Consider the following 288358-nt stretch of genomic DNA (forward strand, 5'->3'; position numbering starts at 1 on the left):
AATCTGGAAAATAGCAAAAAAGAAAGCAGTTAGTCTTGGTGGCCGAAAAATGTAGTCTTCTACCCCACGGTGGGCGCCAGATATGTGTGTGTGAAAAAGTGGTCTTTAAGCTACAAGCACAACACTTCAATTAAGTCATTATATGCATTGTTAGTAATCAATAATCAATAAGTAAAAAACCATAGCAAAGCGACTAATTGCCTTCTAAAAGATGTGGGTATAAGATTGCTCTCAGATTGTTATAAGCAATACCAGTGACTAGACTACACCAAGATGAAGGATTTAATCTATATGATATTTAACTATATGGATGCAAGATGAATGAATAATTCAAGCAAATAATCAATTCAAGCAATAATGGATGTAAGCAATAATGGATGAAAAATGGATGCAAATAATCTAAAAAGTACAATAATCTTCAATGACTCCAGAGCAAAATTAGTGCGATAATAATCTCCAAGCGTGTTCTCAAAAATCTCTGGGGTAAATTGGAATGAGAGCTAAAGACTAAATTTATAGAGAATTACCAAGAGAAAAGCTCAATTTAAAATTAATTGAAAATAATTGAGAAATCAGGTTTAGTTAACCTTGAGATAGATTCCAATTATAGTTTAATTGAAATGCATTCAAATTAGAAGTCCAAGTTGCATTGGAAATAATAATAAATTAATTCCATGCATTTGTGATAAAAATAGATAATTATTTTATTTATTTAAGAAAAGAGTCTTTTCAATGCAACTAAACTTCTTTTTCTGAAAAGCGTTGAGTTCCAGTTTTAGAGAATAATTCAATAATTCAATAAAATTGCTTTTCTGATTTCAAGCTCTAAATTTAGAAAAAGAAATAATATCTCAAGTTTGATTTCTCTTTCAAATCAATTATTTTATTTAATTTTTAATTCAACTCTTGTTTGTAATTAATTCCTCTTTTGTAATAAATTAATTCCTTTTGCATGATTAAATGACAATTTTATTAATTAATTAAATATGTGAGGATATTTAATAAATTAAAATAGGATAATTGATAAAAAATGATATTCTTGGAAATGATTCAATTAATTAAATGAATATTTAATTAATATTAAGTAATTGATTTGCCATGTGATATTTGATGATTAAATAATTAATAATGTGCTGAAGATTGATTTAATTGACTTTGCTTAGGACCTTGGTGATGTTGTCAAGATTAGGGGCCCATGGTTTAGATGATCATTTTTAGGGTATTACATTAACCAGTTTTGTAAATGCCAAGAAGAATAACAATAAGTATAAACAATAATCAGAGAATAAATACTATCCACGTGACACCAAGATTAATATCTGGAAAACTCGATAAAGGGAAAAACCATGGTGGGAAGGCTACCCATAGTCATATAATAGTGTTGTAGTAAGTATGTGAATTACAATTGAGGGGCATGTACTTGCAGGAAGGCCAATAGCCTAGAGTGCATTGGTCATCACAAAAGGAGTCTCACTGACTACATATAAATCCAGACTATCGGAGGACTAAATCCTCTTAAATAAACTTAACTCTATCTCCAATGATTGACCAAATCTTCTGCCTGAATGATATTACATTATTCGCACATTACATATCCATATCACATACCCTGATTATGATGTAAAATGAGATCTTACTAAATATATATACAAACCCTCGATCATAAACAATCAGGTCAACCACTAGACAATAAACCAATTACATAATTATAAAACATGTCATCCTTAGACCAAACAAATAATGTCCAACCCATAAGACATCCCGAAAACACATTGAGAGGTCCAATCCATAGATTACATTAAGTCAGTCCATAACCTAGATCAATTGGGACCCAATATAGGTCCACACGCTAAAGAAATGATCTCCATCCACCAAGTCTCAAACATGATTACCATCACCATCCTGAAACCATACCAAAAGCTACACCAACACCACTTATGCAATTCATCAAATATCTTCATCAAAGCTCTTCCAGTGAAACCCTTCCTGGAACAACAAACCATGCTTCCAAGCAAACAAGATAACATCTGATCACTAGACCAAAACCAACTGACTGAACATGAATGTGAGTAAGCCAATTCCATAACCAAATCATACCAGATCATGCCAGATCCAAACCAAATAGAAACCACACATCCTACCAGGATCGAAAGGGTGTTGGTAAAGCATCCAAAACATCTACTGCTGACATCAATGACAAAACATCAATGCAACACATAATCAATTCCTCCAAATGGCCAACAACTATATGATGAGTCACAAAGTTCAACTCATAGCACAATTTGATCCACTCAAGTATCTGTTGAGCAGAGCAACATTAACTGGAAGATTGGAAAAGTGGGTCATGATTTTAAATAAGTTTGTCATAGAGTATGTGGACAAAAAAAAAATCAAAGGGCATATTATAGTAGATCAATTAGCAACTCCCTTGCAAGATAGTCACCTATTTCTAGTGGATTTTCCTGATGAATCTGTGTTTACATTGACAACATCCACCGCTTGGAAATTATACTTTGATGGATCTTACACAAATCATAGAGTAGGAGCTAAGATTATTTTCACCACCCCTCAAGGTGCTTCTATCCTGAAGTCATTCAGAATCAATTTGTTGGCAATTGACACTCATTTGATTGGTTTCATATGTTGTCATTGATGGCAACATGTTCTGGCTTTATTCTTTTAGTTTGGATATTTGCTGACAGACACTTCACTGGCACCAACATGTATCTTCACCAGTAGGAAGGATTCCATGAATACCGAAATAGGAGGCTGACATCATTGGGAGATCCGACAATAGATAATTCATTTTGTTATTTATGTATATATGTAATGAGATGACATGTATAATCATTTTGTAATATCTATGTAAGCTGACATGAGTCATGAAGGATTGTAAGGGTATATAGGTCATTTGTTAGATCATTTTTGATGTATGATGTAGAGTATGATGTTTGTAATATGAAGATCATGTATATGAGGTCTGTAGATGATTTTGGATGCGAAGGTTATTCCAGTAAGGATTTAAGGTTTTAGAACTCAAACAATTAGAGCTTGAATTGGAACTCAATCAGGCATAATAGATGCATTAAATGAGTTTAGTCTTAAGTTTTCTTATTCAAACTGATTGTAGTCAGTGAGACTCCTTTGTGTTGAGAATTGTGCTCTAGGCAGTAATTCATCCTGCATGTGTAGGCCCCCATATTATGTAATATCTTTTCATATGGCCAGTGGATTGATATTGTGGGTCACAAATCCCACTGCGGTTTTTCCTCTTTGAGCTTTTCCACGTATAAATTCTCTCTATTATGGTGTTCTTTTGTGTGATTGGTTCATTTATATCTTTACTTCTTTCAATTATATATGTACCAGTTGGTGAATGCATGTTATAATAAGGTTAAGAACATTCTAGTAGAAAGTTGATTCAACCCCCCCTCTCTGTGTTCTTGGATTCCAATAATTGGTATTGGAGCCTTGTGCCTCAAAGGAAGTTTAACAGCTTGAGGGAGATCCTAAATCTAAAATCCATGGATATTAGTATGGAGAAGCAACTTTATGTAGCACTTGAAGATTATGATGTTGAAAGGATGAAGAACTTGAAGTTACAAGAGGAATTGAATTCTACCAAGGAATTCATTCTTATCATATAGGGGAGCTTATCATCTAAATAATCTAGGAGGAAGGAACTTCTGCAAAATAAGGATAATGAAGAGAAAGATGCCCTTAATGAAAAATGTGAGAAGCTGAGTCAAGATAATATGGTCACGAGGAATGAAATGCAAGCCCTCACTATGATGATGTCAAAGGAGATTGAAGACCGGAAGATGAATGAAGAAAACCTTGGGAGATCTCTAAAACACAGATCTAAAGAATGCATCCAATTGGCTCATGAAAATGATATGTTGAGAACAAATTAGAGCAATCCCAAAGAAATGAACAAGAACTTCAAAGACAAATGATAATCCTAAGAGATGATCTGACTATTGCAAGTGACTACAAGGACAAATACAAGGTTAGTTCAACACAACTTGATGAATTATTGAAAAGCCAAAGAAATAATAGCGATTCCAGTGGACTTGGATTTGAAAAAGGTCAAAGCTTCGGTACTGCAAATGAAGATTAGAATCAAAAGACAACAATTAAAGCAACTTAATGCTTACAAATTCAATGGTAGATATTTTGTTTGTAATAAATTTGGTCATATGGCTAGGCAAAGTAGAAATAGAGCAAATCAAAACTATAAAACTACTCTCGGTCAATGTTCTAAATACAATAAGTATGTTCATAAGATAGAAGATTGCAGAATGAATGTAAAATGTCATGCATGTGGAAAATTTGGACATACAGCTAATCAATGCAAGTCAATCAATTATACTGGTTATAGCAAAGCAATTCAAAAGAACAATATTACATGCTATGCATGTAATAAGACTAGACACATAGCTAAGTTTTGTAGAGGCAAAAATCCACCAGTTAGCAATGATGGATCAAATGATAAAGGGAAAGAAAAGATCAACGAAATCAAGAAAGATCATACCAAGAAATGGTTCAAGAAGTCAGATGATCAATGAGAAGATGGAATTGCTCTGGTTACTCAACTTACGTAGGAGATTTCTCCTACACTGGTAGGAAGCTCATTTGGTAACTGAGGTAGATGCCATAGGGGTAGGAAAATTTCATGAAAATATTGCATAATCCCCAGGAAGGAGATCTAGAAGAAGTTCCAGACATTAGAAAAGGTTTATCAAGCATAGAGATATTCGATCGAGATCCAGTATGTTCCACTGAAAGTCATTCAAATCAATGACAGATTAGGGTTTTTGAAGGTTAAAAGGTTGAATCCACTTTATTTTTTTTCACCTTGCATTCAGAGTGATTAAGAGTGATACAGAGTGACTCTAAGGCGATTCAGTGCAATATGAAATATTTTTCAATGATTCCACTAGCTCTCGAAAGAATTCACTAGGGTTATTCACCAGAAACTATCTCTTAGGTATTTATCATAATCATATTTTATCATGGAAGCTAGATCATACTATGCACCTACTTTCATTGCGAATCCAACTTTTTTCAAGGTTAAGGATTGTCTTGGGCCAATTTTCAAGCAATGCCTGCATATTGCCACCTTGGATGATTTGCTTGGTGCATTCTCGTGTGTTCCGGAAGGAGTTGTTTATGTTGAAGACATCAGAGAATATATTCACTACCACATTGAGGATCTGGGTACCAGTGACATCAAGAATATGCACATGAATGAGTTGATGGGTGACTCCGGAAAGATCAAGCCTGCATATAAGCACATTGAGGATCTAGGGTTTACTGGCATTCTTGATATCCCTAAATTTGAAGATGAGATTATCTGATATGTACTAAGTAGAGTTCATGGAGAGTTCATTTGGTTGGATAGGCCATATAAAATCATGAAGGAGTCCATTAGGGCCATCATTGGTTTTCCGCAGATTGGTTAGTGTCTGAATAAAAAGATTTCAAATGATCAAGTTAACAAACTCATCGATGCAAATTCGGACCAAAAATCAATTAGGGTCAGCACCATCACTGATCGAGACATTAGATTTGGCAGCACGATCATTGGGTATAAGGGAACTCAATCCAATTGTCTCAATTTTGTTTCTGGCTCTTGCATATATGTTGGACATAAGATTATGAGGGAAAATGAGAAAATAGATCTATGTGGATGGATGAATGATGAGTTGTTAATTAACCTTAGAGGAATTAAAGAAGAGAAGAAGGGGACATTTTTCTATGGGAATCTCATTATCTACTTGATGCTATTTTTTCTTAATGAAACTCCTAGATTTGGGAAGAGACAGTGGGCATTTGATATCTCGGTTGGAAGACAATTGAAGCAATCTATTGCTAGCTTGGATAGTCAGCAAGATGATAAGGTTTGGGTTACTTCAAGGAATTTCAGAAAGCAATGAAATCTAGAGAGAGGGTTCCTAAACACATTGTTGAGAAATACTCAATCGAGATCTGCTTTATGGTCAATAAGGATGAAACCTTAATGGAAGCAGTTAAACTCCAAAATATATGGATAGAGGAGATGGGATATGAGGTTGATGCTGAGATTATAGATTCTTATGCTAAAATGTTGATTGATGCTCCTATTGAAGAGGTTGAAAAGTCTTTTGGTACTACAAAACAAAAGAAACAAGAGGGGGGAACAACAAGGCAAGGCCAACAAATTTGTTGAACAAGTATCCCAAGACATCAAGGCCTTAATGGATATTGTTCCAGAAAAATGAAGGAAGAGGAAAGAGCCTGAAATGTTCATTGAGCCTATTCCATCAAACTCTGGAACTGAAGATGACACTCCTTTAGCATTCAAGAGGGTATTGAGGAAGAAAGGTGAGGAGTCTAAGGAGGAAACAAGGAAGCAATCGATAAGAAAGGTCACAATCAAGGCTTCGACCAACAAAACTGAAAAGAAAAGAGCTCCAAAGGAAACACCTCTTACACCTTCTGCACCATCTGCTATTGGTAAAAGAAAGAAGATGGATGACATAGACCTTTCTATTGTATCTGGTAATGTTTCTATAGTCCCACCCAAGACTTGTGCAGAACTGATAGATGAAATCACTAAGGATGGTATGCTGAAAAATGTACAATATTATTATGAGCACTTAGATGATGATGAACATAAAGAAATAGAGCAAGCAGTTTTCTTATACCTAGATATATTTAGGAAGGATTTATTAGAAATTGAGAAGCGAATACCAACTCAACTATACGACAATTTAGATGCTAGGAGATTATCTGCTATGGAGGAGGATAAGCACATAAAAATTCAAGGGTTATTAACTACTTGTGGTTATATTACTCCAAATGAGTTGGATATGACTCTTGAAGTTATAGAAAAAACAAGATAATTAGTCTTATGGTAGGCACAATTATTGAAATAATCATGGAAACCCACAAGGCATGGGTTCAATTCTTTGTTGATAACCCTAGTTTCTTCTCTTCACCAAAAGGTAAGACTAAGACTATTGACATCCCGTTTCAAGGGAAAGGCAAAGGTATAGTAGGTACCCCACCTAAAATTTTGAAAGATTCTAAGGCATTGGATGTAGAGCCCCTGAAAAAATCAAATGTATAGGACAAAGAGGAGATACCAAAAAAAGAAGATAATGTACATATATTGACAGATACTCAGACTGTATAGGTTAAGGATACAATTCATGTGATACTGACAGTAACTGATATTGCACCAAGTGGTGAAGCCATCGGTGAAATAGAGGATGTTATTAAAGGTAATAAACCATCAGAGGAAAAGGGAGACGAATCGAGCAGGGAACCTATAGTGAGCACATCATTATATTCAATTGACACCTCCCAGGTAGAGTAGAAGAGTATAGTTGCGATGAGTTCCATTGAGCTCATGATGATGGATGCTCTGAAGATGATGAAGGAAGGATCAGTGGACAAAAGAATAATTGATCAGTCAATTCCAATTTTGCATAGACTTGTCCTGGAGTGCCAGTTTGACAAAGGAGCAAGCCCATCTAACAAGCTCAAAATAATTACTGAGCATATTTCTAAGGATTTTCAATCACTACAACAAATATCTAACTGACAAGCATTGGAAAGATTCACTCAAGCCAAGAGAGTCACTTTTGATCAATTGATTGAATTAGAGAAGAATGAGATTACTGACAAATTCAAGTTAATTGATAATTCTTTAAGGCAATGTACAAATATATATAAATAAAGGGATTAAAGATTCTCAGGATAAAATTACTTACTATAGATATAGATAAAGGGATTAAAGATTCTCAGGATAAAATTGTAGGTATAGTCAATTCTTTTGATGGTTCCAATTCTTTGACTACATCTATTGATGGCCAGATTTTGGTATTATAAGCTCAAATTTCAACTCTTGAAAGGGAAAGAGACAAAATCATAAGGAGAGATAAAGGGATCAGAGGATTGGTGAGTCCCTAGTTGGACTCCTTGAGTGTACATTAGAAGGAATGCATTGATATGGTTGGTAAGCCCACATCGATAGAGCTTAAGGAGAAAGAGTCTCATGCTCATATGTTTAATGGACTTGTATCAATATTTGACACATTCAAATCTGGTTGGGACACTTATCTAGAGCTTTTGGAGAAAGCCTATTGGGAAATTTTCAAGTATATTCAACTTCGGTAAGGTATTTTGGGAGACATTCTTTTTACAAAATTTCATTTTTTGTCTTGTTTTTTGGTCCTTTTTTTTGCATTGATGTCAAAGGGGGAGGTATAGGTGAAAATAATATCCTTGACATGAGGAGATATGGATTATTTATATAGATCATGATCACAGATGGATATTTAGCTTAGGGGGAGCAGTCTCAGGGTGAAATCGATAGATGGAAACCATTATCATTTTTCACATGAGTGTTGCCATTAATGGCAGAGGGGGAGATTGTTGGAAATTGACACTCATTTGATTGGTTTCATATGTTTTCATTGATGGCAACATGTTTCAACTTCATTCTTTTGGTTTGGTTCTTCACCGACTGACACTTCACCGACACCGATAGGTATCTTCACTGGTAGGAAGGATTATATGAATACCAGCGTAGGAGGTTGACATCATTTGGAGATCCGACAATCGACAATTCATTTTGTTATTTATGTATATATGTAATGATCTAACATATATAATCATTTTGTAATATCCATGTAAGATGACAAGAGTCATGAAGGAATATAAGGGTATATAGGTCAGTTGTTAGATCATTTTTGATATATGATGTAGAATATGATGTTTGTAATGCAAAGATCATGTATATGAGGTTTGTAGATGATTTTGGATGCAAAGGTTATTCTTGTAAGTGTTTAAGGTTTCAGAATCAAAACAGTCAAAGCTTGTACTGGAACTCAATCAGGCATAGCAGATGCATTAAATAAGTTCAGTCTTATGTTTTCTTATTCAAAGTGACTATAGTCAGTGAGACTCCTTTGTGTTGAGCAGTGTGCTCTAGGCGGTAATCCTTCTTGCATGTGCATGCCCCCATACTATGTAATATCTTTTCATGTGGCCAGTGGATTGATATTATGGGTCACAAATCCCATCGTGGTTTTTCCTCTTTGAGGTTTTCCAGATATAAATTTTTTGTGTTATGGTGCTCTTTTGTGTGATGGGTTTATTGATTGCTTTACTTCTTCTAATTATATATGTACTGATTTACCAGTTGGTGAATGCATGTTATAATAAGGTTAAAATTAAACATTTTGGCAAAACACTGATTCCTTATGCTCTTCTTTGACCCCTAGGACACCTTATGACCCCTTAGGACACCATATGGTGTCCTAAGGGGTCATATGGTCTCCAACAACCCCTTAGGACACCATTTGACCCCTTAGGACTCCATATTGTGTTGTTATGGGTTGTATTGTGTCTTAAAAGGTCATATTGTGTTCTGTGACCCCTTAGGACATAATTTGGTGTCATTATGGGTCGTATGGTGTACTAAGGGGTCATCTATGGTGTCCTATGACCCCTTAGGACTCCATATGACCTCTTATGTGTTGTCATGGGTCATATGGTGTCCTAAGGAGTCATATGGTGTCCTATGACCCCTTAGGACACATGCATAGATCCCTAGGATACTATATGACCCCTAAGAATACCATATGACCCTAGAGAGGGAGAAAGGAGGAGGAAAGGGATGGAATGGGAGAGAGATACACCTAAGAGAGGAGGAGAGTGAGATAGATAGATATAGACTAAGAGGGAGAGACAAGAGATAAATGAGAGAAAGAGAGATGGAGAGAGAGAGGGGGGGAGACAAAGATATAGAAATGGAAATGGAGGGGGGGAGAGAGATGGAGAAATAGTGGGAAATAGAGGGAGAGATAGAGATAGAGAGTGACACAGAGAAGGGGACTCAAAAAGAGAGAGAGAGAGGGAGAGAGAGAGAGAGGGAGAGAGAGGGAGAGAGAGAGAGAGAGAGAAGAAGGGGTATGGAGGAAGAGAGAAGGGGAGAGAATAAAGTCTCTATTTTTCACTTAAGTCTCTCTCTCTCTCATTATTTATCCTCTCATCCTCTATCTCTTTATCTCTGAAGTCTCTTCATCTCATCTTCTATCTCTCTATCTCACTCTCCCCTTCTCTCAAGTGTATCTCTCTCTCATTCTCTCCCTCTCTCCTCCCCCTCCCTCTCTCCCTTTCTCATTACCTCTCTTTCTCACTCTCTCCCTCTCTCCCTCTTTTCACACCTCTCTCTCTAGTCTCTTGTACTCTCATTCCATCCCTTCCTAGATATAGAGATAGAGAGATAGAGGATGAGAGGAAGAGACTTTAGAGATAAAGAATAAGAGAGAGAGAGAGACTTAAGTTAAACATAGAGACTTGATTCTCTCCCCTTCTTTGTTTTTCCATACCCCTTCTTCTATCCGTCCTTCCCTCCCTCCCCCCTCCTTATCTCTCCTTCCCCCCTTCTCTCCCCCTCTCCCCCCTCTCTCTCTCTATCTCCTCTCTCTTCTCTCCTTCTCTCCCTCCATCCCTCCCTCCCTTACCCCTCCTCTCTCCCTCCCCCTCTCTCTCTCCCTCCCCCCTACTCTTCTCTCTCTCTCTCTCTCTCTCTCTCTCTCTCTCTCTCTCTCCACACCCCTTCTTCCCTCCCTCCCTTCACCCTCTCTCTCCCTCCCTCTCTCTCTCTTTCCATACCCCTTCTTCCCTCCCTCCCTCCCCCTCTCTCTCTCTCTTCCCCCTACTCTCTCTCTCTCTCTCTCTCTCTTTCTCTCTCTCTCTCTCCCTCCCCTCTCTCTTCCTCTCCCTCTCTCCCCTACTCCCTTCCTCCATACCCCTTCTCTCCCTCCCTCTCCCCTCCTCTCTCCCCCCCTACTCTCCCCCCTCTCCCTCTCTCTCTTTCTCTCTCTCCCTCTCTCTCTCCTTCTCTCCCTCCCTCCCTTTTCCTTCACATTTTCTCTACTACAAATAGCGCGTACGGGATACTGAACCTATTAGTTCACTACCCTGCCATAACATTTTTAAGGTGTAGGGTCACGTACACGGTACTTATTACTTGTAAGAATGTATGGGGTAATGATCCTATCAGTTCATTTCCCTACCATAACATTTTTAAGGCATAGGAGCATGTACGTGCTACTTATTAGTAGAGAGTGGGAAAAAAAATACTGTTGGGCTTGCCAACATTTTATGGACTAACAACGCGCATATGGTTATTAATATAGCGCATACAAGGTATTTAGACATAGTTTTATTTTCCCAAGAGCCTCAATGACCTCAAAAGAAGTTTTTGAGGTCGTTGAAGGCCCCATTGCAGTTGTGTCTGCACTTCTATCACTGTTTTATACATTGAAGTAAGTGAATTTTTTTTTTTGCAAGATTTCAAATGATTGAATTGTTGTTCTTCGTAGTTTTGTCAATATTATTGTGTTTTTTTAATAGTTTTGATTCAAAAAAATAATTATAAGATGCATATTTATGGTTATTTGTTTGTTTATGAACTTTTGTTTACATATATATGTAATATGATTCTATTTAGGACAACTGATATCGACCATGGGAAAGAACAAGTGAGGAATGATGGAACAACGAGAGGTTGAAATGGAAAGACAAAGGAAGTGTATGAATAAATTACATGACATATGAACAATGGGAGAAGAAGGTATGTCATCCTGAACATCTCAATTTGATTTACCAAACGAACATAATGCACCTAATGCAATTGAGGAATAGACATTTCATTTACCGTATGAACCTAATTCAATTGAAGAAGATAGCACATTGAATAATCAATTAAATGATGAACATAAACCTTCTCTATTTCATGAATTGAATGTACATAATGCACCAATGTTAACACCTCCTGGAATCATTCATAGGAAACCAAAGTATCTAATTGACATTGATGAGAATATATTGAAGCCAGTGCCTGATAAAATGAATGAAAAAACTTGTAGGAGAATGGTTAAAATAATATGGCAAAACTATTTTTCAAACGTAAATCAAACTGTAAGATGTCAATTAATTGTTCAAATGATTAAAAATTTGAATTTTAGAGAGACAATGAAAATTCTAGGCCTAAGATAATTGTTCAAACTCATGTACTAAAGATTCTAATGCTACTCAACTTGTCATTACATCAATCATAATGAGAAAGAAAATAAAAAGAGATCATTTGATAAGCAAAATAAGTAAGTCATTAAACATTGGTAGAACAACATTAAGTAAAGCATTAAAGAGGTGAGAAAAAATAGAGGAACCTAACAATAATTATGTTTAGGCATTCTTGGGTAGACTACCACGCAAAGACAAGGTTGTTGTTGATGCACTAAGAACATTAATTGAAATTTTTTGGCGTGACAACACAAGAGTTTTGCCCAACCAAAGAGATGTTGTTAGAAGGTGAATTGGGTGTACAAATTGTGAGCCACATGGCAAACACTATTTGGATATGACTCAAACTAAATTTTATGAAAGTTTCCTCAAATAAGAATTTATCAAAGATTTTTTGAAATGGTAAAACCTTTTTATATTAAGATTAATCATGTATGCACCATGTGTTGTAGGATGCATATTGAATTTTCCATGCACTATGATATTTTTCGTCATATTTGTTCTACTTTTCACACTAACGATGTTTTGTAGGAATGCAATATACAAGCATCTCCTAAGTCGGTAAGAGAACTTATTTCAAGTGTGCTATGTAATAGAGATGATGGTTGCATTTATTATAAAATGCCCTATTTGAAAGGTTTTTGTGCTATATGTGGTGGTTTGCAATATTTACCAAGATGCGTACATTTGGAAAGCACACATGAAATTGGTAGGAAACTAGTTTCTTTTGGAAAATACAAGAAAGTCACATATGGAGTTAAAGATGGAAAAGATTTGAAGAGATGTGAGCTAGTGGAAAATGATATATGTGTATCTAAATTTATGAAAATGTTTCAAGAGAAACTAGTTTATGAGTACATAATACATACACATAGAGATTGATGGTTAGATGAGCAATTCAAGTTATGTAAGGACATATTTCCTTTTGGCACCATTGTCTCTATCATTGATTTTGCTGAAAATTATACACTACAACCTCAAAATGAAGTGCAATCTATGTATTATCATTCTACACAAGTTTCTATTTTTTGTACACATAGCATTAATGCATGCAGATGATAGCATAGAGGATGATAGAAAGGTTGTAAGAGAGTATCACTTCTACATAGGTGATGATCATACTCATTCATTGGAGTTTGTACATGAATGCTTTAAAGTTTTCTATCATAATTTTTGGGAAAGGGACATATGATACAACCGACACTTAATATGGTCAGATAATTGCACTGCACAATTCAAGAATGCAAGGATGTTTTATTGGTTGACAAGGATGCATATGACAAGCAGTGTACAACATTTTTGGAATTTCATTGAGGCTGGACATGGTAAGGGAGAGCACGATGGTGCAAGAGCAAGTGTAAAAACATCCCTAGCTAGAGAAGAATTGAAGTACGAAGGTGGTGCTAAGTTGATAGATGCAAAAACAATTGTGCGATGGTGTAAGTCTGTGATGGGTCCAGGTAATTCAGGTACGTCAATAGTTCATAGATATTTTTGGTTGATCACTGAATCTAACATTGAAAACTATCTAGATTGTTGTACAGTTGCAGGGTCAAGTGACATGCACTCATTTGAGTTCAAATGCAAGTTCACTAGTAATTTATATGAGATAGATGGTATGTTTTTTCTCTTCATGCATGTATTGTTTGTGGGAAGAATGTGAATCACAAGAGTGGGTTAACAAATGGTCTTGTAGATTGTTGGTTCCCATTGATACATATCAAATTCCCAAAGCACTACAATTGAGCCAGATGGAGACATTAGTGGATTTTGACCATGTATCCGACCTAGTGGTTTCAGGTGATTTTTTGAGTTAATATTTTTGCAAGTATTCTTTTTGGTTCATTTTTTTGTACATCATACTATATTTTGGTGTTAATTAACACTCTATAAAATGCAGGTCATGTGTATGCAATTGTTGCAAAAGAGAACAATGAAGAAGGAACAAATTATTATTTGTGTCCTTGTGTTGAGCCAAAAAAAAAATTGACAACCACAATCATTGATAGAGAGGGTATTGAGTACCCAATAGGGTCTGTTGTCATGATAGGAACATGGCTTAGGAGATACCCTATCAATAATTTTGATGTTTGGTTGTTTGAGGACTTTGAAACACACAAACATATTCTTCATTTCTCTAACCTTGTTGTTGCAACAAATATTCATTTGATGAAGTATCATGGTAGACCTCATAACAAGATTTTATAGAAAGTTTATGAATCTGACCATGAGGCAATACTTGACACAATACGGGTTAAAGTTGATCATGAAGGCTCACTTGATTGATTCTACGGTTCAAAGTAGAATGATTTTGAGAATTTTGTATAAATCATCGACAAATTGTTCTATATTCATTTTTTGTATATATAAATGCCCATGAGCTTTTTTTTACATGTTTAGGGGCATAATTTTGTATATTTAAATGGCAATGAGCTGATTTGTACATATGTAGATGCCAAATTTTGTATATTAAAATGGCGAGGAGCTAAATCGAACATATTGTAATGCCAAATTTTGTATAAAAGCCCATGAGATGATTTGTAAGACATTTTTTTGTATATTCAAATAGCCAAGAGCTGATTTGAGCATATTTAGAGGCAAATTTTTGAATAATATGTGAGAATGTTTTGTGACTATGTTTTGAGTATATGTGATGTGATAAGGTCAATCATGAGCATTCTTGATTCTTGTATAATCATGGAGAATTATTTGAGTCATTATCAGGTCATAGGGGTCATAGATTGAGTCTAGATACAATATGAGAAAAAATTGTCATTATTGTCAAAAAAATTGTCAAAAAAGTTGTCAAGCAACTTGTACATCGTGTCGGTAGGGTATGACTCTCGATGTTCTAGTGCTTTGGGATGAATGAGAGTGGCATGCCTAGTGTAAAACTTCCCACCTAGACATGCTTGTGATGTCGATTTGTGCACACGATGAACCAAATCAATTCTAGCCAATCCTGCAACTTTGCATTGCATGTAACTATTGGTTTTTACAGTAGTCAAAAAAATGCTACAAATTGAAAATGGCTCCAAGTTGTCAAAAAAAAAGATAGGGAATTGTAGAGGAGCCTCACATGACCCCACATGTTCAAACAAATTGATCATATGTGTCTTGGATTGGAAGAAACGGTGTGTCAAAGTTTGACAATTTTTGGACTTAGGACACTTAAGAGATTGCACTAGTAGGGTATGACTCTTGACATTCTGACGCTTTGGGATGCACAAGAGGGGCATGCCTAGTGTAAACCTACCCACTCAGATGCACTCATGATGTTGGTTTGTGCACATGACAAACCAAATCAATTCTAGCCAATCCTGCAACTTTGCATTCCATGTAATTGATGGTTTTTGTAGTAGACAAAAAATGCTACCAATTGAAAATAGATTTGAGTCATCAAAAACTAAGATAGGACATTGTAGAGGAGCCTCATGTAACCCCACAGGTTCAAATAGATCAATCATATGTGTCCTGGATTAGAGGAAATAGTTTGTGAAAGTTTGTCAATTTTTGGACTCAGGGAACTTAAGAGCTCGCCCCGGTAGGGTATGACTTTCGATGTTTTGACGCTTTGATATACATGAGAGGAGCATGTGTAGCATAAAAAAGCCCACCTGGACTCACTTGTGATGTCGGTTTGTGCACACGATGAATCGAATCAATTCTAGCCAATCCTGCAACTTTTCATTGCATGCAATTGATGGTTTTTGCAGCAGGTGAAAAAATGCTACCAATTGAAAATGGCTTTGAGTCATCAAAAAAAAAGATAGGCCATTATAGAGGATCCTCACACAACCCCACAAATTCAAACAGATCGATCATATGTGTCCTGGATTGGAAGAAATAGTCTGTCAAATTTTGACAATTTTTTGGACTCGGGGCACTTGAGAGATCGCATCAGTAGGGTATGACTCGACATTCTGACGCTTTGGGATTCATGAGAGGAGCAGGCCTAGCATAAAAAATCCCACATGGACACACTCATAATGTCAGTTTGTGCACATGGCAAACAAAATTTGACCATTGCGAGCGTGAGGGTTCTCTCGCACCAAACACATATTGTTGTTTATATTCATATTGTCGATTTTTATTGTTTATATTCATATTGTTGATTACATATGCTTATATTCATTTAAATTTATAAAAAGAAAGCCACCAAAGATAGTGAATAACAATAATGAACTGAATAGAAGGAGTTTTGTAGGGTTAATTCAACATGTTAGAAATTTAATCAAATCATATTCCATGATTGCAATGTTTTATATCATATATTTTTGCTGTTTATATTCATATTGTTGATTACATAGGCAAATGATCAATTAAATTTATAAAAGGACAACCATGAAATACAACAAATACAAAATAATGAACTTAGTACACATTTATTGGATCGAATATAAATGTTGATATATATATATATATAAAAAGGCATGTCTGCCAAGTCAATACAAGTATTACAAAAATGTGGCATATGCCATGTCCAAATCAATATATAATAAAAATATAGAATATATCTACATGTATTGGTCATTCTATGACCAAAAATAACAGTGTATTATCCTAAAGTTGTGGTGGATCATCAAAATCAAGCCTCTTTGATGCAGTACATGGCTCTGTAGGTGGCTGCAAAACCATAATTCAAAAGCCAAGTTAGAATTCTTTTGTAGAAAATAGTTCACAATTAACAACATAACTATGCATTTAACTATAATTCCTTTGCATTTGAAATGTAGATTACCTCATCAGCTGATCTAGGAGCTAATATCTTCTCGCTCCTCTCCTTGTCACTCTTAGGATTTTTCTTAAAGACATACTTAAAAGGATCCATGTTATGGCTCATCATCCAGTACAATAGGGTGTGCTAATGATGTTCCATGCTGGATGATGGCACCAGTCAATGTTGTGGCTGCCTAAAGAGTTTGTAGCTCCATCAAATCTTTCATCTCTACTGGGACAACCTAATGCACCTTGGGTTTGGGTGCTAGGGGGCGACGACTCTCCAGGGCTAATCGCCTATGGGCTCCAAGTCTATCTTGGGCAGAGCCGCCACCTCTACCATGGAACTCTCTCATGTCAAAATAGTTTGGTCGCACATTGAGCACAAACTCACAGTATACTTTTCTCAAAAAATATAATGGGACCTCATAATTATTACAAGGTGGATCATCAAAGACCATCCACCACCTCTGCCAAAAAAGATTCTTCATCTGCACATTGGTACACCAATGTATGGGAAACCTCTTTTCATTAAGAGGTAACAACTGACTAGTTTTAGGATCAACAAAAAGGGCACATATTTGTTGTTTACTAATATTTCTATTTTTCACTCCCTCATATAATAACCCATCAACATAGTATTGACGACACCTATCCGTAAAGTTTCACCATTTTTAAAATTTGTGTGGAAACGGCTATGGAACCACTAGCTAATGTTTCTAGGCCAGTGGCGAGGGATTTATGATGCTCAAGTTCATTTTTTTCAATTTATCAATTAGTCTATTGATTTTAGATGTATTTTGCCCTAACTGATTAATTAATTACTCCTGTGCTTCAGGTGTGCGGTCAAAAGGAGGAATTGGGGGTGTATCTTGTGGGTTTTCAGGAGGTGCATTTTGTTGTCCTTGTTGTGGATTATCAGAATCTGGTTTTTGAAACAAAAAATGAAAAAACCTAATCAAAATTAATAAAATTAAATTCAAAACGTAAAACAAATTGAACAAACAGGAAAGAAAGACAAAAATTAACAAAAACTAACCTTGATCCATAGTGTCTGGAGGAGAAATGTGGCACCTCGTTCATAGTTTGGATGAGAAATATGGCACCCCATTTGCGGTTTGGCAGAGAAAATGAGGAAAAAACGTGACTATCACGAGAAAATAAGACCTAGTTTTTTTTTTTAAAAACTTTTTTGGACAGGTACTGCGTACATGCTCATTTTCTAAAAGAAGTGCATACGCGCTTATTTTCCTAAAGGAAGCACGTACGCGCTCACTTTCCTTAAATAAGCATGTACGTGCTACCTTTTCTAGGCTCTGGAACAACGGACCTAAGGGCGTACGCTGTGATTTCAAATTTTATAACTGCGTACGTGCTGCTTGTTTTTCCATATTTTTTTTGGGTGGTGTCCACTTTTCTGACCACCATCTTTGTGCACATACCCCCAATTCAAAGTCATATCGACTAAACGTAATTGCTGGCTAACAATATAAATTTCATTTGCACAACTAATATGCATTTACATCAAGTCAATATTTAACATTTTATTCATATAGTAAATTCAAAATATATAGTATAAATATATACACATATATTTATAAATTAATTACTAAACTGATATTTCTTTAAAAAAAAATGAATTTCATCCAATACCATATTCCAAATAAAAATTACAAATTAAAAATTATCATTAACAAATTAAAAATGACAAATTATACACACACACACACACATACCGAATTTAAAATCAATATAAATTTTACGCATTGGATAGGAAATAACATTAATTGTGATTTTGTTTTGACTGCGGTTTTTTTTTTGAAGGCCACGAGATTCATATCATGGTGTGAGGGGACGCATATAGTGGTGTGTGGGGAGGATATTTTCTCCCCCCAGCACCACGTATGTGGTGAGGGAGCACCACTATGTGGTGTCTCTCCCCTCCACGGTGGGTTGAGAGGTCTCTCCCCACAACCGTGGGGTTTGGGGATGGATTACGCCTCCCCTCCGCACATAAAATTATATTTTATTTTATTTATCTCTATTCATAGAGATATATATGTGCATACACAGCAGCAGATTTATAATTTTTTTAATTTTAAATTCACACAAATAACTCATGGCAATAATACATTTCCAACAAATGTATTCAATTACTCAATTGGCCCTAACACTAGGAGAGCAGATCCAATTCAATCCACAACTGAAATTTTCATATATAATTGTAAAGCGGAAAAATCGAACCCTAGTCGTTCTCCCCTCCCCAACTCCAAGGAGAGAGAAGGGAGAGTCAGTAGGGTTGATGGTTTTCACTTAGGAGAGACTTTACATTCAAAAGAGGGGTTGAAACCCACAAGATCCAATCCCACGCAATGCAAGATTGGATTCTAGATGAGTTTCAAGGGTTAAGATATCAAGGATACCCTCTTTTGTAAAGAATGTAGATAGAAAGATTGAACTAGGAATGCATGTAAAGTAGGAAAGATTCGCTTAAAAATAGAGATAGGGATATGGGATGAAGCTGCGGACCTGGAATTAGCAGTAAAATGTCGAGACGGTGCTGTCTGCAAATTTGAGCGAAAGTTGACGGGACGATGGCGCCCGGCGTGCACACGGTCCTCCAAAAAATCCGCGAAACGAAGGGGGATCTATTCGTCTCTGCACAAGGATTCCAGATCTTCAATTACAGCCGCGTATCTGCAACCTACACACATAAAAGAGAGGACGATTGGGGGGTTAGGGATGAGGGGTTTGCCTTTAGGTCAAACCCCAGTTTTGGAATTAACCAAGAAATGAGAATGTTGTAAATGTAAATGTTTGTAATGTAAATAAGTACTGATACCTTGTTGTAAGAATGTTTGTATTCTTACATGCAAAGGTGTAATGTATGTAGTATGTAATGTGTTGTAAGTGATCTCCTCTTCAATGGTTGAATCCTTGTCTTGAATGCAACACTTAGCCTTGAATGGAGACTTAGAATGCTCAATTGCTTGAAGGAATGCTTGAATGCTTGGATGTTTGAATATCGCTTTCGTGCCTTGCTCACATACGTCCTCCCCTTTCTCTCCCTTTCTAGGAGAGGAAAAGTAGTTTATATACTTGTCAATTAGGGTTGATAGACTAATTTTCCCAACCTTAGGCCGACCAGGAAACATTATTTTCCAATTTGCAAACTTAAAGACCCGAAGCCCCATAAGAGACTGGGCCCAAAATAGGGCCAGGGACCAGGGCGCTGGGCACCATGGTCCTGGGGGACCAAGGCGCTGGGTGCCATGGTCCTGGGGGACTAGGGCACTGGGTGCCCTAGTCCTAAATGACCAGGACGCTGGGCGCCATGGTCCCACCTCCAGGGACAACAGGGTGCAAGGAGGATCAGGCCAGGGTGCTAAAAAATTCAGTTTTTGGTGTCATGAACAAGTTTCAGGGTCTCCATTCAGGTTCTGTGTTGCATCGCCATCGTGAAGACCCAAATGCAGTCGAAATTGCAAGTGTCGCAATTTTAGAATGCTACATTTAGCCCCCACTTTAGTGGGAGTATAAGCATACGCTCATACTTCCGGTAAAGTACAAGGAAACAACATTGAAAAACTTTCACCACGTCAAGGAGGCAAGATACACCAAGCCCCCAGTGGACTAAGGATCTTATGACTTCGATTGACAAAGTAAAAGGGAAGATCACGAGGGAGAACCCTAACTGTCAGTAGTAAGGTTCCCTCACTATGAGTCATGCAAGAAAGATATCAAAAATTTTCAAGGCAAAGCTAAATTTGTCAAGAAATTTTCAAGTATCTTGAAAAGATATGAACGGGATGTATGCCCCCCTACGTTAAAACGATCGCACACGCCTCACCGGGGGTGATTGCTTTAAGGTAGTGATACATATAAGAATGAGAAGGGAAAGGAGCACGTTATCACAAGGATTTAGCCCCTAAGTGTGAGATAAGCCCAAGGATAATAAACACAAAACACAAAGCACAAGGTGACTTCGCTTTCCTCAGGGTCAGTATGCTATATGATAATTCATGTATATCATATGTATGTATGCATAATTGTTCTTCATTCCCCAATCAAGGAAGGTCACCTAGAAGAAGGGAACACATGTGTCTTTTGAGTCAACATGAGAGAGACCAAAAGAGATCTCAATGCTTTGCATCGTCCTCAAGTAGACAACACTAAGGACAACAAATAGAAGAATGAGAATAACACATAGAAGAAGTAACAAAAGAGAGGAGGAGAGAATCTGCTATGCTAATGAAACTAGTCTAGCATGTCATCTACCCCCTGATCTTGCTGATCAATATTTCGGGAAGGTAGTAAACACGCTAGAGGAGGAACATCCAACACAACAGATGGAGCTATCACAAGATCCAAACAAGGGCTATGTTCATATCCCAAGCCACGGTGTTCTTGTCTAGGAGCTAGGATAAGTGCTTTAGAAAATGCGTTAGATAAATGGTTATCAACATCAACATATTCATATTCACTATCAGAATGAATAGGAGTAACATTTTCATCATGAGTAACATTTTCATCTATATCATCATCAAGATTTATAAAAATAGGATCTTTAACTCGCACAGGATCAAGACCATCATGCATCTTATGTTTAGGAGATTTCGGCTCGATTTTCGGCTGAGGAGAAAATGGAATAATACTAGCTGAAGGTGTTTTTGGGGATTGCAAAGTTTGAGAAGCAGCTGCCTGAGCTCTAAGACGACGCTTTCATCAGCGTTCACGTGCAGAACGATTTCGTCTAGTCTTAGTAGGAAGTTGCGAAGATTGAGGAGGAGGAATGTTCTCATCCTTATCACTTGGGTGTTTAGGTTGTGGTCTCTTAGGTTGGATAATAGGAGAAGAGGAAGGTCTCTTCTCTCCATAAGAGGAAGGAGGAGGAACTGCTCCATATAAAGGAGGAATATTTGGTTTAGGAAGGAGACCAAGCCCATCATGACGACGAGGTATAGGTCTACCTTTAGAAAGTTTATTAGACATAGGCATAGTCACATCCATAGGGATGGGTTGGGAATCTTCTTAAGGAAAGACATTAGTTTTATCTTTCAAAGGAAGAACTTCCTTCTCAAGAATGATAGGAATATCAAGTTTGGGTGTTCTAGGTTCACTTAGAGATAGGATCATATCTTTTTTCCACTTTTGATAATATTTGAAAAGATGATCACTTCGCGGTGGAAGAGATTGGAATTGTTTAGGCCAAAAGTAATCAATAGGAACGCTAGAAGTTCTTTCAGCTGGTTTAAAGAGACTATGATTGACTGTAACAACTTCACCATTATGGGGAAATTTCAAGCACTTTTGAATAGGAGAAGCAATAGCTTTCATGGAAGATAGCCAAGGATAGCCTAGCTTCACACGAAATTGTTCGGATGATGGAATAATAGCAAAGTCCACATCAAGGGATTTGTTATGGACCTCGATAGGTAATGTAATAGAACCAACTGCAGGAGAAGAAAATGCATCAAATAGTTTCACGACCACATTTGTTTCGTCATAGATTACTTGATTCAATTGCAAAGTAAAAAGAAATTCTTCAGTAATGACATTAACCATGCAAGAAGGATCAATAAGCACTCCACGGCAAGGTGTATTTTTGACTTTTGCAACTATACATAAAGGACCATCAGGTGCCCTGATAGTTTCACTGGAATCAAATGTGATGGAAGGTTCTTTAGGGATTTTCTGTTTCTCCACAAAGTTAATCACATTCGGAGTCATAGACACGAGATCATTAGGTGAGACAGAGGAACCAGTAGTATCAATCGCATTAGAGGTATGAGAAGGCAATGGATCAGTGAAAATCTTAAGATTTTGGTTAGGAGGAGCTACAGATGTGTTGCCTTTATTATTCACACCAGAAACAGAGATAGTATTATTATCAATCAAATCTTGATTTTTACCCTTCAAAGCAAAACATTTTTCAGTATCATGCCCAGGATGACGATGAAATTGATAAAAAGATTTGTTATCAAAATAGGGTGAATTAATCTTTGCAGGATCTATTTGCCTTATAGGAGGAAGAGTAAGCACATTTTGTTCCAATAACTTATTCATAATACTATGCAATGATTCATTCAAAGGAGTAAACTTTCTTTCTTTCTTGAAAAACTTAGAAATGGGAGGCACACCTGATGCTGCATTCACATTGTTGTTGATGATGTTTTCATTGAATTTAATGGACTCTCTGTTCGGTTTAAACTTCCCAAATGGTTGTTGACTACTATCACCCTTATCACTCGGAGCCATAGGATTTGCTTGTTCCATTTGACTCACAGTCAGTTGATAATTGTGAAGAGTTGCGCACAACTGTTGGAAAGAAGTAAACTCAGAAAATAGGAGTTTTTGTCTAATATCTTTTTGTAAATTAGAAATAAAGATTCTTTGAATATCATTGTCAGGCACCGGAAAGGAAATTTGAGCATACAAATGCTTATATCTACCAATGAAATCAGTCACTTTTTCTTTAACACCTTGTTTACAATGCATTAAATCAATCAAAGTAACTTTAGGACTTATATTGTTTTGAAATTATTGAATAAAAGCATTTGCAAGTTGTTCGAAAGAAGTGATAGAATAAGAAGGCAACGAGCAATATCATAAGCAAAATCAGTACATATTGTTTGAAAGGTCTTAACATGTGTTAGAGGATCACCCTTACCATTATAAAGCTCCAAATGCAGAATTTCAACATGTTTAGGGGGGATAGCTCAAACAATGTCAAGAGAAAGTGGGCTCGCAACATCAAATGTGGGCACACTAAACTTAGATTGATTCATAGAGGCAATTTGTTGCTGTAAAGAAGAGACAGTTTGTGCAAGATTGTTAATGGTCGCTTCAGTCGAAGAATTCATATTAGACGTGTTATATTGTGATGGAGGTGTTATGTTATTGAAAGAAGGTAGAGAGTAAGGTGGTGGGACACTATGATAGTTAGTCATAGGAGATGATTGGACAGGAGGAACACTACAAGGAGGAATGGAAGGGTTAAATGAATTGCCCCCTTGCGTCATGTTTATTTGTGGAGATATAATAGGGACACTCATTGAAGGAATGAATGAAGGAAGAGGGTTGATTGAAGAAGAGGGATTGCCCCCATGACTGGTGATCATAGGGGGAATATCTTGTGTTGAAGTAGTCATTATGTTTGATGTAAAAGTAGGTATACTAGCAATAGGAGTCGTCAAAGGAATAGAATGATTGACTTGAGTAGGAGGTTGTGTATAACCTAAAGTTTCGGCACAACTTTTCATAGGCATCACATTCGAATCCACAATGTGTGCAATACCACGCAAAATATCAATTCCATTCTTATCACTTTGAACCATACATTTTAGACCCTCAATTAATGAAAGAGCTTCGCTATCGGGGTATTCTTGAGACATCCATTGTCAAAAATCATCAAATTGGTTATCCAATTTCGAAAGTTGTTCTACAGAAACCTCATGGAGAGCTTCTTCATCATTAAGAGGATTAGAGGAATTACCCATGTCCTCGTTAAAAAGGCCATTCAAATTAGGTTCCATCTCCTTGGTAAGGACTTAATTCTAAGGCTTCGTCTAATGGGAATAGTGTAAGTAGGGCTTATTGTTGTAAAACTCATGCACTAAAGAAAGAGAGAAGATTTTGAATTTTATAGGTAGCAAATTTCAATAAAATCAGCCAATCTCCTAGATTTAAGCTGTAAAATGCAATCAAGACAATCTCCCAAAATTTCAGAAAAAATGTCCGGGACCGTGGCACTCGGAGTGCACATGGTCCTTGCAACATTTTTTGAAATTTTCAAGGATGAAGGTTATGATGATTTTAAAGCTAATCTGAAAAAATCGAGTGATTTTACGATCTGTAGATAGGCCAAATTAAAGTTGCAATCTCAAAATTGAACCCTACCAAGATTGTTGAAAAATGTAAATTTTGAATTTTGAAAAAGAGAGGGAAACTGAAATTTTGAATTTTATGATTTTGGATGGAATACTGAAAGCAATGCAAGTTTTGAAATTTAAAAATTGACTTAATTTCATGCAAAATTCAAATTTTGAAAGTGGAAATCAAAGTTGTTGCAATTAAACACTTAATTTCAAAAGTCACAAATTGCAAAAATTTGAATAAAACACTGAAATTTTGAATGAATTCTAACACACTTTTCAGATTTAGGACTGTAAGAAACACAATTTTGATAAAAATTTCAATTTCAACAATTTTTGAATGATTAGAAGCCTCAATCCAAGCAATCGCTAGACCAACTTTGACTTTAATTTTGAAAGTGTTAAAATTGATAAAATCAGCCAAAATTCTGGATTTTAGCAAAAAAATATAGTAAGATCTAGCTCCCGAAATTTCAGAAAAAAATGTCAGGGATGATGGCGCTCGGGGTGCACACGGTCCTCGCAACTTTTTTCCAAATTTTCAAGGATGAAAGATATTGTGATTTTATTGCGGAATCCAAAGTTACAGCCGATTTGGAGGTGTTTTGATTAGTGAAATTATCAATCAAAGGTTGAATCAAGAAGGTCTTATAAATTAGGGTTTTGACATTTAACCACTTAATTTTCAGAATTAAAGCACAAATATGAATTGATAATTTGCAATAGAAGGGTAGATCTGAAACAAGCATTAACAATTAAACATTCCACAAGTTTAATTACTAAAAAGAAAATTTTAGGGTTTTTATGCAATTAGCCTCTAAAATTTGCAAAAGATCAAACATGGAAATGTAATTAAGGAAGCAAAATTTTCAGATCTAACCATGAATAATCAGAATGAGGATGTTCACGTCGGGTTCACCAAAATGTAAAGCGGAAAAATCGAACCCTAGTCGTTCTCCCCTCCCCAACTCCGAGGAGAGAGAAGGGAGAGTCACTAGGGTTGATGGTTTTCACTTAGGAGAGACTTTACATTCAAAAGAGTGGTTGAAACCCACAAGATTCAATCCCACGCAATGCAGGATTGGATTCTAGATGAGTTTCAAGGGTTAAGATATCAAGGATACCCTCTTTTGTAAAGAATGTAGATAGAAAGATTGAACTAGGAATGCATGTAAAGTAGGAAAGATTCACTTAAAAAAAGAGTTAGGGATATGGGATGAAGCTGCGGACCTGGAATTAGTAGTAAAATGTCGAGACGGTGCTGTTCTACAAATTTGAGCGAAAGTTGACAGGACAATGGCGCTCGGCGTGCACACGGTCCTCCAAAAAATCCGCGAAACGAAGGGGGATCTGTTCGTCTCTGCACAAGGATTTCAGATCTTCAATTACAGCCGCGCATCTGCAACCTACACATAGAAAAGAGAGGATGATTGGGGGGTTAGGGATGAGGGGTTTGCCTTTAGGTCAAACCCCAGTTTTGGAATTAACCAAGAAATGAGAGTGCTGTAAATGTAAATGTTTGTAATGTAAACAAGTACTGATACCTTGTTGTAAGAATGTTTGTATTCTTACATGCGAAGGTGTAATGTATGTAGTATGTAATGTGTTGTAAGTGATCTCCTCTTCAATGGTTGAATCCTTGTCTTGAATGCAACACTTAGCCTTGAATGGAGACTTAGAATGCTCAATTGCTTGAAGGAATGCTTGAATGCTTGGATGTTTGAAATGAGTGATGGAAAATCATCTCCTCGCACCCCATACAATTCCACACAACATGACGTAAAGTAAATGTGTTATTTTATCATTAGTAACAAATATATAAACTTAACATTTCCTCATTAATAAAATATGATGTAGAAGCAGAGTTAATGACTACTCATCAATAAGCAATAATGTATATTAAATATCTATTTCTCTATAAACTATAATGCATAATCATATTCACCAAACACACTCCAAAGCGTAATACCAAAATACACATAACAATCACAATAAATCAACCATCCATATAAGCCATTGAAAAGTCAAACTTGGTCAACGAGGTCAAAAAGGGTTTGAACAGGGTAGGGGTACTACATCTACCCTGCATATCCAAAAGAGTGAGGTCCAATTCTAATGTGGGTGGCACAAGAGGGATTCCAATCTACATATATGCATCTGTCAGTACAATAATATCCTCCTTTTGTTGTTCTTCCATGTGTTGTTCTACTGCTTGCTCTCCAACCTGCCTTGGAGGTGAAAAGGGTGCATGTGGTGGTGAGGGACTCTCGTTTGATTCTTCAAGGTCAATGATTTTGATCCCCTTAAAATCTTTTGCTTCTACTTTTGGGGGTGGTTTTGTTTTCATTATTTTCTTTCCTTTTCTCCTCACCAACTCTTCATTGTCGCTGCTACTTTCCTCTTTACTATTTGTCTCTTTTCTTACCCTTTTTATAACAAGACCACCTTTTTGAGGGGGCACATAGCTAGGTTTGCCTTCTTCTAGCCATCTGTTCTTTGAGGACAAGGAGGAGGTTAACCTGGTTATTTCATTCTCATTTGATGAATCAAGGCTACATCTTCCAGTGTTATGGGTGTAGGCCATTGTAAATTTCATCTCTTAGCTTGCCAGCCATGGACTTCCTCAAGTTTGGTCCTCTTTTCCTTAAATGCAAGAATTAATTTATTAATTTATTCATTACAAAAAAAACTTTGGTAGAAAATGGAGTGAAATTTCTCAATGGATCATAGCTCGGATCCATTTTTTGTACTATAGCAAATAGCTTTTGAAAAGCTATCCATTTTTCCTTCCTCCAATCCTAAGTCATGAAATCAAACTCATTCCTTATTATATCCTCAAGGAAATTATGCTCATGGGGAATTTGACCTCCTTTTATTCTTTCCCTAAAATATTGTAAAACCCTTTAGTGTCACTATGTTTGGCTGTGCTAACCCTTAAATGATATGGGGAAAAAAGCATGTCAAAATGCACATATCCCCCTTTTATAATCACAAAATATGAAATAACAGTATAATTGTAATGCCCCACTAGAAACCCCAAAGGGATAAAGCTAAAAACACTCAAATGGAGTGCAAATTTTTTTTTTTAATAATAAGACACTACAAAGTGATACAATGAGTTCTCTAAAGCTTCGATAACACAATGGAAGACTAAACAAACCTAAGGAGTTTCCCAATTCGATTATGTAACCTAACACCTATCTCAACTCGTGACATTTGATCCAATTAAGCATGTTATCTTAAATACATGTTATTACTTAAAACATGGATATAATTTGTTCAGTAAATTAAAAATTATAGATAATAGGATGCGTTCATCCATTAAGGTTGAAGATGAGTCTAACATGAGGATATCTACCCATAGAGGTTAAAACATAGGTAACATATGAATTCATCCCTTAGGTTAAAATATAGTTAACTTGATGAGTACATCCATTTTAGACACCAAAATAGCTAATATGATGAAGTTCATTTAATAAGGTTAAAATGCAAATAACCCATTGAGTTCATCCATTATAGTTAAAATATAGCTAATAAGATGGAGTTCATTTATTAAGGTTAAAATGTAGGTAACCAATTGAGTTCATCCATTATAGTTAAAATATAGCTAATAAGATGAAGTTCATTTATTAAGGTTAAAATGTAGATAACTAATTGAGTTTATCCATTATAGTTAAAATGTAGCTATTAAGATGAAGTTCACATATTAAGGTTAAGATGTAAATGACATAATGAAGTTCATCCATTAGGGTTAAAATATAGATAACTTGATGAGTACATCCATTATAGTTAGAATGAAGCTAATATGATGAAGTTCATTTATTAAGATTAAAATGTAAATAACTAAATGAGTTCATCCAATTTAGTTAAAATATAGCTATTATGATGAAGTTAAATTATTAAGATTAAAATGTAAATAACTAAATGAAGTTCATCCATTAGAATTACAATTTAGGTAATATGACGAGATCATCCAATAATTGTTATCCATTCATTACGTACAAATTTACATTTAACACATGCCAAGCACCTTGTTCCAAAGCATACTATAATTACTTCATAACTAATGAGTTCTTTTCATGCTTACTTATTTTCATTAACATTAACAGAATACAATTCCTCGATGATCCAATTTATTGCATTTAAGAGATGACTACATACATGCATTATGATAAATCTCATCTAATCCACTTATACATTCTATCAAAATGCCACCCATACATGCTAACACTAAACATGAAATATAAGAACAAAAGCATCACATAACACCAAAATGGTATTGGAGTTTACCCCTAGTGGGCTACATCTTCGGGTTTGCTCAATTGCAAGACCCCTCTGATAATTAAATAAGTTAAAGGTACATAAGGTTCGTGTCATTTACAATTATGCCATCTAGGGAAACATAACCAATATACAAATGACCACTTCGGTCAATAAATACATAAATGATCCCTACATAGAAACGGATCCAACTGAACATATTAAAAGCAAATACAAAGGTCTCTTGTCTGATGGTAGTCTAACTAGGGTACCTGACCAACTATGGCCAACCACAAATCAACCAGATGACAGGGTCCAAACAAATATATCAAGGCCTTGCCATTACTTTAAACAAAAGTGAATATAAAAATTAAACTTGCATAGGCAATAACCGGAAAAGGACAATCTTCTTTCCTATTGGTTTAAACAGTAAAAGTTGATCAAGTTCTCTAAATGATATAATTTTTCCAAATTTTATTAACAGAAAAATCACCATGACAAGGTGAATACAATACCACAATTGCAATAATGCTATTTGTCTATTCCTCATTACAACGGAAAAAATATAACCAAACCATTTATTTCATTAAATGAAAATATCATTAACTTATCGATTCTCCAATCAAAACTTTATTAAATTTGCAATAATTCTATTACCATATCATTTAAATTTTCACAATATCCAATAATAAATATTTCTTTTTCCAATTACTCCTATACTTTAGTTTTCCATTTCTAAATTTCCCAGATGACCTATAACATTCAAATCCAAATATAATATATTCTTGCATAATATATATTTTTTTAACATTACCAAATAATAAATATACTTTATTTCAAAAATCTCCAATAAAAAATATTATTCTATCTATTCCCAAAGAGCATTCCCTCATTTAAACAGATACCCAAATTAAATATTAATCATTATAAATTTATTAGCCCCTAGATAATAAAATATAAACAATTAATCATTTAATAATACATAATTTTCAATTAAATATTACTATTAATATATACATATTAATCTCTTTAATAGAGTATATATTAATAATAATTTAATAAATCATAAATTTTGAATTAAATATTAATTAATATATATTTTTTAATCATCATTAATAATATATATTAATAATATTTAATAATAAATAATAAAAAACTATTAAAGGAAATATACTTTGCATAAAAAAATAAGTTTTATTTTTTTTAAGAAATTTTTTTTTAAAAAAATGGGGAGACCACTGTGGGGCCCACCTCCCATCACGGGAGAGGTGGGAAGCTCCTGTCATGCCCAAACTTTTGGGCACAAATGGAATAATTTTTTTTTAAAAAATAACAACCTAATAACATTAAATTTGCTAATACGACACGCACTAACAAGTTTTGCCTTAACTATGTTTTAAGTTAACTCTAACCACTAACTCAAGTAAGCGAAAATAATTTAAATTAAATGCAGAATACTAAAAGAATTATTTATTATCTCATCAATTTTAATCAATAAATTAATTTAACCAAAAATCTCTAAATTAATTGACAAAGGTAATATTAATCTCCAATAACCATTAATTGCTTTTAGGAACTAAATAACTTAGTCCTAGTACTTAGATTATTAATGCCTATATTTTATTTTAACAATAATTAAAATGTGGTTAAACGAATTTGACTAAAGGGTCAATTAAATCCATAATCTAAATTGCCCTATAAAATTTAGTCTGGAATAGCCTAAATTTAGGTGGACTAAATAATCCCCCTATAGTCAAATAACTTACAAACAGAGTAAATTCATTATAAATTTTCTAAGGGATTAACCTTCACAATAATTAAAATCTATAACACCAAATTTAATTGTTTATATAATTGTTTATAAACTATGAATGTTTAAATAAACTAATTAAATTAAAGTTGAATTTAATACATTCATATATATGACTATATATATATATATATGTATGTTTAAAACATTTATACATATACATGTATATAAAGATATAAAAATCCTTCCCTTTTTTTTTTAATGAATTTATCATATATAATTTAATGGGGAATACCCTATATGAAAATTCGAATGGGTTTCCCCCATTTAAAATCTCTAACCCTAACAATATACTATTACCATAAATTAACCCCCTTTTTCTTTTAAACTCAATACTTGCCCTAACCCAACATTTCGGGTAGGGCTTTCATTAATTTTGTTGCAGGGCCGATTGATGAAGGTTGGTGGAGGCGGCGACCGCGGGGTTTCATGAGGCCGCAGTGGCAAAAGCCTTGCTCCCCATAGTGGCGGCCTCGTTCGTTCCTACGGGTTGCGGCCCATAGTGGCGCCGCGGCGCCCCTGCAGGACACGACCCGCAGTGGTGGCCTCGAGCGCCCCTACGGGTTGCAGCCCGCAGTGGCGCCCAGTGCCTTTATGGGTTGCGGCCCACAGAGAGCCGCGCTTAGGGGTAGGTTTAATTCAGATTTTCCTAAAAAAAATAGATTTATTTTCTGAACCTTCTAAATCATGCACAAATAATAAAATATTGGCAGCATGGGAATGGAGGCAGAATTACATTTATTTATTTTATACAATCTATTTATATTTCTTTTTCCTAAAAATCCCATTGAACAGGTTTTCAAAACTAACATATTTAAATAAAGCAATTCTTTTTATTTTATATATATCTAGCTGCATACTTTAGAGATAGACTATTAATTTTTGATTTACTTTCTCCAATAGATAAAGGGAAAAATAACAGAATTTAATAAATTTTAACAACAACTACATTAGCCTAGAAATTATTTAAATTGACTGTAGAGATAGGCATGTTAAATCTGTTTAACCATAATTTGTATTTGGGAATTAAATAGATAGGGCTAAAATGCTTATTTTTCTCCTACTAACATGCAAGCTTACTACTTCATTCTTTTCCATTATTTCAAAATGCCTAAGGGGATAAAATGAACTTTTAATTTCAAAAGAATAACATGAATACAACAAATATTGTTCCAATTACTATAGGAACTTAATCCAAAATAAACATTTCATCTTTGCAATAATAACTTAATAAAATAATGCATTTCTTTAGAACATATTAAGAATACAATATAGTCAACATTACAAGTGGGTGAGATGCCCAACTAGTCTCTCATTTCTATTAAATGAGGACTTTAAATACAATAGATACATTTTTTTTTTTTTTTTAAAGTAAATACAACATGCAACTTTTTTTATTTACATTTCTGCAACTGAACATATAGCATCCCCTTTCTTATTCTCCTTCCGCAAATGAAGTACAAAAACTAGCATCTCCTAGCTTGTCTTTTGCTTTTCTTTCCAAACAATCCTGCAAATAAATCATAATGTTGTGACCATGGAGGGCTCACCTCCCAGCCTAGGCTTACTAGAAGCCACCCCCGAGCTTGGAGAACCAAGCCCTAGATAGGTTACACATGCAAACACAACAAGCAAGGGAAAAACATACAACAAACACTTTCCCAACCAAGGTTACACTTCATCACCAAATGTGATGTTTTTACATGGGTGGTAGTGGACCAAATACCCTCAGGAGACTACAAGAATGGTAGATCACAAAGCCACCTCATGGAAAACAAAGATATATCATAAGCTCATTAACCCCACATCCTTATGGCCCCCCAAGGCATTCATGTCATACATTCCCTCCTTATGACCCCCAAATGCATAAACCAGGCCATGCAGCAAGGGTCACATATACACCCCTTGAGATCACTCTCATAATGAGAGCCTCTCACTCGAGGGCTGTCAAACTCCTACCACCCGCAAGACCATCCTACTCTCCTAAGAGTAGAAGGCCTTGGTTACTCCCAAATCATAGGAAATGCATAAAAGAATAAAAGATAGGTTGCATAATAATTTTCAGAAAAGAAAATACAAGAAAACAACTTTTACATACAAACAATCTTTCCAACATAAACATAAAATGTAAAAAGAAACAAAAGGAGAAGATGAACCAACCTTGAATCTGCCCAAAGGTTTGCTAGAACTAGTTTGAGGATGAGCAGCCCAATTCCACAGTTCTTCCTTCTACACTTAGCCAAAATTCTATCCCAAAACTATTCTTTTCAAAATTACATGATCTCCAAAAATTGAGAGTGGGTGATTACCCACAAAGTCTCTCATTCTTTCCTAAAAAGACTTTAGTGAGAGTTCTCACAGGTTTCTAAAATTGAAAAAGGAAAAAGTAAGAGAAAGTGAAAAAACTATCTCACATTAAAAAGGAAGGTTATCTAACCTAAATGGCACCTTCTAATTTTGAATTTTCGCTCACCTTAGGAAACCCACTTTTTGAGGTGACTAAACAATCACATGGGAGTAGACACATGCCTAAAAATACTCCCAACCCATAGGTATACCTTATGGACTTTAGGAAACACCTTTAAACTACCTATAGGAGTCCATTTGACCCCTTATAAACCCATCTAAAGTTAACTTTCGGGTCAAACCTGAGTTGACCACTCCAAAGGCTCTCTACCCAAGGAAACTTTAGAACCACATTCAAATGCTTGAAAAAGATATGGTTGAAACAACTCCCTCCAAGAGACAAGTCAAGAATCAAAACAAATCAACACATGTGTCAAGTGACACAATAAAATACTTTACAAAATTACACATGATATTTTTCTCTTGTTGGATTTACACAAATTAATAATTCAATTTAACACACATGCAACATTTACTTTCAGAAATAAAATATGATACATACGGGGTGTTGTCTCTCCAAATAGACAATCATTGGTTTTACGAACGTACATAGGTCTAGGTTTGGTTCTCCATAATATTTCCATGGTCACATGGATAATTTTCCTGTGCATCTCAATTACACATTAGTACTTCCAAATAGCCTCATCTAATATTTAAACACATGAATAAGAATACACGTCAAACACTCTGCATACAATTAATATTAAACAAAATCAATATATGTTATATCCAAATAAATGCACATTAGTAATTATCATAATCCTCATAATTTTTCTCCATACATAATACATGCATCTTATTTTTATCATCATAGTAAAGTCATACAATTCCAATAATGACATACATCATCCCAAATTTATCCTATTCTAGAATCATATAGAGTTATATATCTATAATGCATAGAAATGAAGCATCAATATATATCAATGTTATTCAAATCATGGAATCATATAAGTTCTAAATCCATAATGCATAAAAATAAAGCTTCCATAATAGTCTCAACATGAAAATCACTGAAATGATAGGATGAGTCGGGGTAGGGCCTCACACCCTCCCCCTCTAGGCATGAACTTCCTCTTGGAGTTCATCAAAAAGATGGGGGTACTGTGATCTCATACATGCTACGTCCTCCCATGAAGTCATAACCTCATCATAGCAATCCCACTGGACCCTAACCTGGTCAAGGTCTTGACCTCGAATGGCCAGCGTCCGGTGTGCCAAAATGTGAATGGGCTACAAAGCTATGTGTTCATCTGACTCCACTTGCAAGGCATCCCGATCTAAAATATGAGACTCATCATAGATATACTTCCTCAAAACTGATACATGAAAGACATCGTGGATGCATGACAGGCTAGGTGGCAATCCTAAATGATAGGCAACTGGTCCTATCCTCTCAAGGATCTCAAATGGTCCTACAAAGTGAGGTACAAGCTTAGAACCCTTTTTGTAATGGATTGGACTCTTATGCGGTCGCACTCTCAAGAAGACTCTGTCTCCAACCAAGTAGCTATGATCTATTTTCTTTGCATTTGCATACTTCTTCTATCTATCATGTGCCTCTCTAAGATGCTGCCTAATCAAATCCACTTGCTACTCCATATCCTGAACTATCTCAGGACCAATAGAAACTCTATCCTCTATGCAGTCCCAACTCAATGGTGTCCTACAAGGCCTACCGTATAATGCCTGATAGGGTGGCATCACCAACGAAGTGTGATGCCCATTGTTATAGGCAAATTACACTAAGGGAAGGTACTCTTCCCATTTGGTCTAATGATCCATGATGTACCTACGAAGCATATCCTCTAACACCTTGTTAACCCTCTCTGTCTGACCATCCATTTCTGGATGATAGGTTGTATTGAAATTGAGCTTGGTGCCCATAGCTGCCTATAATGCCTTCCAAAAGGAAGAAGTGAAGAGGGAATCCTTGTTAGAAATAATCTTGCATGGAATGCCATGAAGTCTGACAATGTCTTGTAAGAACACCTATGCTACTGTTGGTGTTGTGAAGGTAGTCCGAACTAGTGAAAAGTGGGCCACTTTGGTCAACTTGTCAACTATCACCAAGATGGCATCATGGTGACGAGATGACATAGGGAGACCAATCATGAAATCCATGGATATAGTATCCCACTTCTACTTTGGTATAGCATGAGACTAGAGCAACCCACCTAGATGGTGGTGCTCCGCCTTGACTCTCTAACACTCGAGGCATCGGGCTACTAACTTAGCAATGAGCTGCCGCATTCCTGGGCAATGATATAGCTGTCTCAAGTCAGCATGCATCTTCTTAACTCTGGGATGTGTTGTATAAGGAGCTCTATGAGCCTCTGTGACAATGAACTCTCACAATCCCCTGGAAGAAGCTACATAGATGCACCCTCTATGGCGTAATAGTCCATCAAACTCTAAGGAATAATCCACATATTTCCCTTCTAAAGTTTCCTGAGATCGTATCACCTAACAAACCTCTAAATACCATCCATCTTCTTGCAACTTCTATAATATACGATCTTTCAAATCCATTCCCATAGATATGGTGTATACCTCGTGATGTCTCCTACTCAAAGCATCTGCAACTACGTTTTCTTTCCCTTTGATGTAGTGAATGTCAAAATCATACTCGCACAAGAACTCCATCCATCTCCTCTGGTGTGCATTAAGTTTCGACTGAGTGAATATGTATTGAAGGCTCCGATGGTCTGAATGAAGCTCAAAATGGTGACCCAAAAGGAAGTGTCTCCACCTCACAAGTGCATGCACTACTACTGCAAGCTCAAGGTCATGAGTAGGATAGTTAAGCTCAGGAGTCTTAAGTTTCCTAGACTCAAAAGCTATAGCCCTACCATCCTACATAAGGACTACTCCTAAACCCTCTAGGGAAGCATCTGTGCAAACCATGAAGTTAGTCGAGGGATCTGGTACTACAAGGATAGGTGTGCTAGTAAGTGCCTTTTTGAGTTCTTGAAAGGCCCTCTTGCACTTCTTTGTCCACTCAAATTTCTTCCCTTTACACTGAAGAGAAGTAATAGGATGTGTGACTCTAGAGAATCCCTCAACAAAGCGTCGGTAATAACCTGCTAAGCCCATGAAGCTCCTGACCTCTATCACACTAGTTGGCGCTGGCCAATCCATAATAAATCTGATCTTTGATGGGTCAACTAAGATTCCATCATCAGAAATAACATGCCCAAGGTACTTAACCTTTGAACAAAAGAAGGCACACTTTGACAAACTACCAAACAATTGATTGTCCCTCAAACACTACAAAACCTGTCTCAGGTGCTCCTCATGCTCCTCTTCATTTCGAGAATATATCAATATGTCATAGAGGAACACAATCACAAAATGGTCAAGAAATGTGCGCAATACCCCATTCATGAGGCTCATGAAAATAGTTGGAGCATTCGTAAGACCGAAGGGAACCACGGTAAACTCATAGTGGCCATATCTAGTGCAAAATGTGGTCTTGTGGATATCGCTTTCCACTATTCTGAACTGATGGTATCCTGACTTCAGATCAATTTTGGAAAATACCTTGGCTCCCTGAAGTTGGTCGAATAAATCATTGATCCTGGGAAAGGGATATCGGTTCTTGATGGTTACTTTGTTCAACTGACGATAATCCATGCATAATCGAAGAGATCCATCCTTCTTCTTCACGAAGATGACTGGTGCACCCCAAGGAGATACGCTAGGACAAATGTGACCCTTCTCTAGGAGTTCCTCAAGCTGCAACTTGAGCTCATTAAGCTCATTTGTGGTCATCCTATACGGTGCTCTTGGAACTGGCTCAGCTCCTGGTACAAGGTCTATATGAAAGTTAATCTGTCTACATGGCGGCATTCCAAGTAGCTCTAAAGGAAACATGTCTGAATATCCCTTAAGGATAGGATGGTCATCAATCGATGTTTCCTTTTTGTCCTCTTCCCCTCTATCACTGATGGTGATGGAAAATAGCTGACATCCCTTTCGCATGCTCCGCTTAAGTTGCATTGTGGAAATCATACGAAGAGACACGGGTCTTTGAATCCCGGTGATTACTATGGGTGAACCATGATCATCCTCACACTTGATCACTTTTAGGCGGCAATCCATCTTGGCTCTGTGGGCATAAAGCCAATCTATGACAAGTACGATATCATAAGATCCAAGTGGTGTAACTCTAAGGTCTACTAAGGTGGTGGTATTGCCAATCTGAAGCTGATATGCCCTAACCTTTGATTCCACTAACACTCTAGCCCTTGAAGCTAACTCCACTTCCCAACTAACACCTTGTCTAGTTGCCACTAGCTTGCAACGCCCCACAACCAATGGAGATATAAAGGAGTCAGTAGCTCCTGAATCAAATAATATAGATACACTGCTACCTCTGATCATACCAGTAGCCTCAATGACTGTGGCCTAGTGCTCTGCCTGGCAGTTGTCAATTGCTGCGAAGACCCTATGGGACCTACCCATATCTCCAACTGTAGGCTCTGATGCTGCCATCCACTGATTCCCTGCCATCTAACCCTAAGGACACTCTCTTGCCATGTGCCCCATTGCTCCACATGTGAAGCAAGCACCACGTGCCTGAAACTGGATGCCCTGAGGCCTAGAGAAAGGTTCCCCCTATCCTGCTAGAACCACTGTACCCACCCTTGGAGGACTACTGAGTCCTCGCCTGAGGTGTGTAAGGACCGTAAGATTGTTGATCTCGCCTCTGACCCTGAGACTGCCACTACTTAGGCTTTGCGCCCTACTAACTCTACGAAGGTGTTTGCCTCTGGTTCTGCTGTGACTGTTGCAGAGGAGGGGGTTTGGAGAACCCTGATGTGTGTCTGTTATTACCCTTCCAATGGGGTTTCTGAAACCCGTATGTTTGGGGTATAGGATTTTGGTTTTGGAACCGATCCCTTATATCCTGTGGCCTAACCTGAATCTCCTTTGCTATCAAGGCCTTCTCCATGACAACCTGAAGGCTGCCTGGAGCGGAAATCCTCACTGGTCCTACTATGCCGGATTCAACCCTCTGATAAAACAGTTGACGAGAAGTTTCTCATCTTTCAGTTAGTCCATGTATGGCAAGAGCTCAAAGAACTTGCTCTCATACTGGGTCACTAAGAGACCCTTCTACTGGAGGTCATGGAACTCATCTATCCTATGCTGTCTATAATGCTCTGACAAGTACCTCTCCCTGAACCTCTATGTAAAAATCTCCCATGTGAGAGTATCAACAACTAAACCACACTTGTATTCCTCTTGTCTCCACCATGTGGAGGTCCTTCCTCTCAATAGGTGGACTGCTACACGTGCCTTTAGATTGCTCTCATAAGGAGCGCAATGCAAAGCACCTATCTAGGCTCAAAAGCCAAGCCTCAGCTTCTACCCCGTCGATAGATCCCCCAAAAGATGGTGGTTGGAGGTGCATAACCTCTCTGATTAGATCCCCTAGATCCCAATGTAATCTCTCATAATACACTGGCTCTACTACTGGAGGTGGCCCTGGTAGGTGAACGGCCTCGGGCTCATGCCCAGCCTAACTCTCTATGGGATTAGGAGGTGGACTCCTACTCTATTCCCTATCTGCCAATCTATGGCTCCCTGAGTTGTGATTTTCAACATGATGATCCTCTACTAGAAGCCTATCCTAGACTATCCCTACTAGGTTCTGGAGTGCTAATAAGATGTCTCAGTTTGGGTCAACCAGCCGTTCGGGAGGAGCCTCTGGGTTCCCTTCCGGAACCGATTCCTCCCTATCGACCTCTTCGTGTGCCATGCTTTCTCGCCTAGGACCTCTACCATGTATGCGAGCTTGTCATGTAGTTGGAGGCATCCTTATGAAAAATAAAATAAAATGAATAAAATAAATATATATATATATATATTTTTCTAGAGAAAAATTTAATTAATTAATTAAAAATAAATATAATAAAATAAAAATTAATTAATTAACTAATCAAAGCGAAATGTAATGGAGAAAGGTTCCTAGTGTTGGAAACCTTGCTCTGATACTAGAATGTCATGCCCAAACTTTTGGGCACAAACGAAATAATTTTTTTTTTTTTAAATAACAACCTAATAACATTAAATTTGCTAATACGACACGCATTAACAAGTTTTGCCTTAACTATGTTTTGAGTTAACTCTAACCATTAACTCAAGTAAGCGAAAATAATTTAAATTAAATGTGGAATACTAAAAGAATTATTTATTATCTCATCAGTTTTAATCAAGAAATTAATCTAACCAAAAATCTCTAAATTAATTGACAAAGGTAATATTAATCTCCAATAACCATTAATTGTTTTTAGGAACTAAATAACTTAGTCCTAGCACTTTGATTATTAATGCCTATATTTTATTTTAACAATAATTAAAATGTGGTTAAACTAATTCGACTAAAGGGTCAATTAAATCCATAATGTAAATTGCCCTATAAAATTTAGTCTGGAATAGCCTAAATTTAGGTGGACTAAATAATCCCCCTATAGTCAAATAACTTACAAACAGAATAAATTCGTTATAAATTTTTTAAGGGATTAAACCCCACAATAATTAAAATCTATAACACCAAATTTAATTGTTTATATAATCATTTATAAACTATGAATGTTTAAATAAACTAATTAAATTAAAGTTGAATTTAATACATTCATATATATAACTATGTATATATATAAATAATTATATATATATTTTTAAAACATGTATACATATACATGTATATAAAGATATAAAATCCATTTCCTTTTTTTTTTCTAATGAATTTATCATATATAATTTAATGGGGAATACCCTATTCGAAAATTTGAATGGGTTTCCCCCCTTTAAAATCTCTATCCCTAACAATATACTATTACCATAAATTAACCCCCCCTTTTTTTAAACTCATTATTTGCCCTAACCCCACATTTTGGGTAGGGCTTTCATTAATTTTGTTGTAGGGCTGATTGATGAAGGTGGATGGAGGTGGCGGCCACGGGGTTTCATGTGGGCCATGGTGGCGGAAGCCTTGCTCCCCACAATGGCGTTGATGCCGCTACGAGTTGCCGCCCGCAGTGGTGGCCTCGACCATCCTTGTGGGTTGCGATCCGCAGAGCTGCTGCAACGCCACTATGGGACACAGCTCGCACTGGTGGTCTTGGGCGCCCCTACGGGTCGTGGTGTGTAGTGACACCCAGTGCCTCTGTGGGTTGCGGCCCACAAAGAGCCACTCCACCATAGGGTTATGGCGAAAAATTTTTTTGTTAATTTTTTTTTTTTTTAAAATATATTTTTAAAATATATATATATATATAATTATGATGTTTTAGGGGTAGGTTTAATTTAGATTTTACCAAAAAAAAATGGATTTATTTTTTGGACCTTCTAAATCATGCACAAATAATAAAATATTGGTAGCATGGGAATGGAGGCATAATTACATTTATTTATTTTATATAATCTGTTTATATTTCTTTTCCCTAAAAATCCCATTGAACACATAGTTTAGAGATAGACTATGAATTTTTGATTTACTTTCTGCAATAGATAAAGGGAAAAATAACAGAATTTAATAAATTTTAACAGCAACTACATTAGCCTAGAAATCATTTAAATTGACTATAGAGATAGGCATGTTCAATATGTTTAATCATAATTTGTATTTGGGAATTAAATAGATAGAGCTAAAATGCTTATTCTTCTCCTACTAACATGCAAGCTTACTACTTCATTCTTTTCCATTATTTCAAAATGCCTAAGGGGATAAAATGAACTTTTATTTTCAAAAGAATAACATGAATACAACAAATATTGTTCCAATTACAATAGGAACTTAATCCAAAATAAACATTTCATCTTTGCAATAATAACTTAATAAAATAATGCATTTCATTAGAACATATTAAGAATACAATATAGTCAACATTAGAAGTGGGTGAGATACCCAACTAGTCTCGAATTTCTATTAAATGAGTACTTTAAATAAAATAGATACATTTTCTTTTTTTTAAAAAGTAAATACAACATGCAACTTTTTTAATTTACATTTCTGCAACTCAACATATAGCATCCCCTTTCTTATTCTTTTTCTGCAAATCAAGTACAAAAACCAGCAACTCCTAGCTTGTCTTTTTCTTTTCTTTCCAAGCAATCCTACAAATAAATCATAATGCTTTGACCATGGAGTGCTCACCTCCCAACCTAGGCTTACTAGAAGCCACCCCGAGCTTGGAGAACCAAGCTGTAGACAGGTTACACATGCAAACACAATAAGCAAGGGAAAAACATACAACAAACACTTTCGCAACCAAGGCTACACTTCATCACAAAATGTGATATTTTTACATGGGTGGTAGTGGACCAAATACCCTCAGGAGACTGCAAGAATGGTAGATCACAAAGCCACCTCATGGGAAATAAAGATATATCATGAGCTCATTAAACCCACATCCTTATGCCCCCCCAAGGCATTCATGTTATACTTTCCCTCCTTATGACCCCCAAATGCATAAACCAGGCCATGCAGCAAGGGTCACATATACACCCCTTGAGATCACTCTTATAATGAGAGCCTCTCACTCGAGGGCTGTCAAACTCCTACCACCCACAAGACCATCCTACTCTCCCAAGAGTAGAAGGCCTTGGTTACTCCCAAATCATAGGAAATGCATAAAAGAATAAAAGATAGGTCGCATAATAATTTTCACAAAAGAAAATACAAGAAAACAACTTTTACATACAAACAATCTTTCCAACATAAACATGCAAGGTAAAAGGAAACAAAAGGAGAAAATGAACCAACCTTCAATCTGCCCAAAGGTTTGCTAGAACTAGTTTGTGGATGAGCAGCCAAATTCCACAATTCTTCCTTCTACACTTAGCCAAAATTCTATAGCAAAACTATTCTTTTCAAAATTGCATGATCTTCAAAAATGGACAGTGGGTGATTACCCACAAAGTCTCTCATTCTTGCCTAAAAAGACTTCAGTGAGAGTTCTCACAGGATTCTAAAACTAAAAAAGGAAAAAGTAAGAGAAAGTGGAAAAAGGATCTCACATCAAAAAGGAAGGTTATCTAACCTAAATGGCACCTTCTAATTTTGAATTTTCGCTCACCTTAGGAAACCCACTTTTTGAGGTGACTAAATAGTCACATGGGAGTAGACACATGCCTAAAAATACTCCTAACCCATAGGTATACCTTATGGACTTTAGGAAACACCTTTAAACTACCCCTAGGAGTCTATTTGACCCCTTATAAACCCATCTGAAGTTAACTTTCGGGTCAAACCTGAGTTGACCACTCCAAAGGCTCTATACCCAAGGGAAATTTAGAACCACATTCAAATTCTTGAAAAAGATATCGTTGAAACAACTCCCTCCAAGAGACAAGTCAAAAATCAAGACATAAATCAGCACACATGTCAAGTGACACAATAAAATACTTTACAAAATTACACATGAAATTTGTCTATTGTTGGATTTACACAAATTAATAATTCAATTTAACACACATGCAACATTTACTTTCATAAATAAAATACGATACATATGGGGTGTTGTCTCTCCAAATAGACAAACCCTGGTTTTACGAACATACATAGGTCTAGGTTTGGTTCTCCATAATATTTCCATGGTCACATGGATAATTTTCCTACGCATCTCAATTACACATTAGTACTTCCAAATAACCTCATATAATATTTAAACACATGAATAAGAATACATGTCAAACACTCTGCATACAATTGATATTAAACAAAATCAATATATCTTATATCCAAATAAATCCACATAAGTAATTAGATAATCCTCATAATTTTGCTCCATATATAAAACATGCATCCTATTTCTATCATCATAGTAAAGTCCTGCAATTCCAATAATGACATACATCATCCCAAATTTATCCTATTCTAGAATCATATAGAGTTCTATATCTATAATGCATAGAAATGAAGCATCAATATATATCAATGTTATCCAAATCATGGAATCATATAAGTTCTAAATCCATAATGCATAAAAATAAAGTATCCATAATAGTCTCAACATGAAAATCACTGAAATGCTAGGACAAGTCGGGGTGGGGCCTCACACCCTCCCCCTCTAGGCATGAACTTCCTCCTAGAGTTCATGAAAAAGATGGGTATATTGTGATCTCATACATGCTGCGTCCTCCCATGAAGCTGTAACCGCATCATAGCAATCCCACTAGACCCTAACCTGGTCCAGCTCTCGAATGCAAAGGGCTAGCGTCCTGCATGCCAAAATGCGAATAGGCTCCAAAGCTAGTTGTTTGTCTGACTCCAACTGCAAGGCATCCCAATCTAAAATATGAGACTCATCATAGATATACTTCCTCAAAACTAATACATGAAACACTTCATGGATGCATGACAGGCTAGGTGGCAATGCTAAACGATAGGCAACTGGTCCTATCCTCTCAAGGATCTCAAATGGTCCTACAAAGCGAGGTGCGAGGTTAGAACCCTTTCCATAGTATATTGGCATCTTATATGATCGCACTCTCAAGAAGACTCTATCTCTAACCAAGTAGCTACGATCTATCCTTTTCGCATCTGCATACTTCTTCTGTCTATCATGTGCCTCTCTAAGACGCTAACTAATCAATTCCACCTGCTGCTCCATATCACGAACTATCTCAGGACCAATAGCAACTCTATCCTCTATGCGGTTGCAACTCAATGGTGTCCTACAAGGCCTGCCATACAATACCTGATAGGGTGGCATCCCCAACGAAGTGTGACGCCCATTGTTATAGGCAAATTCCACTAATAAACATTTCATCTTTGCAATAATAACAATAAAATAATGCATTTCTTTAGAACATATTAAGAATACAATATAGTCAACATTACGAGTGGACTAGTCTATCATTTATATTAAATGAGGACTTTAAATAAAATAGATACATTTTTATTTTATTTTTAAAGTAAATACAACATGCAACTTTTTTTATTTACATTTCTGCAACTGAACATATAGCATCCCCTTACTTATTCTTTTTCTGCAAATCAAGTACAAAAACCAACAACTCCTACCTTGTCTTTTTCTTTTCTTTCCAAGCAATCCTGCAAATAAATCATAATGCTTTGACCATGGAGTGCTCACCTCCCAACCTAGGCTTACTAGAAGCCACCCCCGAGCTTGGAGAACCAAGCCCTAGATAGGTTATACACATGTAAACACAACAAGCAAGGGAAAAACATACGACAAACACTTTCCCAACCAAGGCTACACTTCATCACAAAATATGATGTTCTTACATGGGTGGTAGTGGACCAAATACCCTCGGGAGACTGCAAGAATGGTAGATCACAAAGCCACCTCATGGAAAACAAAGATATATCATAAGCTCATTAACCCCACATCCTTATGCCCCCCCAAGGCATTCATGTTATACTTTCCCTCCTTATGACCCCAAAATGCATAAACCAGGCCATGTAGCAAGGGTCACATATACACCCCTTGAGATCACTCTCATAATGAGAGCCTCTCACTCAAGGGCTGTCAAACTCCTACCACCCACAAGACCATCCTACTCTCCCAAGAGTAGAAGGCCTTGGTTACTCCCAAATCACAGGAAATGCGTAAAAGAATAAAAGATAGGTCGCATAATAATTTTCACAAAAGAAAATACAAGAAAACAACTTTTACATACAAACAATCTTTCCAACATAAACATGCAACATAAAAAGAAACAAAAGGAGAAAATGAACCAATCTTCAATCCGCCCAAAGGTTTGCTAGAACTAGTTTGAAGATGAGCAGCCTAATTCCACAATTCTTCCTTCTACATAGCAAAAATTCTATCCCAAAACTATTCTTTTCAAAATTACATGATCTCCAAAAATGGAGAGTGAGTGATTACCCACAAAGTCTCTCATTCTTGCCTAAAAATATCTCACTGAGAGTTCTCACAGTTTCTAAAACTGAAAAAGGAAAAAGTAAGAGAAAGTGGAAAAAGGATCTCACATCAAAAAGGAAGGTTATCGAACCTAGATGGCACCTTCTAATTTTGAGTTTTTTCTCGCCTTAGGAAACCCACTTTTTGAGGTGACTAAACAGTCACATGGGAGTAGACACATGCCTAAAAATACTCCTAACCCATAGGTATACCTTATGGACTTTAGGAAACACCTTTAAACTACCCCTAAGAGTCCATTTGACCTCTTATAAACCAATCTGAAGTTAACTTTCGGGTCAAACCTGAGTTGACCACTCCAAAGGCTCTCTACCTAAGGAAAATTTAGAACCACATTCAAATGCTTGAAAAACATATGGTTGAAACAACTCCCTCCAAGAGACAAGTCGAAAATCAAGACATAAATCAGCACGTGTCAAGTGACACAATAAAATACTTTACAAAATTACATATGAAATTTGTCTCTTGTTGGATTTACACAAATTAATAATTCAATTTAACACACATGCAACATTTACTTTCAAAAATAAAATACGATACACATGGGGTTTTGTCTCTCCAAATAGACAAACCCTGGTTTTATGAACGTACATAGGTCTAGGTTTGGTTCTCCATAATATTTCCATGGTCACATGGATAATTTTCCTGTGCATCTCAATTACACATTAGTACTTCCAAATAACCTCTTATAATATTTAAACACATGAATAATAATACACATCAAACACTCTGCATACAATTGACATTAAACAAAATCAATATATCTTATATCCAAATAAATTCACATAAGTAATTATCATAATGCTCATAATTTTGCTCCATACATAAAACATGCATCCTATTTCTATCATCATAGTAAAGTCCTGCAATTCCAATAATGACATACATCATCCCAAATTTATCCTATTCTAGAATCATATAGAGTTCTATATCTATAATGCATAGAAATGAAGCATCAATATATATCAATGTTATCCAAATCATGGAATCATATAAGTTCTAAATCTATAATGCATAAAAATAAAGCATCCATAATAGTCTCAACATGAAAATCACTGAACTGCTAGGATGAGTCGAGGTAGGGCCTCACAACTCCCCGTAGCTCCCACCCACGGCCACCCTATAACCATCGTGGGCAATGCTCCTTGCGGCCACTACGGGTGCAGGTCCCTGCGGCCCCTTGCGGGCATATGTCCCTATGGCCCCTTGCAGGCGTAGGTTCCTGCGGCTTCTATGGGTGCAAGACCCTATGACCGCCGTTGATGCAGGTCACTGTGGAACCTATGGAGAGGAGGAGAGGGGAGGGGAGGCGGCACAAGCAGAGCCTCGGCTCCTCTGCCTGCCAAACCCTAACCCCCCCTAAAAAAAATAATTTCGGTTTTCCATTAATACCAGTTTGATTTTAAAATAAAAATCAACAACCCCCTTAAAATAAAAACATAAATAAACTAAAATCCCCAATTTCCATTTATTCATAGTCTCTTAAAACTTTCCAAAATGTCTAAATACCAAAAAAAAAAAATAATAATAATAATAATAACTCAAACCCCCAAATAAAAAATAGACTCAGAAATTTTCTGAGAGAAACAGAGAATGGATTTGGCCATTCTTAAACAAGCATTTTCATTTCCAGGCAACTAAAATTTACATCTTTCCACAATACAAAACTAATTTAACAATCTTTCCACAATACAAAATAATGCAAACCCATTTTTTTCTTTTCAAAGCTGAAACTCAATCTGAGAACATTCATGGTTTTTGTTTTTTTTTAAAAACCAGCATTTCATGAAGAACAAACAAACACCATTTTTTTTTATTTAACAACGAAATAAAAAAGGTAAACAAGAATCCTACCTCCTTTAGCATTCCTGGCAAGATTTTGAAGAAGAGCCCCAACCTGCAGCTGTAGAAATCCTTCCTTCCCTAAAATCCCCAATTTTCTTCATAAAAAAATATATATATATTTTTTTCCAAAAAAAAATCAACAACCCTAAAAATATTTTCCAACTTAGCTTAAATGGAATAATATTTGACCTAATCTCCTAATTTCGAATTTAAACACTTTTTAATTAAAAGAATGAAAAATCATTCTTTTCAACTATTCAAATAATCTAACTTGCTTTTCTAATTAAAATTCAAATGCTTCTATTTCATTTAATTTTAATTTTCTCAATATTAACAAGCTAACATTTATATTTCGTAATATTGATGAGGGTAAAATATTTTAATTAAATTAAACTCCCAATATCAATCTTTCACACTATATCAAATATATATATAAATTAAACTTGCTTTCTAATAAAAATTGATTTTCTTAAATAATTAAAATTAACTTTTTTATTCCAAAAAGCAAAAAGGGATTAAATTATTTTTATTTCGAATAACTTTAAATCTTCCCTTTTCAAAATGCATAAACTAAATAAATTCACGATTTTAAATTAACCATTAAATTAAACTTGCTACAACATATATAGAGTGATCTTTTTAATTAATGATTAATCACATAAAAGAACCTATTTATTTTAATTCCTCAATTACTAATGCGTAAATGAACACATTAAATCAAATTAAATACTTAGGAAAAAATACTCAATTTTTACCATACGCAAGGCACACAAACCAAGAAAGCCAACCAAATACACAACCCGCAAACCCAAACGAAAAGGGAAACTGACGGACTATAGGAGACACTCACTTGAGCATGACTAGGGTAAATGAGGGTTTTACGACCACCTAACCCAAATTCTAAGGGTGAAAGAGGTACACTCAACCCTGCGAATTTAGGTGAAGATGAACCTCTCACCACGGCGGTGCTATACCTGCAATCTCTTGCAACCAAGAGTCACATAAGCATATATATATATAATGAAGGTGTTAGCTAGAGATGAATAACAAGAATCAGGGAAACAATTAAACTTACATAAGAATTGATGCGAAAGCACATTAACAGGTACGCACAATAATCACAATATCTAACTACAACATTACATAACGGTAAATCAACCATCCAAGAATGCCACATAGAAAAAGGCAACCAAGGTCAAACCGATTTTACAAAGCTGACTAGGGTAGGGGCACTAAATTCTCCACCCTAGGCTCCGACTTACTCCCAGAAGTCGTAAGGCTAAGTGGAACTCATGCAACACGTATTAGCCCTGAAACTCAATTAACAATTATCAATTTGCACATATGAATCCCTCCATAAATAAATGAAACATTATTTCTAAAACCTCTATGAATATTATTATCCATTAGCAAGCTACATCTAAAACCATACACCTCTTAAAATATTCTAAGGATTATCCACAATCACAACAGAAAAACCATAATTTTCTTCCTTTCATTACACCAAATTAAAGCATTAAAAGAGGTAAACAACAATTACCATACTCATTCTATCAAGTAGGACAAGAAAACATGACATCATGATCAATTTCTTTTACCAATTCATCTTTTTACAAAACTTTATTACATAGAACTAGCTTCAAATATCAATTTCTACAACCAAGTTAACTTTCAATGAATAAGAGCAACGTAAATAATTCAATTGTTTACACTTTCCAGGCATAGAAGAACCTTTCCAATGACTATGTCTCATAACATAGTGACAAGTTAACACCATTTAATCCATGATTACACATAATAACCATCCACATAACTCAAATGCACAACACAAAAGGCCATGTGTGAGCATGTCTAATGCTCGGTCAAGGATGGCATGCATGATCAACATCTCTATGCTTGACCTCAGAAAAAAATAACATGATCATAAATATCCAACATCTCACTCGAGGGCTTGATGGTGCTAGGGCACACCATAGCGGTGCTACCTTCCATGCAAGACCCTTGTGAACATCCCTTGTTGCAGAAGGTGTTTAACCTCCAAGAGATAGTCACCACTCATAGGTAGGTAGTGGATCCTAGCTATCTCATAGCCTCACATACCCCCATCCTCAAGGTTCCCTACATCTACTTCCTCGTATACACTCAACCAAGACCATCTCCTACGTTCTTGGAGAGGAATTCACATTTCAACACAAGACCAACATATGAAAACAACAAGGATAAACCAATTTAGCCACCAAAGTACAAAAGAATAAAGATAATAACCGTCAATTCCAACAGTAAAGCAAGAAAATAATTCCAGAATTGCAACATCAAATCAAGTAAGCAAAAGATCGCAAGATCGTGGCTAAACCTTCAAGGTCAAAATAAAATAAACTGCTAGCCCACAAGGAAATAAATTAAAAAAAAATAAAAAAAAATATCATAAGTGCACATAATATCACTATGTGACTAGCATCTAGCCACCAACGAGGAAGGAAGGAACAATCATCTAGCTATCGCAGTAGCTCATCATGTGGTGTGGCCTAGTCACACATCCGCATGGCATGGCAGTGTGCACCTCGACATCACCCCGCATCACATCGTCACGCGGCATGGCTCTACCCTAAACCCATCAGTAGGCCGCATGGAAATGTCTACTACATCCCGCATCATGTCTTAGCACGACATGACAATAATCCAAGCAGAAAGGGCACGCAATGGATGTATCCCGCATGGCAGTGTACCTCGCGAAAAAGGGCACGTGCAGGTCATACCCCACATAGCGATGTACCTCTCAAGATACTTGTCGTAAGCCAAAGGTATACATGGCTAAGGTCTACCCACAAGTCTACCAATGCTAGTCAATTGGCAGCTCATGTGAAAAATAGCATACCTTTCATGAAGACAAGGCAAAAGATCCTCCAATAAAACCCATCATTTTTCTCAAGAACTGACATCACTATGCTCAATTAAAGTATAGGAATAGGCTAGCACATATGAACCTTATGAATCGGTTCATCATAAGGGAAAGTATTGAGTACACCTATAATACAGTTTCATTATATAACTATATTTTTCCTTGAAATAGAGAAGCTAAAGTTGCTTCGTGTCGACATTACTCGTACGTCGTTCCATACTATTCAAGGAGTGGTGACTTCTAATACTACCCCTTCACCTACTGACTTATCAACAACTTGTGGGTTGGCACTCAGTAAGGAAACAAATAAGCAACATCACATAAATAGTATGGTTTCCCATACTCATAATTAAACATATCCTTCATGGTTGATTACTTCACCATCCCATGGGTACACATAGCAAGCACGTGTTTCTTACAATACACAAGGAATAACACCATTACTATTTAGTCACGTTTACGGGGGGTACTTTTGAATATGCTATCATCTACTAAAGAAAGGGTTTACTTATGCTTTCCACATGAATCACTGAATAAAGTTTATTCTAGGTACAAGTACTGAAATTCTTAACAATTCACCATTATATAAGGCAATAACATCATTCCTATTTCTTTTTCTAATTCCACTAAGTATCCACAACCACATTACTAACTATGAAAATTTTGTTATGAAACTCAAGACTTTCATCTTGCCATAAAAAGCCCAAAAGCAAACATACAATTTCATATGCGTTAAAAAAAATTCTTTTTTTTAATCAATGCATTCTTAGTAGCATTTCTATAAATCTTATGATTTAGGCAGAGAGAAGGGAAGGATATTTTGATAATCAAACTATTTCTGACAAGACACAAGATCAACAAGATCACACTACAAGGTAAAATTTCTCACTATAAGTCTATCATTTTAATAGCACGGTTTTCATTTCGCTATTGTTTAGGAGGATGCCAAGCAACCTAACATGACGTTTCCAATTATAACGGCTGCAAAGAATGTTCTAGTTTTCCAAACAACAGATATAAAAACAATTAATCTTTTGATACTACAAGACCTCTTGAGAACACTCACTATTCTTAATTCAATACAAAACCATATCATAATCTACAACCTATCATTGAAAATAAAAATATGATAAGAAGGTAAATGAGGAGCTATCAACCAAATAATACACATTTATGCATACACAACAAACAAGCTTTTCATTCCTACTTTCTAAACATAGTAAAGAAACTACATATATCCAAAAGCAAGTTCATTGGAGCATTTCTAATATAGATCCTCAATCAAACCAATTTAAGAAAGCACATAAAACAATCTTTCATGGAACAAATTAATGCACTCTTGAAGCTACTATAACATGTTCTCTTTTAGGTACTTCATTTACAAACAAAGCAGTTTTCACATAATTCAATAATTCTCATATTAATGCACATTACTTAAGATAGAAATTAATTATGTTACTCCTATGAGACACATGGAGAATTCTTTAATGTAAACATACAATTTTTTTTTTTCAACAACCAATATTAACTTTCAAACTCAAGCCCTTTTATAATCTAAAAAGAAACACATAAGCGTTATAAGGCTCACACAAGGGCTCAAGAAATCGCAACCTTTCTCTTGCAATAAGAAAACTCAAATAAGAGTTAGTTACACATATCAAAAACATTTTAATTTTCTAGAGAGAGAGAGAGGAGGAAGGGTCATAATCATTCAATTTACTACATAATAAGCATTCAATATCTACCACACTAGTTCTTCAAGCGAATGACACTAAGCTAGATCACAACCTTAAACAAGCACATTTCGTACTTTTAGATTCAAGATAACACTAACCAATCCAAATGGTCTAGTCAATGAAGTGCAATATATATATATATATTTTAATGATAAGATACTACAAAGTGATACAATGAGTTATCTAGAGCTTCGATAACATAGTGGAATACTAAACAAACCTAAGGAGTTTCCCAACGTGATTACATAAGCTAACACCTATCTCAACTCGCGACATTTGATCCAATTAAGCAGGTTATCTTAAATACATGTTATTACTTAAAACATGGATATAATTTGTTCAGTAAATTAAAAATTATAGATAATAGGATGCGTTCATCCATTAAGGTTGAAGATGAGTCTAACATGAGGATATCTACCCATAGAGGTTAAAACATAGGTAACATATGAATTCATCCCTTAAGGTTAAAATATAGTTAACTTGTTGAGTCCATCCATTTTAGATACCAAAATAGCTATTATGATGAAGTTCATTTATTAAGGTTAAAATGTAAATAACCCATTGAGTTCATCCATTATAGTTAAAATATAGCTAATAAGATGGAGTTCATTTATTATGGTTAAAATGTAGGTAACCAATTGAGTTCATCCATTATAGTTAAAATACAGCTAATAAGATGAAGTTCATTTATTAAGGTTAAAATGTAGATAACTAATTGAGTTCATCCATTATAGTTAAAATGTAGCTATTAAGATGAAGTTAACATATTAAGGTTGAGATGTAAATAACATAATGAAGTTCATCCATTAGGGTTAAAATATAGATAACTTGATGAGTACATCCATTATAGTTAGAATGAAGCTCATATGATGAAGTTCATTTATTAAGATTAAAATGTAAATAACTAAATGAGTTCATCCAATTTAGTTAAAATATAACTATTATGATGAAGTTCAATTATTAAGATTAAAATGTAAATAACTAAATGAAGTTCATCCATTAGAATTACAATTTAGGTAATATGACGAGATCATCCAATAATTGTTATCCATTCATTACATACAAATTTACATCTAACACATGCCAAGCACCTTGTTCCAAAGTGTACTATAATTACTTCATAACTAATGAGTTCTTTTCATGCTTACTTATTTTCATTAACATTAACAGAACACAATTCCTCCATGATCCAATTTATTGCATTGAAGAGATGAATGCATACATGCATTATGATAAATCTCATCTAATCCACTTATACATTCCATCAAAATGCCACCCATACATGCTAACACTAAACATGAAACATAAGAACAAAAGCATCACATAACACCAAAATGGTATCGAAGTTCACCCCTAGTGGGCTACATCTCTAGGTTTGCTCAACTGCAAGACCCCTCTGATAATTAAATAAGTTAAAGGTACATAAGGTTCACGTCATTTACAATTCTGCCATCTAGGCGAACATAACCAATATACAAATGACCACTTCGGTCAATAAATACATAAATGATCCCTACATAGAAATGGATCCAACTGAACATATTAAAAGCAAATACAAAGGTCTCTTGTCTGACAGTAGTCTAACTAGGGGACCTAACCAACTATGGCCAACCACAAACCAACTAGACGACAGGGTCCAAACAAACAGATCAAGGCCTTGCCATTACTTTAAACAAAAGCGAATACAAAAATTAAACTTGCATAGGCAATAACCGGAAAAGGACAATATTCTTTCCTATTGGTTTAAATAGTAAAAGTTGATCAAGTTCTCTAAACGATCTAAGTTTTCCAAATTTTATTAACAGAAAAATCACCATGACAAGGTGAATACAATACAACAATTGCAATAATGCTATTTGTCTATTTCTCATTACAGTGGAAAAAATATAACTAAACCATTTATTTCACTAAATGAAAATATCATTAACTTACCAATTCTCCAATCAAAACTTTATTAAATTTGCAATAATTCTATTAGCATATCTTTTAAATTTTCACAATATCCGATAATAAGTATTTCATTTTCCAATTACTCCTATACTTTAGTATTCCATTTCTAAATTTCCCAGATGACCTATAACATTCAAATCCAAATATAATATATTCTTGGATAGTATATTATTTTTTCTAACATTACCAAATAATAAATATACTTTATTTCAAAAATCTCCAATAAAAAATATTATTCTATCTATTCCCAAAGAGTATTCCCTCATTTAAACAGATACCCAAATTAAATATTAATCATTATATATTTATTAGCCCCTGGATAATAAAATATAAACAATTAATCATTTAATAATACATGATTTTCAATTAAATATTATTATTAATATATACATATTACTCTCATTAATAGAGTATATATTAATAATAATTTAATAAATCATAGATTTCGAATTAAATATTAATTAATATATATTTATTAATCCCCATTAATAAAATATATATTAATAATATTTAATAATAAATAATAAAAAGAACTATTAAAGCAAATATACTTTGCAAAAAAAAAAGTTTTATTTATTTTTAAGAAATTTAAAAAAAAAAAAATGGGTAGAGCATTGTGGGGCCCACCTCCCATCACGGGATAGGTGGGAAGCTCCTCGCAGCTCCCCCCCATGGCCACCCTGTGGCCCCTTGCGGGCGTTGGACCCTGCGGCCGCCGTGGAACCCGTAAGGAGGAGGAGAGGGAAGGGGAGGCGGCGTGACCTAAGCCTCGACTCCTCCGCCCACCAAACCCTAACACACCCCCCCCCCCCCCCCAAAAAAAATTAAAACCAGCTTGATTTTAAAATAAAAATCAACAACCCCCATAAAATAAAAACGTAAATAAACTAAAATCCCCAATTTCCATTTATTCACAGTCTCTTAAAAGCTTTCCAAAATGTCTAAATACCAAATAAAATAAAATAAAATAATAATAATAACTCAAACCACCAAATAAAAAAATAAAAATCAGAAATTTTCTGAGACAAATAGAGAATGGATTCAGCCATTCTTAAACAAGCATTTTCATTTCCAGGCAACTAAAATTTACATCTTTCCACAATACAAAACAATGCAAACTCATTTTTTTTTTTTCAAAGCTGAAACTCAATTTGAGAACATTCATGGTTTTTGTTTTTTTTTAAAACCAACATTTCATGAAGAACAAACAAACACCATTTTTTTTAATTTAACAACGAAATAAAAAAGGTAAACAAGAATCCTACCTCCTTTAGCATTCCTGGAAAGATTTTGAAGAAGAGCCCCAACCTGCAGCTGTAGAAATCCTTCCTTCCCCAAAATCCCCAATTTTCTTCATAAAAAAAAATATATATTTTTTTTTCCAAAAAAAAATCAACAACCCTAAAAAATATTTTCCAACTTAGGTTAAATGGAATAATATTTGACCTAATCTCCTAATTTTGAATTTAAACACTTTTTAAATAAAAGAATGAAAAATCATTCTTTTCAACTATTCAAATAATCTAACTTGCTTTTCTAATTAAAATTAAAATGCTTCTATTTCATTTAATTTTAATTTTCTCAATATTAACAAGCTAACATTTATATTTCGTAATATTGATGGGGGTAAAATATTTTAATTAAATTAAACTCCTAAGATCAATCTTTCACACAATATCAAATATATATATAAATTAAACTTGCTTTCTAATAAAAATTGATTTTCTTAAATAATTAAAATTAACTTTTTTATTCCAAAAAACAAAAAGGGATTAAATTATTTTTATTTTGAATAACTTTAAATCTTCCCTTTTCAAAATGCATAAACTAAATAAATTCACGATTTTAAATTAACCATTAAATTAAACTTGCTACAACATATATAGAGTGATCCTTTTAATTAATGATTAATCACATAAAAGAACCTATTTATTTTAATTCCTCAATTAGAAATGCATAAATGAACACATTAAATCAAATTAAATACTTAGGACAAAATACTTATTTTTTACCACACTCAAGGCATGCAAACCAAGAAAGCCAACCAAATACACGACCCACAAACCTAAATGAAAAGGGAAACTGACGGACCATAGGTGATGCTCACTTGAGCATGACTAGGGTAAATGAGGGTTTTACAACCACCTAACCCAAATTCTAAGGGCGAAAGAGGTACACTCAACCCTGCGAATCCAGGTGAAGATGAACCTCTCACCATGACGGTACTATACCTGCAATCCTCTGCAACCAAGAGTCACACAAGCATACATGCATGCATGCATACATACATACATACATACATACATACATACATACATACATACATATATATATTTAATAAAGGTGTTAGTTGGAGATCAATAACAAGAATCAGGGAAACAATTAAACTTACATAAGAATCGATGCGAAAGAACATTAACAGGTACGCACAATAATCACAATATCTGACTACATTACATAATGGTAAATCAACCATCCAAGAATGCCACATAGAAAAAGTCAACCAAGGTCAAACCAGTTTTACAAAGCTGACTAGGGTAGAGGCACTACAATAATCACAAAAAATAGTTCCTTTGCCTCTCCCCTTCAACTCCTTATCATATATACAACCTATTTGCCACCTCACTTCAGCAAAGTCCAATCTTAAAGGAACATTGAAAGGTAATATATGTGGTTGACCAGGGAAGCCATAAACTCTGATTACTAGACTAATAGGATAAGGGATAATGTCCCACCAATTGTACTCAATCTTAAAAAGTGTCAGCCTCTGTTTAGGTCTTATAAAATCATGCAACTGTGTGGGGATCTTTGGTGGATTCATTATTAATCTCTGCCTCAATCTAGAATAAAAACTATTAATAAACCTCACAAAATTGGCCTCATGCCTTTCCCAAGACATATCCATGGTCCAAAGCTACATCGACACCTCATTGTTGTCAATTATTCTTCTAAGATTCATGGTGCCCTCAGAGTAATCTACATTTTTATATAGGAACAAGTGCGTCATCAAAAAATACCAGTAGAAATGAGTGCTTAATATAGCATTCTTGACATCTTTCAAGCGCTCATGAATCTTCTCTTCAAGGTATGGAGAAAAGTCAAAAATTACTCTAAAATCTGGATACAAAATTTATCTAGCCATAACATAAAATCAGGTCGCATGACTTTAATAGGGTTGAATCCTAAGATCTAACATAGAGAGAAGAAGGTGGCCTAAAAATATTTGGCAAAAGCACCAATGGGAAAAGGCTCCACTGAACTAGGGCCAATATGGTAAGTTGTCTCTCCTTCTTTTGCCAAATGAGCCAGATGGAGGCTAGCTCTGATGAAACATTTCATCCTATAATATTCTTCCTTCAATTAATTCAAATATATCTATAACAGGGTAGCAGAAGGTCCATATAAATAAAAAATCTCTTGGAAGTCCTCCCTCTTGATTGTCAACAAAATCTCTCTGTCATTTCCCCTTATAATCCTCGAAATAGGGTCATACCTATTTGCAACAGCTTTGAATAGGTCGACATCCATAAATACATTCGGCACTAACAACTTGCCCAAATCGCATTTCCAAGAACTTGAAAATGGGGATTGCAAATTTCTCTGTCTATATCATAACTTGAATATTTCTACCCCTGTCATCGGTACCCTAGCATCTGTGATATTGTATGCTTTATTAGTTAACCCTTATCCTAGGGTTTTGCCCTTAACATGTCTTTGCCCTTGATATCTATCATTTGTTGAGGGCTTTAATTGAATAATAAAATCATCAAAAAGGTTTCTCTTTAGATACTCTGTTTGTCCTGAGTGGTTTCGCAAGGGAGCCATCTTACTAGACTAGGGTTTCTTAGCAATTACCCACAGAAGGAAAAAGAAAACTAGGACTTAACAAAATAATATCAGCTACAACATAGAATTGTGCGAATTCTTACTTATTTATATTGAATTATAAACCCTAGAGAAATTTATAATCTTTTCCCAACAATTTTACACAATCCGCACTTTCAACGACTCTGAAATTATAGAAGAAAGATTGAGCAACTTATGAATTCGTATGCACTAGATGAACCTTATTTTTGCAGTACAAGAGCTCGTTCCAATCTTCTCTAGATCGGGAATCACCTTATGATCACCTCTGAATTGGTTTGTGAATCAAAAATTTCTTTGAAAATGCTTTTATTATCATTCTGGAATGAAACGTCATCATCTCATCTACTATTACTACCCATGCAAGTGAAGAAATGACTTGAATTCATATTTGAATTAAGGTTAAAAATGGACCATTGATCTTCTCCATGTTGGCGCATCACACAATCTACATTAGTTAATTTGACATTGACCATCTCATGTGGCAAGTGGACCTGTCAAAGGAATGACGCGACATGTCCAACTCACCACCACCTCACTGCTGTCTGACTACCGTCTCACCATGTTTCATGGAACCACCATCAGCTTTCCTTGGCCCACCTTGGACACATGGCATCATCTCACGATGTTGCGGTCCCTATCCTTCGTTCATATTTGACCATGGGGTTGCAAGAGCCGTTGGATATGCTCAATCTTTACCCTGCTGCCATGATGACCACCAGTCTTAGTCACCTAATGATCGAGAACCTTTTTGCTTGTGATTAAAAGATCCCCGTCCACTTAACCATGTGCAGATAGTAGAATCTTTTAGTAGCCTGACTGTTATCATAAAGTCACTGGCAATAATAATAAAAGCTTAGACTTAGGAAAATAATAGGGCAATGGCTAAAATATTAAAAGGGACCCACCTAGGATAATAGAGGTAGACATAAATTTAGGAGATAAAATGGCCCCGCCAATGAGGACATGACCCTCATTTTTAAGTGGAAAAAGGTAACACTAAATTAGAACAGGTTTAGAGGTTTTTAACAAAGACAATTAAAAATACATAAAACCCTAAACCCCAAGCACATTAAAAAAAATTGCATAGTCATTTTTAGGACTATCAGTGGCTCTGGTTGGGGATGATCATTACTCGGAAATGATGCAAGAATCCAGAATATCAGGTGGAAGCAGACCATTGTAGAGCACACTAAAAAGGCAAGTTACTTGGATAGGGCAACTGAAATAAAATATGAAACTACTCTTCTTATTTACAAGACCTAATCTAATGTTCATGGAAAATAGCTACTTTAAGAAAAGTATATCTTCAAGAATTGTCCATGAATAGGCAATTCAAGAGTATCACCATTTATCCCTTGGAGAAAATATGAATCTTCTCCCCACTTGCTCTGGATTAGATATGGGCCAATACAAATGGCGTCAAACTTTCCATATTTTCCTTTATCTTCTAACCTAGCATTCCACATCAGAACCAAATCACCAACTTGATAATTTCTTGTAGTTTTTCTTTTGTCATAAATTTTTTTCACTTCCATCTGTAGTTTTGCATTTTTGGTATTAGCTTCTCTTCTAGTTTCATCTAACTCTATCAAAGCTTCAACCCTCAACTGCATATCATCATCTATATCATTATGAAAAATTTGGACAAACTTATACATTTGCATCAGATTATTTTGGGGAAACCTTGCATGTATTCCATAAACCAAGTCAAAAGGAGCACATCCTATTGCTTTTTTAACTATTACCCTGTTTGCCCAAACTGTTGGCTTTAACTTTGAATCACAAGCTTTCTTGTTTTTTTCTAGGATTATTTTAATGATTTTCATCAAGCTCTTATTGCTTGATTCAACTTGTCCATTCCCCTGTGGGTGGTAAGGTGATGAGTATGAGATTTGGATACCATACTTACTACAAAAATCTTTATATTCCTCTGACCTAAAAATCATGGCATTATCAGAGACTATTCTTTCTGGACATCCAAATCTAGTCAATACATTATCTATGAGAAAATAAATCACCACCTTACTTGTTGCTTTTCTAGTTGGTATAGCTTCAACCCACTTAGTAAAATAATCCATAGCCACTAAGATCGAAGACTGAGAACCACTATATTTACACGCCATTTCTCTAATAAAGTCTATACTCCACTGCTAAAATGGATCCTACACATTTATAGGTTTGAATGGCTAATTGATGTGCATCCTTGAAGATTGTTGGCCACCAAAACCTAGCTCTCAATATCTTATGTATAGTTGTTTTGGCCATATAGTGCCCTCCACGAACCCCACTATGCATTTCTGTCAAAAAAATTTGAGCTTGATCTTGGTCCACACATTTTAACATGACACCATCATTATTCCTCTACCAATGTTTGCCATTTACAATAACACATTTAATGGCATGTAACTTCAATGTCCTCTTTTTGTTATCATTCATATCTTTAGGACATTTCATCTTTTGTATGTAGCATATTATGTCAACATACCAATCACAATTATGCATATCATAGAGATAAGCTAGTTGTGTTCTTCTTCTATAACATTTATCTGATTGGCATCCAAGTTGCTTTGAGCCAATAATTTGGCCAATCCTTGTCCTCTCACTAACTTAGTGATTTGGGTCTTAATATTAAATTCTTGGATCCTATTGATCCATCTACATCTCCTCTTGGATAGTTCTTGCTATGTGAAGATGTCCTTGACTACAACACTAAGAACATATACAATCACTGTTTCTCCCATTAGATAACTCCTAAAAGCATCTAGTACCTTCATTAGTGCATAAGCTTATTTTTTATTTAAATCATACTTCAACTCTGTATCCTGCAAAGATTTACTAAAAAATGCTATGAGTTGTTCAAAACCCTCTGAGTTATTTTGTAGCAAGACTGCAACAACAATACGAAAAGATGAAAATGAGAATATTTGCATAGGTTTTCCATAATCAGGTGTCTTCAGAATAGGTGCATTCTTAATATCTTGCTTGATATCTTAGAATGCCTTGGTTGGCTCTCCTTCCCATTCTAACTTTGCACCCTTTTTCAACATCTTAGAAATAGGTCTATTGATTTCAGCAAAGTTAGTGACAGCCCTTCTGATAAAATTTATCTTCCCAAAGAAAGATTGAATACCTTTCACTATCTTGGGTTGAGGGACTTTATCAATTGCTGCTACCCTCTTTGGGTCAATTCTTACACCATCTTTTTAAACAATGTGACCCAGTAGTTTACCCTCAGTCACCCCAAAAGAACATTTCTTTGGCTTTAAAGATATTCCATATTCAACAACCTTGTTAAATATTTTTTCAATATGATCACAGTGATCACCTTCCTTCTTAGAATAAGATGTTAGATCATCCTGATATACAATGAAGAATACATTTATAATGTTAGAAAATGTAACATCCATTACTCTTTGGAATGTTGCTCCTATGTTTGTTAACCCAAATGGCATTATTACATAAACATAAGTCCCCCAAGGCATAGTAAATGTTATCTTGTACTAATTTGATTCTTTAACCATTACTTGGTTATACCCTAAAAATCCATCCATAATGGATAAAAGCTCACACCTTGTGACCCTCTACAACATTGCTTCCATATTAGGCAATGAATAGTTATCTTTTAATGAAGATGTTAAAATCAACACATAGTCTCATATCTCCATTCTTCTTTCTCATGGGTACTAAGTTAGACACCCATGATGAATGTCTGATAGGCTTAATGATTCTAGCATCCCTTAGCTTGACAAGTTCTTCTTGGATTTTGGGTGCTAAGGTTGGATTAATTGGCCTTTTCTTTTGTCTGAAAGGCTTAGCACCTTCCTTTAAAGTAATTTTATGTTGAAATAGATGTTCCCTATAAGATTTAAGGTCATCATATGACCAAGCAAAGACATGTCTATATTTCCTTAACAAATCAACCAACATCTTCCTTACCTTGGGTGACATCTTCTTTCCAATATACACCTTTTTTGGGTCTCCTTCTGTTCCAAGGTTAATCTCTTCTAAATCCTCAGGATGTGGGGTACTAGTACTAATCTTTGACTTGTCTTGATTATCAAACACCCTTTCTAATACAACCAAGCCTTTGGGAATCTTATTTGTCTTTAATTTAATTACCTCATTCCCAAAAACTGCCTCCTTCCCATCTGTTTTTTGTACAAAGGCACCAAAATCAATCTCCTGACCCTCATACTATTCCACACAATTTAGGAATCTTAAAATGTCATCATCATCATTGAAAACATGCCATCTTTCAATATTGTCAAGGATTGAAGGTCTAGTTTGAACCTCAACTTTTGAGATTCCAACAAAAGTTATATCTTCTGGCTTTAAAGCTATATTAGCCAACAAGTCCTCCATCCTATTATGGATTCTTTCCTTCCAATCAATGCCAAATGTATGAAAGTTCTCAATCTCATCCCATACAATATTCGTGTATTGCTTCAACCTTTAATCTTTTGATGCATACTTAAACCTGATTTGGGATATGACTAATTCAGAATATCCAATGACTTTGAGATTCTTTATCCTATATGTTTTTCAGCTAATCTCAACCCCAGTAGCAATGCCTCAAGCTCTGCCACATTATTCGTACATGCAAAAGACAAAGTAAAAGAAAATTAGAAATATTTTCCATGGGGTGAGAAAAACAATACACCTGCACCTGAGCCTTTCTTAGAGATAGCTCCATCAAAATACATTGTCCATAAATTATCATCACCTGATGATTTCTCTACTTCCTAGTCCAATGGTGCAGCTTGTTCCTTTTCTTCTCTTGGGGAGTCCTCAATCCTGAATGCATTAATGTCAGTGTGTTCATGCACCATCATATATGGCACCCTTGACTCTCTCTCAATTTTTACATTCTTACCATCAATGTAAAATGTTGGATAAGATAAATCACACTGCATACCTCCACCCATAGAAGCACTTCACTTTCTTGACAATAGCATCCCATAATGAGGTGGGATGTCTACAAATAGGACACTCATGGTTAAATCCTTATCAAGGAAGGATACAAGCTTATAAGGCAATTCCCTTATAGTACCTATCACAGGTACCTCTTAAATCCATAGCACCACATTTTCCCTGAGTGGTATCTACATTTAAACCCATGGATTCTATAATTTTCACTAGCACGACTTTGTGTGAGGCTCTTGAATCAATCGTCCAATTTTTTAGCACCCCTCCATTTATGATAACACTTAGAAAGAAGGGATCCACATTTCCAAGACATTCATTTATTGTATCCTCAATATAAATTTGGGGAATCTATGAAACCATTCCCTCAAGTTCCTTATCCTTTGTCTCATTCTTATTCACTAGTTCCTTTACGATAAGTATATTACTCTTATGTTCAATATTAGCAGAAGAAGAAACACCCCTAACCCAGGCCATAGCTTTCTCCTTATGTTCATCTATTCCTAACATTTCTTATACAAGAACCTTAACTGTAATTTGGGAAAGCAATTGAAGCATATCAACAAATGTGTAATCTGGCAATTCAAGAGACATCTGGTTTTTCTTCATTTTTCTTCAGCTTGTTGAATTCAATATTTTGTTTTTTCTTTAGGTCCTCTCCAACAGGTGTAGCAAAATTTTCAACTATCTTTGTCTTCACCTTAGGTGAAGCAAATTTCTCATTGGGCTTTATAATTTCAACTTTCATAGCCCACTCTTTTTTCTTGACCTCTGTGATCTTGACTGCATCCTTCCTTAGCTTATCTTCTTTGACCTCCTTGCCTTTATTTTTCAATTCTTTGATAAATAGACCAGAAGGCTTTCCCTGATCTTCACTAATTGTTTTGTTTCTCAACTGGTAATTACTTTTAACTTGAGCCACCATAGCAGTTGTTTTTCTAATAATCTCTTGATCTGAAGGTCTTCTCAAGGACACAAAATCTTCTCCTTGTTCAACATTACATTCTTGATCATCAACACATAACTCATCATCAGAAAAAAATTACTGATGGTATGATTCATTTCTTTGCCTTTGATGATCTACATCCAAGTCTTGAGTTTCAATATCAGAAAAATATTCTGCTCCTCTGAGGTAAGAAGTGGTCATCAGACAATCAACATTGTCATCCTTAGAAGTTTCTTCTTCTTCTTCTTCTTCTTGTAATTCTTCTTTGGAAGAAATAAATTTTGCAATTGCACAATACTCAAGGGAATGGGGTGACTAGCAGGCAATACACCAAGGTGTATCTTCAACTACATTTACTATGTGTTTCTGCAATGGATCAAGAGTTTTATGCTTCTGCTTATTCTTTTGTTGTTGCTAAAATGGATTACCGGCCTTCTAATTTGTGTTGTAAGGATAGTCTTGCAACCTTGGAGGTATGTTAAATTTATCTGATGCAATACCTTTGTCATTCTTTACAACAATTAACTTGAGATCCTTCAAGGTATTAAGCACCTTGTCCCATTTATCTTCTTCTTTAGGATTTGATCCCAAAGGTTTCTACACTTTTCTTTTGCATTTTTTGAGAATCCGGGATCCTCTCTTCTTCCATGCTTACTTAAAGCTCTCCTATTTCCTTCAACATTTATGTCTATCTGAAATGCATCTCTGAGATTTGAGGATATTTATCCCTAAGGATATATATCATTTTTACATCAAATGCATTTACATATGTAGTTAGACAAACATTTTCATCTAATCTTAGAACCTAAAATAATTTATGCACATCCTTTTGAAATATGATATTAAAATCAGTGACAACCTCATTTGGTGACTTCTTCATGTTGTTGAACTCATTCAACATAAAGCTTGCATTAGTTTTATCACTATAGTGCTCTTTGAAACTCCTTTCAAATTCTACCCAAGAACTTGTTGGGACTCATAAAATCTAAGTAATTTGAGAGTCCCATTTCAAAATTTTGCTCTTGCACTTTCAAAATAGCACTTAAAATCTCAAATGGAATGGCCTAGTTTGAAGAAGGGTAAAATAGAGCCAGTTGATTATCAAGAGGTAAGGCTCCAGAAACTTGTTGTACACCTTTAATTTGGCCTATGTAGTGTGTTACAACTTTTAGATTTCAGTTTATATCAGTTTGGCAAGTATCCATTTTAAGGGGTGGACTGAAAGTTGTTTTATGCACAAATTCAGATTTTACTAAGTGGCCTACTTTGAGGCTTTATACTTTATGACCAGTAGATCGTCATGTTGAAATTCAAAGTGCATTGAATTGTATGCATATAGATGTGGCCACATTCCAAATTTTAAGTCCCCATGAATCCATTTGCTCAGTTTGGCAAGCTCAATCCATTTGCAATTTGTATTGTTTGCATAAGCCCCTATTTTAACAGCTAGTCAGAGCACTACTTTGCACATGTGTAAAAGATGCCCCGATGAGTGTCATATTAGAATGTTTATTCCGAGCTGCTGCTAGTGTGAAAGACAAGTTGTGTTTCTAGTTTGAAGCTCCTACCAATCCGTTTGATTAGTTTTCTAAAGCCATTTCTTTTGCAAATTCTGAGAATTTGCAAGTTATGTTCTTTTCAGAAAAGCTAAATAGTCAAATTCGAGCATTAAAATATTTGAACTAGTTGTGTGTCATGAAGAAGTTCTTATTGCCCTATGTTGTGGACATATAAGACAACTTACATCTACATTTTGGAGCCCCGGTCAATCCATTTGACTTATTTGCAAAGCCGAGTTTGAAAGCGATTTCTTCAGTTTCTCTGTGTGCAAGTTCAGAAAATGACAAATGGTCATCTTTGACCATTAATATTTCTTCACCCGAGATTCGTCATGAGAAATGGTTTTGCAGAGTGAATGCTAGTATATCAAACATATGTCTTCCAATGGGCGAGGTACAAAAAGGTGTTCTGACCAGTTTTTTAAAATGCATCTTTGGGTTTAAATGCGAAAATGTGGCACAGTTGCCAGTGAGCTGCAAAACTCAGTTTAATGATCGGATAATGGTGCAAATCAACTCCAGAGGTATGTTCAGGGTCAGTTGAATTAAAATGATTTTTTTTTTAGTCGGGCCCACTTTGGGGCCCTATCTGGCTCATGCCCTTACAGTGTTGATTTCATGGCGAAATGGTCTTAATTCATAGTAATGCATATTAACACCAACTCGAATTCAATTGACAACTTGGATTAGTGGGAGATGATTTCATTTCATTTTTTTTGTCATATATGGATGTTAGTACTTCATGTATATGTCCATCAAGTTTGATACATATACAACAACTATAGAAAGGGGGCAATGTGAAATGAAATTAGGAGGCATTAAACCATTAAGCAAATGCGCTTGGCAAGTGCAAATCTTAATTCCACAACCTGTACCAAATCCTCCCTACTGTCCATATGGCGTGACAGATGGAGGGCGATGGGAGTCTTTCAAGCAAGTGTATTGGCCAGGTGTTAACCCCATGACCCCTGCCTGCATCCTCCCTCACCGTGGAATAGGCTAGGTTCGAAGATTTTTCAAAAAAATGCAATTGGCATGAAACCAAATCCTCCCTGGTAGATGGCGTGAGGGTTAAAAAAATCCAACAAATGCATTGGTACGTGTAAACCAAAATCCATAAACTCTTGCCAGTATCCTCTCTGTGTGGTTAACCGTGAAAAGGTTTTAATAACTTTCTACCAAATGCATTGGCAGGAAAAGCACCCATCCCTCCCACAATGCAGACAAAGGCCATAAATTTTTTCAAGTAAATGCAAGTGGTAGGCATTAGAAGTTGTTGAAGACAAATTTGGCTGGTAGGTGTAAAATCAAATCTCAACATTCCAGGTAGCATCCTCCCTCCATTGAAATGGAACTGGAGATGTGAAATCCCTTAGAAATTTTCAAAAAAATGTATATTGGCAGGTTTAATTCCAAATCCTCCCTGTTGTGCGATGAGAAATGATGAAAATGCCATAGAAACTTTTAAGCAAATGCAAATGCCAGACATAAATTTTGCCCCACATTGATAGTGCAGAGGGAGTAGTTTGTGACAAGAGGTTTCTTGATGACCTAGTGGACCCCACACCATGTGCACGCATCTTGAGACACCTGAATTTTGTGACAGAGAGGCGAATTAAAGGTTGAGCACGTTGGAGTCGATCCAATGATTGTCGCTATACCACAAGATGAAGTTGATCGATGTTTATTCATCGCAACCCATCGACTGAATGGTGGGTGCGACAGAAGGGAGAAGCTCAAGTGAGTTAACCGGTGAGCAAGTCTAAGGAAAGATCGATGGTGGTCACTATACCACAATGGAAAGATTCCCGACGGTTACTCATTCCGGATCAATGACAAAGAAGAGCTAAGGTCTGGTGGTGGGTCTGGTGGCAGGTGAAGTGGCGGTCCAGTGGCAGGTCTGGTGGTGCCTAGGTGTACTCACAAGCAAACCAGGGGGTCCCGCGTGGCGAGGAACAGGAGGAAAGATTAAAATTAAATGTATAGTTATAGTTATAGTGGAAAATTCAAAAATTTAAATGATTGGTCTGCATCTGGGATTAATTCATTGGAGGGGTATTTGTTACCCAAATATAATAGTATTATATGTCGTTGGAAAGCTCTCGAAGTGAGGAGTTTGGTTTTGCAATCAATTTCAACAAATATCAGATATTTTGAGAGAAGTTTCCACAGGGAGGATACAAAGAATTTTTCAATTGGGGAAAGAGGACACTTGGCAATTTGTGATGCAGAACTGATCCTTTCCCCCTTCTTTATAGTCTCAATTCTTGTCATTTGTAAGGGTTCTAGAGTTTTTGTGAGAGGGCTCTAGAATTCTGAGTTCCTAGGTTTTGGAAAGGGGTTCCAGTCTTATGCATTTTAATTTTCTTAGTTGTAATTGTTGATGTTCCTATTCTTCTGTCATTGAATAGATATATTTTGCAGATTGTTTCTTAGTTGCAGGTCACATATATGTGTTGGTATTTTGGTATGGTTTTGTCATTGATGTCAACACCTACTAAACACTTATCAACTCTGGCACTTTGGAGAATCAGCAACATTCACTGGCAAGCAAATGACTTATGAACTGTCACCGGTATCTGGTACATCGGTAGGATATAATGATCATCGGCACTTGGAATGATATGAAAAACACTTGGTTATGTCCAAGATATCGTGTGTACACCTTGTCTTGAGGTTTTGATAATTGACATATTCATATTTACATATTTGTTGTTATTGGCAAATAGATCCAGGTTACACTGGCAGGTTTATCTTTTCCAACTCAGCATGACACATTATGGATATGAGTTATTATTGTTGTAAATGCATTAAGCCGACATGGTGAATCGGTTATTGCATCGAGTATTAATTGATTTGTAAATTAATTTTATTGTATTATCCTTAAGAGATGACCTACTAAAATTGGTCTTAGGGTATGGTATAAATGTAAGATCTTATTTGTAAGATCGAATGTGGAATGCGAAAAAGGATTGTGTGAAGGTATATGCAAGAATAAGCAGAGCTATACATGTAGACATCATTTGAAGTTGAAGGAGGGTTTTTGTGAAGACAATTGGAACTACATCGGTATTGAATCTAGCATATGAAGATGCTATTTTGAGCAATACATTCTTATTGGATTTAACCATCCAATTGTAGTCAATGTGACTCCCATTTTGTGTTTGAGCAGTGAGCTCTAGGCGCTTGGCCTTTCTGCATGTGCAGACACCATTAAACTTACTATCTGCAGTAGTATCATCTAATTATGGGTAAGGTTTCGCACCATTTTTTTTCCCCTTACAGGGTTTCCACATACAAATATTGGTGTTATGTGTTGTGGATGACTTTGTCTTTTTGTTTCATGCATTAATCTTTACCAGTATTGCAATTATCTGATAAAATTGTCGACCAATATAACAGACTGTTTCACCGGTATTAAGCAAAAAGTTGATTAAGTTGTTTTTGGTTATATTCATTAGACAACTGATTCACCCCCCCCTCTCAATTGTCACCGGGACCTAACAATTGGTATCAGAGCCTAGTCCTCTTTTTGCAGAAGTTTAACAGCTTGAGGAGATCCAATGTCTACTAACTATTTCAGGAAGGACAGTCCTAAACTTGATGGAACCAACTATGGCATATGGAAGATCAGAATGGAGACAGATCTAAATTGCATTGGAAAGGACATCTGGGATATTACAAAGAATGGCTATACTACTCCTACTCAGAGTCAGCCCAATCCACCTAACTTGACTAAAGATGAGGAAAATGATTGCAAAGCAAGAGAAGCACTTTTGAGCGCATTAACAGATCAACAAATCATGGGATTATTAGATAGATCAACTGCTAAAGCTATTTGGGATCATTTGGAAACACTTGATGAAGGAGATTCCATAGTCAAAATTGCAAAACTTGAAAGCTTTTGGGCCAGGTATGAACATCTGAAAATGAAAGAAGATGAAAGGATTTCTGCTTTTATGGAAAGAGTTAATGAAATTGTTTTAGGTATTAAATGTTGTGGAGGAACCTTAAGTGAGGATGAAATTGTTTCAAAAATTTTAAGAGGATTGCCATTGGCATATAAAATGAAGGTTACTGCTATAAATGAGTTAAGAACAATGCCTAATACATCAGTAACTAGGGATACACTGATTGGAAAACTTTCAGCTTTCGAAATTGAGGAATTTGGTCCTGTTGCCATTATAAAGACAAATTTAGCCTTTAAAGCATCAAAATCATCTGCATCATCATTTGACAAATCTGATTGGAAAGCCTTTTATGCAAGAGAACTTGAGGAAAGCAAGAAAAAAAATGAAGAACTTGAAGAACTTGAAGCAATATTTGCAAGAAAAATACCTAAAGGTCCAGTTGGAAGTAAGTATGAAGGTAAAGCACCCTTTAAATGTTTTAACTATAATAAGATTGGTCATATGGCTTCAAGATGCCCTGATAGACATGCTATACTAAGAGAAAAAGCTAGAAGGACATACAAGCCTAACCTTGAATATCAAAGATACAAATTTAAGAAGAATGAAGACAAATATTGTTATCTTGTTGAAGAAGGAGTGACTGATGATTTTGATGAGGATCCGACAAAAAATGGATGGGTTTTTGTTGCTATAATAGAAGATCAACCAGCACCTACAGTCCAACTGGTAGAACAAGCCTTGGCAGCTAAAATTGAAGATAAGGATGAATGGATCATTGATTCAGGATGCTCACATCATATGACAGGAGATAAAGGCAAATTCTTGAACTTTCAAGAATACAATGGAGGCTTAGTAAGATTTGGAGATGATAAAGCTTATTTGATCAAAGGTAAGGGTAAAATATCTCTTGATGGTAAGCATAACACTGACAATGTTTACTATGTTGAATGTTTAAAGCATAATCTTTTGAGTGTTGGTCAATTATTTGAGAAATGATTTTAGTTACAATTCAAAAATGGAAAATACAAAATCATGAATAGAACTGGTTTGGAAATTGCAACGGGTAATCAGACTAGAGGTAATATCTTTCATTTGAATAATAGTGAAAAGACATGCTTGATTGCACATATTGATGAAAGTTGGCTATGGCATAAGAGACTCTGTCATGTAAATTTTGATTGCATGGTGAAAATCAGTACTACTAAGGTAGTTAGATATTTACCTAAAATTGTCAAACCTCACAATACAGTATGTAATGAATGTCAATTTGGAAAACAAGTTAGAGCTACATTCAAAAGTGTTTTAGATAAATCCAATAATGCTCTTGATTTAATTCACACTGATTTATGTGGTCCAGCTAGAACTAAAAGTCTACAAGGTGATAGATATTTCATGTTAATCATTGATGACTACTCTAGAATGTGTTGGGTTACTTTTCTCAGAGAAAAATTAGAAGCACTTGGAAAGTTTAAACTGGTCAAAGCAATGGTTGAAAATGAAATAGGTAAGAAAATCAAATGTTTAAGATCAGATCAAGGAGGAGAATCTACATCTAAGGAATTTAATGCACTCTGTGAAGTGAATGGAATCAGAAGACAACTATTAGCACCTTGGACACCACAACAGAATGGAGTTGTAGAAAGGAAAAACATAACCATCTTGGATGTAGCCAGAAGTATGTTATCAGAAGAAAACCTACCACATGTGTATTGGCGAGAGGCAGTAAGTATAGTGGTCTATACATTCTACAAAGTTCACATCAAAGGTGAAACCGGTAAGACCCCTCATGTACTATGGTTTGGTATTACTCCTACTCTTAAATATTTCAGAATATTTGGAAGAAAATGTTATATTAGAAGAGATGAGTATATTTGGAAATTTGATCCTAGAAGTGATGAAGGAATATTTCTTGGTTATTCATCTAAGAGTAAGGCATATAGATGTTTTAACAAAAGATTGCGAAAAATTGTTGAGATTAAAAATGTGAAGATTGATGAACAATTCAGAGGAACTTCAAGATATATAGATTTTGAACCGGCAACAAAAATTATAACAAATGAACCTACACTGAACCCACCAGTACAGAATGAAGATCCAGTAACACCGGTACCATCTAAAAATTCCACGGTGACTGAGGATCAACAACAAACAAAGACACCCCGGTATGTAAGATCGAATCATTCTGAAGATCATATAATTGGAAACAAGTACAAAGGAGTTATGAAAAGAGAAATATTGGCAAATGAAGAGGTATGTCTTATTTCTCAAACTGAACCATCATCATTAAATGAGGTATTTGAAGATAAATATTGGACTAAAGCTATGGAAGAAGAATTAGAACAAATTGAGAAGAATAACACTTGGACATTAGTTCCCCGGCCTAAAGATAAAAATGTAATTGGAACCAAATGGGTATATAGAAACAAACTCAATGAAGATGGCAAGGTAATCATAAATAAAGCAAGACTAGTGTGTAAGGGATATTCTCAGAAAGAAGGAATTGATTATAATGAAACATTTGCACCGGTAGCTAGAATTGAGGCAGTTAGATTATTTTTGGCTTTTGCAGCACACAAGAACTACAAAGTATATCAAATGGATATTAAATGTGCATTTCTAAATGGATATCTTGAAGAAGAAGTTTACATTGAACAACCTGAAGTATTTTCTTTGATAGACAACAAAGATATGGTTTGCAGGTTAAGGAAAGCTTTGTATGGGTTAAAACAAGCTCCAAGAGCTTGGTATGCAAGGTTAGATAAGTATCTTTTGAAAATTGGTTTTTCTAAAGGTAATGCAGATAGTAATTTATATTATAAAGTGACTAATGATGACATCTTGGTTATAGAAGTTTTTGTTGATGATATAATCTTTGGAGGAGAAGATGGATTATGTAAAGAGTTTTCTATTGAAATGTAGCAAGAATTTGAAATACCTATGATTGGAGAAATAAAATTCATTTTAGGATTGTAAATTTTTCAGACTGATAAAGGTATATCCTTGAGTCAATCCAAGTACTTAAAACAGTCACTAAAGAAATTTGGGATGGAGAACTCTAAACCGGTAAGCACACCTATGACTACAAATGACAAATTATCACTAAGGGATGAATCTACACCTATTAATCCGACTAGGTACAAATCTATGATAGGAGGTCTACTGTATTTGACACAAACTAGACTTGATATTATGAATGAAGTATGTATTGTTTCAAGATTTTAGAGGAATCCTAGAGAAAATCATGAATCATCTGTAAAAAGGATTTTCTGGTACTTACAAGGCACTACAGATCTTGGATTATGGTATCCTAGAGATGAAAACTTTGAAATATGTGCATACACAGATGCAAATTGGGCAGGAGATGTGGATGATAGAAAAAGCACCATTGGCAGATCATTTTTTCTTGGAAGCAAACTAGATTCTTGGTTGAGTAAGAAACAAAGTTGTACATCTTTATCAACAGCAGAATCAGAATATGTTGCAGCAACAACTAACTATACAGAGGTATTATGGCTTAAGCAAATGTTGAAGGACATAAAGGTAAAATGAAAGGAACCTATAACTATCTATTGTGATAACACTGCAGCAATTGATATATCTAAGAATCTGACACTACACTCTAAAACAAAACATGTTTCCATCAAACTGAATTTTCTAAAGGAAAATGTTGAAGCAAAAGAAATAAAACTAGTTTATGTGAACACTAAAGAGAAGATTGTAGATAGTTTCACTAAACCTCTGCCTAAGGAAACTTTTGAATATCTTAGAGATCAGTTTGGGGTCATAGCCCCACTGATAGATACTTAGAGAGTTGATATTTGTCATCAACCGACAGAATTAATAGAGAAATCTTTTCTTCTGGCTTTGATGAGGAAGCTACTTCTCAGGGGGAGTAGTTGGTATACTAAATTGGTTGGTATTTTGTATATGAACTTGGTTTTGTAATAAATTTGGCATTTGATGTCAAAGGGGGAGAGATTGGTATGGAAAAACATGGAACATAAGGAAACACACGTTACTCTCAGGGGGAGAGATTGTTACTTTCAGATTGAGTTTACCTATACCTTAGTAATTGTTGGTTTTTGGTATTTGGCATTTCTGTTTTGACACTTTGATGGTTTTTCCATCTTGTGTTGCCATCAATGCCAAAGGGGGAGATTGTTGGTATTTTGGTATGGTTTTGTCATTGATGTCAACACCTACTAAACACTTATCAACTCTGGCACTTTGGAGAATCAACAACATTCACCGGCAAGCAAATTACTTATGAACAGTCACCGGTATCTAGTACACCGACATGATATAATGATCACCGGTACTTGGAATGATATAGTAAACACTTGGTTATTTTGAAGACATTGTGTGGACACCTTGTCTTGAGGTTTTGTTAATTGGAATATTCATATTCATATTTGTTGTTACCGACAAATAGGTCCAAGTTACACCGGTAGGTTTATCTTTTCCAGATCAGCATGGCACACTATGGAGATGACTTATTATTGTTGTAAATGCATTAAGCTAACATGGTGAATCAGTTATTGCATCGGGTATTAATTGATTTGTAAATTTATTTTATTGTATTATCCTTTAGAGCTGACCTACTAAAATTGGTCTTAGGGTATGGTATAAATGTAAGATCTTATTTGTAAGATCGAATGTGGAATGTGAAAAAGGATTGTGTGAAGGTATATGCGAGAATAAGCAGAGTTATACATGCAAAAATTATTTGAAGTTGAAGGAGGGTTTTTGTGAAGACAATCAAAACTACACCGGTACTGAATCCAACATATGAAGATGCTATTTTGAGCAGTACATTCTTATTGGATTTAACCATCCAATTGTAGTTAGTGTGACTCCCATTTTGTGTTTGAGCAGTGAGCTCTAGGTGCTTGGCCTTTCTGCATGTGCAAACCCCATTTGTATACACTTACTATTTACAGTAGTATCATCTAATTGTGGGTAAGGTTTCCCACCGTGGTTTTTCCCCTTACAGGGTTTCCACATACAAATATTGGTGTTATGTGTTGTGGATGACTTTGTCTTTTTGTTTCATACATTAATCTTTACCAGTATTGCAATTATCTGATAAAACTATCCACTAGTATAATAGACTATTTCACGAGTATTAAGCTGAAAGTTGATAAAGTTCTTTTTGGTTTAAATTCATTAGACAACTGATTCACCCCCCCCTCTCAGTTGTCGCCGAGACCTAACAATATGTGAGGCATATACACAGTTGCATTAGATTGTCTTCAGGCATTCTTTGATTTCAATAAATTTAGTCTCCAAGGGAGTTTGAGTTTATCCTCTCAAAGTGAGAATGTAATGGGTGTTCTTAGGTACTCTTGAAGGAAGAGTTTAAATTCTATGAACAATCATTTTGGATTTGGTTCAATTATTGGATATGCATGATCCTTTGATTGAATTTAGAATGTGTTAATGTCATGCATTAATACAGGGATATCTTTTCAATGAATTTGATGTGCAGCTTGGATTTGATTTGTGGTTTTTTGTACTGACTCTATGCCTGGGATGAGGCATTGATCTATTACAGCTAGAAGTTACTTGCAACAATTTTAAAATCAAATAAGAATATCTTTCTTCTTTCTTTTCTGTAGTATTATGCCACCCATCTCATGGTCCAATTTAGTTGAGATGTCAATTTAGATCTAGCCCATCTGCAGTAACCTCCTTATTGTTGAGCCTTTTGAGATTTATTTGCTTATTGTTGATGTTGCCATATGTTTGTAATTGGTTGTATTTTATGTATCAAAGGGTGTCCCTACTAGGTCTAGCATAACCTAAAGTGTAGGAGGATCATTAGGATCCTATGTTATGTTGTCCAAGTCTCGAGGCACTTCATAGATTGAAATTGGCTATTTCATAGATCAATTGTAGGTGAACTTGGGTTGCTCATTTTTTGAGACCAACATAACTAATGCTTACAATTGGTAACCCCCTGTACCAATGCCTAGCATCTTCATTTAGAGATTTTAGAAAAAGTTTCATGACAACATCCTCATGATCTACTTCATAGTCATTTAACTTATCTATGAAATCTCTCAGATGTTCTTTACTAGTGATAGCATTATTTCCTGCAAACTTGCTAATCTTGCCCCTTAATTCATTTGGGATTGTGTTAAGACTTCCTGGTCTCCTATCAAAACATAATTGCCTATACCTTTCTAAATGGATATGTCTTCTTTGAAACTGCCCAACAAAAACGTGTCCTCCAACATTGGTTGTAGCACTAGTCCTAGTGGTATTTGTTCTAGTGTTAGCCCCAACAGTAACTCTAGCGAGTACTTTAGAAGCTTGGGACTGACTAGTGTTTTGAATGTCTAGTTGACCTCCCTGCATAGTGACTACAACTCTCGTACTCTAGGTACTTTGGACATTTTGGGCATGAGTACTTTTACTAACAATTTGTGTTGTTGCAGGGACTAAACTAGAAACAACCTGAGTATTAGATGAGCCAACAATGAATGAATCATTATTTAATTTTGACATCTTAAGGAAATCAATTTTCCTCTTCATTTTTGCTATTGAAGCTTCCATCTCAACTTTCTTTAACTCTTTTGCAAGAGTTTCACTCTTTATTCTAGCTTTCTCTAATTCAATGTCAGCTTGAGATAATTCATGACTTACATTTGGGATATTTAAAGGTTTTTGATCATTTATTTTAACACCGAATACCTTTTTCTTTCCTTTGTCTTGATCTGATTTAGGAATTTGAACACTTGGCTAACTAGGATCTGCTAACTTTTGGATATCAACATGTCTCTTAGACTTTTATTTTATAACATGTTGAGAATTCCTATCTAAGATCTCTTATAACAGGACCCTCAACACTTGGCTTAATTTTTTCTTGATTCAAAGCTTTGAGTCTAGGCAATTGCCTCATTAAAATATCCCTCTCAATCACAACATTTATAACCTCAAATTATTTCTCTTTTTCTCTCTTCTTTCTAAAATCCATTTGTTCTTGGACTTCCTTTATTAATGTATTTATATCTCCAAAAACCTCTTCAAGATCTAGCAAAGTTATTTCAGATGTAGAAGTATCACCTAAATCTATTAGGTTAGCATCTCCTTGTTCATAAGTTGAATCATAATTAAAAGGAAATTCCGTTGTGAGGCCAGGATGAGGAGGTACACCAATATCACTAATTTGATGACTTCTACTTCTACTTTGACCTCTTCTCTTTTTTGAATATTGAACCTGGGTAACTTCCTTATTCTGTTGTTGCACTTCTTCTTGAATAGGCGTATTAAACAAAAAATCAAAGAATCCTAAGCTATCTTAATCAGAACTCTTAGAATATGTTTCAAGAACTTCAAGAACAAGATTCAAAGATGGCTTACTTGCATTCTTATGCTTTGGTTTCTATTATGAGGGAGTAGTGCTTTTTTCTCTATTTCTTCTTATTCCACTCCTCTGTGGAGCTCCAAGAAGCTCTTTCAGTTTTTCTTCAGGATGCACCCTCATGTAACCTCTGGTATTCTTATCTTTACTCATAGTGACAGAATATGTCAAAGGCTTGTCAAAAATCCTCAACAATACATGCATTGGTGCAGAGACTTCAGAGTCACCACCAAAATTACATTGGGATACCAAATAAGATAATATTTGGTAATCTTTGAAAGAGAATTGTGAACCTTGTTCACAAATAGGAATGTATTTCTCACACAAATGTAGAACACCTTTTACAATAGAGAAAATGAACCAGAAACACAAAATTGCGGGCTCAACCATCAAGTCACATAAACACAATAAAAACTTAATGCAATTTTCCCAAATGGATGACACAACTGACTATAATGATGCATTACTCCTCACCAGAGTCACCATTTTGTTAGTGGCTCGAGTGGGGTAATCTTAACCAATATGATGATTAATCTTTTCTAACCATAGATTCTAGGCAAGTATCCCCAATACAACCTCCATTTTGTTGGTTCCACAAATGGTTTACATTGCAACGACATAAAGCAAGTTGATTGTTAAAATATCTATGGAGAAGCCAACTCCAACTATCAACATTCTCTATAGCTTGGACCAACTATGAAAAGGTTTTTGCAAGAACCAGGAGGGTGATTCATTGGTGAATCTGTTAGGAACCAAAAGGATAACTGAGAGGGGGGGGGGGGTGAATCAGTTGTCAATGAATTTCAACCCAATTATAACTTAATCAAACTTGATACTTAATACCGATAAACCAAACTTAATGTCGGTTAGCAGATTAACAGTTAATATCAATACCAGTGAAACTTAATGCATGAAATAGAAAGAGAAACAACATCCACAACACATAACACAAAGATTTTGATGTGGAAACCCTGCAAGGGGAAAAACCATGGTGGAAAACCTTACCCACAATTAGATGATACTACTACAGATAGTATGTGTATACGAATGGGGTTTGCACATGCAGAAAGGCCAACTGCCTATAGCACACTACTCAAATGGGAGTCGGAATGACTACAGTAGGATGGTTAAATCCTAGAATAATGCATTGCTCAAAATAGCATCTCCAATGCTATATTCAATACCGACTAAGCTCTGATAAACACCTTCAAACCTTCCTTAAACCTTCTCTATGGTCTGCTCATATGATCTTCAACATTTGCACATACCATGTTACAATACCATATCCCATATCTCATCAATTGAGATCTTACATATATACAAAACCTAAGACCAAATGTGTAGGTCGTCTCACTAAGAATATTACAATAAAATCAATCACAAATAAGTCTTGATGTGATGCATCATGTCGGCTCAATACATTTACAATAATATCCAATCAATAAATCATCTCCATAGCATGTCGTGCTGATCTAGAATAGATAACGTATACTGGTCCATAACCTAGACCAATCTGTCAATAATAGAAAATATGCCAACCTGATTAGACCAATAACCAATAACCAAAACCACATATCCAAACCATGTCTTCAACATAATCAAATGATCTCTAGATGATAACAAGTCATCAACTATGCCAGTGAACCATATAACCTGTCAGTGAACAATATATCGGTGACTGTGCATAAGTCACTGAACTTGTCAGTGAACACAATGTGTTGGTTCAATAGTAAACCAATATAACCAAAGTGCCAAATCAACAATGTAGATCTCCAAAAGGATAAGTGTTGACATCAATGACAAAACTAATGCAACACATCCATAATACCAACAATCTCCCCCTTTGGTATTGATGGCAACACAAGATGGAAAAACATCTAAGTGCCAAAACAGAATGCCAAAAACCAAAAACCAACAATCTCTAGAAGAGATCAATACCATAAATCAAAACCAAAATACAAAGAGTAAATAACCCTCCCCCAATGAGTAATGTCTCCCAAATACATAGTTTTTCCATAGATATCTCTCCCCTTTTGACAACAAATGCCAAATCAATTAAAAATACTAGAACATAATACAACCAACTACTCCCCTTGAGAAGTAGCTCTCCTTCATCAAAGCTGGAAAAAAAAAAAATTCTCTATTAGTTCTTGTCGGTTTGATGCCAATCTCCAATCATCTAAGTCTCTACTGGTGAGGGTATTACCCCAAGCTTCTCTTTGAGATATTCAAAAGTTTCCTTAGGCAAAGGATTAGTAAAGATATTTGCAATCTACTCTTTAGTATTCACATAGACCAATCTTACTTCTTTTGCTTCAACATTCTCTTTCAAAAAATTGCATTTGATAGAAACATGTTTAGTCTTAGAGTGAAATACTAGATTCTTTGATATATCAATTGATGCTGAATTATCACAATAAATGATTATAGGTTCTTTTCATTTTACCTTTATGTCCTCAACATTTTCTTAATCCATAATACCTGTGTACAATTAGTTGTTGCTACAACATATTCTGATTTTACTGTTGATAATGATGTACAACTCTGTTTCTTGCTTAACCATGAAATCAATCTACTACCATGGAAGAAGGCTCCACCAGTCATACTCTTTCTGTCATTTACATCTCCTGCCCAATTTGCATCGCTGTATGCACATATATCAAAAAATTTATCTTTAGGATACCATAAACCAAGATTTGTTGTGCCTTGTAGATACCAAAAAATCCTTTTTACTGCTGATTCATGATTTTCTTTAGGATTACTCTGAAAAATTGAAACAATACATACTGCATTAATTATATCAGGTCTTTTTTGTGTCAAATACAGTAAACCTCCAATCATAGATTTGTATCTTGTCAGATTGACAGGAGCTGAATCATCCTTCAATGTCAATTTGTCAGTTGTAGTCATAGGAGTACTTACTGGTTTAGAGTTTTCCATACCAAATTTCTTCAATAGTTCCTTCAAGTATTTTGTTTGACATATGAATATACCTTTATCAGTTTGTGAGATCTACAATCCTAAATTTTTTTTTATCTCCCCAATCATAGACATTTCAAATTCTTAACGCATCTTGTTAGAAAAGTCTTTACACAATCCATCTTCACCTCCAAAAATGATATCATCAACAAAAACTTCAATAACCAAGATGTCATCATTAGTAACTTTTTATAATATAAGTTGTTGTTAGAATTACCTTTAGTGTAACCAAGCTTCAAAAGATATATGTCCAATCTAGCATACCAAACTCTAGGAGCTTGCTTCAATCCATACAAAGCTTTCCTTAATATGCAAACCATATCTTTATCATTTGCCAATGAAAATCCATCAAGTTGTTCAATGTAAACTTCCTCTTCAAGATCACCATTCAAAAATGCACATTTCACATCCATTTGATAAACTTTATAGTTCTTATGAGCTGCAAATTCAAGAAATAATCTGACTGCCTCAATTCTAGCCACCGGTGCAAAGGTTTCATTATAATCAATTCCCTCTTTCTGTGAATATCCTTTACACACTAATCTTGCTTTGTTCCTGATTACCTTATCATCTTCATTAAGTTTATTTTTGAATACCCATTTAGTTCCAATTACATTTTTGTCTCTAGGCCAGGGAACTAATGTCCATGTAGTGTTCTTATCAATTTGTTCTAATTCATCTTCCATTGCTTTAATCCAATGTTCATCTTGACAAGCTTCAATAACAGATGTTGCTTCAATTTGAGAAATTAAGCATACCTCTTCATTTGCCAGTCTTCCTCTTGTCATAACACCTTGACACTTATTCCCAATTATCTGATTTTCTGAGTGATTTAGTCTTACATACCTAGGTTTATTCACATATTGTTCTTCAGTCACTGTGGAATTTTCTGATGATGCCGATGTGACTGGATTCACATTCTATACCGATGCACTCTGTATAGGTTCATTTATGATCATCTCAATTTCTATTTTAGAATCTATAGATCTTGAATTTCCACTAAAGTGTTCATCTATCTTCACATTAGCACTATCAATGATCTTCTGCAATATTTTATTAAAATATCTATATGCCTTTCTCTTAGATGAATAACCAAGAAATATTCCTTCATCACTTCTAGGATCAAATTTACCAACATGCTCATCTCTCCTAATATAACATTTGCTTCCAAATATTCTGAAGTATTTAAGAGTAGGAGTATTACCAAACCGTAGTTCATAAGGGGTCTTACTAGTTTCACCTTTGATGTGAACTCTGTTGAAAGTGTAAACCGTTGTATTCATTGCTTCTCTCCAATACACATGAGGTAGATTTACTTCCAATATCATGCTTCTAGCTACTTCTAGAATAGTTATGTTCTTCCTTTCCACAATTCCATTCTACTGAGGTGTCTGGAGTGTTGATAGTTATCTTTTGATTCCATTCACTTCACAGAATGTATTAAATTTGTTAGATGTAAAATCTCCTTCTTGATCAGATCTTAAACATTTGATTTTCTTACTAGTTTCATTCTCTACCATTTCCTTGTATAACTTGAATTTTCTAAAAGCTTCTAATTTCTCCCTGAGAAAAGTAACCCAACCCATTCTAGAATAATCATCAATAATTAGCATAAAGTATATATCTCCTTGTAGAATTCTTGTTCTTGCCGGATCACACAAGCCAGTATGGATTAAATCAAGAACATTATTGGATTTCTCATAAATAATCTTGAAAGTTGTTCTAACTTGCTTTTCCATTTGACATTCCTTACATACCGGATTATGAGGTTTCACAATCTTAGGTAAATCCCTTACTACCTTAGTTGAACTGATCTTTACAATGCAATCAAAATTCACATGAAAAAGTCTCTTATGCCATAACCAAATTTCATCAATATGTGCAATCAAGAATGTCTTATCATAGTTATTCAAATGATAGATGTTACCTTTAGTCTAATTACCAGTTGCAATCTCCAATCCAGTTTTGTTCATGTTTTTGCATTTACCATTCTTGAAATGTAACTGAAACCCTTTTTCAACTATTTGACCAACACTCAAAAGATTATGCTTCAAACCTTCAACATAATAAACATTGTCAGTATTGTGCTTACCATCCAAAGATATAGTGCCTTTTCCTTTGATTAAACAAGCTTTATCATCGACAAATCTTACTAGACCTCCATTATATTCCTGAAAAGATAAGAATTTACTTTTATCACCAGTCATATGATGTGAACATCCACTATCAATGATTCATTCATCTTATTCCTTAATTTTAACTGCCAGGGCTTGCTCTATCGGTGGAATAGTAGGTGCCAGTGCAAAAGCCCATCCATTGTCTGCCAGTTCTTCATTAGAATCATCAATAACTCCTTCATTAGCATAGTAACATGATTTATCTATGTTCTTCTTAAATCTGTATCTCTGATATTCAGGGTAAGGCTTATATGTTCTTTCAGCTTCCTCTTTCAATCTTGCATGTCTGTTAGGACATCTAGATGCTATATGACTGACTTTATTGCAGTTAAAACAAATGGTGCTTTACCTTCATACTTACTTCCAATTGGACCTTTAGGCACTTTCCTTGCAAATAGTGCTTTGAGTTCTTCATTTTCCCTTCTGATATCTTCAAGTTCTTTTGCATAAAGTGCTTTCCAATCAGATTTGTCAGATGATGATGTTGTAGATGATGATGCTCTGAAGGCTAAATTTGTCTTAACAGTAGCAATAGGACCAAATTCCTCAAGTTCAAATGCTGAAAGTTTTCCAACCAAGGTATCTCTAGATACTGATGTATTAGGCATTGTTCTCAACTCATTAATAGAAGTTACTTTCATTTTGTATTCTGGTGGAAATGCTCTTAAAAATTTAGAAATAATTTCATCTTCACTTAACGATCCTCCACAATATTGTATTCCTAAAACAATCTCATTAACTCTTTCCATAAAAGCAGAAATTCTTTCATCTTCTTCCATTTTTAAGTTTTCATACTTGAGCTATAGATCGGTCTGATAATCCAATGATTTGCTGCTCTAATAATATGCTCAAAAGTGCTTCTCTTGCTTTGCAATCATTCTATTGATCCTTACCCAATGTTGGTGGATTAGGTTGATTCAGAGTAGCACCAACATAGCCATTATTTTTATCTTCCCATATGTCTCTTCCAATGCAATTAAGATGTGTCTCCATTCTGATCTTCCATATACCATAGTTAGTTCCAAAAAGTTTCAAACAGTCCTTCTTGAAAATGTTTGCTGCCATAGGACCTCCTCAAGCTGTTAGCCTTCTGCAAAAAGAGGACTTAGCTCTAATACAAATTGTTAGGAACCGGAAGGACAACTAAGAGTGGGGGGGGGGGGGTGAATCAATTGTAAATGAATTTCAACCAAATTATAACTTAATCAAACTTGATAGTTAATACCGGTTAGCAGATTAATAGTTAATATCAATACCGGTGCAGCATAATGGATGAAACAAAAAGAGAAACAACATCCATGTAAGGCCTTCCCCAAACCAAGCTTTGATTAACTTAGTTGACCATAGTTGACCCTATTAATAAATTCTTTATAATTCAATACAATGGACTATGTTAGACAGATAGATTGGTGAGAAAAGTAATTGAACCAAGTTATGGAGTTATTGTACCTTGTGGTGTACATTTTTATGTGTTATGAATTTGAAATCCTAAAAGATCCATTGATTGGATAATCTTGATTTAATGTATGTTAGCTATGTCTGGATTTAGAACTTATATGATTCCATGATTTGGATAACATTGATGAATGTTGATGCTTCATTTATATGCTTTATGATATAGAACTCTATATGATTCTAGAATAGGACAAATTGGAAATGATGTATGTCATTATTGGATTTGCAGGACCTTACTATGACGATAGAATTAGGATGTATGTTTTATGTGTGGATCAAAATTATGAGAATTATGATAATTGCTTATGTGGATTTATTCGGATATGAGATATATTGAATTGTTCAAATGTAAATTATATGCGAAGTGTTTGATGTGTATTCTAATTCATGTGTTTAATATTATACGAGGTTATTGGAAATTACTAATGTGCATTTGAGTGGCGCAGGAAAAGATATCCATGTGACCATGGAAATATTATGGAGAACCAAATCTAGACCTATGTATGTTTGTAAAACCAGGGTTTGTCTATTTGGAGAGACAACACCCCGTTTGTGTCATATTTTATTCGTAATAGTAAATGATGCATGTGTGTTAAATGTTATTTATTTGATTTATTTAAATCCAACAAGAGACAAGATTTCATATGCAATTTTGTAAAAGTATTTTCTTCGTGTCACTTGACACGTGTTGATTTATGTTTGAGTTTTTTAATTTGTCTCTTGGAGGGAATTGTTTAATTATAGCTTTTTCAATTAAATTTAATGTGATTCCATAATTGCCTTAGGTAGAGAATCTTTGGGGTAGTCAACTTAGGTTTGACCCGAAAATTAACTTTAGAGGGGTTTAAAAAGGGTTAAATGGACTCCTAGGGGTAGTTTATTAGGATTTCCTAAAGCCGATAAGGTATACCTAAGGGATAGGAGTAATTTTAGGCATGTTTCAACTCTCATGTGACCATTACAACACCCTAAAAAGTGGTTTTTCTAAGTCGTGCCAAAATTGAAATTAGAAGAATGGAACTAAGTTGTGAACCTTCCTTTTTGAATGAAAGTTCCCTTTCCCATTTTACATTACCTTCCTTTTCAATTTTTCGAAACTTGTGAGAACTCTCACAAAGGGATTCTTAAGCAAGAATTAGAAAATTAGTGGGTAATCACCCACTCTCCATTTTTGGAGACAAAAGAATTTTGAAAAGAAAAAGATAGATTTGGGATTTAGAAGTTTGGCTAAGGGTAGAAAGAGAAGACTTGTGGAATTGAGCTACTCATCCTCAACAAAACTAGCATACCTTTGGGCAGTTTAAGGTTGGTTCTACTTTCTTGTAATGTTTTCTTATTGTATGTTGTTTTTAAAGAAAAATGCTTGTGAAAAAAGACTGGTTTTCGTGCATGTATTTCTTGTAAATTTATTTGGTGTTTTGTGCTTATGCAATGTATGTGCTTTGGGAGTAATCAAGACCTCCTAATCTTGGGAGAGAGGATGGTCTTGTGGGTGGTAGAAGTGACAGCCCTCGAGTGAGAGGCTCTCGTTATGAGAGTGATCACAAGGGATTTTATGTGACCCTTGCTGCATGGCTTGTTTATGCATTGGGGGTCATAAGGAGGGAAATAAGGTATGAATGCCTTGGGGGGCATAAGGAATCTGGGGTTGTTACACTTGACGTAATTGGTTTGCCATGAGGTAGCTATATGTTTTGGTTTGTCATGAGGTGGCTATATGTTTTACCATACTTGCAATCTCCTCAGGGTATTTGGTCCACTACCACCCTTGAAAAGACATCACAAATGTGTAGTGCAGTGTAGCTTGGGTTGGGATTGTGTTTGAGCTTGTGTTTTCCTTTGTCTTTTATGTTTGCATGTGTGTAATCTTGTCTAGGGCTTGGTTCTCCAAGCTTGGAGGTGGCTACCAGTTAGCCTAGGCTGGGAGGTGAGCACTCCATGGTCATAGCTTTTGATTTAATGCAGGTTGTTGGAAGAAAGAAATAGGACATGTAGATATGGCTAGAGTTATTTGTTGCAGAAAAATGTTGTAAATGAAATTTATATTCTTTGAAGGTCCTCACTTATCTGAAAAGAGAGATATAGTTGTAAAATGACATTAAAGACTTGGGAATATGTTTTAAATATATGTAATATTTATTTATGCAATACTGCAGAAAAGAAAGGAGTAACTTTGGTTTTTTTTTAGTTTTCTAAATTTCTGAAGAATAACATTGTTGTGTTTTAGGATATTTTGATAAGAAAGTGATTTAATTATTCCTTTTGTGCACTTAAAACAAAATATTAGAAAAGAAGTGAATGAGATTCACATGCATGCAAGAGGCTAAAAATAAAATCATTTAGATAAATCCATGGAAATGTAAAAGTTATTTTATTTAATTATGTGATTTTATTTCCTTGCAAAAAATAAAGCCTAAAGTTAAAATAACTTGGATAAAGCTGTTGTTAGAAGTTCATTTAAATTCTGTTATTTGTTTGCATGAAGAAAATAAAATCTAAAGTTAAACGGTCTTATTGAAATTAAATAATATCTAGATCTAAATAGCGGTGTTTAAAACTTTACATACTTCTGTCAATTTTAGCAGCCTGGTATTTATATTCAAAAGATGTATATTCATTTAATTAAAATCTAAAGACTTTGATTTATCTGTTAGAAAGATTTTCAATTATACAAATCAACAACACAAATTTTCAAGAATGCTCTAAAGCCATTACACACATAAAATATAAGTATATATATATATAAAATTTTATTCATTTATTTAAATTTAAATAAATTCATTTTCTTCCTTCCTAAAAATATACTTATATACCGGATATAAATAAATATATATATATATATATATATATATACATAAATATTTACATATTTATATAATATATATTTTTATTAATCAAAGCATTTTTATTTTTTATTTTTTAAATATTTAAAAGAAAATAAAAATTGGGCTCGGGCCAAACCATTATGCAATGCACAGTGGACGACGGGGGCCAAACCCTGTGCATGGCACAGTGGGCGGCCTTGGTCGGCACCACTATGGGCGTCCATAGTGGACGACCCAAGGGCCGCCACTGTGGGCAACCACAGTGGGTGCCGCCGCTGCGGCCATCCACAGTAAACGGCCCAAGGGCCGCCACTATGGGCGATCGCAGTGGTCACTGCCATTGTGGTAACCCATAGTGAGCGGCGCCGCTCCCCCTAGAACCCCCGCCACCATGACCTTCACCCCTGTGTGATACAACCCTTGCATGATACAAAAAGAAATGAGATAAAACCCTGGCCCCGGGTAGGGTTAGGGTAAAGTGAAAGAAGTAAGAGATTTTTTTTAAATGTAGAACAATTTAAATGATATATATAATATTATGTTAGGGTTTTACATGGATGATTTTAAATATGGAAACATATATATATATATATATATATATATATATATATATATATATATATATATAGAGAGAGAGAGAGAGAGAGAGAGAGAACAAATGGATAGGGTAGATCTTAGATTTAAGATTTCATTTAGTGGTTATAGAATAAAAAGAAGGGTTTTAGTATCTACTTAATATATTTTTAGATAAGATGTTGAAACATTTACATTTAGAAAATAAATAATGTTCTATATATATGTGTGTGTGTGTGTGTGTGTGTGTTTGAATAAAAATGAGATATATAGATTAAATACATGAATGTATAAAATCATCTATAATGTAATTGTAAATTTCATAGTTTAAAACATGATTGCATAGTTTGTCTATAATGTTAGGATAAATATTTTATTAAGTGTTTATATTTAACATACGTTTCAAAATAAACATATGGGTATATTTAACAAAAAAAAAATTGTTTAAAAATTATATTATTAATGGAGTTAATCATTTAGGAAATTTATTCTGTTGGTAGTTATTTGACTATAGGGAATAATTTCAGACCAACTAAATATATGTTTTAGAGATTAAACCTTATAGAATGATTTTCGTTATGGGTTTAAATGACCCTTTAGTTGATATAGTATAAACTACATTTTAATTATGTTAAAATAAAATATAGACTTTCATAAACTAAGTGCTAGGACTAATTTAATTAGATCCTAAAAGCGATTAATGGTTTTCTGTTGGAGATTTATTATATTTTCATCAATTATTTTAGAGAGGTTGATTAGATCAATGTATTGACTCAATTTGATGAGACAATAAAATTAATTCTTTTAGTGTTCCAATCTAAATTAAATAATTAAGAAAAGGTGTATTAACAGGATGATGGGAACTTAATAATTATTAAATATTGATGTCGAACCAAGTAAATTTATTAATGACTATTTAGTGGAGATGGATCTAATTAAGTGCTAATAGACACAACTATAATGATAGGGACTTTTGAGTGAATTTAATATTACCCCTATAAATTTTAATCATTCCACTTGATAATAGGAATTATCGTAAGTATTATGTTAGTATTTAATATCAATTTATAATTCGTTTGGAACATCTTGTTAAGACATCTTGACTAATTAAACAATGGATTGTATGTAATTTTAGTGTTTAAAAAAAAAAAAAAAAAAATTGTGGTTGTGTTTTGCCCTAAAGTTTGGGCATGACATTTTGGTATCAGAGCCCTAGGTTCATACACTGGTGAACATGGGCTACATTCATAACTTAGTTGAAAACAAACTATGGCTTGAAGTATAACACCTAGGTGGAAACTTGCGAAATAATAAAGTGAAAACATAAGTGAAAATTCTTTTAAATCAACAGATCAACAAATATCAATTCAAGGGGTTCCAAAGGTCACTAAAAGCCCTAAATTTGAAACTTATTAGTCAGAATATTTATGACTTAAATAAAACCTTAAAGGACACAAAATTTTTAATTATTAATTTATAAGAATTATTTTTCGGTGTTTAATCACGGAATTTATCTCTTTAATACTTATGGGGTTACCATTCACTTGGAACCTAAACGCAATAATTGCCCTAATCAAATCAAGTATGAGGAGTTAATTCTATAATAAAATACCTCTAATGGAAACTAAATGAATGCCATCCATCAAGATATGATCTTGACATGGCAAGTGAAACAAGACATTTAGACATAAGATAAAGGCAATAAACAAGATAAATAAGATCGAGATAGTTCAAGTTAAGTTTTTTTTTTTTTTAAAGCTAGTGAAAATTATGATGGTTAAAAGATGAAGGCCGCCATTGGAGACATAAATGAAAGGGACTCTTGCAAATCTCAGATAGAAGCATTAACCTATCCTAATGACTAGGTACCTTAGGAATGTGGTTAAGCTAGATTTCTTATAAAGAGCATTTGTTAGACAATTTTTGTAGTAATGCAGTGAAGCTAGAGTTGGGATAACCCTGAAGATTAAAACTAAAGTGATGGCTGACAAACTCCCTGATCAGAAAACCCTAGTAATACTATAGCTGAGTTATATAAGGAGAAAGGAGGCATGAACTTCTAGGGTTAAAACACGTAATTACAATAAACCCTAAGTTCATCCGTGGTTATATAATTGGGGAAACAAGCAAGTAAAGCCTCAAACTAGTTCCTTTATGGAAAGATAACCTTGGGGAAAGTAAATAATGGAAGAGAGAGTAGAGTTGATTTGGGAATCGAACAAAAATCTCCATTGAAGTACAAGGGGTATAAAGGTATTAGGATCTTATAATCTAGATATGGGTAACTAGTTTTCATTCAGAAACTAAGAAGAAAAGTGCAACCCAATCATGGTTAGTCGCTAGGTACAAAATAGTATGTAACACAATCTAACTACTAGGCACAATCAAAGAAGCTTTCCAAATTATGGCACTCAAGTGTGAAAGTTTATGAAAATATCAAGTATGGATGAAGCAACATGCGGATGGAAATGGCTTATGGAAAGATAGTATAACAGTAATATAATACCGAAGATTTAATGAGAATTAGTTGGCAGTATAAAATATTTTAAAAGAACATTGATAAGGGACCGAATTATGTGGTTAGCTGAGAGAGAACTTGGAAATTATGGGAGTCTTGAGATATTGGTAATTAAATGACACCCTTATGTTATACCGCAATTGGGTAACTAGATATTAGGATGGTAAGATGGTTTATTTAGATTGGAGAGATCGAAGGTTGTGATATGCCGGAATTTGGCTAGTAAGTAAATATAAATAAGTAATATGGAACGAGATAACTACTCTTTTAACTAAATTTTAATTAAAAAGGATGGGTGTTGGTCACTTTTCGAGTGCACACCCCCTTGATTTCATAATTGCATAAGTGAAGTAGGAGAGAATAAGTCCACCCTCCCAGTTGTTGAAATATGTCATGAAATGTGTGGGTAGAAATTGTTGTCAACCGTTATTGACCTTACTTGACAATAATTCCACCCCAAATGGCTCTTAACCTTAAGTGTTAGTAATTTGGCCAAAGCTCCTACCTAATGAAGGCAAGTGAATGTTAAGGGTGAAAATACAAGGAGCTAACATAAGGCGCTAAGAAAACAAATGATGTCCCTAGTAAAACTATATGATAAAAATCCTAAGTGGCTCTAAGAAAACAAGTATCAAATTTTGTACCGAACTACCAACCGTGTGTGTAAGACATGAAAGTGTCGATGCTTGAAGATACCATGTAACATTGTTAGGGTTTGGCATATTAAGATAATTAATGGAAGTCCAAGAGGAATGGACGAAGAATGATAGAGTTAGTGCAAGCACCTGTTAGAATATAACTAAGGATGTTAATAACCCTAAATAGATAACAAATCATATCAGAAAGTGTGTCTTATGATAGCAATCACGTGAAGGTTAAAATGAAACATGATCTATTAGGCAATTGCAATCTCATGGATATAAGATATCTCATAAATAATAAAGGAATATAGATAATCTAAGGATCTCAAGAGTCTAATAATCACTTCCTAACACACTCAGGACGTGTGATCTTGGGTGATGTGCTATGGTTACTCCCTATAGCATGGCTAGAATGGTCATCTTGTTTCGAGTTTAATTCAACATTATTTTTTGATTTTCTTTGAATAGCATTTCGTGACCTAGGGGCTAGTACTTTCTGTTTATTTTCATTACTTTTTTATGATGAAGGACCACTAAATTTATGTTTCTTTTTATTGAGCTATGGCACTTGCCACGTTTCTAGTTTTAATATCTTTCAATTGCCGGCATTTTTTTTTTTTATTGGGCTTGGTAGAAGTAACTTGCATTTTGATCTAGTACAGTGTCAAGTGGTCATTTTGATGTTCAATATAACTAGCCCTAGTGATGTGATTTGTGTAATATCTATCATGTTCATTGAACCACTGATAGTGTGTCAAGGGAGAATACCGCAAGGAGTGAAATTAGGCATAAGAATTAACAAAGGATGTATTTTATCAAATTAAGATAAAGGAAGGAATATCCTCCTAAGTAAAATTTATTGTGAGTAATCTGAAAGAGAAATTTTTTATAACAATAGTGTGATCTACACCTAATGAATTGCGAAAGTAACAATTGTCGACTGGTAAATTTAGCATGTGAATTGGGAAGATTGCGTGGATAATGTCTAAAATAAGTAATAATAAATTCCATCACTCCCTTAGAATGGGATTGTCATGTACCTTAATGTTTGGGAATTGCGAATAGTGTACCCTATGGAACTTAAACCTTGGTGCCTATATATATATATATATATATATATATATATATATATATATATATTTTAATCCCTAGTGATAGAAAACCACCCTATATAGGGGCGGATTTGAAGAACCTAAATTTAATTATGCCTTGTTATCTAAAAAGAAAAGTTGGAAGAAATTATGCACCTAGGATGGGTTAGCAAATATTTTATTAACACCCTAATGAGGTGCCTTGATGTAGACTAAGTAGATTCATTTGGGCTGAGTGTGATGACAATTTTCTTAAGTAACATGCTTGGATGAGAATATAGTAGGATAAACATGCTTTTAAACAAATCCGAAACAAGAAGGACCCCTAGAAATTCAATATGTGTATCCTCGATTATGGAAGTTGATGTGTGTTATTGATATAGTTTGGATGAGACATTAATGTAAGTTGTTGGAAGATAGAACTTTGTAAACACCTACTTGAGCTTTAAGGGAAATATAATAAAAATACTAAGAATCTAACCTTGTGTAGATAGTAAGTTAATTACAAAAATAGGTTGATTTTGGTAATTCTTGTAGGCAAGATAAGATTTTGAGTAACTTATTAAAATTGTGGGAAATGTTATGTCCCTACTTTGTAATTCTACTCATGTGACTTCCAGGAGTAAGTCAAACTCTAAGGGAGGAGGATGTAAGGCCTTCCCCAAACCAAGCTTTGATTAACTTAGTTGACCATGTTTGACACTATTAATAAATGCTTTATAATTCAATAGAATGGACTGTGTTAGACAGATAGATTGGTGAGAAAAGTAATTGAACCAAGTTATAGAGTTATTGCACCTTGTGGTGTACATTTTTATGTGTTATGAATTTGAAATCCTAAAAGATCCATTGATTGGATAATCTTGATTTAATGTATGTCAGCTATGTTTGGATCTAGAACTTATATGATTCCATAATTTGGATAACATTGATGAATGTTGATGCTTCATTTATATGCTTTATGATATAGAACTCTATATGATTCTAGAATAGGACAAATTGGAAATGATGTATGTCATTATTGGATTTGCAGGACTTTACTATGATGATAGAATCAGGATGTATGTTTTATGTGTGGATCAAAATTATGAGTATTATGATAATTGCTTATGTGGATTTATTTGGATATGAGATATATTGAATTGTTCAAATGTAAATTATATGTGAAGTGTTTGATGTGTATTCTAATTCATGTGTTTAATATTATACGAGGTTATTGGAAATTACTAATGTGCATTTGAGTGGCGCAAGAAAAGATATCCATGTGACCATGGAAATATTATGGAGAACCAAACCTAGACCTATGTATGTTCGTAAAACCAGGGTTTGTCTATTTGGAGAGACAACACCCCGTTTGTGTCGTATTTTATTCATAATAGTAAATGATGCATGTGTGTTAAATGTTATTTATTTGATTTATTTAAATCCAACAAGAGACAAGATTTCATGTGCAATTTTGTAAAAGTATTTTCTTCGTGTCACTTGACACAAGTGTTGATTTATGTTTGAGTTTTTAAATTTGTCTCTTGGAGGGAATTGTTTAACTATAGCTTTTTCAATTAAATTTAATGTGATTCCGTAATTACTTTAGGTAGAGAATCTTTGGGGTAGTCAACTTAAGTTTGACCCGAAAATTAACTTCAGAGGGGTTTTAAAAGGGTTAAATGGACTCCTAGGGGTAGTTTATTAGGGTTTCCTAAAGCCCATAAGGTATACCTAAGGGTTACGAGTAATTTTGGGCATGTTTCAACTCTCATGTGACCATTAAGACAACCTAAAAAGTGGCTTTTCTAAGTTGTGCGAAAATTGAAATTAGAAGACTGGAACTAAGTTGTGAACCTTCCTTTTTGAATGAAAGTTCCCTTTCCCATTTTACCTTACCGTCCTTTTCAATTTTTAGAAACTTGTGAGAACTCTCACAAAGGGATTCTTAAGCAAGAATTAGAAAATTAGTGGGTAATCACCCACTCTCCATTTTTGGAGACAAAAGAATTTTGAAAAGAAAAAGATAGATTTGGGATTTAAAATTTTGGCTAAGGGTAGAAAGAGAAGACTTGTGGAATTGAGCTGCTCATCCTCAACAAAACTAGCATACCTTTGGGCAGTTTAAGGTTGGTTCTACTTTCTTGTAATGTTTTCTTATTGTATGTTGTTTTTAAAGAAAAATGCTTGTGAAAAAAGACTGGTTTTCGTGCATGTATTTCTTGGAAATTTATTTGGTGTTTTGTGCTTATGCAATGTATGTGCTTTGGGAGTAATCAAGACCTCCTACTCTTGGGAGAGAGGATGGTCTTGTGGGAGGTAGAAGTGACAGCCCTCGAGTGAGAGGCTCTCGTTATGAGAGTGAACACAAGGGATTTTATGTGACCCTTGCTACATGGCTTGTGTATGCATTGGGGGTCATAAGGAGGGAAATAAGGTATGAATGCCTTGGGAGGCATAAGGAATGTGGGGTTGTTACATTTGACGTAATTGGTTTGCCATGAGGTGGCTATATGTTTTACCATACTTGCAGTCTCCTCAGGGTACTTGGTCCACTACCACCCTTGAAAAGACATCACAAATGTGTGGTGCAATGTAGCCTGGGTTGGGATTGTGTTTGAGCTTGTGTTTTCCCTTGTTTTATGTGTTTGCATGTGTGTAATCCCGTCTAGGGCTTGGTTCTCTGAGCTCGGTGGTGGCTACCAGCTAGCCTAGGCTGGGAGGTGAGCACTCCATGGTCATAGATTTTGATTTAATGCAGGTTGTTGGAAGAAAGAAATAGGACATGTAGATATGGCTGGAGTTATTTGTTGCAGAAAAATGTTGTAAATGAAATTAATATTCTTTGAAGGTCCTCACTTATTTGAATAGAGAGACATAGTTGTAAAATGACATTAAAGACTTGGGAATATGTTTTAAAGATATGTAATATTTATTTATGCAATACTGGAGAAAAGAAAGGAGTAACTTTGGTTTTTTTTTTAGTTTTCTAAATTTCTGAAGAATAACATTGTTGTGTTTTAGGATATTTTATAAGAAAGTGATTTAATTATTCCTTTTGTGCACTTAAAACAAAATATTAGAAAAGAAGTGAATTAGATTTGCATGCATGCAGGAGGCTGAAAATACAAGCATTTAGATAAATCCATGGAAATGTAAAAGTTATTTTATTTAATTTTGTGATTTTATTTTATCTGTGATTTTATTTCCTTGCAGAAAATAAAGCCTAAAGTTAAAATAACTTGGATAAAGCTACTGTTAGAAGTTCATTTAAATTTTGTTATTTGTTTGCATGATGAAAATAAAATCTAAAGTTAAACGGACTTATTGAAATTAAATAATATCTTGATCTAAATAGCAGTATTTAAAATTTTACATACTTCTGTCAATTTTAGCAGCCTGGCATTTATATTCAAAAGATGTATATTCATTTAATTAAAATATGAAGCCTTTGATTTATCTGTTAGAAAGATTTTCAATTATACAGATCAACAACACAGATTTTCAAGAATGCTCTAAAGCCATTACGCACATAATATATATATATATATATATATATATATATATATATATAATTTTATTCATTTATTTAAATTTAAATAAATTCATTTTCTTCCTTCCTAAAAATATACGTATATACCAGATATAAATAAATAAATATATACATATTTATATAATATATATTTTTATTAATGAAAGCATTTTTTTTTTAATATTTAAAATAAAATAAAATAATCGGGCTCGGGCCGAACCACTATGCAATGCACAGTGGACGGCGGGGGTCGAACCCTGTGCACGACACAGTGGGCGGCCTTGGTTGGTGCTGCTATGGGCGTCCACAATGGACGACCCAAGGGTGACCACAGTGGGCACCGCCGCTGCGGCCGTCCATAGTGAATGGCCCGACGACCGCCACTGTGGGCGATCGCAATGGTCACCACCACTGTGGTAACCCATAGTGAGTGGCGCCGCTCCCCCTAGAACCCTCGCCACCATGACCTTCGCCCCTGCGTGATACAAAAAGAAATGAGATAAAACCCTAGCCCCAAGTAGGGTTAGGGTAAAGTGAAAGAAGTAATAGATTTTTTTTAAATGTAGAACAATTTAAATGATATATATAATATTCTGTTAGTGTTTTACATGGATGATTTTAAATATGGAAATATATATATATATAGTTTGAAAGTATGAATGGATAGGGTAGATCTTAGATTTAAGATTTCATTTAGTGGTTATAGAATAAAGAGAAGGGTTTTAGTATCTACTTAATATATTTTTAGATAAGATGTTGAAACATTTACATTTAAAAAATAAATAATGTTCTATATATATGTGTTTGAATAAAAAGGAGATATATAGATTAAATACATGAATGTATAAAATTGTCTATAATGTAATTGTAAATTTCATAGTTTAAAACATGATTGTATAATTTGTCTATAATGTTAGGATAAATATTTTATTAATCGTTTATATTTAACATATGTTTCAAAATAAACATATGGGTATATTTAAGAAAAAAAAAATTGTTTAAAAATTATATTATTAATGGAGTTAATCATTTAGGAAATTTATTCTGTTGGTAGTTATTTGACTATAGGGAATAATTTCAGACCAACTAAATATAGGTTTTAGAGATTAAACCTTATAGAACAATTTTTGTTATGGATTTAAACAACCCTTTAGTTGATATAGTATAAACTACATTTTAATTATGTTAAAATAAAATATAGACTTTCATAAACTAAGTGCTAGGACTAATTTAGTTAGTTCCTAAAAGCGATTAATGGTTTTCTGTTGGAGATTAATTATATCTTCGTCAATTATTTTAGAGAGGTTGATTAAATCAATCTATTGACTCAATTTGATGAGACAATAAAATTAATTCTTTTAGTGTTCCAATCTAAATTAAATTATTAAGAAAAGGTGTATTAACAGGATGATGGGAACTTGATAATTATTAAATATTGATGTCGAAGCAAGTAAATTTATTAATGACTATTTAGTGGAGATGGATCTAATTAAGTGCTAATAGACGCAACTGTAATGATAGCTACTTTTGAGTGAATTTAATATTACCCCTATAAATTTTAATCGTTCCACTTGATAATAGGAATTATCGTAAGTATTATGTTAGTATTTAATATCAATTTATAATTCATTTGGAACATCTTGTTAAGACATCTCACCTAATTAAACAATGGATTGTATGTAATTTTAGTGTTTTAAAAAAAAAAAAAAAAAACTTTGTGGTTGTGTTTTGCCCTAAAGTTTGGGCATGACAATCCACAACACATAACACAGATATTTTAACATGGAAACCCTGTAAGGGGAAAAGACACATTGGGAAACCTTACCCACAATTAGATGATACTAATGTAGATAGTGTGTGTATACAAATGGGGTCTGCACATGCAGAAAGGCCAACTGCCCAGAGCACACTGCTCAAACGGGGGTCACAATGACTACAGTAGGATGGTTAAATCCTAGAATAATGTACTGCTCAAAATAGCATCTGCAATGCTGGATTCAGTACCAGTTAAGCTATGATAAACACCTTCAAACTTTCCTTGAACCTTCTCTATGATCTGCTCATACGATCTTCAACATTCACACATACCATGCTACTATTGGCATTTTTGATGATTATATTATGATTGTCATTGATGGACACACACTTGCAATGAGATCACTTTTGCATGTATGAGTTAAAGCTCAACCGATATTTGTTCCAACTGATATGATGTATTATAGTCTTTAGACTATCGATATTTTGCAAAAAGTGTTTATCGATCTGAAGTGGTATGTTGACCCCAAGCGGTTCGAGGATCTCAAGTGGTATGAAGGATCAAAGCGGTAGAATACATATTTCCCAGTCTTCATTTTTGTCAAACCGGTAATACTCTATGATGAGTTACCAACTGGCATTTTTGTGATGAGTTACCATCCATCGATTGTTTGACGGTGTCGACACTTTAACGGTGCTTTTTGTGTCGTGTTACAGAATATGTCTAGATACATTGAACCTATGAAATTGTATTGTAATCCTATTGGACCGACATGAAATTAGATTCCTTTATAAGGACATCATGTCTGGGGTTTTAGAGTTGTTGCTAGGGTTTAAGGTGGTTGATGAGTTAGAGAGAGTGTGAATGTGTTGAAGACTGAAGTAATGCTGGAATGCATTAGGAATGAGCTATCAAGGATCTAACCAAGCAATCTGTGCTATTTACTAGATCACTCACTTGTTGATTACTCACATCTTTGACAAGTCTGAAGCCCTTAACTCGGTAGGCCCAAAAGCCTTTGTTAAAACCTCTAACAAGGTGGTTCACATTTATAGATCTAAAATCCTCTAGCAAGGTAGTCTTTAATCAGACTTATCTACTAACAGATATTGAGATTCCTAACAGGATCTGTTTTGGTAAAGAACATTGTATGACCTTAACCAGTCTGGTTCCTATTCTGCAGATAGTTACTTGTGAGTTCCATCTCACTGTGGTTTTTCCCATTTGGGTTTCCACATCAAAATCTCTTGTGTTATGGTGTTTGTGCTTCTGTGTGTGAATGCATTACTTGCTATTTGGTTTGCATGTGTGCTAACCAGTTTGTCTGCTAAACTGTTTTACCGATTTACTGTTAGTCTAGTAAAGTGTTTAAGTACAGTGATTTTTGGCATACTAATTCACCCCCCCTCTTAGTATTCATCAGTTACAATACCATAACCATACATGCCACATCAGATATCTCATCAATTGAGATCTTACATATATACAAAACCTAAGACCAAATGTGTAGGTCGACTCACTAAGAATATTACAATAAAATCAATTACAAATAAGTCTTGATTTGATGCATCATGTCAGCTCAATACATTTATAATAATATCCAATCAATAAATCATCTCCAGAGCATGTCGTGCTGATCTGGAATAGATAACATATACCAGTCCATAACCTAGACCAATCTTCAGTAATAGCAAATATGTCAACTTGATTAGACTAATAACCAAAACACCAAAACAAAAAAACCACATATCCAAACCATGTCTTCAACAAAATCAAGTGATCTCCAGATGATAACAAGTCATCAATTATGTCGGTGAACCATATAATGTGTCGATGAACAATATACCGGTGACTGTGCATAAGTCACTGAACTTGTCGGTGAACACAATGTGTCAGTTCAATAGTAAACCAATATAACCATAGTGCCAAATCAACAATGTAGATCTCCAGAAGGATAAGTGTTGACATCAATAACAAAACTAATGCAACACATCCATAATACCAACAGAATCTATATTCTCTGTGCCATACTCACAATTACACCAAAACAAAGCAGATAATCTCATATACAGGCTCAAGAAAGAGGGAGAATTCTCAAGAATGACTAATTTTGATGTACTCCTCAACCTATTGGAGCATGAGATAGAAAAAAAATACAATGACATACATTAAATGAAATATATTATGATAATCCACAATTTCTAGCAAGTACAGGTGAATGGAGCATCAAACTCCTTGTAAAGATGAAGACAAGATAATGACCAGTGCCTTATTCCATTAGGTGCTTGAATTCAGAAGACATAAAATGAATTATAATAGAGTTCTATCTAATAGCTTTCAGATCTAAGATAATATTGTTGGACACAATGGATTACTGAGAGTGGGGTGAATCAGTGATTTAAACACTTTCCTGCCTTAGGGATTTACCGGTAGCATATAAAACAAATACTAGGCATGCCAATTACCCAAACAATACAAACTGAGTGTGAAGGAAGAATAGTTACTAGATCAATAATAGACACACATAAAAAATGCATCACATAACACCAGATATACAAGGAAAATCCAATGTGGGAAAAAACTCGGTGAGAATAGCTGTTGGAGATCTTCTGCTCCAATCCAACCTCACAATGAAAATGATTTGATTATAATTTTAGGGTGCCAACCCCTGATTTATGAGCACCAACTCAAAGGAGCTACAACCCCTACACTAAGCACCAACTTAGTGATCAAACTGATAGATTTCCAATATAGTGATAAATCCTTGTTACAAATAAAGTTTTGTAACTCTTATGTACTCTGTTCTACCAATTTGAACTTTATCGGTCACTTTCACAATCTCTTCTCCTTCTCTCCCTCTCTGTCGGATCTCACACTCTGCTTAATATTTTTTGCCTTTGTTTAATCACACTAAACTTCTACAACATATCCATTGGTTCTAACTCTGCAAGTATTCCTTCCCTCTATATTCTTCACACATTCTACCATTATGAGCACCTTTACTAGTTTCCATTTTATGCTCCAGTGTCAGCTACACACACAATCACTCATAATTTTTTTCCAATTTTTTTGACTACACACTGATCACCCTTCTTCACACTCTCTCATCACAAATCAAAGTCTCAAGTTAGCATAATTAAACTTTAGCCTTCTTGCCAAAAACCCATTCAAACTTAAGGTGGTTAGGGTTTCTTCTCAATGACCAAATCTTTCTTCAATCTGATCCAATCTTCCTTGGATCGATCACCTTCATTGAGGAAATATATATGTGTGCATTTTTCATTTGTCCAATGCATGTATGCTAAAAATAGAAAACCTAACCCTGCTAATCTACTTTGATTTGTGTCAACCACATTTAAGATCTAGTTGTTTATTGTTTGAGGTCATCTTGTAATTTGGTTCAATGCTTCGATCATGATGCCAAAAAATCTCTGATCTTCCTTTGGCGATCATTCTTCATTTAGCCACAAAATTCTGATTTTCAATTTGCAAATCAAGGGGGGATTCATTAAATGCTTACCTGTCCATGCAAATACCTTGCCTTGACGATGCAAACACACCGACATCTCCCTTCTTGCCGCATGGAATCTATATGATAGACACGTCGGCATACGACCCACTCACCGACATAGGGTTGGTTCATACTTAGTCATCCAACAAATCCTTCTACTGGTACATACCCTTACCGATATGTCCAACACACTGAACATTTTCTCTCATCGAAAACACAACACATCAGCAACTCACCTTATCCTTCGGTATACTGCTTCATTATGTTCTTGTTAACATTTTTCCTCTTCATCACAAACTAGCAACCAACCTTCATACATACTAGTTTCATGCATTTTCAACATTTAATTAACATGCCAACACACTTCTTCATATCACCTCTTATCGGTGATAACTCATGCTTCCACCATACCGGTTGACATCAATCTCTAATGCCAACAAACTCCTACTCACTAATTGAAATCAATGGCAACTCAATGCCAACAATCTCACCCTTTGGAATTGATGTCAAGACACACTACATCTCTCTCTCCCCATTTGAGCCTTGGTCTAACACAACTCATGTTTGCAACCGGTAGGACACATTCTCCCCCTGTGTCCATGCTTCATGATTCAAGGGTCCTGAGATTATAGCAATTGTTGACTGCCCCTTAACCATATATCTCTCTTACACATTAAGTGCTTGAAGATAGTGGGAAAACTCCCAACTTTGGTCTCAAGTACTCAAATATGCTTAAAGGAAGTGGCTTTGTAAATATGTCAACAATGTGCTCATCGGTTGGAACATACACTACTTTTACCTCTTTGTCTGCTACTTTCTCCCTCAAGAAGTGATACTTAATGCTATATGTTTTTTTCTTGAGTGCATTACCGAATTCTTTGAGATGTTCATTAAACTTGAGTTGTCACACTGTATTGGAATAGGATCCAGTATGTCCACATGTATGTCCTTCAAAGTCTGCTTCATCCACAACATATTTGAACAACATGTAGCAACAACTATTTACTTGACCTCAACAATGGATAATGAAACTGAATCTTGCTTCTTGTTGTGCCATGACACTAGCCGATCTCCTAAGTAGAATGCACCTCCACTTGTTCTCTTCTGGTCATCAACATAGCCAGCCCAATCTGCATCAGTATATGCTTGCAAAGTGAAGTCTCCTTTCTTTGGATACCACAGACCATAACTGATTGTTCCTTTTAGATACCTGAAGATTCCCCTAACTGCATTAAAGTGAGACTATTTGGGGGTAGCTTGGAATCTTGCAACCATTCACGCTGCTTGTGCTATATTTTGTCTAGATGTTGTTAGATATACCAATCATATACCTATATATTGTCTTCTCTACATTCACTAACTCATCATTCTTGCTCAATTTACAACCAGTCACCATAGGACTACTTTTCAGTTTGTTGTCCTCCATTTGAAACTTTTTTAACATTTCCTTGGCATACTTGGTTTAGTAGATGAATATGCCTTTATTCTATTGTGAAATTTGCAAACCAAGAAAGTAAGGCAACTCAGCTAGCATGGACATCTCAAATTTTGTATTCATCTGATTTGCAAAATCCTTGCACATGATGTCCTTGTCTCCACAAAATATGACATCATCCACATACACAACAATGATAATCATATGATCTTCATTTACCTTCATGTATAATTTTTTGTTAGCATTCCCTTTCCAGAATCCTTGTACCTTCAAGTATTTGTCTAACCGGGAATACCATGCTCTGGGGGCCTACTTCAAACCATACAGGCATCATTGTGTAACTGAAACCCTTCTGGTTGCTCCATGTACACTTTTTCTTCCAAGTTTCCATTTAAGAATGTAGATTTTACATCCATTTGATAGACCTTATATCCCTTGTAAGCTGAGAAAGCAAGAAACATTCAAATAGCCTCAAGCCTAGAAATGGATGCAAATGTTTCTTCAAAATCTATTCCTTCTACTTGATAATAATGTTGGTGTAAATAATTATTCATCTTGGATATTATTACACTTTACTTAAGTTTACTTAGGAAATGCATTTCATAGTAGTTTGGGTATGAGACACTTGGGTGTTTGTGCCACATTGGGATAGTGTGTTTAGGAGAATTTCCACCTTTTGTGGACTTAGCTTGTTGTTACATTCCACATTCAGTGGGTGATCCACCTCATGTGGAATATTTTATTGTTTCTCCTACCTACCCTTATTTTTTATTGAGCCACATGTCATGTTTGTGTGCTCACATATCCATAAGCCTTACCTATATAAGCATGCTCGTCTACATTATATAGAATAAAACTATTGATCATTTTCTATTGATGAGAGTATAGTTTATTTTTGTCCCGTATTGTGTGTCTATTTTGTACATTTCATTGAGCTCTTGATCTTGGTAAAATCTCACAAATACCCTTTCCATACTAGTCTGACCTTATTCCTATCAATCTCACCTTCTTCATTCACCTTGTTCTAGTAGACCCACTTGGTACCTATGGCATTCTTGTCTGCTAGTCTAGGAACAAGTTCCCAAGTCTGATTTTTCTCAATTTTTTTCAACTCTTCATTCATAGCATCTACCCACTTCTCACTTTTGCTAGCCTCATCAAAAGTTTTGGGTTCCATCTCAATCATGAGGCAGAAATTGACCTACTCATTATTCTGAGCTAGTCTCCTCCTTGTCTGCATGCCATCATCTTTATTTCTTGTGATATGGTCCTTCAGATGATTCTTCTACACATACCGATTTGGTGTCTTGGTTGGTGCTTCTTCTTCCGATTCATTCTCAGGTTGTCTTTCATCTTCATCATCTAAGAATTCATTGTAAGGTGTCAGTAATTGAATTCCCTTGAATGAATCCTCATCCACCTTGACATTCAAACTTACAACTACTTTTCTTAGCCTCTTGTTATAGTATTTATAGGCCTTTCTATGAGTTGAGTAGCTTAAAAATATACCTTCATCACTCTAGGACTCAAATCCACCTAAATCTTGTTCATCCCCTTTTGTGAAGCATTGGCTGTCAAACACCTTGAAGTGATTTAATGATGGTTTCATGTCATATCATAGCTAATAAGGTGTCATGTTACTATTTACTCTCAACTACACCCGATTCAATGCGTATACTACAGTATGATCTGCTTCCTTCCAATACCTATCTGGTAGGTTGGCTTCATTCAACATAGTACTAGCCATCTCCTTTACTGTCTGGTGCTTCCTCTCTGCAACACCATTTTGTTGTGGTGTCCTTGATGTTGAGTATTTCCTCTGGATTCCATGCCTTTCACAAAAATCCATAAATTCATTTGAAGTGTATTCTCCACCCCGGGTAGATCTCAAATACTTTAACCAATAACCACGGTCATTTTCTACCATCTTCCTAAAAATCTTGAATCTCTCAAATGCTTATGATTTTTCATGAAGGTTACCCAAGTCATTCTTGAGTAATCATTTATGAATAACATGAAATATCTCTCACTGACCAATCCTCTTGTTTGTGTTGGCCAACACAAATCTGTATGTACTAACTCCAAAGGTCTTGAAGTGTTATATTCCTTTATTTTGAAGTTGACCTTTTCTTGCTTGCCTCTGACACATTCATCATAGATGTGCTTGCCAGTTTTATGATCAGAGGTATGTGTCTCACATAAAGGTTCTAGCTTATCTTCACCAAATTATCAAAGTTCACATGACCAACCTTCTGTGTCATAACCAACTTTCATCTACCTGTCCCATCATGCATTGAGACTCAAACCATTCCTTCAGATTGTATACATTACCATATGCCCTTTTTCCTTTTGCTACAACATGACTGAGACTCTTCTTCTTTATCTAAAAACTGGTAGAGTCAAAAGTAAATTTGTATCCTTTGTAAAATATTTGACTCACACTCAACAAGTTATGTTTTAGTCCTTCTACTTTATAAGCATCACATGTCTTCAATTTTCCATCTATATTCAAAGTACCTTTTCCTTTTATCTTGATGGAGGAGTTGTCTCCAAATCTTACTGAGCCTCCATTCCAATCTTCAAGATTGATAAATTTCTTTTTGTCTCGAGTAATGTGATTGGAACATCAACTGTCCACTACCCATAAATTCTTTCTTTTTGCATGTAGGGCATTCTGCACAATCATACTTGATTCGTATTTGTTCTTGTCTTTCTCAATCCAAACCGGTTTCTCTTCTTTCTTCTTCTCAGTTGCAACATTTTGTTTTGGTTTTGTTTCTGCCTTCTGATTCGGTACTTCCTTCTTCTACTTGTTAGTCCTTAGTTTACAATGCTTTGCTATGTGACCAAAGTTTTGACACTTATAGCATTTCACATCAACATTAAAATATGCATTCAAAACATTCTTGTAGGATATCTACAAGTTTCTCCTACACTCATAACTCTTATGACCAAACTCATTGCAATTATAACATGTGACATTTGTACTTTGTAATGCAACAAATGAGTTTCTACTCTCACAAATAGGGGTTACATTCATCATCCTACATTCTGCCACTCTATGACGAAACTTATTACATTGGTGACAATAACCATAGAATTTAGGTACATACCGATTTTGTCTACTAGTAGAAGCATGATTCTGTCTTATTGGATATTTGTTCCTCAACTGATGAAGTCTTGCAAACCCTTGATCATCAACATTCTTCATGCCTTTATATCTAGCATACCAGTTTGTATGTTGACCCTTCTGGCCCACAACAGTATTCAGGTTTAAGAATTGATTCCTTGTAGCAGTAGCATATGTCCTCTTCCTCTCACGCTTGTTGATAGTAAACACATGTTTTTCCTTGCTCTCTTCTAATGTTGCGAATTGTATTTCCTTACCGGTTGAGTCCTTGCTCCCAAAACTTTGTCCTTCTTCAAACCTAGGTCCACTGGTATCCTTTGATTGCTTCTGATTGCTCAACATTTTGTCTAGGGCCTTTGTGCTGCTTTCATACTTGCTTCTCATCACCAATTCATTTCTACTCTTCTCTAATTCCTTTTGGAGCTTAACAATTTATTCTTCCAAAATTTGATGCTCCTCCTTTTCACTCAAGCCGATACTAGTAGCTTCACACATCCTCTTGGCTTCTTCCAATTAAAGTTTTAGATCTGCAATTGGTTTCTTGGATTGATCAAGAGATTGCTCCAACATCTCTTATTCTTCAGCTACAACCTTTTTTAAATTCTCTTCTGATTTTATTCAGCTCTTCCAAGGCACTTATGAGCTCTACTTCAAGATCCACTTCACCTTCTCCTTCTTCTTCTTCTTCTTCTTCTTCCTATGCTAGGACACCTTGGGTCATAAAGAGGTTTGCTTTGACTTCTTCTTCACTGCAATATTCATCTGAGACACTCTCCTCATCTGTGGCATCGTCTTCATGAGTGTAGAAGCTACTTTACTTCCGGTTGCCTCTTCTTTCTTGCCAGTAGACATTCTTCTTTTTATCTTTACTGGATGATCTACTAACAATTTGTTGATCATGTAATCCTTATCATCATAGGGACATTTGACAGAAAAATATCCTATCTTTCCACAATTAAAACATTTCAAGGGAATCTTGTATTTGTATTTGTTGGAACCCCTCTTGAGTATTCTAACAAAGTTAGCCATGATATCATCAGAATCTTCACCGATTCCATGTTGAGAAGAATCTTCTTTTCCTTTCCTTGATGTGTTTAATGCAACTTCTTTTTACTAACCATTTGGAGGAATTGATTATGTGTTGCACTAATGTTTTGTCATTGATGTCAACACTAGTTGTTTTGGCTGCTTTACTGGTATCCTTCCAGTCCTGGTAAGTTATTTGGTTTCTAGTTGGATTAGATCATGATGATCCAGTATGCTTGGGTATGTTTTCGATTGGATCTTCTATTCATGAACTTAGATTCATGTTCAGTCAGTTGGTTTTGATTTGGTGATTGGATGCTATCTTATATGTTGGTAAACTTGGTTTTTCGATCCAATGAGGGTTTGACTGGAAAAGCTTTGATGAATATATTTGATGTTATGCATAAGTGGTGTTGGTGTGGCTTCTAGTAGAGATTCAGGATGCAGATGGTGATTGTGTTTGAGACTTGGCTGATTCGGATCATTGGTTTAGCGTGTGTGGACCTAAATTGGGTCCCAGTTTATCTAGGTTATGGACTGACTTTATGTAATGTGTTGATTGGAACTCCCGATGTGTTTCCAAGATGTCTTCTGGGTTGGATATTATTTATTTGGTCTCGGGCTGATATATTTTTTAATTACATAATTGCTTTATTGTCTAGTGGCTGACCTTATTGTTTGTGGTTGAGGTTTTGTATATATATGATGTGATCTCATTGTAGGTCATGGTATGGGATATGGGAATGGTATAGTAGCAAATAATGTAATAATCATTCATGCAGAACATTTGGTCGATCATTGGTGATCTAGTTGGGTTTATGTAAGAGGATTAGTCCTCCGATAGTGACCTTAACCAAAACTGTATTCAGGCATAGGATATACTATCATTGTAGTTCATTCCTTCTTTTGGATTGTAGTTTGGATTTTTATGTAGTCTGTGAGACTCCTTTTGTAATGAGCAGTGTGCTCTAGGCTTTTGACCTTTGTGTAAGTGCAATCCCCTCATTTCTAATCACATACTACAAAAGTATTATCTAACTGTGGGTAGCCTTCCCACTATGATTTTTCCCTTTACTAGGTTTTCCACGTACAAATCTTGGTGTCATATGGATGCTATATTTATTCTCAAATTATTGCTTGTACTTAATTGGTATATCTTCTATTTTGGTAATTGGTTTATGCATTTTGGTATTGATCTTTTGGGTTCTGGTAATCTGGTGACAAATGATTCACCCCCCTCTCAGTTGTCTTCCAGTTATTTGAACTGTCTAACAATTGGTATCAGAGCTCCGGTCCTCTTTGTAGAAGCTTAACTACTTGAGGAAGATCCTATGGTGACTAATAGTTCAAGTTCATCTACTTCATTTGCTCCTATCTTTCGGAGAGATATTCCTAGGCTTGATGGAACAAATTACAGAGTATGGAAGATTCAAATGAAGACTCAGTTGAGATGTCTTGGTAAGGAAATTTGGGAAATAACAAAGAATGGGATTAATCCTTATAGTCCAGCATCTAGAAATCCTCCTCTGACAAAATTAGATAAGGAGCTTGAGAATGATTCTAGAGCTAGAGAAGCCCTCTTGTGTGCACTTTCTGATCAACAAATAATGGAATTAATTGAAAAATCAACAAAAAAGGTTATATGGGACAAGTTGGAGACTCTTAATGGTGACCCTACTATTAAGATTTCTAAACTTGAAGATGGAAAAGATGAAAGGATTACTTCATTCATGAAAAAGATAAATGAAATTGTCATGCGAATTCAATGTTTTGGTGGATCTCTTAGTGAAGATGAAATAGTTTCTAAAGTATCGAGAGCTTTACTACTAGCTTATAAGATAAAGGCTACTGCAAATAATGAATTGAGAACAATGGCTAATACTTCTGTCAATATAGATACCTTGGTTGGGAAATTATTTACTTTTGATCTTGAAGAATTTGAAACTTTTGGAGCTGTGAAGTCTGAACCTTCTTTTCATGCATTTACATCATCAACCAGAAAGCAAGATAGGAAAGCTTTATATGAAAAGGAATTGGATTATATGAAGAGAGAAGATGAATAATTTGAGCAACTTGAAGCCCTATTTACTAGAAGAGTACCTAAAGGACCGGTAGGAAGTAAGTATGAAGGAAAAGAACCTTTTAAATATTTTGCATGTAATAAGATATGTCATTTTGCATCTAGATGTCTTGAAAGCAATTCAAGATTTGAAGAAAGAGCTAGAAGATATTTTAAGCCTAACCTCGGCTATCAGAACAAGTATAAGTATATGAAAAACAAAGATAAATCATGCTACATTGTGGATGAGGAAGGTGTGACTGATTCTAATGATGAACCAGCACAAGACTCTTCTAGTGGTTCTGGCAATGGAAAGGAATAGGTGTTCCTAGCTATCAAGGAAGATGTTCGAGGACTGGAAGAGAATGTACCTAAAGAGAAGGAACTTGCTGCTAAAATTGAAGATAAGGATGAATGGGTAATAGAAAGTGGATGTTCACATCATATGACTGGAGACAAAAGGAAGTTTCTCTGTTTGCAATAATTTGATGGTGGTCTTGTTAGATTTGGAGATGACAAAGTATGTATGATCAAAGGAAAAGGAACTATATCATTAAATGGTAAGCACAATATTGATAATGTTTATTATGTTGAAGGTTTAAGGCATAATATTTTGAGTGTAGGACAATCGGTGGATAAGGGATTTCAATTACTGTTCAAGGATGGAAAATGCAAAATCATTAATAGATTTGGATTGGAGATTGAAACCGGTACTCGGACAAAAGGTAATATATTTAATTTGAATTTTAGTGAGAAGACATGTTTGATTGCACAAATTGATGAGAGTTGTCTATGGCATAAAAGGCTATGTCATGTGAATTTTGATTCCATGGTTAAGATCAATTCAACTAAGGCAGTTAGAGATATACCTAACATTGTGAAGCCCTATAATCTGGTATGTAAGGAATGTCAAATGGGAAAATAGGTCAGAACTCTTTTAAGAGTATACAAGACAAATCTAATGATGTTCTTGATATTATTCATAATGATTTGTGTGGCTCTACTAGAATTTAAAGTTTTCAAGGTGATAGATATTTTATGCTAATCATTGATGATTATTCTAGAATAATGTGGGTTACTTTTCTAAGGAAGAAATTTGAGGCTTTTCAAAAGTTTAAAATCTTTAAAGATAAAGTTGAAACTGAGACAGGATTGAAGATTAAGTGTTTAAGGTTAGATCATGGTGGATAATTCACATCCGGTGAGTTGAATAACTTTAGTGAGAAACATGGTATAAGGAGACAATTGTTTGCTCCCTGGACACCTCAATAGAATGGAGTTGTGGAAAGAAAGAACAAAACTATCTTGGATGCTGCTAGAACCATGATGATGGAAGCTAATCTACCTCATATCTATTGGAGAGAAGCAGTAAGCACAACAATTTATACATTCAATAGAGTACATATGAAAGGAGAAACTGGTAAGACACCTTATGAATTATGGTTTGGAAATACACCTACAGTTAAACATTCCATAATCTTTGGTAGTAAATGTTATATCAGGAGAGATGATTTCATTGGAAAATATGATCCTAGATGTGATTAAGAAATATTTCTTGGTTATTCTAATGAAATCAAAGCATATAGATGTTATAACACGAGATTGCAGAGAATTGTGGAAAGCACTAATGTCAAGGTGGATCAGATGGATAGAAGTCAAATCAGAATTTATGAGCAAGAACCGACAATGGAAATGATCATAACTGAACTGGTAACACCTTTACCTGAACAAAATGTTGAACTAGTTACTCCGACAGTATCTGAAAATTCAACAGTAACTGATGAACAAGGAAGAGGAATAGAGAATCAAAAGACTCCTAGGTATGTAAATTTAAATCATTCGAAAGATCATATCATTGGGGATAAGAACAATAGATTGATGATAAGAAGGAGAGTGGTAGCTAATGAGGTATGTTTAATTTCTCAAATTGAACATGTTGGTATTTTTAGATTGTTGGCATTTTGCATATAGATTGCATTAATGATATGTTGTCATTGATGTCAATTGAACTAGTGAATGGTATTCATGATATTGCTGATGTTATTGATTGTTATTGCTTTTTTATTGTAAACCAATGTGATAAAATTTGAAGATGTTGTAAACTGGTATATGGTAGTTTGTATGTTGAATCGGTGTATAAGGTTGAACCTTTCTATGTTATGTAACTGGTAAACCCTACCAGTTGTTTTTGTTAAATCCTAACAGATCAAGTTTGTTGGTTTGTGATCTAATGATTGAGCAATAATGATGGTGACATGTGTGGTCATTGTTTAAAGATGGGTTCATGTTATTTTGGTTCATGTTACAAGTCTGAAGAAGTGGTGATTATGGAGCGGTTGGAATTTTCCTGTTAAATGTGAAGAGATTATTATGATTTCTAACGGTCAAGATTGTACCAACTTTTTTGTATTCTTGATTATGAGAATTAGGTTTTTGTTGTGTTACCGACCTATTTGATTTGTTTTTAAGGTCGATGATGTTGTTTCATTTTGGTGTTGGCAAAGTTGGCAGAAAGTTGTTGAGTGTAAGGCTGCCTAACCAGAGGATGGATCTATAATTTGAGTGAAGGTAGATTTGAAGCTTAAGAAGGATCTGATCAAGCAGATGTAGTGCTATTTAGACATATTAGAAAAACCTGTTATTTTCTAACAATCACAGTAAAAATTGAAATCTCCTAATAGGGTAAGCTCTAACAAGCTTGGTTACTTTCTAAATCCTGTTACAAGGTGATCCATTAGTTTGGGTTCTCAAATCCTTCAGCAAGGCTACTCTTAACAAGGTATTGTGCTTTTCAACAAGGCATATTTGTAAAATATTCTAACCAGGTGATTCCTATCAGAATCAGTTCTTATCAAAACCTATTGTAAAGCTTTAACAAACTTGGCTCCTAATAGGGCGAACTTAAGAAGATTTTAGATAGCTATCTTTGTGAGTCTCATCTCACCATGGTTTTTACCTATTTGGGTTTTCCACGTATAAAATTTGTGTCAAGTGGTGAATGCCTTTTGTGGTTATGATGTTATTTGATTAAGTATTGTTGATGCTTACAAGTTTGAAGTTGTTTTACTGTTAAGTTGGTATAATAGTCAAACCAGTTGATATTGATATTGATATTGATATTGGTTGATGTTGATAAGTTTATTTTGAGTTTGGGAGTTTGTATCAGTTTTTCAGTATACTGATTCACCCCCCCCCCCCTCAGTATTCTACTAGATACTTATTTCTTTCATCATATCATCAATTGGTATCAGATCTTCTCAGGTCCTCTTTGATCTCTAAGTCTAACAGCTTGAGGAAAAGACCCTGTAGATCATGATGAAGAAAGAAGGTCCTAAGTTCAATAGAGAGAACTATAGAATCTGGAGTGAAAAAATGAAGATTTATATCAAAAGTCTTGGTAGTCAATATTGGGAGCATGTAGAAAATATATATGTTGCACCTATTGGTACTCTGACTGATGATCAGAAGAAAGAGCAATAAGAGAATCATCAAGCATTAGAGGCTATCATAAGTTCCCTGTCTGATACTGAATATGTATATTTTCATGGTCTTAAAACTACATATGAAGTGTGGAAAAACCTTGAAGAGATTTATAGCGGTGATGAACATGTTAAGATTGCTAAAGAGGAGAGCCTAAGAGGAAATTTTGATGACATGAGAATGTCTGAAAGCGAGAATATCCAGCAGTGCGATCAAAGGATTAAAGAAGTAGTTGGTGAAATAAAGAGTGCAGGAGGGAAAGTGGAAGATGCCATAGTGAACAGTAAGGTACTGAGAACCCTACTACTGGTCTATGCTATTCATGTTGCAGCTGTTCAGGAGCTAAAATCCATTGACAATACAAAGGTAACTCTTGACTCTATCATTGGCAAACTTACTCTTTTTGAGTTAAATGGCTATGATGGTATTGTACAAAAGTCAGAATCTTCATTCAGAGCTTATGTCTCTAACCCATCTATGAGAAGTAGAGATACTAGCCATAGCTATGAATCTAGATCTAGCAGAGATGTTGATGATGAAGACAATTTAGTGGAGCTTGAAGCATTGTTGGCAAAACGACTGCCTAGAGGCACTGGTAAATACAGAGGTAAGCTACCATTGAAATATTTTGCTTGCAATAAGATTGGTCATATAGCAGTTAATTGATTTTGTTGGTATTTTGGTATGGTTTTGTCATTGATGTCAACACCTACTAAAACACTAGCACTTTGGAGATCCAGTAGAATTCACCAACAAGCAAGTAACTATTGCACAGTTACTAGTATATTGTTCACTGACAAGATATAATGATCATCGGTACTCAGAATTATGTGGAAGACACTTGGTAATGTCGAAGACATCATTTGGACATCTTGTCATGGAGTTTTTGTTCATTGGTACATTCATATTTGCATATTTTCTTTTACCGGCAAATAGGTCCAGGGTTACCTAGGGTTACACCGGCAGGTTTATCTTTTCTAGATTAGCATGGCATGCTAAGGAAATGATTAAGTATTGTTGTAAATGCATTAAGCCGACATGTTCAATCGGTTATTGCATCAGATATTATATTGTTTGTAAAATGTTTTTATTGTAATATTTTGTAGAGCCGACCTACTAAAATTGGTTTTAGGTTATGGTATAAATATAAGATCTTATTTGTAAGATCGAATGTGGAATGCGGAAAAGAATTGTGTGAAGGTATATGAGAGATTAAGCAGAGCTATACATAAAGATATCATTTGAAGGTGAAGCTAGGTTTTTGTGAAAGAATATCAACATTACAACGGTACTGAATCCAGCATATGAAGATGCTATTTTGTGCAGTACATTCTTATTGGATTTAACCATCCAACTGTAGTTAGTGTGACTCCCATTTTATGATTGAGTAGTGAGCTCTAGGTTGTTGGCCTTTCTGCATGTGCAGACCCCATTTATGTACACCTACTATCTATAGTAGTATCATCTGATTGTGGGTAAGGTTTCCCGTCATGGTTTTTCCCCTTACAGGTTTTCCACATAAAAATATTGGTGTCATGTGTTGTGGATGACTTTGTGTTTATGTGTCATGCAATAATCTTTATTGGTATAGCTATTAACTGTTAAAAATGTTTACTGGCATACTTAACTGGTTTACTGGTATTAAGCATTTAGTTGGTTAAGTTGTTTTTGGTTTGAAAGTTGTTGACAACTGATTCACCCCCCCCCCCCTCTTAGTTGTCTCCAGGACCTAACAATTGGTATCAGAGCTTAGTCCTGTTTTGCAGAAGTTTAACAACTTGAGGAGGTCCAATGTCTACTAATTATTTCAGGAAGGACAATCCTAAACTTGATGGAACCAAATATGGCATATGGAAAATCAGAATGGAGACACATCTAAATTGGATTGGCAAAGATTTCTGGGAAGTTACAAAGAAAGGTGACACTGCTGCTGTATCTGGTCAGCCCAATCCAACTACCTTGGCTAAAGATGAGGAAAATGATTGCAAAGCAAGAGAAGCACTTTTGAGCGCATTATCAGATCAACAAATCATGGGATTATCAGATAGGTCTACTGCTAAAGCTATTTGGGATCATTTGGAAACACTGAATGAAGGAGATTCCATAGTCAAAATTACAAAACTTGAAAGCTTCTAGGTTAGGTATGAACATCTGAAAATGGAAGAAGATGAAAGGATTTCTACTTTTATGGAAAGAGTAAATTAAATTGTTTTGGGTATTAAATGTTATGGAGGAACCTTAAGTGAGGATGAAATTGTTTCAAAAATCTTAAGAGGATTGCCACTAGCATATAAAATGAAGGTTACTACTATAAATGAGTTAAGAACAATGCCTAATACATCAGTGACTAGGGATACATTGATTGGGAAACTTTCAACTTTTGAAATTGAAGAATTTGGTCCTGTTGCTACTATAAAGACATATTTAGCCTTTAAAGCATCAACATCATCTGCTCCATCATTTGACAAATCTGATTGGAAAGCCTTTTATGCAAGAGAACCTGAAGAAAGAAGGAAAGAAAATGAAGAACTTGAAGAACTTGAAGCACTATTTGCAAGGAAAATGCCTAAAGGTCCAATTGGAAGTAAGTATGAAGGTAAAGCACACTTTAAATGTTTTAACTGCAATAAGATTGGTCATATGGCTTCGAGATGCCCTGATAGACATGCTAGACTAAGAGAAGAAGCTAGAAGGACATACAAACCTAATCCTAAATATTAGAGATACAGATTCAAGAAGAACAAAGACAAATCTTGTTACATTGCTGATGAAGGTGTTATTGATGATTCTGATGAGGATCCGGTAGACAATGGATGGGTTTTTGTTGCTATAACAGAAGATCAACCGGCACCTACTGCTCAACTAGTAGAACAAGCCCTAGTAGCTAAAGTTGAAGTAAAGGATGAATGGATCATTGACTCAGGATGCTCACATCATATGATAGGAGACAAAGGTAAATTCTTGAACTTTCAAGAATACAATGGAGGTTTAGTAAGATTTGGTGATGACAAAGCCTATTCAATCAAAGGCAAGGGTACAATATCTCTTGATGGTAAGCATAACATTGACAATGTCTACTCTGTTGAAGGATTGAAGCATAATCTTTTAAGTGTTGGTCAATTAGTTGAGAAAGGATTTTAGTTACAATTTAAAAATAGAAAATGCAAAATCATGAATAGAACTAGTTTGGAAATTGCAATCGATAATCAAACTAGAGGTAATATCTTTCATTTGAATAACAGTGAAAAGACATGCTTGACTACACATAAAGATGAAAGTTGGTTATGCCATATGAGACTCTGTCATGTAAACTTTGATTGCATGGTAAATATCAGTACTTCTAAGGCAGTTAGAGATCTACCTAAAATTGTCAAACCTCAAAACACAATATGCAAGGAATGTCAATTTGGAAAACAAGTTAGAGCTAGTTTCAAAAGTATTCTAGAAAAATCCAATAATGCTCTTGATTTGATTCACACTGATTTATGTGGTCCAGCTAGAACTAAAAGCTTACAAGGTGATAGATATTTCATGCTAATCATTGATGACTATTCTAGAATGTGGTGGGTTACTTTTCTTAGATAAAAATCAGAAGCACTTGGAAAGTTCAAACTATTCAAAGCAATAGTTGAAAATGAAACCAGTAAGAAAATAAAATGTTTAAGATCAGATCAAGGAGGAGAATTCACATCAAAGGACTTTAATACATTCTATGAAGTGAATGGAATCAGAAGATAGCTATCAACACCTCAGACACCACAGCAGAATTGAGTTGTTGAAAGGAAAAACATAACTATCTTGGATGCAACAAGATGTATGTTATCAGAAGAAAATTTACCACATGTGTATTGGAGAGAAGCAGTCATCATAGTGGTCTATACATTCAACAAATTTCACATCAGAGGTGAAACCGGTAAGACCCCTCATGAACTATGGTTTGGTAATACTCCTACTCTTAAATATTTCAATATTTTTGGAAGTAAATGTTATATTAGAAGAGATGAGTATATTGGCAAATTTGATCCTAGAAGTGATGAAGGAATATTTCTTGGTTATTCATCTAAGAGCAAGGCATATAGATGTTTTAACAAAAGATTGCAGAAAATTGTTGAGAGTACAAATGTAAAAATTCATGAACAATTCAGAGGAAGTTCAAGGTATATAGACTCTGAACCGTCAATAGAAATTGTGACAAATGAACCTACACCAAATCCACCGATACAAAATGAAGATCCAGTTACCCCAGTACCATCTAAGGATTCCACAATAACTAAAGAACAACATCAAACAAAGACACCCCGGTATGTAAGATTGAATCATTCTGAAGATGAGATAATTGGAAACAAATTTAAATTAGTTATGGCAAGAGGAAGATTGGCAAATGAAGAGGTATGTTTTATTTCTCAAATAGAACCATCATCTATTAATGAGGCATGTGAAGATAAATTTTGGATTAAAGCTATGGAAGAAGAATTAGTACAAATTGAGAAAAATAACACTTGGACATTAGTTCCTCGGCCTAGAGATAAAAATGTAATTGGAACAAAATGGGTATTCAGAAACAAAATTAATGAAGATGGTAAGGATGTCAGAAATAAAGCAAGACTAGTATGTAAGGGATATTCTCAGAAAGAAGGAGTTGATTACAATGAAACCTTTGCACCGGTAGCTAGAATTGAGGCAGACAAATTATTCTTGGCTTTTGCAGCACACAAGAACTACAAAGTTTATCAAATGGATATTAAATGTGCATTTTTGAATGGAGATCTTGAAGAGGAAGTATACATTGAGCAACCTGATGAATTTTCTTTGACAAATGACAATGATATTACAAAATAATTAATGATGACATCTTGATTATAGAAGTATTTGTTGATGATATAATCTTTGGAGGAGAAGATGGTATATGTAAGGAATTTTCTACTAAAATGTAGCAAGAATTTAAAATGTCTATGATTGGAGAAATAAAATTCTTTTTAGGATTGCAGATTTCACAAACTGACAAAGGTATATTCTTGAGCCAATCCAAATACTTAAAAGAGTTACTAAAGAAATTTGGGATGGAGAACTCTCCACACCTATGACTACAAATGACAAATTATCTCAAAGGGATGAATCTGCACCTGTTAATCCAACTAGATACAAATCTATGATAGGAGGTTTACTTTATTTAAGACAAACTAGACTTGATATTATGAATGCAGTATGTATTGTTTCAAGATTTCAAAGTAATCCTAGAGAAAATCATGAATCGACAGTAAAAAGGATTTTCCGGTACTTACAAGGCACTATAAACCTTGGATTATGGTATCTTAGAGATGAAAACTTTGAATTATGTGCATACACAGATGCAAATTGGGCAAGAGATGTGGATGATAGAAAAAGCATCATTGATAGAGCATTCCTTCTTGGAAAGAGATTAGTTTCTTGGTTGAGTAAGAAACAGAGTTGTACATCTTTATCAACAACAGAATCAAAATATGTTGCAAGAGCAACTAACTGTACTCAGGTACTATGGCTTAAGCAAATGTTGAAAGACATAAAGGTAAAATGCAAGGAACCTATCACCATATATTGTGATAACACTGCAGCAATTGATATATCTAAGAATCTAGTACTACATTCTAAAACAAAACATCTTTCTATCAAACTGAATTTTCTAAGGGAAAAAGTTGAAGAAAAGGAGATAAAACTGGTTTATGTGAACACTAAAGAACAACTTGCACATATTTCACAAAACCTTTGCCTAAGGAGACTTTTGAATATCTCAGAGATCAGCTTGGAGTCATACCACCACCGATAGAGACTTAGATAGTTGATGATTGTCATCAACCGACAGAATTAAAAGACAAAACTTTTACTCCAGTCTTTGATGAGGAAGCTATTTCCCAGGGGGAGTAGTTGGTATTTTGTATATGAACTTGGTATTATTGTAACTTTGGCATTTGATGTCAAAGGGGCAGAGATATATATGGAAAAACACATTATCTTTTGAAGAGATTGAAACTTTGGATAACACATATTGCTCCTAGGGGGAGAGATTGTTGTTTGGGAGAGATTATTACTCTCTAATTTCTGGTTATAATCTTTTTGGAGATTGATGGTTTTTGATACTTGGCATTTCTGTTTTGGCACTTTGATGGTTTTTCCATCTTGTGTTGACATCAATGCCAAAGGGGGAGATTGTTGGTATTTTGGTATGGTTTTTCCATTGATGTCAACACCTACTAAAACACTAGCACTGTGGAGATACAACAACATTCACCGACAAGCAAGAAACTATTGCACAGTTACTGGTATATGGTTCACCGGCTGGATATAATGATCATCGGTACTCAGAATTATGTGGAAGACACTTGGTAATGTCGAAGACATCTTTTGAACATCTTTTTCCTAGAGGTTTTGTTCATTGGTACATTTGTATTTGCATATTTGCTTTTACTGGCAAATAGGTCCAGGGTTACCTAGGGTTACATCGGTAGGTTTATCTTTTCCAGATCAGCATGGCACGCTAAGGAAATGATTAATTATTGTTGTAAATGCATTACACTGACATGTTCAATCTGTTATTGCATCAGATATTATATTGTTTGTAAAATATTTTTATTGTAATATCTTGTAGAGCTGACCTACTAAAATTGGTCTTAGGTTATGGTATAAATGTAAGATCTTATTTGTAAGATCAAATGTGGAATGCGGAAAAGAATTGTGTGAAGGTATATGCGAGATTAAGCAGAGCGATACACAAAGCCATCATTTGAATGTGAAGCTAGGTTTTTATGAAAGCATATCAGCATTACACCGGTACTGAATCCAACATGTGAAGATGCTATTTTGTGTAGTACAATCTTATTGGATTTAACCATCCAACTGTAGTCAGTGTGGCTCCCATTTTATGATTGAGCAGTGAGCTCTAGGCTGTTGGCCTTTCTGCATGTGTAGACCCCATTTATATACACTTACTATCTGCAGTAGTATTATCTGATTGTGGGTAAGGTTTCCCACCATGTTTTTTCCCCTTATAGGGTTTCCACGTACAAATATTGGTGTCATGTGTTGTGGATGACTTTGTGTTTATGTTTCGTGCAATAATCTTTACCGGTATAGCTATTAACTATTAAAACTATTTACCAGCATACTTAACTGGTTTATCGGTATTAAGCATTTAGTTGGTTAAGTTGTTTTTGGTTTGAAAGTTGTTGACAACTGATTCACCCCCCCCCCCCCCCTCTCAGTTGTCTCCGAGACCTAACAGATTTAATAGTGAAAATGAACACAAGAGAGACAAATTTAAGAAGTATAAGGGTAAAGGAAAGAGAGATTCTCTTGTGTCTATTGATAGTGGTATTACTGATGATGATGCTAGTGAAGATATTGTGTTTGTGGCTATTGAGGAAGAGAAATCAGACAAGAAGGCTTTAGTGTCCACGATGGATAACTCTAATGATTGGATCATTGACAATGGTTGTTCACATCACATGAATGGTGATCAGAGAAAATTTATTTCCTTGAAAGAGTTTGATGGTGGTGCTGTCATATCTGGCAATGACTCACCCTGTATGGTCAAAGGTAAGGGAGTTATTTCTCTTAATGGGAAGAGCAGTGTTGACAATGTCTATTGGGTTGAAGGTCTTAAGCATAATCTTCTGAGTGTGGCACAACTGAATGACAAAGAATACCCACTACAATTGAGAAATGGTATGTGAAAAATGTTTGACAACAAAGGTGAATTGATCACAACCAGTACACAGACCAGAGGTAATCTATTCCATCTTAATCCTAAATTTAGCAACTATTTGATTGCAAAGATAGATGATAATTGGCTTTGGCATAAAATATTTTGTCATATAAATTTTGAAAATATTGTTAAAGTGAGTAAGTCTAAGATAGTAAGAGGTCTACCTCAGATAGACAAACCGGTTAATGCTCTTTGTAAAGAATGTTAGTTAGGGAAGATGACTTATTCTACCTTCAAGAGCAAGTCCTTCTCTATGGAGCATTTGTTAGATTTGGTTCATATAGACCTATGTGAACCAATAAGAACCAGAACCATTTTAGGTGATAGATATTTCATGATCTTCATTGATGACTATTCAAGGATGATGTGGGTCACATTCTTGAAAGATAAGAATGAAGCTTTTGGGAAATTCAAGGCATTCAGGGCCTTAGAAGTGAAAGAGAGTGGTAAAAAGATTAAATGTATGAGGATAGATCAAGGTGGTGAATTCACTTCTCAGGAGTTCACTAAGTATTGTGATGAAAATGGTATCAAGCGGCAACTTTTTACACCAAGGACACCACAACAAAATGGTATAGCAAAGAGAAACAACTGGTTAGTGATTGAAGCTGCTAGGACTATGTTGATACAAGGAGATGTGGCGAAAATATTTTGGAGAGAAGCTGTAAGAACAACGGTCTACACAATGAACCGGGTTCTGGTGAAAAAATGTAAGGACAAGACACCTTATGAGTATTGGTATGGGAGATCACCTAATGTTAGTTATTTTAAGATCTTTGGTAGTAAATAATTTATTAAAAGAGGTAACTGCATTAGCAAGGTTGAAGTGAAGAGTGATGAAGGCATATTCCTTGGCTATTCCACCAAGAGTAAGGCCTACAAATGTTTCAACAACCAAACTCAGAAAATTGTTGAGAGTGCCAATGTTCGTGTAGATGAATGTCCTGAAATTTTAGAAGGAACCAGTTTTGAGAAAAAGGATGTAGATCCTTACATTTTACTTTTGAAACCTGAAATAGTTAAATATGAAACCGGTAAGGAAAATACTAATGTAATTGTTCAACCAGAACAAATGATTTTAGAAGAAGATGATGAAGAAGAATCTAAACCTGAGGAGAATGATCATTTTATTCCTAGTTATGTGAGACTAAATCACTGTCCTGAGCAGATTATTGGGGATAAGGATGCTGGAGTACTTACTAGAAGAAGAGTTAGAGAGAACTCTTGCATGATCTCCACCATTGAACCAAGAAGTGCTAAGGAAGCTTTTGGTGATGGTCATTGGGTTAAGGAAATGGAAGAAGAATTTGTTCAAATTGAGAAAAACAATACTGAGACCTTGGTACCCCGACCGGTAAACAAGAATGTCATAGGTACTAAATGGGTGTTCAGAAACAAGTTAAATGAGGATGGTGCTATAGTTCACAATAAGGCAAGATTAGTTTGCAAAGGTTATGTGCAAGAAGAAAGAGAAGATTATGGAGAAACTTTTGCACCAGTAGCAAGACTGGAAGGAATCAGAACATTACTTGCATTTGCAGCTCAGAAACAGTTCAAGGTATACTAGATGGATGTTAAGTCTACATTTTTGAATGGGATATTGGAAGAAGAGGTCTATCTGATGATATGATGAAAGAAATAAGCATCTAGTAGAATACTAAGAGGGGGGGGGGGGTGAATCAATATTCTCAAAAACTGATACAACCTCCCAAACTCAAAATAGACTTATCAACATCAACCAATATAAATATTAACACCAACCAGTTTGACTATTATACCAACTTAACAGTAAACAACTTCAAACTTGTAAACATCAACAATGCTTAATCAAATAAGATCATAACCACAAAAATCATTCACCACTTGACACAAATATTTATACGTGGAAAACCCAAATAGGTAAAAACCACGGTGAGATGAGAATCACAAAGATAGCTATCTGGAATCTTGTGAAGTTCACCCTCTTAAGGGCCAAGCCTCTTAAAGCTTTGCAATAATTTTTGTTAAGAACTGATTCTATTAGGAATCACCCGGTTAGAGGATTTTACAAATATGCCTTGATGAAAAGCACAATACCCTATTAAGAGTAACCTTGCTGAAGGATTTGAGAATCCAAACTAATGGATCACCTTGTGAGAGGATTTAGAAAGTAACCAATCTTTTTAACTCTTACCCGGTTAGGGGATTTCAATTTCTGTTGTGATTGTTAGAAAACAACATGTTTTTCTAATCTATCTGAATAGCACTACATCTGCTTGATCAGATCCTTCTTAACCTTCAAATCTACCTTCACTCAAATTACAGATCCATCCTCTCATTAGGCAACCTTACACAACTAATTTGTGCTAACTTTGCCAAAACCAAAATGAATTAATATCATTGACCTTAAATATAATTCAAATAGGTCGGTAACACAACAAAAACCTAATTCTCATCATAGAGATTACAAATAAGTCAGTACAATCTTGATCATTAGAAATCATAACAATCTCTTCATATTTAACAAGAAAATTCCAACCACTCCATAATCACCGCTCCAACGAACTTGTAACTCATCACGCGCTATGCATTTGATGCAATCCACTTTTTGTCTTTTCCAAGACAATCAAACACACCAAAATAACATGAAATCATCTTCAAACAATGACCACACATGTCACCATCATCACCGCTCGATCATCAGATCACAAACCAACAAACATGATCTGTTAGGGTTTAACAAAAACAATTGGTAGGGTTTACTGGTTACATAACATAGAAAATTTCAACCTTATACACTAGTTCAACATACAAACTACCATATACCGGTATACAACATCTTCAAAGTTTATCACACTAGTTTATAATACAAAAGCAATAATAAACAATAACATCAACAATATCATGAATACCATTAACTGGTTCAATTGACATTAATGACAACATATCATTAATGCAATCTATATGCAAAATGCCAACAATCTCCCCGTTTGGCATTGATGGAAATACATATATCAATGCCTCTGATTTGTTGTTGTTGTGATTAGTGAATAGTAATCCTGGTTTAAATATTGAGTATTCACCATGCTTTTTCTATCATCATCATGTCACTGGTTCACCTAATCAAACACAAAATTCTTCACACCAGTTACATAATTCTTCTCCCCCTTTGACAGCAATGCCAAATTGAAAGTAAAAATATGTAATATCAAAATTCTCACTGTGCATCAACAAACTAAAACTTGATGCTCTCCTTGTGGAATACATCCACTGCAAAAACATCAATCCATGTAAAATTTTGCAAGTAGTTCAGGGACTGATGCAATCATCATCATATTCAACTGACCTAATGAAGGGGTACAACCCCTAGTTGTCTTCTAAGACGCTCAAATGTAGTCTTAGTTAGAGGTTTGGTAAAGATATCTGCCAACTGCTCCTTGGTTGAAATATGCTCTAAGATAACATCTTTTCTTTGAACTTTCTCCCTCAAGAAATGATACTTCAGTTCAATGTGCTTAGTTCTTGTGTGCAAAACAAGATTTTTTGAAATATTAATTGCACTTGTGTTATCACACAAAATCTTGACAGGTTCTAAGATCTTCATCTTAAAGCCTTCCAAAATGTGCCTCATCCAAATAGCTTATGTGCAATTCATATAAGTTGCTACATACATAGCTTCAACAGTAGATTGTGAAGTACAACTCTGGTTTTTACTACTCCATGAAACTAGCCTTCCTCCTAGAAAGAATTCTCCAATGGTAGTACTTTTCTGGTCATCAACATTTCCTTCCCAATCAGCATCTGTGTACACCTTCATATCAAAATTTTCTCTATATGGATATCGTAACCCATAATCAACTGTACCTTTTAGATATCTAAAAAATTCTCTTGGTTTCTATCAGATGTGCTTCCTTTGGATTTTTCTAAAATCTAGCAACTATACCAACTGCATTGGCAATATCCAGTCGACTGTGAACAAGATAGTGTAACTTGCCAATGATTGACCTGTATTCTTTCTCATCTATAGACTTAGATGCATAATCCTTGGACAATTTACAACCTGTAACCATTGTTGTTCCAACTGGTTTACAGTCACCCATGCCGAAAAAATTTAAAACTTCTTTCACATATTTAGACTGAGTAATGAAAATACCATTCTTCATCTGTTGTATCTGCAAGCCTATGAAATTTTTTATTTCCTCTACTAATGACATCTCAAACTTATTCTTCATTTCATCTACAAAACTGTTACTGAAGACATAATTACCTTCAAATATAATGTCATCAAAAAATACTTCACTAACTGGTATTTTATCTCCTTCAGACTTGAGATAAATGTTTTTGTCATCATTGGTTCTTGCAAAACCTATCTTCATCAAATGTGTATGAAGCCTTTCATACCATGCTCTAAGTGTCTTCTTTAATCCATACAAGGCTTTATGCAATCTACATACCATGTCTTCTTTATTTGTCAATGCATAACCATCAGGCTTCCCTATATAGACCTCTTCTTCCAATATGCCATTAAAAAATGTAGACTTAACATCCATCTGGTATACCTTGAACTTCTTGTGAGCTACAAATGCAAGTAATGTTTTGACCTCTTCCAGTCTTGCTACTAGTGCAAACGTTTCTCCATAATCTTCTCCTTCTTCTTGTACATAACCTTTGCAAACTAATCTTGCCTTATTGCGAACTACAACACCATCTTCATTTAACTTGTTTCTGAACACCCATTTAGTACCAATGACATCCTTGTTTACCGATCGGGGTACCAAGGTCCAAGTGTTGTTTTTCTCAATCTGATCCAATTCCTCTTCCATTGCCTTGTTATCACTGTTTAAAAATGGGTGTGCTTTTTCCATTATTGGATAAGTCTATAATGTCTTTGAGTTTGGTATGTTCTTATTACTTCAAGGCTGTTTCAAATCCTAATGGGTTTAGGATTTAGGTTCTAATTCGCTTTAATGACTATTAAAAAACCCTTTGGCTTATGTTTCAGCATTACTTTATTCACTTAAGTAATGGGTCCCTTTGTCATGAAGTGTTCCCCCCCTTGTAATTTACCTAGGCAGTCCCTTCAATTGTTTTAATTCCCACTTTTAAATATGCCTTTTCTAAATGTTTGTCAGGCCTTGTAAGTATCACGCAGGTTTCTATTGATCTAACGGTCCGTGTTGATTCACGACCTAAAGTTGCTCACAATTTATCCATCACGAAATAGCAAAAGGCAGAAAGGTGGACCCAACATGTAGGTTCGAGCCAAAGTTAAATACCGGTCAAGTCCCATCTGATCGGACAGACAGTGTGAGTTCATGAGATCAAGATAAATGTGGTTTACTCTTCGCAAAGTCGCGAAAAGGTTCAGCGGGACCCAGCAATGAGAAATTTCCCTTCGGTTAAAGGGTAGTCTAGTCAGGCCAAGATCAACGGCTCAAGTTGTTTCGTGGCCGAGAGATGCTTGCGGTTTACTCATCACGAAGTCACGAAAAGGGTTGGTGGGCCCAAAGGGTAGGATAAAACACGAACATAAAAGGCATTCATCTCTATTTTGATCTGATGCTTCTCATGATTTTGTGGTCGTAAATTGAATGATGTTTAGTGTTCGCGAAGTCATGAAAGATAGGTGGAAGTCATGAGTATGTGTGACATGGAAAAATAGCTGTTACTTTTGTGGGGCTCGATAGGGATGTGTTAAGTGACACGCAGTTCTAAAAGGATTATTAAGGGCCCGCTAGGGTGTAACTGGCAGTTATGTGGGAATAATAAAAGATGGCACGTGGCAGATCCAGAATAGGACCCAAGTGAGTTGCCATGGCTAATGGCCGACTGCCATGTGGCATGTATATACTGATGAAAAGGTGGGGTAAGTGGTTCCCGGATGCAAGGCCCACTTAAAAGGTAGTCATCTCTATTTCAATCCGATGATTCTCATCGATTCGTGGCCCGAAGGTGCCCACAGATTAATCTCTGCAAAATGGCAAAAACCGTTAACCATCAGGGTGAGGTGCGGTTAGTAGGAAAGGTTGATGGTCCTGGTTGGAATTAAAGGCCGGGTGACTTAAGTTAGATCTAACACTTGGTGTGGCTTCGTAGAGGGGAAGTGCTCGATTGTTAAGTATCGTGAAGTGACAAAAAGATGGTAGGGCCTAGAACTTAAGTAGAGGTAAAGACAATGCAAGTTCCCATGATCCAACGGCCAGTGTTGCTTCGTGAAAGAAAAGAGCATGGGTTTTATGCACTATGAAATGATGAAAGTGTGAAATAGAGGAAAGACTCAGAGGAAATCATGACCTGTTGGAGCCATTTTTGAATTTGATTTGGTGAATTCAATTATGAAAAGAAAGCCAAAGCATGCGGAGTTAATTCCTAAAAAACTTAAATGCCAACTTGTCTTCTGTAGTTCGCATCAACTTAATTGCTAATATTGTTTCATCAAAGTTTGTTGCACAGCGAATTGTTGCAGAGTAATTCTCTTCAGGCGAATAATTAGGTTTTTATGCTTTTCTTGATCACTCTGGTTTGTTCTCAAATATTTTCCATGTGAATTACTTTGTTAGAGGTCTGTGCTAGTTATTGGTGGTGTGGTTTCTCGTCCATAATGGCTCTTGAAGAGAATTCACTGGGAAGGTCGGATACGAAGAACGAAATATATGTGATGATTTTTTAGAACAATTAAATATTTCCACCAATGTTGGGGTTAAGATCAAAGAATTAGTGCCCAAACACCCTCATCTGAAAATTGGAGATGGCTTGTATGATAAGGGTAATTGGTTAAGAGACCTTGAAATAGGAATGTCGGGTTTAGGACTTTTCAAAGTCAGTTTTGGGCAAAGAAATTCCTCTGCTCCTATGAATGGCATATGGGAATATGATGTAGGGAAGCTAGTGGTCCCAAGTGTTTTTATGGATATAGACTTATTGACTTTGATTGCATAGAATTATGACTATGTGGCAAGGTGTATCCAGAATATAAAGGGGTCAGTCCTGATTGAAATCAATGAAGATGAATTTAGAAAGGTTTTCAAACTCAGTGAATCCTCCAATTTATTGGAACCTATTGATTTTGAATCATTAGCCCAAATTTACAACGTACAGAGGGATCATCTTAGGAATGGCCCATTAAGAGAGTTCTTTATGAAGATAGGGGGGTTGACAGTTGTAGGCCCCAGCACAATGGAACCATTCTCCCTTAATTTATTCACCTTGAGAGCTAAGGGTATGTATTGGGCCTTGTGCCAGATCTTTGGGGAAGATGCTAAAAAGAATATGCCTACCCATTATATGCTAATGATTGCCCAAATTCTGAATCCTTCTTTGGCCATTACATTTGATTATGCTCCATACCTTACTAATGCCATTCATAAAGGGTTAATAGGAATCAAGAATGGTAAGGTTGACAAGCCATTTGGATGGTATTCTATGTTAATGCACATGTTCCTGTTCAAGGGTGCTGACTACTTTGCAAAGGAGATGGACCTGATTAAGGTCAATGATAATGAGGAAATACCAGTACAATTGTGGAGTACTGTCTTATCATGGGATAGAGAGGATGCAAGTTATCTGAAGTTTGATAGATGCTTTGCATCTAAAATCAGAATCCTCTTATGCAAAGAAAACCCTAGAATCCCTAAAGCTCTATTGGAATTTATTAGACCTAAGGAGTTTGAAGAGGATATCAAGATCACTCACAATTGGGGAGACATCTATTTGTACCTTGTGTCTACTATTTTTAGAGTGTTTGGATTTAGAGGCACCCCTTATTTATTACCCTATCAGGTCCCATTGAAAATAGGGATTGTAGAAGTGCTAAGACAGATTGGAGGGGTGCAAGAAGCTGAGCTGACTAACAGAGGTAAAGGGACTATTTTCCCAACTGTTATCATGGTCCACCATTTTGTAATCACTAAGGGTGGATGGAGATTCTTTGAAGATTTCTTTAAACCATATAAGTTGTCAACTGCAGTGTCAAGATGTGTAGACCCTGAGGACTTCTTCAATGGTATGTTCAGGAAAAGAGCAGTGTGCAGAGGTAGGCCTCATCAATTTCAGTTTCCTAAGGATTTGTTTAGAAATGAGTTCAGCTTAGATGAGTAGGAACTGAGGAAGGAGAAGTGGGTAGCATATAAGAAAGCCCTTGATTTTACTCATTAGTTTGACACTAGCTATGACCCTCTATCTAGTTTCACCCCATTTGAGGAGAAAATAAAATTTTTGATTCTTTATTTTGAAGATGTAATGCAGACCCTAAAGGAAAAAAGGGAAGCCATAATGCAAAATGATACTGATAAGGTTAAGATGGTCTTGGCCAAGCCTGCTTTTGCCAAAGTAATCCCACCAGGTGACTATGCAATGTTCAAGAGACTAAAATACACTGTAATGATGCCAGTGATAGGCGAGCCTTCCTCTTCAAAAGGGAAAAGGAAAGTTGAAGATATTGTAGACATTCAGGATTCCCCTAAAAGGCAAAAGGTGGGAGAAGAAATTGGAATTGATGAGCCTCAATATTCCCCATCTCAATCTCCTATCCACATTGGAGATGAACAAGTTGTGGCTGAACAATTATTGCAGTTAGGGAGTCTTGGTGAGATTGCCTATACTTATGAGGAGACCCAAGAAGGGATGCTCGAAGAGCCACCAAATGCTGAAATCGATTTAACTGATGGTGAGTTAAAGGGCCAAGAATTGGACCTTACTGTTAAGCAATCTAGTGAAGAATTCCTAGTTGATAGCAACTTTGTTACATCAGGAGCTTTTCTACAATTTCTCTGGAAACAGAACATTGATCAATTCAAAATCAGATGTGAGAAAAGGGTAAGTGAACAACCTCTCAAAGCTGCAACCCAAATAGAAGAAGAAGTTAAGCAAGAAATGATGGAGGAGTTCAAAGCAATCACCCCTGAAAAGGGGAGGGATATGTTGGATAAAGCTAGTGTGTTAATTCTCTCGGAATGGGATATAGCTGATGCATTGATCCTTGATGTAGTAAGAAAGGAAACAAAGCCAATGGAAGGTGTGACCTTCAACAAGGATAATGCTTCCCTTGTCCTATGGTCATTAAAGAAATATGAGAATAGGAGGAAGAAAAATGCCTCAGATTCTAGCCTCTTTGGAGGAATGATTGTTAAGAGGGTTCAGGACACAGGAGTGGTGGAGGCAACTAATACTATTCTAGAAACTGCAAAGTTTAATGCAACAGTAGCAGAGAAAGAAGCTCAAGAAAAGGCTACTCTCCGATTGAAGTTGGAAACTATTTTAAAAGGTTATAATGAAGCTAAGGAAGGAATAGCCAGTAGGGATGACATCATCACTAAACTCCAGAGCCAATTGGCAAGTCAACATCATCAAGGTGAGCCTTCAACATTGATGATCGCTTCCTCTCTAGCAAGACCCCAACCTACTAGTCCAATTGTAGAATTCCCCCCTTCTCCTATGCCTTCTAGTTTCAAACCAGCTTCGACTTATCAGCATGAAATGGAAAGTTGAAATAAGCCTAGGCCTTATTTGCAAGCAAGTATGAGGAAAAGATAAAGGAAACAATTTCAAGCTTTGTTGACAATGTTGATGCTCCTACAGTGTATCTCAATATGAAAAGAATTTTAGATACTCTTAATGAGTTGAATGAAGGAAAGGCTATTTTAGAGCCTATTATGAATAAATGGTTTCCCGGGGAAGTGGACTTAGAATTGATGTCTGTATCATATGATGAGGCATAGGCTGATGTCACTATCAAATCTACTTGTAAGTTGGCAAAAGGATTGACAAAGTTGGCTGAAGGAAAAGCTAATGTGGAAAGAAAAGCTAATTTATATCAGAAAGAATATATCGAGCATAAATTTGCATTGTTCCCTAGAGGTTTTGTCAACCAAAATCAGTTAAAGGATAAACAGGCATGGCTAGATGAGTTAGGGGCTAATTTATCCTTAAGGGTGAATGAGATAATCAATACAGATGACACCTCTTTGTTTGTTAAAACAATTGAGGAAATAGAGAAGATCAAATCTCATTATGGTTTTTTGGATTCAGAGGTAAGGAAAGTGAGGAACACATGGAAAAAGTTGTTGAAGTTGAATAAAGAAATTATTGGCCACTCATGGCCTAATGATGATGTTTTCCAGGGATTGTCCCAAAAGTATGCGGTGGCCGATGTGGACGTTCAAGAAGAACATGTTCCAGAGCAGTTAGAAAGCGCTCCTGAACAGTTAGAGGATATTGCAGAGGAGCCACCAATTGAAGAAGCCGCTGAAGTAGAAAAAGACATGTAACTGCTTCTTGAGTGAAGTAGTATTTTGTAACAAACTCTCCTAGGAAACTCCAAAGCTTTGTATGCATCCATATTGTTATAAATGGAGACCAGGACTAGTAGAAAGATGATCACAAAGAATTGTAAGAAAATGCTGCAGAAATTTATCTGGGCTTTTCCAAGTTTTAATGGAGAATATTTGAAGGTTCCTTGTAATACTTTTTTGAAGAAAATATCAATATACAGACCATTGGTTTTGAGTTAAAACTTTGTGTTGTCTTCAAATGTGTTTGCAAGTGTTTACTGTTTCATTATGAATAAGCTAGGGTTATTTCATTTGAATAGGGGTTGTAAGGCAACTTCCAGTAGATATGTTTCTTAGCTTTTCTCTTCAGGAGGGGAATTAAATATGCAGGAATCACTTCTGCTAGTAAATTCCTTGTGAGATACTTTGAATCTTGATGAGCGTAGTTTAATTTGGTATGAATAAAATTCTTATGTGTGTCAGGCATATATAGGGATTTGCAGAAACCAAACTAATGGGATATGTGGAGATATTTGATTGCGGGAGTATTGTTTGAACCTAGATGACTCTGTGACCTTAGATAAAGCACTGGTATAGATCAAGGTTGTCTATTACATATTTGGTAGGTCAATACTAAACATGAGTACAATTTTCATTCCTTTGTTTTAGTTAGTTTTAAGGTGATTAGATCCACTAGTTTTTGGATTGGTTTGTTGTGGATTTATCTTTTAAAAGTGTGAATCTAATTCACAAAGGTATACCTGCTTGGACTTTGAATAAGTCCGAAGTGTAGAAGGTTAATCAAACCTTGTAATATGTTGTCCTGGAAGCTTCCTTCTCTTTAATATCTCTTCTGCATACAGAGTTATCATGTCACTCTAAGGATGGTAAAGTGAATCATATTTTGAGAACAAAATGCCTTAACCCAATGATCATCACCAAAATATTCCTTAGCATTTCTTGGTTCAATGGTGGAGATCATGCAAGATTTCTCTCTAACCCTTCTTCTAGTAAGTACTCTAGCATCCTTATCCCCAATAATCTGCTCAGGACTGTGATTCAGTCTCACATATCTAGGAATAACATGATCACTCTCCTTAGGTTCAACTTCTTCTTCATCTTCTTCTTCTAAAATCATTTGTTCCAGTTGAATAAGTACACCAAGATTTGCCTTACTGATTTCAGATATAACTATTTCAGGTTTCGAAAGAAAAATACAAGGATCTTCATCCTTTTTCTCAGAGCTAGTTCTTTTTGAAATTTCAGGACATTCATCTACATGAACATCAACACTCTCAACAATTAATTGAGTCTGGTTGATGAAACATTTGTAGGCCTTACTCTTGGTGGAATAGCCAAGAAATATGCCTTCATCACTCTTCGCTTCAAACTTGCTTAAGTAATCACCTCTTTCAATAAAGCATTTATGACCAAAGATCTTAAAATAACTAACATCAGGTGATCCTCCATACCAATACTCATAAGGTGTCTTGTCATTACCTTTTTTCACCAGAACCTAGTTCATTCTATAGACTGCTGTGCTTACAACTTCTCTACAAATTTTTTTTGCCACATCTCCTTGTATCAACATAGTCTTAGTAGCTTCAATCACTGACCGGTTGTTTCTCTCTGCAACACCATTCTGTTGTGGCTTCCTTGGTGCAGAAAGATGTTGCTTGATACCGTTTTCATCACAATACTTAGTGAACTTCTGAGAAGTGAACTCACCACCTTGATCTATTCTGAGACATTTAATCCTTTTGCCACTCTTTCTCTACTAAGGCCTTGAATGCCTTGAATTTCTAAAAATCTTCATTCTTATCTTCAAAAATGTGACCCACATCATGCTTGAATAGTCATCAGCGAAAATCATGAAATATCTATCACTTAAAATCCTTCTGGTTCTGATTGGTCCACATAAGTCTGTATGAACCAAATCTAACAAATGGTTCACTAAGAAAGACTTTCTCTTGAAGGTAGAAGAAGTCATCTCCCCTAACTAACATTCTTTATGTTAGAATCAATGACAGTCCCAAAGACACTGAGAGGGGGGGGGTGAATCATTGTCTAACTGGTTAGCAAAAGATTTAACCTTATTAAGAAAAGTGCATCCCAAAATAGTGTACAGTAAATGAGAATTAATGCAGTAAACAGGAATGATAGAGACAACATAGGGAACACATTATAACACAAGATATTTGACGAGGAAACCCGGTGGGGGAAAAACCTCGGTGGGATTTGTGACCCACAATATTCACTCACTGGCCAATGAATAAATATTACATGCAATAAGGGGCCTGCACATGCAAGAAGGCCAACTACCTAGAGCTCATTGCTCAATAAGAGTCTCACTGACTACAAAAGTGGATTTTGAAATCCAATACAATCTATTGCTTCAAATCAACATCAACTATGCCAGGTTCAGTACCAGTTTAAGCTCAGACTATAACCAGAACCTTATACAAAATTTTCTATCTACTCTTTACCTTATATTCATTTCACATACATTTGATTTACAAGATCTCATACATATATGAGTCTTTTACAATGTACCATGTCAGCTTTACAAAAGATAATTATATTAAAATACAATAAACAAAATTTTATTCCCTGTTGGCTGGGGTGTTGGTATGCATTGTTACCACTGCCGGTGAAGTGCCTGTCAGTGTATGTAGAAGGTTGTTGTCGGTGTCGGTGCCGGTAACTACTGGTGGCTTACTAGATGAATGGCAGCTGGTTGCCAGATGGTTGCCATCAATGACAACATCAACTATTCTCATAAGAGTGTGAATGCCAACAATCTCCCCCTTTGGCATTGATGGCAACACTCATGAGAAAAATCCAAAACTGTTCAAAAAATAGAAGTCCAAAAAGTTTCCAAAAGATGTGTTCCCCTTGAGCAAATGATCTCCCCTAAATAATCATTTTTCTCTCCACTACTCCCCCTTTGACATCAATGACAATGATTGTCAAAAATTGTCAAATGAGTGCAAAAATTTCACCTCAAAGTCTGTAACCGGTTGGATACAATCTGAAAGATATCTGCTAAAACCAAATTTAGACTCTGCATGAATCTTTTGTTGTCAGTCAGGGTTGCCTCAATCTATTTGATCATGCCGGTGAGATGATGCATGTGCTCTTTTGGTGATCGTTTTCCTTGAAGTAATGCCTTGGATATTTCAATTCTCTGAGAGATAAGATTGTCCAACTTAGGACCAAGTTTGTTTTTCAGTTCTCTGGCATTAGACTTAATCCTTGCCTTTTCTTTCTCAAGTTTCTCCAATTTTTCCTCAAAGCCTACCATTTCTTGCTATAAAACTGATATGTGGCCGGATGAGCCAATTATGTTATCAGCCATGTCTTCAATTTCTTTTTGAATTTTACTGTTTTCCTTGTCTATATCCTCTATCAGAATGTGTGGTTTGCATGTTTCTCTGTACAACTCTTTGTATTCCAAAATTGTAGAGTCCAGTGCTGATAATAATGTATTTATGTGTTCTATGCACTTCTTTATGGTGTCATCAAAGAATTTGTTCTTGTCCTTTTCAACTCTGTCCTTTATTGTATCCTCATTCACTTTATCAACTGTTATTACATTGTCAACAATAAATTTGGACAATGTGTCCAATTTACCTAAAGAATCCTTAACATGATCTATGTTACATTTCAGTGTAATTAATTTAAGAATTGGTATGGTGTCATCAATTTCTTTGTAAGGCAAAGCATGGCAATCCGTTATCTTTTTTATTGAATCAAGGGGTACCTTTGTTACATTAGTAGGTTTGAATTCACTTGATGATGTGTTGGATGTCTGGCCAATTTCCTTTATTACCTCTATGCTTCCATCATTAATAACCATTTTTCTTGTGTTTACCTCTGGTGGATCAGTCTGAGTTTGCATTTCAACCAGTAAAGGTTTGTCTCATTGTTTAGGTTTCTCAGTGATTGTCGGTTTCTCTACCTCAGTATGTACCTCTGCCTCAATAGGTTTCTCTGTATGCTCAACTGTCAGTATCTCAATCTCCGGTGGCCCTCTGGTAGCATCTATACCTTCAATATTCTTCCTAGTATCCAATGGTTGCTTTGTTGGTAATGATTGCTCTGTTTGGGTTGGGATGTCAACCTCAACAGTCTCTATCGGTTTCTTTGTCATGTTGCCACAATCAACATTCTCATCCTTGACCTCTGTACTGTCCTTGTCCACATTCATGGTGAATAGTATCTCAGATTCAGGATTAGTGTCATCATGTGTGACACCTCCAGTGTTAATAACCGGTGGATCATTAGTATGTACCGGTGCAGTATCCAAAGGTGGTGGCAGTATATTATCAGTAATCTTGATATTTAGAATTCCACCAACTTTACCTTTTCCCTTATCCTTATCCTTCTGATATACTTTGAATGTCTTCTTTGGCCTGTTCATTTCCTCTTGTTTTTCTTTTTCCACAAAGAATATATCCCATTTATTAGCAATCTCCTTTGCAATCTCATTTACTCTTCCTGCCAAATTTACTTGTCGGTGCCCACTGGAAAAAATAGATCGGTTAGCCTCTGAGATTAGTTCATCAATTTCCTCTTTCGAGTTTGCAGGATGTACAGCTACAAGTTTTTCAACTTTTAGTTTCTTATCCAATTCCATCACTACTATCCTTTTTGCATCCAATCTTCTATACAGTTCATTTGGTAAATCATCCATTACTTCAATTAAAACTTTCTTATATATGTCCAAGTATAAGATAATACTATTCTCAATGCTTTCCTTGTTTGAATCATTGAATGTGTTATACAATTTACTCACATTAGCCAAATTGCCATCATCAGCTATTTCATTCAACAAATCATCCAATGAAGGAGTGATCGGTTTCTGTTTCTTCTTAGGAGTTAGTTTCTTTGGTGGTCCCCTTACTGCCGGTTGTTTCTTTCTTAAAGTCCTTGTTCTTTTGGGTAAAGGAGAGGGTACCGATGAAGGTTTTCTCTTCCTCTCAACTCTCTTGAACTCTGCTGGTTTCTCACTATTAGAAGATGTGCCAATCGGTGAAATGTGTGCCTCCAGTTGCAGTCCTTCTAGCTCACTAGCCAATATCCCACTTATTTTCATTACATTTTCTTTGATTTCCTATACCTTCTTCAAAGCATCTCTTATATATTTTTCTCTTCTCTTCCTTTTCTTCATTGTTTTTACATCACTTTCAATAGTTTTTGCACTGCTAAAAACTTTTATGTTGGTTCTCTAGGTGCATCTAACAACAATTTTGCATAAGTCTCAATAATGTTGAGATCTACCTCATATCCCATTTCAGTTACCCATATAGTCCTAAGGAGTACAACTTCCATCCATGTCTCATCCTTCTTGATGACAAAATAGATTTCTTTGTCATATTTGTCCACTACACTCTGCAGTAGTCTTTCTCTAGTTTTCATTTTAGTTTGAAAAGTTTTAAACTATTTAGTTATGTTGTTGTCCTTTTCAGTTCCTATGTCAGTAAAAGCTTCCTGTAATTTTTTTCCTAACGGTATGTCATATCCAAAGTCTTTCGGTCCTATATTGAGGATTTCCTTAGTGAAATACAGTATTAAGCATACTAAAAGATTACCAAAGTGAAATGTCCCTTTTTTATCTCCTTTAATATTTTTCAAATTATCTATGAGTTCATCTTTCAGCCATTCACACACATCTATCATTGCATTGTTTTTAACCATCTCATAAGAACTGTTAGTGCAAAGACTAGAAACTGAATTAAGCCTATTTGCATGTTTAGTCTTGTAACCTAGTACCATACTTATGAATCTCACATTGATGTCTTTGATATCATTCGATCTTAGTGATATACTGTTAGATGTTGCTCCAGTTAGTGTTGGTATTTTGGTTATGTTGATATGGTTTTGTCAGTGATGTCAACACCTTTAAACACTTATGAACTCTTTCACTTTCGAGGATTGGCAATGTTCATTGGCAAGCAAGTGACTTATGCACAGTCACCGGTATTTGGTATACTGGCTGGATATATTGTTCACCGACACTTGGAATGACATGAAAATCACTTGGTTATGTTGAAAACATCATTTGGACACTTTGTCTTGTAGATTTGTTCATTAAAATATTTATATTTTCATATTTGTTGTTACCGGCAAATAGGTCCAGAATAAGCATCGACATGCTTATCTATTTCAGATCAGCATGACAAGCTTTGGAGATGATTTTGTTGTTATTGTAAATGTATTAAGCCAACATTTTGAATCAGATATTGCATCGGTTATTGATTTACTTATAAATATTTTATTGTAATATCTTATAGAGCCGAACTACTAAAATTGGTCTTAGGTTATGGTATATATAAGAACTTATTTGTAAGATTGATAGGCAATTGGGAAAAAGAATTATAAGAAGGTATATGTGAGAATAAGGAGAGCTATACACACAGACATCATTTAAAGGTGAAGAAAGGTTTTTGTAAAGGCAATCAGAACTACATCAGTACTGAATCTAGCATATGAAGATGCTATTTTGAGTAGTACATCATTATTGGATTTAACCATCCAATTGTAGTCAGTGTGACTCCTATTTGTGTTTGAGTAGTGAGCTCTAGGTGGGTGAACTCACAAAGTTGGTTCCCACTTTTTGGTACATCCTGATTTTTGCTGAAATCATACATTTTTTGGAAAATATAATTATTTAAGCTTTAAGAGGTCCCATTTGAAGTAATTAATTGAAGAGAGTTAGATCAAAGGCTCTTAGATCAAAATTTCTTGGATAGAACCTCTCTACTTCTAAATCATACTTGCAATGGAGTCTCCTTTGCATCTATCAAATGTTGATAAAAAACCAATTTTACATTAGCTTTTGAGGGGTCAAATGAATTCATTTAGAAGTTTCATTTTCTTGAGGATTTAGTCCTTATTATAAGCTTTCCAAATAGTATAATTTTTAATATATTTAAGTTTATTAATATATTTTTATTTTATTTTTTATGAATGTAGGTTTTTCACCGAACATGAACTTCTTTGTTCAATGCATTGGAAAAAATAGCAAACTAATTCAAAAAAATTCTGAAAAATATCTATGCCCTAGGTATTGATGTCTTCTTTCTAACAAAAAAATTAAAACTTAATTTTGATATATATAGAGCAAGTTATGTGTTCAAACGTACACCTATATCTAATTTATAATTAGTCGGACTTCAAAACTTAATAAAATAAAAAATATTCAACATATCACTATCAAACCAACTGCATGCCCTGGGTATTGATGTTACAAACCCAAATTTAAAAGAGATAAGTTTTTATCATTTATAGAAAAAAATTTATACGTTTCGGGATGCACATCACTCTTAAAAAATGTTGTTTCCTGTAAAAAACTACTTTTGAGGGAGATGGAAAAATCAATTAAATTTTATTCAAAAAAATTTGAAAAAAATATATTTAGAATCTACAAAAAGGATGTTACAAATCACTAGTTTACATCATCTTCAAATTCTTAACGATTTAAAAGTTATAGGTGTTGGAAAGTGAAGGTTTTTTTCAAAATGTTCATCTAAGTGTCAAAGTTGGTCAAAAAGTGGGAACCAGTATTGTGAGTTCACCCAGGTGCTTGGCCTTTCTGCATGTGCAAAACCCATTTGTATACACATACTATCTATAGTAGTATCATCTAATTATGGGTAAGGTTTTCCACTATGGATTTTCCCCTTATAGGGTTTCCACGTACAAATATTTGTGTCATCTATTGTGGATGTTATTGTCTTTCTGTTTCATGCATTAATCTTTACTGGTACTTTAATTAACTGATAAACTGTCTACTGGCATAAAGTCTGATTTACCGATATTAAGCATTAAGGTTGGTTAAGCTATTTTTTTTTTGAATTTATTAGACAACTAATTCACCCCCCCCTCTCAGTTGTCTCCAGGACCTAACAATTGGTATTAGAGCCGAGTCCTCTTTTTGCAGAAGTTTAACAGCTTGAGGAGATCCAATGTCTACTAACTATTTCAGAAAGGATAGTCCTAAACTTGATGGAACCAACTATGGTATATGGAAGATCAGAATGGAGACACATCTAAATTGCATTGGAAAGGACATCTGGGATGTTACAAAGAATGGCTACATTGCTCCTACTCAAAGTCAGCCTAATCCACCTACCTTAGGAAAAGATGAAGAAAATGATTGCAAGGCAAGAGAAGAACTTTTGAGTGCATTATCAGATTAGCAAATCATGGGATTATCAGATAAGTCTACTGCTAAAGCTATATGGGATCATTTGGAAAGATTGAATGAAGGTGATTCCACAGTCAAAATTGCACAACTTGAAAGCTTCTGGGTTAGGTATGAAAATCTAAAAATGGAAGAAGATGAAAGGATTTATGCTTTTATGGAAAGAGTAAATGAAATTGTTTTGGGTATTAAATGTTGTGGAGGAACCTTAAGTGAAGATGAAATTATTTCAAAAGTTTTAAGAGGATTGCCACCTGCATATAAAATGAAAGTTACTACTATAAATGAGTTGAGAACAATGCCTAATACATCAGTAACTAGGGATACATTGATTGGAAAGCTTTCAGCTTTTGAAATTGAAGAATTTGGTCCTGTTGCTACTATAAAGACAGATTTAGCCTTTAAAGCATCAACATCACCTACACCATCTTTTGAGAAATCTGATTGGAAAGCCTTTTATGCAAGACAACTTGAGGAAAGCAGGAGAGAAAATGAAGAACTTGAAGAACTTGAAGCACTACTTGCAAGGAAAACGCCTAAAGGTCCAGTTGGAAGTAAGTATAAAGGTAAAACACCCTTTAAATGTTTTAACTATAAAAAGATTGGTCATATGGCTTCAAGATGCCCTGATAGACATGCTAGACTAAGAGAAGAAGCTAGAAGAACATACAAGTCTAACCCTGAATATCAGAGATACAAATTTAAGTAGAATAAAGATAAATCTTTTTATCTTGCTGATGAAGGAGTCACTGATGATTTTGATGAAGATCCGACAAACAATGGATGGGTTTTTGTTACTATAACAAAAGATCAACTAACACCTACTGTTCAACCGATAGAGCAGGCCCTAGCAGCTAAAGTTGAAGTTAAGGATGAATGGATCATTGATTCAGGATGTTCACATCATATGACTGGTGATAAAGGTAAATTCTTGAACTTTAAGGAATATAATGGAGGTTTGGTAAGATTTGGAGATGATAAAACATGTTTGATCAAAGGAAAAGGTACTATATCTCTTGATGGTAAGCATAATACTGACAATGTTTACTATGTAGAAGGTTTAAAGCATAATCTTTTGAGTGTTGGTCAATTGGTTGAGAAAGGATTTTAGTTATAATTCAAGAATGGAAAATGCAAAATTATGAACAGAACTGGTAATCAAACTAGAGGTAATATATTTCATTTAAATAACAGTGAAAAGACATGCTTGATTGCACACATTGATGAAAGTTGGCAATGGCATAAGAGACTCTGACATGTAAATTTTGATTGCATGGTAAAAAATAGTACTACTAAGGCAGTTAGAGATTTACCTAAGATTGTTAAGCCTCACAATCCAGTATGTAAGGAATGTCAATTTGGAAAACAAGTTAGAGAATCTTTTAAAAGTATTCCAGAAAAATCTAATAATGCTCTTGACTTAATTCACACTGATTTATGTGGTCCTGCTAGAACTAAAGCTTACAAGGTGATAGATATTTCATGCTAATTATTGATAACTATTATAGAATGTGTTGGATTACTTTTCTCAGAGAAAAATCAGAAGCTCTTGGGAAGTTCAAACTATTCAAAGCAATGGTAGAAAATTAAACCGGTAATAAAATCAAGTGTCTGAGATCAGATCAAGGAGGTGAATTTACATCTAAGGAATTTAATACATTCTATGAAGTGAATGGAATCAGAAGACAGTTATCAGCACCCCAGACACCACAACAAAATGGAGTTGTAGAAAGGAAAAACAAAACTATCTTGGATGTAGCCAGAAGTATGTTATTTGAAGCAAATCTACCACATGTATATTGGAGAGAGGTAGTAAGCACAATAGTCTATACATTCAACAAAGTTCACATCAAAGGAGAAACTGGTAAGACCCCTCATTAACTATGGACATTAGTTCCTCGACCTAAAGACAAAAATGTGATTGGAACAAAATGGGTATTTGGAAAGAAACTTAATGAAGATGGGAAGGTAATCAGAAATAAAGCAAGACTATTGTGTAAGGGATATTCTCAGAAAGAAGGAATTGATTATAATAAAACCTTTGCACCGGTAGCTAGAATTGAGGCAGTCAGATTATTCTTGGCTTTTGCAGCACACAAGTACTACAAAGTATATCAAATGGATATTAAATGTGCATTTTTGAATGGAGATCTTGAAGAAGAAGTTTACATTGAGCAACCTGATGGATTTTATTTAACAAATAACAAAGATATGGTTTGCAGGTTAAGGAAAGCTTTTTATGGGTTGAAGCAAGCTCCAAGAGCTTGGTATGCTAGATTGGATAAATATCTTTTGAAGATTGGTTTTTCTAAAGGTAATGCTGACAATAACTTATACTATAAATTGACTAATGATGACATCTTGCCTATAGATGTTTTTGTTGATGATATAATCTTTGGAGGAGAAGATGGATTATGTAAAGACTTTTCTATTGAAATGCAACATGAATTTGAAATGTCTATGATTGGAGAGATAAAATTCTTTTTTAGGATTGCAGATTTCACAGATTGATAAAGGTATATTCTTAAGTCAATCCAAGTACTTGAAGAGTTACTACAGAAATTTGGGATGGAGAACTCTAAACCGGTAAGTACACCTATGACTACAAATGACAAATTATCACTAAGGGATGAATCTACACGTGTTAATCCAACTAGGTACAAGTCTATGATAGGAGGCCTACTATATTTCACACAAACAAGACCTGATATTATGAATGCAGTATGTATTGTTTCAAGATTTCAGAGTAATCCTAAAGAAAATCATGAATCAACAGTAAAAAGGATTTTCCAGTACTTACAAGGCACTATAAATCTTAGTTTATGGTATCCTAGAGATGAAAATTTTGAATTATGTGCATATATAGATGCAAATTGGGTAGGAGATGTGGATGATAGAAAAAGCACCACTGGTGGAGTATTTTTTCTTGGAAGCAGATTAATTTCTTGGTTGAGTAAGAAACAAAGTTGTATATCTTTATCAACAATAGAATCAGAATATGTTGCATCCGCAACTAACTGTACACAGGTATTATGGCTTAAGCAAATGTTGAAGGACATAAAGGTAAAATGGAAGGAACCTATAACTATCTATTGTGATAACACTGCTACAATTGATATATCTAAGAATCTGGTACTACATTCTCAAACTAAACATGTTTATATCAAATTGAACTTTCTAAAAGAGAATGTTGAAGCAAAAGAAGTAAAACTTGTTTATGTGAATGCTAAAGAGCTGATTGCGGATATTTTCGCTAAGCCTTTGCCTAAGGAGACTTTTGAATATCTCAGAGACTAGCTTGGGGTCATACCACCACCGATAGAGACTTAGACAGTTCACGTTTGTCAGCAACTAGCAGAACTAATAGAGAAACCTTCTATTCCGGCTTTGATGAGGAAAGCTACTTCTCAGGGGGAGTAGTTGGCATACTGAATTGATTGGTATTTTGTATTTGAACCTGGCTTTTGTATTGGCTTTGATATTTGATGTCAAAGGGGGAGAGATTGATATGGAAAAACGCAAGGAGAACACATGTTACTCTCAGGGGGAAAGACTATTACTTTGGGAGAGATTGATTTCTCTTTGTATCTGAATTTTGATTTCTGGTTATGATCTCTTTTGGGAGATTGTTGGTTTTTGGTAATTGGCATTTTTGTTTTGGCACTTTGATGGTTTTTCCATCTTGTGTTGCCATCAATTCCAAAGGGGGAGATTGTTAGTATTGTCATTGATGTCAACACCTTTAAACACTTATCAACTCCGACACTTTGGAGGATTGGCAATGTTCACCGACAAGCAATTGACTTATGCACAGTCATTAGTATCTGGTACACCAGCAGGATATATTGTTCACTGGTACTTGGAATGACATGTAAATCACTTGGTTATGTCGAAGACATCATTTGGATACTTTGTCTTAGAGATTTGTTCATTAGCATATTCATATTTGCATATTTGCTATTATCGACAAATAGGTCCATAATAAGCACCGACAGGCTTATCTATTCCAGATCAGCATGACACGCTTTGGAGATGATTTTGCTGTTATTGTAGATGCATTAAGCCAACATGTTGAATCAGATATTGCATTGGTTATTGATTTACTTATAATTATTTTATTGTAATATCTTTTAGAGCCGGCCTACTAAAATTGGTCTAAGGTTATGGTATATATATAAGATCTTATTTGTAAGATTGATAGGCAATTGGGAAAAAGAATTATAAGAAGGTATATGCAAGAATAAGCAGAGATATACACGTAGACATCATTTGAAGGTGAAGCAAGGTTTTTGTAAAGTCAATCAGAACTACACCAGTACTGAATCTAGCATATGAAGATTCTATTTTGAGCAGTACATCATTATTGGATTTAACCATCTAATTGTAGTCAGTGTGACTCCTATTTGTGTTTGAGTAGTGAGCTCTAGGCACTTGGCCTTTCTGCATGTGTAGACCCCATTTGTATACACATACTATTTGCAGTAGTATTATCTGATTGTGGGTAAGGTTTCCCACCGTGGTTTTTCCCCTTATAGGGTTTCCATGTACAAATATTGGTGTTATGTGTTGTGGATGTTATTGTCTTTCTATTTCATGCATTAATCTTTACAGGTACTATAATTAACTAATAAACTATCTACCAACATAAAGTCTGATTTACCGGTGGTTGTTCACCAAAAGTGATAACCCAAGACACCTGTAAATCTATCTATGAGATAGCCAATCTCAATCAATGAAACACCTCAGGGCTTTGACAACATAACATAGGATCCTAATGATCCTCCTACACTTCAGGTTCTGCTAGACCTAGGGGGGGACACCCTTTTGATGCATTGAATACAACAATCACAAACATAAGACTGCATCAACAATGAGCAGACAAACCATTCCACAAGCTCACTAAATTAGGAACACACTACAGATTGGCTAGATCTGTATAAATCATAAATGAAAATAGAGCTTGGAATGAGAAGAACACACCCCTAAACATAAAGGGAAATAGATTTATCTTTTAAATTGTTTGATTTGAAAGACATCCCCAAACTTGTAAGATCAGTGCCTTATCCAAGGACAATAGAGTCACACATCAAACTATAAATGAAACCTTATACTGCAAATCAATCTTCATTATTAAATATTCATGCATTTAATGCCTTGCATAAATGCATTACTCAGCTCACTCACAGAAAATATCAAATCCAGACACTATATTCCATTATTCATGATTTATTACAGAATTTAAATTCTTCCTTGAAGAATCCCTACAAACAGACACAATTACCTCCTTGAGATAACAAATCTCATCCTCCTTGAGGATCTGATCTGAATATAATGAAAATACAAATCCAGAGACAACTTCTATGTGAATTTGTGCATGCCTTACATACACAAGAACCTATAGCTAAGAACACCTATAGCAAAGAATCGAACTCCATTACTGAAAGGATAACCCTTCTCTGTATAATCTGGAAGAATATTTAGAATTGGAAGCCGTGAAAAAATGGAGCCATTCTCCAAATTTCTGGAACCCTTACAACTAAGAAGAATTGGGAATAAAAAGGAAAGGGAACCAAATCAAATCTGCGATTGAATTGCCAAGTGTCTCCTCTCTAACTAAATTTTGTTCCCATGGAAACTGCTTCCAAAATATCCCACATTTGTCAAAATTAACCCCATAATTGGATTCATCACTTCGAGAGCTTTCCGAAAATATATAACACTTTATATTTTGGCCAAAAATTGAGTCCTGGGCGAATTAACTTCCCAATGTGCACCATCATTTAATTTTTTCATTTATTAATATAGTCTAAACTATATAATAAACAATTTTAATTTTAATTTTAATTTTTTGCCTCTGATGTGCTCTAACTCCTTGCCACATGGTGGCCTCCGATTGGTTTAAGGGGTTGACCGGATGCCACCTGGGATGACACCTCATCACTACCACGTCATCTGCTTTGTCACTGCCACTTGGCCGCCACGTGTACACCACCTCAGCGCCACATCATCGCCACTGGACTACCACCTATGCACCAACTGTGTGCCACGTCACTGCCACCTCACTAGGACCCACCTGCTGGACATCTGACTATACCCGCCACCTGGCTTTCGCAACTTCGTGGGGTGTAACTCACGTGCATCTTCCTTCCGCGAAATAGCGCGAGCCATTGATCTCTCTCGAACTTGCTCACTTGTTAACCTGGCCTTCCTCTGCAAAATTTTTCTTGTCTGCCTTGGGAAGTGTGCCTACGTGGGGTCCACCTGGTCACCATCTAGTCAACTCCTCTATCACCTCGAGAAGCGTGCTCACGCATGGGCCCGCCTTGGGCGCCCATAGGCACCTTGTGTAAAAAGCCTTTATGGCTTAGACATATTACTACTGTAAGGTTTTACATATAAATACTAAAAGCTCCCAGTGCACAACCAATGTGGGATAATTATCTTATACCTGGGACTGCACTTCTGAGCTTTTCTTTGGGTTTTAATGGCGATTTTCTAGATTTAATCGGAAGTGTTTATCTTCAAACAGCACGCGAGGGAGGGAATATGCTGGCAAGGTCATGGACATTGGATTTACACCTGCCAAATGCATTTGTTATGGTTAATATGGCCTCCAAACAGCCACACAGAGGAAGGAGACTGCAACAATTGCCATTTGATTTCAAATTTCCCCCTTTCACCAGCCACGTGGGAGAGGAAATTGATTTGCCTCCATTTGATTTGGTTTCAGCTCTCCCCATTCTCACGTGAGGGAGGAAAATTGTTGTGTTTTGGTTGCTTGCTGTTTCTTTCCACGCACCACAGCAAGGGAAATTGGTGTTTTGAAATTGAAAACTCCTTCCTCCACACTCTACTCACCACGCAGAACCTGGCAAATTCATTTGCTGTGTTTTATTAAGTTTTGCATACCACATGGAGGAGGAAAATGACTTCAAGCTGACATGCATGCATTTGTTTTACCAAGTTTTTGCTGCTCTCTCCACAAACACCACGTCCAACCAACAGTAATTTACTTGCTATAGTTTTTGCCTTCCAAACAATACACACAACTTGAAGGAGAGAAAGGAGGGAATGTGAGAGAGGAGTTCAACTGTAATTGCCATTGCATCTTATTGACTTCCAAACAGCCACGTGATGGAGGAGAGATTGCAATTTTACATTGGCATTGTCATTTTCTCTATGTCTTAAATACTTTGAAAGTTTCCATACTCCTTCTCCTCCACCATCCACACAGGGGAGAAACTGGTGCTTGCATCTGCTGTTTAAACTTCTTCAAAATTTCATTTTATTTCTGCAACTCACCCACCACATGGACTTTGGGAAGATGGCTTTACAATAGCCAATTTGCATTTATTTAAGACTTTAAAACAGTCTTCCACCATGCCACGTAGGTTGCAAACCTCCATTTGCTGCTAATATTTCATATTGTCTGTTGGTAATAATATATTGCCTGCTAGTATTATATTAGTTTGAATGGAAAATGCCATTGGCATTTGATTTTGCTGAAACTTGTTTTAAACTTTAAAACTTTTACTCCCCAAACACCATGTGCCTAGGAGGATGTTGGCTAGAGATCATTTAAATCAAAGCCTCCTTTACTTTCCACATGCCACCATATTTGTTTGGAGTTTGAATGCCTTCTCACCATAGATGGCACTTGGAATTGTATTGTTAAAGAAGCTCAAACTTCCCACTCCATTTTCACATTTGTTGAAAGCTTCATTGCTTTGGTAATTTCTAATGCCTTTCCAAAAACTACAGCAAGGAGGAGATTTGGGTAAAGTTGATTAGCATTATGGCTGCCAATTGCATTTTGAAAGTTCTAAAACCTTCTTCCAAACCTCTACTTGCCAGGCGCATTTTTTTGATGTCTCTTCTTTGTCGCTGAAGGAGAATTTGGCTCTAAACTCACCAATTTTAAATTGCTTGAAGTTCATAATAACATCTTGAACTCTTATGACATGCCTCATGATTATAATCCATATTTAGATATTCTGAAAATCTCTTAGTGAACAAAGTCGCCAATAAACTAATACGGCACAGGCATGAGCCAAGTCGGGCCCCAAAGTGGGTCCGACTAAAAAAAATTTTGTTTTCATGCAACTGACCCCTGGAATGCTTCACGGACCTCAAACATACCTCTGGAAATGATTGGCATCGCTTTCGGATCATTAATCCGCATTTTACAACCTTCAGGCAATTACGCCACAATTTTCGCATTTAATCGCGAAGACGTAATTTTCAAACCTGTCAAAACACCTTTCTAGAGCTCGCCATCTGATAGGCGTGTTCTCTGATATACAAGGATGACTTCTACCTAATGGTTTCTCAAGACGAGTCTTGAGCGAAGAGATATTAATTTCCGAAAATGACAAACTAGCTTTGTTGACACTGCGGACCTAATGAAGTCAATGTCCTGGCAACACATGATGCCTTTCTCAAAAATATCAAACAACCTCCATAGGTCTTCAAATTCGGAACATAGGTACCTTAAAATACATATTAAATCTTTGAATTCTCAGTTCAATCACTAGACTGACAGGATGCAAACAGCGCACTCACCAAAACGGCTACATTAACTGATATAACACTGGAGTGCGGATAACTGAATTTGATAGCTGAATGAATCCTTTTGAAAACCGATCAAACGGATTGATAGAGGCTTGAAATTTTAAATGTAGCTCATCATTTATATTGAAATTATCTTGGAACAAACATTCTGACATGATGCTTACTGAGGCAACTTCTACACTTATGCAAAACAGGGACTTGCCAAAACATAGAAACTGCAAATGGATTTGGCTTCAAAAACTGAGCAAATGGATTCATTAAGACTTGAAATTTTGCGATCTCACTCACATTTATGCATAGAATTGAATCCACTTTGAATTTCTCCATGACGATCAACAGGGAAAAAGATGTAATCACTCAAAGTAAGCTACTCAATAAAAACTGCATTTGTGCCTAAAATGCACTTTCAGCTCACCCCTCGAAATGGGTACCTGGTAAACTTCTCCAAACTAAATTTTGAAAGTTGCACATCATTGAATAGGCCAAATGAAAGGTGTGGGACATGAATCCCGAGCCTTACCCTCTAAAAATCAACCGGCTCCATTTACCCTCTCTCTAACTAGGCCATTCAAACTGACTTATTTAGGTACCTTTTTGACATACAGAGCAAAATTTTGAAATGGACCTATAAACTTTGGCTCAAATTTAATTAGTCCCAACACCGGTATTAAGCATTAGGGTTGGTTAAGTTGTTTTTGGTTTGAATTTATTAGACAACTGATTCACCCCCTCCCCTCTCAGTTGTCTCCGAGACCTAACAATTAGGGTCATTACTTTGTTATTAGGAACTTTCTTTGATTTGTCAGGTTTGCTGCTAGTTGAGGGTAAACCAGTTATTGCCCTAATTGCTTGCTGGGTAAATCTGTAGACAAAATCCAACCATAGAAATTATCCATGTGCTCTACTTAGGACAATTCTCACTACTTCTTCCGGATATTGGGGAATGTTCAGTATTTCCACAAAACCTAGAGTTTCTACAATCTTGTGCTCCAGTTTAACCACACCATGTTCAGCAAAAATTACATAGGTAAACATTCTCATGAAATCTTCGGAACCTAGTTCTTCTATATTGCAATGTATATACATCCTAGGGTCTTCAGCTTAAGCTACACCTTTAGGGATTTTTGAAAATGCTCCTATGGAATCATCTTGGTTAGCTACTTTGGGAATTATTTTAAACACGGGCCTAGGGCATTTTAGGTTTTCCACAATAGTAGGGTTCGCAATAAACTCAAAAGAAGAAGAAGAAGCTATTGAAAAATACCTTTAGCTACCTTAAAGTATTTTGAATGCTTGAAAAGATCACTTCACACCTTCGCCTTGAATGTCTTTGCTCTTTTTCATGCTCTCTGCTAATTTGAATGCTTAGTGAATCAAAAATGAGGGAAATTCAATGATTTATAATGAAATTTCTCTCAAAAACCACATTAAATGCTCATCGGTTAAGTGAAAACTTAACACATCTGTCGGTAAAGAAGAAATATATCTTCTCACCATCGACCGAGGGTAATCTGCATGATATTCAATTTGCTGCAATACCCCCAAAGGGTTACTTCTCAGTTGGATGAAGAATCTCCTGCCGGTGGAGGCTTACTCTATTCTACCGGTTTAGAGATAGTCTCATAAAATTTTTGATCTGTCTTCCTAATCCATTGTTTTGAAAATTCTTGCTTTACTTCATCTACCTTTTCTTTGCCTTTCAAACTGGATCCTTTATTATTTGTCGATGAAGTCTTGCTTTTACAAAATTTTGCAATATGTCCAATTTTGTTACAAGCATAACAAATCACATTATTCCTCTGAATAGCTTTTCCATATCCTATGCTGGTTTGTGTTTGCATTGATTAGATAAGTGTCCATATCTTCCACAAACATAATGTTTCGCATTCATTCTGTAGTTTTCTGAATTATGACCAATTTTGTTGCATTTGGAACATTGACTGGTGGGTGCATTAATATTCTGATTGTTTCTAAATCTACATTGATTTTCTTTATGACCATATTTATTGCAATTGAAACATTTGCCATTAAACTTGTAAGCATTAGGTTGTCTTACCGGTTTGTTCTGATCTAGATTGTTTGCAGTACCGAAACTTTCTCCAACTTCAAATCCAAGTCCATTTGTATCTCCATTAGGTTTCCAATTTTTCAGCATGTTATCAAATTCCTCTGAACTTTTCTTGAATTTCTCTTTGTGTTGATTTGTAGTAGCCAACTCATTTTCTTGAATTCCCTTTTGTCTCATAAGCTCAGTTATATCATGTTGCATGTGAATCAGATCTATCTTCAACATATCATTTTCATCACTAAGTCTTAGATTTTCATTTCCAACATCATTGAGTCTCCTAGTCAAGTCATCTTCATTTTTCTTTCTGTCTTCAATGTCTTTACAAAACCTCAGTCATATCTTGCATTTTATTCTTCATAGTATTGTTTTCTTAAGTTCTCCATCTGTACTGGTGTCAGAATCTTCCTCACGTTGTTAGGATTTTGAAAATAGAGGACCAGGCTCTGATACCAATTGTTAGAATCAATGATAGTCCCAAAGATAGTGAGAGGGGGTGGTGAATCAGTGTCTAACAGGTTAGTAGAAGATTTAACATTATTAAGAACTTTTCATCCCAAAATAATGTACTCGTAAATAAGAATTAATGCAGTAAACATGAATAATAGAGACAACATAGAGAACACGCCATAACACAATATATTTAATGAGGAAACCCAGTGTGGGTAAAATCTCAGTGGGATTTGTGACCCACAATATTCACTCACTAGCTAATGAATACATATTACTTACAATGAGGGTCCTACACATGCAGGAAGGCCAACTACCTAGAGCTCACTGCTCAATAAGAGTCTCATTGACTACAAAAGTGGTTTATGAAATACAATACAATGTACTACTTCAAATCAGCATCAACTATGTTAGGTTCAGTACTAGTTTAAGCTCAGTCTATAACCAAAACCTTATACAAAATTTTCGCTCTACTCTTTACCTTACATTCATTTCACATACATTTGATTTACAGGATCTCATACATATATGAGTCTTTTACAATGTACCATGTCGTATTTACAAAAGATAATTATATTAAAATACAATAAACAAAATTTTATTCCTTGTCGATTGGGGTGCCGGTATGCATTAATGCTACTGCCAGTGAAGTGCCTGCTGGTGTATGTAGAAGTTTGTTGCCGATGCTGGTAGCTGTTGGTGGCTTAGTAGATGAATTCCAATTGGTTGCCAAATGGTTTCCATCAATGACAACATCAACTATTCTCATAAGAGTGTGAATGCCAACACTTTACAAAGAGCATTAACTGGTTTGTCTATCTGAGGTAGACCTCTTACTGTCTTAGACTTACTCACTTTAACAATATTTTCAAAATTTATATGACAAAATCTTCTATGCCAAAGCCAACTATCATCTATCTTTGCAATCAAACAGTTGCTAACTTTAGGATTAAGATGGAATAGATTACCTCTAGTCTGTTTACCGATTGTGATCAATTCACCTTTGTTGTCAAAGATTTTGCACATGCCATTTTTTAATTCCAGTGGGTATCCTTTGTCATTCAACTATATCACACTCAAAAGATTATGCTTAAGACCTTCAACCCAATAGACATTGTTAGCACTGCTCTTCCCATTAAGAGAAATAACTCCCTTACCTTTGACCATATAGGGTGAGTCATTGCCAAATCTGACAACACCGCAATCAAACTCTTTCAAGGAAATAAATTTGCTCCGATCACCAGTCATGTGATGTGAACAACCACTATCAATGATCCAATCATCAGAGTTATCCATCCTAGACACTAAAGCCTTCTGGTCTGATTTCTCTTCCTTAATAGCCACAAACACAATATCTTCACTATCATCATCATCGGATTCATCATCAGTAATACCACTATCAATAGCTGCAAGACAATCTCTCTTTCCTTTACCCTTATACTTCTTAAATTTGTCTCTCTTGTGTTCATTTTCACTATTAGGGTAATTAGCTACTATATGACCAATCTTATTGCAAGCAAAACATTTCAATGTTAGCTTACCTATGTATTTACTTGTGCCTCTAGGCAATCATTTTCCCAACAATTCTTCAAGCTCCACTAAACTGTCTTCATCATCAGCATCACTGCTAGATCTAGATTCATAGCTATGGCTGGTATCTCTACTTCTTCTCACAGATGGGTTAGAGACTGAAGCTCTGAATGCAAATTTAGATTTTTGTACACTACCATCATAGATTCAAGAGTTACCTTTTATCTTTTCAATGGATTTAAACTCCTGAATAGCTGCAACATGAATAGCATAGGCTAGTAGCAGGGTTCTCAGTACCTTAGTGATCACTGTGGCATCTTCCACTTTCCCTCCTGCACTCTTTATTTCACCAACTATTTCTTTAATCCTTTGACCATACTACTGGATATTCTCACCTTCAGACATTCTCATATCATCAAACTTTCCTCTTAAACTCTCTTCTTTAGCAATCTTAACATGTTCATCACCGTTATAAATCTCTTCAAGTTTTTTCCACACTTCATATGTAGTTTGAAGACCATGAACATCTACATATTCAACATCAGATAGGGAACTTATGATAGCCTCTAATGCTTGATGATTCTCTTTCTGTTCTTTCTTTTGATCATCAGTCAATGTACCAGTAGGTGCAACATATAGAGTTTCTACATGCCTTCAATATTGACTACCAAGAATTTTGATATAAATCTTGATTCTGTCACTCCAGATTCTATAGTTCTCTCTATTGAACTTAGGACCTTCTTTCTTCATGATGATCTACAGGGTCTTTTCCTCAAGTTGTTAGACTTACAGATCAAAGAGAACCTAAGATGCTCTGATACCAATTGATGATATGATGAAATAAATAAGCATCTGGTAGAATACTGAGAGGTGGGGGGGGGGGGGGGGGGGGGCGAATAACTATACTCAAAAATTGATAAAAACTCCCAAACTCAAAATAAACTTATCAACATCAACCAATATCAATATTAACACCAACTAATTTGACTATTATACCAACTTAATAGTAAACAACATCAAACTTGTAAACATCAACAATGCTTAGTCAAATAAGATCATAACCACATTAAGCATTCACCACTTGACACAAATATTTATATGTGGAAAACCCAAATTAGTAAATACCATGGTGAGATGAGACTCACAAAGATAGCTATTTGAACTCTTCTGAAGTTTGCCCTGTTAGAAACCAAGCCTGTTAAAGCTTTACAATAAGTTTTGTTAAGAACTAATTCTATTAGGAATCACCCTATTAGAGGATTTTACAAATATGCCTTGATGAAAAGCACAATACCCTGTTAAGAGTAACCTTGCTGAAGGATTTGAGAATCCAAACTAATGGATCACCTTGTGAGAGGATTTAGAAAGTAACCAAGCCTTTTAGAGCTTACCCAATTAGGGAATTTCAATTTTAATTGTGATTGTTAGAAAACAACATGTTTTTCTAATTTGTCTAAATAGCACTACATCTTCTTGATCAGATCCTTCTTAAGCTTCAAATTTGCCTTCACTCAAATTGCAGATCCATCCTCTGGTTAGGCAACCTTACACTTAACTAATTTGTGCTAACTTTGCCAACACTAAAATGAAACAATATCATCGACCTTAAATACAAATCAAATAGGTCGGTAACACAACAAAAACCTAATTCTTATCATCAAGATTAAAAATAAGTCGGTACAATCTTGACCATTAGAAATCATAACAATCTCTTCACATTTAACAAGAAAATTCCAACCGCTCCACAACCACCACTTCATCGAACTTGTAACTCATGATGCGCTATGCATTTGATGCAATCCACTTTTCTCTTTTCCAAGATAATCAAATGTGCCAAAATAACATGAACCCATCTTTAAACAATGACCACACGTGTCACCATCATTACTGCTCAATCATCAGATCACAAACCAACAAACTTGATCTGTTAGGATTTAACAAAAACAACTGGTAGGGTTTACCAGTTACATAACATAGAAAGGTTCAACATACAAACTACCATATACTGGTTTACAACATCTTCAAAGTTTATCACACTAGTTTACACTACAAAAGAAATAATTAACAATAACATCAGAAATATCATGAATACCATTCACTGGTTCAATTGACATCAATGACAACATATAATTAATGCAATCTATATGCAAAATGCCAACAATCTAAATATACCAACACTATATAGAGCAGCCTGGTGGTTATGCATTGACTAATAAAGAAGACATGTTATGCAGATTGCATAACACTTTATATGGATTAAAGCCATCACCCAAAGCATGGTATGAAAGGCTTCATACACATCTGATGAAGTTAGGTTTTGCAAGAACTAGTGACGACAACAACATTTATCTCGAGTCTGAAGGAGATAAAATACTGGTTAGTGAAGTATTTGTTGATGACATTATATTTGGAGGTAATGATGTCTTGAGTAGCAGTTTTGTAGATGAAATGAAGAATGAATTTGAGATGTCATTAGTAAAGGAAATAAAAAAAATCATAGGCTTGCAGATATAGTAGATGAAGAATGGTATTTTCATTACTCAGTCTAGGTATGTGAAAGAAGTTTTGAAAACTTTTGGCATGAGTGATTGTAAACAAGTTGGAACACCAATGGTTATAGGTTGTAAATTGTCCAAGGATGATGCATCTAAGTCTGTAGATGAGAAAGAATATAGGTCAATGATTGGAAAGTTACATTATGTTGCTCACAGTCAGCCTGATATTGCCCATGTAGTTGGTATAGTTGCTAGATTTGAGTAAAATCCAAAGGAAGCACATCTGATAGCAACCAAGAGAATTTTTAGATATCTAAAAGGTACAGTTGATTATGGGTTATGGTATCCATATGGAGGAAATTTTGATTTGAAAGTGTACACAGATGGTGATTGGGCAAGAAATATTGATGACCAGAAGAGTACTATTAGTGGAGCATTCTTTCTAGGAGGAAGACTAGTTTCATGGAGTAGTAAAAAGCAGAGTTGCACTTCACAATCTACTACTGAAGCTGAGTATGTAGCAACTTATATGAATTGCACACAAGCTATTTGGATGAAGCACATTTTGGAATGTTTTAAGATGAAGATCTCAGAACCTATCAAGATTTTATGTGATAACACTAGTACAATTAATATTTCTAAGAATCCTATTTTGCATGCAAGGACTAAGCACATTGAACTGAACTATCATTTTTTGAGGGAGAAAGTTCAATTTAAAGATGTTATCTTAGAGCATGTTTCAACCAAGGAGTAACTTGTAGATATCTTTACCAAACCTCTGCCTAAGACTACATTTGACTGTCTTAGAAGACAACTAGGTGTTGTACCCCTTCATGAGGTCAGTTGATTATGATGTTGATTGCATCAGTCCCTGAAGTACTTGCAGAATTTTACATGGATTGATGTTTTTGGAGTGGATGTATTCCACAGGGGGACCATCAAGTTTTAGTTTGTTGATGCATAGTAAGACTTTGATATTACATATTTTTACTTTCATTTTGACATTGTTGTCAAAGGGGGAGAAGAATTATGTAACTGGTGAGAAGAATTTTGTGTTTGATTAGGTGAACCAGTGATAGGATGATGATAGATAGAGCATGGTGAATACTTGGTATGTAAACCAAGATTCCTATTCACTAATCACAACAACAACAAATCAGAGGCATTGATATAGGTATTGCCATCAATGCCAAAGGGGGATATTGTTGGCATTTTGCATATAGATTGCATTAATGATATGTTGTCATCGATGTCAATTGAATCGGTGAATGGTATTAATGATATTGCTGATGTTATTGATTGTTATTGCTTTTGTATTGTAAACCGGTGTGATAAACTTCTAAGATGTTGTAAACCGGTATATGGTAGTTTGTATGTTGAACCGGTGTATAAGGTTAAACCTTTCTATGTTATGTAACCGGTAAACCCTACTAGTTATTTTTGTTAAACCCTAACCGATCAAATTTATTGATTTGTGATCTGATGATCAAGTGGTAATGATGGTGACATGTGTAGTCATTGTTTGAAGATGATTTGATGTTATTTTGGTGCATTTGATTGTCTTGGAAAAGAGAAAAGTGGATTGCATAAAATGCACAACACGTGATGAGTTACAAGTCCGATGAAGCGGTGATTATGGAATGGTTGGAATTTTCTTGTTAAATGTGAAGAGATTGTTATGAGTTTTAACGATCAAGTTTGTACTGACTTGTTTGTAATCTTGAAGATGAGAATTAGGTTTTTGTTGTGTTACCGACCTATTTGATTTGTATTTAAGGTTGATGATGTTGTTTCATTTCAGTGTTGGCAAAGTTGGTAGAAATTTGTTGAGTGTAAGGTTGCCTAACTAGAGGATGGATCTGCAATTTGAGTGAAGGCAAATTTGAAGCTTAAGAAGGATCTGATCAAGAAAATGTAGTGCTATTCAGAAAGATAAAAAAAACCCGTTGCTTTCTAACAATCACAATAGAAATTGAAAGCCCCTAACAGGGTAAGCTCTAACAAGCTTGGTTACTTTCTAAATCCTGTCACAAGGTGATCTATTAGTTTGGATTCTCAAATTCTTCAGCAAGGTTACTCTTAACAGGGTATTGTGCTTTTCATCAAGGCATATTTTTAAAATCCTCTAACTGGGTGATTCCTAACAGAGTCAAGTTCTTAATAGAACTTACTGTAAAGCTTCAACAGGCTTGGCTCCTAACAGGGTGAACTTCAGAAGAGTTCAGATAGCTATCTTTGTGAGTCTCATATCACCGTGGTTTTTACCTATTTGGGTTTTCCACGTATAAATATTTTTGTCAAGTGGTGAATTCTTTTTGTGGTTATGATGTTATTTGATTAAGAATTGTTGATGTTTACAAGTTTGAAGTTGTTTTACTGTTAAGTTGGTATAACAGTCAAATGGGTTTATATTGATATTGATATTGATATTGGTTGATGTTGATAGGTTTATTTTGAGTTTGGGAGTTTGTATCTACTTTTCAATATACTGATTCACACCCCCCCCCCCTCTCAGTATTCTAACAAATACTTATTTATTTCATCATATCATCAGAACCGGTATCAGTAATTGAAGCCTGTAAAGATGAATTTTGGGTGAAAGCTATGGAAGAAGAATTAGATCAGATAGAGAAGAATAACACATGGACTTTAGTTCCCTGGCCTAGAAATAAGAATGTTATTGGAACTAAATGGGTTCTTTGGAATAAAATAAATAAAGGTGGAAAAGTTGTGAGGAACAAAGCTATATTGGTTTGTAAAGGATATTATCAGAAGGAAGGAATTGATTATGGTGAAACTTTTGCACCTATATCTAGGATTGAAGCTGTAACATTATTTCTTGCCTATACTGCACATAAAAATTACAAGGTTTATCAGATGGATGTTAAGTGTGCCTTTCTGGATGGGGATCTTGATGAGGAAGTTTATATTGAGAAACCTAATGGTTTTTCACTTTAAGATGATAAAAACATGGTTTGCAGGTTAAAGAAAGCCTTATATGGATTGAAATAAGCACCTAGAGCTTGGTATGCAAGGTTGGACAAATATGCTGACAATAATATATTGTAAAGTCATTGATGATGATATACTAATTATTGAGGTCTTTGTTGATAACATTATTTTTGGAGGTGAAGATAAGTTGTGCATGGAATTTTCTAACAATATGGAGAAAGAATTTGAAACGTCTATGATTGGGGAAATGAAATTTTTCTTAGGCTTGTAGATTACTCAGACTGATAAAGGTATTTTCATCTATCAAACTAAGTATGCTAAGGAATTGTTGATGAAATTTGGTATGGTAGACTCAAAACTGATTAGTACTCCTATGGTTACAAGTGAGAAATTGACGAGGAAAGATGAATCTGCACTGGTAAATCCTACAAGATACAAATCTATGATTGGAGGCCTGCTATATTTGACTCAAACTAGGCCTGATATAATGAATGATGTTTGCATTTCATCAAGATATCAAAGTGATCCTAAGAAAATCATGAGAGTGTGGTGAAAAGGATTTTTTGATACTTGCAAAGTACATCTGAATATGGTTTGTGGTATCCTAAGGATGATGACTTTACTTTATGTGCGTATAAAAATGTAGATTAGGCAGGAGATGTTGATGACTAGAAAAGTACTTCTAGTGGAGCTTTCTTTCTTGGAAAGAAACTTATTTCATGGATTAGCAAGAAATAATCATGTACTTCTTTATCTACTACTAAAGTTGAGTATGTTGTTGCTGCTACTAACTGTACACAAGCTCTATGGATGAAGCAAATGTTGAAGGATATAAAAGTGCATTGCAATGGACTGGTAGTTATTCACTGTGATAACTCTGCTGCTATTGACATATCAAATAATATGATATTTCACTCTAAGACAGAGCACATATCTATCAAGTATAACTTTTTGAAGGAGAAGGTGGAAGAAAATGAGGTTAGACTAGTTTATGTGAATAGTAAAGAGCAGATTGTAGACATTTTCACTAAACCTTTGCCTAAAGAATCATTTGACCACCTCAAAGATAGATTAGGGGTTTTCACCCCTCTGACAGAGAACTAATTGATGCTATTTGGCATCAGTCTAGTACACATTATCAGAGATAATATTCATTGCGGATTGATGTGGGGATTCTACTGCTCAAGGGGAGTAGTTAGTTTTGTGATTCAGTGGTTTTTGTTTTTGCTTTGATATTTTTGTCAGATTTCTTTCATTTATGTCAAAGGGGGAGAGATATTCATGTGAAAAAATTAAGGGATATATACATTAGGGGGATAAATTTGGAGAACTTAATTGTGATATCATTTACAGGGAGAGTATGGATCAGAACTTCATTGCTATATTCTTATGTGGGAGATTTATTTGGTATTTCTTGGCACTTGGATGTTTTTCAGATATAGTGTTGTCATCAATGCCAAAGGGGGAGATTGCTAGCCATTTGAAGGAACTAATTATGTGTTGCATTGATGTTTTGTCATTGATGTCAGCACTAGCTATTTTGGCTGCTTTACTGGTATCCTTCTAGTCTCGGTAGGTTCTTTGGTTTTTGGTTGGATTAGATCATGATGATCTGATATGCTCTAGTATTTTTTGGCTTATGGAATTGGCTTGGATCTGCTATTCATGATCATCATATTCATGTTCAGCCAATTGGTTTTGATTTGGTGATCGGATGCTATCTTATATGCTAGTAGTCTTGGTTTGTTGATCTGGTGAGGGTTTCATCAACAGAGATTTGATGAAGATATTTGATGTTATGCATAAGTGGTGTTAGTGAGACTTCTATTAGAGATTCAAGATGCTAATGGCGATCGTGTTTGATACTTGGCTGATTGGGATCATTTATGGGATGTAACATGTTGATTGGACCTCTCGATGTGTTTTTGGGATGTCTTATGAGTTGGATATTATTTGTTTGGTCTTAGGCCAACATGTTTTGTAATTATGTAATTGATTTATTGTCTAGTGGCCGGCCTTATTGTTTGTGGTCGAGGTTTTGTATATATATGATGTAAGACCTCATTGTAGATCATGGTATGGGATATGGGAATAGTATGAGAGTGAATAATGTAATAATCATTCATACAAAGGATTTGGTCGATCATTAGTGATCAAGTTTGGTTTATGTAGGAGGATTTAGTCCTTCGATATTGAGCTTAACTAGAACTATATTCAGGCATAGGAGATGCTATCATTGTAGTTCATTCCTTCTTCTGGACTGTAGTCTATATTTTTATGTAGTTAGTGAGACGCCTTTTGTAATTAGCAGTGTGCTCTAGGTTATTTGCCTTCGTGCAAGTACAAGCCCCTCATTTGTAATCACATACTTACTGCAAAGTATTATCTGACTATGGGTAGGCTTCCCACCATGGTTTTTCCCTTTATCGGGTTTTCCATGTACAAATCTTGGTATCATATGGATGGTATCTATGTTGGCATATGTGCAGAGTATGTTGACATGATGATATTGTATGTTGTCATTAATGTCAACTTGATGAAGAGTGAACCGGTATATGTGAAAAAGTGAAGTGGTATGTTTGTCCAAGAGAACCGGTATGTTTAAATGTGAACTAGTATATGTGAAAATGTGAACTGGTATACATGAACAAGTGAAGCGGTATGTTTGTCCAAGTGAACCGGTATGTTGGAATGTGAACCGATATATGGAATGTTTTGTATCAAGGTTTCATATGGTATGACTACCAGTTGGTAGTCTTAGCTTCAAGGTTTCCGATTGAAGTGTTCTATGACTATGTGATTCAATCGATGACATTGTGTGTTGTGCTAGCATTGTAATCAAGAATAGATTGTGTTGCCACATTAGTTTTGTGCGCATGAAGGATATTGTATAAATGAGATTGATCCTATCTACCTTAGGAATGTGCGAAGTCTCTGCAAATAGTGGAGAATGCATGATGGGTTATTGCCTCCAAGATGCGGTGAAGAATGAATGATGGAGAACGTCTTGAGATCTGTTCAAGACCATTGTATTTAAGGAAAAGTGTTCAATGGTCAGGATTGAATCGATTGAATTGCTTAACCTAAATGTTTAGGGTTTAGGGTTTATGCTACTGACCTATCTGTTTCCTATAAGGTCAATGGTGTTTTTCATGTTGAGGTTGTTGGCAAATGTTGTGTGTGTATCTAAGTGCAAAGATATGTGATTCTTGCCAGACCAGATATGAGAATAGATACTTGCAGAGTGTGAGTGCAGAAGGAAGGAACTGAAGCGGATCTACATTGGCATTGAGTGTTGCTACCAGATCATTGTAATACCTATTGACCTCTAACCACTTCAACAGTTGGAAAATCCCTTAACAAGGTAGCTTTAACCGGCTTACTGTAAATCCTTCAACAGGGTGACTCAAAATCATTGAGTTCTAAAAATCCTCTAACAAGGTAATGGGTTTAACCCTTAACCAAGTATGTTAGCTATCCCTTAACTGGGTGATCCCTAGCAGGATTGGTTCCTAACAGAAACTATTGTAAAGTCTTTAACCAAACTCAGTTCCTAACAGAGCAGACTTCAAAAGCGTTCAAAGAATAGCTTGTGGGTATTCATCCCCACTGTGGTTTTTCCCAGTTGGGTTTCCACGTAAAAAGAATGTGTGTTATGTGTGATGCTTTTCATATGATGCTTTGTTATTCTCTGATTAGGCGGTAAAGCATGTTGAACCTGTAAGTCTTTACATTTCTGTTAAAGTATTACTAGTGTATGCATATGGGTGAAGTGGAAATAAGATGTTAGATTATGTGGAAAGCTGAGTTACCAGTTTATGTCTTTCACTATGTTTAACCGATATTAATCTAGTTCAGATCGATGTTATTACTTGCTAGTCGAAGTGCAGGGTTCTCAGTCAAACCGGTTTAAGAAAAAGTGTTTTTATCAGTACTGATTCACCCCCCCTCTCAGTACCGGTTTGGTACTAACTGTTCATCATTAATTCATCAATTTATTCTCTCATTGTTGCTTGTAGTTAATTGGTATATCTGCTATTTTAGTAATTAATTTATGCATTCTGGTATGGATCTTTTGGGTTCTGGTATTAAAGTTTAAATTTCTTAAGGTTCTGGTAATCTGGTGACAACTGATTCACCTGCCCCCCCCTCTTAGTCATCTCCGATTATTTGAACTGTCTAACACTTTCTTCATAGCCTTAGTACTAGCAATCCTCATCTCATAAGCAGTTATCGAACCATATAGCTTGCCTATTGTAAAGGTTTTTCAGATCTTTTGATTCTTCTATTGTTGAAACCTTTGTATCATACTTAGATGTGAGAGATCTAAGTACTTTCTTCACTACCACCCCATCTTTCACTTTTTCTCTAGGCCCTCTAATGGTGTTTATTGTTTCATAAATCCTTTGGAGATAGTCAACAATATTCTCTTCATCTCTTAGCTTCAAACCCTCAAACTATTTTCTCAGTGTCTATAACTTGGCTTCCTTGTCTTTAGCATCACCTTTAAATATTTTCTGCAACTTATCCCAAGTTTCTTTGGCAGATGAGTAGTGCATAACTTGAAAAAACTCATCATCAAACAACCCACTAAGAATGACATTTTAGCTTTAGCATTGTTCTCATATTCTTTCTTAGAACCTCAATTAGTAGGGGGAACATTTGGGATTGTATACCCATTCTTAACCAACATCCAAACATCAAAAACTAGAGAGGACAAATAGGGTTCCATTCTTCTACTCCAAAAGGCATAGTTGACACCATCAAACATATGATCTTTTGAGGAGGAAAATTTCATTTCTTGCCATTGTGTACACTTGACATGATCTACCCAAGCTAGAGAACACTTTGACAAAATAGGGCACCTATGCTTTGATACGGATTGTTGGACACAATGGATCACTGAGAGGGGGTGAATCAGTGATTTAAATACTTTCTTGCCTCAAGGATATACCAGTAGCTATTGGAATCCAAGAACACTAAGAGGGGGGTGAATCAGTGTTCTACCAAAATGATCAAATTTAACCTTATTAAAACATGCATTCACCAACTGGTATACCAGTACATATGAGATTGAAACAAGTAAAGGAACCAATAAGCCAATCACATAAATTAATACCATTACACACATAATTATACGTGGAAAATCTCAAAGAGGAAAAACCACGATGGGATTTGTGACCCACAATATCAATCCACTAGCCATATAAAGAGATATTACAAAATATAAGGGCATGCGCTTGTAGGAAGGCTTATAGCCTAGAGCACACTGCTCAGTCACATAAGGAGCCTCACTAACTACATACAAATCTAGACTACAATCCAAAGAAATGATTGAACTACAAAGATAGCATCTTTTATGCCTAAATACAGTTCTAGTTAAGTTTTGTCTGTTCCGTTTGAAACCCTAAACCCTTACTGGAATAACCCTTTACATAAACTTCGCATTGTAAAAAATTATCACACTATCCTATCCTTCCATATTACAAAATGATCTAATCAACTGACCTATATACCCCTTTACAATCCATCATCCCTTGTGTTGACTTACAAAGATAGTTACAATATGAATATACATGTCGGCTAGATAACATAAATACATGAATATCAAAACAATTGCCGATATTGGATCTCTAAATGATGTCGGCCTTGAATACCGATAACCTGATTCTAAACCATGTTGGCTTGCATTGCTGGTAACCAAAGAAATCCTTCCAACCTGTCGGTGTTAGTGCCAGTGAAGTGTCTATGAAGTGTCTGCCGATACATGACTAAACCAACATATGAAGTCAGAACATGTTGCCATGTTGCCATCAATGACAACATATTGAAACCAACCAATTGAGTGTCAATTGCCAACAGTAGCATATAAAACAAACAATAGATAGACCGATTACCCAAACAATACAAATTGAGTGTGAAGGAAGAATAGGTACTGGATCAGTAATACAAACACATAAAAAATGCATCACATAACACCAGATATATTAGAAAAACCAAATGTGGGAAAAACCTCGATGAGAATAGTTGTTGGAGATTTTTTGCTCCAATCCAACCTCACATTGAAAATGATCTAATTATAATTTTAGGGCACCAACCAAAAGAGCACCAACCCCTGATTTATGAGCACCAACACAAAGGAGCTACAACCCCTGCACTAACCACCAACTTAGTGATCAAACTGATAGATTTCAAATATAGTGATAAATCCTTGTTACAAATAAAGTTTTGTAGCTCTTAAGTACTTTGTTCTACCAGTTTCAACTTTACCGGTCATTTTCACAATCTCTTCTGCTACTCTCCCTCTCTATCAGATCTCACACTTTACTTAATCATTTCTGCCTCTTGTGAATCACACAACTTCTACAACATATCCACTGGTACTAACTCAGCAGGTATTCCTTCCCTCTGTATTATTCACACACTCTATATTTATGAGCACCTTTACCAGTTTCCTTTCTATGCTCCAATATCACCTACACACATAGTCACTAAGAATTTTCTTTCCAATTGTTTTGATTGCACATTGATCACCCTTCTTCATAGTCTTTCATCACAAATCAAAGTCTCAAGTTGAAATATTTAAACTTGGTCCTTCCCACCAAATACTAATTCAAACTTAGGGTGGATAGGGTTTCTTCTCAATGACCAAATCTATCTGCAATCTGATCCAATCTTCCCTGGATCGATCACCTGCATTGAGGAAATAAATTTGTGCACATTTTTCATTTGTCCAATGCATGTATACCAAAAATAGAAAACCTAACCTTGCCCTTCTTCTTTGATTTGTGTCGACCATATTTAAGATCTAGTTGTTTCTTGTTCAAGGTCATCCTTTAATTTGGTTCCATGATTTGATCATGACGCCAACAACTCTTTGATCTTCCTCTATCGTTCATTCTTCATCAAGTTGCAAAACTTCTAATTTTCAATCCACAAATAAAGGGGAGCTTCATTAAATGGTTACCTGTCCCTGCAACTACCTTGTCTCGATGATGCAAACACACCGACATCTCCCTTCTTGCCACCTGGCATCCACATGATAGACACGTTGGCATATGACCCACTCATCGACATAGGGTCAATTCATACTTGTTCATCTGAAAAATCCTTCTACTGGTATATACTCTTATCGGTATGTCCAACACACTGAACATTTTCTCTTACTGGAAACACAACACATTGTCAACTCACCTTATCCTCTAGTATACTGCTTCATTGTGTTCTTGTTAACATTTTGCCTCTTCATCACAAACAGGCAGTCAATCTTCATACATACTGGTTTCATGCCTTGTCAGTATTTACTTAGCATGCCAAGACACTTCTTCATATCTCCTCTTACTGGTGATTACTCATGCTTCCACCATACTGGTTGATATCAATCTCTAATGCCAACAAACTTCTACTCACCAGTTGATATTAATGGAAACTCAATGCCAACAAATATTGCCTTACAATATTTCTTATCTGCAATCCCAACCTAGACTATTTATCAAATCCTTGAACAATCCCTACCATTCTGCAATCTTGTTTTAGCATTCAACTGATCCCTTAGGTCAAATCATAAACACAAATTACATACATCACAAAAATGTAGTAAATGAAAGAAATCCTTGATTATATTTCATTCAAAAGATGGTAGAATTGTACAATGGAGAGAAATCGATCAGAATTGTATATCTATTTGATATATTTGCTATTTTTGTCATGAAAGAATTTACATATAACTCCTTCAAGAACCTGCAAAAAACTTGACACAAGACTCTTATCTAGTTCTCTACAAAATCTTTATAATTTTCTCATTCCACCTAAAACCTGCAAATTGGTTCCTATGACTCTAATTTAGGAAAACTAAGTACATAGGTCAAAATAAGAACCTTGTCTCTTGGCCTTGAATTCCCTTTTATAGAAACAAGGGAGAAAACAAGCTATGGGCTAGAGAAGACACTTGTCATAAAAATGGCTAGACACCTATGATTCTATTACAAAATATTCTTTTTGAGGAATGTTGCAACCAAGACCAAAATAACTGCTTCACCATAACATTTCCTGCATTTTGTTTTCCTTGTTCCTGAAAATATTCTGATGTGTGCCCACTTTGTAGTTGTTCATGTTAAAAAACATAACCGTTGCTAGAAGACAAAACCACCTACCAGAATATCACATCAAACGGTTTACTAACTAACTATTTGCAGTCTGAAGCTGTCACTAACTAGGAGGGACCTCAAAGCGATTAGTCCAAACCAGCCTGCAAGAGTAAACACAATGGAAACATAGGGACATGATGGAGGCAATGTAGAATATATTGAATTATATCATGAAAATTGATTACAACCAACTGGTAACAACTAGGTTACAGAAACCGGCTCACAGGCCTGCCTAAAACATGCTTAAAATATAGAACAGGTCACAACCGAGACCTCAAATCTTAAGATCTATCTTCTATGCTTAGTATAACTTCTTGATTACATTCTAATGCTCTATTACAATGATTTATACAATCCAAGGGGATCGATTGACCCAAAAAAGGGATCAAAACTCGAAGAATAAAACCTAACGTGTAAAACTAACAAGGTAGACCTTCGCCAAATAAATTCCTCCAAAAAAACCAATGGATGAAGTGTAGATCATGGGAAAAGGTTGGCCACATGCTAAAGAACATCAGAATCAACTCTCAGGGCTCCACAAGCTATGGAAGGGATCCTATAGATCACCAATGCAAATAGGTCCAGGCAACCGGTAACAAAAACTTGTCTCAAAAACCGGTAGGGATAACTTGCTAGAAAATGATCCAAATGCTCCACCGTTTGGGAATAAGGAAGATGATCAAGTTTTCAAGCATAATCCAACTCCATAGGTTCCAGTGAGCTAAATTCAAGACACATAGAAAGAAATACTAAAACTACAAACATAAAGAGAAACATTAAGAAAATATTTTTGGTTGATGCAAGATTGCTATGAACCAGGGATGCTCCAGCATCACACATCTGGGGTTGTTTTTAAATATGAGTTTCTTACTTTTCTTGGGTCAGAGGAAAACCAAGGTGATCTACCTCTTCCTAAGAAATCCAAGATGAATCTTCAACGGGTTTTTCCTTCCACTTCACAAGATACTCCTTATACTGACTGGTCCGAGTACTATGCCCAATCCTACTGTCCAAAATGTCTTCAATCTGATCTGGTTCCTTCTGGGGCAATTGTTTCTCCAAGTCTACAATACTATCCTCACTGAATTTTGGTTCATGATATTGATGAAGATCTACAATGTTAAACATAGGTGAAATACTCAGACTATTCGATAACTCTAATTCATATGCATTCCTATGATTGAACTTTCTCAAAATTCTACAAGGTCCAAACTTTCTCATCTGCAACTTGTTATAAGTTCCAACTGTGAATATTTATTTTCTCAGATACACTATCACTTCATCGCCAACTTCAAATTACCTATATCTCCTCTTCTCATCTGATTTCTCCTTATACTTGTTTTTCATGTCCTCCCGATGTTGCTTAACTTGAATTTGTAAGTCCTTGAAATGATCTATGAATTCTTCTATTTCTGAACTTCTTTGGTCTTCACTGCTAATATCTTTTAATTCTTATATACCCCTAGGGTGTGCTCCAGTAAAAATCTCAAAAGGTGTTCTTCTGGTACTCCTGTTTACTAAATTATTGTAGGCAAACTATGCTTGTGCAAGAATCAAATCCCAACTTCCAGTTTTATCTCCAACTAAACATCTCAACAAATTTACCAAGCTCTATTTAACTATTTCTATCTGTCCATTAGTTTGTTAGATTTCCCACTTCTATTCTTCAACACAAAGGTGTAAATCTGCAAAAAGTCTACCCATCTCATATGCCTCTGATTCAACTTACTCTGTCTATTCAAATACTGCAAAGCTTGATGATCCATATACAACACAAACTCTTTAGGCAATAGATAATATCTCCATTTCTTCAAGGCTTGAACTATGACATAAAATTCTTGATCATACATTGAATATCTCCTCTGGGCATCATTCAATTTCTCACTAAAGTAAGCTACTGCTCTCCCTTCTTGACTCAAGACTGCTCCTATTGTTGTTCCCATTGCATCACAATCCACTTCAAATATTTATTGAAATCTGGTAGAGATAACACAGGTTGCTCAGTCACTTTCCATTTCAAGAGCTCAAAAATTTTGTTTTCTTTGGTGGTCCACCTAAATTCCTTCCGATCTCCCCTCATGGTCTCAGTCATAGGGTTACAAACGGAACTGAAATTTTTGATGAACTTCCAATAGAAACTAGCCAATATATGAAATGATCTTACCTCTCTAATGCTTTTTGTTGTAAACCACTCAACAATTGCTTTTAGTTTCTTAGTGTCCATTTTCAAACCATCCTCAAATATCACAAATCCCAAATAGACTAAGTATTCCTTCATGAAAGAAAACTTCTTAAGATTTATCAGCAACTTTTCTTCCCTCAACCTTTGCAAAACTAGTCTCAAATGGAACAAATGCTCCTCTTTTGTCTTACTGAAAATCAAAATGTCATTCAAATATACAATAACAAACTTACCCAAGAATTTCCTCAATACCTCATTCATCAGCCTCATGAAAGTACTTGGTGCATTAGTTAACCCAAAAGTTGTCACCAACCATTCATATAGTCCTTCATTTGTCTTGAATATTGTCTTCCACTAATCTCCTTCTATAATCCTAATTTGATGATATCCACTCTTCAAATATATCTTTATAAAGTATTTGGCTATGCTCAAACAATCCATTATGTCATCCATCCTACAAAAAGGAAATTGATATTTCACTATGATCTTGTTTATTTCTCTAGAATCAGTACACATTCTCCACACTCCATTCTTCTTAGAAGCTAATACTGTTGGTACTGCACAACATCTCAGACTTCCTCTTATCAAACCTTTCTTCAACAACTCCTACACTTGTGTATTCATCTCTTCATTCGCTACCAGTGTCATCCAGTGTGAAACTTTGTTAGGTAAACTAGCTCTGAGAACCACGTCCATGCAATGACTGATACTTCTCACAGGTGGCAATCCATTGGACACATTATCTAAAATGATGTCTTCATATTTTGTGAGAAAATCTTTTATCTGTTCTATTTGCTCTTCTTCATGCTCTAGATTCTCTATCTTCTTAGGAAATAAGGCAAAACACACATTCACATGTCTCAATCCATCCAAGAATTTCCTTCCATCCACTAAATAGATTCTAGCATTCATATAGACTTCACTCTTCAAAGGTTCCTCCAAGGGAAACAAGGTTGTCTTCATCCCATTGGCCACAATAGTGTATGTATTCTTCCTCCCATCATGTATTGTCTGTCTATCAAACTTCCAAGGTCTACCTAGAAAAAGATGACAAATATCCATAGGCATAATATCACACAAGACTTCAGCATGATAATTCATAATTTTCAATTTCACCAAACATTTCTTACTTACTAACAACTTATGTTCTCTTGAATCCATGCTATCTGATAAGGCTTAGGGTGTTTCAATCTTTCCAAATTCAACTTATTCACCATCTCTTCTAAAACAATATTATCTAAACTACCACTATCAATAAAAAGTTTACAACACTTACCAGATACCTTACATCTGATCTGGAAAAAACTCTTCCTCTGCAAGGGATTTTCATCCCTCTGGGTATGACACAAAGCTCTCCTCATCATAAATAGTTTTTCATCTTCTGGTTTATTATCTGATCCGATGGAGTTATCTTCCACCACTATTGTTCTTTTGGTTTTCTCCATCTTCTTACATTCAAAAGCACTATGTCCTTCTCCTCCACACTTATAGAAAGTTCCTCTAAACACTCTCCTATCTTGTCTTCCAAAATTCTCATTTTAGTAGCCATCCAATTCTCTCCTCTAGTAGAAATTTCTATCATATTTTTAGTATGAAATACCTTCTTTGCTCACTTCTTTGTCCTTGTTCTAATCCATATAGGTTCCTCTACCTTTGGTATATCCTCTTCCTCCTTGAAATCTTCCTCTGGAAAACCTTCCACATCTGCCTCTCTGCCTCTGCTCATGTCTTTTGTTTAGCATCTCTTCTTCCTTCAGGGTATACTGGTAAGCCTCCTCAACACTCAGCAATTTGATCAAACTTAGTTCCTCTTGTATAGGCACACGCAATCCATTCAAATATCTTCTAACTTGTTCAACTTCATCATCAAAATGTCTCGATCTAATATTCAACTTGTAAAATGCTTTGGTGTATTTCTTCACACTAGATTCTTTCTGTCTCAAATTCTGCAACTTCTAGAACAAATTTACTTGATAATCAGCTGGCATAAATTTTGATTTCAACTTAGCAACCATCTGATCCCATGTCTTGATCTTCTCTTTACCTCTTCTCTATCTATCAACCTACAAATTATCCCACCAAAGAGATGCATGACCTTTCAAATGGGTACAAACATATTTCAACTTCCTTTCTTTTGCAGTTTTTTCAAAATCAAAATATTTCTCCATCTCCGAGATCCAATCCATCAATTCATCCAAATCCAACTTTTCATCATATTCTAGTGGGGTAAAATGAGGTTTATTATTCACCCTACTCAAAACCCTCAAAAACCTTTCCTCATCAGAGTCAATCATCGATGAGTTTACTTCTTTTGTCGGGGCTTCTTCTCCTTCATCTTCACTTACATCCTCAATGTGTCGGCCTCTTCTCTAGGCTATCTCCAAAACTTCCAACCGGGTTGTTATTCCTTGCAACATTTCCCTCTCCACAGGGATCTTGTCGGCCAAAAAAGGGATAAAAAACTGAAGAACAAGACCTAACATGTACAACCAACAATGCCAGCCTCCACCAAATAAATTCCTTCAAAACATCCAAAAGATGAAGTGTAGATCATGAGAAAAGGTGAGCCACATGCTAAGGAACATCAAAATCAACGCTCAGGGCTCCGTAAGCTACAGAATGGATCCGGTAGATCACTAATGCAAATAGGTCTAGGCAACCGAAAACATAAAACTGTCTCAAAAATTGGTAGCAATAACTTGTTAGAAAATGATCCAAATGCTCCATGGTTTTAGAATAAGGAAGATGATCAAGTCTTCAAGCAAAATCCAAGTCCACAGGTTCTGGTGAGCCCAAGCCAAGACACACAGAAAGAAATGCTGAAAATACAAATAGAAAGCAAAAAAAAAGGAAATATTTTTGGTTGATGCAAGATTGCTATGAACTGGGGATGCTTCTGCATCACAGTCCTTACTCCTCCTTCAAGTAAGTATTACGCCATTCACCATATTATTCATCAATTGGCCATTTGAAATTCATGAACTCTTCTTATTTTTATTGATCATATCTATTTGTCCTTTGGGCCTTTCTCTCAGCAGTTCTCCTTTCGTATTCCTCTATCTTCATTTTCCATACAAATTGCAGGAAGGCTAAGCTTCTCACAAAAGCCTCATCCTCAATAAATTTATCACATGCCTCCTTTTTTGCATCTCTGAAGGCTCTACCCTGGATATCCAAAGGAGTGAGGTCCAATTCTAATATGGGTGGCATAGGGGGGATTCCAACCTGCATCTGTCACTACAATAGTATCCTCGTCTTGTTGTTCTTCTATATGTTGTTCTATTGCTTTCTCTCTTACTTGCATTGGAGGTGAAAAGAGTGCATGTGGTGGTGAGGGACTCTTGTTTGATTCTTCAAGGTCAATGATTTTGGCCCCCTTAAAAGGTTTTGCTTGTACTTTTGGGGGTGGTTTTGTCTTCATTATTTTCTTTCCTTTTCTCCTCACCAACTCTTCTCTGTCACTGCTACTTTCCTCTTCACTATTTGTCTCTTCTCTTACCCTTTTTATAACAACACTACCTTTTGGATAGGGCACATAGATAGGTTTACCTTCTTCTATCCCATCTATTCTTTGAGGTGGAGGAGAAGTTGAACTTGGTTGTTTCATTCGCATTTGATGAATCAAGGCTACAACTTCTGGTGTTATGGGTGTAGGTCATTGTAAATGTCTGTAATGTCCCCACTTTGAAATGGAATTTAATAATAAATAATAATAATAAAATTAAAATATTAAAAATTAAATTATAATATAAAGGATATAATTAAATATAAGTAATTAAAATTTAATTAAGTTCATGAATGGTTAAAAGACATGGAAGGAAAAGTTGTGACTCCCTCAACAATAAGATATAAAAAGGAGAAGAGAACCTCATTTGGGAGGGGGGAAAACTTGGAAATCAGAAGTATAGATCTGATTTAAATAAGAAGTGCACGTCTGACTGTGAAAGGTTGTGTCCCTTTCAAAGGGCAGAAATAATGAAGAGTTGCAAACTTTCAAAGGGTGTTAATCGTGAAAGGGTGTGTCTCTTCCCAAAGGGCATACATGATGAAGAGGTATGGCCTCTCCCTCACATTGAGAGATATAAAGAAAAAGGAATCAAAGCATCTAGTAAGAACACCATGGATCAGATCAGATCAAAACTGTTATTAAGTTACAGGTAGTAACATCCTTGCTCTTGGCGGTATGCATGGGATGTGTTTAATAAATATGCTTAATATATGAAGCCTAATAATGTTCTTATGTAGAATTGATAGTAATATTAATATGGATTGCAATATATATGACATTCATACGTAATTTTGTATATATATTCATAATACATAAGAAATATTTATACTCATAGTCTAAATAATGTCATTACTGTCAGTGTTTAAGAAGATGTGAATGAGATGTTCCAAAGAGGGGCAGTCTAAATCCAAGCAATAGGTTAAGTCCCAAGATAGGGTGGGGATCAGCCACCCATAATCCTTGAGGGTATAGACCCAAGATAAGTAAGGGCTTGGATCTGTAAACTTTGAGGGAACCTATTGTAGTTGGTCCCTAAGTGCTTTATTAACATACGTAAACCCTTCTCCCTTAAAACTGAAGTAGTAGCAAGGTTTGATATCTATATTAAGAACTATGAATAATGAAATTAATCATCTAATGAGGAAAATAGATAAACACTTGATGATAACTAATTGAAGAATATCAATCAATTTTAATATATTGAAATAGATTAGGTAGGGGACATTACAAATGGTATCAGAGCTATGATCCTGCCATCCTTCGGGTAGTTAGTTAATGCTTAGAAAAGGAAACAAAATGAGTAAATAGTTGGGCAATGAATTTCCATGCAAGGCTATCTGAGGGATGCTTCAGCAGCAAGTCCAACGGCAATAAATAAATAACGAGATAAATAAATAATTGATAAACAAAATATCTTTAAACTATCCTAAAACTATAATCAGTTCTGTATTTCTCCACATCCCCAAGGGAGATGGGGGGTGCTAGGGAGAGGCGGAGTAATTGCATCCTATAGGATTCCCCAAGGGTGAAAGACTCCTCCTAAAATCTAGGTTGTATGCCCCAAGGGTGAATGGACTGAGTTTAGTAATCTGGGCTAACTTGAGAGTTGGTTTCAAGTGCCCTAGACAGCCAAACAATCTTCTGGAAAAAGGGACGGATTGGTTTAAGTTTAGGCATGGTCTTAATGAAATCACAAGATATATTATGATATTTGCATATGAAAACATTGATTTATGATTATACTATATATGTCCTGAACCTGATTGCTCCATTGCATATGTATGTTTTTTATGAATGCTTATGAGATTGTTTAATGCTATCATGTTTTCAGCATGATTACATCATGCACCTTTCTAATGTATGTTTCTTGTATTCTTGGTATATATATACCACATGTATTCATAGATTGCTTCATGTCTAATGTGTTTTTCAACATGTATACCTTGTGTCTTGCTTCATGACCGATATGTTTTCAACATGTATGCTTCAAGTACACTTTGCTTTTATACTATGTATATTTGTGTGTTTGCTTCATGTCTGATATGCTTTCAGCATGTATGCCTTGCATCTTTATGTATGCCTTATGACTGATGTGTCTTTAGAGTGTTCACTCCATGAGTGCCTTTCTTATACATACTTGGTACTTGTGGGCATTGCTTCAAGCCTTTCATGTCTCATGTACATACTTCATGCCTCAATGTATTTGCGTATTACTCTGTGCTTACGTGAATTATCCATGCCTTACATCTATGCTCCGTGCCTTATGTATATTACCTTATGTTTACATGCGTCCTATTTCATACTTTATGTATGTACTTAGGGATTTGCACTACATGTTTGATATGTATTTAAGTGAATTGCTTCATGCTTTAAGTGTATTTGTGTGCCTTATGTATGTTTCTCTTAAATATATATACTCTTCATAATTTGTGGATAATTATGTGCCTATTGTGTTTTCAATATGTTTTCTCCATTGTATGTGTACATGTATACTTGTATTGTATAATTATGTGATCGTGTCATACACACCTTCCTAGCATATGCTTTATGTCTTGAATATGCTTCGCATCATGATTGATATGTTTTCAATGTGTTATGTGCATTTATGTGCCTTCTTCAAATGTTTGGTATCTTAAACATAGCTACTTCAAGATTGATTTGTTTTCAGAATGCTTACCCCATGTGTGTTCTCTAGTATCTATCATGTATGGTTTACATGTGATTGCATCTGATGCTCTGCAAAAAGGATTAGAAAATCTGTTTGATGGCAACACACACAAGAGCACAAAAAAAACAAACGTTAGTGTTAGCAACAAAAGATTATCCTAAACAGGCATATCAAGAGAGATATTAAGCATGAAATAGAAAGCATATAAACATAGAATGAAATAGCTAATCAAGATGCTCATAGTTGCTCCTCCCTTGTTCCTCTCCTCTCCAAGTCCCAAATGAGTGTAGCTCTCAGCTTTTAGCACTAGCCATGGATGCCATATGGAGATTCAAGATGGTTGAATATGATAAGCAAATACTATGCAAGAGTAGATAGTGATGCTATGAAAAAACTCTATGCTAATGCCAGTATAACAACAATACTCTAAAATGCTTCTCCTTTTGCTTGAGGAGAAGGGTTCTATTTATAGAAGAAATAGGGAAATGAAGGGTTAAGATTGAGCAATCTTAACAAGGGTTAGGATTGAAAGTTGGGGATCCATGTGCACAATTGGCACCAATAAAATGGTGACAAGTTTCAACATAGGATTGGGTTGAGAGAAGAGGTTGGAGGCATTAAAGGCCTGAGAAGACCTCATGGTTATCTAGAAGGCAAGGGTCAAGTCTAAATTAAGATTACCCACTGGATTAAGAGTTAATCCAAGGATAAACCTTTGTGCAAATGTTTAAGAGATAATCATGGTCAAAGCATTAATGGCCTGATGAGACCTTTGGGTTGGGTAGAGGTTGAGTCAAAACAAATGTTTTAACCATGTGGGAGGGTTGAATTAACCATTAATGGTTATTGGAGACTTTGGGGATTAAGTGGTTGAAGGTTGAAAGCCTTCAATGGTTATCAAAGACTTTGAGCCATTTAGTGGTTGAAGGTTGGAAGCTTTCAAAGGTTATCCAAGACTTTGAGGGTTAATTTGTTGAACACACAAAGCATTAATTGCTTTTCAAAGACTTTGGAGTCTTTGAGAAGTGACTCCAATTTGCTTAGGAATGTGACAATATTTAAGGGATGAATTTAGGCTAATTAGGAAGGGTTTAGAAGAATCTAGAAGGGGTTTAGGCATACAAGTGGATTTTGTAGGAAAATGCAAGTGGGAGAAATTTTGGTATTTTCAATTAAAATAAAATCATTTATTTCAATTAAATGGTGTAATTTGCATTTGGATAAATATTCAAATAAATATTAATTTATTTAAATGAGAAAATGAAGATAAAGCATTTAAATGCTTGAAGACTTTGAGGGAAACCATTAAAGGCTTGAAGACTTTAAGGAAAACCATTAAAGTCTTAAGAAGACTATAGAAGGAAGCCATCAAGTTTGAAGACTTTAAAGCCATCAAGTTTGACTACTTTAAGGGAAACCATTAAAGGTTTCAAGTGGGTGAGGATAAATAGGATTTTAAATAAATAATTTATTTAAAATAGTTGTGCAACTTGCTTTTGTAGGAAAATACAAGTGGGTGGAGGATAAAGGTGATTTAAATAAATTATTTATTTAAAATAATTGTGCAACTTGCATTTGTAGGAAAATGCAAGTGGGTGGAGGATAAAGGTGATTTAAATAAATGATTTATTTATTTAAATGTGAGAGGTGGGATTTTGGGGGTTTTAAATAAATATTAATTTATTTAAATGTGAGAGAAGATTTAATTAAATAAATATGATTTATTTATTTAATTAATGGTCTGAATTTGGTTAAGTGAATTAAATCAAATAAATTGAATAATTTATTTAATTAATAGGAGAATAGGGTTAAGATGAATTAATTAAATATTAATTTAATTAATTATTAATTGATGGTTAAATAATCAAATAAATACTAAGTATTCATTTAATTAAGTGGACAGATTTATGTGACTACATTTGCCCCTCTTTGAGACGGTGCGGTTTATCGCGTCGTTTCAAAGAAAGAAAAATAGGTGTGAAGAAATGCCCCATAAAATGTAAATTTAATGGGTGGTATGCCCCCTCGAGAGATGGGCCGAATGTTTTTTTTTTTTTTTTTAAATCGGGCGATCTCTCGAAAAAGAATGAAAAGTGGAGGGGAGGTAGAATAGAATAAATTAGAACTAATGATGAAAGAATGGGAGAAAATGGAGTGAATATGAAGAAACAACAAGCCAACAAGTACCCTGAGGTCATGCAAGAGATACATAGCAGATGTAGTGTGGGGTTTGGATTGATGCTATACAATTGATCAAAATTGTTTGGACAATCTGGTGCAATCGGTTTAATTGCCCCGGTCAAGTCAAAGCATGACAGTTGATGTCAGTTGGTCGCTTGAACATGATAAAGTCTGAGTAAGTGAATCAAAGTGACCTGATGGTGACTTAGACAATTGATGTAATTGCCCGATGAAGTCAAGGTATATGAAGCAAAATACTCGTTGAGACGTAGACAATTGATGTAATTGTCCGTTGGATTGTGTTTGATGGGTTGATCAATTGATAGTGTGTGCGTGTGATGGATGGTTGTGGGGAATCATGGCAGCCCCGTTGAGACTAGGTCATTATGATAAATGCCTGATGTAGTCTAGGATTACCATAATCGATTACCTGTTGAGACCCGAAGATACGTGATCAGAGTATCTGTTGATAGTCTAGGTGTGTGGGAGTCGATGTATCTGTGTAGACAGAGTAACTGGCTTGACTTATTGGATGACTTAGCATAGGAAACACAATCCCTCCTATTTAGAGATGGATGGTGATGAACGTGGCTTGATTGGGTTGATTGAGAAACGATGTAGGGTATGAAGCTGATTATCGAGATGGGGAGGGTGAGGGGGGGTGGGTTTGATGTTAGATAGAAGATATGGAGGACTAGGATCGAGTCCTATGGAAGAAGATGAGTAAAATAGAGTATGCATTATTATGACTACGTATGCATGATATGCAGCTATTATGAATGTATGGATGGGTGGAATGCAACGAAATGCAATATATACAAATGAGATGGAATGACGATCCATGGTGCTTTATTTTTCATCATTGAGCTTTAAAATGTTGTAAGAAAATACAAGCAACTTGACATAAAGATTCAAGATGACCAGAGTATTTCTTACATGGATTTTGATATAGCAAGTTAATACAAGCAACTTGATATAATGGATCAAGTTGACCTGAGTATTGCTTGCGGAACAGACAAGGATTATCTCCTTTCATGCATGACTTGGATCGTCCTCCTTGATCTTAGGTTGATCAGATCCTGAGACAAGTGCATACCGTACTAAGAAATAAAACCTTTATCCAGTTTGGATGAGGTAGGAGGAACCAAAGAAAGAGCATTGTACCTGCAAACAAACAATATATACATAAAGAATAAAGAATATGGATCCTTGGTAATGGTTCATGCTCATATAGTCGAGGTATACGTTGTAGTCAGCAAGCCGTAATGATCTATGACTGCATTTTGCATAAGATCATGTAGCTTGGTGAACTTCCCACGTAGACACCATTAGTACATGCCCCAGAACTTCATCGGAAATAATGCGCAAACGATACAAAACAATGCTGAAAGATCCCGATACAGATAAACAAATGATTGTACTCATGAATCAACCAAGCATTTGATAGCTTAACATAATTTTCTTGTCAAAGAAAATGTCACTTTTGTCTTTGTTTTGGTAAGGAAGGATGCATCCTTGTTTTTAAAGACAGTTTCTGATTTGTTGGATGTGGATTGTGTGGTCGATTGATAAATGGTCATTGTGTGAGTACTGTGTTAATGTTGGTTTTGCATCTGCATGGATGAGTATGTACAAGGTGTTGCCATGTTTTTGTGTGATTTTTCAATGGTTTTGTCGATGTTTTTGGATTTTGAATTGTTTTGAATGTTTTTGGTATTTTTGCGAGATATTTTTGAATGTTTTTGGATTTTTGATGATTGTTTGAATGAAGAACTTAATGAATCATAAGACAATGTAGAATCCACTTCCATCAATAGGTTAAAGGCATTGCCCCCAGTTTTAGACATGACTATGAAAAAGCGGGATGCAAGATGTATGGAGTACTATCATAATTGCAGAGGAATAACAAGCCATGGTTGATGGATGGATGGATGTATGTATGAAGTAGATGTGATCGCCACAAGTCTGAAAGATAATGGAGCCATAGGCTTTACGAGTGGCGCCTGTTTGCCAGGTTTTCGCCATCGTACTTACCCAAGGTGCCACCGGAGTGGTTGTTCACCGTTTGGATGCATGATTTTTCTTTACTTTTTTTTTGTTTTGAATGGTTTTGTATTTTCTTTAGGACATTTTCTGAATGTTTTTGATATTTTCTGATATGTATACCTTAGGTATAAAACCGTTTGAGGTGCATGCTATTGATTGGATCTGCGAGCGGTTCTCCGTCTGATGTAGCCAACTGATATGCCCCGGACCCGAATACAGCAGTGACAACATATGGGCCCAACCAGTTTGATTCAAACTTGCCTTGATGTTCTCTGTTTGGTTGGTTGCGAGGATTCTCTCGAAGAACAAGATCACCTACCTCAAATGTACGAGGTCTAACTCAGTGATTGTAGCTTCTACTCATGCGCTGCTGATAGGCTTTGAGATGGTTGTATGCAGCTTGTCGCTTCTCATCAAGTAGCTCCAAGTCCTGAAGGCGTGAGACTCTGTATGCGTCATCATCAATGAGATTGTGCAAGGAAACCCTTAATGATGGTATCTCGACCTCAATAGGCAAGATAGCTTCTGCACCATAGACCAATGAATAAGGAGTTGCACCTGTAGGGGTTCGAATGCTAGTTCGATATGCCCATAGCGCTGGATTCAATTGAACATGCCAATCACGACCGGCATCATTGACTGTCTTCTTTAGGATTCTTAATATGTTTTTATTGGATGCTTCGGCCTGACCATTGCCTTGTGGGTAATAGGGAGTGGAAAAGCGGTGTTGGATATGAAATTTCTCACAAAGCTCACGGACATCCTGATTTTTGAAAGGAAGACCATTATCTGTGACAATGGACATGGGCACACCATACCGGCAGATGATGTAATTGAGGATGAATGAGGCGATCTGCTTGTCGGTGACTTGGGTAAGTGGAACAGCTTCGATCCACTTGGTGAAATATTCGGTGGCGGTAATAATGAATTTATGGCCATTGGATGAAGATGGATGGATTTTACCCACAAGATCAAGACCCCATTGACAAAAAGGCCATGGTGTTGTGATTGGTTGCAGTTCTTGAGCTGGTGCATGTATTAGGTCGCCATGAACTTGACATTTTTTGCACTTCCTAACAAAGTAGTAGGAATCCTTTTCCATAGATGGCCAATAGTATCCAGCTCGCATGATCTTCTTGGCTAGTGATGGACCACTTGAGTGAGTCCCGCAAATTCCTTCATGTACCTCTTCCAAAGCCTTTGTTATCTCATCCTGTTCCAGACATCGAAGGAGAGTACCATCAAGACCGCGTCGGTATAGGGTTTCGGCAATAATGGTATATCGAGCAGTTTGGCGAATGAAGGTTTTACGTTGGTTATTTGATTGGTTAGGAGGAAGGGTGTGATCACGGAGATAAGTGTAGAACTCACCATACCATGGGGATTCAGAACCGACAAGGTGACATATCATTTCAGATTCCGGGATATCATAAGCGGGAATCCAAAGCTGTTCTACCAAGAACTCGTAGCTTGTTGAATTTTGTGGAAGATCTAGGAGAGATGCGATGGTAGCCATAGCGTCAGCAGCTCGATTCTGATCTCTTGGTATCTGCTCAAAAGTGATAGTAGTAAATGATGTCTTTAGATTGTCCACCATTTGCTTGTATGGCATGAGTTTATCATCTTTGGTCTGATACTCATCTGTTGCTTGTCGAATGACTAGTTGGGAATCGCCATATACTTGCAGTTCTTTTAATTTCCATTGTATGGCTAATCTGAGTCCTGTGATCAAGGCCTCATACTCTGCTACGTTGTTTGTGCATGGAAATGTGAGCCTGTAAGACTTCGGGATGCTATCACCTTGAGGTGTGATAAACAGAATGCCTGCCCCCGAGCCATGCCTAGTGTATGAACCATCAAAATATAGTTTCCATGGCTGTGCTTCTGTGATCATGAATATCTCTTCATCTGGAAAATTGGAAATGAGAGGATGATCACCTATGAGAGGTGCATCAGCCAACTGATTTGCAATAACTTGACCTTTGATAGCTTTACGGTCCACATACTCAATGTCAAATTCACTTAGAATCATTACCCATTTGGCCAAGCGACCTGTCAATGCTGCTTTGCTGAGTAAATACTTGAGTGGATCAATCTTTGCAATGAGTTGTACCTTGTGTGTTAATAGATAGTGCCGCAATTTAGTGGCTACCAGGATTACTGCTAGGCAAGCTCGCTCAATAGGTGTGTAATTGAGTTCATAGCCAACCAGTGTGCGAGAGATGTAGTATATAGCACATTCTTTGCCTTCTGCATTATGTTGTGCCAGTAATACACCCAATGATGTACTTGTTGCCGAGATATAGAGTAACAATGGTCTACTTGGATCTGGTGGCATCAGCAATGGTGGATTCATGAGATAGTCTTTAAGTGCCTGAAATGCTTGCTGGCATCGGGCATCCCACTGAAAGCGGATGTTCTTGTGTAACAGGTGTGTGAATGGGTGACACTTATCAGCCAATTGTGCAATGAATCTGCGGATGGATTGAAGCCGTCCTTGTAGTGTCCTTAGCTGACTGATATTCCTTGGTGGTGGCATGTCCATGATAGCTTTTACCTTTGCTGGATCGACCTCAATACCTTTGCTTGAGACAATGTATCCTAGAAGCTTCCCGGAGGTCACTCCGAAGACACATTTCTTTGGGTTGAGTCGAACATGGTATTGTTCCAGTCTATCAAAGATTTTATCTAAGATGTGAAGATGTCCTTCTCTAGTAAGTGATTTTGCTAGTAAATCATCCACATAATCTTCCATTATAGTATGCATCATGTCATGGAAGATGGTGGTCATTGCTCTTTGATAGGTCGCTCCTGCATTCTTTAGACCAAAAGGCATTACATTCCAGCAGTATGTGCCCCATGGACATGTGAAGGCTGTCTTATGTTGGTCCTCTGGTGCGATCTTTATTTGATTGTATCCTGAAAAGCCATCCATGAGTGAAAGCATGGCATGTTCTGCGGTCAAATCTACTATGATGTCGATATTTGGTAGAGGGAAGTCATCCTTAGGACATGCCTTATTCAGATCTCTGAAGTCTGTACAAATGCGGATGCCCCCTTTTGGTTTGCCAACTGGCACAATGTTGGAGATCCATTCTGCATAATCAATTGGTCTAATGAAACCAACATCCAGGAGTTTCTTGAGTTCTGTTTTGACTAGCACGGCAATCTGAGGATGCATCTTACGAAGCTTCTGCTTGACAGGTTTGGCTCCTTTTGCTACTGTGAGATGATGCATGACTAAATCAGGATCAAGCCCAGGCATGTCTGCATATGACCATGCAAAGTTGATCTGACGCTGTTGGAAGAACTCTATAAATTGAGGCTGTTCCTCTGGAGTGAGAAGAGATGCCAGATGTATGATATGAGGGTTTTCAGGAGTCCCCACATTGTATTCTTTAGTCTCCTCAATGAGAATCGTCGATCGTTCCTGTTGTGTACTAGCAGGGAGAATGTCAAACCCTTCATCCTCAAGTGCCTCAGAGAGGTTTTCACCGTTGGATACGCTCTTTCTTTTTACTTTTGCTGGATCAAACAGTGCCACAGTGTGGTTTTCACTGGAAGATCCATGTTTTAATGTTATATTTTTGCAGCTGAAGGGTTTGGCATCCGCCCCGAAGTATGCTGCGCTATTAAGTTCAATGGCGAATCCAGCTTTGTGATCCCCGCTTGGTAGATTATCCCTTAATTCCAAAAAGTCAATGATAGCCTCATCGTTTTGGAAGAGGTCAAGACATGGGGGATTTGGTTGGTTCCATTCGATGAGTTCAGGGTGGATAATGGGCATTACTTCATCGATTAGGTTAAGTTCGTTAGAAGTATCAGTGAGGGTTAAGACAGTGTGGTGAAGGTCATTGATGGTACTCTCCCTGTCAGAATCAGGCGTAGGATGAGACGTAGGGTCTGTGGAAGATGTTTCCAGCTCAGGTACCCAAGTGGTCTTTACCTGTGCTTCTCCGTAAACAGGGATGTCTTTGCGTGGTGGAGGTGGTGACGTGTCTTCCTCATCTGAAGTGTTAAGTTGCACAGAATCAAATTCCCACTCATGTGAGTCGGTCTCTGAATCACTTTCCAGCATTCGATTGCTATACCATACTGGGATATCTTTTGAGTTAAATACGGCAGGTGTGATTGGTTTATGTATCTTTGTGGTGATTGGTGCTGCAGGAACCGTGATGGGGTTTAAAGGATTTGTTACTGGAAGTATTGGTAATGGTGACTCAGTGGTTTCTGCTGGAACTACTGGTGCCATAGATGTTGTTGCGGGTTCTGATACAGTTGCTGCTGCTATTGGTGTTATTGATGGGATTACTGGTTCATTTGGTGGGATGATTGGTATTGTAGATGGTTGTGGTGGGTTTGTGAGCCTCGATGGGGCAGTGGGGATAGTGTTTGATGGTGCTTTGATTATGAAAGGTGTCCTCTTTGCAGTAGGTGGGCAAAATGGTGTGCTGGGTTTTCCTTTGAATCTGAGTTTAGGAAGGACTTCTTTTTCAAAGCCTAGGCCTGTATTACCTTTGGGCTTGAATTCTGGTAGCAGAGGTTCATGTCGTCCTTGTTTGCAGTACCCCAAAGCACTCTGACCATCATATCCCATTCTTTGCATAATGAGGAGGCCTTTGCCATATTGTTCTGTAGGAAGTGTAACTTGCGGTTTGTCAGTGGTGATGGGATCTTTATAGATCCAGTCCGCTAGGTCCTCATCTTGTGTTTCTTCCTTTTGACTCTTTCCAAGGATGAAAGGTGTTAAGGCACATGCTGGGGTGATTAGTGGTTGCTGGAGCAACTGCTGTGGTTTACCATGTGTTCTAGGAGAAGTGGGCATTTGTCCCACACAAAAGAGCTGACTCAAGTTATATTCTCCAGGACCTTCCTCTGCTACTTTCATCTTTAGCTTTTCTTGCTTGGGCATAGGGGTGTTTGAACTGGCAAGAGAGGCGGGATTTATATATGATGTGGAGGAAATGGCTTCTCTATTATTAGGAACGGTAATCTCTGGTTGATGGCTGATATTATGGCAAAATGCAAAGGGATTTGCATCGCCCAGGATTGTGATCTCGACCCCGTTATGTGGGAACTTGATACATTGATGGTAGGTAGATGGAACAGCTTGCATGGCATGTATCCAAGGTCTCCCTAATAATAGATTATATGGCAGAGGAAGGTCCAGAACCTGACAGATGATGTGCTTTACTACAGGGCCTACTCGGATTGGTAGTACCACAGCTCCTTGGGATGAACGCTCTGCATCATCATAGGCCTTGATGGTGATCTTCTTGCGAGGATCCACTGATTCTATTGCATATCCCAATGCTGTGACCAACTGTAGTGTACAGATGTTTAGGCCTGCTCCATTATCTATCAAGACTCGCTTGATCCTGTGTTGGTTGACAAAGCCTTCAATGTGTAGCGAAGCATTATGAGGTTGTTGGAAAGAAGAGTTGTCACTTTCAGAAAAAGTGAGACAAGGTGATGACTTTAGATTTCCAACCATGGCTTGAAACTAGTCTGTATTCAGGTTTGCAGGGACTGACGCCTCTTGGAGTGCTTGATCCAAGATTGTTTTATGAGATGGTGATAAGCGTAATAGTTCTAAAATGGATATGAGCGCAGGGGTTTTGTCTAATTGTTCCACAAGGTTGTACTGCTTTGGGATGGAGGTGGTGCCTTGTGGAGCTGCCTTGATGGTAACTTTGCCGCGACGCGTAACAACATTGCAATTTGAGGTGGGATTTTTGAAGGTGATAGTTGCAATTTGTTCACTGGCATCATACAGGTGATTGACAGTGTAATTATACGCAGCCTGCGTATAATCAGTGGTATCAGGACCTCGTCTGGAAGTGGAAGGACCCCTTTGATCTTGTGATGGAAGTGGATTCTTGAACATCTGATGATCATTATTGGTTGTTTTTGGGTCATGTCCTTCAATTTCAATTTCTCCTCGGTCAATAAGATCCTGAATGAGATCTTTCAATCGATGACAATTACTTGTCTTATGTCCTCTTCCTTGATGGAACTCACAATGTTCAGTATCTCTCCACCATGCCGGTTTGACTTGAGGCTCATAATTTGATAACTTAGGTAGAGTGATCAAATTCTGAGAAATGAGTTGTCGCATCACTGTTTCAATGGGTTCCCCTAAGGGAGTGTATGTGCGTTTTTGTTTTTGTGGACGAGGTCTTGGTTCATCCTGAGATGTGATGCGACCTTGATTAGGAAGAACATTTGTGTTATTTTGAGGTGGAGGATTTTGTCCTGCAAACCGAACCACAGGTTGTGCATTTTGGACAGTCCGAGCATCCACAACTCCATCGTTAACGACATTCTTATTCTTGTTCCAGAAGTTCGGTTTATCGCTATTGAAGCGCGGGCGAGGACCATCTTTGGGTTCATTAAAGATTTTGATGAGTCCTTTTTTGATGAGTGCCCTTTCACATTTTATACCTTTGGTGATCATATCGTTAAAAGAATCTGTATCTTTGACATCCAGGTGAAATTCCATTTCTTCGTTTAAGTTGGAAATGAAAATTTCCACTAGTTCTCGTTCAGGTAACTGAAGAGAACGTCTGCTAGACATTTGGCGCCATCGTTGCAGGAATACTGAGAATAATTCACCTGGTTTTTGTTTGGTGTTGCATAGATCAGCCATGGTGATGTCGCGTTCAATATTATAAGAGTAATGAGATAGGAACTTCTGGATGAGTTCCTCAAATGTTCTTATGCCACCTGGTAGTCGGGAAAACCATGATGTGGTTGTTCCTCCCAAGCTTTGGGGAAAAAGGCGCATTAGGTATGTGTCCTCATAAGCGACTTCGAGACAAGCGGAATGAAATTCTCGGACATGATCACGGGGATCCCCCTTTCCTCTATATTTTTCAAATTTGGGTGTTTCGAACCCGCGTGGAAAGGGTGGCATATAAAGATTCCTATCAAAAGGATAGGGACAGATGTCGTTAAGTGAGAATTGATTGGTCTTAACACCACTATGAAGTTGTTGGGCGAGATTCTCGACTTGTTGCCGCAACATCTCTATTTCATTTGGAGGAGGAGGTGGTGGGTTACCTCGAGGAATGTTATATCTGATGTGATTTCTACCTCTTTCCTCCTCATGGCGACTTTGTCTTTCTGATGCTTGTCTTATTTGGGCAAGATCAAAGTCTGAGGGGAGTTTGGCTCCTTCTTGAGCGAGTCTTAAAAAGTGAGCATCTGCATTGCTCCTTAATATTTCATCAAATAATCTGTTAAAATGAGGGTTATGCTGAACCCTTTCGATTGTTGAAGGAGTGGGACTACTTGGGTTTTCATCATTTACATTTCCTCCAAGTGCTTCTTGAAATTCATTGAGGTTGTCCTCTTCTTCCTCAATTTCTATTTCTCGTTGCCTTGATCGCGATCGGGTTTGAGCCATTTTGTTTGCAAGTTTGTGTTGAAGTTGATTGAAGATGATGATGAGTTGTTCGATGAAAGATGGATGATTAGTGGATTGTAGATCTCTAGCACTCTAAAGGTAAATGTAACCAGATTTCTTTCTTTGAATTGCTTGTTTGTTTTGATGAGTTTGGATGTGATAAGGTGTAGAGAAATCTGAGATGTGTTACAGATTTTGACTACCTAGCAATGAGAGGATTCACTCATGAACTAGTTTTAACCTGCGTAGATGTGTCTCTTAGGATGAGCTTATCCTAGATGTAGAAACAATCTAAAAGTGATGTGATGTGTTTGATTTCAAGCAATATCTAAAAAAGGAATCTTGGGACAAGAACCTCTTAATGTTTTGAGAGTTTTGGGATGAATTGATGATGGAAAAATGATGTATGAATGAGATGATGGATGTTTTGTTTTCAACTTTAATAAAAACTTTGTGTTACAAATGGAACAAACTCTACTTCTTCCCTTTCAGGCGTTGGTGGCATTTCTCGAGCTGTGTTGTAGGTGATACAGATGTTTGGGAAGAAGTTGGGATTAATCTTTCCTCCTTGATTTTTGTGATAACTCAGAGCTCTATATTGCATAAAAGCTCTGCGGTTCAATGATTCGGAATCAAACTCGTTTGTTTTACCTTGAAGATAGAGACGCATGCGATGTAGAAAGACTCTATGTGAGACAAATATTTGTCTATTGAGATAGAAGAATTTCCTCCTTTTGATCAAAGCCTTTGAGCTTAATGGTCTTCTTTTCAAGGTAATATTCTGATGACACTTCTTCTTTCGCAAGATGTGAAGAATGGTCATAAATTTTTGACTCTTTGTTTGTTTGCACTTTGTTTTTGGTATTTTTGGTTGTGTTGACAGATGTTGGATGAATACTTTGTTTTTGGGATTGATTTTCTGATTTTTCTTTGACAAGAAAACAAAGCAAGCACACAAACACAAGATTGTAGCCTCAAAGGCACAAATGAGTATGGGTCTAGATCAACCCAATCCTTGGACTTGTTTTTGACCCTTCCTTTAGATTTATTTTAAGGTGTATTTCCAAAGCCTGAAGTCGGCTCAATTCGCACTAGGTCTGTAAAACGAACACACTTCAAACACTTTTTATCCCTAAGGTCAAATGGCCAGTTGTGATAAATTTAGCCCACATCTTGATATTTCTTCGACTTTGGTACTACATACCTTATGAATCCCGCCATGGCAGGTAAGGATGTGATATACTAAGTCTTGCACGAGCATAACAAATAGATGATCCCTATGATGGGGGAGTCACCACTTTTATCAAGCCACAAGTGACTTTTCAAAAAGCTATGTTTCTACTCAAGGAAATATGTATGGTGAGTATCTTGGGAGCAAAACCTTCTATGCTCTTGCACTAAATTATATCTCAAATATCCTCAATCAATAGAACAGGTGGGCTACTACTTAAAGGTGTTTAGTCATGTTCGATGTTTTTGGACATAAGTTCATTCTGCAGTGACTCACTTAAGAGCCTTGTAACTGGTGGTGGGGCCCATTTGTCCTTTCGGCCAGTTACACTGTAGGAACAACTATACCCAAGGCTACAGCTTTCGCTCTCACCTGATTTCTATAGCGGCTCGAAGGATTTACCGCTCGAGGTCGTTCCCAAGAGTATCGATCCCTTGGCAGGCCTCTCTTAAAAAGATAAAATTTGAGCGTTACTAACACTTTTCTCTTGCACCTAGGACCACGAAAGCCAAGGGAGAGGATAGTGTGTGTTAGAAGTAGGACCACTCGACCAACTCTTTGCACAAGTGTGCCAAGCATGAAAAACACTTGTTCTTTTTAATCTGTCATTGCAATGTGATCTAACTATTTGGAGATGTTGCTCCAACAATCATGGTGTTCTTTTTAATTTTCAAAGGCAATTGTTTGAGTAAACTAGAATTTGAAATCCTGGTCAACTTAATGAAAAACACGTTTGCATGAAGTAAAATTGCTTTGAAAATGAGACAAGTTGATTGTGAATTTTATTTGCACCAAAAATGGAAGTGTGGATTGTGAGTTTTATCTTGATGCAAGAAATAAAATTTGCCTTGTTGATTTTAAGCACCAAAACGAAGTTTGTTTCCTAACTTGCAAAAAAAATAAAGTTGTTTTTGTATAAGTTTGTGGTTCTTTTTACCTTTGAACAATGAAATTCTTTTTAAGAGCCCCAAACAAATGTGTGATTCTTTTTTAAAAGCCCAAATTTGAAATGTGAAGTTAATTTTAAACCAAAATAAAAAGTGAATTCATTTTTAAAACCAACTTCAAAAAACAAGTTAGTAAAAAATATAAATCTACTTTTTAATCTAATTTAAATCTGCACAAAAGAGAAAAATAGTTAGTAAAATCCGCCTATTTGGTGGGCTTCTACAAGCCTAATTTTTTTTTTTTTTTTTGGTTTTTTATTTTTTTTGGTTACAAAGTGATTTGTACAACGTTTTGTTACAATAGCGCTAGTCTGCGTTTGAACAGAGGCACTATTTAACACAAACGTATTAAAAGAAAGGGAAAGACAGAGAAGGGAAAAGCACTGAAACAGGGGGAATAGCGCCAAAATAATGCCAAACGCACCAAAACAGTGTCAAAATCGCAACCTGTGTGACATTTTCAACATTCAAACATGTTATTGGTTAAAAAAAAAAATAAAAAAAAAAATTGATCTTTTTGGTGTTTGGATTCACGTCGGGTTCACCAAATGATGCTCTGCAAAAAGGATTAGAAAATCTGTTTGATGGCAACACACACAAGAGCACAAAAAAAACAAACGTTAGTGTTAGCAACAAAAGATTATCCTAAACAGGCATATCAAGAGAGATATTAAGCATGAAATAGAAAGCATATAAACATAGAATGAAATAGCTAATCAAGATGCTCATAGTTGCTCCTCCCTTGTTCCTCTCCTCTCCAAGTCCCAAATGAGTGTAGCTCTCAGCTTTTAGCACTAGCCATGGATGCCATATGGAGATTCAAGATGGTTGAATATGATAAGCAAATACTATGCAAGAGTAGATAGTGATGCTATGAAAAAACTCTATGCTAATGCCAGTATAACAACAATACTCTAAAATGCTTCTCCTTTTGCTTGAGGAGAAGGGTTCTATTTATAGAAGAAATAGGGAAATGAAGGGTTAAGATTGAGCAATCTTAACAAGGGTTAGGATTGAAAGTTGGGGATCCATGTGCACAATTGGCACCAATAAAATGGTGACAAGTTTCAACATAGGATTGGGTTGAGAGAAGAGGTTGGAGGCATTAAAGGCCTGAGAAGACCTCATGGTTATCTAGAAGGCAAGGGTCAAGTCTAAATTAAGATTACCCACTGGATTAAGAGTTAATCCAAGGATAAACCTTTGTGCAAATGTTTAAGAGATAATCATGGTCAAAGCATTAATGGCCTGATGAGACCTTTGGGTTGGGTAGAGGTTGAGTCAAAACAAATGTTTTAACCATGTGGGAGGGTTGAATTAACCATTAATGGTTATTGGAGACTTTGGGGATTAAGTGGTTGAAGGTTGAAAGCCTTCAATGGTTATCAAAGACTTTGAGCCATTTAGTGGTTGAAGGTTGGAAGCTTTCAAAGGTTATCCAAGACTTTGAGGGTTAATTTGTTGAACACACAAAGCATTAATTGCTTTTCAAAGACTTTGGAGTCTTTGAGAAGTGACTCCAATTTGCTTAGGAATGTGACAATATTTAAGGGATGAATTTAGGCTAATTAGGAAGGGTTTAGAAGAATCTAGAAGGGGTTTAGGCATACAAGTGGATTTTGTAGGAAAATGCAAGTGGGAGAAATTTTGGTATTTTCAATTAAAATAAAATCATTTATTTCAATTAAATGGTGTAATTTGCATTTGGATAAATATTCAAATAAATATTAATTTATTTAAATGAGAAAATGAAGATAAAGCATTTAAATGCTTGAAGACTTTGAGGGAAACCATTAAAGGCTTGAAGACTTTAAGGAAAACCATTAAAGTCTTAAGAAGACTATAGAAGGAAGCCATCAAGTTTGAAGACTTTAAAGCCATCAAGTTTGACTACTTTAAGGGAAACCATTAAAGGTTTCAAGTGGGTGAGGATAAATAGGATTTTAAATAAATAATTTATTTAAAATAGTTGTGCAACTTGCTTTTGTAGGAAAATACAAGTGGGTGGAGGATAAAGGTGATTTAAATAAATTATTTATTTAAAATAATTGTGCAACTTGCATTTGTAGGAAAATGCAAGTGGGTGGAGGATAAAGGTGATTTAAATAAATGATTTATTTATTTAAATGTGAGAGGTGGGATTTTGGGGGTTTTAAATAAATATTAATTTATTTAAATGTGAGAGAAGATTTAATTAAATAAATATGATTTATTTATTTAATTAATGGTCTGAATTTGGTTAAGTGAATTAAATCAAATAAATTGAATAATTTATTTAATTAATAGGAGAATAGGGTTAAGATGAATTAATTAAATATTAATTTAATTAATTATTAATTGATGGTTAAATATTCAAATAAATACTAAGTATTCATTTAATTAAGTGGACAGATTTATGTGACTACAGCATCCTATCTAGCATATGTTGTTCTACATAAGTACTTCTCTCATAACCACATACACTCCATATATATACTTCGTGACTTAAAAAAAATTATGTGATTCATGCGTTACATGTATTTCACTTGTATGTTACACACCCTAATTGCATTCACTTTGCTTCAAACCTTGTGTATATTCATGTGTATACTCCATCTTTATAATAGATACTTTTGCCTTATATGCTTTGGATTTACACCTTATGTGTATTTGTATGTATGACTCATGTCTTATGTATTCAAGTGTATGCTTGATGTATGGGTTTTGTGCATAGAGTGTTTACTTTGGATATGTTTCATATACATGCTTTATGCTTCAGATCTTACGTGTATTTGTGAATATTGCTACAAGCATTACTTATGTTTATGCTTCAAGACTTGCATGTATATTTCAAGCCTTGCATGTATTTAGATGACTTCGTGTGTATTACTTCATACCTTGTGTAGATGCTTCATGTCTTACATACTCTTATGCCTCATACATCATTCCTTGCATGTATTCATGTGTATTACTTGTATTCAGACTTCGTGCCTCACTACCTTACATGTATTGTGTATACATTTCATGTATGCTTCATGTCTTCACATATACATATGTATACTTTGTTTTTATTTTTATTTTTTTGGAAAAATGATTCGGTTTGAGAAATTTGTCAATTGCTTGAGGACAAGCAATTTCGGGAAGGACTATCATGTCGCCTCCTTGATTGATATATATAAAACAATTATTATTTATTAATTAATATAATATAATATAATATTTATCAACAAATGATTATTTGAAATTATTAAATATTTACTTTTTTAAATTATATTTATTTATCAATAATAATATTCTTTAAGTATTTAAATTAATATTATATTACATAAATTATAAACAAATTATTAAATTATATACAACATATTGAAAACCCAAAATGCAACATATACATATTGAAGACTTAGAATACATACACAACAAACTATACAGAAAATATACGTTTATGTTAATACATATACAACAAACCATTTATACATAAAATGCAAACATATATCTATGAAAGAACAACGAATGCTAGAAATGAGTGTCTAAGACATTAATTAATTCTTAAATAGCCAATATCACAAAGAAATATGATTTACACTTGAAAAGGTACAATCTATTATGTACACTTAATAAAAACAATGACTAATGAAACAAAAGGGGTGCGATGGTCTTTGTTTTATTACAAAGATTTGTATTTGTGATGTTTGATAATTGTTTTCTATAAAGTAATACAATTCACCAAAGTGTGGTGAACAGTTGCTGTGTGAATAGTGATGACTATTGCATGAAAGGAGATGACTCTTAAAAATATAGATAAATATAGAGTCTAAATGAATGGTAGAGGGGGTGGAATATGGGTACATCTCTGAGGTTATAATTCAGAATAAGGAAGATAAAAAAATAATAAGCAGATATAAAAAGAAGAAATAAGGAATGCATCCGCAGTCAATGGGAAAATCCCTATGGGTAATAATATGAGGCTAGTAATATTATTAATGCAATTCGATATTACTAATGCCATTTAATATTATTAATACAATTTAATATTATTAAATATAATAGGTGGCTATTAATATAATATAGTATTATTAATACAAGAAGTTGTTGTTAATATAATATCATATTGTCACTACAATATGATGTTGATAATGTAAAATAATATTGTTAATTCAATACAAGTAATACGACATAAGAAGAGGAATATAAAAGGAAGCCATGGTAGATTAGAAAGGGAAAAACAAATAATATAATGATTGTAAATCTAGATATCAATATAATAATAGATATAGATATAATAATTATAATTCATATAACTAGAAATTAATAAATATGTGAATGATTTATAAATGAATCAGAATAAGATTAAATATTTAGTATGGTAAGATAGCAAGTACTTGATAGACTAAAGAAAGAATAAAACATCTTAGATTTGATTCATGTTAAGATAGTCTTGACTATTAATGAAGTTAGTCTAAGCCATAAGTACTATGAAAATAGATTAATTATGGTTAAAATTGACTAAACCCTAGTAGGGGACATCAAGCCTTGATCCCACCATCCTGTAGGGTAAAGAAGAATCGATGAATCATTTTAGTCAATAAGAAGGAATCTAACAATACAAGTATTTGCATGTATGCATATATCCATGTGTATGCTTCATGTTTTTATGTGTATTCTCCATGTTTGGTGCATTCCTGATATGTTTCCAGCATGTTTATTCCATGTGTGTTTCCAAAGCCATTTCATATTGGAAGTCATTTTGAACACTCCATGATCATTGCTTGAGGACAAGCAATCTTAGGTGGGGCAGACTGTAATGTCCCCACTTTGAAATGGAATTTAATAATAAATAATAGTAATAAAATTAAAATATTAAAAATTAAATTATAATATAAAGGATATAATTAAATATAAGTAATTAAAATTTAATTAAGTTCATGAATGGTTAAAAGACATGGAAGGAAAAGTTGTGACTCCCTCAACAATAAGATATAAAAAGGAGAAGATAACCTCATTTGGGAGGGGGGAAAACTTGGAAATCAAAAGTGTAGATCTAATTTAAATAAGAAGTGCACGTCTGATTGTGAAAGGTTGTGTCCCTTTCAAAGGGCAGAAATAATGAAGAGTTGTAAACTTTCAAAGGGTGTGTCTCTTGCCAAAGGGCATACATGATGAAGAGGTATGACCTCTCCCTCACATTAAGAGATATAAAGAAAAAGGAATCAAAGCATCTAGTAAGAACACCATGGATCAGATCAGATCAAAACTGTTATTAAGTTATAGGTAGTAACATCCTTGCTCTTGGTGGTATGCATGGGATGTGTTTAATAAATATGCTTAATATATGAAGCCCAATAATGTTCTTATGCAGAATTGATAGTAATATTAATATGGATTGCAATATATATGACAGTCATACATAATTTTGTATATATATTCATAATACATGAGAAATATTTATACTTATAGTCTAAATAATGTTATTACCGTCAGTGTTTAAGAAGATGGGAATGAGATGTTCCAAAGAGGGGTAGTCTAAATCCAAGCAATAGGTTAAGTCCCAAGATAGGATGGGGATCAGCCACCCATAATCCTTGAGGGTATAGACCCAAGATAAGTAAGGGCTTGGATCTATAAACTTTGAGGGAACCTATTGTAGTTGGTCCCTAAGTGCTTTATTAACATACGTAAACCCTTCTCTCTTAAAACTGAAGTAGTAGAAAGGTTTGATATCTATATTAAGAACTATGAATAATGAAATTAATCATCTAATGAGGAAAATAGATAAACACTTGATAATAACTAATTGAAGAATATCAATCAATTTTAATATATTGAAATAGATCGGGTAGGGGACATTACAAATGTCCTCTCTCATCTTACCAGCCATGGACTTCCTCAAGTCTGGTCCTCTCTTCCTTCAATTTAAGAATTAATTCATCAAATTTATTTATTACAAAATCTACTTTGGCACAAAATGGAGTGAAATTTCTCAATGGATCAAAGCTTGGATCTATTTTCTACACTATAGCCCATATCTTCCTAAATGCTATCCATTTCTCCTTCCTCCAATCCTGAGTCATGAAATTAAACTCATTCCTTATTACATCCTCAGCAAAATCATGTTCATGGGGCATTTGATCTCCTTTTATTCTTGCCCTAAAGATATTGTAAAACCCCTCAAGGTCACTATGTCTGGATGTGCTGACCCCTAAATGATATGGTGCAAAATGTTGGAATCCAAGAACACTAAGAGGGGGGGGGGGTGAATCAATGTTCTACCAAAATGTTCAATTTTAACCTTATTATAACATGCATTCACCAACTGGTAAACCGTTACATATATAATTGAAATAAGTAAAGCAATCAATGAACCAATCACACAAATGAATACCATAACACAGAGAATTTATATGTGGAAAACCTCAAAGAGGAAAAATCATGGTGGGATTTGTGACCCACAATATCAATCCACTGGCCATATGAAAATATATTACATAATATGGGGGCCTACACATGCAGGAAGTCTTGCTGCCTAGAGCACACTACTCAACACAAAAGAGTCTCAGTGACTACAGTCACTTTGAATGAAAAACCATAAAACTAAACTCATTTAACGCATCTGCCATGCTTGATAGAGTTCCAATTCAAGATCTGACTATTCCGGTTCTTAAACCCTTAAACCCTTCCTTACCAGAATAACCTTTGCATTACTGATCTAATCACACAACATCCACATTACATTCATATCTAGCTTTTGCTTGCACAAAATGATCTAATCAACTGACCTATATACCCTTAAAATCCTTCATGACCTCCCCCTTTGACATCAATGCCAAAAATAAATACCAAAAATCAGGAAGAAAAATGAAATCCTGTACAAAGAGTGTGTCCCAAAACACCTTACCGGAGCTGAATATACTTAAAAATTTCTGGATAGGCATTCTCCAAAAGCTCTAGTAAGTGTCCAAACTGGATTTGAATGTGCCAGATATTGACAAAAGTCCATTAAGCATATGAACATGGGACTCTTTCTCTTTAAGTTATGTCGGTGTGGGCTTACCAACCATGTCTATGCATTCCTTCTTATGTACACTCAAGGAGTCCAATCGGGGACTCACCAATCCTCTAAGCCCTTTAGCTCTTCTTCTAATTTTAACTTTATCCCTTTCAAGAGTTGAAATTTGAGCTTCTAATACCAAAATCTGCCAATCAATAGATGTAGTCAAAGAATTGGAACCATCAAAAGAATTGACTATACCTACAATTTTATCCTAAGAGTCTTTAATCTCTTTATCTATATCTGCAGTAAGTAATTATGTGCTACAAAACTCTGTATATATTCATACATTTCCTTAAATAATTATCAATTAACTTCAGTTTGTCAGAAATTTCTTTCTTCTCTGATTCAATCAATTGATCAAAAGTGGCTCTCTTGGCTTGAGTGAATCTTTCTAGTGCCTTCCAGTTAGATATTTGCTGTAGTGATTGAAAATCTTAAAAAATGTGCTGAGTAATTATTTTGAGCTTGCTAGATGGGCTTGCTCCTTTGCCAAACTAGCATTCCGGGACAAGTCTGTGCAAAATTCGGATTGACTAGTCAATTATTCCTTTGTCCACTGATCCTTCCTTCATCATCTTTTGAGTAGACATCATCATGAGCTCAGTAGAACTCATCTCAGTTATGCTTTTATGCTCTACTTGAGAGGTGTCAATTGACAACAAAGATGTTCTTTCTACCAGTTCCCTACCAGATTCCTCTCCCTTTTCCTCTAATGGTTTATTACCTTTAATAACATTCTCTATTGCATCGATGTCTTCACCACTTGGTGCAGTATCAATTAATGTCGGTTCCACATGAACTATATCCTTAACCTATACATTATGTGTATCTATTGGTATCTCCTCTCTGTCTTGTACATTTTATTTTACCGGGGGCTCTACATCCAATGCCTTAGAATATTTCAAAATTATAGGTGGGGTGCCTACTATAACTTTTCCTTTTCCTTCAACTGGGATGTCAGTGGTCTAAATCTTGGCTTTCAGTGAATAGAAGAAACTAGGGTTGTCAACAAAGAATTGAACCCATGCCTTGTGAGTTTCACTGATTATTTCATTAACCCTACCTTCCATAAGACTAATTATCATGTTCTTGCTGTGGAAAATTGTTCTATCTGCAACTTCAAGTGTCATATCCAACTCATTTGGAGTAATTGAACCACAAGTAGTTAATAACTCTTGAATTTTTATGCACTTATCCTCCTCCATAGCAGATAATCTCCTAGCATCTAGATTGTCATATAGTTGTGTCAGTATTTGCTTCTCAATTTCTAACAAAGCCTTTTTAAATATATCTAGGTATAACAAAATTGCTTCCTCAATTTTTTTGTGTTCATCATCATATAAGTGCTCATAATAATATTGTACATTTTTCAACATACTATCCTTAGTGATTTCATATATTAGTTCTGCACAAGTCTTGGGAGGGACTATAGATACATTACCGGTAACAATAGCAAGGTCTATGTCATCCATCTTTGTTCTTCTACCAATACCAGATGGTGTAGAAGGTGTGTGAGATGTTTCCTTTGGAGCTCTTTTCTTTGTAGGATGGCTGGTCGATACCTTGATTGTGACCTTCCTTACTGGTTGGTTCCTTTCTTCCTCCTTAGACTGTTAGGTCCTGGAGACAACTGAGAGAGAGGGGGGGGGGGGTGAATTGGTTGTCAACAACTTTCAAACCAAAAACAACTTAACCAACTAAATGCTTAATACCGGTAAACTAGTTAAGTATGTCGGTAAATAGTTTTATTAGTTAATAGCTATACCGATAAAAATTATTGCATGAAACATAAACACAAAGTCATCCACAACACATGACACCAATATTTGTACGTGGAAACCTTGTAAGGGCAAAAATCATGGTGGGAAACCTTACCCACAATCAGATGATACTACTACAGATAATAAGTGTACATAAATGGGGTCTGCACATGTAGAAAGGCCAACAGCCTAGAGCTCACTGCTCAATCACAAAATGGGAGTCACAGTGACTACAGTTGGATGGTTAAATCCAATAAGAATGTACTGCACAAAATAGCATCTTCATATGTTGGATTCACTATCAGTGTAATGCTGATATGCATTCACAAAAACCTAGCTTCACCTTCAAATGATGTCTTCATGTATAGCTTTGCTTAATCTCGCATATACCTTCACACGATTCTTTTCTGCATTCCACACTCGATCTTACAAATAAGATCTTACATTTATACCATAACCTAAGACCAATTTTAGTAGGTCGGCTCTACAAGAAAAAACATTTTACAAACAATATAATATCCAATGCAATAACCGATTGAACATGTCGGCTTAATGCATTTACAACAATAATTAATCATTTCCTTAGCGTGCCATGCTGATCTGGAAAAGATAAACCTGCCGGTGTAACCCTAGGTAACCCTGGACCTATTTGCCAGTAAAAGCAAATATGCAAATATGAATGTACCAATGAACAAAACTCTAGGACAAGATGTCCAAAAGATGTCTTTGACATTACCAAGCATCTTCCACATACTTCTGAGTACCGGTGATCATTATATCCTGTTGGTGAACCATATACCAGTAACTGTGCAATAGTTACTTGCTTGCCGGTCAATGCTATTGGATCTCCAAAGTGCTAGTGTTTTAGTAGGTGTTGACATCAATGACAAAACCATACCAAAATACCAACAATCTCCCCTTTTGGCATTGATGTCAACACAAGATGGAAAAACCATCAATGTACCAAAACAAAAATGCCAAGTATCAAAAACCAACAATCTCTAAAAAGATTATAACTAGAAATCAGAGAGTAATAATCTCTCTGAAACAACAATCTCCCCCCCTGGGAGCAACATGTGTTATCCAAAGTTTCAATCTCTTCAAAAGATAATGTTTTTTTCCATATATATCTCTCCCCCTTTGACATCAAATGCCAAAGTTACAATAATACCAAGTTCATATACAAAATACCAACTACTCCCCCTGAGAAGTAGCTTCCTCATCAAAGACTGAAGTAAAAGTTTTGTCTTTTAATTCTACCGGTTGATGACAATCATCAACTGTCTAAGTCTCTACCAGTGGTGATATGACTCCAAGCTGATCTCTGAGATATTCAAAAGTCTCCTTAGGCAAAGGTTTTGTGAAAATACTTGCAAGTTGTTCTTTAGTGTTCACATAAACCAGTTTTATCTCCTTTTCTTCAACTTTTTCCCCTAGAAAATTCAGTTTGATAGAAACATGTTTTGTTTTAGAATGTAGTACTGGATTCTTAGATATATCAATTGCTGCAGTGTTATCACAATATATGGTAATAGGTTCCTTGCATTTTACCTTTATGTCTTTCAACATTTGTTTAGGCCATAGTACCTGTGTACGCTGCAACATATTCTGATTTTACTGTTGATAAAGATGTACAACTCTGTTTGTTACTCAACCAAGAAACTAATCTCTTTCCAAGAAAGAATGCTTCGCCAGTGGTGCTTTTTCTATCATCTACATCTCCTGCCCAATTTGCATATGTGTATGCACATAATTCAAAGTTTTCATCTCTAGGATACCATAATCCAAGATTTATAGTGCCTTGTAAGTACCAGAAAATCCTTTTTACTCCTGATTCATGATTTTCTCTAGGATTACTTTGAAATCTTGAAACAATACATACTGCATTCAAAATATTAGGTCTGGTTTGTCTCAAATACAGTAAACCTCCTATCATAGATTTGTATCTAGTTGGATTAACAGGTGTAGATTCATCCCTTTGAGATAATTTGTCATTTGTAGTCATAGGTGTGCTTACCAGTTTAGAGTTCCCCATCCCAAATTTCTTTAGTAACTCTTTTAAGTATTTGGATTGGCTCAAGAATATACCTTTGTCAGTTTGTGAAATGTGCAATCCTAAAAAGAATTTTATTTCTCCAATCATAGGCATTTCGAATTCTTGCTACATTTTAGTAGAAAATCCTTACATAAACCATCTTCTCCTCCAAAGATTATATCATCAACAAATACTTCTATAATCAAGATGTCATCATTAGTTATTTTGTAATATAAATTGTTGTCTGCATTCCCTTTAGTAAAACCAATCTTTAAAAGATACTTATCCAATCTTGCATACCAAGCTCTTGGGGCTTGTTTCAGTCCATACAGAGCTTTCCTTAACCTGCAAACCATATCATTGTCATATGTCAAAGAAAATCCATCAGGTTGTTCAATGTATACTTCCTCTTCAAGATCTCCATTCAAAATTGCACATTTAATGTCCATTTGATAAACTTTGTAGTTCTTGTGTGCTGCAAAAGCCAAGAATAATCTGACTGCCTCAATTCTAGCTACCGGTGCAAAGGTTTCATTGTAATCAACTCCTTCTTTTAAGAATATCCCTTACACACTAGTCTTGCTTTATTTCTGACAACCTTACCATCTTCATTAAGTTTGTTTTTGAATACCCATTTGGTTCCAATTACATTTTTATCTTTAGGCTGAGGAACTAATGTCCAAGTGTTATTTTTCTTCATTTGTTCTAATTCTTCTTCCATAGCTATAATCCAAAATTTATCTTCACATGCCTCATTAACAGATGATGGTTCTATTTGAGAAATAAGACATACCTCTTCATTTTCCAATCTTCCTCTTGTCATAACTCCTTTAAATTTGTTTCCAATTATCTGATCTTCAGAATGATTCAATCTTACATACCGGGGTGTCTTTGTTTGCTGTTGTTCTTCAGTTATTGTGGAATCTTCAGATTGTACTGCGGTAACTGGACCTTCATTTTGTATTGGTGGATTTGGTGTTGGTTCATTTGTCACAATTTCTGTTGCCGGTTCAGAGTCTATATACCTTGAAGTTCCTCTAAATTGTTCATCAATTTTTAGATTTGTACTCTCAACAATTTTCTGCAATCTTTTGTTAAAACATCTATATGCCTTGCTCTTAGATGAATAAAAAAGAAATATTCCTTCATCACTTCTAGGATCAAATTTGCCAATATACTCATCTCTTCTAATATAACATTTACTTCCAGAAATTCTAAAATATTTAAGAGTAGGAGTATTACCAAACCATAGTTCATGAGTGGTCTTACTGGTTTCACCTTGGATGTGAACTTTTTTGAATGTATAGACCATTGTGCTGAGTGCTTCTCTCCAATACACATGTGGTAAATTTTCTTCTAATAACATACTTCTTGCTGCATCCCAGATAGTTTTGTTTTTCCTTTCAATAGCTCCATTCTGCTGTGGTGTCTGAGGTGCTGATAGCTATCTTCTGATTCTATTCACTTTATAGAATGTATTAAAGTCCTTAGATGTGAATTCTCCTCCTTGATCTGATCTTAAACATTTGATTTTCTTACCGGTTTCATTTTCAACCATTGCTTTGAATAGTTTGAACTTTCCAAGTGCTTCTAATTTTTCTTTGAGAAAAGTAACCCAACACATTCTAGAATAGTCATCAATAATTAGCATGAAATATCTATCACCTTGTAAGCTTTTAGTTCTAGCTGGACCACATAACTCAGTGTGAATCAAATCAAGAGCATTATTGGATTTTTCTAGAATACTTTTGAAACTAGCTCTAACTTGTTTTCAAAATTGACATTCCTTGCATATTGTGTTCTGAGGTTTGACAATTTTAGGTAGATCTCTAATTGCCTTATAAGTACTGATCTTTACCATACAATCAAAGTTTACATGATAGAGTCTCTTATGCCATAACCAACTTTCATCTATATGTGTAATCAAGCATGTCTTTTCACTGTTATTCAAATGAAAGATATTACCTCTAGTTTGATTACCGATTGCAATTTCCAAACTAGTTCTATTCATGATTTTGCATTTCCCATTTTTAAATTGTAACTAAAATCCTTTCTCAACTAATTGACCAACACTTAAAAGAATATGTTTCAATCCTTCAATATAGTAGACATTGTCAGTGTTATGCTTACCATCAAGAGATATTGTACCCTTAGCTTTTATTGAACAGGTTTTGTCATCACCAAATCTTACTAAACCTCCATTGTATTCTTGAAAGTTCAATAATTTACCTTTGTCTCCTATCATATGATGTGAGCATCCTGAGTCAATGATCCATTCATCCTTTACTTCAACTTTAGCTGCTAGGGCTTGTTCTACCAGTTGAGTAGTAGGTGTCAGTTGATCTTCTATTATAGCAACAAAAACCGATACATTGTCTACCGGATCCTCATCAGAATCATCAGTCACACCTTCATCAACAATGTAACAAGATTTGTCTTTGTTCTTCTTGAATTTGTATCTCTGATATTTAGGATTAGGTTTGTATGTTCTTCTAGCTTCTTCTCTTAGTCTAGCATGTCTACCAGGGCATCTCGAAGCCATATGACCAATCTTACTATAGTTAAAACATTTAAAGGGTGCTTTACCTTCATAGTTACTTCCAATTGGACCTTTAGGCATTTTCCTTGCAAATAGTGCTTCAAGTTCTTCATTTTCTTTCCTATTTTCTTCAAGTTCTTTTGCATGAAAGGCTTTCCAATCAGATTTGTCAAATGATGGAGCAGATAATGTTGATGCTTTAAAGGCTAAATCTATCTTTATAGTAGCAACATGACCAAATTCTTCAATTTCAAAAGCTGAAAGTTTCCCAATCAATGTATCCCTAGTCACTGATGTATTAGGCATTGTTCTTAACTCATTTATAGCAATAACCTTCATTTTATATGCCGGTGGCAATCCTCTTAAGATTTTTGAAACAATTTCATCCTCACTTAAGGTTCCTCCACAACATTTAATACCCAAAACAATTTCATTTACTCTTTCCATAAAAGCAGAAATCCTTTCATCTTCTTCCATTTTGAGATGTTCATACCTGACCCGGAAGCTTTCAAGTTTTGCAATTTTGACTGTGGAATCTCCTTCATTCAGTATTTCCAAATGATCCCAAATAGCTTTAGTAGTAGACCTATCTAATAATCCCACGATTTGTTGATTTGATAATGTGCTCAAAAGTACTTCTCTTGCTTTGCAATCATTTTCCTCATCTTTAGCCAAGGTAGTTGGACTGGGTTGATAGATACAACAGCAGTGTAACCTTTCTTTGTAACTTCCCAAATATCTTTGCCAATGTAATTTAGATGTGTCTCCATTCTGATTTTCCATATGCCATTGTTGGTTCCATCAAGTTTAGGACTGTCCTTCCTAAAATAATTAGTAGACATTGGATCTCCTCAAGTTGTTAAACTTCTGCAAAAGAGGACTAGGTTCTGAAACCAATTGTTAGGTCCTAGATACAACTGAGAGGTGGGGGGGGGGGTGAATCATTTGTCAACAAATTTCAAACCAAAAACAACTTAACCAACTAAATGCTTAATACCAGTAAACTAGTTAAGTATGCCGGTAAATAGTTTTAACAGTTAATAGCTATACCAGTAAAGATTATTGCATGAAACATAAACACAAAGTCATCCACAACACATTTCACCAATATTTGTACGTGGAAACCCTGTAAGGGGAAAAACCACAGTGGGAAACCTTACCCACAATTAGATGATACTACTGTAGATAGTAAGTGTACATAAATGGGGTCTACACATGCAGAAAGGCCAACAGCCTAGAGCTCACTACTCAATCATAAAATGGGAGTCACACTAACTATAGTTGGATGCTTAAATCCAATAAGAATGTACTGCACAAAATAGCATCTTCATATGCTGGATTCAATACTGGTGTAATGTTGATATGCTTGCACAAAAACCTAGCTTCACTTTCAAATGATATCTTTGTGTATAGCTCTGCTTAATCTCTCATATACCTTCACACACTTCTTTTTCGCATTCCACACTCGATCTTACAAATAAGATCTTACATTTATACCATAACCTAAGACCAATTTTAGTATGTCGGCTGTATAAGAAAAAACATTTTACAAACAATATAATATCCGATGCAATAACCAATTGAACATGTCGGCTTAATGCATTTACAACAATAATTAATCATTTCCTTAGCATGCCATGCTGATCTGGAAAAGATAAACCTGCCGATGTAACCCTAGGTAACCCTGGACCTATTTGCCAGTAAAAGCAAATATGCAAATATGAATGTACCAATGAACAAAACTCTAGGACAAGATGTGCAAAAGATGTCTTCGACATTACCAAGTGTCTTCCACATAATTCCGAGTACCGGTGATCATTATATCCTAATGGTGAACCATATACCAGTAAATGTGTAATAGTTATTTGCTTGCCACTAAATGCTACTGGATCTCCAAAGTGCTAGTGTTTTAGTAGGTGTTGACATCAATGACAAAACCATACCAAAATACCAACATAGACTCCTCACCTTTCTTCCTCAATACCCTCTTGAATGCTAAAGGGGTTTCATCTTCAATTCCAGAGTATGATGGAATAGGCTCAATGAAGATTTCAGGCTCTTTCCTCTTCCTTCCTTTCGCCGGAACAACATCCATTAAGGCCTTGATGTCCTGGGATACTTGTTCAAAAAAATTGCTGGCCTTACCTTTCTGTTTCTCCCTCTTCTTCCAATTGAATTTATTTTGAACCTCTTTCTTCTTTTGCTTTGTAGTACCGAAGGACTTTTCAGCCTCATCAATAGGAAAATCAATCAACATTTTAGCATAAGCATCCACAATCTCAGCATCAACCTCATATCCTATCTCTTCTATCCATATCTTCCAGGCTTTAACTGCTTCCATTGAGGTTTCATCCTTTTTGACCATAAAGCAGATCTTGGTTGAGTATTTCTCAACAATGTGTTTAGGAACCCTCTCTTTGGATTTCATTGCTTTCTGAGATGCCTTGAAGTAACCCCAAACCTTATCATCTCATTGGCTACCCAAGCTAGCAATATATTGCTTCAGTTGTCTGCCAACCGAGATATCAAATGGCCACTATCTCTTCCAAAAATAGGGAGTTTCATTAAGGAGAAATAGCATTAAGTAGACAATAAGATTTGCATACCGGAATATCCCCTTTTTCTCTCCTTTGATCTTCCCAAGGTTAATTAGCAACTCATCATTCATCCATCCACAAAGATCTATTTTCTCATTTTCCCTCATAATCTTATGTGTGGCATATATACAAAAGCTAGAAATAGAATTGAGATGATTGGATTGAGTTACCTTATACCCAATGATCATGCTACCAAATCTAATTTCTTGATTAGTGATGGTGCTGACCCTCATCGATCGTTGGTCCGAAGTTGCGCTAGTGAGTTTGTTAACTTGATCATTTAAAATCTTTTTCTTCGGATGCTGACTAATTTGTGGCAAATTGGTGATGGTTGTAATGGCCTCCTTCATGATCTTATATGACCTATCCAACCAAATGAACTCTCCATGAACTCTTCTTAGTACATATCGAATGATCTCATCTTCAAATTTAGGGATATCAAGAATTCTAGTAAACCCTAGATCCTCAATGTGCTTATACTTGGGCTTGATCTTTCTGGAGTCACCCATCAACTCATTCATGTACATTCTCTTCATGTCACTGGTACCACGATCCTCAATGTGGTAGTGATATATGCTCTGACCTCTTCCACATAAACAACTCCTTCCAGAACACATGAAAATGTGCCAACCTAATCATCCAAGGTGGCAATATGCAGGCATTGCTTAAAAATTGGCCTGGGATGATCCTTAACCTTGATAATAGTAGGATTTGCAATGAAAGTATTTATCGAGGATGATACTTCTTCCATGATGAAATATGATTGCAATAAATACCTAAAAAATGGTTGCCGATGAATAACCCTAAAGAATTGTTCCGAGTGCTGGTGAAATCTTAGAAGAAGATATCTGATCACACTGAATCACCTTAGACTCGCTATTTGTCACTCTTAATCATTCTGAATGCAAGGTGATAAAAAATGAAGTGGATTCAACCTTTTAACCTTTGAAAAACCCTAACATGCCATTGATATGAATGTCTTCTGGTGGAACATACTGGATCTTGGTCAAACATCTCCATACTGGACAAACCTTTTCCAATATCTGGAACATCTTCTAGATCTCCTTCCCAGGGTGTTATGATTGTTTCAAAAATGTTGAAAATCTTGCCTTTTAGCTATTGGAGTCTGTCGAAATTCAAAATTTGACCTTTGCCTATGAGTTTGTGGTTCTGAGGGTTTAGGGTTTTTACTTTTTGCATGAAATATTTAAAAATTAAACCTTTGGAGCACATTATTGTAATTCATTTTGAACTTGAACCCTTGAACCAAATCGGTTCAAGGTTCAAGGTTCAACCGTTTCTCTTGCATGAGTCATGGCTTTGTAATGATATTTAATAAGGAAGTGTGAATGTGTTATGTCAGTTTTGAACCATTTACAAATCAGTTCAAGGTTCAAGATTCAAAATTTCCCTTTCTTTTGTTAAAGGTCTTTGCTCGTTACCTTTTCCACTAAAGTGGAAGGGTCTGTGTGTCATCAAGAGAGGGCCCCTTTTAAGTCTAGGCCTGGGCAGGTTCTGATAAATTTTAATTTTTCTTAAGTCCTATGTCTTTTCTCATGTATATGTCAGGTTTCCTAAAGATCGAGCAAGATTCTTTAGATCTCGCAGTTGTCGCTATACCACAACATAAAAGTGCTCGATGGTTATTCACCGCGACATGGAGACAAACCACCAGCAGTGAACCATGGCCGATAGTTAATACAAGAAGTTCAGGCAAATAAAGATTCATAGGCATTTGGGGAGGCATCTATGTTTTATAAACAATGCAATGGTAGTTGTATAGTCTAGGCCTAGACCAGAACCATCCTCTCTGCATAGTCCAAGGAAGCAATTTCAGTCGCTAGGCGTGTCAATTATTTATCCCACATTGACCATGGGGAGGAGCATTTTTGTATTCAAATGAAAAGTCACACACATCTTTAGTGTCAAAGCTTACATGCTTTTCACAAGGCACCGCTCAGCGATCCGGTGGCCCCCCCGTGCGCATCTAAAAGCGCCCAAATTTTGTAGCAGAAAGGCAAAATAACTAGCGAGCAAATTAGGTAGATCAACGGTGATCGCAAAACATCCAACAGTTGTCGCTATATCATGACATAAAGATGATTACCAGATATCATTGCAACTTGGTGACAAAGCACGTGCCAAAAAGGGTGAGCGGTTAAGGTTAATGATCGAGTAGGTTTGAGCTGATCAAATGACCATCGCTATATCGCCATGTGAAAGTGCTCGATTGTTAATCACCACAACTTGGCGAATGATGAGGTGGCAGAAAAGTAGTGGACAAGTGGTGACGTGTAGGAAAATAGGTGGCATGTCATCAGAATGAATGTCGAGTAGATCTTGGCTGTGATGAATCTCTAATTGGTTTCACCAAAGGCTCAGTTCCATCGAGAAAGGAACGTCAAAGAAACCCGAACCGGTCCTGCCAATAAAGTGAAGGCATCGATGAAACTATAGGTTCAATGAGACATATGAACGACTTGCTGAAGAGGAAGTTTGATTGAAAGAATGATATCCGACAAAACCAAAGGTGACCCGATAGGCAGGTGGTGCCGAGGTAGATCTCAGAATGAATAAGTGGCTGACACGTGGTGACACGCAACAGAGGGGAGTAGATCAACCGTGATAAAGGCTGAGGAGGTTAAGAAGATCTGATGGCTAGGCCAAATGATCCAATGGTTGTCACCATGTTGCGATGGAAAGATGATCACCAAATATCCCTTGTGACTTGGCAACAAAGCACATGTGGAAAAGGTGAAGCGGCCCAGGTGTTAAGGATTGAGGTGGTTGAAGGAAGATCTACGACTGTCGCTATACTGTGAGATGAAGATGCCCGATGGTTATTCCTGCAACATGGTGATTGACAAGGTGGCAGTTGAGGTGGCCATCCATATGGGCTTGGAATGTATCAGGATGTACCATGTGGCAGGGAGTAGAAGAAGAACCAAGGTAGGTCCAAGTCCAGTGGTGGTCCAAGTGGCAAACAGGTGGAGTCCAAACAGACTCACGAGTGAACTAGGAGGTGACATATGGGCAAGATTTGCATGGGAAAGTCAGGTTAAAATATAGTTTCAGACTATAGTGAGAAAGGAGAAATTAATGACTGACCTGCAGAGGGATTTATTCGCCTAAGGTTCATTTTTGCCTAAATATGGATTTGTCATGTATCGTTAGAAAGCTCTCGATCCGAGGAGTTCTATTCTGCAGTCAAGTGTAACCCATGACAAATATTTTTTGGGTAGTGACCTCGGGATGTCAGAAGTTATTTCTTAGTCAGAAGGTGATGATTTTTTGTAGGCCAAGTGCGATAGCGATTAATGATAGTAGTTAAGGTAAGTGGTTACGATGGAGAACTAGTGGTAGTGGTTAAGTTTTTCACAGCTAGAGACCAAGAGGTGGGGCCCATTTCTAAGTGGATTACTCAGGAAAGTTAAAGGTCCTACTAGTTTTCCATGATCAGATGGTTGTCGCTATACTGCAATGGAAGTAGGTTTGAACGTTAAATGTCGTGACATGGTGACTAAAGCAAAGGTGCTCAGAAAGAAGGCTTCCCTAGTCCATTGGTACTAAATTTTTAAATATTCAAAAGAATCAATGGTAGAGATGCACAAATCTCATCAGATATTGTTTCGAAGTGAAATTTGATGAGAGGTATTCAAGGAGATGTGCAGAGAACATAATGATGCGCAACTGTGTGTTTTCTTAGATAAGAACTCATTAATGCTCTAGCATGAGATGATCCATCGGTATTATGAAACTGATGGTGGTTGTAACTGATGTTGGGTAATAGGAACTTACTCTTTCAGCCATTCTCCAAATGAATGCGCAGTGAATTATTGAAGCACGCATCCCAGAAAGAATGTTAGGGTTCTCCCTCAATTGCAATGGCACATAAATGTAACTTTTGGAGTAAATGACAGTTAGGGTAAGATTTTTCTTCTAGGTAGTCTGAAGCTTGTTGCATCCTGATTTGTTATAAAAGGATACCAAGGCTACCTAGAAAAGGGAGACACAAATTTTTTGTAGCTAAACTCTAGCAAGATTAATACAGGCATTTGTCTTAGCAATTTTTGAGTAAAAAATGAAGTACTTCTAACCTTCTGACAAAGGAATGAAATATATAGTCCAACAAATTTAAACTCAGATTTGTATTGTCTCTATGTCATCGTACTGGTGTTTGTTCCATTTAAGTAATCAAGGATTGCTTATTTGAATGATTTGCTAGGAATCTCATGAAGTTGTTTTGAGTCTTTTTCTTAAGGAGGAAAATATAAATATACTTTGAACAAAGTCATTCATATGAGTATCTTTGGTGTGGATTGGATGATGAAGTATAATGCAGATTAGGACTCTATATATGTTAGGTATATTCAGAGTTGATAGACCAAGAACTTGTGATTTGTGTACTAGTTTTTTTTTGTCAGGTTGTAGTCTATTGTAGATGACTCTATTGCCCAAGATAAGACATTGGTTTACTTGTTGGTCTTTTAGGTGCAGTTTTGTGATCCTTTTCAAAAGTCAAATCAACTTTCCATTTAGGTTTAGTTATACTGGTCAATTAGGAAAATTTGCAGGAATTTACACTGGTTTTCTGCAAACCATTTAATATTTTTGTGAGAAAATAGTTTTTCAAAAGGGTTCACCTACCCAAGCTTTTATAAGCTTATAGTGTAGGAGGTTTCCTAAATCTGGAACCTCATATTGTTGTCTTTATTTCAAAAAAATTGTTGTTCTCTTCCATTGCAGCACAGAGGCAGTAGTTTTCACTTTTAAAGAGAATAAACAAAAGTTTTCAAAATGGAGAACAACAAAACTGGTGACTTTGTTGGGGATAGTCAAATAAGATAAGTCTTATACTATAGATCTGTGTCTTTATTGCATGAAAGTGTTGAGATCAGGTTCCCTTAGTTTCAGACTAAAAATTATTGAGCTTATCTTTCTAAAGAAAATCCTTGGTCTATCTCATAGTATCTTAGAATTCTATTTTGTTCTTTTCTAAAGATCAACATTTTCATTCTTAAGTGTTTTGTAAGTGATTCATTGTGTTAAACTATATATTTTATTCCCAAGATATTGGGTGGTGACTCTGAAGTAAAAAAAAAACCAGTGTTCTTTTAGAAAAAATCATAGTCACTTCACAAGGTTAGCAAGATGAACAGGAGAAGGAATACTAGGTCTTATATGAAGAAAAACCCTCAAGACAAGTTGCATGAAATGTTACCTTAACTAGTCAAGAAGGGTTGGAGAGGAACTATTATTCCTGAGTAGTCAAATTAGTCATGGAAACAAAAGAGTAATCAAATAGGTAAGTCTTCAAAGCGTCATGTATATGCAAGGTCCAATGGCTCTTCTCATGACTCTGACCATGATATTATGGGTTTTCATGCTGGCCTATTTGGCACTAATGATGATTTCCAAACCTTTCACCAAATATTGTCTAATACCAACATTTCTGGGAGAGATAGGCATAGCACAAGTAGTAGAGCTAGTTCCATTCCCAAAACTATGGAAGGAAATATCAGCCTAATTGATATGGACCAGTTAAATGTGTCTGATTCAGAGGAAACTTTACCAGACCAAGATGAAGTGTCTCAAGAGATTGAGGTTCTAAATCAGAGAGTACATCAGTTGATTGCCATAAGAAAAAAGAAAGAAAAGGAAAAGGAGAATGAAACCAAAGCCAAACTCATTGAAAGAGATAGGTTATTAAGACAAATTGCAGAGCTTGAGTTATTTGCTCAAGTAGAACTTGGGACTAAAGAGTAGGGTCCTGTTATTAGAGAAATCCTTGATCCAAATTTTGCTTCTGCACCTAAAGTTGTATCACAACCTAGTAGGGAGGTCCACAATGATCCCGAACTTGCCATACCTATTATTGACAAAGGGAAGTAGAAAGTAGTGGAGAATAGATCTGCGGGTCTAGTGTCAGGATGTGCAGAAGGACCCCAGGGAATGATTTCACATGAGATTGAGGTAGAAAGGATAAGGAAAGAAAATGAAGACCTGCAAAGGGAGTTAGAAAAGGCTGAAATAGAAGCACTTAATGTTGAGTTCAGGAGAAAGATACGATGATTGAAAGCTTCTCCTATAACTTTCCCACTTGTAGATCATCGTAATCCTACATCGCAACATACTCATGCCTCTCTGTTAAACACTCAACCAATGATACAAACAAGTGCTATCCCACCCGTTAACCAATCTAAAAATGTTACCCCAAATAATTCTACTATTCCTCCAAGTACAATTCTAGCAAACCAAACCAGTCATCGACTATCCCATAATCAAAGTCATCAAACTCTTATAGCTTGTAGTTCAGGCCCAAGGGTAAATACTAGAAACAACTTTGTTGGAAATTGGTTTCAAAGGATACTGATAAATGTTGAGTTGTATAGGCCATTGTATTTTGATGGAATTCCAGGATATGCAAACCATGTCGCTATTGAAATGAGGGATGAACTCCAGAAGTTTGCTAGGAATAATGATTTCAGTGCTGAAGAGAATTTGAAATCTTTTGGTGACATGATTAATGACTATGAAATTGCACATGAAGATGTCATCATGAATCTGTTTGTGCAATCCTTGATTAAGGATGCTAGAGATTGGTACAGAGGGTTACCGGCGGATAGTGTAGGTTCTTGGGAAGAGTTCAAAAATTGATTTCAAGAGCAATATGGAGACAAGACAAATGTGAGATTCATGCTCAATTAATTTAACAACATCAGGAAATCTGATAATGAAGCCGTCATAGATTTTAATGCAAGGTTTCAAAAGGCAATGCATATACTTTTTCAAGTAATGAGGTTAGATGAAAATGTGTGTCTAACTAACTACTATAATGCATTTGACCCCAAAATAGCTTACATTATCAGAGATAAGAACCCACATAGTTTAAGAGATTCTTTTAGAATCACAATCAATGTAGAGAGTAATAGAAAAGCATCGGGTAAAGTGGGAAGAAGGATTGATGGAAGATTGTGGCAGGAACAAAAACCACAACAAAATAAATCCTCCAAAGAAGAGGATAAGATAGAGAAGTTAATGACTTTTGTTAAGAATCTTACTGCTAAAGTAAGTAAACCTGAGAGGCCTCACTACAGCTGGCAAGACAGACCTGCTAGTTTTTATGATATGCCATATAACACTGCATAGAAAGATGGCAAACCTATGAAAGATAAATCAAAAGTCACACAGAATCATAATACCCTTGATCCTTTAAAGGGAGGAAATGTACAGAATATGGAAAATACCCCTTGGTGTATGGCATGTGATGGGCCACATTCCCCCTATCAGTGTGTTGTGGCTCAAGCTCTAAATGAATCCATGAGAAATAAGGATGAACCTGCAGTTAATATGTTTGAGTATACTATGGAAACTGACTGTGAGTCTTTAGAGGATGAAGCAAGTGAATATGATGTCTCAAAAAGCAATGCAAATTTCCAAGAGCAATTGACAATTGATTAGCATGCCACTTTGAATCTAGTCACAATAGAAGATCAAGAGATTCATCTTAGAAGGCCTAGTGAGGAGGAAGTCAAGAATCTCACTAACGCTGCAATAGATAAAGCTAAGCATAATTATAATCTGAGAAGCAAAAAAGATGATGGAAGTCAAGGTATTCTTGGTTCTCTATTTTTTAAAGAAACTTCTTCTAAGAGCTCCAATGAGAACAAAACTTATGTCAAAGATAGTCAGGCTAAAGGTGATCAGTCAAGTAGTTCAGTGAAATCTGATATTGTTGATACAACTGGAAATAAGGCAAAGACCACTAGTGACAAGAGAACAAGTCACCAGAAGGCAGAAAAGGTTAAAACTCATGTTGAGTCTAATGTTAACACTACTTTTGATATGACTCAAGCTTTAACACATATGATGGTTTCAGTACCTTTGATAGAGCTGCTGAAAATAAAAGAACATAGAGAGGCTATTTTTTCTTTGATTTCAAGTATAGAAGATGTAGATGCTTCTTCTAAAAGGGGAAATGCAAAGGATGAGGAGGATCAAGAACAAGGAATCCCAAAAGTTTATGTGGGCACAACTATTAATCAGGAACCATCTCAGATATATCCCTTTTATGTCACAATGTTATTAAATAGCAGATTGATAAAAAATTGCATGATAGATTCTGGTGCAGCTGCTAATGTAATGCCTTACGGGGTTATGAAAGAACTAGGTTTGTCAATACACACTTCATATGGGAGGTGTTATGCTATGGGCAATAGAGAAGTGCCAGTTGTGGGTACTGTGAGAGGTGTAGAAGTAAAAATAGCAGCTTTCCCTGAAGCTACTTACAAAATGGATTTAATTATTACAGACACCAAGCCACATTATGGCATGCTTCTGTCTAGACAGTGGGCTGCTGCTGTTGGTTGACATCTTCAGCTAGATTTATTATATGCAACTATTCCAGTGAATGAGAATTTTGTAAAATTGTATAGAGAACCACGTGCCCCAGTGGTTATTGAAAAAATAGACCCAAAGATGCTTAATTGCATGATTGATGTGGATCTTGATAACTTTAGGATTGAACCCATTCAACCTTAGTTGAAGATTATTGATCATATTGTTGATGAGTTGGAATCCCAACAAGAAGGCCTATGGAAGATTTAATTTGATGGAGTTTTCTCTAAGGAAGGGTCTGGAGTGGGAGTGCTATTTGTTTCCCCATCAGGTATTACCTTCAAGTATTATTTTTTGTTAGCATTCCAATGTACAAACAACACCCTTGAGTATGTGTTGGCATATGGACACTCCAATGAGACATTGTATGTGATTGAAGGTTTTGTCATTGATGGCAACCTTGCAATCCTATGGCACTGGTAAGACATCATACCGGCAAGTATTACACAGGCAAGATAGTGCACCAGCATCAACAAGGACACCGACACCGACACAGAAGAAAAGATGTATACTGGCACAGAGTCCGAGAGGATTTTTGTTATGTAATATTTTGTTTATTATTGTAAGCCAACTCAGAAAATTGTAAAATGACTCTTGTATATAAAGGAGATCATTGTAGATATTTAAAAAAAAATGTAAGAAGCAAAAAGGAAATTATTAGGCAGACCTAATGTGCAAATTATAGGTCAAGGGTATATGTAAATAACAGAGCAACAACCGGTACTGAATCTGGCATTGAAGATGCTATTATAAAGCAATACAAGTCATTGGATTAATATAATCCTTATTGTAAGTCAGTGTGACTTCCCATTGAGTAGTGAGCTCTAGGCAGTTGGCCTTCCTGCATGTGCAGGCCCCTATTGTAAGTAATATTCTTTTATTGGCCAGTGAGTGAATATTGTGGGTCACAAATCCCACCAAGGTTTTTCTCACACCAGGTTTCCTCATTAAACATCTTGTGTTATGGTGTACTTTTCATGTGGATATTCTTGATTCTATTTATTACATCATTTCTTGCATACCGGTACACTGTCATATTATGTTTTGCATGTTTCAACTTAAGAAATTCTTATTACCAGTTAGATACTGATTCACCCCCCCCTCTCAGTATTTGTGGGAACCCTAACAATTGGTATCAGAGCTTGGTCCTCTACTTTCAAAAGACTAATAGCTTGAGGAAGATCTTGAGACCAGTAAGGATGGAAAATCTGATGAAGCAACTTGAAGGAGCTCTTACAGACTATGATGCAGAGAAATTGAAAAATATCAAATTAGAAGATGATTTGAAAGCTGCTCAAGATATCATTCAGGCACTTCAAGAAATTTTTACTGTTGCAAGAAATAAGAGAAGAGAACTTTGTGAAAAATTGCAAAATGAGAATAATGAAAAGGAATCACTCAATGACATGATAAGCAAGTTGAAACAAGAGATCATGACAACAAAAAATGAAATGCAGGATATGACTATGAGATTTTGCAAAGAGATTGAGGATGAGAAGAAGAATGAAGAAGAATTGACCAGAAAACTAAGTGATGTAGCAAATGAGAACACAAGACTTAGCTATGAAAATGACATGTTGAAGACAGATCTGATGCATACTCAAAATGACTCAAATGAACTAATGAGACAAAAAGAAATCTTGGAAAGGGAATTGGAAACTACAAATCAACACAAAGAAAAATTCAAGAAAAGCTCAGAGGAACTTGGTACCTTGCTGAAGAATGAAAAACCTAAAGGTGACACTTTTGGAATTGGCTTTGAAGTTGGTGAAAGCTCTGGTACTACAAATACTCAGGATCACAAAAAACTGGTAAGACAACCTAATGCTTATAAATTCAATGGAAGATGCTTTAACTGTAATAAGTATGGTCATAGAGCAAATGAATGTAGATCTAGGAATTATCAGAATATCAATACACCCACTGGTCAATGTTCAAAATGCAACAAAGTTGGTCATAACTCTGAAAACTATAGAATGAATGTGAGATGTTATGTTTGTGGAAGATTTGGATGCTTATCAAATCAATGTAGAACACAAACCGGCATAGGTTATGGGAAAGCTATTCAAAAGAATAATGTAACTTGTTATGCATGTAACAAAATTGGGCATATTGCTAAATTTTGTAGAAATAAAGGAACACCAGTAGACAACAAAAGTGCTAGCTTGAAAGGTAAAGAAAAGGTTGAAGAGGTTAAGCAAGAATTCTCAAAGCAATGGATTAGAAAAGCTAATCTAAATATTGGGAATACTTCTCCACTGGTAGAACCAACAAATGCTTCATTGGTAGGACAGAGTGATGCTTCACCGATAGGATAGAGCAGTACTCCATTGGCAGGAAGTTCTTCATCTAATTGAAGAAAATTTCCTTGAGGGTTTGGCAATCAAATGACACATATGCTAATTATTCCCTCAGTTAGAGATAAGAAGTTGAAAATTACTTATTACCGGCAAACAATGTTAAGTGAATACTTAACTGGCATGCAATTAATGTGGTAGATGGTGAAAAGACATTGTAAAAATAAGGTTTTGGCTCTATTTCATTTCACCGTGTTTTCAAATTTTCAGAAAGCATAAAGATTCTGAGCTAAGGCATTTCGAGCAAGAAGAAAGAACACTCCAAGCAATCATCCATCCAAGGCAGTAAAAGTTATTTAATCATGGAATCCACCTCTGCAATTGAATACATAGAAAACCCTACTATTGTAGAGGTAATCAAAAGACCTAGGCCCGTATTTCAGTTAGTCCTTGAGATAGCAAAGAAGGATGATACCTTAGGTGCATTTTCTCAAATCCCTAAAGGAGTTGTATATGCTGAAGACCCTAGAATGTACATCCACTACAATATTGAAGTGTTAGGAGATGAGGAAATCAAAACCATGTAGAAAACCATAATATGTGATGATACAGGAAATGTTAAAGATGAACACAAGGTTATTGAAACCCTAGGATTCACAGATATCCTTAGCATTCCTGAATTCCCTAAGGATGTGATTAGGATAGTGTTAAGTAGAGTTCATGGAGAATTTTTCTGGCTAGATGCAATCCATAAGATCACCAAGGAAGCTGTGAAAGCTATCATAGGGTTACTAACCACCAGTAAGAGACCAGATAAAACCAAGAAGGTTCCAAATGACCTAGTTACAAAACTAACTGGTGCAACATTTGATAAGAGATCTCTAAGGGTTAATGATGTAAAAGATATCAATATGAGATTCATAAGTATGATATTAGGTTACAAAGCCACTCATGCCAATAGACTTAACTCAGTTTCAAGTTTATGCATTAAGAGTGCTTATGATATGGTAACAAACAATGCAAAAATTGACATCTGTGAATGGTTAAGGGATGAATTAATAGACAACCTTGGAAAGATAAAGAAGGACAAGAAAGGAACTTTCAGATTTGGAAATCTATTAGTATGTCTAATGCTACACATAACAAAATAGGTTCCCGGTATAGGTTATAAAGAACTTGGATATGACATACCAGTAGGAAAATAATTAACTGAACTGTTCAATACCATGGGTGAGAACAAGGAGAATAATATTCATGACTTTTTCCAAGCATTGAAGACCAAAATGAAGCAAACAATAAGGTTATCTCAGAAAATAGTAGACAAATACAAAGATGATATATGCTTTGTTATTAAGAAAGATGAAATCTGTATGGAAGCAGTCATCCCAAGGACAATTTGGGTAACCGAGATGGGCTATGAGACAGATGATCACATAGTTGAAACTTATGCTAAAGCACTTCTGGAAGCCCCCAATGAACCCAAGGAAGAAGTATCTGGTAGTGATGGACTATAGAAAGCCAAATACAATCAAAGAAAAGAGTAAAGAAGGTTGAGGCATTTGTAAGGAAAGGATCCAGGCAAGCAAAGGCCATTAAGGAAAATGTACTAAAGAAAACTGGCATAACAAAAGATGAGTTGGCAACTCCACAACCTGAAGCTCATCTATCACTGGTAGGTACCTCTTCAAAAGGTGACATGCCAGCAACTTTTAAAAGAGTTGTTAGAAAAAGAGATCCCTCACCGGCAACCACTCCTTCACCTAGAAGGACAAGGAAAAAGCAACAAGCAGTGAGATCTTTGGTTAGAAAGGTCACACCCAAGAAGAAGCTAACATCAAAGAAAAAGAAAAGGACAAATAGTGACTTGGCACCTCTAGATATGTTGTTAAATGAAATCATAGAGGAAGGAAAATTGAAAAACATATGAAAAATTTATGACACTCTATCTGCTGATGAGAAAGAGCAAGTTGAGGAAAGTGTGATACTGCATATGGACATGTACAAGAAATTTTTGATGGAAGTAGCAAATGAAATTCCTAATGATTTGTTCAAAAGACTTGAGGCCAGAAGACAAGCTATGATAGAATTAGATAAGAAAATAAAAATAGAGAAACTACTTGCTGTATATCCAGTAAACTCTCCTAAGGAAATTGATGACTTGATTGCTTAGGAAAACCAGTCAGTATTCTCTACTGCACACCGACATATTTCACTGATGGTAGGAAGAGTTACTGAAGTAACAGAGGAAATAGAAGATGGTTGGGATATATTCTTGGTTGACAAGGAAAAACAAGAAGAATACAGGAAACCTAAGCCTATAAAGGTATATCAGAAGGATAGGGACAAGGGGAAAGGCAAAGTTGGTGGACCACCAAGCATAAAAGTTAAAGACAACCTACCCCCACCTGTGAAAATTACAACTACTGAAGATCTACCGGTAGCAGAAAGTATGGATGTAGAGGATAGCAATCCTAATTTTGAAGTCCTATATACTATAAATGTTGATACCCAAAAGATCAACATAATAGTTGATAAAGATACAACTGACAAGTCAGATATGGCTAAAGAGCCTTTGGTAGCAGGGGAAATAGAGAAACCGGCAGAGGACACAAAGAAAAAGGCAGAGACTGAGGCATAGATAGAGACAACACAACATACAAAGAAACCAACAGAGCTAAAGGCTCCAGAATAAGTTCATAAGGAAACAGTGCCACCAGTAAGTAGTGAAGTGGGAAAACCAGTGCTAAAAGAAATGCAGACACAAACTGACCTACCAGAGGTCAATAGAAGCATGGTTACTTCCACCAGTACTCAGATTATTGGATCATCATCAACATTTAAGTCAACAAATGTGACTGAGGTACTACTTGACTCCATTAAGAAAATAACTGACTGCAGTTCACAGGCTTATAAAGCAATAGATGATTCTATACCAATTTTGAAGGTAATAGCTCCAAACTGTAGCATAGATAATAAAGATTCTTTAGGACAATTGGATACATTGTGTAAATATATTTCTGAAAACATTGAGAAAATAAAGGAAGAATCAGTAAAGGATAAGGTAGAGAAAGAGAAACAAAAATTCTTTGATGAGGAAATAAAGAAGTGTAGCAGAGATTTTGACACACTTCTACCAGAACTATGTAGTTTGTTGAAAGAATAAAAAAATCTGTATAAAGATACATGTAAAACAAACTTTTTAACTATAGATATTGACAAGAAAATAAGCAAGGCATAGGATGAGATAAATAAACTTGCAGACAATTTTGTCAACTCACCGGATTCATTATCAGTTTTTGAAGAGAAGATAGAAAATTTTGAGGAAGAATTACTCAAACTGGAAAGAGAGAAAGAGAGAATAATAAACAAGGCAAAGCATTTGAGATCTAAACTAAGTCCAAGATTGGACTATTTAGCATCTCTATAGAAGGAAATCACAGAGGCATTAACACAAGGCAACAAAACACCAGCAGAGCATTTGCAGCATCTCACCGGTATAGTAAAAAGATCTGAGATAACAATAAAAGATAGTAAGAAATTTATGGATAGTTTAAACTTAATTTTGGGAGATCTTTTTCAGATAATAACTACCCAGCTACAGGGTTGAGGATATGGATAGATGAAACTACAAACTCTACTGACATCTTGACAACCTTTGTCATTGATGCCAGAGGGGGAGTAGTGGGATGAGAAAGTTCAAAACACAGGAATCATATGCTCAAGGGGAGTTCTCACATTTTTGGTAAACATTTTTGGACTACACATTTTCGGATACTTTTTTGAAATTTCTCATGAGTTTTGCCATCAATGCCAAAGGGGGAGATTGTTGGCATATGGACACTCCAATGAGACATTGTATGTGATTGAAGGTTTTGTCATTGATGGCAACCTTGCAATCCTATGGCACCGACAAGACATCATACCGACAAGTATTACACAGGAAAGATAATGCACTGACATCAACAAGGACACTAGCACCAGCATAGAAGAAAAGATGTATACTGACACAGAGGCCGACAGGATTTTTGTTATGTAATATTTTGTTTGTTATTGTAAGTCAACTTGGTAAATTGTAAAATGACTCTTGTATATAAAGGAGATCATTGTAGACATTTAAAAAAAATGTAAGAAGCAAAAAGGAAATTATTAGGCAGACCTAATGTTCAAATTATAGGTCAAAGGTATATGTAAAGAATAGAGCAAGAACCGATACTGAATCTGGCATTGAAGATGCTATTATAAAGCAGTACAAGTCATTGGATTAATATAATCCTTATTGTAAGTCAGTGTGACTTCCCATTGAGCAGTGAGCTCTAGGCAGTTGGCCTTCCTGCATGTGCAGGCCCCTATTGTAAGTAATATTCTCTTATTGGCCAGTGAGTGAATATTGTGGGTCACAAATCCCACCGAGGTTTTTCCCACACCGGTTTTCCTCATTAAACATCTTGTGTTATGGTGTACTTTTCATGTGGATATTCTTGATTCTATTTATTACATTATTTCTTGCATACTGGTACACTGCCATATTATGTTCTGCATGTTTCAACTTAAGAAATTCTTATTACTGGTTAGATACTAATTCACCCCCCCCTCAGTATTTGTGGGAACCCTAACAATATGAAGCTCTATTATTAGGCTTAGAAATTTCTAAAAGACATGGGATCAAGTTGTTAAGGGTTTATGGAGACTCTAAACTTGTAGTGTCTCAGATAAGGTCAAGATATGCATCTAAAAATGACAAGTTAAAAAGGTACACGCATGTTGTTTGGGATGTCATTGGACACTTTGATACATTTTCTATTGATTGGGTTGAAAGGTCTAAGAACATTATGGTAGAATTTTTAGCTAATGTTGCATTAAAGAATGATGATGTAACATTGACTGGGGTTTCAATAATTGAGACAAAAGCCAGACCGGCCATCTGAGATAATGTGTACAATTGGCAAGTTTTTGAGGATGATGAAGACATCCTTATATATTTACAATGCGTAGATGACTATGAAGGTCAAAAGATTGATGGTAATGCATTGGTGGAAGTAGTAGATGGACAGAAAACATTTTTTGGAAGTGACATAGTGCATCTAAAGACAATTGAAATACCCAATGGACTAGTTGAACTAGAGGGTATGTTCGGTTACAATGATGGTCACTTACATCAAACATCATCTACAAAGTTGGAGGACTTGGATGAGATGAACTTAGGAACAGAAGCACCCCCTAAGTTGGTATATATTGGAAAGAAACTATCTTCCCATATTAGGACCAACCTCATTAACTTATTAAAAAGGTATAAACATGTTTTTGCTTGGTCCTATGAGGAACTAAAGGCATATAGACAAGACTTATTTCAACATGAAATTCCTCTATATGCAAATGCTAAGCATTTTCAACAAAAGCAAAGACCTATTAACCCCCTTTTGGAGACCAAAATGCAACAAGAATTAACCATGTTAAGGGAAGGGGGGGTTATAAAACCTATAAGATATTCTTCATGGGTATCCAACTTGGTCCCTGTCAGAAAGAAGAATGGGGATATTAGGCTTTGTGTAGATTTTAGAAATTTGAATGTTGCCTCTTTAAAAGACAATTATTCTTCCCCAAATATGGAAGCCCTATTACAAATGGTAACAGGTTGTGATCTATTGTCAATGATGCATGAGTTCTAAGGTTAAAATCAGGTACTAGTGAAAGAGTCTGAGCAATTTAAGACTGCTTTTACTACCCCTTGGGGGACTTATGTGTATGTGAGAATGCCATTTGGTTTGAAGAATGTTGGAGATACTTTTCAAAGAGCAATGGATGTAGCTTTTAAGGATTTTATTAACATCATAATGGTGGTTTACCAGGATAATTTGACATGTTTCTCAAAGAAGGTAGATGATCATTGCAGTCATTTGGAAAAGGTTTTTTGCAAGGCTCTAGAGTTTGGTGTATCCTTGAACCCAAAAAAATGTCATTTTGCAGTGACTGAAGGAAAATTATTAGGGCATATTGTCTCTAAGGAAGTGGTTAGAATAGACCTTGAAAGGATTGAAGCTATAAATAATGTACCTTAGCCAAAGAATGTTAAAGGGATTCCATCTTTCTTGGGAAAAGTGAATTTTGTTAGGAGATTTATAGCTAACTTTGCTGATATCATTAAGCCTGTTGTTAAATTAATTAAAAAAGATGTGATGTTTTCTTGGGATGAAGAAGCGGCACAGGATTTTGAAAAAATTAAGAAGGCTATTCAGGAAGCACCAGTGTTGAAGTCTTATGATTACTGTAAGCCTTTCTCATTATTTTCTTTTGCTTCTTATGACACAGTAGCAATAGTTCAACTTCAAAAGGGTGATGAAGATTATGAACATCCAATTGCTTTCTATAGCAAATCTTTACAAGCTGCTAAGTTAAAGTATGAAATCATGGAGAAGCGGGCATATGCTCTAGTCAAAGTCGTAAAAGCATTTAAGCATTATCTAGTAAATTCTCGAATTGTAGCCTATGTACCACATGCAGCTGTGAAAGATATTTTGTCCTAGTCTGAAGTAACTAGAAAGAGATGCAGATGGATAACTAGAATACAAGAGTTTGACTTAGAGATCAAGATCACCAAACTGGTAGGAAGATTAGGCCTTGCAAAATTGATGGTTGAATCAAATCTGGTTACTATTGATGTTAATAATGTTGAAACTGAGGAAGTCCCAATCAAAAGTATCGAGAGGCAACTGTGGTATTTAGATGTGGTGTAATTCTTGAAAAATACCTCATGTACAGAAGGTATGACACACAACTAGATGTGAACATTAAGATTAAAATCATAGAAATATGTTCTTATTCAGGGAGACTTGTATTGGAGGAACAGTGATGGGATGCTACTGCTTTGCTTGGATGAATCCCAAGCGGAAAAGGTTCTAAAAGAGATGCATAATGGGGTGTGTGGAGGCTACTATTTAGCTAAGACTACTACTTGTAGGATAATCAGAGCAAGGTATTATTGGCTGACTTTGTTCAAGGATGCTCATAAATATGTTAAAAAATGTGATCCTTGTCAAAGGTTTTCCTCTAAACTAAAGTATGCCAATTCTTTTCCTTTGAATTATGTTACAGTTGAAGCCCCTTTTGTTCAATGGGGCATTGATTTTATTGGAGAGATAATAGAAAAATCAGGCAGGGGTCATAGATGGATCCTGGTGGCTACAGATTATTTCACCAAGTGGATTGAAGCCATACCTACCAAACAAGCCACTAGTAAGGTAGTCATTAATTTTTTGATGGATAATATAGTGACAAAGTTTGGTGTGCTAGCTAAAATAGTCATGGACAATGCTATGTGCTTCAGGTCTTAGGAGTTTGCAGAGTTCTATGCTAATTATGGGATTATTATGTCATACTCTTCACCATACCACCCATAGGGAAATGGTCAGGCAGAATCGAGTAATAAAAGTCTCCTCAACATCATCAAGAAGATCCTAGAGGAAAATAAAAGGTCTTGGGATCAAAAGCTCAGGTTAGCTTTATGGGGTGATAGGGTGACTATAAAAAGGGCCATTGGTACATCCCCTTTTGAGCTAGTTTTTGGCGTGAAAGCCAGATTACCAATTTTTGCAGATTGAAGAACTAGAAATGTCTGAACCCATGGAAGAAAGAATGACTCAGTTGGTAGAGTTGGAGGAAATGAGGACTGCATCCCATAAAAGGAATATGAAACTTCAATTATAGTCAAAGTACCTTTTTGATAAAAGGACTAGTGCAAGAAAGTTCCAGATTGATGACATGGTGTTGTAGTGGAATGTAAAAGACCAAGACAAAGGCAAGCATAAGAAATTTGAATCACTGTGGATAGGCCCTTTAATTGTTTTTGATATCAATGGAAAGGATTCATACTTCTTGCAAAGAATGAATGGCGAAGTACAGGAATTTCCAGTGCATGGACAATTCTTGAAATATTACTTCTCTTGATCTGTTTTAGTCTGTGCACAGTAGTGGTAGGTTGTATATATTTTAGGTTTTCTTCCTTTAGGGTTTTGTTAGTCTGTATTCCAGAGTCTTTTGCCAGATTCTTGTGTTGGTCTTGCATCCAACCATCCCTAGTCAGAGCCGCTGTTATCACTATTTCAAATATGTTGAAAATCTTGCCTTTTAGCTATTGGAGTCTGTTGAAATTCAAAATTTGACCTTTGCCTGCGAGTTTGTGGTTCTGAGGGTTTAGGGTTTTTACTTTTTTCATGAAAACATTTAAAAAATTAAACCTTTGTAGTGCATTATTGTAATTTGTTTTGAACTTGAACCCTTGAAGCAAATCGGTTCAAGGTTCAACCATTTCTCTTGTGTGAGTTGCGGTTTTGTAATGATATTTAATAAGCAAGTGTGAATGCATTATGTTAGTTTTGAACCATTTACAAATTAGTTCAAGGTTCAAGATTCAAAATTTCCCTTTCTTTTGTTAAAGGTCTTTGCTTGTTACCTTTTCCACTTAAGTGGAAGGGTCTTTGCATCGTCAAGAGAGGGCCCCTTTTAAGTCTAGGCCTAGGTGGGTTCTGATAAATTTTAATTTTTCTTAAGTCCTATGTCTTTTCCTATGTATCTATCAAGTTTCCTAAAGATCGAGCAAGTTTCTTTAGATCCCATGGTTGTCACTATACCACAACATAAAAGTGCTCGATGGTTATTCGCCATGACATGGTGACAAACCACCAGCGATGAACCATGGTCGACAGTTAATGCAAGTAGTTCAGGAAAATAAAGATTCATAGGAATTTGGGGAGGCATCAAAGTTTTATAAACAATGCAATGGCAGGTGTATAGTCTAGGCCTAGACCAAAACCATCCTCTCTGCATAGTCCGAGGAAGCAATTTCAGTCGCTAGGTGTGTCAATTATTTATCCCACATTAACTGTGGGGAGGAGCACTTTTGTATTCAAATGAAAAGTCACACACATCCTTAGTGTAAAAGCTTACGGGCTTTTGACAAGGTGTCTCTCAGTGATCCAGTGGCCCCCAGTGCGCATCTCAAAGCACCAAAATTTTGCAGCAAAAAGGTAAAATATCTAGCGAGCAAGTTAGGCAGATCAACAGTGATCACAAAAGATCCTATGACTATCATTATGGCATGACATAAAGATGATCACCAGATATCATTGCGACTTGGAGACAAAGAACGTGTAGAAAAGGGTGAGTGGTTCAGGTTAATGATTGAGCAGGTTTGAGCCAATCGAACAACCATCACTATACCGCCATGTGAAAGTGCTCGACTATTAATTGTCGTGACTTGGTGACTAATGAGGTGGCAGACAAGTGGCACACAAGTGGTGACATGTAGCAGAATAGGTGGCATGCCATTAGAATGAATGTTGAGAAGACCTTGGCCACGATGAACCTCTAAATGGTTTCACAGAAGGCTCAGTTCCATCAACAAAGTCACATTGAAGAAACCTGAACTGGTCCCGCTGATAAAGTGAAGGCATCAGTGAAACTGCAGGTTTGATGAGACATATGAATGACTCACCGAAGAGGAAGTTTGGCTGAAAGAATGATATCTGATAGAACCAAAAGTGACCCGACAAATAGGTGGTGCCTAGGTAGATCTCAAAATGAATTAGTGGCTAACACGTGGTGACACACGACAGAGGAGAGCAAATCAATCGAGGTAAAGGCCGAGGAGGTTAAGAAGATCTGACGGCTGGGCAAAATGATCCGACAGTTGTCACCATGTCATGATGGGAAGATGATCACCAGATATCCCTTGTGAATTGGTGACAAAGCACATGCGGAAAATTTAAAGTGGCCCAGGTGTTAAGGATCGAGTAGGTTGAAGGAAGATCTATGGCTATCACTATATCATGAGATGAAGATGCCCAATGGTTATCCCCTATGACATGGTGATTGACGAGGTGGCAGTTGAGGTGGTCATCTAGATGGGCTTGGAACATATCAGGATGTACCATGTGGCAGGGAGTAGAAGAAGAACCAAGGTAGGTCCAAGTCCAGTGGAGTTTAGAGGGACTCACAAGCAAACCAAGAGGTGACATATGGCCGATATCTGCATGGGAAAGTCAGGTTAAAATATAGTTGCAGACTATAGTGAGAAAGGAGAAATTAATGACTAGCCTGCTAAGGGATTTATTCGCCTGAGGGTTTATTTTTGCCCAAATATGGATTTGTCATGTATTGTTGGAAAGCTCTCAATCTGAGGAATCTAATTCTATAGTCAAGTGTAACCCATGACAAATATTTTGGGGGCAGTGACCTCAGGATCTGAGAAGTTATTTCTCAGTCAAAAGGTGATGATTTTCTACAGGCCAAGTGCGATAGCGGTTAATTACAGTAGTTAAGGTAAGTGGTTATGACAAACAACTAGTGGTAGCGGTTAAGTTTTTAACAGCTAGAGACCAAGCGATGGGGCTCATTTCTAAGTGGATTACTCAGGAAAGTTAAAGGGCATGCTAGTTTTCCATGATCGTATGGTTGTCACTATATCGCAATGGAAATATGTTTGAACGTTAAATGCCGCCACATGGTGCATAAATGAAAGGTTCTTAGAAAGAAGGCTTCCCTGGTCTGTTGGTGGCAAATTTTAAAACATTCAAAAGAATCAATGGTAGAGATGTGCAAATATCATCAGATATTGTTTCAAAGTGAAAGTCGATGAGAGGTATTCAAGGAGATGTGCAGAGAACATAAAGATGTATCGCTATGTGTTTTCTTAGATAAGAACTCATTAATGCTCTGGCATGAGATGATCCACCGATATTATGAAGCTGACAGTGGTTGTAACCAATTTTAGGTAATAGGAACTTACCCTTTAGGCCATTCTCCATATGAATGCTTAGTGAATTAATGAAGCACACATCCCAGAAAGAATGTTAGGTTTCTCCCTCAACTACAATGGCACAAAAATGTAACTTTTGAAGTAAATGACTATTAGTGTAAGATTTTTCTTCTAGGTAGTTTGAAGCTTGTTGCATCCTAATTTTGTATAAAAGGATACCAAGGCTACCCAGAATAGGGAGACACAAATGTTTTTAGCTAACCTCTAACAAAATTAATACAAGCCTTTGTCTTAGCAATTTTTGAGTAAAAAATGAAGTACATGTAACCTTCTGATAGAGGAATGAAATATACAGTCTAGAGAATTTAAACTCAGATTTGTATTGTCTCTATGTCATCGTACAGGTGTTTGTTCCATTTAAGTAATCAAGGATTGCTTATTTGAATGATTTGCTCAGCATCTAATGAAGATGTTTTGAGTCTTTTTCTTAAGGAGGAAAATATAAATATACTTTGAAAAAAGTCATTGATATCAGTATCTTTGGTGTGGACTGGATGATGAAGTCTGATGTAGATTAGGACTCTGTATTCAGGCATATTCAGAGTTGATAGACCAAGAACTTGTGATTTGTGTACTAGTTTTTTTTGTCAGGTTGCAGTCTGTTGTAGATGACTCTATTTCCCAAGATAAAGCACTGGTTTACCTATTGTTCTTTTGGGTGCAATTTTGTGATCCTTTTTAAAATTCAAATCAACTTTCCATTTAGGTTTAGTTATACTAGTTAGTTAGGAAAATTTGTAGGAATTTACACTAGTTTTTTGCGAAACATTTAATATTTTTGTGAGAAAATAGTCTTTCAAAAGGGTTCACTTGCCCAAGCTTTTATAAGCTTAAAGTGTAGGAGGTTTCCTAAATCTGGAACCTCATATTATTGTCTTTATGTGAAACTTTTTGTTGTTCTCTTCCATTGTAGCATAGAGGCAGTAGTTTTCAATTTTAAAGAGAAGAAACAAAAGTTTTCAAAATGGAGAACAACACAGGGCTTAGGCAATATTTTTATGAAATTTTACTACCCTTAAGGCATGTGCCTTAGTTACTGGATGAGATTACTGTCGGTGGAGGATAAAACTCCTCTGTTGGTTGAGTAACTAGAGAAATTCCATCTCCTAATTGATCATTTGACTTCTTGACCCATTTCTTGGTATAATCTTTCCGAATTTCATTGATCTTTTCTTTCCCTTTGTCATTTGATCCATCATTGCTAACCGATGGATTTTTGCTTCCACAAAACTTAGCTATGTGTCCAATCTTGTTATATGCATATCATGTAATATTGTTGTTTTGAATTGCTTTTCTATAACTGGTATAATTGTTTGACCTGCATTGATTAGCTATATGTCCAAATTTTCCACATGCATGATATTTAACATTCATTTTGCAATCTTTTATCTTATGACCATACTTATTGCATTTAGAACATTGACTGGGAGTAGAATTATAGTTTTGATTTTCTTTATTTCTACATTGCCTATCCATGTGACCAAATTTATTACAAACAAAGTATCTACCATTGAATTTGTAAGAATTGAGTTGCCTTATTAGAGTCTTTTGGATCTGATCTTCATTTGTAGTACCAAATCTTTGACCTTGTTCAAATCCAAGTCCCCTAGAATCTCCATTATGTCTTTGTCTTTTCAATAATTCATCAAGCTATGTTGAACTAACATTGAATTTGTCCTTGTACTCACTTGCAATAGTTAGATCATCTCTTAGGATTATCATCTATCTTTCAAGTTCTTGTTCATTGCTTTGGGATTGCACTAATTATGTTCTTAACATATCATTTTCATGAGCCAACTGGATGAAATCTTCAGATTTGTCTTTCAGAGAACTCCCAAGAGTTTATTCATTCATCTTTTGGTCTTCAATCTCCTTTGACATCCTCATAGTTAGGGATTTCATTTCACTCCTCATGACCATATTCTATTGACTCGGCTTCTGGTATTTTTCATTAAGGGCATCTTTCTCTTCATTATCTTGATTTTGCAGAAGTTCCTTCCTCTTGGCTTGAACAAATGACAACCTCTCCTATAGGATAAGAATGAATTCCTTTGCAGAATTTAACTCATCTTGTAACTTCAAGTTGCTTCTCCATACTCATATCCATGGATTCCGGATTCAGGATCTTCCTTAAGCTATTAGACTTCCTCTGAGGCACAAGGCTCTGATACCAATTGTTGGAATCCAAGAACACTGAAAGGGGGTGTTGAATTAGTGCTCTACCAAAATGTTCAATTTTATCCTTATTATAATATGCATCCACCAACTGGTAAACTGGTACATATATAATTTAAAGAAGTAAAAAATTCAATGAACTAATCACACCAATGAATACCATAACACAAATAATTTATAGGTGGAAATCCTCAAAAAAGAAAAACCACAGTGGGATTTGTGACCCACAATATCAATCCACTAGTCATATGAAATTATATTACATAATATGGGGGCCTGGACATGTAGGAAGGCTTACCGCCTAAAGCATACTGCTCAACACAAAGGAGTCTCACTGACTACAATAACTTTGAATAAGAAAACATGAAACTGAACTCATTTAATGCATCTAATATGCCTCATAGAGTTCCCATTCAAGCTTCTAATGTTCTTGTTGTGAAACCCTTAAACCCTTACCGGAATAACTTTTGCATTACTAATCTAGTCACACAACATCTACATTACAATCATATCTATCTTTTTCTTACACAAAATGATCTAATCAACTGAGCTATATACCCTTACAATCCTTCATGACTCATTTTTGCTTACATTAAAAAAATAATTATACATGTCAGCTCATTACATATTTACATAAACAAAAAAAAATGAATTGCCAATTGCCAGATCTCCCAATAATGTCGTCCTCCTATGCTGGTACCCTATTTGTAAGTCATGTTGGCCTTCAATGTTGGTAAACATAGAATCCCTCCTACCGGTGAAGATACATGACAGTATCGGTGCTAGTGAAGTGTCTTCCGGTGAAGTACCAAACCAAAGAATGAAGCCGGAACATGTTTCCATCAATGACAACATATGAAACCAATCAAATGAGTGTCAATTGCCAACACAAAAATATTTTCAAGATGCACACATCCCCCTTTTATAATCACAAAATATGGAATAATTGTATAATTAGGGAAAATAGTTCCTTTGCCTCTCCCCTTCAACTCCTTATCATGTATACAAACTATTTTCCATATCACTTCAAGAAAGCCCAATCTTAAAGTAACATTGAAAGGTAATACATGTGGCTGACCAAGGAAGCCATAAACTATGATTACTATACTAATAGGATAAGGGATAAAGTCTCCCCAATTATGCTCAATTTTAAAAAGTGGCAGTCTCTCTTTAGGTCTTTTAAAATCATGCACCTGTGTGGGGATCCTTGGTGGATTCACTGTTAATCTCTGCCTCAATATAGAAGGAAAGCTATTATCAAACCTCACAAAACTGGCCTCCTATTTGTCCCAAGAAATATCCATGCTCTAAAGTTGCACCGACACCTCAATGTTGTCAATTGTTCTTCTAAGATTCATGGTGCCCTCAAAGTAATCTACATTTCTATATAGGAAAATGTGTATCAACAAAGAATACTAGTAGAAATGAGTGCTAATGACAACATTCTTGACATCTTGCAACCCCTCATGAATCTTCTTTTCAAGGTATGGAGCAAAGTAAAAAATTAGTGTAAAATCTGGATGCTGAATTTGTATAGCCATATACATAAAATTAGGTCGCATGACTGTAATAGGGTTGAATCCTAAGATCTGGCATGGAGAGAAGAAGGTGGCCTTGAAATATTTGGCAAAAAAACCAATGGGAAAAGGCTCCATTGAATTAGGGCCAATATGGTAAGTTGTCTCTCCTTCTTTTTCCAAATGAGCCGGAAGGAGGCTAGCTCTGATGAAATCTTTTATCCTATAATATTATGTCTTTAATTCATTCAAATCTATCTATACCGGGGTAGCAGAAGGTTCATATAAATGAAAAATCTCTTGGAATTCCTCCCTCCTGATTGTCAACAAAATATCTCCCTCATTTCCCCTTATAACCGTCAAAATAGGGTCATACTTGTCTGCAAAAACTTTGAGAAGGTTGACATCCATAAATACATTTGGCACTACCAACTTACCCAAATCATATTACAAAGCACTTGAAAATGGGGATTGCAAATTTCTCTGTCCATACCACAACCTGAACATCGATACCCTCGCATCTATGATGTTGTATGCTTTATCATTTAACCCTTATCCTAGGGTTTTTACCTAAACAAGTCTCTGCCCTTGATATCAATCATTGGTTGAGGGATTTAATTGATCAAGAAAATTATCAAAAATATTTCTCTTTAGATACTCTGTTTGTCCAGAGTAGTTTTGTAGGGGAGCCGTCTTACTAGACTAGGGTTTCTTAGCAATTACCCATACAAGGAAAATCAAAACTAAGGCTTAACAAAAGAATATCAACTACAACATAGAAATATGTGAATTCTTACTTCTTTATGCTGAATTCAAAACCCTAGAGAAATTTATAATCTTTTCCCTACAATTTCACACAATCGGCACTTTCAATGGCTCTATAAATACAGAAGAAATAGTGAGCAACTTACAACTTTGTATGCACTAGATGAACCTTAATTTTGCATTGCAAGAACTCATTCCAATCTTCTCCAACTCAGGAATCACCTTCTGATCACCTCTAAATCACTTTGTGAGTTAAAAATAGCTCTAAAAATTCTTTTATTATCGTTCTAGAATGAAGCATCACTGTCTCATCTACCATTACTACTTTTGTGAGTGAAGAAACAACTTGAATTTGTATTTGAATTAAATTTAAAACTAGACCATTGATCTTCTCCATGTTCACGCATCACACGATCTACATTAGTCAATCTGACATTGACGATCTCATGTGGCAAGTGGATAAATCAAAGGCATGACATGACATCTCCAACTCACCACCACCTCACTATTATCTCACTATCGTCTCACCATGTTTCATGGTCCCACCTTCAGCTTTCCTTGGCCTGCCTTGGACACATGGAATCATCTCACAATTCCACGGTCCCTATCCTTCATGCATCTTCGACTACGGGGTTGCGAGAGTCATTGGATCTGCTCGATATTTACCCTACTACCACGGTGACCGCTAGACTTAGCCGCCTAACGACAAAACACCTTTTTTCTTGTGATTAAAATATCCCCATCCACTTAAGCATGTATAGATAGCAGAATGTTTTAGTAGCTCGACTATTATCATAAAGTCACTGGCAATAATAATAAAATCTTAGACCTAGGAAAATAATAAGGCACTGGCTAAAATATTAAAAGGGACCCACCTAGGATAATAAAGGGAGACATAACTAGGAGATAAAATGACCCTGCCAATGAGGACATGACCCTCAGTTTTAAATAGAAAAAGATAACACCGAATTAGAACAGGTTTAGGGGTTTTTAACAAAGACTTCATAAAAAATGCATAAAACCCTAAACCCGAAGCATGAAACATAGGACAAAGAGCCAAATAAATTCCAAGTGACCAATATTTTGACTAAGGCATAAATTTTTTTTGCACAGTCATTTTTAGGACTATCAGTATTAATTATTTGTTATGTTTAATTCTTCTTGCATAATTGGTCTATGAGTGTATGTGATATGCTTCATGTTCATAAAGATTATCTGTTAATGGATGAATAATCTATATAGCATAGTTGTTGATATGTGTTGCATTAGATGTTACTTAAATTTTTTTATCTCTATTATTATGTTAGTTTTCTTTATTTCTAGTAGGGTATTCTGGCGGGTATTACATCTCATATTAGAGTGAGTGTTGCAAACACTGGGTTCTCCGGTTAAGGTTGTTACTCTTATTCTTATGTGGTGTGCTTCAATGTTCTCTTGGCTTGAGTTGTAATTGGAGATTTGAGATGTTTGTGCATTGTGTTCTTTCTCTCTACTCCTCTCTAGAAATCATATTTATGTGTAACAATGATTATGATATAGGGATAGTGAATGATTATGATATAGGGATAGTGAATGTCCTTTTAACTAATGTTATTCTTACAAGGATAACTTGCTATGTTGGAATAATATATTAATTTCTTCAAAAGTATAGAAGTTGAATTGTTTGTATGAAATGCTTTACCCCTCCCTAGAAAATTCTCTCTTTCATTTGCTTAAACTTTCATAAGATTGCATTACATTAAGATTAATTATGTGTGTGGATAAATATAATAATAAGTGTATGGACTTAAATGTCAGTATGCACTCTCTAGTATATCCAAGGTAGTATACCCTTGGCTGTTGTGTAGCTGTTACTCCCATTGGTGTGACCGATAATGGTCACCTCGTGATGTAGATTTGGATGTATTGGCCATGTTGTGTTGATTCATTGGATTTTTGGATTTATGTAATTTATTCTTTTATCTATTATGATCTTTATAGTGGCACTTGCCACACTTGTTTCTTGCTAATTTTGTTGACAATCTTTCACGATTTAAAGTTGGATTTGATGATCTTCCTTTTTGGATTATTTCCTTCTTCTCTTTCTCTTTTGTTGTTAATTGTTGTTTCCAATGGTTATTTTGGATGTTGAGTATTGTGGGCCCTCATTTTGTGATATGTGGTCTCTATCATGTTCTCTTCGAACCTCTAATAGTGTGTACATGGGAAAACACCACAGAGATGTGCACTAGACCTCACAAGAAAATAGATAATGATGAAATTAATTGGGTAGATAAATATGTTAATGGGATGGAATGTAATGTTAACCTCTATGATATTTTCCCAAGATCAAGAGCTCAATGAAATGTACAAATAAAGAGACAAAACATAGGACAAGAATAAACTATATTCTCATCAATAGATAAAATATTGTTGTTCATGTTGGTATTTTGGTATGGTTTTGTCATTGATGTAAACACCTACTAAACTTTATCAACTCTAGCACTTTGGAGAATCGACAATATTCACCGGCAAGCAAATGACTTATGGACAGTCACCGATATTAGGTACACTGGCAGGATATATTGATCACCGACACTTGGAAGGGCATTGAAAACACTTGGTTATGTCGAAGACATCATGTGGACACCTTGTCTTGGAGATTTGTTTATTGGTATATTTGTATTTGCATATTTGTTGTTATCGGCAAATAGGTCCAGGTTATACACCGACAGGTTTATCTTTTCCAAATCAACATGGAATGCTATGGAGATGATTTATTATTGTTGTAAATGCATCAAGCCGACATGTTGAATCAGTTATTGCATCAGATATTGTTTTGTTTGTAAAATGATTTTATTGTAATATATTATAGAGCTGACCTACTAAAATTGGTCTTAGGTTATGATATAAATATAAGATCTTATTTGTAAGATCGGTAAGGGAGTGTTAAGAAGAATTGTGTGAAGGTATATGCGAGATTAAGTAGAGCTATACACATAGACATCATTTGAAGGTGAAGCAACATTTTTGTGAAAGCATATCAAAACTACACCAGTACTGAATCCAACATATGAAGATGCTATTTTGAGCAGTACATCCTTATTGGATTTAACCATCCAATTGTAGTCAGTGTGATTCCTATTTTGTGTTTGAGCAGTGAGCTCTAAGCACTTGGCCTTTTTGCATGTGCAAACCCCATTTGTATACACTTACTATCTACAGTAGTATCATTTGATTGTGGGTAAGGTTTCCCACCATGTTTTTTCCCCTTACAAGGTTTCCACATACAAATATTGGTGTTATGTGTTGTGGATGACTTTGTCTTTTTATTTCATGCATTAATCTTTACCGGTATTGCAATTATCTGATAAAACTGTCCACCGGTACTAAAGACTGGTTCATCTGTATTAAGCAGATTGTTAGTTAAGTTGTTTTGTTTTGAATTTATTTGACAACTGATTCATCCCCACCCCTCTCAGTTGTCTCTGGGACCTAACAATTGGTATCAGAGCCTAGTCCTCTTTTGTAGAAGTTTAACAACTTGAGGAGATCCAATGTCTACTAACTATTTCAGGAAGGATAGTCCTAAACTTGATGGAACAAACTATGGCATATGGAAGATCAAAATGGAGACACATTCAAATTTCATTGGAAAGGACATCTAGGATGTTACAAAGAATGGCTATAGGGCTCCTACTCAAAGCCAACCTAATCCACCTAACTTGACTAAAGATGAAGAAAATGACTACAAAGCAAGAGAAGCACTTTTGAGTAAATTAAGAGATCAGCAAATCATGGGATTATCAGACAAATCAACCACTAAAGCTATTTGGGATCATTTGGAAACACTAAGTGAAGGAGATTCCATAGTCAAAATTACAAATCTTGAAAGCTTCTGCGTCAGGTATGAAAATCTGAAAATGGAAGAAGATGAAAGGATTTCTGCTTTTATGAAAAGAGTTAATGAAATTATTTTTGGTATTAAATGTTGTGGAGGAACCTTAAGTGAAGATGAAATTGTTTCAAAAGTTTTAAGAGGATTGCCACCGGCATACAAAATGAAGGTCACTACTATAAATGAGTTAAGAACAATGCCTAATACATCAGTAACTAGAGATACATTGGTTGGAAAACTTTCAGCCTTTGAAATTGAGGAATTTGGTCCTATTGCTACTATAAAGACAGATTTAGCCTTTAAAGCATCAAAACCATCTCCATCATCATTTGACAAATCTGATTGGAAAGCCTTTTATGCAAGAGAACTTGAAGAAAGAAGGAAAGAAAATGAAGAACTTGAAGACCTATTTGCAAGGAAAATGCCTAAAGGTCTAGCTGGAAGTAAGTATGAAGGTAAAGCACCCTTTAAATGATTTAACTGTAATAAGATTGGTCATATGGCTTCAAGATCCCCTGATAGACATTCTAGACTAAGAGAAGAAGCTAGAAGGACATACAAGCCTAACACTAAATATCAGAGATACAGATTTAAGAAGAATAAATACAAATCTTGTTATCTTGTTGATGAAGGAGTGACTGATGATTCTGATGAGGATCTGACAGACAATGGATGGGTTTTTGTTGCTATAACAGAAGATCAATCGACACCTACAGTCCAACCGATAGAGCAGGCCATGGCAGCTAAAATTGAAGTAAAGGATGAATGGATTATTGATTCAAGATGCTCACATCATATGACATGAGATAAAGGTAAATTCTTGAATTTTCAAGAATATAATGGAGGTCTAGTGAGATTTGGAGATGGGAAAGCTTGTCTGATCAAAGGTAAAGGTACAACATCTCTTGATGGTAAGCATAACACTGATAATATTTACTATGTTGAAGGTTTAAAGCATAATCTTTTGAGTGTTGGTCAATTATTTGAGAAAGGATTTTAGTTACAATTCAAAAATAGAAAATGCAAAATCATGAATAGAACTGGTTTAGAAATTGCAACCGGTAATCAAACTAGAGGAAATATCTTTCATTTGAATAATAGTGAAAGACATGCTTGATTGCACATATTGATGAAAGTTGGCTATGGCATAAGAGACTCTGTCATGTAAACTTTGATTGCATGGTGAAAATTAGTACTACTAAGGTAGTTAGAGATTTACCTAAAATTATCAAACCTCACAATACAATATGTAAGGAATGTCAATTTGGAAAACAAGTTTGAACTACCTTTAAAAGTATTCCAGAAAAATCCAATAACGCTCTTGACTTAATTCATACTGACTTATGTGGTCTAGCTAGAACCAAATGCTTGCAAGGTGATAGATATTTCATGCTAATCATTGATGACTATTCTAGAATGTGTTGGGTTACCTTTCTTAGAGAAAAATCAGAAGCACTTGGGAAGTTCAAACTATTCAAAGCAATGGTAGAAAATGAAACCAGTAAGAAAATCAAATGTCTAAGATCAGATCAAGGAGGAGAATTTACATCTAAGGAGTTTTAATGCATTTTGTGAAGTGAATGGAATCATAAGACAACTATCAGCACTTCAAACACCACAACAAAATGAAGTTGTTGAAAAGAAAAACAAAACCATTTTGGATGCAGCTAGAATTATGTTATCAGAAGCAAATCTACCACATGTATATTGGAGAGAAGTAGTAAGTACATCGGTCTATACATTCAACAAAGTTCACATCAAAGGTGAAATCAGTAAGACCCCTCATGAACTATGGTTTGGTATTACTCCTACTCTTAAATATTTCAAAATATTTGGAAGTAAATGCTATATTAGAAGAGATGAGTATATTGGGAAATTCAATCCTAGAAGTGATGAAGGAAAATTTCTTGGTTATTCATCTAAGAGTAAAGCATATAGATATTTTAACAAAAGATTGAAGAAAATTGTTGAGAGTACAAATGTGAAGATCGATGAACAATTTAGAGGAACTTCAAGGTATATAGATTCTGAACCAGCAATAGAAATTCTAACAAATGAACCTACACTGAACCCACTAGTATAGAATGAAGATCTAGTTACACCGGTACCATCTGAAAATTCCATTGTGACTAAGGAGCAACAGCAAACAAAGACACCCCGATATGTAAGATTTAATCATTCTGAAGATCAAATAATTGGAAACAAGTATAAAGGAGTTATGACAAGAGGAAGATTGGAAAATGAAGACGTATGTCTTATTTCTCAAATTGAACCATCATCAGTTAATGATGCATGTGAAGACAAATATTGGATTAAAGCTATGGAAGAAGAATTAGAACAAATTGAGAAGAATAACACTTGGACATTAGTTCCCCAGCCTAAAGATAAAAATGTAATTGGAACCAAATGGGTATTCAGAAACAAACTTAATGAAGATGGTAAGGTTATCAGAAATAAAGAAAGATTAGTGTGTAGGGGATATTCTTAGAAAGAACGAATTGATTACAATCAAACCTTTGCATCAGTAGCCAGAATTGAGGCAGTCAGATTATTTTTGGCTTTTGCAGCACACAAGAACTACAAAGTATATCAAATGGATATTAAATGTGCATTTCTCAATGGAGATCTTGAAGAAGAAGTTTACATTGAACAACTTGATGGATTTTCTTTGACAGATAACAAAGATATGGTTTGCAGGTTAAGGAAAGCTTTGTATGGATTGAAACAAGCTCCAAGAGCTTGGTATGCAAGATTGGATAAGTATCTTTTGAAGATTGGTTTTTCTAAAGGTAATGCTGATATCAACTTATATTATAAAGTGACTAATGATGACATCTTGGTTATCAAAGTTTTTGTTGATGATATAATCTTTGGAGGAGAAGATAGACTATGTAAAAAAATTTCTATTGAAATGCAGCAACAATTTGAAATATCTATGATTGGAGAAATAAAATTATTTTTAGGATTGCAAATTACACAAACTGACAAAGCTATATTCTTGAGTCAATCCAAGTACTTAAAGGAGTTACTAAAGAAATTTGGGATGGAGAACTCTAAACCGGTAAGCACACCTATGACTACAAGTGACAAACTATCACTAAGGGATGAATCTACACCTATTAATCCAACTAGGTACAAATCTATGATAGGAGTTTTACTGTATTTGACACAAACCAGACTTGATATCATGAATGCAGTATGTATTGTTTCAAGATTTCAGAGCAATCCTAGAGAAAATCATGAATCAACAGTTAAAAGAATTTTTTGGTACTTACAAGGCACTACAAATCTTGGATTATGGTATCCTAGAGATGAAAACTTTGAACTATGTGCATACACAGATGCAAATTGGGTAGGAGATGTGGATGATAGAAAAAGCAACACCGGGGGAGCTTTTTTTCTTGGAAGCAGACTAGTTTCTTGGTTGAGTAAGAAACAAAGTAGTACATCCTTATCAACAGCAGAATGAGAATATGTTGCAGCAGCAACTAATTGTACACAGGTACTATAACTTAAACAAATGTTGAAAGAAATAAAGGTAAAATACAAGGAACCTATTACTATCTATTGTGACAACACTGCAGCAAATGATATATCTAAGAACCTGGTACTACATTCTAAAACCAAACATGTTTCTATCAAACTGAATTTTCTAAGGGAGAATGTTGAAGCAAAAGAAATTAAACTGGTTTATGTGAATACTAAAAATAAGATTGGAGATATTTTCACTAAACCTCTGCCTAAGGAGATCTTTGAATATTTTAGAGATCAGCTTGGGGTCATTCCCCCACTAGTAGATACTTAGAAAGTTGATGTTTGTCATCAACTGACAGAATTAACGGAGAAATCTCTTTACTCCGGCTTTGATGAGGAAGCTACTTCTCATGGGGAGTAGTTGGTATACTAAATTGGTTGGTATTTTGTATATGAACTTGTTTTTTTGTAATTTTGGCATTTGATGTCAAAGGGGGAGAGATCGGTATGGAAAAACAAAAGGAAACATATGTCACTCTTAGGGGGAGAGATTGTTACTTTGACAAAGATTACTTATATTTTGATAATTATTGGTATTTGGCATTTCTGTTTTGGCACATTGATGGTTTTTCCATCTTGTGTTGCCATTAATGCCAAAGAAGGTGATTGTTGGTATTTTGGTATGGTTTTGTCATTGATGTCAACACCTACTAAACTTTATCAACTCTATCACTTTGGATAATCAATAATATTCGCCAGCAAGCAAATGACTTATGCACAATCACCAGTATCTAGTACACTGGTAGGATATAATGATCACCATCACTTGGAAGGGCATGGAAAACACTTGGTTATGTCGAAGACATCGTGTGGACACCTTGTCTTGGAGATTTGTTTATTGGTATATTCGTATTTGCATATTTGCTATTACCGACAAATAAGTCCAGGTTATACACCGACAGGTTTATCTTTTCCAGATCAGCATGGCACACTATGGAGATGATTTATTATTGTTGTAAATGCATCAAGCCAACATGTTGAATCAGTTATTGCATCAGATATTGTTTTGTTTGTAAAATGATTTTATTGTAATATCTTGTAGAGAAGACCTAGTAAAATTGGTCTTAGGGTATGATATAAATATGAGATCTTATTTGTAAGATCGGTAAGGGAGTGTGAAGAAGAATTATGTGAAGGTATATGCAAGAATAAGTAGAGCTATACATGCAAAAATCATTTGAAGGTGAAGCAAGGTTTTTGTGAAAGCATATCAGAACTACACCGGTACTGAATCTAGCATATGAAGATGCTATTTTGAGCAGTACATCCTTATTGGATTTAACCATCCAATTGTAGTCAGTGTGACTCCTATTTTGTGTTTGAGCAGTGATATCTAGGCACTTGGCCTTTCTGCATGTGCAAACCCCATTTGTATACACTTACTAACTGTAGTAGTATCATCTGATTGTGGGTAAGGTTTCCCACCATGGTTTTTCCCCTTACAGGGTTTCCACGTACAAATATTGGTGTTATGTGTTGTGGATGACTTTGTCTTTTTATTTCATGCATTAATCTTTACCGGTATTGCAATTATTTGATAAAACTATCCACCGATACTAAAGACTGGTTCACCGGTATTGAGAAGATTGTTGGTTAAGTTCTTTTGTTTTGAATTTATTTGACAACTGAGTCACCCTCCCTCCTCTCAGTTGTCTCTAGGACCTAACAGTTCATAAAATGAATATGAGCCTACTTATGTAGGCAAGGCTATATGGATATGTGAGTACACAAACATGAAATGTGGCTCAATAAGAAACAAGGGTGGGTAGGAAATAGGTGTGGTAGGTAGGAGAAACAATAAAATATTCCACATGAGGTGGATCACCCACCGAAGGTGGAATTATCACTCCATAATAAGTGGATATGATAAAGTAGTAAGAAGATCAACACCATAAAAGGTGGAAATTATCCTACACAAACTACCCCAATGTGGCACAAACACCCAAGTGTCTCATACCCAAACTACTATGAAATGCATTTCCTAATTACACTTAAGTAAGGTGCAATAATATCCAATATGAATAATTATTTACACCAACACCCCCCTTAAGTGCAACTTAGGGAAATGAACTTAAGTCTACAATGCAACTAAGAAATGCAAGATGGGTTGCAACTACTAGGCCATGTTAGGCACCCATGTACAAATGAGAATGCATGCAAAGCAATGCAATGAAATCTCTCACAAAGCGGGGAAAGAGAGAAAAACCTAATGGGAAAAAACCCTCCCCCAAAAGAGAGATGAAAACTATACAAGAGAACTCTCATGAAAGTATGTGAGGAACAAAACCCTATGTGAGGAAAAAGTTCCTCCCATATGAGAGAAGAAGAGAAGCTAGGAAGCCCCCCCTCAATCGAGAATTTGCACCAATGATAGAAGCTCAAGAATGAATGAAGAAATTTCTCCATGAATTTCAAACAACATTCCTCCCCTTAGGAAGAAACAAAACCAAAGGTGTATCCATGAAGTCTCCTCAATCATGAAAAGAAGATGTATGAAAAAAACTCATGATGAATGAAGTCTCTGAAAACTGCTCAAGTGTCCCCATGTTGATGCTTAAAGATACCCTTTCCAAAGGTGGTAAACTGATCCACATTGCTGAAAAAGCTACTCCAAGATCTAGTGGAGATGAAAGTAGAACATGTCCCAAAGACTCACATGTCTTCTCTAAGCATAAAGAGACCTTGTCCAACTGTTGTACATAAGAATCCACAATCATGTCAACCTTGAAAGAATGATCATGTAGAGAATGAATAAGAGGGTCAGAGTGTGCCCTCACAACAATTGAAGAAGGATCATCTTCATGAAAGACAAGATTAATATCATCAAGGATGTCTCCCAAATCTGCAATGTAGGATTCCACAAACAAACCTGCAATGTCTGTCAAGTAGTTATCCCATGAAACTAAAGCTGGAAGACAAGATATATCCTGCTACATGGAATCACATGAAGGAAAAATTGTCGCACTATTCGCATCATCAGGTGCAATAGGTGATGTGATATCAATAGGAGGAGCTGAAACACAAGGCTCAAGAACGAGGTCACATGTGAGAATCCCCAAGTTCAAGTACCCAAAGTTCTCCTCAAAATTTGAACCATCATAAGAAGTGCGAACAACATGTGTAGAATCATCATGTATGAAATAATACTCAACAAAATCTGAAAAGAAGTATAACTGAGATGCATGATCAACCACCCTAGTCGCAATGATAGCTCTAGTCTCCAAGTCTCTAATGAAAATTGACTCAGGTGTGAACTCCACAATTCTCTTAGTTGTGCCATGTGTGATTTGATAGATGGAAAGGAGATTATTTGTGAAATGGGGTACACACAACACATAATTGAAGGAGTTATCCCCAATGGAAATAGATCCTTTCCCAATCACATCCATGTATATATTATTGCCCATCAAAATCTATGACATGGTGCAAGGCTCAAATGTAGAGAACATAGATTGCGAAGATGTCATATGATGAGGATCCCTTGAATCAAGAAGCCATCTCCCTAAATCATGACTGGTAGTAGCACAAAGAGCTTTTCCTTTTCTTGTCCCAAAAGAGTGAGTCTTCCCACTTGTAGAAGCCATGAATTCTTTCCCTTTTCCTTTTGAATGTGTGGAAGTGGAAGTTGATGAATCATCCTTCTTGTAGACATTAGGCAAATCAATGTTATGCTTTTTGAGGATATGTTTGAGCTCATAAATCTTCTTAGAATGGCAACAATGCTCCTCATGACCAAAATTTTTACAATACGTACAAGTAGGTCTCTCCCTCTTTGGTGAATTGTCCCTCTTGGAAGAGGATGAATCTCCTTGTTGTGGAGAAGGTGATGCTTTGTCCTTAGGCTTTGATTGCCATTTATTCTTGTTTAATTTGTCCTTTCCTTGATTTCCTTTGTTCCCTTGATTTGCCACTAATGCTTGAGACTTAGAAGCCCTAAGAATGCCCATGCTTATCAACTTAGTTTTTTCCATCATCAATATTTTAGTGAAAGCATCAAATGTAGGCATTCTATAGCTTGAACCCATTGTCATCCTATGGGTTTGGAAACTAGAAACAAATGCTACATATTCTTGTGGAGGCTTGCCCATCAAATTGAAGATCAATTGAGTATCCTTCTTATCAATGACATAATCCTTGAGTTGTGCCCTCAACTCTTTTTCCTTAGTGACATAATCTTGTATAGTATCAAAGTCCTTGGGATCTAACATGGTGAGATCACTATAAATCTAATATCCCTTAATCTCATCAACTTGACCATACAAGTCTTGAAACTTTTCCCAAGCATCCTTGATTAGAATACATTTCTCAATATGAAAAATGAGATCCTTTGATACATAATTTCTTAAGGTACCAATTGGCATGATATTTTTAGTGACCCAATCCAAGTGACCAACTAGATCAACCTTAATATCAGTGGGAGAAACAATAGTTCCATCAATATAATGAGTTAGTCCTTTCTCCATAAGTTTACTCCATGCATCAATTTTCCAAGTAGAATAATTATGATGAGTTAAGAGAGGAAACTTAGAAGAACCCATAGCAGAAAAAAGGAAGGAACACAAGAGCACAAAAGCACAAGAGACATCCCCCCACATTCAATCAATCAAAGTACCCCCCAAAAATGATGTTTTTGGCACTTTATATGTAGTGCATGTACAATAGGCCACTTGAAAACAATGGCAAGGTGGACTTCTGATTTTGTTTTACAACTACCCCAATAGGCTGAGAACTACAAAGAAAAAAACCAACAAGATAGATCTATGCAATACAAGTGCCAAATTGGCCAAAAAAGACCATATGATGGAAGTACAATTTCTACCCAAATATTCTACAATCTGATAGCATATTATGAGAGTAGACAAAAAATTATGCACTTTCAAAAAAAATGGCACCTAAAAAGGAGTTCATATGAGCCAAAAAGGACTCCCAAAAGTTGCAGAAATGAGGATTGGACAGGTACAGTCACCAAAAACTGAGATTTCTAAAAACTTTGTCTATCAAAATCAAAAAATAATGCCACCATGAGAAAGTACATGAAATTCTAGCCCATTTCAACAAACATTGCACCAAAAAAGGAGCAAAAATGAGCAAGATATGACCATTTGAAGTTGAACTACAAAATCAAAAAGCTCAATGAGAGGGTTTGGAAAAATTTCAGAAAATGATGACATCAGCAAACTGTGAGCCTAAATTTGATGGTCGCTTATCTGTCCCAAAAACTTCGCCTCCTCACCTATGTGGTGTCCATACTGTACAGATGAATGATGCAGTGACATGTGTCAGGTGATTCAGCAAATGATGTGGTAGATTGCATGTTTTTACGATCGCTGATGTGTGCAGACGTGGCAGGTGATGTAGACAAGTAGGGGTTCCACATGGTGGAGGGGCCTGGCTAGTGACTGTGATGTGGCAGATAGGGGGCAAACAGTGGTCGCATGGGGCTCAGTAGGGAGGCTAACAACGATGGAGGTAGCTATTGGAACATAGTAGTGGGGCCGACAGGGAGGTTGTGGAGGATAGCTTGGAGGCGGCCATGGGGGGCCGATCGGTTTCAGGAGGTGCCGACAGTAGGGAGTTTGGCAGGGAGCAACACACGAGGCTCGGGAGGTGCAAACACCAAGGAGATGTTGGGAGGACACCTGCATGAAGATCACGAGACCTACAGTACAACGGGGTCACGAGGGGGGGTGTCAATGGACCACCCCAAAAAATAAATTTAATTTATTTTTAAAATTTTTTTTTTTTCAAGATCTGTACAAATATAGCAAAATTGGCAAAAAAAATCTCTCACCAAAAGAGGCCAGCTTTATAGTCAAAATTCATGGAAACGGCTAGTCGGACACAATGGTGAGGTTAGATCTTGTCAAGGACACCTCCACAAGATTCTGCTACTCAATTCCGCCTCTAAACATGACAATAATGCCTCTCAAAGACAAATCAATGACGCTCTAATGGCTCTAATACCATTAGAGATCTTGCCAAGATCAAGAGCTCAATGAAATGTACAAATAGAGAGACAAAATATAGGACAAGAATAAATTGTAGTCTCATCAATAGATAAAAGATTCTTCATACAATGAATATGAGCCTGCTTATATAGGCAAGGCAATATGGATATGTGATCACACAAACATGACATGTGGCTCAATATGAAACAAGGGTAGGTAGGAAATAGGTGTGGTAGGTAGGAGAAACAATAAAATATTCCACATGAGGTGGATCACCTACCAAAGGTGGAATTATCAGTCCATAATAAGTGGATATGATAAAGCAGTAACAAGATCAATACCATAAAAGGTGGAAATTCTCCTACACACACTATCCCAATGTGGCACAAACACCCAAGTGTCTCATACCCAAACTACTATAAAATGATTTCCTAAGTAAACTTAAGTAAGGTATAATAATATCCAATATGAACAATTATTTACACCAACAACCTCAAGGATTTAGTGAAATGTTAATAGAAGTGCATTGGTATTGGAGAAAATTGTGATATATGAAATTATGGAATGAAAATGAGTTGTTAATTCCTTGTCTTTAATGAGTACTTATGTATACATATCATGTATAATAAATGAATAGGAGTGCATTGGATAATTTGAATGAATGATTTCATTAGTAGTAAGATTTATGACATGGCTTCTTTAATAAACTTAGGATGTGTTTATGTGTGAAAGGTTGTACAAAGTTGAAAATTTTCCCTTTTAAATGTGTATGACCACATGATAATTGTATGTTATTATGTATTAATGGCGTAAAGTATAGGAATGATTTCTTATAGATGATAACCCAAGGTCATAAATTATGAATGTCTTGCAAGGTGTGATTAAAATGAAGCATAGTAAGAAAATTTTGTTGTCATTCCCTTATTTTGAACTAGGAAATTCTTGAACTGATATGCTTAAATGATGAATGAATCCTTATACGAGAGAGATTAGGTGATTTATTGGTAATTTTAATAAAAGAAAGATTCTACTTTTTTATGCTAGGAGTAAGCCAAGTCCATATTCTTACATTGGGTACTTCGGTTACATATGAGCCCATTCTGCTTGTTTGCACTTAGCATAGGGTAGCCCTGTGGTTTATCCCTGCTTTTTATTTTCTTGCATTAAGTTGTTCTAGATTGTAGCTTACAATTTTCCTTTGCATCTTGGTTAGACAAGATGTCTGCTAGAGGTAGAGATTGTGAATGTGGTGGTCATTTGGGGACTCGATGGAATCCTTATTCAGAGGTTGAGGATGAAGAACGCCATAAGGAGCAACATCATGTTAAGCATGAGGAAGAAGAAAAAGATGGTGATATAGTTCCAAAGTTGATCAATACTCTTTGGGAGCTTCTTATGCAATTGGGAGCTAGGCAAGAGGAGCTTCATCATGTTGGACTAGTGGATGGAGTTGAGAATTGAGGAAGAAGAGAGGAAGCGGTGTTCAATCAGGATGTCATTGCAGCAGGACACATGAGAGATCTTCTTAGGACTCACCCTCCCACTTTTGATGGATCAGGTAGCAGGATTGAGGTAGAGACTTTCCTCTTGGATTTAGGGAAGTGTTTTTCTATGTACCCATGCAGAAACAATACCAAGGCTAGGTGTGTGATCATGCATAGATTCATGGTACAACATACTCGTGGTGGCGCATGGAGGAGCTAAGGCTTCAATTGGATGTTATGATGGTGACTTGGGAGATATTTATAGAGCAATTTTGTGCTCACTTCTTATCAAATATTTAGAGGTAGAGTGAGGTACATCTAGTTAAGGAGATCTTGGTTCAAGTTTCAGGTGTTTTGCCAGGAATGCAACTGAAGAATGATCCAATTTTAGGTGTAGATGCAAGAGGAGTGCAGATGTCGATTGCAGAAATTTTTGGGAATTATCCTCCCTAAATCAAGGGTAGATATCACAGGCATAAATCGAAAAAGGATGAGTGTAGCAAGTAGTGTGCTATTCATTTCCATGCCTCATAGTTAGCACGAGATTATCGGTATAACCTTACTAAAGATGGTTTCCCGCAAGGTGTACATCCTCAATGATTCAAGGTATTAGGTGAAGGAGTTGCTTCATTTGTGGTAAACAAGGACACATTTCTATTCATTATCCTCAAAGGTTTTCTCAAATGTTTGGTCTGAAGACATCGGCCCCTGAACTTATTTTTTTGGGAACTACAGGTGAAATATTTGATATTTCTTCTTCGTATTGTTTGTATTTGGCATTTTTTATTCTTTCTTTTCCCTTGTTGGTGAAGTAGTTCCAACTTGTTGTGGCTAGTTAGGTGGTAGATCCAAGGTTGAGTTAATTCAGGAACCAAATTTGTAGTGGTTTTCCTTGCATTTGGTTGTGTTTAGAGAGGCGCAATGAAAGTATGGAGTGCGCCCAGTTTGCCCCGTATCCATTTTGTGTTTCTTTTAGTCATTTTGTGACCATATTTCTTAATGAATTTCATATTTTGAATTGATAGGAACTACAGGTATGGGACAAACAACCTTCTTTGGTGCTCATGCACTTTTTCTAGCACCAGGGTATGATCTTCAAGGGTTGTGACATGGAGCATGAGATGGTAAAATGAGACCTAATTGAGGATTCTTTGGAAATTTATGAGAATGTGACATGGACAAGAGAGTGTTTCTCTATTTGTTTGTGGGCTTCAAGTAGTAATCCTAGGAAAAGGGGGGGAGGATGTAGTGTCCCTCAGTTTATCTTTTGATCCATGCGTCAATAGACTTATTGAGACATATTGTTGATAATTTGATGATTGCTTATGACTCTATTCATATTGTAGATGCTATGTTTATGATGTTAAATATTTTATGTGGCAATATGTTATATAATTGTTCTTATGTATGACTGACATATCTTGGATTATTATGATGATGACACTTCTTATTATTGATTATAAGATATGATGGACATATGCTTGATGGATCTTATATGCCTTTCTATGTTAAGGGATTATATTGATCATGGATTTGATGTCATTATGGTTATACTAACCCTACTTCATGGTTACATATGATGTGTTTGACTGTTGTATGACTATCTTTATGATAGGGATGATGTCACATCACTCATTGTGAGCCAGATGTGTCATTTTGATTCTCCATCGCTTTCCTCTCAATATATATGTTGTATCGTTGCTTTGTGGATATAGAATTTGTAGGTACCAGACACAAACTCCGCCTATCTCCATGGGTCTAAGCGTGTCTTTAAATCCCAATGGCAACTTGTCAGAGTTGACATGAGTTCCCTTCATATATTCTATGCTTAAGATGTCTACCTTGAGTCGTCAGTGTCTTGGCATAACTCTCCATGTCAGTCAGTGAGTATGGTCTCTTGGTGATTGTGAGTATTTGGTTATTTAAATTATTAATTAATCAATTTGTGGTTTTATAGTTTATTAATGTTTAATTTAATTGGTAGTTAGTTATTATTTAATTTGATTATTATTATTGAAGATTTAATGTTTATTTATTTATTATTGATTTATTGGTTATTTGGAATTTATTGTTTAATTATCTATTTATTTATTTATTGTTTAATATCGCTTTTATACTTTAGTGTTGGTTTATATTTATTAATAAATTTTATTTAATTTTTTATTTATAGCCTTCAATTATTTGTATTTATTTATTCATTTGGTTTATTTAACTAATTATTAGCCCATTGTCTATTTATAAAGTTTGATTATTACTTACACATGGGTGAATAATGATTTTTGTTATATTATTTGCTCTTGATATTTAATTACGAGTTTTGTTATATATTCTACCTAGCATTTATTGTAATTGGCTAAGTTTGAATTGGGGAAATAAAATATGATATATGATGGGCAGGTAAAATATATTGTTTTATGGATTATTATGATTGGCCGGTTTTGAGGCTAGGGTTTTGGTTTGAAATTCTTTTTTACTTTGTAGCCTATGCATATTGTCGAGTTACCATTCTTGAGATTTCTTCTGCAACTTGTTTTGGAGCTTGGTGATTTTTTCTTGGGCTTGTTGGATTTTTCTTGGCACTTCTTCGAATTCTTGTTTGTCATCACTTCAAATTCTAGATTGGGGGTTCTTTTCCTTTGAATTTTTATTTTTCATGTCTTCTTTGTGTCTACAAAAAAGACTATATATGGGAGCAATGAGGGAAAATAAATTTTATTGTAGAGTTTAATATAGTTGGGAATAAATATTTCTTGAGGAAAAGTTTATATTATATGGTTCTACATTATAATTTTTGAAAAATAATGTTCTTCCTGTGTGCGCTCAACACTGTGAATCTCATTGTCTGCAAAAATAATTTATGTCATTTAGCTTCTTTCTTGATGTTGTGTTTTGGAACTAGTTCTAAAAGGTTTGAGAACCCTTACTGTTTCTTTTGGGGGTTGGTGTGTCCTCGGGATTCTCGGTGAAATTTCCCAGTCTAGCATTGCCGTAGGGGATTTCTCAGAGACTCCATCATTGTAAATGTGGTTGATCGCGCTTATAACATTTACTTCCTAAGTTTTATTTGAGGATGTAATTGTTTAGGAATGTTATTAGTCGTATGAGACTCTCTGTGAGTCTCTATGTTTGAGTTTTGGGTTTTATAGTTGTGAAGTTTGTTTTGTGTTTTCTTTCCCTATTGTCTAAGGTTTAGATATTTGATTATGACATCCTTTTTGTTTGTTCTAGGGGTCTCTTTGGAGCCCTTATTTGGGAAATTTTGTTATTGTTACTACTTATCAAGTTGCCATTAGTTTTATATCCAAAGTCATTCTATATACTCTAATCGGTTACTACTACTGAAACATTCAGTCGGTATGCACAGAGCAGTCGGTTAAAGAAGAAAGTATTCATAGAGCCCAGTATTCACTGAGTTGTCTACCGAGTAACATTCCATGTCTACCAAGCATAAATAATGATACACCGAGTTGATATACATCGAGTGAAACATGTTACCAGATTCATTGAATCTAGACACACATGGGAAAACGTGTTACAAGATTGAGGAACATAGAACTGTTATCACATTGGAAATTGCACTTAAAGATTGTGTATGATTTTGAGGCCATCTAACCAATGAAATATTTTGTATAGTTATTCATTCGATAAATCATGTTTGTAAGATCGAAGCAATGAATCAGATCACCAACATAAGAGATCTATTTATACAACATGGATTAAGGATAAAAGTGTGATAGACAAAGATATACAGAGGTGTATGAAGCAAGACATGTGTGATACATAAGAAAGCACTAAGTGTTATGACTATTATAGAGACACAGAGGTCACCGAGAAGGATTTTAGAGAACAGTCAAAGAACAGAGTAAACAGAAGGGTTTACTGATTTAGTCTATGGGTTACCGAGGTATGCTATAAGCAAGGTAATCTTATTTTGAGCACATAGAATCTGCTATAACATTCTAGATGTAAAGTTGCAGATATTTGTAAAGATTTTATTGTAATAATTTGAGTTGTGAAAGAAACCTCTAATAGGGTAAAAGACTCTAACAAAGTCTATAAATTGTAAAGCCTCTAACCAAGTGCAGCATTTAGTTTAAGTGTTGTAAAATCCTTTAGCAAGGTAGATCTAAAGATCTTGATACTCCTAACAGGGTAAGCTATCAAAAATAGCTAAACATGTAGCTCTAACCGAGCAACCTTTATTATTGTAGTAGTGAAGTTGTGGGTGTCATCCCCACCACAGTTTTTCTCTCTAACCAAGAGTTTCAGTGTAACCAAAATATATGTGTTATGGAGTGAATCATGTATGATTGTTATTTATTTGTTTTAGCTTTATGTTATGTTACAATAGTTTTTGGTTTATGCATAACAGTAAATATATTGTTGATAAAAGGATTTGAAGTATTGATTCACCCCTCCCCTCTCAGTACATTAGCTTTCCATATTGGGCCTAACTATTGGTATCAGAACTTGAATCTTGGAAAAAGGTTTAACAACCTAAAGAGAAAGATCTTATCAATGGAAGGCTATAAACAATCTCAGAGAATTGTGTATCTACAAGAAGAGTTGGATCATGCTAATCAAGTGATTGCAAACATGCAAAGACAAATGCAAAAATCATTGAAAGTTAGAAGGAGATTATTTGATGATTTGCAGGACTCTCAAGAGTTAGTGGAACAAATTGAAACAGCATCTGAGAATAGCATATCTAAAGAGACTGAAGAAATGATTGGAGTATTGAAAGAAAAGAACAAAGCACTGGCTGATCAACTAAAAGCAATGAAAAGAGGACATGAACATTTCAACACACAGATGACTGAGAATATTGATGCATTAAGGACAGCTGAGGATAAAGTAAGAGATCTAGAAAAAGAAAAACAACAACTTGAAGCATTAGTATCTGAAAAGAATGATGAAATCACAAGGTTGACTGGGATTCAACAAAATTTATCAGATCAATTGGGCTATGCACATCATGAAGCAAATTTGAAAGATGATGAGAATAAAGCATTGAAACTTGAAGTATCAAGGTTGACCAATGAACTTGAAATAGGAAAGAAATCCAATGAAACATTGAAAAAGAGTTATGAAGCATCAAAGATGTTGGATGAGCAACTGAATACAAGAAGACCCAACAAAGATGCAGGACTCGGTTACAAAGGAAAAGACTCTACTGAGAAGGGAATCCACACTACTGAGAGAGGAGAATCATCAAAGCAAGATGGAAACAAGAAGCACATCAAAAGAAAGAAGCCCATTTGCAACTATTGTGGAAAACAAGGTCACACTGCTAACATGTGCCAAGTCAGAAAAGGTAAGCAACCGAATGTCATGAGGTCTAATGGTTATTGTCACAATTGTACTAAATATGGTCACATATCTAACCAATGTAGAATAAAGTCTACTAGCAATTATAAGAAGGCAAAATTCAAAGGGTTTTGTAAAAATTGCAATATATATGGACATAGTACTGAGGAGTGTTGGTTTAAGCAGAATAACTATATGTGATCTACACATAGAGCAAATGCTAGAGGTTACCTAACTCACACAGATCCTTACCGACAATATTCTACAGTACCATGGGATTACAATACAAGGATATGGTGTGAATGTTGTGGAAGATATGGACATATAAGTGCCAACTGCTTTATAAAGTTTAGAATGAACAACCAAAGATCATGAAAAAATCCTGGTATGGCATGTTTTCATTGTCACAAAGTTGGACACTTGGCTACAGATTGCATAGATCAACCTAGAGGAAACACTGAAGAAATAAAAGACAAATTACAGATGATTTAGAAAAAGAAGGAAATTGTGTCAAATGAAGAAAACACCTTACCTACCGAGTTAGGTGCACCTATTCCAAATTAATCAGAAAAAGTATGAAGGGACTGCATTCTCTCAAGGTTCAATCTTAACAGTTCCTATTTTATTATGTACTTAACTCAAAATCTGCATAACTAAGATGTATTAGTAAGTTTGAAATTCTATCAAAGTCTTTTGGAGCACTATTAAGGAAGCCTGTCAAGTCGGTAAATGAACAAAGTCTGGCTACTCGGTTAAAGTGCAAAAAGGAAAGAAGGTTTAGTGGAACCGAGTGCATTTAATGTTTTTGACCTAACTTACATAGAGCCCGATAAGGTATATTGTGTACTTAAAGCATTTACACGGTCATTTTACACTTACCAAGTTTTCAAGAGAACAAAGAAAAGCGATTTAAAGGCGATCAAACCTCCTCCAAAGCAAAATTCAAGGTATTTACATCAATCTCAATGCATTGTTATGCTAGTTTACCGATCATATATGGTGTGATTATCTATTTTACATTTGCCAAGCATGAAGCGTCTACCGTTTGAAAATCTTCAAAACCCTAAAGGATCTTGTGTTAATTTTTATCTGAAATCTGCAATGGCACCTAAGATCCAAGAGCCCATTGTTGTTGAGAACATCAAAAAGCCCTCACTGAAATACTCTTTAACTCCCAAAATTGCATCTGAACTGGATGACAAAACTGCATTTTCACTCATTCCAGATAGAGTTTTACTAGTTGAGGATGTCAGATTCTTCACCAAATGTCGAGTTGAAGAACTAGGTCACGTTGAAATCAAAGACACATATGATGAATTGAGCACCGATGGTAAAATGGATAGCAAGTATGAGCACATTAAGATCAAGGGATTGACTGAAGCCCTAACCTATCCCCATGTCTTCAAACCCTAATGGGTCAAGTTTGTTCTGAGCAGAGTTCATGATAACTTCATGTGGCTAGAAGAGAAACCATTTAAGATCACCAAGGAAATCATTCATCTAATCACCAGTTACCCTATTTATGATCATGCCCGAGCTCAGAAAATGATATCACAAAAGGAATTGATTAGTTTAACTAGAGTAGAATATGATTCCAGGGGACTGAAACTGAACAATGTCACTGATGCAGAGCTAAAGTTTTCCATTAGAGTAATAGGTTACTATTTCTTCCAATCGGCAAGGGAAAACAGTGTACCCTATGCAGCAGTAGACTTAGCATATAAAATTATGAAGAAAGGCATGAAAATTGATTTATGTGAGGTATTGTTGAAAAACCTATTTGAGAATCTCAATACCATAAGGAAGACAAAGAAGAACAATTCGGCCAATACACTAAAGTTTGGATCACTATTAATATGCATGTTTTTCTATTTTGAGAAATTCTTTCCATCAGTCGGTAAAGTTGTTTGGGAGCTACACTGACCAATCACCCATCAAATCAATGACTTTATCAAACATCTAGGTGATAACTTTAATGATATTATGGATCATTATTTTAGTAAGTTTCAGGAAAGGATGCATAACAGATACCGGATTCCACCCAAGCTAGTGGAGAAATACAAAGATGACATATGTTTTAAAGTGGACGTTGATTACTGCTATGTTAATGCTATGGAACCAAGAACTCAATCTTTGCCACCTATGGGTTATGAGATTGATTTTGACATCACACAATAGCATATAGATGCTTTTCTGACATTACCAAGGCATGCTACTAAGCTGAGGTATGGAACATATGAAGAAGTGAAGGAAAAAGTAAAAATGAGCATTGTAGTACCCAAGGCTACAAGGAAGGCAACAAAGATGATAAAGGCATTCACGGAGAAATTTGGAGAAGGTTCTTCCTCCACACCTATCAAGGGCACTATAGCCATTACCGAATAGGAATCTGAAGCCCAAGAGATAGCTATAACACTGAGCACCGAATTACCTAAAGGGAAAGTTTTGAAAAGAAAGAAACAGGATACATCAAAGGTATCACCAACTCCTCTAGCAAAGTGACCTAACACAAGAGCATCTACAGCATCACCAAGTAAGAAAACAAAGAGTGTTTCCACACCAAAGGTAACAAAAACTTACAAGAAATCTACTCAGAGACTCATTTTGGCAAAAGAGTCTAGTGACACCGAATCTGAAGATGCAAGTAAATTTCAGATTGTCAAGAGCAAGAAGGTAAATGTACATAGTGTTGAAAATTGTTGTGCTAATCTGAAGCAATATGGTGGATTTGGATCATTCAGATATCTTAAGTATGAATCCAGATCTGTTGATGAAAAGAGACAAATAGAAGAAGCTGTCATTTGCACACTATTGAAATTCTGTTTGGTCCCACTGGAAGTATGTAAATCTCTTCCAAATGAATTATATTTTCATATTGACAATAGGTGGAAGTATACAATGGAACTAGAGAAATAGATGAGAGAAAGAAGTCTAGTACATCTTTTTCCAGACATGTCAGTAGATGAGATCACCGAACATCTGAAAAACTGCCACACAAAATTCCTAGTCAAGCAAAGAGCCTTGAAATTGATGAATGGCCTGTACTTGGATGTAGAGAATGAGACCAAAGAAAAATGGTAGGAAATATTTCAAAACAAGAATGATGGTGAGCAAGCTAAATCTGAAATAGTTGATGTCACCGAGCAAGATCCTGATATCACTGAGCAAGACCCTACTGACACCATGCAAGTAGATGAAGATATCATGGATACCAAGGTACTGGAACAGGAAATGATAGAAGGGAATGCTTATGCCCAACTTGTATCTAGTGAATCAGTTTTGGAACAAGTTCAGCCCTATCCTCTATTCAATCAGCCTATTTCAACCAAGGCCCCTCAGGATGCGGAGCAAGGCACAAAAGGTCACAAGTCAACAACAGGAGAAGCTACTTCTCAAGAACAGACCTCTCATGCTCCATCTAGCACTAAACATGTTACAACTGAGACACCAAGCTCAGAGACACCAAAGGACACTACAGAGGCTAAAGGAACTGACCAAAGTGTTCCCTCTACTAAGCAACCTACCGAGGGTCAACAAGCCTCACAAGACATTGTTTTAGTTCAACCAATGAAAGGTAAAGTAAAGAAGATGAAAAAGCATAGTTTCAAATTAGATTTGTCAAAACCAATAGTGTTGCCCAATATTGATATATCCAAATTAAAAGGGAAAGCATTCATTGAATTCAATGAACTATGCAAAGCCAAAGCCAAACAGGAGAAGCAAATGGCTCTTCAAAAGAAAAATAAAGTGCTTCAAAAGGTGAAAGCACTCTTAACAGATATGCTACCTGAAGCAATAGTAACAAAAGATGCAGCCATCCACATTCAACTGGATGAACTCCTAACCAAGATAGAGACATCTGGAGTAGATGCATCTGAATATTTGAGCAAGTTAAAAGACAAGGAGCTCACTACAAAAATGGTTGAAGAGGTACAGAAAGCTATTGCCATTGGCAAAGTTAAACTTGTCAAATTTATTGCTGAGTTGACCCCTCAACTCAAGCAAATTATTTATTTATTTCAGAAACTCTGTACATTCTCTTTATTTATTAAAGATATAAAAAATAAAACAGAAGCAATTGAGAAAGAGATCACCGATCTCTCAAATAAGTTGACCACAGAGCCAAATTATGTTCATAATTTTTATACCAAGCTACAACAACTCATGGCTCAACAATTGGAACTCAGGAATGAAGAACACAAGATAAGGATTGACATAATGACACTTCAAACATTATTCATTCCTCATCTTTCCTCCATCCAAGAATAGATCAACAAAGCTACCTCCCTATCTACTACACAAGAGGGAAGCACATTAGATGGTTTAATTTTACTATTAGCTAACATTTAAGCGTAGAATTATTTAATGGACAGTGTCAAGGATGCCCTCTTTGTCACTCTCACCAATGCAAGGACAAGGTATAAATCCATTTTTGACCAGTTGCCACCACCGAATGGTAACTAAGTTTTGATGTTTGTCAAAAAGGAGGAGTGAGTATCATATCAAAGTATACAGGGGGAGTATATACCGAGCAAAATAGAGTATTCTAATATAGAGTCAATTTTGACAGAAAACAGAGAACTGAGCAGTGAAATGACCAGTACATCAAGCAGTGATCATCAAATAGAACCAAGTACAGGACATTGATCACCGAGCATGCAAAATCAGAGTTTTGTACAGTATATTGATAAGGGAAATATATTTGAATATACTATTTCATTGACTAATGTATATACTGTCTGTTTAGTCAAATTTTGTAAGTATATAGATTTTTGAGTTATGACTTTGAAAGTAGTTTTTTCAAACATCTCAACTAATGTCAAAAGGGGAGATTGTTACTACTTATCAAGTTGCCATTAGTTCTATATCCAAAGTCATTCTATATACTCTAGTCGGTTACTACTACTGAAATATTTAGTCGGTATGCACAGAGCAGTCGGTTAAAGAAGAAAGTATTCATAGAGCCTGATATTCATTGAGTTGTCTATCGAGTAACATTCCATGTCTACCGAGCAGAAATAATGATACACCGAGTTGATATACACCAAGTGAAATGTGTTACCAGATTCATTGAATCTAGACACACATGGGAAAACGTGTTACAAGATCGAGGAACATAGAACTATTATCACATTGGAAATTGTACTTAACGATTGTGTATGATTTTGAGGTCATCTAACCAATGAAATATTTTGTATAGTTATTCATTCAATAAATCATGTTTGTAAGATTGAAGCAATGAATCAGATCACCAACATAAGAGATCTATTTACATAGCATGGATTAAGGATAAAAGTGTGATAGATAGAGATATACAGAGGTGTATGAAGCAAGACATGTGTGATACATAAGAAAGCACTAAGTGTTATGACTGTTACAGGGACACAGAGGTTACCAAGAAGGATTTCAGAGAACAGTCAAAGAATAGAGTAAACAGAAGGGTTTACCAAGTTATTCTATGGGTTACTGAGGTATGCTATAAGCAAGGTAATCTTATTTTGAGCACATAGAATCTGCTATAACATTCCAGATGTAAAGTTGTAGATATTTGTAAAGATTTAATTGTAATAATTTGAGTTGTGAAAGAAACCTCTAACAGGGTAAAAGACTCTAACAAAGTCTATAAATTGTAAAGCCTCTAACCAGGTGCATCATTTAGTTTAAGCATTGTAAAATCCTTTAGCAAGGTAGATCTAAAGATCTTGATACTCCTAACAGGGTAAGCTATCAGAAATAGCTAAACATGTAGCTCTAACCGAGCAACCTTTATTATTGCAATAGTGAAGTTGTGGGTGCCATCCCCACCACAGTTTTTCTCTCTAACCAAAAGTTTCTGTGTAACCAAAATATATGTGTTATGGAGTGAATCATGTATGATTGTTATTTATTTGTTTTAGCTTTATGTTATGTTATAGCAGTTTTTGGTTTATGCATAATAGTAAAGATGTTATTGATAAAAGGATTTTAAGTACTGATTCACCCCTCCCCTCTCAATACATTAGCTTTCCATATTGGGCCTAACAATATGATTTTATATTCTCGTCACAAATTTTATGAGTCCGAAAGTGTATTTTTTGATAACACAATGATGAACAGTGAGTACCAAACCGGTACTGAGAGGGGGGGGGTGAATTAGTATAGGTACAAAAACTTTTCCTGAACTGGTTTGACTGCAAACAGTGAACTTGATTGCCAATCACTAACACCAGTCATAAACCAAAATACTACCGGTTAAGCACAATGAGACTGTGAAAGATATAACCGAAAGCACTTATCTTACCACACACCCTACGCCCTCATTTCCACATTATCCTTATGCACAGACAGCTAATCTATCAACAGAAATATAATAACTTTCTAGATCAACATGATTCACTGCTTGACAGAAAACAACAAAGCATCACATGAAAAATACATCACATATGACACACATATTTTTCACGTGGAAACCCAACTGTGAAAAACCACGGTGGGGATGAATACCCACAATCTCTTTTTGAACTCTTTAGAAGTCCACTCTGTTAGAATCCTAGTCTAGTTAAAGACTGTTACAACAGGTTCTGTTAGGAACCGATCCTGTTAGGGATCACCGAGTTAAGGGATGGCTACAATACCCAATTAAGGGTTACCTTTCTAGAGGATTTTATGAATTCAATGGCTTTGAGTCACCCTATTAAAGGATTTATAGAAAGCTAGTTAAAGCTACCCTGTTAAGGGATTTTCCAACTATTGAAGTGATTAGAGATCAACAAGTATTACAATGATTTGGTAATAGCACTCAATGCCAATGCAGACCCACTTTAGTTCCTTTCTTCTGCATACACACTGTGTAGGTATCAACTCTCTTATCTGGTTTGGTAAGAATCACGTATCTTTGCACTTAGATACACACACAACATTTTCCAACAACTTCAACATGAAACACAACATCGACCTTATAGGAAACAGATAGGTCGGTAACATAAACCCTAAACATTTAGGTTGAGCGATTCAGTTGGTTCAATCCTGACCATTGAATACTTTGCATTTGAATACAACGGTCTTGAACAGATCTCAAGACATTCTCCATCATTCATTCTTCACTGCTTCTTGGAGGTGATAACCCATCATGCGTTCTCCACCGTTTGCAGAGACTTTGCACATTTCCGAGGTAGATAGGATCAATCTCCTTAATGCAAGATCCTTCACGTGCACAAGGCTGATGTGGCAACATGATCTAATCTCCATTACAATGCTAACTCATCACACAATGCCATCAGTTGAATCACGGCTCGAAACACTTCAACCGGAAACCTTGAAGCTGAGACTACCAACTGGTAGTCATACCATATTAAACCGCTTCACCTTTAGCACATATACCGATTCTCATCATTATATCTGTTCACTTTACCATTTGCTTAACTTCAATAAACCTGTTCACTCTTCATCATGTTACTGGTTCACTCTTCAGCATATTACCGATTCTCTTTTAGCATATTACCAGTTCTCTCTTGAGTATATTATCGATTCATTCTTTCAGCATATTAACATCAATGACAACACAATATCATCATGTCAACATATTCTGCACATATGACAACATTTTTGCAAATGCATGAAAACAAGAAATGCGCTAAAACTTTTAACATATGCACTGTAGAATGTTGCATATTCATTCTAAGAATATGCATATGCATTGCAAAAATGTGCAAATGCACTAATTTGCGCAACATATGCGCTAAACTACCTTGTTTATGAGTTTTTGTCTATTTGTGATGAATTTTCTCAATTTGTCCTTGTACCAGAGGCTTTGTTTGAGGTTTGTTGATGTTTTTCATCTTGTGATTTATCTGATTTGATGTTATTGGATTATTTTTAAGCTTTGGTATATTGATAATCCATACCATAGAGGTTTTTTGTGTCTCCAACTTGTTGCTAAGCCATATTGTGAGGATTGATTTGTTTCTCTTGGTCCAGTAAGTTGATGTGCCTTGATATTGATGTTCATTTCATGATTATGGCAGATTTTGATTGACTTTGATATGGCTTTTGAAGCACTATTTTGATATGAGGCTCATTGTTGTTTTATTGTTGTTGTTGGCATTGGATTGTTATGGATGCTTCATGATTTTGTGATGTTGTCTATGGATCACTCTTGAATGTTCAATTAGAGCATCCTTGTTATTATTATTATTTTGGAACATGTTAGGGGGAGTGGAGTTCCATGTGATGATCGAGATCATGAGAGATAGGCGGTGATTTGATAAGCCTCCCATCTAGATTGCCATGGTACATTGGAAGTTTTCCTTATTTATCAACAAGTGATAACATTAATAATTAATTATATATGTTGGATAATTAGGATTCATCTATTCAAAATAATTAATAGTTGAGCCCCAAGACTTGATCCTTGGGAGGATGTTTTAGGATAAGCTTGGGAAGGCCATTGCAGTGGCAAGTCAATCTGCCTTGATTCTCTCATAAGTTGAGATGGCTCCACATGTCTATCAGGGTTATTCCTTGAAGGGTTGTGTTTCTATATTTGGAGGATAGCATGTGATGACACTCCACTCCTACATGTGTCCTTTGCTTGATTTGTATTTATGCCTTGATTATTGTTACGCCTATGGGAGTCTCTATTTGAGGTCACCATGTGATTGGTTGTTGTGTTTGCGTGGTTGTGATACTTGAGTTGTGAGTCTCTTTGGTAGTTGGTGCCAGCTTAGGTCTAGAGTGTGTGTTGGGAGTGTGTGTTGGGACCTTGTGTCATCTCCTAGCACAAGGGATGGTTTCTTTGGGTCCACATGGTCGGGTGGTTGGTGCCTTCCTACCATTGTGATATCTTCTTGGATTCTTCATGCACGGTTGTGGATTCTATTATTGTAGTTGTTGGATGATTATTGTAGCAGATGGATTTAATTGATATCATAGTTCATGCAATGTAATTATCTTGTAGGAGTTGTAAATGAAATTATGTGGTAGTAGAGCTATGCTCTTCATATGATGGGAATATTCATGTACTAGTAGATGTTGTCTTAGGACTTGATTAAGATTTGAGAAATAAATTATTGAGATGTATTGTAATATACCTTGTAAATTATGCACTAGCAGTGGATTGAAGTTATTGTAATGCTTTTGTTGTAAATGGATATTCAATATGTATGCATTCTTATGATGACATTAAATGAACGTTCTTAATGGAAAATTTGTTAATCTTGGAAAATGGATATCTTTAGAATGTGAATGTGAATTGATAATTGGTAGAATGAAAGGTAGTACTTAATGGAATAGATTAGATTTGAAATATTTTATGTGTAATGAGGTTATGACTCTAGTTGGAGAATAAATGAGATCATATCTTATTATATTTTGTATTCGAATCGAGATGAATCCATGTAGCTAGATAAATTGTAATGAGTTGTAATTGAAGTGGAGTAAATTTATGTCGTTGATTATTTTTTATGGTTTGGAAAGAGTCTATGATTATTAGATTGGTTGTAGATTATAATTTGGAAGAACCTATGTGAATGGATTAGCTATGATTTAGGAATAATAGTTGATAAAAATATCATGTAGATGTTAATGGCATTTACACTTATGGTTGTGACAGAAAGTTAAGTATAGCATTTAAGATGATTGGTTAAATAAGGACTTTGTGATCATTGCATCATGCATTTAGGAATCATGTTGAAGGTATATGACCATGATAGGATAATGGAATCAAGTGTAGGTATAAGAGTGTTAGTTATGAAAGGAAATTATGTTTATGCATTATGTAAGGGATAATCATTGTAGGTGAATTGTGATCATGTCGGTAGAAGAAATGGATAAGGATTAGGCACATTTGGATTTTGGTGATTAAAATGAATCTTAAGGAGGAAAGATTTAATTATGAATTTAAAAGAAAAGGATATCATATTGGGTTAAAGATAAGTAGATTGCATATCATGAAAGATAGGAACTAAGTGAATTACATATGTGCATGATTAATGATTAAGGATGTTAAGTGTCGTAATGGAAATGGTTAGATTGTTATTGCTTATGATGATAGTAAGTAGTGACATTGAGATACCCTAGGGAGATGGTATTAATGATTTATTATGTTTAATTTCACTTGCGTAATTGGTTTATGAGTGTATGTTGTATGTTTCATATTCATAAAGATTATGTGTTAATGGATGAATAATCTATATTACATAGTTGTTGATATGTGTTGCATTAAATGTTACTTAATTTTTTTTCTCTATTAGTATGTTAGTTTGCTTTATTTTCTCTAGGGTATTTTGGCGGGAATTACATGCAATATCTGTTTCTTGTTAATTCACACACATCCCATAAATTCCACACTCCTTTATATACAAGAATTCATTAAAACCTCAATTAGGTTGGCCATAATAATAACAAACAATATTACATAAATTCAGCCACTCAAACCAATAACAACCATTTGTATCCATTCTAGGAGATAGGGAGGATCCAAATGCATCACAACACATCATTTTCAAATGATTCCAATAAACCACATATGCTAACACATCCTCCAAGGTCAACACCCAAAGAAACATGTAGAAAAATAGTAGAGAAAATTAACCAGTCAGCCCAAAACCATCCTCAAATGCAAATTACACAATGTGGATATCCTCATGCCATGATAAGACCTAAAATACTGACCAAACTCATTCTGAGCATGCCACTCAACACAACTGAGCATGCTAAACACATAACAACATAACTTTACTTGCCACTCGACTTAAAACCCAAAAAATTAACTATAACAATGCATAAATCAAATAAACATGTCCTTCAAACTACGACACTAGAATCCACATATCTGGAAGAAACCAAGAATTCTTTAGACTAGTTCTGGTAGATAGCCTCACTATCAAAAACAACAACTAACTCCACCACATGAGAAATAGAGGACTTGTAAACTTGATAGTACAACATACACAAAGCATACATTATATCTATAAGTACACTCCATAATATTCACATATTGGAGGAATGGAAATCATTCTTTCACTAGGAAATTAAAAACTATTTCCTACATAGATATTGTTTCCTTCATATTGAAACTTTGATTACACCAAATTTATGGAAACAACTCAACATATTCACTAGACCATACAAAAATATCAGAACACTCACTTATAGACCATCTATAACACATGGTTCCATTAATGACAATGAAAGATAGGTTCTCATCAATTCCAATATATCACAACAACTCAAGTTTCCAATAAGATCTACACCTCTCAAACTCTTGATCTCTCAGCCTCATTTCCTTCTCTTCTTTTCTTCTGCTATTTGGATATTTATGTGCAAGGAACCCTTAATTTTTATTATTTTATGTGCATTATCCCTTGTTTTGGATTCCTTATTTCTTCAAAACTTTTAAACTCTGGTTGCTACTTCTTTTCTATTTATCTGTTAAAGTTCAGGGTTCCTTGGGAACGTATAACCTTGTTGAAGGTTTCAAGAAGTTTGATAACTCCAATATAATATTTTTTTTGTTTTTCTTCTCTTTTCTATCAATGAGTCTTTGTCCTCTATTATCTTTCTATTTTCCCTATATTGGTTGTTTTTTGTTCACCCTTCTCTTTATTGGTGCTTCTCTAAATATCAACCCGTCTCTTTATAGACCTTTTAATTTATTTTATTCTATTAGAATTTTTCAAGTTGTTGAGGGTTGGGGGTTCCTTAGAGATTGTTGTCACAAAATTTTGTACCCTTTCTGAGCTATGAACCCAATAACCTTGTGAAACATGGAAACAACCCTTAAATGCGGGACTTTGTGCAAGGGCGGTTGAATCTTTAGAGAAGGCTGACTTCTTTCACAATCCAGGTGCAAGTGTTGATCCAATCGAACACTTCAAATTCTACTTCTACACCTATTTTAATAGGTTGTAGAGGAAAAGGGAAGAAGGAAATGCTAAAAAGAAAGGAGGTGATGCACAAGGATAAGATACGTTCTTCTCCCCACTTGAAATGACAAAAATAATCAATCCAAATACCCTAGATATGCACACACTTTAGTTGCATGATAAACACATGTATGGAGGTTAGGATTCAATGAATGTAAAAAGGGGAGAAAGGTTTCACATAAGACACTCAGAAACAAATTAATTCAACATACATGTCAAATTAACCCACAAAACATACACTTATAATGAAGTTAAGAAAACATACACAAAATGCATAAGTTGAAGAGAGGCAAGAATGATGATTTTAATTCATTCCCAAGCCAATGGCCAAACTTAAAATTGTAGAAATGTAAGAAAACACACAAATTTGTTGGCATTGTGTTGTCATTGATGTCAACCGGTATAGGATATCTACCAGTATGAGAGATGTATGTACAACACTGTCATGAAGGAGTATAGGATGAGATATCTTTGAGATCACCTTGTATTGTAGAACACCGTTAAGGTAAGAAATGACAAGTCATTCAGAGGAATGATTAGTTAGGTCATTGGTACACAAATTAGAACTTGCTTGTGTGGATGAGATAGATAGATTACCGGTATAGTGTATCACCAATAAGGAGAGTATGTTAACTGATAAGCAAAGTATTGACAATGGGCAGGATGCTTGGATCTTGTTTGTGATGAAGAGGTAGAATGTTACCTAAATCACATCAACACTAGAGGAGAAGGATAACCAAGTCACTGGTATGATGTGAGGTTGCAGAACAATGGGACTCCCACCAGATCAAGATACAGTAATCATGAAAAGCAATGACAGACAGTGAATGTGCCCACACCTGATCACATGTGCATGTTTGAATATGTGCCACACAAATAGGGAATTCACATGAGTGCATCGTAGGATGCAGATGACATAAGGTGTCACTCTCACTGGTAAGTGGAACTTATCTCTTATTATGCATAGTGTCCATCATAGTTCCATGAAATAAGAATGATGAGTTAAAGGCAGGTGTTTGAAGGCTCACACTAGATCTACTGGTGTATCAAAGGAATACCTCAAGTGTATGAGATCATGGATATGCACTGGATAGACTGAGAAGGCATGTTGAGATGCCGGTATAGATGAAGAGTGATGAGTTTGTCACTTTGAAAAATAGGTTGAGATATGGTTCAAGCTGATCAGGAAGAAGGCAAGGCTGAGAAGAAGCAGATAGAGGAGAATGGCTTGATTAAAGGTGAAGTCTGTAGAAGGTAGATGACATGTTGTCATCAAGAGTTTCTACCAGTATGAATGTTCATCAGTAATATGGACAAGGTGTAGATGCAGAAGACTCCCTATCTGTTGAAGATGTGCATAAGGTAGGTTAGCAAGTATGCGAACCGATTGAGTAGTCCACCGAAAGAGAAGTAGAGTGCAAGGTTGATGATAGACTGGTTTGAGGGTTTAACCAATGGAGTTACTCGGTGATCCAATCCACACCAACATAGTTGTTCAAGAAGAGGAAGATATCGATGTGGATGCCACGTAGAGATGAAGTGGAAAGCATGTAGAGATCGATGGAGTGCCGTGTAGAGATAGGTGTCTCTACTATTGTGAATTTAATATGGATCTCGTGATTTGTAGATCGGATCAGAAGACTGCGGCTCAAGGAAGAATGAGCGACAAAGACAAATTAGGGATTTGTTGGCACCTAGATCTAAGCAAGAAGATTGGATTGTGAGAAGACCTCAAGAAGGAAACAACAAAAACAATAATTTCCTTTTGATAGAGGCAGGTCGAGAGACGAGGTCGTGGTTGCTAAGATTAGAAGATGTTTATTGGAAGGCGCGTTAATGGAGGAGATGTATAGTTGGCTATCTGGGAGATCAAATTGGACAAGATATGATTGGATTTGGTTTGCCTTGAAGTCGATGAGGAAATCCTAACCACCTGAGATTTCAATTGGCTTTTGGCGGGAAAATGAGGCTATAAATATGCAAGCCAAAGATAGTGTTAGGTGTTGCTGAATAGAAGAAGATAGTGCTACTATGAAGTGATTGAGTGTTACTTCTACATGTGAGAATACATCAGTCAAGTTCTCAATGAGTATTAGAGAATATACTGAGTGTGAGGGAAAACCAGGTTGAAGTATTCAACTAGTGGTAGTGCAGAACTGGTAGTGTCCATACCAATAGAGTAAAAGTGAAGGAAGCTGCAGAGAAGGCAGACATAGAACCAACAAAGTATAGTACTAGTAAAGAGAAGAGAAGTGAGGAAGAGATTCAATAGAGAAGAATAGAGGAGAGTTGAACCAATAGATTTTATCGGCAAGCAAAGTAGCAGAAGAGTTAACCGGTATAGCAGAGAAGGTGTCTCATCGACAGAGTGAGGTATATGAAATGGTTGCAAGATTCACTTGTAACAAAATAACTACTTTTGTATTTTAAGTTATCTTTGTGATCATAGAGTTGTATGTCAGTGCAAGGGTTGTATTTCCTTTGGGTTGTAGCCCGTAAGCCAGCTAGGGGTTGGTGCTTCTTGGGTTGGTGCCCTAAATTAGGGATTGGTGCTCCTTGGGTTGGTGACTTAAATCAGGGGTTATAGCTCCTTGGGTTGGTGCCATAAACATTGTAACAAAGTTTCATTGTGAGGCTGGATTGGACTAGTAGACTCCAATAGAAATTCTCACTGAGGTTTTTCCCATCTTGGGTTTTCCTCATACATACTAGTGTTATGTGATGTCCCTTTGTGTGTGTATACATTTGTGGTGGTCCCTCCTCTAACCGATAAGTCAACATTGAGTTAGAGTTTGTTAACTAGTATGCTCAACTAGAATAGTTAAAGAGAAAAGATTCAGAACCACTGATTCACCCCCCTCTCAGTGGTGCATTGTGTCTAACAATTGGTATCAGAGCCTACGCACCCATTTTATCAGCTTTCTCTCACTTGGGAAGATTCTGGCTTAAGGACACAATGGTATGTTTAGTGTCAATCCCAACTCTAGTGTTTAATGTGTCTAACTATTCCATTTGGAGTTGTAGAATGGAAGTTCACTTATCCTCTGTAGGGTATGATGTTTGGATGTCTATTGTAAATGGTTTCCCTAGTAAAGTCTATTCTCCCACCGATTCAGATGCAGAAAGAAGAAACTAGTGCAATGAAACAACTATGAAGGCTATTCTTTGCAGGTTAATAGTGTTGGCATTATACACTTAGATGAGAAAGGTGAATGTTTTCATTGATGGCAACAAGGTTTCACAAGTTCAACTGGCAATAGACTTCACTTACTAGCACCGACAGATACAAAAAGGCTTATTCACACCAACATCTAGTTTACACCGGCAAAAGATTATATCAGCATTCTAGGCCGACTTGGCAATAGTATTGTTTATGCGAAATGAATTGTAATATAAATTATAATTGTATGGCTGACATGTTGTATTTTAAAGACTCATATATTTATGAGATCTTGTAGGTCATTTGAAATGTATGTATGTAAGCGCTAATATGAGATAAGATAGGATATGATAGCAAATAATTGTATATGCATTTTGATGTGTTTATTTTGGAGCGAATAAGAAGTAGAGAAGAGCGAAGACTATTCTGTATAAGTAGAATCATTTGACAACATACCGGATAGGGTTTTTGGTAGAGGTAGAACTAGTATTAGATAGAGCTTAAAATGATACTAAATCCAACAATGTAGATGCTATATTGAAGCAGTACATTGATTATTGGATTTAACCATCCAACTGTGTAGTCAGTGTGACTCCATTTTTGTTGTTGAGCAGTGAGCTCTAGGTAGTTGGCCTTCCTGCATGTGCAGGCCCCTTCTGTACTAAGTAATATTTATTCATATTGGCTAATGAGTAAATATTGTGGGTCACAAATCCCACCGAGGTTTTTTCCTTACCAGGTTTCCTCGCCAAAATATATGTGCTATGGTGTGCATTGATGTTGATTCCTTTTTTTATCTTTACTACATTATTGTTTGCTTACTAGTATATTAATTTCAGTTACAAAATTGCAAATAAGTTTACATCTTTCATTTAACGGTCACACTGATTCACCCCCCCTCTTAGTATCTTTGGGATTAACCAATTATCTAATAATTGGTATCAGAGCCTGGTCCTCTATTTTTAGAAGCCTAACAGCTTGAGGAAGATTCTGAAACTGGTATCGATGGAAAGTTTGAGACAATAGTTAGAAGGGGATCTTGAAGATTTTGAAGACAAAAAATTAAAGAATATCAAACTGGAAGAAGAACTCAAATCTTCTTGAGAATTCATCAAAGCACTTCTAGAAAACCTGGTCATGCCACAGAGTAAGAGAAAAGAATTGCGTGAGTCATTGCAAAAACAAGATGATGAAGAAAAAGAAACTCTCAAAGATATTGTAGAGAAATTGAGACAAGAGAACAACAATATGAAGAATGAGATGCAAGATTTAACCATGAGACTATGTAAGGATATTGAAGACAAAAAGAAGAATCGAGAAGATTTGGTGAGATGACTTAAGAAAAGATCAAATGAATCTATAAGGCTTAGTTATGAAAATGATATGCTTAAAATAGAGTTGATTCAGATGCAACATGACAAAGAGGAACTTATGAGACAAGTTAGCATTCTGGAAAGTGAGTCAGTCTCTGCAAATAAATACAAAGACAAATTCAAAAAGAGCTCAGACAAGCTTGATGATATGCTGAAAAGTCAAAGACTTGATGGAGAAATAGTTGGACTTGGATCTGAACATGGAGAAAGTTCTGGAACTGCAAACAATCATGATCACATCAAACCGGTAAGGCAACCCAATGCTTATAAATTCAATGGAAAATGTTTTATTGCAACAAATTTGGTCATAGAGCAAATCAATGTAGATATAGAAATAATCAGAATACACAATCATCTACCAATCAATGTTCCAAATGCAATAAATATGGTCATAACTCAAACAATTGTAGAATGAATGTAAAATTATATGTTGGTGGTAGATTTGGACATCTATCTAATCAATGCAGAACTCAAACCAGACAAGGTTATGGAAAAGCTATTCAAAGAAACAATGTAACTTGTTATGCATGCAACAAGACTGGGCATATTGCAAGATTTTGCAGAAGCAAGAATGTACTAGCAAACAATGGAGGATCTAATGACAAAGGTAAGGAAAAGGTGAATGAAATCAAGCAAGAATTCTCTAAACAATGGGTCAAGAAGAGAGATCAGAGAAATGATGAATCTGGCTCTGCATCGGTAGAACAAAGCAATCCTGCACTGACATGAGATTCTTCATCTAACTAAGGAATAATCCTTAGGGGTAAGGCAACTAATTGAAGATCATGCATTTTACCCTCAGATGATTGTAAGAAGTCATAATCCTTCTTTACCGGCACATATGTTGAGTTACAATGAAATTCACTTAATTGGCAAAGCATTTAATGCGGTTGTCAGTTAACTTTTTGGTTATAAAGCATTGAAATTTCTCATCTCGATTCACCAAAGAATTCAAGTATTGAAAGAGAACATAAGTAGAGCACCAACATTCAAGAAGAGAAGCAACAAATATTTTATAGGGCATCCAAGGTTTTCACTTACATTCGACAAAAAAAGGTATTTATTTTGCGTCATGGCTTCTTCATCTTTTGTTCCTAAATTCATAGAAAACCCTACTATTGTGGAGAATATCAAATGTCCTAGACCAGTTTTAAAGATAATTCCTAAGATAGATAAGATGGATGACTCTATTGGACCATTTTAAAAAATTCCAAAGGGAGTTGCATTTGCAGAAGACCCTAGGGCATACATTCACTGTAATATTGAAGATTTAGGGTCTGAGGATATAAAGAACATTTTTATGAATGTCATCACAAACAAACAAGGTGTAATCAAACCTGAACATAAGATTGTGGAAGATTTAGGGCTCATAGACATCCTTCATATGCTTGAATTTGAAGATGAAATTATCGGATATGTTCTAAGTAGAGTTCACGATGAATTCTTATGCCTTGAATCCCTCTTCAAAATCACCAAGGAAGCTATTAAAGCTGTTACAGGTTTACCCTCTACTAGAACAAGGCCTGAGAAGAAGAAGAAAATTCCAAACAAAGATGTTATGAATTTAACCAACACTACATCTGATAACAGATCACTCAGGGTAAGTGACATAACTAATGACAATGTTAAATATGCCAGCATGGGTATTGGTTACAAGGTTGCACATACAAATAGGCTGAATTTTGTTTCTAGTCTATGCATTTACAGTGCTTATGAAATGGTAAAGAACAATGCAAAAATTGATCTTTGTGAGTGGTTAAAAAATGAATTGATAGAAAACTTGGACAAAATCAAGGGTGATAAAAGGGAAACATTCAAATTTGGGAATTTACTTGTATTCTTGATGTTATACTTCTCAAAGAAGATTCCTGACATAGGCCATAGAGACTTTTCCTATGATATTTGAGTTGTAAAACAGATTAAGGAGGCAATTACCAACATGGGTTCAGAAGGAAACAAGAAGGTAAAGGAATACTTCAAAAAATTTCAAGCAAAAATGAAGCAAAGGGAAAGAATCCCTCAGAGTATTGTTGATAAGTATGACAAACTAATATGCTTTGTTATAAAGAGAGATGAAATATGGACGGAGGTTGTCACGCCTAGAACTATTTGGGTAACAGAAATGGGATATGAAGTGGACACAAACATTCTAGAATCTTATGGAAAGATACTTCTAGATGCCCCACCGGAACCTACTGAGAAGATCTTTGGCACTGCTAAAACCATAGAGAGAGATGTTGCTATTCAGAAGCAAAGGAAGAAAAGAGATAAAATATTGAAAGATGCTTTGAAATTTTTTGAAGATGTTACCAAGGGATTATTGAAACTTGATCAGTTGAGTGGTGTTTCTGCAAAAGAAAGAAAATTTGACCAGCAACTGGTAACACATGTTTCCCCTATTGTTACCTCATCCAAGTATGATAGTGACAAGGATGCAAAATTAAAATGGTGGATAGGAAGAAGAGAAAATCCTCATTGGCACGTGCTCCATCACCTAAGAAGACAAGGACACTTAGGAAGAAAGAACAGGTTGTGAGAGAGCCTAGTGGTCCAAAGAAGAATATTACATAGAAGAAACTGTAACTAAAGGTATTTGATACACTTTCCTCGGAAGAGCTTGTTAACAAAATAACTCAGGATGGTAATCTCAGCAATGTCAGTAAGTTTTATCACTCTTTTACAGATTCAGATAAGGACACTGTTGAGGAGAGAATAATCTTGTATCTAAATATATATATAAGAAAGTTCTTATTGAAGTCATTGATTTTCTCCCTAATGACTTATATCTAAGACTTGAGGCAAAAAGAATGTCTATCATGGAATTGGATAAGAAATTAAATGTTGAATCACTGTTGGTTGTTCATCTAGCTAAGTGTAGACAAGAAATAGATGAATTGATAGCTGAAGCTAACAAAACTATTTTTGCAAGTGGTCACCGGCAACTAAGCCTCATGATCGATAGGAAAAAGGAAATAGCAGATGAGAAAATAGCCAAATGGGATATTTTCTTTGTGGAGAAAGAGAAAAGAGAAGAAAAAGAAAGACAAAAAGTTGATAAATATTTTACTAAGGTATATCAAAAGGGAGATAAAGAGAAGAATAAGGTTGTCAGTGTTCTTGACTTCACAATAAAAGATAACTTACGACCACTAGCTCAGGACACCCCACTAGCAGCAACAAAGGCACAAGCAGATGTGCAAAATCAGCCCATAGAAAAGACATCAGAGGAAGAAAAAGAAATAGATGCAGTTGATCCTGAGTCAAACATTCTATTTACAATCAAGGTTGACACTCAGAATATCAATATTATAATTGATAATACCTCTTTTTCAGAAATTGTTGTTGATAAAGAAAGTTTTGAGGAGAAGAAATCATAATCCATCTCCGACTCACTGGTAAAGGCAATTGACACTCAGCAGGATGTTGAGATACCGACAGATAAAGCACAAGATCAAACAACATCTAAACCGGCAAAGGATAAGAGTGAGAATAAGGAAGAGGTTAAGGTAGCTGAATAGAAATTAGGAGAAGAGAAGAAAGTTAATATAGATCCTAACACTTCTCCCATTACTTCAACTTTGGATTTCAGACCAACAATAGTCACAAAAGTACTTGTGGATTCTATAAAGAAAATAATGGAGTGTAATGCCTTAGCATTTAAGGCTATCGATGATTCTCTACCAACTTTATAGATGATTGCAACAAAGTGCAAGGTAGATCATATTGTTGGATCGATAGGTAAATTGGACAAATTGTCCAAATTCATTTCTACTAACATTCAGACATTAGACAAAATAAATGAGGAGACTATTCAAGAAAGACTTGATAAAAAAAAGGAATAATTATTTGGTAAAACAATAAATGATTGTACACAACACATTGATACACTGCTACCAGCATTAAATTCTACCATTTTGGAGTATAATGAATTATACTAGGAAGCTTGTAAACCTCATCAATTAATAGAAGATATTGATGATCAGATAAGAAAAACTCAAAAGGAAATTGATGATATTGTGGATGACATAATTGGTTCTTCAGGACTAACATCAGTCATAGAACATGAGATGGCTATACATGAGGAAAAGATTGAAAATCTTGATAAAGAAAAGGCAAGATTGAAAATGAAAACTAGGGAGTTGAAGAATAAGCTTGGTCCAAGATTGGACAATTTAATCACTCACTAGAATGAACTATCAAAGGCTACAATTCAAGGAGATAGATCACCAGAACAAAAAATGAACTATCTTACTAGGATGATTGGGCAAATAGAAACATTAATCACTGATAGTACGAAGTTCTTGCAGGGTCTTAACTTAGATATGGCAGATATTTTTCAAATTGTTTATAACAGCCTTCAGGTATCTAAGTAAATTTTTGAATTTTTGAGCTTTTGACATCCTTTGTCATTGATATCAAAGGGGGAGTGGTATAGTGATAAAAATGTACTGGGTAAGTCATGGTGAAAAGTGTACAAAAGGAGATCATTTGCTCAGGGGGAGCACTCACAGTTTTGGATTCACAATTTTTTTATTTTTCTCATGAGTGTTGCCATAAATGCCAAAGGGGGAGATTGTTGGCATTATACATTCAGATGAGAAAGGTGGCTATTTTCATTGATGGCAACAAGGTTTCATAGGTTCAACTGGAAATAGACTTCACCTACCAACACCAGAAGATACAACAAGGCTTATTCACACCGACATCTAGTTTACACCGACAAAAGATTATATCGGCATTCCAGGCCGACTTGGCAATAGTATTGTTTATGCAAAATGAATTGTAATGTAAATTATAATTGTATGGATAACATGTTGTATTGTAAAGACTCATATATTTATGAGATCTTGTAGGTCATTTGAAATGTATGTATGTAAGCGGTAATATAAGATAATATAGGATATGATAGCAAATAATTGTATATGCATTTTGATGTGTTTATTTTGGAGTGAATAAGAAGCAGAACAAAGCGAAGATTATTCTGTATAAGAAGAATCATTTGACAACATACTGGCTAAGGTTTTTAGTAGAGGTAAAACTAGTATCAAATAGAGCCTAAACCAGTACTGAATCCAGCATTGTAGATGCTATATTGAAGCAGTACATTGATTATTGGATTTAACCATCCAACTGTGTAGTCACTGTGACTCCATTTTTGTTGTTGAGCAGTGAGCTCTAGGTAGTTGGCCTTCCTGCATGTACAGGCCCCTTTTGTACTAAGTAATATTTGTTCATATTGGTTAGTGAGTAAATATTCTGGATCACAAATCCCACTGAGGTTTTTCCCTTACCAAGCTTCCTTGCCAAAATATCTATGTTATGGTGTGCATTGATGTTTTTTCCTTTGTTTCTCTTTACTGCATAATTGTTTGCTTACCGACATATTAATTTCAGTTACAAAATTGCAAATAAGTTTAAATCTTTCATTTACTGGTTAGACACTAATTCACCCCTTCTCTCAATGTCTTTGGGATTAACCAATTATCTAACAAACAGATGATGTTTCCTCATAGGTGGACATATGTAAATCAACAAAAAGCTTATGGGAGAGATTGAATAAGCTCTATGGAAATGATCCAACTACTGCAGAACTGACTTGTGATGATACGATGAGAAATGCATCTCATCTATCTGTAGATGATGAAGGAAGATCGGCTAGCAGCCACAACAATGATGATGAGGGAACCCATCTCTTCATGGTACAACAAGCAGAAAATGAAGTGCACATATCAGAGTGTGACAAGGAAGATAGATCTAGCCAACAAGATTTATTTGATAGTGAAGGTGAAGAAGAGGATGAGGCAGAAATTGATCTTGAAGGAGAGCTTGTAAATATACTTGACGAACTCAATAGAGTAAGAAAGGAATACAAGCTGTTCAAGAATACTTCCATTGTGGAGCAGAACTGGTTGATCAAAAGCATCTTAGAGATGATTTCTCACAAGGATGACACCAAGGAGTGTCGGTGCAGTGATCTAGCCTCTGGGATAGAAGTAAAAGATAAAGAATATCAGAAGTTGCTTGGAGAAATGGAGATTCTCCAAAATAACCTTGAGAAGTGTCAGGATGAGGTCAAGGTAAGAATCTGATTTGATAGTAACAGTGATGCCTTGGACAAAATGTTGAAGAAACAAAAACATGCCAAGGATATTGAAGGTTTAGGAAGTGGTGCTGGTGAATGCTCCACCAACGAGAATGTCCTCCATAATGACATTATGTTTGTCTCCTTGAATGGAGAAAAAAAGTGACAAACCTTCACAGTCAGAAATTCTCCCCAAAAGAAGGCTGATCTAAATACAACTGGTGAAGACTTACAAAAAAGAATGAAGACTAGTGATGCAAGAAAAAGGAGAAATGCAGTTCCCAAAGGCAAAGGGAAGATGGGAGAAGACATCTTCACCAGAAGCAGGAAAATGAGAAAACAAAAAAGAGGACCTCCTACCAGTAGAGGACAAAGAAATGCTACCACCCACAGGGCAAGACATGTGTGGAAGCAGAAAGGATCAAATGGAGGAAATGCAAAGAATGGACAACTAAGGATCCATCCTCAAAGAAGGAAAAATGGAGATGCTAGACTGGTAAGATCTCCCCATGCATGACAGAGTAAATTTATAAGTCATATGCCATCCTTTATCAACTATTGCTTTGCATGTAATGGCTATGGCCATAGGGAAAAAGAATATAGAAAGAGATATAGAAGGAACAATATAGGATGTCATAGACATCATGCATATGAGAAAAATGTATCCAGGAGTTGATACATTGATGTCCCCTCTCTCGGTTATGCTAGAAAGAATTAATTTGTTGTTCCTAATAATGTAAATGTTGTATGTTATAACTGCAATGGATCTAGCCATAGAGAGTTTGAATGCATGAAGAGAAACTTGTAGTCACATGGAGGCCAGTATAGCAACTATGCTCTGCAGAAAGGTGGGTACAAAGCATATAGAAGTTAGAGACCTACATGGAACCAAAGGACAAATGTCCCTATAGGAATAAGAGGTCCACTAGTTTTGGTTGCTAGACACAACAACATGACCAGGAGAAGATGGTCAAACCGGTATGTTAAGAGATTCCCCAATCATGAAGTTGGGATGAATGTTGTGTGCTATTATAGCACTATTTATGATGGTGATACAGAGTCTGGGAAAGGAAGGAACCATTAGAAAAAGAAGGAAAGACCTACTCCCAAGACTAAAAATGGGAAGAAGAATGAGACCAAGTAGGCATGGAGGAAGAAGACCATGGACTGACACTGTGCATTCATCACACATGTGATATCTCCTAAGGCTTACAGGAGATGTAGGACCTCAGGGGGAGTAGCACATTGAATTTATCATTCACCCCCTCAGTGAAGAAGGACACATGGAAGAAAAAACTACTATCGGTATGAAGGAAGAAAATGAGAAGATAAGTGTGTGTAGAGGTTGCCTTGACTACAAATCTACAGAGGAATGCTGGATCGCTACTGTTGTGTCAATATATGATGAGATAACAATTGAAATCAAATACAAAATGACACAACATGTCAAGAAACATAGGAAGGTGTTATGGTAGTGATGATGGACCAGTGGAGGAAACTGGTATGTGTAGGATGTTACTAGCATGAATGGTAATAGGTACTTGTAGGTTATGCAAGACAATGAGGTTGGAGATCAATGCAATAGCCTTAATAACATGGAATGATAAGGTATGTCTTAGGTGGTATTGGAAAAGACCTGAATGACATATGTTGGCTCGGTTGTTTTCCATGCAGGCATGCATGTTATTGGGCTAACCAGTTTAATTTATGGCATGATAATGTCATTGTATGGCACCGTGAAGATCCAAGATCATGTCATAGGCTATGGTGAAATAATGGAGTAGAAAGATCATCAGATGATCGTAGTTGCACAACTCAACTGATATATGAAGATGATTGGAGACCCAGTATTGGACCTGATAGGATATAAGGACCTGAGATGTATGAATTAGGGGGAGTTCAAGTGCTCATGATGCTGAACCATCATGCTTGAACTTGTGAGGATATTGACTGCCCAGAATGCAGATGATAGAAATTGCAGTAGGAATACCCAGGAAAATTTCATGGTGTAGGGTATCTACCTATCATTTGGTTGGTTGTATTCATAGTACAATCACACTTGATTCTAAACAAATTTGGGATCAAATGGGAGGTGATCCAGGTTGACCGACAGGTGAGTAGTATTCATTGACACATCCTTCTGCAATTGAGTGCTTCAACAAATGGTATCAAATTTGCATACTCAATTGGTGTCAATTGATGGTTGAGTCCTCCATCTCAAGTGATATGACTTGGGAAGATGTAACAATTTGTAACATTTGGTATCAAAGGAGGAGAGACATCTTGTAAAGAAAAAGAGGAGAAAGAATTATGTTAGTGATTGGTAAATACAAGGAGGAATGATACCCTGACAGTGCCCTCTTCCATTATTGTCGATGGGGGAGAAAGATTTTGTAGTATACCACATACTACGTGTGTGAGAATCCATTGGATCATACAAAGGAGGAGAGAGATTATGTAGTATGCCGGATACTACATGAGTTGACATCAATGCCAAAGTTGGAGATTTTTGGCATTGTATTGTGATTGATGTCAACCAGTATAGGATATCTACCGGTATGAGAGATGTATGTGAAGCACTGTCATGAGGGAGTATCAGATGAGATATCTTTGATATCATCTTGTGTTGTAGAACACCGGTAAGGTAAGAAAGGGCATACCATTCAAATAAATGATCACTTAGGTCACCGGTACACAAGTTAGTGCTTGCTTGTGTGGATGAGATAGATAGATTACCTGTACAATGTATTACCAATAAGGAGAATATGTTAACTGATATGTGAAGTGTTGACAATGGACAAGATGCTTGGATGTTGTTTGTTTTGAAGAGGCAGAATGTTGCCTAAATCACATCAACAATGAAGGAGAAGGATGACTAGGTCACCGGTATGCTATGAGGTTGCAAAATAATAGGACTTCCACCGGATGAAGATGCAGTCATCATGAGAAGCAATGACTGACAGTGAATGTGCCCAAACTTGATCACATGTGCCATTTTGAAGATGTGTTACACAAATAGGGAAGTCACATGAGTGCATCGCAAGATACATATGACATAAGGTGTCACTGTCACTGATAAGTGGAACTTATCTCCTATTATGCATAGTGTGCATCATAGTTCCATGAAATAAGGAAGATGAGTTAAAGGAAGGTATTTGGAGGCTAACACTGGATCTATTGGTGTATCAAAGGAATGCCTCAAGTGCATGAGATCAGGGATATGCACTAGATAGACTGAGAAGGCATGTTGAGATGCCGATACAGATGAAGAGTGATGATCTTGTCACTTCGACAAATTGGTTGAGATATGGTCTGAGTTGATCAAGAAGAAGGAAAGGCTGAGAAGAAGCAGATCTAGGAGAATGGACTGATTAAAGATGAAGTCTACGAAAGGTTGATGACATGTTGTCATCAAGATGTTTTACCGATATGAATGTTCACTGGTAATATGGACAAGGTGCAGATGAAGAAGACTCCCTATCTTTTGAAGATTTGCATAAGGAAGGTTAGCAAGTCTGTTGACTAATTGAGTAGTGCACCAAAAGAGAAGAAGAGTGCAAGGTTGATGACAAACTGGTTTGAGGGTTTAACTGGTAGATGAACCTGAGAATGGAGTTAGTCAGTGATCCAATCCATATTGACATAGTTGTTCAAGAAGAGGAAGAGGTCGATGTGGATGCCACATAGAGATGAAGTGGAAAGTATGCAGAGGTAGATGGAGTGTTGTATAGAGATAGGTGTCTCTACTATTGTGCATTTAATATGGATCCCATGATTTATGGACCAGATCAGAAGAGTGTGGCTCGAGGAAGAATGAGAAACAAAGACAAATCAAGGAGTTGTTGGCACTTGGATTTAAGCAAGAAGATCAGAGTGTGAGAAGACCCTGAGAAGCAAACAACAAAAATATTAAGGGTGTTTTGACAGAGGCTGGTCAAGAAACAAGGTCATGGTTGCTAAGATTAGAAGACATGTATTGGAAGGCACATTAATGGCAGAGATGTACAGTTAGCTGTCTAGGAGATCGGATCAGAAAATATTTGATTGGACTTGGTTTGCCTCAAGGTTGATGAGGAAACCCTAACTACCTAAGATTTGAATTGGCTTTTGGCAGGAAAACGAGGCTATAAATATCCAAGCCAAAGATAGTGTTAGGTGTTGCTGAATAGAAGAAGATAGTACTATTGTGAAGTGATTGAGTGTTACTTTTTCATGTGAGAGAAAATAAATCAAGTTCTCAATGAGTATCAAATAAGAGATTGAGTGTGAGGGAGAACCAGGTTGAAGTGTTCAACTGGTAGTAGTGCTGAACCGGTAGTGTCCATACTGGCAGAGTAGAAGTGAAGGAAGCTACAGAGAAGGCAGACATAGAACTGACAAAGTGTAGTACCGGTAAAGAGCAGAGAAGTGAGGAAGAGATCCAATAGAGAAGAACAGAGGAGAGGTGAACCGATAGAGTTTACCAACAAGAAAAGAAGTAGATGAGAGCAGCATAAGAGTGAATCAGTGTAGTAGAGAAGGTGTCTCACTGGAAGAGTGAGGTATATGAAATGGTTGCAAGATTCACTTGTACCAAAATAACTACTTTTTTATTTGAAGTTATCTTTGTGATCATTGAGTTGTAACTCCTTTGGGTTGTAGCCCATAAATCAGTTAGGGGTTGGTGCTCCTTGGGTTGGTGCCCTAAATTAGTGGTTGGTTCTCCTTGGGTTGGTGCCCTAAATCAAGGGTTGTAGCTCCTTGGGTTGGTGCCATAAACATTATAATTGAGTTTCATTATGAGGTTGGATTCGAGCAGTAGACTCCAGTAGTATTGCTCACTGAGGTTTTTCCCATCTTGGGTTTTCCTCATACATACTAGTGTTATGTGATGTCCCTTTGTGTTTGTTTAAATTTTTGGTGGTCTCTCCTCTAATCGGTAAGTTTGCATTGAGTTAGAGTCTATTAACCAATATGCTTACCTAGAATAGTTAAAGAGGATAGATTAAGAACCACTAATTCACCCCCTTCTCAGTAGTGCAATGTGTCTAACAAAATCTTCAAGAGAAGTTAAAGAATAGAGAGTAGCTCAAACCAATAGGGAGAAAACCCTTTACAACGAAGCTTAATATTATAAATATAGAAAACTAGTCATAGAGAAGAGATGAATGGTCAAAGATGGGAAACCTTGACCTTGGTGTACACAAAGGAATGTTAGTTTGAGAAGTTAGTGAAGTGCATGGATTTGAAATGGTTGTGCATGAAAGAAACCCATCCATACCCTGACAAGGCAATCCCAATAAGAAAAGACTTTTAGAAGGTAGATTGCTTGACATTCCAAAGTTAGAGAGTATAAACCTAACATGGAGGCCATCAAGTAACCATGAATAAGCATGGCCTTGGACTCCACTTGATGGAATTCCTACAAAAAAACTTTAAATTGGCCCTTGTATCTCTATAAATGAAAGTAGACAAGTCATAGGAGTTCGTGGAGCGTTAAGAGCCTTGAGTGTTTATCACACCATTTGGAAGTGTTGATTTCATTGGAGGTCAAAGTTTGAGCCTCTAGGAGAACACTACAAGGGAGAGGAGGCAGATACCTTAAAGTCTAAAGAGAGGACAGGGAGGAGAATGAGGAATCTGAGTTTCAGGGTCTGAGGAAGATGAGATACCTCCCCTCAAAAGGGAAGGGATAGAATGGCTCCCCAAACTTTGGAATCTAGAAGGAAGGTAAATATGAAATTTTGGGGTCCAAGGAGATGGTATTTGTCTTCTCTGGACCTGTAAACTTGAAGTCCTCCTTCTCCTCCCTCTCCTCCCTTCAAAATTTCAGGTTCCTGCTTTCTCTCCCTTGCAACATTTTCCTAAAGGCTCAATGTTTGACCTTCAATGACATCAACACTTCCAAATGTCATGATAAAAACTCAAGGCTCTTAATGATCCACCAACTCTTGTGACTTATCTAATTTCATTTATGGAGCTACAAGCATGCAGTTAATGTTTTTTGTAGGATTTCCATGAAATGGAGTCCATGGCCATGCTTATTTATGGTTACTTGATGGCCTTCATGCTAGGTTTGTTGATCTCTTAATTTGGAATATTAGATAATATACCTTCTAGAAGTCTTTTCTTCTTGGGATTGCCTTGTCAGGATATTAATGGGTTTCTTGCATGCACAACCATGTCAAATGCATGTAACTCCTTATCCTCCCAGAATGACATTCCTCTATGTATGCTAGGGTCAAGCCTTCCCCTCTTTGACCATTGGTTTCTTCTCTCTGACCAATTTATTATTTATAGGTTATCAAGCCTCATTGTAAAGGGTTCTCTCCCTACTGACTTGAGCTACTCTCTGCTCTTTCACTTCTCTTGAAGATTTGTATAATTTCCTATATTTCTGAAACAATATAAGTTTGGCCATTGGCATGAGAATGAATTAAAATCATAATTCTTTCCTCTCTTCAATTTATGCATGTTGCGTATGTTTTCTTACGTTCATTATAAGTGTGTGGTTTGTGTCTTTCTCTCACATATATGTTGGCTTTACTTTTTTATGAGTGTGACTTGTGGGAAACCTTTCTCCCCTTTTGACATTCAAGGAATCGTAGCCTCCATACATGTGTTTGGGGTCATTCATGTAACTGAAGTTTGTGAATCTGCAAGGTATTTCAATTGATTTTTTGTGTCATTTCAGGTGGGGAGAGGAACATATCATATCTTGGTGCATCACCTCCTTTCTTTTTAGCATTTCTTTCTTCCCTTTTCCTCTACAAGCTGTTAGAATAGGTCTAGAAGTATAATTCAAAGTGTTGGGTTTGTTTTGTTAGAAAGAGACACTACTCAAGTCTTCCAGTGTTTTCATTGATGGAGACTCAAGTCAGCGATCCAATCCATAGTGCATGATTTACTTATACTGGAAGTCAGAGTGGAGATTTGGTTAAGTCCGATACGTTTAAACAAAGCATCCGACAAAGTATAGTATCTTGATTGGTATTTCATTCTGTTGAATAATTTGTGTTGAGGAGCCAAGGGAACCTTGGTAGATGTTTGGAGTATCTTATTCCATAATTTTAGCCTCTGGTGATAATTGTTGTGCAAGTTAGCAAACCTGGTATATTAGTTTTTGAGTTGAATAGTGCAATATGATCGACATGTATAGTTGATCATTGTGGGGATTTGATGGAGTAGTTTTGATGATTATTTTTGTGATTGAGGTTGGTTAGCTGATAGTTAGGAATCATGTGGACAATTCTTTTTGGTCTGCATTAGTATTTGAGATCAGATTTTGCCAACAAGGTGTACACGTTTGGTGAATATGTTAAATGTTCTTGAGCTGGCATGTAGCTGATATAAATTCATGTTGCAAATATATAAGATTGATTTTTATGATCATTTTGGATATTGGTGGGTATGCAAAAGATATTGCTGATCGATTATGTGCAGTTTCACGTGTGCAGGGTAGAAATTTATGCTCTAGATTTGTGATAGAACATTGAAACACAGTAGATTGAGATAAGTATGAAAAGTGTGATCATTGAGCTTAATCAGAACTATCATCAAGCATTTGTAGATGCTACTTTTTAGTTTATATACTTCAGTAATCAATTTTATTAGATTTATATGCATTGAGCCTTCTTTATTTGAGCAGTGAGCTCTAGGCAGTGTGCTTGAATGCATGTGCATTCCCCTTTGTAATAATTGTATACTTTTGCAGAGTATATTTATATTGTGGGTTCATCCCCACTGTGGTTTTCCCCTTAACCAAGTTTCCACATATAAATAATTTGGTGTTATGGTGTTGTGGTTGTTTCCTTTAAGTTCTTGCATCTTTCTTTTGTTTATATGCGTTATGTGGTTTAATGAGTAGCTAAATAAAGTTAAAAATTATAGAACACTGATTCACCCCCCCTCTCAATGTTCCTTGATTCCAACAATTAGTATCAGAGCCTAGTTCCTTAGAAGAAGTTTAACAGCTTGAGGAAGCTATAGGAAGGGGATTCAATGGATTCTAGTGGTCTTCAACATCAGCTCCTAGTTGCACTTAATGATCTTGATCAGTCCAAAGTTGAAGTCTAGGAATTGAAAACAAATCTTAAGGATGCTGATAATTTCATTCAATCATTGAAAGATCAACTAAAAAATTCCAAGGAAAAGAGAAAGGAATTTGTTGATCAGCTAAAGTAGAAAGAAAGCCAATAGATGATGGTCCCTTGAATCAAACCTTGAAGGGGAAAATAGAAGAGTGTAAAAAGATTGCTAGAAACAATGTTATCCTAAAGCATGAGATTCAATCCATAGTGATGGGGTTTACTAAGGAGATTGAAGGATGGAAGAAGAATGAAGAAAATATTAATCAACTATCCCTGAAAGATAGATTTGATGAATGCTATGGATTTAATTGAGAGAATGATCAACTAAAGCTTGAATAGGAACAATCCAAAAACATTGAGGAAGAGCTTGAAAGATAGATTGTCATTCTTAGAGATGAAATTGCTACTAAAAATGAGTACAAAGATAAGTTCAAGATTAGCTCAACTAATCTTGATAAAATTCTTGGAAGCCAGAATACTGGAGATGACAAGCAAGGTCTTGGATTTGAAAAAGGTGAAAGCTCCGGATCTGGTCAAAGCAATCCTAGGTCAGCAAATCAGAAGAACAAAACTAAAAGGTCATCGATAAGACAACCTAATACTCAAAAGTTCAATGGAAATTGTTTTGTTTGCAACAAATTTGGCCATAAAGAAATTTAGTGCAGAAATAGGATGAATCATAATGGTACATGTTTCTCTAATCAATATTTCAAATGCAATAAGTATAGACATAAGTCAATTGAATCGAGAAGTACAATGAATAACTATTTCAATAGAAGGAATATTAGATGCTTTGCATGTGGTAGGTTTGGACACATTGCTAATCAATGTATATTAAGAGGAAATCAAGGGAATTTCAGGCCTAGATGAGGGAATGTTGTTTTCTACAACTGCAACAAATCCGATCACATTGCGAGAATTTGTAGAAGCAAAAATGTGAATAGGAATGGTTCGATAGATATGAAAAAGAATATGTAATCAGATGATAAAGGAAAGGAGAAAGTGGATGAGATCAAGAACAAAATGAAAAAGACATGGGGAAAGAAGAGTGATACTGATGCAATGAGCGGATCCACACTTGAATGTGGTGTTGGAAATTCTTTCAGGAATTGATTTAAGGTCTCTAGCCTAGGGGAGTTTTCATGAAAATCTTATACCTCCCTTATAGCAGATGATGCCTAAATCCGATATGTTGACAAAGTTGTATTAGGGTATTGAATATGATTTGGGGTGATGTCTGAAAGAATTTGAGAAAGAATGAAGATCCGCAAATGAAGTTTGTAGGGCACTCTATGAAAGTAGACTATCCAAAAGGTTTAGAGAAAAACACATTTATTGCACCCTATAAGTTAGGTATGCAAGTGATAAAAGAAAACTTTTCTTCTTCATTTGTCATTTTTATTTTGAGAGAATAGAAGGAGAGTGCTCTGCATGAATATTATCCAAAGATCGAAGCGTAGAGGAGATTCCCATATTAAACACTAATCTGGCTAAGATGATATTTATCCACAAAACTTTTCAAGTTGAAATTTTTTGAAATGGCGACACCTCTTGTTTTCGATATCACTGTGAGAGCCTGAGCCAATTTTAACAAGCATCTATTTGTATTAGCTGAAGTAGACCCACAAAGTGCATTTTCCTCCATTCCATATAGTGTTTTGCACATCAAAGATATTAGGGTTTATACTCATTGCAATCTTGAGGAATTAGGAAGCTGACACTTGCTAAATATTTACAACAAGCAATTGATAGATGAGAATTTTAGGCTCAAACTAGAATTTAAAGTGTTGGAAGAAAATAATTTTGTGCAGTTTGTCAAATTCTCGATGCTCAATGAATATGAGTGGGTTTGATATGATCTAAGAAAGTTACATGATGTGTTTATATGGTTGAATAAGTTGTTCAAGATCACTAAGATTTCCATTAGAGCCGTATGCCCACAATGAAATCTATAAAAAATTAGATTGTCACTGATACAACCGGTTCAAAATTTGACAAAAGGGCAATGACTATCAATGATATTCTACAACATGATGTGAGATTTTCCTCTATGGTGTTTGGGTACAAGATCTATAGATCTAGTAGAGAGAATTAAATATTTGGCACCACTATCTATGTAACATATGAGATGATCCAGGAAAACAAGAAATATGACCTATGTGAGTTTCTCTAGAGTGAGTTGATGAAGAACCTGTCAAAGATCAAATAGGACAAGACGTATTATTTCAAATATGGAACTTTGATCCTGTGTTTATTCTTTTACTTCATGAATGAGGTTTTGAGAGTAGGTTAGGTCCAATGAGGATATGATAGGTTGGTAGCTATGTAGATCATAGAATTTCTATTCAATGTTGTTGATACTAAGGCCCAAAAAGATTCTCTATGGGGATACTTGAAGAGTTTCTAGAGTACAATGCATGATAGGGAGAGAATCCCTAAGTCTATTATTGAGAATTATAAGGATACTATATGATTCATAGTTGACACTGTAGCTAGGAAATCGGAAATCATCAAAGCAAATAGTATTAGTAATCTAGCTCCATCACGAAAGCTCAAATGCAATGATCAATCCTAATTACATCCAATAGAAACATGAAAGAAAAACATCCAAGATTAAAAACTAAGCAAACCAAATGCAGATCTGAATGTCTCCTTCATGTGGCTCCATTGTCCTTCTTTCTCCTTCAAATAGCTTTGTTGTGGATCTCACCTACAAGTGCATACACATGAGATGAAAGCAAGTAGACAAGATTGTAGTGCAAGAATACTCGAAGCGTGATTGATTCGACAAAGTGATTAGTCTTGATTGAAGAAATTCATCCAATTTATAGACAAATTGGAGAAAAGATCAGATTAGCATGAAAGTGATTTGAATAGAAATTCAAATCAAGAATAGCAAAATTATGACAAGTGTATGACAAATTGCTATGCAAGGATTTATGACAATTTATGACAAATTGCTATGCAAGGATTTATGAAAAGTATTTGAAATAGAAATAGACATTTAGGAATTTAGGAGAAATTAGAAAATTAAGTTGGAAATAATGACTTGGAAACTATGCAATTGATGAAAATTAGGTAAAATTAATTAATAATTTCTCATTCATTAATTACTTTACAAAAATAGGAGGAAATTGAATTAGAAATTAGGAAAATTAGAAAATTGGAAAATAGGAATTTAGTGAATTAATTAATAATTTTTCATTTATTAATTAATTCACAAAGAGGGAATTAGAAAATGAGGAAATTAGGAATTTAGTGAATTAATTAATAATTTTTCATTTATTAATTAATTCACAAAGAGGGAATTTAGAAATTGATGAAAAATTAAGAAATTAGGAGAAATTAGGTAAATCAATTAATAATTTGTCATTTATTAATTAATTCACAAAAAGAGGAATAATTAGTTAGCCAATTAAATTAAACATTTAATTGTGACACGAAGACCTAGGATAAATAAATAATTTATTAATCCTAGAGGGGGAAATGTCAAACAGGGTTAAATGAATAAAATCATGAAACCCTAAAAGATGAATTAGAAAATGCAAGAATGACAATTAGGTCCTGACAAAAGATAATTGACGTCGATTTGATTTGATCATGATTCTGACTTGATAAATGATTTGATTGATGAATGCGCCAATTGACGAGGAACAATGACTAATTGATCCAAATTGACACAATTGAGAAAGATGATGATCGATGACAAATTGATTGCAAGATGACAAGATCGATAGGACAAAACCCTAATTAGGATTGACGATGTCCAAAATAATGACAAATGAATATGCACATTGATGCGACAAGATAAGACCGACCAAAATCATGACAAATATTGTTATTGACAAGACCAAATTCGAGAGCGAGATAAATGAAGAATGCAGAAGGACTCGATGCTCGCAAATGATAAAGACCAAGTGCGTGACATAGGAGAAATGTTAATGCGACGCAAAAACCCTAAAATAAGGCAATGCACAAATGTTAAAGTATGATTTTGCAAGCATTGACCATTTTTAGACATCTACAGACATAAATCAATGTCTTATGGAAGTAGTTGAGTCAAGAACTATTTGGATCATGCCCATGGGCTATGGAGTTGATGAGAAATCCTTGAACTGTATGCTCAACATCTCTTGAGAGAGTCGGTAGATCCATCTAAAGAGAGATTTGGGACATTTTCTGAAAAAGACTTACAACTATATCCAAATTCAAGAAGCCAAAAATATAGAAGAAGGTGAGGAAGAACATAGAAGAATATGCAGAGAGTATTGGAATCACAAAGAAAGTGGTCTCAGAGGGCAAGAAAAGATTCCAACAAGAGAAGCTAGTAAAAGTTGAACCAACTGGTCTGGAAGCCTCTACTCCTAGGACAAGGTAGACTAGAAGCATTGCTCCCTCCTCCAGTTCTACCAAGTTAGTCAAGTCAAAAAAACCTCAAGCCAAGTCATCCAGAAATGGTGAAAAGACTAAGCAAGATAAAAGTTCTAAGGTGTATGTCACTATGGAAGATTATGAGGAGACTATTTGATAAATAAGTAAAGGAAATAAATGTTGGTAAATTGGAGGAATTGATTATGTATTACATTGATGTTTTGTTATTGATGGCAACACTGGTTGTTTTGGTTGTTTACCAGTTTTTGGTAGGTTCCGGTAGAGTGGTTGGATTATGATATTGATCTGGTATGCCTTGGTTTGTGTAATTAGTTTGGATCTTCCATTCATGCTATTCAAATGTGTATCATGATTAGTTGCTTTGGGATTTGATGACTCAGGATCTATCATTTTTTCTAGTAAGCCTTTTGGTCACCGGTAAGGGTTTTACCGTTAGAGCTTTGTTAAAGATATTTTGGTGCACGTGATAAGTGGTGTTGGTATGACTTATAGATGGATTTTGGGATGTTGTTGGTTATCTTGTTCATGTTCCTGTTGATCAGTGGTGCTAGATTTGGGTCCGGACCTAATGCCATCTTATTTTGCTAGGTTATGGACTAGTTTATGTAACATGTTGGTGGATGATCCCAATGAATTTTTCAGTTGGATCTATTGATTGGATTATTTTGTTGCGGTCTTAGGCCAAATTGGCTGATCATTGGATTGTTGTTTTATGTTATGAATTTATTGTATTATCTTATAGGTGGCCGACCTAATTGTTTAGGTCTCGAGTTGGTATAAATAAGATATAAGATCTCTTTATAGTTCATGGGCATATTTGTGGGTCTTTGGGATATAGGATTATCTGTGTGTGAATAAGGTTATAACCATATGCACATGTTTTGGTTGATCATAGGTACTGAGATTAACTAGAACTGTATTCAGGCATAGGAGATGATATTCTTGCAGTTCACTCTACTTTTTAGATTATAGTCTGGATTTATTTTGTAGTCAGTGAGGCTCTTTTTGTGATGAGCAATGTGCTCTAGGCTATTGGCCTTCTTGCATGTGCGCATGTGCAGGCCCCTCTTTATGTAATCACATATTTACTGCAGATGTACTATTTAACTATGGGTAGGCTTCCCACCATGGTTTTTCCCTTTACCAAGTTTTCCACCTACAAATCTTGGTGTTATATTATGTAGATGGTTGGTACATGTTTTGTGGTTTATATTTGTGCTTAACTTTTATATCTGTTATTTTGGTAATAAGGTTTTAATGCTTAAAGTTATATAGTCTATTAACAACTAATTTTGTTGGCTTTTTGCAAGAATTGATTATGTGTTGCATTGATGTTTTGTCATTAATGTCAAGACTAGCTATTTTGGTTGCTTTACCAATATCCTTTTGGTCTTGGTAGGTTGTTTGGTTTCTAGCTGGATTAGATTATGATGATCCGGTAGGCTCCTGTATGTTTTGGCTTATGGAGTTGGCTTAGATCTGCTACTCAAATTCATGTTCAGTTAGTTTGTTTTGATCTGGTGATCGTGTGCTATCATGTATGCTGGTAAGCTTGGTTTGTTGATCCGGTGAGGGTTTCACCAGTAGAGCTTTCTTGAAAATATTTGATGTTATGCATAAGTGGTGTTGGTGCGGCTTCTAGTAGAGATTAAGGATGCTGATGGTGATCGTGTTTGAGACTTGGTTGATTGGGATCATTTCTTTAGCGTGTGTGGACCTAAATTAAGTCTCAGTTTATCTAGGTTATGGACCGACTTAATGTAACGTGTTGATTGGACCTCTTGATGTGTTTTCAGGATGTCTTATGGGTTGGATATTATTTGTTTGGTCTCAAGCTGACATGTTTTATAATTATGTAATTGTTTTATTGTCTGGTTGCCGACCTTATTGTTTGTGGTCAAGGGTTTGTATATATATGATCTAAGATCTCATTGTAGATCATATGTGGGGATGAAAAGGATGTATAGGAGAGAATAATGTAATAATCATTCATGCAGAGGATTTGGTCGATCATTGGTAATAGAGTTGGGTTTATGTAAGAGGATTTAGTCCTTCGGTATTGAGCTTAACCATAACTATAATCAGACATAGGAGATTCTATCATTGTAGTTCACTCTCTCTTCCAAATTGTAGTCTGGATTTTTATGTAGTTAGTGAGACGCCTTTTGTAATGAGAAGTGTGCTTGAGGCTATTGGCCTTCCTGTAAGTGCATGCCTCTCAATTTGTAATCACATACTTACTGCAAAAGTATTATCTGACTATGGGTAGGCTTCCCACCATGGTTTTTCCCTTTACCGGGTTTTCCACGTATAAATCTTGGTATCATGTGGATGGTATTTATTCTCTAATTGTTGCTTGTACTTAATTGATATATCTTCTATCTTGGTAATTAGTTTATGCATTCTGGTATTGATCTTTTGGATTATGGTATTAAAGTTTTAATTTCTTTAGGTTTCATTAATCTAGTGACAACTGATTCACCCCCCCTCTCAGTTGTCTTCCAGTTATTTGAATTATCTAATAGATTTAACCCCCCCCACCCCCGCTCTTAGTTGGTCATCAGTTATCTAAGTTGTCTAACAATAAATACCAAGGGAAAGAAAGCAACAAAATTATGTAAGGAAAATCCCTCCGGTGAAGGTACAACCAACAAGAAGGTGAAGGTAGATTCTAACAAACTTGACATTTTCAGTCCAAGATGTAGAAGTGGCCATAACTGTGTAAGGTAACTTGAAACCTCTTATAGAATTTTATGAAAAGTTTGATGATGCCAATAAGAGGACTCTTGAGGAAGCCACAATAAAATATTTGAACATTTTCAATAGGGAACTTATAAAAATTATGTCTGAGATCCCTATAAGCTTGTATAATATTTTGGAAATGATAAGAAGGAGTGCCAAGGAAGAAGATGATAGGTTGAAGGAAGATATAATAGTCAACCTATGTCTTGTAATAGCTATAGAGGAAGTAGAGAGAATACTTAAAGAATCCCAAAAGCATTTTAGGAGAAAAACAAGGATAAACAAACTCATGATTGGGAAAATAGATGAAGTAATAAAATATATGAGAAAATTTTGAATCCAATTCTGGAAAAGAATCATCATGATGTTGTTTCATCAGTCCTGAAAGTGCAAAAAGAGAAATAAAAAATTGATCAAGCTAAGGTGAATGTCTCTTCTATTCCAGTAAAGGTAGGAATGGATGAAGTCAAGGGAGAAGAATTTGAGTAAGGGTGGAGAGGAGACAGGAAATGGAAATGAGGGTGAGGATACTCAGAATCCTTTGGATAGCCTATGGTATGTTGGATATTATTGTTCCTAGGATATGTTGTTATCATTGATGTCAGCATATTTATGTGTTTTGGTGATCTTGTGATTGCAGTGAATTGATCTAGCTGGTTTATCCATTTGGGATAAAGAATCAACTAGAGATACCTCATTATTTATTGGTTTCAGTGATCTAGAATTTTATTTATCGTACCATTTGATTCAGATTGAGGTTTGTTTTTTTGATATAGTGGTTGGCAGAATCTTGTATATGATCCATTATGCTCTAGTACTATCATACCTTAAGTCATGGATTTGGGAGAGTGTTTGGGATATTCATGTGTATCTTCATTTCAGATGGTACATGATTTGGTGCTCCACAACTTATCTTTAGTGTCCAAATTGTTGCCATTAAGTGTTCTTGGGTGTTAGTGTATTGATCATGTTAGACACAATGCACCAATGAGAGGGGGGTGAATCAGTGGTTCTCAACCTTTTCCCTTTAACTAGCCTATGGGAGTATATTGGTTAACAAATCAAACTAAATGTAGGCTTACCAGTTAGTGAGGAGACTAAACACAAATGCAATTCACACAAGAGGGACATAACATAACACTAGCATATATGATGAAAACCCAAGATGGGAAAAACCTCAGTGAGAAATGTTGTTGGAGGCTATTGCTCCAATCCATCCTCACAATCAATCTTTAATTACAATGATTAGGGAACCAACCCAAGGAGTAGCAACCCCTAATTTTAGGGCACCAACCCAAGGAGCACCAACCCCTAATTTAGGGCACCAACTCAAGGAGCTACAACCCCGGCACTGAGCTCCAACTTAGTGAATAAAAAACATATTTTGATATCAAATTTAATAGCCTTGTTACAAATCAATTTTGTAACACTTCTTCAAACCTCTCTGCTAGATCTCTTGTCCAGTTCACTGTCAGTTCTCTCTTAGCCGGTTCTACTCTTTGTTGGTTCTTCTCTCTAGCGGTTTACTCTTCTCTCAACAATATTGTTTCTCTCTACCGATACTATCTTCTGTGGATTCTATAGCTGCCTTCTTTGCAGTCTTCTCCACTTCTCTGCCACTTTGACCTCTATTGCTGATTGAACACTTTAACCTAGTACTTCCTCACACTCAGTCTCTTGTTCTTCTTATTGATGAGCACTTGATTGATTTCTCCTTACATGCAACAACACTCCCTCATCCAACGATAACCTTCAATGATTTTGGCTTGCATATTTCTAACCTAGTTTTCCTGCCAAAGCCAATTTAAAGTTCAGATGATTAGGGTTTTCTCATCAACCTCGAGACAAATCAAATCCAATCAAATATCATTCGGTCTAATCACATGGATTGATGAACTATAACTCATCAATCAATCTCACCATTTTCATTCTTTCTTGATCACGCCTTCTATCTTTGGCAAATTGCTTTTGACTTGTGAGGTAATTTCTTGGTCGATCACCATGATTGGTCTTGCAGTTTCCTTCACCTGCCTCAATCTCCTCAATAAGTCTGAGTTGGATATCTATTGTCCTCTTGACCTTGAGCCACAAACCTCTACAGTACATCATTTAAATCTCACAGTCGACATAAATGTCAACCTGTCACCATCTACATCACCACCCGACACTTCATTGATTCAACACACCAATCTGTGCATGCATGCCACTTCACTTCCACATGGCAACTATGTCAGCACTCACCCCTGCTAGATCATCTATGTCATTATAAATAGGATCATCAACCAACTCCATTATCAGGTTCATCTACCGGATTACTAACCCTTTTAGTTAAACCCTCAAACTGATTTGTCATCAACCTTGTACTCTGCTTCTTTTTGGTGGAACACTCAACCAGTCAGTACACTTGCTAACCTACCTTATGCACATCTTCATCAGATGGGAATTCTTCTGTATCTCCACCTTTTCCATATTACCAGTGGACTTACATTACAGTAAACACTCTTGATGACACCATGTCATCAACCTTCAACAGACTTCATCTTCAATCTGGCCATTTTCCTCTATCTGCATTTTCTCAGCATTGCCTTCTTTATGATTATCTCAGACCATGTCTCAATTGATTTGTCAAAGTGACAAACACATCACTCTTCATCTGTACTAGAAACTCAACATGCCTTCTCTTTCGGTCGAGTGCATATCCTTGATCTCATGCAATCGAGGCATTCCTTTGATTCACCGGTAGATCCGGTGTGAGCCTTCAAACACTTGCCTTTACCTCTTCTTCCTTATCTCATAGAACTATGATGTACACCATGCATAATAAGAGATATGCTCCAATTACCAGTGGTAATGAATCCTTGTCATCTGCATCCTGCAATGCACTTGTGTGGCTTCCCTATTTGTGCACCATATCTTCAAACATTCACATGTGATCCAGTGTGGGCACATTCATTGTCAGTCATTTCTTCACATGGTGACTACATCCTCATCTAGTGGGAGTCCCGTTGTTCTGCATCCATACAGTATACCTATGACTTGTACATCTTTCTCCTCCTGTGTTGATGTGATTCAAGTAACATTTTGCCTCTTCATCACAAATAACAACTCAAGCACCTTGCTCATCCTACTTGTACACTAGTCATAAGCTTGTCGGTTGGCAGCTACTCACTATCAACACGTCACTTACTAGTTGACAACCTTTTCTTACCAGTGATACACTATATTAGTAACCTGTCTATTTCATCCACACAAGTCAAACACTAACTTGTTTACCGATGACTCCAGTGATCATTCCTTTTAATGACATTCTCTTTTATATTGGTAATCTGTAACACTTAGTTGACATTAAGGACTTCATGTGAACACTACTCCCATACCAGTTGTCCTTCTATACTAGTTGACATCAATGACAACACAATGCCAACAATCTCCCCCTTTGGCATTGATGTCAACTCATGTAGTATTCTGCATACTACATAATCTTTGTCACCCTTTGTGTGATAGAACTCTCCCTCTTTGTATAATCCATGGATTCTTAGATATGTAGTATGCGATATACTACAAAATATTTCTCCCCCTTTGACAACAATCACAAAGGGCACTCTCAGGGTTCCACTCCTCCTTATATCTATCGAGAATTAACATAAATATTTCTCCCCTTTTTCTAGACTAGATGTATGTCCTCCTTTGATACCACTTGTTACATCTTCTCAGGTCACAAGACTTGAGATGAAAGGCTCAACA

The sequence above is a fragment of the Cryptomeria japonica genome, chromosome 10, assembly GCF_030272615.1.
Source record: "Cryptomeria japonica chromosome 10, Sugi_1.0, whole genome shotgun sequence".
NCBI lineage: Eukaryota > Viridiplantae > Streptophyta > Pinopsida > Cupressales > Cupressaceae > Cryptomeria > Cryptomeria japonica.